The sequence below is a fragment of the Pimephales promelas genome, chromosome 7, assembly GCF_988280905.1.
Source record: "Pimephales promelas chromosome 7, fPimPro1.hap1.1, whole genome shotgun sequence".
Classification (NCBI taxonomy): domain Eukaryota; kingdom Metazoa; phylum Chordata; class Actinopteri; order Cypriniformes; family Leuciscidae; genus Pimephales; species Pimephales promelas.
In genome coordinates, this window is record NC_142775.1 from 27362249 (window position 1) to 27650606 (window position 288358).

General features: G+C 38.3%; 2 protein-coding genes and 1 long non-coding RNA gene across 4 annotated transcripts in view; 1 reads left to right on the top strand and 2 right to left on the bottom strand.

Moving 5' to 3' along the window:
* Positions 1-9473: 9473 nt before the first annotated feature.
* Positions 9474-14885, bottom strand: hnmt (histamine N-methyltransferase). Its single transcript, XM_039655295.2, has 7 exons — positions 14759-14885; positions 12390-12538; positions 12190-12242; positions 11977-12084; positions 11731-11861; positions 11523-11616; positions 9474-11128 (listed from the first exon to the last, which is right to left on the bottom strand). Exons 1-7 carry the CDS (start codon positions 14840-14842, stop codon positions 10773-10775), a joined length of 975 nt encoding a protein of 324 aa, XP_039511229.2. The 5' UTR covers positions 14843-14885; the 3' UTR covers positions 9474-10772.
* A 2869-nt stretch (positions 14886-17754) lies between these two features.
* Positions 17755-227476, bottom strand: thsd7ba (thrombospondin, type I, domain containing 7Ba). Of its 2 annotated transcripts, none has more exons than XM_089133301.1 (29): positions 227267-227476; positions 182277-182606; positions 174762-174938; positions 142430-143273; positions 131667-131915; positions 131052-131221; positions 128677-128832; positions 122044-122241; positions 99742-99933; positions 98147-98375; positions 89920-90035; positions 88451-88583; positions 84818-84921; positions 76180-76371; positions 67141-67407; positions 66722-66900; positions 47474-47607; positions 47194-47347; positions 44111-44252; positions 41775-41890; positions 41391-41508; positions 34365-34510; positions 31979-32153; positions 29321-29494; positions 28720-28815; positions 25448-25530; positions 24202-24394; positions 21491-21578; positions 17755-20263 (listed from the first exon to the last, which is right to left on the bottom strand). In XM_089133301.1, the coding sequence occupies exons 3-29, from the start codon at positions 174913-174915 to the stop codon at positions 20182-20184; spliced, it is 4884 nt and encodes a 1627-aa protein (XP_088989427.1). In that variant the 5' UTR covers positions 174916-174938; positions 182277-182606; positions 227267-227476; the 3' UTR covers positions 17755-20181. The 2 variants fall into 2 exon arrangements, with proteins under 2 accessions (XP_088989427.1, XP_039511414.2); XM_039655480.2 differs by having other exon boundaries at positions 17755-20266; positions 227267-227475.
* Positions 227477-275287: 47811 nt separating this feature from the next.
* Positions 275288-288358, top strand: part of LOC120466762 (uncharacterized) — a 17610-nt gene continuing 4539 nt past the window's right edge. The window contains exons 1-2 of the long non-coding RNA XR_005620029.2: positions 275288-275492; positions 278220-278333. This is a non-coding gene — a long non-coding RNA (uncharacterized LOC120466762). The remainder of the gene's footprint in view (positions 275493-278219; positions 278334-288358) is intronic.

Consider the following 288358-nt stretch of genomic DNA (forward strand, 5'->3'; position numbering starts at 1 on the left):
TCCCTAGTGAACATATTGGCTCATGCATCACCTTCTCTCCGCTGCTGACAAGCCTCACTGATAGTGGAGAGTGAGAACCAAGCGATTCCTCCAATAAATAAACAAGTTTACCAGCGTTACTATCACCTCCAAAAGCTTCAGGCACCACGGTGCATGGCAACATGCCATTAGCATTCAAATTTGATGTTGTTCAATCAACTTTACTGCCACCCCGCCAATTTCATGATTACCATTCAATAAAATACACTAGTATAATTAGACCTTCAAATTAAGATTTTCAAAATACCTTCTATCATAATTTTGGTACATTATAGCGAAATACCACCATTACAATTCTCAACATTTTGCAATCTTGCCTTGTACAAATGAGATATTAATGCATGTACTTCCAAAATAATATATACATCAATTATATACATACAAATATAAATCAATTCACTTCCTACCCATATTTATAAACCTAGATGTCATACACAAATAAATGTGGAGCTTAGTAGGATTAAAAAAAAAATAACAACAATAATTCTGTTATTCAGTATGGATGCATTAAATTGATAATACAAATCCCGAATAAAGAGTTGAAAATATGAGGTATGAGCACAACTGTTTTCGACATTAATAATGCAGCAAATCAAAATCTTAGAATGATTTCTGTAGGATTATGCGACACTGATAATAGATAAATAAATAACATGTAACACTTTACAGTAATACTGATCGAGCTGACAGTGCCATGGGAGGAGGGACTGGAAGCTGCCTACGAGAGAAAGAAGGCAAAGTATGCAGACCTGGTTGCGGAATGCAGGGAAAGTGGATGGAGTGTGAGGCTGTACCCGGTAGAGGTGGGAACCAGAGTTTTTGTGGGCAGATCAATATAACGTCTGCTCAAGGACCTGGGACTAATGGGGAGCCACTGAGCAGATCCACCAAAGAGCTCTCTGAGGAAGCTGAGAAAGCAGGCCACTGAATCTGGCTGAAACGACGAGACAAGGCTTGGGGAGTAAGTTAGGTTTTGCTGCAGGGTGTGTCAGGGAGACGTCCCTGTTCACTGTCCTGCCACCATGAGACGTTCTGGGTTAAGGGGCGAAATGTCAATGAGCTGTGGTCCCCAGCTGAAGACCCTGCAGCAGTAAAACCGTGTGGTACACAGTCTGGTTTAGGCCTGCCTCAGAGAAAAGGACGCCTCTACCATAGTCCACCAAAGGCACCGTTGGAGGTGCGACAGGCCTAAGGCCCAGCAGAAAGATCATCTCGCTGTAGTGAGTAATACAATAAGGTTTCATTAGTTAACTGCGTAGTTAACACAAACTAATAGTGAACTTTGTTAATGTTAATTTCAACATTTACTAATACATGATTAAAATCAAAAGTTGTATTTGTTAACATTAGTTAATGCACTGTGAACTAACACAAACAATGAACAGATGTATTTTATTAACTCACATTAACAAAGTTAATGTAACAAATGTATTGCTCATGGTTAGTTCACGTTATTTGATAATACATTAACTAATGTTATAAATGAAACTATTGTAGTGTTACGAATTATTTTAAAATATGTTAGATTGTAAATTGTAACAATATTTCACAACAAAACCATTTTTTTTCCGCTGTATTCATTCTTGTTTTGATGCATCTATGTTATTGCATTTTAAAGTTTGTGATATACTGTATTTCATGCGCCATTTATTTATACTAGGCTATGTATTGACCTAAATCAGAGTGATTTACTTAAATCAAGTAAATCTTAATTTTTGCATAAATAAATAAATAAATTGAGAAAGGTGTAAAGCCAATCTCATTTTAAACATGAACATTTGTACATAAGTTAGGTCACATAAGTTGTCACACAGAATCTACTATAAAGGCTGGCATTAAAATGAAGGAGAGATGCATTTGGTATGCTTAATGACGCTTCCAGTGTAAAAATTTGGTTAAAGAAGGATTTCATGTAAAATATCATTACAATACAGTCAAGTAGCCATCATTAACATTTAAATATTGCAGCACTGTTGACATTGCCATTTTGAAAATTAAACGTTTGCATCATTTTCTGTAGTGCAGGTTTAGATATAAAGACAGTCTTAATATTTCTATAATTCTACTAAGGCATGGGGATTACAGACATTACAGATGTCCAGTTCTGAGCTACGACTGCTGAAAAGAAAAAGAAATTGTGCTTTATTGAACTGGAGCTTGTCAGCATTTTCGGAGAGCTAGTAAAGTATAATTGTGTCATCCTTTACAAAGCAGTGTTGGGTTGACAACAGCCACAGAAGCCTCATTACTCTGTGTTTTATAGGGCTGTTTGAGGATGGCAAGATCGTTTGGTGATGAATAATGTCTTTCTCACTGGGAGCTACAGTAAAACATACAACAGCACCGGCTCTGCAAAAGATACATGGATCATCTGGAATGAGATCAAGTCCACCGAGGAAGTAAGTTACGTGCATTTTGGCTGACACCCCTCGACATGCATACGAGAGAGTGGATGAATGGAAAATATTTTGAGCCACGTGTGGATGACAGTTCATGAAAAAATGAAACTCAGCATAAAAAAAACAAACAAACAAAAAAAAAAAAACACCTGGACAGATACTAATAATTTACTTATGTACCTCTTAGGTGGAATAATTATAATAAAATTAAATACAAATGTTTGGTTACACTTTATTTTACAGTGTTACTAGTCAAAATCGTACAGTGATGCCAGGTCATTTTCTTATGATTACTGTTAATCAACTGCAAAATGATATGCTGACATCACAGTAACTTTGCTCTTCTTTGAATTCACATTATAAAGCTGTCTTTAACCATGCCATTGTACGAAATTATATTAGAACAGTAATTGTTTTGAAGTCACCATAATGCTGATTAGTTCATATTCATTTTCAAATTTTTGATCTAGCCTATAGTCAAAAGTGTGACAAATGAAAACACTTGCTAAATCAATGACAAGCTAGACTATAAAATCAGCTAATTTGCTGGTTTTAAGTTAGTCAAACTATGCTGCTGAGATTTATCTTTGAAAGGCGTGACATCATCATGCAACTCAAGATTTTTTTCTTCCCTAATGACCCAATCACCTAATGATGCACACACATCAATTCTTAACATAGAAAACAGAACAATAGTGACACTCTTTTATTACACTATAAAATAGTATACATGCACTGTAGAAATGCATTATGATATTGTAGATTTTACAAGAAATGTGAAGAGAAGTTCTACTGCGAAATTACTGTAATGCAATTATTAATCTGGAATATACTGTAATTTCACACAAAACAATTAACAGTGCACCTACTATAGTAATAACTGTAAATCATGCATAATTACAAGCAACTAACCCTAAACCAGTATTCATGTTGGTAATTATTGTACTCAGTACTTGAAATAAAGCATAACCTTAGCTAAAGGGGGAAACACACACACACACACCTGAAGAGTTTGTACTGTATTTAATTCAAGAAGAGTAACTGTAGTTAAGTCAAGATTAATAGTTAATTAGTCAAGATAAAAATATCGGTATAATTTCATTAATACACTGTCATGAATATAGTGTCATGAATTATTTGTGCACTGTCATTTTGGGATTATACCCTTTAACAATACTTTGTGTGAAATCTCATTGTTGTTGTATCATTTTGTTGTATCTCATTGTGTGAAAGTGACGTTGCTGTCTCAGACCTCAGTGGAGTTGTAAACAGGTCATATAGATCCAAACAGGCTCATTTGACATTTTAATGGAAGTTTTCATTAATTTCCTCCTGGAAGCACATAGTGGGCTGAATCAAAAAACGAAGAGAAGTGGAACTTTATTAGATGTTATTAAGGCGGGGAGCCACTCCTGAGACCCCCGACTTCAAATAATGTATTAAGTTTCAAACTTCATTTTGTATGCACAATTGAACGTGGGTCCCATGAGGAGGAATGGATTTAAGATCCACAGAATGGATAAATGATGGTAATGGTTTTTAATATAACCAAAGTTAAACTCGATAAGATTAAAAGAAAGAAGCAGATCTTCCATTTCTTTGCTGAAGCAATGGAGCCCTGGATATAAGATCCTTTTAAACTGATTTGACCCAAACTTCGCCTGAATAGACACTGGTTTTGATGGACAGATGATGCCAACGAATTGGAGTATAATGAAATCTGAGGGAAAATGAAAATGTCATTTCAAAAGAAAAACGATCCGATGAACAATGCTGCACAAGGCCTGTTATACAAGACTTTTTTTTAAGGGTATATTGACTAAACGAACATCTGACAGTGAGTCTAAATTAAGCCAACACACACCGGTCTGCCTTGAGAGCTGCCTCATGGCTTCTGTTAATTAACTCCAGCAATGCACTATCGCTCAGCCCTCAAACACACACAAAAAACCTGCTTAAGTTTGGCTGCAAATCACTCATTCACTTAAATAAAATGTAACATGATTCATGAAGTGATTTTCAATGATATTTATCATTAATAGAAATCTAAAGATGAATTAGGTTAATTAATAAAATGTGTGTAATGATTCCATTTAAACCATCCGATTAATAACGTTTTATAACATGATGTATTATTAACAAACCGTAAATCATTGCAGTCCCAGTTAATCTCCCCCATTCATTCAAGCCATCCCGAAATAAATTGTTTTCTTTTCTTTTGTGATCCCAAAGTCTTGTTCTGGATTAATGAGCTAACCAAGTCTAATCTTGATAATGGCACCATGAATTTACACAATTCCTGCCTCGGAATTGTGTGAGTTCAAAAAAAATCCAGGAAAACTTATTTCGACTGTTCAATCTCTTGTAGCATTTCCAAGTGCCTGGCTGGTTCATGAACCCAACTGCACTAGAGTGTGGAAGCACTAGCTTATCAGTGTGCGATTTCACTGGCGTCCTCCAATAGGTAATAGAGGCAGAAGGCAGAAATCATCAATCAAAAGGCAGGTCACCATTCATAGCCATCTCAGAACAGGCACTATATAACCGCAGCTGCTAAACAGCACTAATTTCCCAGAATGAAATACGTCGCGGCCACAGCGGCCATTTGCAAGATTTGTATCGGAGGCCATATTTCAAGGTCATGCTTCGGTTTCTGCCTATTAAAGCCTGTTTGAAACATTGAAAGGGCAGTTTATGTCTCGCTGGCTTCTCGCTGAGGTCTAAGTCGGCACAATGGCTGATGTAAAGAGTGCTGAGTGATGAAAGAGGAGGGAGAGGGGAGGAAAAGGAATGATCGAAGGAAAAAGGAGGAGGGAAGGAAGGAGTTCGAGTTAAACGTGGATTAATGGACAATGGCCTTTTTCACTGTCAATGAGATTCGAGCATGGCTGGGATGTAAGTGTTGATAACAGAACACAGATCAATTCAGTGTAATATTTAAAATTCAATGTAAGTTCGAAAGATTTTTGTAACCATTTGAAAAGTAATACATTTTCTTAATAATCTTATTAATAATCTTAATAATCTACAGCAGACATCTTAACATTTTGCAGGTCAGTAAAAAGAGACAGAGCAGGGACTCCCGTTACATATATAACTCCCGTTATATATATAAAAATAAAATATAGCATACTTATTGTATTATATACATGATGCATTTTTACTCTACTAAATACATTTTAATATCATAGTCTAATATATATATATATATATATATATATATATATATATATATATATATATATATATATATATATATATATATAGACTATATCGGTGCACAAAATGCTTTAGTACATTTAAAATACATTTAGACATTGAACATCATGTAGAAACTGAAACATTTAGCAGCATTCGCATCTTTAGTAAAGCAAGTGAAGTCGAAATAAGAAATTTCAATAAAATACATTTCAATAAAAATGAAATAAAAAAGAATTAAATGTTTCGGGTTATTAATATATTATTGAGTACAAAGTTTTGCAAAAAAAAAAAAAAAAAAAAATATATATATATATATATATATTTATATATATATATATATATATATATATATATATATATATATATATATATATATATATATATATATATATATATATATATATATATATATATATATATATCAGCCAATGAGATGAGATCCCAGCACTGTTTTATCAACATGCACCTGTCTGTTTCTCAAAACGTGTCAGTGAGGTCACTGAGGTAAATACAAATTAGGGTGACTATCTTTTAGGGGACAGGTGTGTGTTACAATGTTAGGGAACAATATATGCAATATAGCTTTTAAAATTCATTATGCTTGGTAGTCGACCACTGAGCACATATGCACTTATTCATCTGTGTCACAATTCAAACTTCTTAATTCAGTCGTTTTTTTTCTGTTAGGATATATTGTATTCATTAATTACTCTCATTCAATCTGTGCAGCACTGGGGAAACTCGGCTAAACTAGTGGCAGGTGCTGTTCTTATTGTCTAATTCTTCACATCATTTCTACTAATACATCTGTGATTTTGGGTGAAGGCATGATATCAGAATGAGCATCCTCCCATACCCTTGTATACCGACTACAAATGGGGCATGGACACCGTGCTCAGCATGAATGCTTGGCCTCACTTGGACAAATCATGTTCGTACAATGTTTGGAAAAACTACAGCGCCACCTGCTGGAAAACATCATAATCTCACTTCTGCCAGATCACAGCCATATGCAAACATATGGACAGGTTACACTCCATTCATTCCAGAACAACTGTGCTCATTCATCCATACCCCAGAGATGAAGTGTTTAGCCCCTGCTGGGAGAATGACCTCTGAAGACTCCCTGACCATCACTGTCAACATTCGGCAGAACTTTCTCAGACTAAAGAAGACAAAGGAACGGATAAATGCTTGTCACGGCACATTAAATGCACTAAAATGGGTCTGTTTTCTATTTACTCATACATTTGAATTATACAGTACAATATTGCATGGTTTCTGTAGCATTGGTATGGCCAGTTGGTGATTTACAACTGTACATTTGAACTTTATTCAGTTTTACAAAATTTTTACTTATATATTATTACACCAAACGTCTATTGCATGTTATACAATGACACATCTATTAGTCACATATAACAAATTGATGAAACTAAATGAAAATATTGATTCAGGCTGCATGTTGAATACATAAATGATGCAAAGATGTATCATCAAGCACAAATACTAAATTACAGATATACTATCAGCGCATGTGCACATTATATATATATATATATATATATATTGTAATAAGTGCCCCCATAATCTTTAATCAAAGCAACATCTCTTCTCTTCTTTGCACAAGGGCAGGACAACATGTCACTCACAAGAGATCGAAGCACTAGCAACAATCATCCAATCAATTCCCGAAGAACAAAACCAAGTCCCATCCAACATTATTTTTTGTTAGAGAAGCCATTTTACTCAGATATATGCCACGATATGGGAAGAAAAGATTATTTTAACTTTTGTTTCATGCTGACTTCAATGATTTTCATTTGTATGGATATAGGCTAAACATGTTTTACACTTGCTACTGAATTCACAAAAGTAGCCTAAATTTTTCACCTGACACTTTGGTAAGCTGAGATCATTTGGTTAAGGAGGCCTGGGTGGAGATTGTTGGTAATTTGCACTGCGGGGCTGCCCCTACTACTGACTGTAGTCTTTAGCCTCTGGCCAAAAAATCTGTCCATGTCGCTGCTCTGTCTGTGCTGTGTGCTGTGGAAGCTTGTTGTCACCAAGACAAAATCCTTACATGTGTAAGCATACTTGGCAATAAAGCTCTTTCTGATTTTTCATGGTGGTAGAGATTTGACAATCTTTTTTTATATATATATAAATAAATTAACCATCAAACAAATTATTGAATAAAGTAAGCAACGTTAGAATGTAACAATGTCAGACATTGATAATTCTCTGGACAAGTTGATAAAGGTGTGAGCAGCTGGTTAAATTCTGTCGTTTCTGCAGTCTTCAAAGACCTCTCTCTCTCCAGATTCAAAGCTGTAATGTCTGATCCTGACATTTTCAAGGCAGGCTTGTCTAAACGTATTTGTTTTACAGCATGGCTGAATTTCATCAGAGACACGTTTCTTTGGTACAGCATTTGGTTTAATTTGACCCTTTTAAAAAGTTATTCACATCGGTTTAATATGATGTTTTTTGGTCATGTGGGGCAAAAATATTAAAATATTGGCAGAAACAAGACAATATTCAAGTTACTTTACAATAATACTGCAAGCAAACACAAAGGGAAGGCACACCCATCACAGGTAGTAGCTAACCAAATAAAACGTCTCGGGTTCCATTGCTCTGGCCGGAGGTAAAATATTGCTCCTTAGAGGGACCTGCCACGGGAGGCCGTCTAGATATTTTCATGTCATTTGTTTTTTTAACAATCGAGTCCTGGTGTCCACTACAGAGGTCTTGGCATAACATAGGAATAAAATATCTTTTTTTTTTTTTTTCATTTGTTTCTTATGGTCTTAAAAAAAGGGAAGCGCAGGAAAAAATTTAAAACGATTCTCGACGTTCGCTGCTCTCCATAATTCATCAGAATTAAATTCGGCCATATCACCAACAATACTGTTTTAATATTATTCACATCTCTTTATCTACACGGTGCCTCGGCAACCGCGAGAATCGAGCCATAACGATATGGCTTTCATCCCTCGAGAATAAAGTCAACACGTGCGAGGCTGAAACATTCAAAAGCGCACAATTTATTCTGTAGGCCTACGCGTCGAGATATTTCTCAATAAACACCAGCATCCTCAGGAGATGACGTGAATGTCTCGCACAAAACAGTATTATTTCCTAGATTGTGTGTCCCTTATATTGTAGACCCGTAATCTACGCGCTTCCTCGGCAACGCGAGATTCGAGTCATTTACAATATGGCTTTCATCTCTCGAGAAGAAAGAGAACGGGCGCGAGGCTGAAACGCACGGCTTTGTGCGTCAAAATATTTCTCAATGAACACAGCCAGCACCCTCAAGCCCACACAGAATCTTATTGCATTGTAGACCCGTAATCTACACGCTGCCTAGATCAGAGTCACACAATCAATTGCAAAGACCTGTAATCTACACGCTGCCTCGGCAAACGCGAGATCCGAACCACTCTATATTGCAATTATTTTGGGACAAACAACACCAAATAGGACATACAGTTTGACACAGAGCGCTTGCTGAAGAGCAGAAAGCTGATGTGTGTGTGCTCTGGGCGTCCCTTTGTAGCTTCCGGTTATGCCGTCATCTACTATGCCATGACGCAGCACCAATCAGGATTGGACAGATTTCATTCATGCTTCAGACGCGCTACGCTGGGGGCGTTCTCCAATGTTTCACAACGATGACGCAGTGCGAGTTCACTTGAAGGGGAACATACTTGTAGTAGAAGTGCATTTATCTTTAACCTCGAACCTTTGTCCTGTCTGGTTAGATATTAAACATCTCTCCAAACCTATATGATCTATAAGGTCACAACAACACAACTAGCCACCAAACAATACAATCTCATTTATGTCATGATAAAGTTAATAAGTCAACATACAAAGGTCTTCTTGCTGCTCATGTAAGTTTCACAAAGCAGAGTTACTCATACTGGAGTTTGTGCTACAAGGTCTCTTTATGCATATGAACCGCCAGTCACCTACAGAGCCTTCATTTAAACAGCTTTGTTTGATGTTGATGCAGGCTAAACTATGCACTGTTCTCTATAGTTTTCCTTATCCTGTTTTTTCACCCATATCAATATCATTGATACAATATTACAACAGGCTTTAGAACAGCAGGTGCCTAGAATGAGGAGACAGTATTTTAATGAATGCATTAAAAATATATGCTTACTTTTCTCATTATCTGTGTTGAAAATCAGTATAAAAAACAGATTATTTTAATAAAATGTGAAAATACAGATATTTTGTACTTCCATTAAACCAGTGATTCTCAACCAGACTACGCCCCAAGTTAATTATTTTTAAAATTAGACATTGTTAAAAAAATAAATAATAATAATAATAATAATAATAATACATTTTATTTAAAGCGCCTTATCAGGACACCCAAGGACACTGTACAACGCAGATAAAAAAAAAAAAACATTAAAACAAAACAATAAAATTGGCAAGACAGCATTGGTGTGATATGGGTCAGACGGAATATGATTGTCTAAACAACAGAGTTTTGAGTTTGGATTTGAAAACATTAAATGAGTCAAGGGTACGAAGATCTGGAGGGAGGGAATTCCAAAGATGGGGAGCAGAGCGACTAAAAGCCCTGCCCCCCATTGTGACAAGACGAGCAGGGGGAACAGAAAGCTGGGAAAAGGGGGAAAAGACATTTCTTATTTTAATTCACCCACTCTGGACTTGCAAACCTAGATATGCTCATTTTTAAAAGTGTGATTTCTAGACCTGGAAAAATTATATAAATAACAAATTCTTACAACTTGTTGATAGACATTTTTAATAATTATTATTTTTTTTTAGTTTCCCACAGCCAAGCTCTAAAACATTTTAGGAGGTAGACATTTTAAAATTGAGGTAAAATCCTTATCCTCATCCAGTAAATCATAAATAACTGTAGTAACTAACTAAGTCATGTGCCCTTTCAATATTGTTGAGGACAATCAGGGGCCTTGGAGTAAAAAAGGCTCAGAACCACTGTATTAGACTGAATCTTAACTGCAAAGGCCTTGTGGAGGTGAGATATAAAGCTACTGCTTTATATATATATATATATATATATATATATATATATATATATATATATATATATATATATATGTAGCTACTGCTTTATATCTATGGCTCAACCACTAATACTCCCAGATTGTTGTTGAAAATGATCCTGCCGTCCACCTCTCTACTGCAGTCAGGATGTCTCAGTAAGTCCAGCACTCCTTTCTTCAGGTCTTCAGGAGCATTCTTACTGAACTCTATCACCTCAGTAAGGAAATCCAGCAGCAGTTCTCCTACCGGGTCTCCCTCAGTGAAACACTCTGTGATGTCCATCTGGGACAGAAGCTCATAGTTACGGTAGGGGATGCCCTCAGAATCGAAGAAGGTCTTTATATCTCCTGTAGTGACACACTGGCTGATCTCAGTTTTACAGAGCTGTTGTTTAAAGGTTGTCCATAATTTGCCCCATCCACTCTCGCCTATGAAGAGCAGAAGCAAAACTAAGGTCATTATTTTCCTTCAACAGAATATGAAAAAAAAAAAAAAATAGATATCAAAATTATTTATTCTGTCTTAATACAAAACATTCTATTGATGCTGAATACCATGAACAAAAATTAATAGCCTCAACTGAACAAAGTTCAGAAATGGAAGTTCAGAAATGACTTCAAATCTGAGGTAACCGAACCATCAGTTTTGTGTACTGTTTCACCCCTAGGGCACACTCTGGATGTGTGCCGAGTTCTCTTGCACTTGAATGGTTTAAAACCACATTAAAATCTGCACACAGGAATTGACAAGCATCTGATACCTCACTTTAAGTATCCCATTCCAGAATTAGAATCGATTTTACATTCCCAACCCTAACTGTACCTGACACCAGAATGATCAAGAGTTTCCCATCTTTTTCTAGAAGATTCCGAAAAAATGAAACGGTGGCCTCTGGATCTTTGACATAGTACAGCATCTGTTAAGCAGATTGATATTAATATTCTACAAACATAACAAAACATCTTTGATACACAGACCTTATCAATATAACTTTAATTAAAGTCGATAAAATGAATGAAAAAGTCAAAACCTGTATCATGTGAATGAAGTCCATCTTTTCCCCAGAGTTTTTCTCTTGCCAGTGTTTTTCAAACTCAGACGCTGTCATCTTATTCCACACAAAGTTAATGTGATCAAGACCTGGAGTGGTTGATACCCGAACTGAACAGAAAGAATTAAAGAAAGAAAAACAGCACAAATAGCCATTTACTGGTAGAGTTAATAAAAGAGTATAATATGATTTAACCTTAATGAGCAGCAATAACATGTTTGGTACCTTTATACTTGTGCAGCATGTCACTGCTTGGTTCCACCACTTCGTTGTTGAATTTGACATGTGGATGTTTAAGGTGTAGCTGAGTGAACATATCGAGATCAATCTCACCTGGAAATGAGATGAATCTGAATGACTGAGAACTCTGTTATTCACATTTGATATATGAATGATATAAACAGAATGTTAATAATTCAGTTATAATTAAATGTGTACCTGCTCCACTCCCTACTCCTATTACATTGAGAATAGGTCTTCCCCCTCCAATGCTGCAGAGAGAGCGAGAGAGAATATAATAAGGGCAAGATAATATTATTATATCATGTCATTGTTAAATCTGCTGGCACATTCTGTATTACAAAGCTAGGACAGGCTAAATGAATAAAATATGACATTTATCAAGAAGGGTGAAGCACCTTGCCAGTATGTCTGGTAGTGTATTATGAATGAAGTCCTGCATGCACTGGTGCTCCGATGAGCGCTCCAGAAAGAGCTCGAATGATTTGAGGTATCTCGGATAATCTTGCACAAGTGATCTGAACGGACCTGCCATGGTTTTCATTGGCTGAAACACACAACTGATGTTTTAGAATGATAAAATGGGTTCTGAATCACCCAATGTGTACCTTGAATGCAATGTAAGTCACTTGGATAAAAGTGTCTGCCAAATTCATAAATATGAAGTTTTTTTTTTTTATCCATACATTGAAGTCAATGGAAAGCACTTTAAAATATATTCATTAATGTTATACAGAATGTACAGGTTTAGAATGACATCAAAAGTTTTTTATATTTTATTTTAGGTGAGTAAATCACTCGCATATGCAACTTAATGAGAAGCGACTAAAATGGTCTTTAATTGTAATCAAGTTAGAGCCAAAAAATAAATTTCATTGCACTGTCTTCACTCGGACGCTCGCTTCAATCCGTTGCGGATATCGTTGTGGATATTTTAGTATTGTATTGCTAAATCTTCCGAGTCCCAACCACTATGTCGGTCTGAGACAGTGAGACCTAGACAAGACTGAGAGGTCTGAGACCAAAACAAGACCAAGACCAAAGACCGTCATGGTTGTGACAAGACCGAGACCAAGACCGATCTCGAGACATACATCACGAGTGTGTATCCTAGTAAATATAGTCGGTTATGTCTTAAGTGAACGTAAACAGTGGAGAAATAAAATTCATGACAGTATCAGTATATCGGATTCGTGCTTTCGTCTTAAAGTGACAGCAGCTTAATATGCCTGCTGCATAATGTTAATCAAACAGACTCTGCAAAAAAATAACTAAATGCTCTTGACTGAATACATTTAGTAACTTTAATAAGGATTCATCTATATTTCATTTATACAGTGAAGATTGATTATGCAGTGTTCATTTATATTTGATTAGGCTACTTAATTCAATTGCTGTACCTAATCTACCTAATCTGTATCTAACTGCTGTTAATATTATCTTGAATTTAACAGTATTTGAAACTTATTTTTATATTTATGTAGATTTTTTCACTTGGATTGTTCTTGCATTTTCTGAAAAAAAGTCTTGAGTAATATATATATATATATATATATATATATATATATATAGCCTATATATAGCCTATCAAACTGAGAGGGTTATGGTAGCCTATAGAACAATGGATTGAACTTTAGTAGTTGGGTTACAGAACAGAAGCAGGTGTAATTTCTCAGGACACATGATGTGTGATGGCCAAATGTTTACACAACTTTAACACAGTCTGAAATTATTAAACAAAATGGGACAAAACTAATAAGATATAATAGGGAATGTAAAGTAGTTCAGTCTCAATTGTTGTGCTTACCATGAATCACAATGAAATATGTAAAATCTCAAATCTATGGCACGAATAAAAAGTCACACAAAAATGTGTTGCGTTTATGAATGGAGACTATTAGTTAAGCGTCAGACAGTAATCTCAGACATAGCTATATCATTGTCCCGTAAATCACTTTCAGATTAGCATGATGAGATTTATTGCTCATCAACAGGTTCATTGACTCGCTCCCATCAATATTTCTAACTTTAGGTGACTGACACTGAATGTGCGCATCATAGCAATGTTTATAGCGTCGCAGTCGCTGTTTTCTTAGGTTAGTTTTGCTTGTTTTTACGTGGCTTGGTTGAATTTTAATGTAGAATGTGGTCTGTTATTTCTAACAGACTGCGGCGCTTCTAGTATAACACACCGTTGCCATGGACGCAGTTCAGAGACGGAACAGACTATTTTCTTTAGCAGAAGCAATACTCGTTTTAAATCAATAAACTCGTTTTTAAGTCAATATTTTGTGTCAAATTATTGATTTATTTATTTGGTTGATTTATATGTAATAAGCAGGATAATATATATATAGCGAGGCGGTTGTGAGGCGAATACAACAACCGCCTCGCATGATCCCATTCAAATGTCGCTATCAGCTGGCACATAAGCATTATTAGCCTTCAACTTGTGAAATATTGATCATTTTTTGGTAGATGGCGCGATCCGTTTTGTTTAACAAAACTTAAGTGCGAAAATTAATGGAAACACCTTAAAATGTCTCAAATCAATTCGATATACCAATTTGATCGCAAAACAGCATGTGACGTCATTACGCACAGGTTTTGATTTGCTTTAAAGCCGTTGGATGGAAACACACTTTCACCAGCTTTATCCGCATGAGTTTTTTAACCGAATTTCAGATAATTCGATTGACAAGTGGATGGAAACATGGCTAGTGGCCTAATAATAACACGGATAAAGCAGAAGTGTGCAGCAGCTTACCTTCACCTCTATCCGATATTTTTCACACTGCCAGTGGGACCAGTGGGAACAGTGGGACGTTGGCTGGGCCGTGGTGGCACACATCCAAACCAGAATCCAGACACAGACTCAGCTACGCCCATTAGAAGAGGCCCCGCCCACTCCCTTAAAGCCGCAGGGCTTAAAGACGCACGTCCTTTGATATGATTTATATTATTATTATATTTATATTATTATTATTATTATATTATTATTATATTTATATTATTATTATTATTATATTATATTATATGTTCCATTTCCCCTTATCTAGGGAGCAATTTAAATGAAAACTAATGTCTTTCTATAATAATTTTGTTTTAGTATTAGGCTGTTCACCACCGAGTATTCATTTTATAAATCTACACAAATAAATAAATCAATCAAGGTTATTTTTAAATTTAAAATTCTTACTTTTTTTGCACACATGTATAACATACACCAAGTCATCAACATGCCACCTGACATGAATAACTGAAAGTATAACGTGCCCGGCTCATTGCTGCCCTCCAGCGCTCATCGGTGTAATTTCACTAAGGAAAATTGCAGCACACAACATGATTTCCCCTACTCTATGGTAAAGCCACAAAACACTAAATTATTCAACTAGGCCACATAAAGACAAGCAGACCATTAATTAATTGAGAACAAGTAAGGCTGTGAGACAAATTAATAAAACAATAAAGACAAATATTGGCTACATGCCTTCTTCTGGGAGTTAGTTAATAGTACTAATAAGCAATAGTAAATAGGCAATAAGCAATAGTTAATAGTGAGAATTATGACTAAACTATGCATATGTTGCAAACTAAAATGTTAACCAAACATTTTTATTGGCTTGAATGCCACTAAGACATTCCTTAAAGCCAAAACATATTCTGTGTAAATAATAGAGGTTTTTATCAATCAGTTTAAATCAACACTGATGGAGGGTTATGCACTAATCTGGGCTGGGCCACATCATCACATCATCTAGATCCAAATACAAACGGAAAGAGAACAAGGCAAAAAATTCAGTGATCTATCTTTAATCTGCCTCTTACCATTTTCTTTATTAGGCTACAAGATACAGATAAAGCAATTCACTTCTCAGTCAGTTTGATCATGTCAAACTTGTTAACCGATTTGGCTACTGGTGAATGGAAATTTATGATTAAAATGAGAGAACCCACAAAGATTCATGGGAAATCTTCAGCAGAATTATTAGGGCTTAATGGAAAAATTAAGCCTGACAGAATCACACCACCCAGACGTGTCCCCTAGGTGGTACTGACAAGTCTGCTTAAATTCATCTCATCCTTAAACAGAAATGACAGGCTTTACTAATACAAACTGATAAAACAAAAGATTTAACCGATTCAACATCCTGGAGTGGAAGTAGCCTATCTGATGGTGAAGACATTCAGTTCTGTGTAAAGATGGATATTCAGCACAATTACATTTGGCAAGCATTTTGACCACGCTTCAATATCTGACGATTTAGGCGCCCTTTAACGTCAGTTAGATGACGCCCTAGGATCGCGTGTAACCCTACCCCCACCCCAGACCTAAACCTGTCCTAAATCTAACTGACGCTTTTCCTTTATAGCGTCAGTTAGATGACGCCGTAGGATCGCGTCATGTAACTGACGCTAAAGGGCGCCTAAAGCGTCAAATATTGAAGCATGGTCAAAGGTGACGCCTTGGGGTGAGAATGCGTTGTTTATTCTCTTATGTTATCTGTAAAATAACATGACTGTTTCTATTTTTTTCTTCTGTTTTTCTAACACAGTCTCATCCCAAGTCTTCATAAACAGTCTTTTGACCATACGTCAACATTCGCCTTTTTTTTAGGGTACCCTTAAACGTCGATTAGTTGACGATCCCGGGCCGTCATACAACTGACGCTTTACCTTTAACGTTAGTTAGGTGACGGGGTAGGTTTAGGGGTAGGATTTTATGTATGCCGATGATCTGGCTATTGTCTCTCCTAGTAGTGCTGGATTTCAACAGTTGCTGAATATTTGTTCTGATTATGGGCTCAAATTAGATGTGCAGTATAATGCAAAGAAAAGTATGGTCATGATATGCAGAACAAAAGGGGATAAAGACCTCAATTTTCCAGTGTTTTATTTATCAGGCAAAGCCCTGAGTAATTGTAAAAAAACAAAATATCTGGGGCCCTTTCTCACAGATCAATTGTCTGATGATGATGACATGTATAGGCAGTGTCGTATGCTTTATGCTCAAGCTAACATGTTAGCAAGAAAATTTCATATGTGTTCTGACTTTGTTAAGAGAAGGCTTTTTCAAGCCCACTGTACGCCACTCTACACAGCCCCACTGTGGGTTAAGTTTAAAAAGGCCACCGAACATAAGCTTCAGGTGGCCTATAATGATTGTATGCGGATTTTGCTGTGTAGTGGTGTAGTGCAAGTGACTAGTTCTGCAAGAGTCAACACTTTCCATGCTTTATTGAGAAATCTAATGTACAGTACACATTTATTGGTCGACTGGATAGCTCTCAGAATGGCATTATTAAGCTACTGACTAATCCTAGTATAAGTGTTGTGCGTTACCAGTCACCTCTGTGGAAGCACTGATATAACTGTCTTTTTAAATTCTGTTTTCTTTTTAAACGTCATCTAACCGACGTTTAAGGGTACCCCAAAAAGGTGGATGTTGACGTATGGTCAAAAGACGTCCCAAGACGTCAGTTAAATGACGTCTTGGGATGAGACTGCACTGTTTTTTCATATTTCATCTAAATTTCCATCTTGCGCCATCTGTTTGTTTATGATGGGTATTACAAAATAGCTCACCATCAGTAAAAGAGCATGACAATTGTTTTAGGACTGTCTTATTATATGTGCGCTTAGTTAATATATTAGGTATGATTTAAAAGACCAAAAGGTGTCTGGTGTCTGGTGTCTTATTTCTGTCAAAGCAGCTGAAACCACCATCAATCTTTGATGCAAAATTAACATATGAGCGACGACTTTTCCCACAGAGTATCACAATTTATTAGCATTTTCGGTCAACTCTTCAAGTACACACAATTAAAACAAAGTACTATGTAAACTAAAGGTCAGTGTTTTACAGGCAACTGTATATACAGTAGTGCTGAGAGCAAATTGAACATAAATAGCAAATTGAAGAATAATAATAAGAAGAAGCCATGTAAACAAGTCAATTCTAAGGGGCAACAAATAAAAACCAAGTAAATCAAACAAACAAAACACACTGTTGACTTTGTCACTAAAGGAGCACGTTTCCATAAAAATGCAAGGCCACTTTTGGAATAATCCAGTGTATGACAAAATCAATCCAGCATGCATATGCACAATTGGGATTCAAAATAAATATATATTGCCATTTTTTTTTTATTTCCAGAGTTTGTATAAATAAATAAACCTGTTATAAGCTATACACATTTTAGCTTCTCACATCAGTGGATTTAGAAATACGCCAAAAGCCTTTTGAGCAGCAGATCATCCGGATGGATCTCAAACATACAGGAACTGGAATGGTTCGGTTCTGTAGACTAACCAGCCAGCACTTACATATCACATGTACTGTACGGCAGCAGAAACACTCGAAAACGAAAAAAAGAAAAGAAAAAAAAGTTGCTGCCTTATTTTTTTTTTTAAGTACAATCAACTTGGATGTTTAAGTTATTTCAACTTAAATCAAATTAAACTGACTATAAAAGGAGTTGAATCTTGTATAACTGAAAATGGCTTAACTCATTTTGGGTTAAAGCAATGTAAAAACATGTGCTGTCATAGCTTAATGAATTGTTTTTACACTGTATGTAACACACACAGAATACATTCTTTCAGTGGAACAAGACCACGTTAAGCAGAGGTTCCACAAGTTATGTTATTGAGATTTAAGTTTTCCACGTGGCAGTACAAGGAACGAAGCGAACCTTGACACTGTAGGTCTTGAAACGGATAGTCAAGACAATTATGTCAGCAAGAAGTCAGTCAATAAAGCAAAAAGAACTAGCAGGGATATTTTTAAAATACAGAACCAGCACCTGTACTTTATTAAAAAAAATGATGAACATTCATAGCATTGAAGCACCTCTCCCGGTGTAATGATCATGCAGACTACATAAACGCATTGGTCCACTGTATCTGTACTAAATGAGTTCCCCTAAACACAGGATATTGCAGGAAGCCAGTTTCAAAAGCCTTTCTGCACGCCACAGGAACAGTTCATTACCCGCTGGTGTTGGAGCAGACCTCATCAATTTTACAACTGCTAGACGGAGGTTAAAGGACAAACTGGAGCATGCTGAAGAAGCACACGGGCAGATCATCACCCTAACCTCTCGGGGTGTCGAAATGAGCTGTTTTAGTTTACTGTGCGGATCATACACACGTTCAGAGACGCTCTACACGAACACAACGGTTTACAGCAAAGTCCTTGCATCACAATGAAAAAACACTAGAAAATCTGTTTGAACATAAATCAAGAGGAAACTAAAGAATGACTAAGCACTAATATAGTGCATAACACATCAGTCTTTTCTCGTTCTCTGATAAAAAGTCACATCGCCATAAAGGGATAGTTCAAGCAAAAATGAAAATTCTGTCATTATTTATAAACCCTCAAGTTGTTCCAGACCTGAATGACTTAATTTCATCTGTGGAACACAAAAGAAGAAATTTGAATAATGTAGGCCTACCAGTTGTTATTGCTAATGGAATTTCAAGCTTCAAAAAGGACGGACGTGATGTAAAAGCATAATGAAAGCATTATTATTATGGAATAATACAAGTACACTATGTTCCAAGACTTCTCAGTCATAATATAACATTGTGCTCAATTTAAGTCATTATTCACTGTGAGGCTTGACATTCACAATGACTTTCATGAACAAATAGTTATTTTAAGTAATCTCTTTTCAATGAATTGATTGATTCAGTTGAGTTTTTTTTTCAGAATCCTGAAAATGAATCGTTAATGAACCAGTCATACAGGTTTGGTACAACATGAGCTCGAGTAAATGATGACAATTTGCATTTTTGGGTGAACTAGGCTTTTAATGCGACTAATACAATAGATTCGGCACAACTTGAATTTGTGTTATTTTTTTTTTATTTTTTTTTTATGATGTAAGAAAAATCACGGCAAGAAAATGTCAAAGTCCTCCGATCCGTGGAATGTCAGCTGTGTCTCGTCCTCTCTTTAAATGTCACAATTTTCACAATGACGACTGATCCGAAACCTTTGTCCTTGCAGTCTCACATACAATGTTTTGTGGATTCTGCAAATGTTATGTATGTTACTCCTCGTCTCTCTCTCTTCCTTGTTTTTTTCTTTTTTGGGAAATCCAAAGGGTGCCTTGGAAAGATAAACATTTGAAAATGTTGTACGCAGCTTGTGCTTTGAATGTACAGTCACCGAGAGCTTGATCACATGTCCACATCCCCATCATAGGCCAGAGTCAAGGGCTTCGATGGCGGAGATGCACTTTTACTCTGTTTGGATGGTTTGCTGCTGTTAGAAAGAGGAGGAGACAAAGAAAGATCAATGAATTTCCATGTATATACAGTACTGCCCTCCATTGTATTTCTACACAGTGCCACTAGATGGAAGCAACAGCATAGACTAATAAAGTTAACAAATAGGCAGTGTTGTGCAAGTTACTTCCAAACTGTAATACATTAGGTATTACTAGTTACTGTTATTTAAAAGTAATTCATTACCTTACAATATTACTGTCCCAGAATTGTAATGCGTTACATTACTCATGTATTACTTTTGAGTTACTTTCACCAAAATAACTAAGTAGAACTTAACTTTATGGGGCTGTAACGATATGCAATATGAAACCGTAATCGCGATTCGCCACACGACTCAGATCCACGAACCTACAGAATCGCGACACACCTCTTCCAACTCCAGCGTTATTCTCCTTACCGTCCAGATCCAATGCTGCCTTATCTTTAAATTAGGCTATTAGTATTATTTGAAGTTATCATTATAAAATACGTGGACCTACACCACAAAACTAGTCGAGGATAAATTATTTAAAATTGGGGAAGTCCAGCATTATGGACATTACATTTGCAGTCAAAACTTGAAATAAAAATTCTCAGAAAATACATGTATTGAAACGTATATAGGCTACTTCCTTAAAGGACTCCAGACATTAGACAAATATCAGTCTATGTTTTATTTTTAATATTAGGGAAAAGACACATTCATGCGTGACAAAAAAATAGGAGGCAAAATATATTTTTTGTAATTCTGTTAATTACACTGCGCAAATCGGATGAGGAAGGGTTGGCTCTCCAGTCTTCATAGAACTTAAAATATTCATTTTATTTTAGTTTTCGTGTTCGCAATTATGAGGAAAAAACAATGTTACAGACGCGACCGCTCTGAACTGGCACTAAAAGACTGCTTTAAAACTTTCACATAGTCTGTTGCCTTTAAGAAGTAGAAGCAGACGATACACTGTAATACAACTGTAATACAAGCCTCACTGAACATGTAACGAGTAAAATATTACTGAAAATTGATTAGTAATGCCTTACACTACTGTGGTACAGCAAAAACGAATATGTTACTGTAATGTATTACTTTTGTAATGCGTTACTCCCAACACTGCAAATAGGTGACATGTGTAATGTCTGTCATAAAGAATCACAGACTGTTTTCAAACAGGTTCTGTATTTCCATTAAATGATGAGTTTGTTAAATTGATAGCATACATACCAAAACAGAAAGGCCAGAGCAATTATGAATAATATGAGAATGAATCCTCCAGCTGTTAACCCATAGACCCACAGCTTTATCCTTCCATCTGTGTGATCAGAAAACAGGATTGTGATCACCACTGAAATATATAGGAACATCATTTTTATTGCTTCCGCACATGGGTCTGTTGCAGCAGTAACAGATGGCACATTCATACTGGTGACAATGTACCTCAAGAAACCGTCTCACCATCTTGCATTCGCAGTTCAGAGGAAAGGATGGGGAGAATGCCTGTATAACTGATATGACAAGGTCTCAAAACCCCTCTTTCAGATGAAAAACAAAAGACATCAGTCTGATGAGCTGTACTGAGAGCTTCTCCTACAGCAACAGACCTGAATCCTTTGAGACTCACACAATGGATGATGCAAAAACTATACTCTTAGGAACAGATCATCTTGCTAAGTTTTGTAAAACTTTATAATAACTTTAGGCAAATAAACCCACTGGTGAATAGAGTGATGGAGCAAGGTCCTTTGGTTACAAATCGTATAAAACTGAGGGTTTCATTTTAAGTCTGGCCTATAAAATGAATAAAGGACCATGTTGGGAATGACTCTTACATTACAAAGCCATTACTGATGTTCACAGTACACTCCTGGGCAGGGCCTAGCACAAAATGGCTAAACACTAAGCTTTTAACTGTTTTAAACCACAAATTATTGGTCAGCATATTATAAAAATGTACGCAAATGCACTACTTAGGAAGCATTTGCTGTCAGTACAGGAAAATACTGCAGAATGGCATATTTCCCACAAATGAAAAGTTGTTAGAGGAACGATCAGATGTCAATGTCAAATGTTTGGGCCAGGAGAGAGTCTAGATTTGAACTCTATAGTGAATACTTGGTCTCACATTAAACTCAAATGAACTGGGATACATTGTCCAGCTACTCATGAACTGTTTGAAGCCATTCGCATTGAGTGGAACAACACTGACTCTTCTTCAGTGTTGACTCTACTTCCTGTAAAAAGTTGTCTGCAAGTTGGGAAAGGCTATTCTGTGCTAAGTTACTTTATCTACAGTATTTGTGCAATTCTTGCTAATTTTCTGACCAGTGATTTGTGATTAAAACAGTTAAAGGAATACCAATTCCATGAAAGGGTGTACATGTCTGCAACAATGCGGTGGTACGTGTCAAAGTAACATCCACATGGATGGCAGGACCTGGTTTCCCAGAAGAACATTGCCTTAAGCATCACACTGCCTCTGCCGGCTAGCCTTCTTCCCATATATATGCATCCGGGTGCCATGTGCGTTACTGATCAGAACCAGAATGTTACTGATAAGACTAGGCCACATTCTTCCATTGCTCTGTGGTCCAGTTCTGATGCTCACTGTTGGCACTTTCGGTGGTGGACAGGGGTCAGCATGGGCACCCTGACTGGTCTGAGGCTATGCAGCTCCATACACAACAAACTGTGATGCACTGTGTGTTTTCGGACACCTTTCTATCAGAAACAGCATTAACTTTTTGAGCAATTTGAGCTACAGTAGCTTGTCTGTTGGATCGGACCACATAGGCCAGCCTTTGCTCCCCAAGTGCATCAATGAGCCTTGGCCGCCCATGACCCTGTCGCCGGTTTACCACTGTTCATTAGTTGGACCACTTTTGATAGACTGCAGACTGGGAACACCCCACAAGAGCTGCAGTTTTGGAGATGCTCTGACCCAGTCGTCAAGCTATCACATTTTGGCCCTTTTCAGAATCGCTCAAATCCATACGCTTGCCAGTTTGTCCTTATAATGTTATGCCTGATCGGTGTACTTCTATTTCCATCTTTCTTTCTATTCATCAAAGAATCCTGAAAAAAAATTATCATGGTTTTGACAAAAATAGTCAGCAGTTTTAAGAACAGTTTTTATTACATTTTAAGATCTATTAAAATAAAACGCATTTATTTTAAATCGTAATAATGTTTCACATCATTACAGTTTTTACTGTAATTTTGATCAAATAAATGCTGCCTTGGTGAGTCGAGACTCCATTAAAACCTATTTTTGCACCAAATTAGTGGTAGATCAAACAATATTTGTCAGGTCCCTCATGGTACTGCTGAATTTGAATGCCCCTGGTTTAAGAAGTTATTAACAAACATTACAGCAAAGGTCTAAATAAGTAGTTGATGTAAACTCAACAATATAACGCAAAATATATTTAAGAAAATATTTTGTCAGAGCCGATATCTTCATGGGCAGTGCTCCGACATGCAATGTGGTTGCTAGTTCGAGTCCTGGTTTATTGATTTAGTCATCTAATACATTTCATATTTAATAACATAAGTTTGTTTTGCAGATAACAGTTCTGGTAATTCTCAGAATTTCAGTCCTCCATTTGACTGGAACACACACCTATTGCTAACCTGGCAGCACACAGTTGTTGTACCACAGACCGCTAAATTCACTTCTAATCAGAAATGGCCTCTAGCCAGCAATAAAGCAACTCTGTCTGTCAAGTTATGGGCAATACAAATCACGCTGTTATGAGACTCTGTCCAATGCAGCTTTTCTCATAGCACCAATAGGGCATAAACACTGAGGCATTAAACAGAGTTCTACATCAGCCTGTATCTGGAGTCTCATAAAAGGCGTCCAGATATTCTGCTATAACTCAAAGCCACACTCCACTGGCCCACATCAGCCTGTTGTTCATCTGCATTTCAAATACCTGGGCCGAGCGGCTGCAGGGACCATTCGCCGAAGAAGTCCTGCATCTGAGTGGTGCCTGGTTTTAATCTTCCCGAGCTGGTCTTCACATCTGCCTTCTTGTTGTCGGCACCGGGGGTCTTGGTGCAGTAATCCAGGAATCCATGTGTGGTCATCACTTCAGTGTAGCCCTTCTCGCAGCCACACACGCCGCTCTGAAACAGACATGTATCGCTGTGAGACACTGTACACACTGCATAAAGACAGCGCTGTGTTTGAAGGAATATCCCAGGTTCAATGCAACCTGAGATCAAACGACAGTGGCATAATGTTGATTGGCACAAAAAAATTCACATTTCAATTCCCTCATCCCCTCCTTTACATACAAAAGCAAATCTGGTTACAATGAGGCACTTACAGCAGTGATTGGGGCCAATCTGTAAACATTAAAGTACTCATTAAAGTGTTGCAATAGTACAAACACAGGACTTAAGAACATCTGTGTTGACTAAACAACGTAACAAATCACTTACCAATCTTTTCTGTGAATTAAATCCAATTTGACAAATTCAAACATGACAACACAATGTCTAAAATGACTGCAACAACTCTACAGGTAAAATAATACGCAAAAGTTTACAAGAAAAATATAAGCATTTTCACTTCCATTGTAAGTGCCTCACCATAACCTATAGATTAATTGATATATATATACTATATATATATATATATATATATATATATATATATATATATATATATATATATATACTATGCCACAATTGCTTTCGTTTGAACTTCTATTGAGCCTGAAGTATTCTTTTAAGGCAAAATCTATTGTATCAGTACTCATGCAGAAAGAAAAAAAAATGTGGCTACATGGAATGCAATGCATGTAGTTGCATTCAGTGCACTGCAAGTGGCAGTAAATGTACCGTTTTGTGAGTTTGATATTTTTGTCCTCTATTTGAAGCAATTACACGTGCATTAAAAGTCTTCCTTCATGAGTAAACTAATGACAATAACTTCAGGTCATCGGATGGATTTTTTTTTCTTGTTATTTACACGTTGGTTTAACATGCAAATGGATATAGTGTTCTGACAAATATCACTACCTATCAGATTGTGCTACCAAAACTATATTATTTTAAGGATAGGTTTAGGGTTCGGGTAGGTATGGACGATAATAATGCCTCAATCATGCTGGTGGCAAAATCAAAGCACATTGGCTTCAAATACAGGATTATATCTTTGCACACAGTGTTTACCTGCTTGCAGTGGGAGAAGGGTTTAGTGCAGGGAGGGTGACAGTGCCGCACAGTGGTTGGCCGGATCTGTGGAAAGCAGCCCCCTTCCAGCAGGAAACAACAGAGGTAATTATTGCCATTTCCCTATTGATGGCCAGATAAAAGTACTGTCACACCTGATTAATGGCTTAAAGGACCCATCACAGCTTCTGATCAATCAGTGAAGATTGTAATTTTGGAATAGAAAATTACATGTCAAACCATCAGAGACTAATACCATGGGCTCGGGCTTTTCTCAAGGAGAAGAGATTACCTCTCACAGCTTATATTTGCCCGAGACGATTCCGTACACAGATAAGATCACTTTTCCCTGTTATTTACAGCACTTCACGCAGCCCGAAAGCCTTCGTTCTTGCTCTAAACACTCAAGCGAAAGCTTTCCATCTGGAGCGTGTTCAATTCACCACAATCAAACGATGTTTTATAACATTTCCACTGTTCACTTCCAGACGAGCGTTAGTTTATTGATAACGTCTGTTGAAATGGAGGGAGAGAATAGGGAAAATGTTAGCATTTTAGTCTTTCTTTCTTCATATGAATGGGGGAGAGCGTCTTCACCTCCTGTATCACTGTGTGGTGGGGATGTTGCTGACAGGAGCGCACTAGTTTGCCAACTGTAAGCTATATTTACATCAGCAGATGCAGGAGGTGTGCTACTTTTATTATGAGGGACCTTGCTCACACAGAAAAGGGTCTGTTTGCCACTTTCCCTTCAGGAAGGAGGTTGCACAGCATTAGGCCCAGAACCACCAGGCAAAGAAATAGAAGCGGTGAGACTGATGAACTTTTCATTAATCTGTACTCCATTGTGTGATGACTAAACAAGAAATGTTATTCTCACATGGTTACAGTGATTAATTGATTTTACTCTTAATTTTAGCTGCTGTTGTATAATATAGTGTACACAAATTACCCGTTGCAGATCTGTACAGGTGGAGCTGGGGAAGGTGGAGGTTTTCTGAAAATGTGCTGAACAGCTAAGGCAAATGCTACCCAAGTATTTGAAGGTTAAGCAGCGAGCTCCTTGGCTACAGATATGGCAGGAACCAATCAGCTGCACCCTATATATAGAGTAACCATGTGATTATGAAAAGGTGAGTTCAAGGCCCTATTAGCCTGCACCATCTAGAGTTTCATGCCATAACTTTGTATTTATTTAGAATGGTTTTATATTGCTGATTATTATTATTATTATTATACTATTATTATTCTTACTAGTACTAATGTTGGTATCTATTGTCATTGCAGGGACGCGAGTATGAAATTTTGTTTCTTTCATGTACCACATTCTACTTCTACTATTTTACAACCACCACACATTTTCAGCCTATGGTTCTGTGTTTAGGGTTAAAAGGATAAATCAACCCCAAAAGAGAAAAATTCTGTCATTATTTACCAATGCATTCTCATCCTAGGGCGTCATCTAACTGACACTTTTGACCATGCGTCTAAATCTGATGCACATGGCAATCCTTTAGCGTCTGTTAGATGACACGGGTAGGCTTAGGTCTAGGGCAGGGTTAGGGTTTGACCACAAGGAGGCGTGTCTCATATTGACGCTAAAAGGTGCCGTGTGCATCGGATGTTGACGCATGGTCAAAGGCGTCAGTTAGATGATGCCTTGGGATGAGAACGGGCTGTATTTACTCACTGTAACACATGAAGAGAATGTGTCTTATCTTTTCCATTCAACAAGACTTCATAGTGGCTGTAAATCTCCAAAGAGGACTGTAAGAGCACAGTAAAAGTTGTCTGTTATTGTACGATTTGTGCACTTAATTCCAAGTCTTCGAAGCCATGTGATTACTTTGTTCTCTTATGCTCACTAAGGGTGCATTTATTTGATCAAAAATACAGCAAAAAGAGTAATATTGTGAAATATATTACAAAGTAAAATAACTGATTTCTATTTTGATCCCTGTGATGGCAAAGCTGAATTTTCAGCATAATTACTCCAGTCTTCAGTGTCACATGATCCTTTAGAAATCATTATAATGTGATGATTTGGTGCTCAAGAAACATTTATTATCATCAATTTTAATTAACAAACACCATTTCACACCTGCAGGTGATATGTGTGTAGAAAAAGAAGACCAAATAGGTAGGTTGACAAATCTGCAAATAAGGGACTCCTGAATACTATCAGTATTTGCAAGTAATATATATGAAGAGTTCAGATGCAAAAGCCTCTAAATGCCATTTGAAATTTTCTTCTTTAATGATGATTTTTATCAAACTTGTATATTTAAGTTCAGTAATTTCACTTAAATGGCAATGATAATTACCTATTAATTGTTATTTAAGTGAAATTACTGAACTTAAATATACAAGTTTGATAAAAATCTTCATTAAAGAAGAAAATTTCAAATGGCATTTAAAAGGCTTTTGCATCTGAACTCTTCATATATAAAATGTATTAGCAACATTTCGTTCTCACAACCTTCATCAGGCATATACAAATCTTCAAACTCATCCCATTTGAAATAAACACATGACCAATCAACAAAGCTCCATCTGTAGCCACACAAGCTCATTGAGAATACATATTTAACAAAACATCAAAATAAACATCTTACTTGTAAGTACTGATAGTGTGCGGAAGTTCCTAATCATCAATGTTGGAAGCAGTTGTGCTGATTAATATTTTTGTGTTTGTAGTTTTGTTTTTCAGGATTCTTTGATTTAGTTCAAAAGCATTTATTTAAAATATAAATCTTTTATAACATTTACTGTAACCTTTACTGTAACTTTTGACCAATTTAAGGCATCTTTGATGAATCCAAGTATAAATGTTTATATATATATATATATATATATATATATATATATATAAGAAAACTAATAAAAGTAGCTAATCTACAATCTGTGTCAATTCAAACTTGGGTCTGTTAATCACATTAAACACTCACAAGCCTTCAGAAGACACGGAATGCAGTGCACAAGTACCTTTATGGTTATTTTCGCCTCCTTTTTGGAGTTTGACAGTCTCTGGTCACTATGAACATTACAAGAATGAAGATCAAGATTCAAAAAGGCTCCTTTTTGTTCCACTGTAAAAAATAACAGCACATAGGTTTGGCACGACATGAGGCCAGGTAAATAATGACAGGATTTTCATTGCCTACAGATTTTCTGTCATGTGGAGTCGACAATTCTTTTGATTATCTTTCTGTAAGTGAAGTCAGTGCAGAATATTTGTCATTCTCTCAGTCTCAATGTAAGAGGTGGGATACCTGTCACATTGACCCCATCAGAACGCTGGCACCAGACTGATCTTTCATTGTCATTCCAGGCGCTGGTCCTCCACTCGTAACTATGACATTTCCCTCCTGCAGCCCCACAGAGTGAGAGAGATACTCAATAGGCTTGCACTGGGCAGTCAGGTGTGATAATAGCCGAATGCAGACATTTTATACTGATGCACACTCAAACACACACACACTGAGCAAGCATGACTGCACTAAAAGTGTTTTTAAAAATATTTAATAGTGGCAGTCCATCGAATTCAAAATAATCATAACTACTGATCAGAGAAATTTATAAAATGACGTTAATTATCATTTACACTACAATTTAAATGTCTTGGTTTTTTATAATGTTTTTGAAATAAATCTCTTATACTCACCAAGGATAAAATAAATAATTTAGTAAAAATTGTAATATTGAGAAATATATTTCAACTCAAAATCCTTCAGAAATCATTCTAATATGCCAATTTGATGCTCAAGAAACATTATTTATCATTATAAATGTAGAAAACAGTTGTGCTGATTAATATCTGTGTGAAAACAGTGATACATTTTTATATATATATATATATTTTACTGTTTGTACCTTTACATGGACGCGTCTCAAAGACCTGTTGAGGGCAGCTCTCCTGATTCTCCAGCACTTGTATGACCACGGCCTGTGAACGTGCCTGTCGGCCCACTGTCTCGAAACTACGTCCTTCCAGACATGTCAGCTGACAGGAACTCCACAGAGACCACTCTGTAAGGTGACAGTCTCCTGTAGAAAGCAAATCCTATATCAAAACTCTGGTTCTATTACTTAAATGAATCCCATGATAACTTGAAACTCATTAATGAACTTCACTGGTCAAGTTAGCAAGTGCAGAGAAGGAATTCTCCATACCATTTTGACAAAGTATGATTACAAGTGTGAAAAGTTTGAGTAGAACTGTCTTGGGATACAGTATGGTACCCAAATATAAAATTGATACTGCAAGCCAGTGCTATAAACTAAAACTAAAATAATACAAAATATTTTTTTGTTAATTGATATGTATCTGAAAAAAGTATATAAAATGAAATAAAAATAAAGCTTAACAGAAATATATGTATAAAAAAGCACAACAAAATTATTAAAACGTAAACTAATGACAAATAACGTAATAATATATACATAATACTAAAACAACAGTGCTGCTAGCATTACCAGCTAAACTATTACACTTAAAACTTTATGGTTTATGTATTTTAAATAAATAAACAAATACAAATTTTAACTTAAAAATTAAAAAGTTTCTACAATTTTTGATTTCTATGTCATGGAACCTAATTTGTGATACAATTTTTTAGATACATTTAGCACTTCCTTAACCGAAGATCAGACATCACTGAGCCTCCTAATCCCTCAGAGAAGAGGGCGATTCACAGCGACGGCCGCTGCACACGCTAACACTAGCTCTCCAGCCATGACTTCCTTTTGATTCTGCAGCCAGGATGGCTATTAGAGACAATCTGTGCACACAGGCATCTCATTATCCATCATCTTCATGAAGCCAGTCTATTTCCATCCCTCACTAGGGCTGCCGAAACATATAATAAAGCAATGCACACTGCACACCATATGCCACATTCTCTAACTCGCTCATTTCTGTCTCTACCTTTCTTATACTGGCCTAACATCTTTGGTTTACTCTCCTCCCAACATATGCTCTTTCCTGTGAGCAAGAAGCACATTTACGAAAATAAATATGCAGTTTGAAGAGAGACACAGAAGTAGGGCTAACACAGGTCAATAACAGCCTGAAGGTAAGTTGAAATGAAATGAAAGTTTGTCAGTTTGACAACTAGTAATCTCACTGAACATGACAGATATTATTTCCTGGGACAGTTCCACTGGGATAGCAAGTGAAATGTGAGTAGCATTACAAAATCTTTCTTGATCAACATCTTCCAGTGGTTAAGAATAGTGTTGGGGCAATGTGTTACAAGTAACGTGAGTTGAGTAATCCGATTACTTTTTTTTATTGAGTAGAGTGACACATTACTTTTATATTTTAAAAAAAAATATATCACTTCAGTTACTTTTTCAAATAAATAATGCAAGTTACTTTGTTTTCCAATTTACTGACTGCCATCTCTTTCAATGTTGAGAGTAAAACCAGGGACACACCAAGCTGACAATCGGCAGTCGGGCAGTTTTTATGACCGTCGGCTGACTTATTTTTTTCGGTGTGTTCCATAACTCTGACTCTAGTCGAATGACGTGTGTGAACAACTCTAGTTGAATAATAGAGCACTAATTTTGTTCGTTTGTGTTAAATAAAAGGCAAACTGTGCTGAAATGTGTTGCTTTTGAAATAATGCTTTGCTTGCTGTTGCTGCAGTCAGTTTCTTGACAAGCAGTTTCTCTAAATAAAGCTGGCTAGCATTGTTATAGTCTCTCCCGATAGAACCCCTTTCATTTCTCTTCCTTTTCCATTTCTTCCAAAGAAACTGTGGCATATCTAAATGTAATGTAAATGTTTACTAAATTGTAAACAAATACTAAGCTGTGCTGTCTCTCTTTCGCTATTTCTGGAATGTTTTTAGTCACGATAGCGTCTTCTACCATCATGGCCGACCGACTCAGACCTCGACCAAATCGGCATGTAAATCCTCCCTCTCAATACATTTGCTCACACTAAACATGTCAAAAACAAGAGCACATGGCTTGTGAACTCAATCACAATCCATGTGCTCAAACAAAATCTGACACAACCAGGCAGCCAATGAGAAGTCTCACCTACGAGTCCACACAGAACAAAAACTGGAGCACCAAACCGAAAACAAACTAGACCAAAGTGCCAGGATCCGAACACCACATTTCCGCACACAAAACGACTCGAAAACCTCAGACTTCAAAGAAATATTTTTGAGGCAAAATGGACCCCAATTTCAAGAATATTACACAAAAATGATTAATGAACCACAATTGAGAGGGTAGAACTGTACATATAATTAAATATGTACCTATAAATATGTAGTGTTGTCATGTTTTTGTGTTTCATTTGCCTGAGCAAACTTGAATCAGCACACACACACAGAGACAATACAGAGTGTCAGGGCTCTGTCGCCAAACAAGACCAAAGTGACAGAAACATGAAAATTACTTTCCATAAAAAGTAACACAACATTTTCTCAACACTGGATATGAAACAATAAATCATGATAAAGTTCTGAGTGAGTAAATGTAAAAAATAGGATAGTGTGAATAGTGTTGTACCTGGACAGGGAACGAAACACGGCTGCTGCAGTTCCTGCTCACTTTCCTTTCTCACGCGGTCTCCACACTTCTCGTCCTCCACCGCTTTAGAAGGGTATGGACTGTCCGGCCAGTCTGACCAGTGCACCATACACGTCAGGTTCCTCTCCCTCGTGCCCTCTCCACATTCAGCTCCCTGCACAAAAGCACACGGCTGACTCATTAATTTGAACGAGCGGTGAGCAGTGAGGCAGAGGAGCTTATTACAGTGACACCTCTCTGCGAATGACTGACATTGGGAGTGAAACATCATTTTGGCATTTCTGATGAACTGCGACGTAATCACACAATGTTTCAACGTCCACAGCAAAAACAACTTTTTTTTTTTTTTGCTAGTAAAAATACTTAAAGACCCTAAAAAAAGCAAACTTTTACTGGTTTTGAAAGGGTCATGAAACCATAAAACACATTTATTTGAGATTTTAAAAAGGTATGCACAGGTTGCACATCAGTGAAAACAACGAACAGCTATTTCATTCTGATTTAAAAAGCAAAGTCGAACCAACGACACAAAAAGTGAGGTATATGTGTTAATTCGGAGTGGTGGAGAGTATGCATCTCAGTCATCAGTTTCTGAGATTAACAAACACTTTTAATTCAATCACTGTTCTGTATCATGCAGAGATCGCTCTACGTTTCACGTAGAGCTGTTCGTTCACCTATGCCTGTTCAAGTCTGGACATGTGGTGTAAGTGTGTTTCTCAGTACAGTAGCACAAAAGTGTTGTTTGCATTTTCCCAACAACATGCAGATGCCCAACAACAGCACGCAGATGCAGTGAGAGCAGGAGATTGACATCCAACACATGGAACATATGACTAATAATATTTAATGCACGGAACGCCAAAATGAGTTTGGCAACGCTAGCAATAACAGTGCGGACCACACTTAATATTTGGACAGGAGCAAGCGTTTTTTTCAAGTTTTTATGGACATATTTCATACTCTCCTGCTCCAAACATGGACCAGTACAGTGCATGCGGACATAAATCTTTCTTTCTTCTTTAAATGAAATATTTAATACGTCTGATATATATACGTCTGATCATGAACGCTGAAAATTCAAAGCGGAATTTACAAAAAAAGTGCCTTTATTCTTTCTGTTAAACTGGTATTTCATTTGTTCAGAGCTATAATTACAATGTTATAATGTCGATTTATAATTATCGAAGAATAATCGATCAAAACATTTTCGATTTGTTCATGATAGTTGTTCGTAGTTTTTAATGAAGATTTTTGGGAGTTTGTTGTCAAAGGGTTATATTTTTAAAAAATACATCAAGGTGCCTTCAACTGTTATTTGTGTGTCATGACACTTTAAGAGACATTGTTTTTAGAGAATACCTTTTTTTTTAAATTAATTTAAAATATAATAATATTTTTATTGATTTTATTGAAGCTGCTTAGCTAGTTTTAAGTATATGCCAAACAAAAGTGTATGAGATTTATATTTAAAAACAGATTAAAAAACAATTCGGGCGAACACAATTTTGCTTAAGTTAATAGCAAAAATAAATAAAAAATACTGAGAAAAAAAATATTTTCATTTAAAACACTTTTCCTTCACTTTTCCATTAAGCTTTTTTTAGTGTTCAACCTCAAGATCAAATTTCTTCCTGTTATTGCATGTGCTTCAAACATTTTGTTTTTAATTTAAATACAATGTGCAATCGCAAATGTTAACTATGCTAATCACATTTGTTCAGATATGTGGCTTAGCTTGTCTCTAGAAATGTAAGTAATAATACAAACTACAAATAAAAATCAAAGACGAGTTATCACACATCTCACACATATCACAGATAGAAATTTATGAATAATCTGAAAGTGTCCATCACACCAAGCACCAAAGAAAGCACATAAATGCAAGTTAAAAGTGTGCAACGTTTCTTTTGTTCATATTGTGAGGAGGACAGCTTTTGATCTGGGCAAGCACGACTCTAGGGATGTGCGCAAAACCCCGAGACATACAATTAAAATCCTTCTCAGACACAAAAGAGAGAGGAGAGAAAAGCAGAAGAGAGGCGATGAAAATCTGAACTCTGCCACTGTTCTCCTCTAATGATAAGACTGTGGATCCCAGCATGATTTTAATCAGCAGTTACCTCACGTCTCAATGACATAAAGTTCTTCTCTCACACACAAACTCGCCATGTGCGCATGCAATTTCTACAAATTTCAATTAAAGAACTCCAGTGTTGTGCCAGTACCAGATAGACATGCAGAGCGGATGGTCTCAACACCACTTGATCGTATGAAACATGGATTGAATACCCTCAGGTAAGATGATATGCAATAGCCAGTAAATGCAGAATACATGCTCCATTTATTTTTGCCCAGGATCTACCTCCACTCTGCAGGGAGACCAATCGCTTACAAGCCAGGTGTAGCAGGGGCTGATGGGACAGGGTTTGGTCTGGGAGAGCTGGGAGGCACAGGGGCGCCCCTCCTCATGAGCCTGCTGTAACACACTGCGAGAGCGAGTCATAACACCTGCAACAGAGACGCAAATGAAGAGACATCTGTGAATGCACTGTATAAAAATATGGCAAACAGCAGAAGCGTTGCTAAAAATACATCAAGCCTGCATTGGTGCACACTTTAGCAGCTTGGGACAAAGCTGTGGATTTTAATGCATTATTCACACGTTGTATAGCTGAAATATTTATAAACTGTACAATTCAAGAATAGACAGAAACTGTCATTTTTTAAGAGATTCCCCAAAGACCATCTTACACCAGCATGAATTTCATGTTGGGCCAGGCCGATTTAACAATGTTTAAAACTATAATTTAATATCAGTAGTTGTAAAATTGTTTCCACCACAATGAACAGTTTTGTCTAAAAAATTATTATTATTATTATTATTTTTTTTTTTTCAGTTATAATTTTGTCAAATTATGTAAACATTGTGAAAATATTATTTGGAATATTTATTTTGGATACATAAAATGATAGCTATGCAATAAGCCAAAAGAGTTCACTATTTTATTCTAAAAATGTTGAACAAATAATATCAATATTGCCAATTTGTTTTAATTGAACATCAGTATATTTAATGATGCCTGGCAAACTGACAAATGTTTTTAATATCATTAGGATATATAAAATTTAACTTAATATTTTATGATCTAAAATCAATTTGGATGCAACAGATTTCCTTCCAATGAATATATTAAAATCAGGTGATACTGTAATGGCACTTTTCCACAACACAGTACCAGCTCGACACGTCTTGACTCGGCATGCATTTGTTTGGTTTTCCACTTTGTAAAAGTTGTACCTGTACCTGCTTTTGGGTACTTTTTTTTTTTGTATCACCTCCGGCGAGGTTCTGAGTGAGCTGAGGCGATACTAAAATGTGACGTGAAAACAATGCCGAGAATCGTCACTATTCACTACGTTATCACTGCACGCGCCAGATGGAGTATCCAGAATAACCCCGCCATTTTGAAATAGTTTGGCCAGAGATAGTTACTAAATTTAAAACTATTATTATGTCGACTCGGAAGAATAGGCCGTGGTTAAAGCTTTTCTTTTGTATGATTAGTATAATCACATTTAAGATTACACCACAGTAGTTTCGTGTGGCATCGCTATGACCATTGACAGTAAACGAAATGGACGCAGCGACCCCATTTATTTCAATGGAGAAAATTGAAGCCTGTTAAAAGCTGATAGCCAGGCGTATTGCGCTGGCTCAAACCATAGACAGTAAAAGAAATAGACAAAGCGACCCTGTTGATTTCAACAGAGAAAATTTAAGCCAGTTAAAAGCTGATCGCCAGGCATAATGCGCACGTGAGCAACTTGTCTTCTAGTAGCTGTGCCAAGTGAAATCTGATTAATTACCTTCCTCATCTCACAGAGATGGAGAGAGTGAGTATTAGCTGTCCATGAGCTTGCAGCAGGATCAACTTTATGACTCTCCATGGGCTTCTCCTTTGACTGGACTTTATGCCTCCACGTCCCCTAGACTGCCTGCTAGCTTCTCCTGTCTCTACGGTAATTTCTCTACTGTGCGACGGAGAGTCGATTTGTTATGATGAAATCGTCAGCCTATTTTTACAAAAACTGTTTCTACGCGGCCATAGCGCAAGATACAAGGTAATGGAGCCTTTTATACATTGTTGTGTTTCTTTAGAAATAAATAATGGACAAATGGAGTCTTTGGATGCCTCAGATGTAAAGTTATTCGCAGTCAAAATGACACCAAAATGAATGGGAGTCAATGGAATGCTAACAGCAGGTGATGGTTTGCTGCAATGGCGTCCCCCGGGAGGCTTCAGTTTCTGGCGGATGGATTACCCCCTTGGCTATGACGACCGGGTACTATTTGTGGAGGTACTGTCTGCAATGGAAAATGTACCGAAAAGCGAGCAGAGTAGAGGCAGGCCAAGGCAAGTTGAGTCAAGTCGAGCGATATTTAAAAGTCGAGTCGAGTCGTAACTGTTACGATTCGACTCGTTGAAGTCCATGGTGCCAGAAGTGTCCAAACATACAGAAATAACCAAGAGGTCCTCGCTGCAGTCTGTAGCACGATGACGTAGCTGGACGGTCCAATACGTGTTGGACCCTGTAACGCGCGCATGCGCACTAGTCAAGTCAAGTCATCTTGATTTATATATCGCTTTTAACAATTTAGATTGTTTCAAAGCAGCTTTAATTTAAAGTAACAGATTGTTTTTGCTTTATAGCGGTTCATGAATAATGTAATTTTACAGCTAGTTAGTTTTGATTCTGTCGAAATGATCATTTGTTATTAAATTAGGGGATGATACCGTTCTCTCTAAACAGACTTTAAACGCGATCCTGTGATAAACGCTGATGGCACATGCACATTAAGAATTCATAGGCCTAGTTAGAGAGTTGGTGAACAATCGTTGATCTTCCCAGAATACATTTAAATATGGTCACGAGCGAGCTCTTATATTCAGAGCTTTCAGAATAAAACTTTTTTTTTTTAAATAATAATTGCTACTTTTTCCTTACAATTGCGAGTATAGGCTACTTTTCGCAGACATTATTTCTCAGAATTGTGAGATATAAAGTCAGAATTGCGTGAAATAAAGCCTCAATCGCATGTTATAAAGACATAATTGCTTGAAATAAAGCCTCAATCGCATGTTATAAAGACAGAATTAGGTGAAATAAAGCCTCAATCGCATGTTATAAAGACATAATTGCGTGAAATAAACTAAAGCCTCAATCGCATGTTATAAAGACCGAATTAGGTGAAATAAAGCCTCAATCGCATGTTAGGCCTATAAAGACATAATTGCTTGAAATAAGCCTCAATCGCATGTTATAAAGACATAATTGCGTGAAATAAAGCCTCAATCGCATCTTATAAAGACAGAATTAGGTCAAATAAAGCCTTAATCGCATGTTATAGAGAAAGAATTAGGTGAAAGAAAGCCTCAATCGCATGTTATAAGGACAGAATAGGTGAAATAAAGCCTCAATCGCTTGTTATAAAGACAGAATTGCGTGAAATAAAGTCGCAATTGTGTGATAAAGTCAGAATTCTGACCATTTTTCTCGCAATTCTGAATGTATAACATAAATGCGAGTTACAAGATTTATTTTCCCCATGCTGTTATTATTTTAGCATTTTCCTTACTTATTCATCAATAATTACTTATAATTATTTAACAGTATTATACTACAGAGTTTGAACATCATCTCAGTACAATATTGAGCTTACATATTACTTAAAACCAATGCATTCGAATTATAATCAGAGATCGGCACTGCGCATGCGTAAATGACGTCACCAAAACACACATCCATCCACTACGTATTTGACCATCCAGCTACGTCATCGTGCTACAGGCTGCAGCGAGGGGTGTCTCGAAATAACTGCAAATGGAATTTGAGAGTAATGGAGGACAGAAAGCGAATGATGACTTTACTTTCTCTACTTTTCTGTTCCACACACACATCTTATCATATGATATATTTTGCACAGTGCACAATGATACTTATAAGAGCTTGATAGCACATAGTCATCATTCACTTACATTGTATATGAAGGTGGAGTTTGTAAATTCTGCAAAAAAATCTACTTTTGTGCTCCATATCTACTTTTGTACGGGTGAGTAAATGATGAAAAGCCGGGACAGATAGAAGGTCCCTATCCTCACTACACAGGGGAACTGACAGTCTTGAAGCTTAGAACAAGGTAGGGGCTTCCTTTTCCAACAGAACCTCTACCATCCACTGTCCGCACTTATTTTAATGGAATGACGAGGTTAAGATACAAAGCATTATGGGATTGTACTGTAAGATGATGACCATGTGATGCTAGCAGGGTACTCAAGTGGTAAATAAAAGGCTTTTCAGAAGAAAACAATTTCGGGCCCATCATTCCATTCACCCAAATTCTCAAGAAAAAGCAAAAATACAGACACTTCATCAATGTACATTTTAACTGAACTGCACTCTAGTGAGTTTGACTGTAAAAAGCCCTCCTTCCAGTTGAGCATTAAACATGAAACACACACACACACACTAAAATAGAAATACTGTACATTCACAGCACAACATAACTGCTCATCAAATGCTGCCTTCAAGAACTGCCTCTACAGCTGGCCGCTTCAAGGACATCATTCATTAAAACAGAGGCACTCCAGCCAGATGAGGAAGCCATTAAAATGACGTGATATGACAGTGGAAATATTTCTACTTGATTCTAGGGAGATGGAAGGGTTGGGGCAGGAATAGGGGGAAATTAGTGTTAGAAAGAAGAAAGAAAAGAAAAACCACACAATTGTTTGGGTCTCCTGAGCTCCACTGCCAAATGCATTACATTTCTATGTATATAGACAACACATAATGAATCCCAAACTCTTGGTCCCTAGCGAGGTGCACAAGAGATAACGCTGCTTTGACACAGACAGCAAATTCTCTTCTTCCAGCCCTCATAGCGTGCATTTATTTCTTTGCTCGTGTATGTAACCAAACACATGCTGAGAACTTCCTGTTTGCAATGCCTGGAGAAATCCCTTTGGATTTAAAAAGTATGCCTGGTCTGAGATAGGAAGCTGAAGGCTGAATGAAAATTAATTTAAATTGTGTTGAACGTGTCTTATTAAGAGAAAAGTCAGCTGAACTCCCACAGTGTTATTTGAGCAATAGAGACCCAGGCTGCTCTTAAGACTAGCAATTAGCCTATTTTTTTTATTGCATCAAGCAATGGTACCGTTCAATCAGCCAAACAGGGCAATAAACTCCGAATTAACAGGTGCAATTTTGAGAACACTAATGGATAAAATAAATGTTTCCCTTTGACTGATAAATCATTTGCTGTGTTCAGGAAAGCAAGGGTTTCCCAACCAAGAGGCATTAACCTGTAAGCCGATCTTTAAATATGATTCATGACATAACATCCATAATTAAAAAGGGATTCTGACATGGCATGGTAATGAATGCAAAGTAAATGCACACCACCTGATAGTGTGAGCCTAGAGCAAGCAGAGTGTTTATTATCTCCATGGAGCTCGGGAGTACAGGTTTGAAGGTTAGGTTGGATGCAAATGAAAATGTGTCAGCTGCACAAGAACATTATATTATTATAAACTGTAATTTGCGTGCATGTTTCTCCATGATCCTTCTTGATTTTAGAAATTATGAAATTAAGTCTGTATATGTTTGGAGTCAAATGCAAAATCAGTCATGGGAAGGCAACCTGAATTTTATTTATTGTACCTAGTGCTATAAAAATACACTGCCATTCAAAAGATTTTTAAGGTTTTTGAAAGAACGTTCTTAACTTCTTACTGTATGCTTACCATGGCTTAACCTAATCAAAAATACATTTAGATCAGTCAGTAATAATGTGGAAATATTATTGTTACAATTTAAAATAACTGTATTTTATTTTACATTTTTGTTAAAGTGCCCCATATTACACTATTTTAAACATTCCTAATTTTGTTTTGGAGTTCTCCTACAATAGGTTTACATGCATCCAAGGAACTAAATTCCAGCTCCAGAAATTCTCCAGAATTCACCTATTACACAGTGATACGAATAGTAAAAATGATACGGACAGTAACAGTAACAACGTCAGTTTTACAGTATCAATTTCAGGGCGAGTCCTCTGCCTCGTGAAGTGCATGCAAAGTGGAGAAAAGTGCAGAAAACAGCGTCTTCTTGACATGTCGACAGCACAACATGTTGCTTCTCAGCGACTGTACATCTACACTGTTTGAAGGCGGGTCATTGTACAGGTAGATGTTGTTTGCTGACAGCCAATGAAGACTATAGGCTGACATTGTGCAAATTTGTAATAAACCAAAGTAGATATGTTACGGATATGGGACCGGAATTGATGATGACTCGTCTCAGCTGTTCAGAATCGATTATTTCTTTTAGGAGACAATAACTTTATTTGTCGTGCTCTTTGATCTTTTACATTCACAATTTTACAGCTTACACACTACATGAAAGGTAATAAAAAAAAATAATAAAAAAAAACATAATAGGGGCATTTTAAAATTAGTTTTTTTTTTCTTTTGTTGGCAAAGCTGATTTTTTTTGCAGCTATTACTCAAATCTTTTTTTATTATTATCACTGTTAAAAAAAAAAAAAATTAAAATGGTAAAGAGTTATGGATTCCTCAATCATGTTTTACAGGATTCCTTGATGAACAGAAAGTTCAAAAGAACATAATTTGTTTGATATAGAACATTCTGAAACAGACATACATTTTTCATTAATTTAAAGCATCATTACTGAATAAAAGTGTCAATTTATGGAAAAGATTAAATCTAACTGACCTCAAACTTTTGAACTGTAGAGTAAATTTTAACTAAATCAGGTTTATTCACTTTTATTGCGTGTATTATTTAAAAGCCAACAACAGGCTGTCTTTATAATATCACTATTTTTCTCACACAGAAAACTTTTTTTAATGCATTATATAATAGGCTATCTAGCAGCTTTTATATTTTAAAAAGGGGATCATAATTCCGTCGTAAGGGGATCATTATATTTTGGGGCTCCTGACGTCAAAAACCCTGCTTTATGGCACAGTGTACTCACAGAGAAATGGCCTTCTTCTTATGTATGCTGCAACGCATTCTCATCCTTTAACGTCATATAGAGCGCTATATGACAAAACGGCGCTATACTACGCTAAAGGCACCCGTTATCGTTAATATAACACGTGCTGTGAGGGCTAAGTTTAGGTGTGGGGTAGGGTGTACGTGTCATATTCACGCTAAAGGATTTATAACGTCTTGGGTTCGCGTGTTATATTAACGATAACGGGTGCCATGTGCGTAGTATAGCGCCGTTTTGTCATATAGCACTCTATATGACGTTAAAGGATGAGAACGGGCTGTATAATTACATGCTGTGACTCACCTTTACTGCCACAGGTGTGTGAGCACTCCGTCCAGGGCGCCCAGTCAGACAGGATGCAGTTAAAGGGACAGTCCACCACACAATTCATCGCCAGTCTCCACGGCTGAGACAGGCCCAGCTAAAACAGTGGGACATGCATTAACCCCTTCACCACACACAATCTATGTCTGATGAACCAACTGTGAGCCAATGAGGGGCTATTACTGTAAAAGACTTCAATGATAGAATCATTTAATGGATATGGAGCAATACTGTAGGGAGTTAATGGACAGTCATGGCTGATTTGCAGTGCATGCAGTTGAAGGACATAATACAATCCCACAGTGCTTAATTCCCCCTCAGAGAACACTTGTTCTGAGAGGAGTAGCAGGAGATGAAGGTTACCTCCTCGCACACACTCAAATCCACCACTTTGCCATCACTGCGGACGCAATCTACGAGTCGTGTCCTCGTGCCCTGGCCGCAGATGGCATGTTCGCTCAGCTGACAGGTGCTCCAGCCTGCCCCGTAACCAAAGGGTACAAAAGTACACACACACACATACAGGAAATGTCAGACCAAAGCGTCAATCTAATTTCACATTTCTGTACACAGCATTTCAATTCATATGAATGTCTATTCATGACTAAATAACAATGTGCATACGCAACACATTCTCACCCCAAGGCGTCAGCCCATTCTCACCCCCAAAGCGTCACTTAACTGACGCCTTGGGAAGCATTTGGACATGCTTCAATATCTGACGCTTTAGGCGCCCTTTAGCATCAGTAAGATGACGCCCTAGGATCACGTGTACCCTACCCCCACCCCACACCTAAACCTAACCGCGTCCTCTAACTGACGCTTTCCTTTAGCGTCAGTTAGATGACGCCGTAGGATCGCGTCATGTAAGTGACGTTAAAGGGTGCCTAAAACGTCAAATATTGAAGCATGGTCAAAGGTGACGCCTTGGGGTGAGAATGCGTTGAATATCAGGAGGAGAAGCTTTTCATCAAAGTATATTCAAACACACACAAATGTTGATATTGTACACAACCCCTCGTGTTGTCTGAAGCTATATCAAAACACAATTCTATAAAATTGTAGGATTTTGTAGTACTGTCATAATGGCTCACTCCATATTTAATATGACATATTAGTACATATGTACACTACTATTCAGTAATTAAAAATACTTATTTAACATTAATATTGATAATGTTACAAAGTATTTCTATTTCAAGTATTTCTATTTCAAAGGAATCATGAAAAAAATATCACAGGTAACTTAAAAATATTTAGCTTTGATAACACTAAGAAATAATATTTGAGCATCATATCAAGATATTAGAATGATTTCTGAAGGATCATGTGACTGAAGACTGGATTAATAATGCTAAATTTGTAATGAATTACATTTAAAAAAAACTGTTATTGTAAACTGTAGTAGTTTAAAATAAAACTTTATTTTGGATCAAATAAATGCAGCCTTGGTGTGCATAAGAGAAGTTCCAATCTTACCAACCCCAATCTTACCAACTTTAGAACAACAGTGTAGTTTTCGTAGAAATATGCAAATTGTGATTAAGCTAATGTCTTTGAAACAGCAAAGTAGAGTAGTGAGACGCACTGTGATCTGAAGGCAGATGTTAAGCCGTCTTTATGATGGTAATCTGTCTAAATCAGTCGAATGGCTTCAAGGAGCAGTATCAGTATTGATATGATCAGCGATTTCATGGTCGCTGTGCAAGAAAGCGCTTATAATCTCCTTCATATCTCCATGCCCATTTCCTTCATTTGGGTCTATCTGGGGAATTAGTATCTATCTGCTTTATAGGATGATCCTTCACATGTGCAGATGCCCTGGTTAGATCAATATAGATGGCAAGGAGTGGCTGCAGGCGAACAGACAATCTAAAAGAGTGGATTCCCATCAGTTCAGAAGTTCAAATTCTAAGAGAGAGCAACATAAAGGTGAGAGGAAGAGTACGAGCCCTGATCTTACGTGACCTGGAAACTCACCCTTAGACATCATGTAGAATCTACTAATCTACTAATATCTACTAATTAGTAAGTGGAGAGTATCTCCCAGTACTCAACTGGAAGGCTTCCTTCTATGGCTGTAGTAGCCTGCTGCTTAAAGATCTGGACTGAAGCCCAAAAGATTGCGGGTCAGAACTTTGCAAGGGCAGATCCTTGAGCAATAATTGTGTTCTTGATAAAGGCACTTTATCAGATTGCCTTAGGGAAGCTGTCCTTGTAACTTTTCTTTCTCCTTTTTGCCACTTTTATCAAAATACATACAGCGTGATCTAAAAGTCCATGCTGAGAATCTTGGGTTCAATATCCAATGTGAGATACAACATTTAAGCAAGGTTCAATTTGTTAACATTAGTCAGGTAGCATGAACTAACAAATAACAAAAAAGCAATTATTAATTTAAGGTTCATGTTAATTTAGAAATGTACTATTATTCAACACACTCCCGTGGCAATTCGCAACTATATTATGTTTTTGGCACAGTAATGGCTTATATGTACGATTTCTAGTTTCTGTTAATAAAAAAAAAAATGTCTAAAAACCAGCGGCTTTGTCATAATTACGGCAAAAATAACGAACATTTCTTGTGTGAAAAGAATTGAGGACCACAGACTGCTTTAGAATGTGCTGTTGAAGTGAACAGTCATTACATGCCACTGATTATATTCAGTATTGTGTCAAGCAGAATGAGAGAAACCCACTGGAGACATCGTAGTGATAATTGAAGCAGGTGCTGTTGAGGATGCAGGGCTCTGTCTGGTTACTGTCTAGACACACTCTGTCAGCCACTGGGGGGCGCAGCATGTGTCTCGTCCTCGTCCGCGCTGTGCTTTCGTCACATGGCTACGAATAAAAACAGTTAAAATGTCAATGGGGCTTTGACACCAAGCACACTATTTTAAAAGTGCATACATGAACAAGTTACTGCCGTGCTGTGTCCCGCTGGCTGCATTATGAAAAAAAAAAAAAAAAAAAAAAAAAAAAAACACAGCACACATGGTCTTGCAAAGCTAAGTGCACTGTTAGAAGCTGTTAGGCTGCAGGCAGCAACTAATCTGCATCTCCATCACTGTCAGACGCTAATGAGACCCTTTAAACGACTAGCTGGCCACGTTCCTATTGGGGAGTGAGATCATCAGCACGAAATCTATTCAGCTCGTGCCATAACTGTGCACCCAGGTTTTTTGGGAACATTTCATAATTATGTAAAACTGAAACCAATTACACAAGCTCAATCACCGAACATTGGTGTTTGACATGTATGCCATGCTGGCTGAGTGCTTTGACAAAGCGAAGAGAACAAACAATGCTTGGAACTGAGACCGTACAAGGTAGAATTGCGATCTAATGTGATTAGCGTAGAGACCAAATTATGCTGAAATGGCTTGGCAGTCTTGTGTAGGTTGGGCCGAGCCAGGATAACACGTCCAGTTTATTTCTGATTTGTTGAGGGCGAATTGAAGAGCTGTTTGCACATCAATGAGTCAGTGGCCCGATGGCAAATTGTATCTAGGGTAACTTTTTATGCACAACATTAATTAGAATAACAAATGCTTCATTACTACTGGAGGTTCATCTGCATACTGATTTCACTTGTCTCCATATTCACCGTTTGATATTTCGCAGGAACTCTGGAGAACTGTATGAAGATTTGACTTGCGAGGCAGCATTAATTTGAAATATTTAAATGGATGCAAAACATCTTGACACTTTGTTGTCATGGCCCGGGCTGAGAAAGAATCTTGCAAAAATATACTGTAAAACGTTTCTGTTCTTAATTCACAGACAGAAATGATCTCTCAAGAGGCATATCTCATAAGAGCTCATAAACACCAGTGCATAATTTTCACCTACAAAATGTCAACACTGCAATCTTTCTAAAAAACAGCTTAGAGCAGTATGAATCTCTATGCTAGTTTATGCTGGTCAAATGTTAGTGGAACATGACCAAAGTTAATCAGTTTTAATCTGCTGGGATACATGTGTGAACTTAAGGATAACTGACTTCATGCATAAAATACACTTAAGTACCAGAGATGCATACATTATATTGGTACCAGTTTGGCATCCACTTGATGGTAGAGATACGTGGATGGGCTATTATTTCATCCACAACCAATTTTCAAAACCGATTAAACAGATATTTTTAATAGTTAAATCTAAATATTACACCTAAATGTAAATGTTAAATCTAAATGTTAAATCTAAATTTTTCTTGTGAAACTTGAATTTGCATGGCCTATTAGCTAAATATTTTTATCCTATTTTAAACTAGCCTACATACTAATACATTATTATTTCACTTTATTTTTTTAGCAAACAGATAGAATGCTCAAATTAAATAACAAGTAATTTACATTGTAGGCTAATTATCTGTCAGGGTGACGAGACGACTATAGACCTTATTCAGAGCAGGGCCATGACAGGTATGAAAGTGAGGCTGTGAGGGATAGACTTACCGTGTTTTCAATGGCATCCGCTGTAAAAAGCTGAATAAAGCAGAGCAGATTACTTACAATTTTCCACAGCTTACATTGTCGGGAGTTTTTTGTCAACTGACATTTCTTAGAAAGATATTTTTTCCTGTGTTTCATGAGCAGAACAATCCGAAAACACATTAAATAACAATAGAGCCCATTGAAGAGATGCAAGTCTATCCCTTACAGCCTCGCTTTCATTCTCATTAAAAATCAAAGATGGCGCTGCCGTGAATAAGGCGTATAGGACGAGCCTGTTATGAAGACTCCCGTTAACTTTGATTGAACGGTAAGAGTGCGGAGAGCGCGTCTTTTTCAGGCACAGTGCAATTCATTTGATACCATCAACAGGCCTAACGATCATATAATAAACTACAGAGCCTGAATATTAAAGAAACGCCGACTCTATCCATTCCGAAATTCGATGAAAGTCCACCGCACAACAGTAGACATGTTCAAATTTGTAATTATCGAATCGGAAATCGGAAACAACACCAATTCTGCGACACAGATTAACTTTTATTGATATCTCTATCAGACAATGCCTATTATCAATGCCAAAAGAAACAACAGTCAGTGAAAAATGATTAAAATAAATAAATACATTTCCCAATGTAGATATAGTCAGATAACAATATTTAACTATATATTTTTCATTTGATTGGTTCAACCGCCCGCCACCCGCCCGAATTTAATTAAAAAAAAAATTTCCGTCACGTCATCTGCCCGATCTGCAGTTTATCCGCGGAGTCCACGACTGTTACTGCCAACTGTGCATCTCTATTGTAAAGAATTCTTAAAAAAGAATTTCTTTAAGAATTTTAAACATTACGTGAGCTTAGAATTATAAGGTTCTATCTCCGTTTAGGGTAGTTATGAGATATTGAGCATCAAAGTTTTTACATCCCAGCTGGCAAAACTGTTATGCAGTATAATCTTCTGTTATAGCTTTATCTATTAATCTTTTTATTTATTTTTTTTTTACAAAAAATAACACCACACAGGCATTAATAAACACCTAATGGATCAGATTAAGACCAAAAAGTGGAGATACAGTAGAACCTTATAATTCTAAGCTCATGATTAATAAGACTTATCAACCCCAAACTTTCGAACAGTATAGTGTACACTATTTATCAGTTATCGGCCATAACATGAAAATAATGATCTGCTTATCGCTCTCTTAGCTTAAGAGTGGGCAAATACATTTTAGGGTCTCTTTATGCTAGTCTTTGCATCAGGGTCAGCTAACAATGTTAAAATTGTGACTTCAAGATATACAGCACAAGACAAAAAGGACGTCTTACTATTGAACAGGTGCTCCATTGACTCCACTGGGACATCACACAGTCATCAGGGCATGGAAGGACACAGGTCTGAGCTTGGGGAGGGATTTCTTCTTGGTCACACAGGGTCTCGTTCACACTGCTAACCGAATCCCCACTAACACGCCTCACACACCTGTCACGCAGAAAGAACAACAGAATGAGGATGTGGAGGACAAGGGTGGCAGACCGGAATGGGTCGTGACCCCTCCGAGAAGCATCTGTGATGGGGTGTACTCTGTAAGAATGTGTCCTTGCTCACCGGATCTTGCGGCTTTGGACACCCTCTCCACAGGCTGGCAGTTCGTCTACTGTGTTGATGGTGCAGACTGACCAGGGGTCTGTTACCCACTCGTACTGACCACACTCGCTTTGACAGGGTACAGCCTCATACACCTACAGACACACAAAGACAGCCATAATCAAACAATTTCAGCTAAATTCATTTCAATTTTGAAGCTTTCATGATTGTTCTCACACATACAGGTGGTTAAAGTGAACCAGAAATGCTGGAATACATTAAAAAAGAAATGTAAGGAATCTTGTAATCTGTTTTATATTTATGAGATTCCCTGTAGACATTAGTCAGAGTAGACGCTATCTTTAATCTGATGCAAACAAAAAACAAAGCTGTGAGGGATGGAAGTACAGTCTGTTCAACAGTCTTCTTGTAATAACTTTATCCACTTCTTACTCAGCCAACATCACTTAAACTGGGGAAGAAAAAAAAAAAGTTTGCCAATAAGCCCCACCAGGATTTCAATTGACTCTATTCCTAAATTATAAAAAAAAAAAAAAAAAAAAAAAAGACGGAATCAGCTTTTGACTGAAACAAATTACAATTTTTGTGTTAGTATTAAAAATCCACCAATAATCATGCATTCATTTGAAATATTAAACATGCATATCTAATAAAATAATGTACTTTAATCTACTTGTGAAATCAGGCATCATGAGGACAAGACTATGATGATTAATTCTCATTGTATACAGCATTATGTATACAAACAATGAAGCTCTAGCCCATAAAACCTTAATTTTGTCTGCTGCTCTTAACAAAAAGCCTCTGAAAATTCTCTAATGCGGTTTTAAAGTGAACTGGTTGAAAAAACACGAGACACGTGATTAATGCTTGGAGGAATCACTTAGGAATATTACATATTACAAATGGGCCTGCATGCCTCAAATCTATCTTTTTACAACACCATTATTTAAACTGTTTGGCACACATATAGTGCGCTATTTGGTTCAATTTCCTGGAGGAACTGTACAGCAGCTTGACCTTTAACCTTCATGCTCAAAAATTCAGGTTTGTTTAAGGAGGAGAAAAGTCCTCCCCAATCCACTATAAACTTGGATTCAGGTTTGGCCTCACAAAATACCCAAATTTTCATGATCCAGCCGATGTATTTCCAACTAAATCAAGCCTTGCAAATGTTACACTTAGCATACGTCAAATGAATGCCACATGATGTTGTCCTCAGTCTCTCACAGCATTGTTTTCATTTTTGTCAGATGTTTGTCTATTCTCATTATGCTTCCATTTCTTCAGTTTGTAATGATGGCTGATGACCGACAGGAGGCTTGCAGAAGGCTTTTTGATGTTTCCTGCTTATTAACTTCAGTAGACATGATTTTATTTCCAAATGAGTCCAGAAGCCAAACACTGCAGTTATAAAATACTTGACATTAAAACCAACAAACTCTGTAACAAAATGACTTATAGCCTTGTGGCTATAATCCGGCATGTTTACGTCTGTTTTGTTGTCTCAATTCAGAAGTTCATTAATGTGCATTGTCCCTATCAAGTAAATAAATAAATAAAAATGAAAGACACAGTGAACAACTGAGACTGTAGAATTATAGCTTCCTCCCAAAGGGGATATACACACACCTAAACGCACCCTCTCAAAATATCCCATCTGGCCCTGCAGCTGCTAAAAGCCCCATCAGGCCTCTCCTCTAGTCTCCTCTCCTCTCTTTTAATGAGTGTCATTGAATTTCCAATTACAATAATCAAATGATTGTTAAGACAATGCTCAAGACGTGAGAAGTGAGTGAAAAGATGATGAATGAAATTGGCAAAAAACCTACTGAATCATTGAAAAATGTGTTAACTAATTTCATTAACATATCAAGTTTTACACACATGACAATATCAAGAAATGAAATTGCCACATTATGAAACAACCATTAAAGGAGCAACACTCATCATCAGCAGCAAATGATTTTATCTAAATACAATGAACAGGGACAATCAGTTTTACAGCGTGCTTTACACTTGTCATATAAAGCAAAGGCGGTGCTCAGATAAAACACTCAAATAAACGCTGGAATCTGTTCTTTAAATAGCACAAATATAGGATTCTTTCCTCATTCATGGCGACTTTCACTGCCTAGCTTCAAGCGGATGTAATATTTTAAGAAAAATAAACCAGCAACGCTGCTCACAGGTCAGTTCCTGTAACCTCTTGGAGGATGTAGATACTCTGGGCTGGATAATGAAGTCTCCTGATCCTTCTCAAATGTCAGTCGAAGGGCTAGAGACGACATGAAAATGTACTTTATACTAATTCAAATCTCAGTCAGCCCATGATCAAAATACACTAGCGCTCCTCTTATTCGGAGGACGGCTGGGGTCACGGAGGCTAGCGGGGGCAGTGGGGTTAACAGATGCACAGGGAGAAACACAGAATGAGGCACTGACCTGAGCCTTTGAAGATGTCCATATTAGCAGTGCATGACAGGCAAAGGAGAAAGAAGAGAAATGATATATATATTAGTTTTGAGATTTAACTTCTCCTGTGCAGTAGTTTATATCTGTCTGGCTGACTAACCTTCAACAGATTATGAAGTACAGAAGAAATTTAATGCAGCTTGTCTGGATTTGTCTTTCGGTGTGTGTGTGTGTAATTATGTTTATATGAAGAATGAAGATGAAGACAGTAATGTCCATGTCCATACAACACTAAGTTAGATAAAATGTGCTTTTGCACATTTTATATTATGAAAAATGTTCAATGACTTCACTGTAACACCAGATTATTTCACACATCACTGCTCTCATGCTAGTTATGCAATACTTAGTTTGGCAAGCAATAGCACATAAAGAATAAGTAGGCCTATTCGTTACACAAATTATGTTAATAATAATAATAATTTGTTACATTTATATGGCGCTTTTTCTGGGGACCTCAAAACGCTTCACATTTGGAAGGGGGGAATCTCCTCAACCACCACAAATGTGCAGCATCCACCTGGATGATGAGACGGCAGCCATATTGCGCCAGAACGCCCACCACACACCAGTTTATTGGTGGAGAAGAGACAGAGTGATGAAGCCAATTAGTAGAGATGATTAGGAGGCCATGATGGACAGAGGCCAGGGGCAAATTTTGCCAGGATGCCGGGGTCACACCCCTACTCTTTTTCGAAGGACATCCTGGGATTTTTATTGACCACAGAGAGTCAGGGCCTCGGTTTAACGTCTCATCCGAAGGACGGGCCTTTGGATAAACACAGCTAACATACTAGTAACGACCTTACAGTGGCTTTTGCATTATAATTACTTCAATATTTTTTTCTAAACACGGTGTTAAATTTATTGGTTTTGTTTCAAAATAAATAATCATGAAAATTATACATTTTTATCAAACTAAATTTTGTAGTATAACCAACAGGAGAGCAATGATGTGTGAACTGAATTCGGTGACAGTACAGTTTATCACAGTGAAGTTATTGAACATTTTTCATAATATAAAATGTGCAAAAGGGTTTTGGGTTTTGCACTTTGCAGACGGTCCCTTATTCAGACTTGTCTCTCAGCCTCCTGCTTTGAGACCAATTTATATTATAAAGCTAGTTTTGAAGAACATTTGGTTGTAGCTCATTGTTCTACGTTACCATGATGGTAAATAGGTGTAATTTGTGTTTTGACAACATTTAGCTCACAAATATATTGATCCGGGGAGTTCAAATCTGTGAATATATTGCCAACGTTACTGAACTCCTAAAGTTTTCACTGACAGCATATCTTGATATTTGCCCACGTTCAGACGCTATGAAACACTCCTTTATTAACATGCGGAGCAGTTTGAAATGCTGCGAGCGGGAGATTAAAAAGGAAGTGTCGGTTCGAGTACACAACATTTTTTTTCCGTTGGAACACAAATATCCTTGCGAGGGAACGCAAAATTTCTCTGGGAATGCAAAAGTTAAAAAAACAAACAAACAAACAAAAAAAAGATGCTTTTCAAGGATGCTGAAATACCAAGCATAATCTTTTGTTCAAAATTTTCAAAGGTTTTAATATAATAAATACAGATTTTAATATTCAATAATGAACATTAAAATATAATATGTCATCATGCAAAGTCAAACGTCCTTCAGCGTCATATAGAGCGTTATATGACAAAACGGCGCTATACTACGCACATGGCACCCGTTATCGTTAATATAACACGCACTGTGATGGTTAGGTTTAGGTGTGGGGTAGGGTAGGGTAGTCTCATATTACGCTAAAGGATTTATGACGCCTTGGGTTCGCGTGAATATTAACGATAAAGGGTGCCATGTGCGTAGCATAGCGCCGTTTTGTCATATAGCGTTCTATGTGACGCTAAAGGATGAGAACGGGCTGTATCATACCATTCATACATACAGTATGTATTGGCTAATGACAATATACTGCATGGCAATAAAAGCATGGCATCCACAGTGCTGCACACGTACACACACACACACACACGCAGCACCCTAACATGGGAGCAGCGTTTACACTAGCAGCAGAGACAGAAGTTGTAAGCCTAGCAGGCATCTCTCAGCTCTATAAATCTCTTTAAGTGTCACAGCCTGACTCAAACTTCAAACAGATTGGGCCATTACTGTCTCCTGGCCCCTAGAATCAGACAAAACAATCAGGGTGCATTGAAACACAGGGAGATAAATGCTACCTCAGTGATGGCTTCAGATACACTTAAGATGATGTTCTGATATTAAAACGCTGATACTAAGCAAAATAAAAGGATGATGTATCTGTGGGCTAAAGGGCCAAAAAAAAAAAAAAAAGTGTTACAACGAACTAGTGAACTAGTGATACTAGACTAACCGAACTACTACTCAACTTTAAAACAATATTTTAAGACACAAATTTAACTCACAGCTGCCAATAAAACATCAGAGAAAAATTCAATGGGATGGGACAAGCTAAATTTAACATATACTCACCCTGATGTAGTATGACTTCTGTTACTTGTAGAAATGTGAGAGATTTGAGAGTGATAGTAGATGGCTAGATTTTTAGTCAAGAAAATTAATTTCCTTCTGTTCCTTGCACAAAGCTACAGCCTCTGAAGAGTTAAAAAATATAGCCTGAGTTTAATGGTGTTTGTTGGAGCTTTACAGTCTAATCATCACTGTATTTTTTATCATATATGAAAAGCAGTGTAAACATTATTTTAAAAAAATCCCACAGATGTCAAATTTAAAAAGTGTCAGTTAAGACATTTATAATGTTACAAAGGTTTTCTATGAAAAAAAAATATATATATATATATATATATATATATATATATTCAAAAACTTACAGAAAATTATAGCTTTAAAACCCCATAGCAAGCAGCCAGTGACAAGCCATGGCAAGGAAAAGAAAAAAAAACCTCCTTGAGATGTTTACATAGAATGAGGAAATGCCATTGCCCTCTAACAGGCGCATACTTAAATAAATCTACACATGATCCATAGACATGTAATCTTTTTGTAAATGAGGGTGAGTAAATGATAAACTATACCTTTAAACTCTATGGAAGGATCACATACAAAACATAAATATTGTCTTGACAGGAATCATTTTAGTATGGTGGATTATTCACAACCACCATCCTAATAAATTCTCTAAAACTTGGAAATGTTCATAAACATGCACTATTAATAATAATTTAGACTACACACACATTTTAAATCATGATTAATACCTTTCATACTTTTATATTAGCCTTTAATTCACTCTGTATTCCAACACTAAGCAGCAGCTATTCATTCTAATTTCATTGGATTAACACTCAGAGTAAGATTTCTGACCTTTTTTTCCAACAAGGGGATTCCGTGGCTATCAGATGACAAGTAAGCATTTATTATTTATATCTTCACACAGTTCTCGTTTCATTCTTCTAATTAGTTGATAAAGTGATGGCTAACCTTTGTAACACAGCTAAACACTGCAGGCCATCTGGACTGCAGGAGGACTTTCACAAAGCTGGAAAGACTCCAAAAGCAAATTGAGCACCACACCACCGGGGACCAAACAATATGCATAATCAGAATGACTGTGGGATGCAGAAGAACAAGAGTGTGAACACCGATCACATGAGTTTTACACATTTTTACTAAAGCACATCTTCAAAAATCTGCTCATCCTCTAAGCCTGGCGTTTCAATGTTTCCAGCTACAATCACGTCAACTGTTGACTGGTTTTTGGTGTCTGTATTCATGTATAACTAAATACATAAATACTTTCTCAAACAATATTTTCTCTATTTTTTTAATTCACTCCATGACACGTCTTAGTTACATATGTAACCCTCGTTCCCTGAGTAGGGAATTGAGATTTTACGTCAGATGATGACGAATGGGGCTTCGCTTAGAAAGCCTATCAACTTGGAGTATTACAAAATGAGCCAATGGCAAAGAAACACCATGGGTCTGCAGAATTTGAATGGCGCAACTCCGCCCCAACTCGTGTGTATAAAAGGAGGACACCGGCAGTATGCAAATATGTTTCTTCGCTGAGGAGCCAAGACTGAGCTCAGGCGATCCCCGTGGTACAGAGAAAGTGGCAGGTAGACGTAACGTCTCCATTCACTACTCAGGGAACGTGGGTTACATACGGAACCGAGATGTTCCCTTTCGTTTTCACTCCCAGTTACGTCGGATGGCGACGAATGGGGTTACCAGTCTAATCACGCCACATTCACAGCTGTCTTCCAGTGCCTTGCGTAAATCTGAGGTCCCTGTCGTGAGACTAGCACGGACGAAGGATTCCTATTTAGCACAGGAATACCAAGGTACACTGGGGAGCATTTCTCATATCTTAGAGAAATGTGCAATTAATGCCAGCCCGAAAGGGAGAACAGCGTACTGGTATGCCTGCCCCTTGAAAACAAACCCATAGGAACAGTCTGCGTCGAGGGAGAATGGCGACATGGAAGTAGGCGTCCTTCAGGTCGATCGCTGCAAACCGATCCTGAGGCCGCATATATTCGAAAATGCGTTTTCTGCGGCCAGGGGTCGGCACACCATGTTGTCCGAGAACTCTGTGCTCATGGATGAGGGTGTTACTTCTTTCTTTAACCCAAATAGGGTATGGAGTGGAGAACAAAAGATTCTCCCCCGGCCCTCCACCGGGGGAAGGAGGGTCCTGCTACCATCTTCTGCAAAGTAACAGTCATCCCTGAGCATCCTGTCTCAGGAGTGCCGCCTGGCAGCTGTTCCATCGAGGGGAGGAAAGGTGGATGAAATCAGTGAGCGGTCATGGGAGGACATGGGGGTCTTCCAGGACTTCGAGATCTCATCATGCACGTCCGGGAAGAAAGGTATTGGTATTGGGCCGCACCCAAAAACCAATCTTCCAGCCACGAGTGCTCGGGACAGGGTGGAGGGGTCCAATCTAACACGATGCTCGCGGCCGCCCGGGAAAGTATGGCAGTCATCTCGGGATCAGGCTCGGTCAACGACTGCACACTCGATGAATCCTGCCCACCTTGTGATGCAAAGAAAAGCGGCAAAGGAAATTGCAGGACATCCGAAGATGGACCTGAGGGAATCCCCTGAACACTAACAGGCACTGTCACTGGAGGGGGAGGTGCGGTGCAAGGACAAGTAGTCGGCGCCTTGTTCCACACCGTCACCCTCAGATCCCCCAGGCCACCAGGCGAAGTACTAGCTCTAGGTCTAAAGGAAGTAGATCAGTGTGTGGATGGGGGACTCTCACTCTAGTGAGATCATTGAGTCTCGACCGTAGTGACGCGATGGTCATGTTGCCACAGAGAGAATATGAGTCATCCACCAGAGTCAGACACAAGTCTACTGCAACCAGAAGTGCAAGGGCAAGGCATCTTTAAAAAAGACGTGCCGCGTACAAGCTCTTTTATGAGAGGAAACTCTGTGTTGAAGCTCCCAGGGAGAAACACACTCACTGGCAAACCACTGCACAGATAAGCAGGAAGTGTGCATTCGCTGAGAGATCGCCGTCACACCAACACCGGTGAATCTTGCTCGTTTGTAAAAGCTGACAGTTCAGAGATAGCTTGTGGAGTGAAGAATAAACTTAGCTCCGAAGCGAAAACATATCTGCATATTGCCGGCATACTCCGTTTATACTCATGAGGTGTTGCGGAGCTGCGCCACGCAAATTCAACAGATCCATGGCATTTCTTTGCCATTGGGTCCTTTTGTAATACCCAAATTTGAAATTTGTCTAAGCAAAAACCCCATTCGTCGTTACGAAAGGGAACCACAGTTCCACCCAGGCCACCTGACTTAAAGGCACACTATGCACTCTCTGTTTTTTTTGTAAAACAGTGACCTCTAGAGCCGCTGTGGTGTACTTGCACTGTCGTAAATAACCGTTATTCCCCTGTTACTGCATATCTACTGAACTACTGTCAAGTGCTAGACTGCTTTTTAATAATAAAGTTGCCTATCGCGTTTGCTGGCTTATAGCGTTTTTACATGATTTCTGCAAAATCAGAAGTAAATAGCCTATAGTGTATAGGCTACTGTATAATTTCATTCATGTTTTTTGATTGTAATGTTAAAATTACAAAATGTCAGATGACATCAATCAAGTTAAATGTACGTCGCATTATTTCATAACATTGGACGTTATGATTTAGACATGATTACAATTTATCATAATAGCAAATTGTGTTCAATTATTTACAACCTCTAGGCTTATATATGTCCTAATAATTATGTGAGATATTGACTATGTCCTCATGGTAATCGCAAGAATCAACATCAACAGCGTCAAGATTTGATTGATTCATAATCAACACAATTTGAAGTTACAGTCGGGAAGTGTACTGTTAGTCAGATAAACTTGATATAACAGTAACTTACACACGTCATAAGAAATCCGAACCAGACACAGGACTAAAGATACGTGATAAATACACATCACAACACCTGAGTTCAGCTGGCAAACTAGCTCTTGTGGCAAGCTCGGCAATAAAACATAACGGAAAAACAACAAGAAAGAGAAACGACTGTTTTTAGGAAGTCTGCTTAAAGCTCTGGTAATCGAAAGCTATAGACATGTGAGAATTATTGAACTGGTCTTATTATCAACAACGGATGAATGAACAGCACCGTAAAAATTACATACCACAAGCCAGTGCAGCAACATACAATATAGAAACAACTAGTATACAAATACAAACAAGTTTATAAATAAGAGATTTACTTACAAGTCCATCAACAAGATCGCCAGGTCAGCATCGCAGTTACAATCCAGTGCAGCTTTTAAGCTCGCGCCAACGAGTGAAAGCCCGACCGAGTGGACTCTTGTCCGGTTTCTAGCACGGTCCGATTCTCTTTCCCTGTTTCGAAAGTAGCTTCATACAGTATGATGTTGTTGATGCGTGTGACGTCGTTGCCGTAAACCATTTCGTGATTCTCACGCGCTGTGTCAGGGGCGCCACTCTCAAACTTGCATGGCTGGTTTTTCCGGCGGCGTCCCCCCCAAGCTTTCCTACCAGGATGATTCGCCCTACTATGACTTTGTTAACCACCAAAACGACTTTGAAGCTGTTATATTAAGGTACAGATCTTGCATAGAGTGCCTTTAACGTCATGAACTTGAGAGGTTTGAGTTATTGGTGTGCCAACATATTTGATATTGGGCTCTGCATACATATGTTGATATATTATTTGATTTGATTTAAGAGTAAATATCCATTTAAGTTTCGCTGTGCACATCATGCAAAGTGATCGAATTGCTTCAGAAGGCTACTGAAGTTGTTAGAGTACGTTCTGATTACAATGCGCGTTCTCGACGTGTCGTCCTTCACCTGTGGCTCCAGAGTCAGCCAATGCTACAGATGATGGGAATGCAAACTTGATGGATAGCTTTTAAAAGGTGTTATAAACCTCCTTGGTGAGATTGTGCGAAAACCACAGAAACAAATTCCACCTACCTTGGTTATGTGGAAAAAAATAAAGATTCGATGATGCTAATCTAATGCTTGCATTGTCACTCCGAGCAAGGAATCTTTCACCCTTTTACGCCTCCTCTTGTTGAAATGTGTGCTGATTACAAATGAGTCTAAGAGCAATTCAAGCTCACAGGATAAATAACAGCTCCTTTGGCATCAAACGCATTTGAGAGAATGTGTGAGAGAGATGTTGAGAAATGCTGTGGGCCACTCATTAATGAAGTGAAGCAGCTTCTGCCCATATCAAAACATCAATCTCCAAAGACCTCTCTGCTAAACAAACCTCCAAGTCAACAATCTGGCAGGGAGTGTCGAAGCCTAACATCTATTTCACCTAGTCATTCCACTCAGCACAAATACAGTACATTTTCCCACAGTTGGAAATGCCAGCTATACATGCAAAGCCTAAATGAAAAACATATTGATTTTGTTGTATTCGATAAAGGAAGCTCTGATTGTTTCAGCATGGGGGCAGAGCACTGCAGTTATGGCCATAACCGGCAAGCAGCAACACATTTTGCCCGAAATGCACTCGAAATCTGTGACACATATCATCATCTCTAAGTGGTTGAACTCTGCACCAATTATGGAGGCAGCAGTGTGGTGGAAAGCAGCTTTTGTCTGATTCTTTCTACTCTTATTTCCAGTTAACAAAAAGAAAATGTCACACACTTTTAACCGGTCAATCTCAAGAGGCTTTCTTTACATGAACCTCCAATCTGACATATTTATACAATCACACCAAGGGTGAACAGACTCCAGAAGACTCACTTTAACAGACATCAGACTGAAGAGTCACTGTAATATTACAACAGACAACTGTTTTGTCATAGAAGTGCTACACACAACCATTTTTATGAGACTATTTCTATCAGGGTTGGGCAAAATTCAGAATTTCAGAATGGGTTTCCTTTCCAACTGGATTCCTACTGGAATCCAGGAAGCATATGCAGTGACTGTCTTCTTCCACAACCAGGCACTGCACAATTTTTGTATTGCTCAGTAGCTCGATCCGGTTTGTCATCACGAGGTATGTTATTTAGCTATCCGTGTAATGCGCGAATCGATGGGCGGGGCTAAACCGGCCGTGTTGAGGTGTTTTATCCTCTTTGACGTCATAGTTCCCCACTTTGAAAAACGAGTCGTTTGCTGAGGCTGGTGTCAATAAAAGCATTTATTGGACAAACAAGGATGTTTTCAGTTCTGAAACTTACAGGATATTTGTATAATATGATGACCTCTTAGATGTCAAAAGCTCACGCCTTTAAAGGGTATGTTGGATGATGCTCTGATTGGTTTATTTCACGTTACGCCCAAAGCACACTTATGAATAATGAAGCTATTTCAGACCAACCCCTTTCAAACTTTTAAACTTATCAACAAATCTAATTATAGTTATAACTTGCTGTCATTTGATCAAAATCAGTGTGCATAGAAGTACAATGTCTTTGTAAGGGTTTCCATATGCTGCAATGCATATAATCTTGTAAAATAGAGAAGTCACAGCATACAAAAGCATGACAACATGGTTTCTAAAAGTCTACTTTTGAGCTAAAAGACGTGTTTAATTTAGGAGCTATGGGAGAGGCAAAAATGCTTAATAGGGAGATTGGTTTCTAAGCACAGATTTACAGAGGTTGTTAAATTATGCAAGGCTGGTGAACACAGCCTCATCTCATCAGTAAAACAGTCTGCCTCAGCGCACATGATGACTACCATATGGTACCCAGCTCTGGAGGTGGGCAAGAAGAATATTCTTTACACAGCGAATCTAGCACAAGTCCTCCACTGTGTGTAAAACAGACCTCAAACTGCAATGGAGATGGCACCAGCCCTGAGGACGGCTGCATCTGTTGAATCCGGTAGAAATATCACCATTTGCCATACTTAGTAATGAGGATCCTACACATAAATAGTCAGAGAGATGGTGATAGCCAGAACAATCAGACAGAAAATTACAAGTCACAAGCAATTCAGAAACATAGACTATTTCAAACAAATGAGTACAAGCGAGTTAAATGAGGTTCATACTGCCAATGCATTGTAATGAAGTACATATGTTACAGAAATGCTCACGAATCTTATTCACGCATAAAAAAAGAAAAAAAAAAGAAAAGGAAAAAAAAAGAAAAGAAAAAATTGGCTGTCTAAAACCAAAGACCGCTGCCAAACAGCTGCCTGACATAACCAAGCATTTGAATTTAAAGATTCCCTTTAAGGGGTTCAAACAGGCTTCCAAGGCCACGTCATGTCGGATATTCTATATCAAATTCAAGAGACAACCAAGTGAATATTAAACCACTATAATACTTGTATTTTGATAGAAACAGAATCATTGGTTGACATAAACCTGACATTTATGAAAGACTTACGCCTAATTCTTTGAGATATGTAGGGCTGGACCCATCAGACACACACTAATTATTCATTATATACAAAGGTTTATGAAACTCCACAACTAACATCCCAAATGAAATGAACACCAGGGCTGAAACACTGTCTTGTTACAGGGCTGATAAGGAGATTTTACCACAAGTGCAACAGAGAGACAATGGGAAGACTTTGCTGCATTAATCATAGACTAACTGATCTATAAATGAACATGCATAAAACTGAAAGAAACAGTGTAAATGGTTTACTGTCTTGTGTACTATTACGTATATATTATGGTATGTACTGTACCATACAACCAACTAACGGTCAATGTAACATCACCTGTATCATGCCTCCAACCTCATTATTCCTCATTTAATGACTCACACTTTGATGTACATCACCTTCTTCTAGTATGCAGTGTGGATGTTTTATATCAGTCTGAGAATTAATGAAGGTATAACCACGCTTGGGACAAAGACTCGTAAATGAATGGCAAAAGAGTAACACTGGATGATGTATAACAAAGGATGTAGTAGCGTACGCTTTAACGCCTCTCACGGTTCAAACAAACAGGTTTGGGCAACAAACTCAAGCTCCTCTGACATTTCTCTTTAAAAATTGTCGTTTTAGACTTCTAATTCGTGCCTGGTGTTTTGATTTGATCTATCCTCTGCGCTTCTGCATTCATCATTATGTTGTGCGTCATGTCAAGGGTTACTCTATCGCACTTTGCATCTATCCATGGCCGTCTGCTGGAAGCTAGTTATTTTAGTCGATAAAGTTTTAAATATGGATATTTTTCTTACAAAGAAAAGTGTCAAAAGTGCACACTTCCCACATTCAAAGTAGAACTTTCCAGTGAAATGAAGAAAAAATAATTTTCAAGACCAGAATTCCTTAGGGACCATCACAATTTATTCCCTGATACAAAAGCAGGTGAGCTCTGCATCAATAATATTGAAGCATTTAAGGTGTGCGTGTATCAATCAGTAGCTCCCCCTCCATTCAAGGTCCAAACAAAGTGTTTCGAGAACAGAGACTCGAGTAATTGTGGAGTTTCACTCGCCCACAAGCATCTTCCCATTGTTTTCTTCTCTTTGCATCAGAACTAGGAAAACAGTGGAAGTCAAATCGGTCAAATCGAATGGGCATCACAACCAACAGCCACACAATGTGGCATTTTATCTTTCTAGGTATGTCCAACAATGAACTGTAGAAGAGTGTGTCAAACTGCTTGCAAACTGCATTCTGTTCTGTGGAGCAATGAAACACAACTTTTAGACCCAATGGATCTGCAGTATGTCTGGAGAAAGAAGAATGAAGCATATGCTGAAAAGAACACTCTGTCTACAGTGAAGCATGGTGGGCTCGGTGATGCCCTGGGGGTGTTTTGAAATTTGAATCCTCTGGCACTGGAAACCTGCAGCGTGTGGAAGGGAAGATCGATTCATTGAAGTATCAGGAAATCCAAGGAGAAAATGTCATGCCGTCAGTGAGGATGCTGAAGCCTGGCCACCGATGGACCGTCCAACAGGACAATTATCCCAAGCATACCTCCAATTCAATCAAGGCTTGGTTGCAGAGGAAGTCCTGGAAGATTGGCCACCACAGCCACCTGAGCCATAGAAAATCTCTGGTGGGATTTGAGGGCGGCAGTTGCGGCATCCAAACCCAAGAATATTACTGAACTGGAGGCAATGGACTAAGATTCCCCACAAACGCTGCCAGAAGTTGGTATGTCTGGTAATGCATCTCGTTTGCAGGTCATAACAGCAAAATGGAGTTCTACTAAGTACTAAAGATGTTTGCCATGAAGCGGATGAATAATTTTGAGACTGCAGAAGTCTAAATTTGGAGAAACCACTTGAAACATTGGTTATGTTGAGCTATTTCAATTACTTTTGTTTCATTTGTTCATTGTAAACAGCTGAGAGTCTGTAAATTTTGGCAATTAACTTGATTTGCAATGGGGATTGAATAATTTCGAATATATTCTTATTATTATTATTGTGCTCCATGACATGAGAGTAAGTATATAAGTTGACATTCTTATAACACAATTATTTAAGGTGGTCATGCAGAATCAGAAGCATGAATCAGAAGCATGTGGCCACATAGTTAAATCTTAAGATCAGCAGTAAGACACAGCAAATGGATGACATCCCTCCACACAACCTCCTCCCATTCCCAATGCGGCTGATCATCTGTAAAGCAAGAGTAGGCGAGATAAGAATATCAATCTTATCTCTGTCGAATGGCTCACTGTGGGGAATGGTGTAAGAGGAAACATCTGGAGAAGGTCACGCATCATGCCGTCTACCATTGGCGCGGCTGACTGCAGACAATCACAGGGCAAAGATGCTCAGAATCGTCAACATTTATCGGCATAATGAGACAGAACGCTACATGTCCTTGTTTGACGTTGTGTAAGCTGTTCCATCACTGAAATAAGGTCTCCTCCCAGCAAGGTTAAAGGAAACAGGTACAACTAAGGCATTGGGTTCTCACTAGTCTCATTCTCAGACCCATGGTCCATTAGCTAAACATCTGATGCATAAGGCACAAAAAAATTGGAGTTCCAAAGTCGTCTTCTGATTTATTGAATTCTTCAGGATTTCACGGAGACGTGCGTGTGTGTGTGTGTGTCACATTCTTTAACGGTCCACCAGGAAACAAATGACAGGAAACTGTGACAACGAGCACTTATCAGTATCAATTAAATGCTGCACGTGAAGTATATGAAGTTCATGGCATACCTTCTTTAAAATACATCTATGATTTTTACACGCCAGTCTGTTACTGAAAGGACATCTACTTTATATGTTCATGCCCCTAAACATCATGCTGAACAGAACAAACTGTGATTGGTTGTTTTGCATGGGCCTCTAGGACAGTCCTTGGCCAATGGAAGCTGTTATGGCATCTGTGAGAGACAGACAGCGAGCACTACAGTCTTATACTGGTGTTATCTCCATATAGGGCGAGTGTCTTAGACAGCCAATCAATAGATAAGTGGTGGAAAGACAGTTCTGGTCTTGTTTTCTAGTCCGAGAGGGAGCTGGAACAATCTAGTGATTGTGACAGGCCTCTCAGAGCCTGTAATACCTGAAAGTCTAAATAATGAATGAATGCAGAGCGCTGCCCTGCTCTTTGACTCACGGGTAGAAAGCCACACTGGGGAAAGTGAGGATTGCTTGTTAAAGGTAGAGGCCAGACAGCCAGAGACAGATTATCAAAGACACATAACAAGCTAAAGCTCACAAGGAACGTGGCGTGTTAACAAAATTTCCTTACCTAGTCCTGCTCCAAACAGGTAACTTTAAAGAGAACGTAACATCAAAGCCCAGTCGTGGTCTGATCTGCAGCAAAATAATGCAATTGATGTCACAATAGTGAAATGTCAAGTAAAGAGTTGATAGCACACACACCAGATTTTTTAGGAAAATGTTAGCCAGTCTTGAATTGCACTTTGCATGATTTGAGAGAGCTGCTCCGATCCATAAACTCCACTAATAAGGTTTTCGATTATTCCAGGACCAGTAATTTCAACACAAAGACATTCACTCTGCTTTTTTTTACACACTTTGTATTACTCTCGCCATTAGGAAAGGACAAACCTCAGGAAAAAAAAACATATAAAATAAAACAAATAAAGTCCCTCGCAGGATGGGGGGCCAGGGGGTACTCACCGGGGCGTTCTCACAAGACTTCGCTCTACTCCCCTACGGTGGCGGCTGCGATCCTTGCGGGGTACGGAGAGACGAGGCGAGAGAAACGGAGATGGAAGCAAGAGGAGCGACAGATCCGAGAGAGGGGAGAGAAAAAAAAAATCTTGGTCCGGTTCCCACAACGCGCTGCCATCTTGTTCTCCACCAGCTGGGCGATCTTCTCCACGTTGCCTGGCGGTAGCACTGGATAGCCCTCGGTGGACAGCTCAACATTTCTCGGGCCGCCTGGTGGGCGGCGACGGCTCCTCTGGGTTCGGGCAGACGGCAGGAATCCCCTGTTCCCTGCTCCTCCCATTCATGGCGGATGGCAGCAGGTTCCAGCCCACGGCGAATGGTGTCGACTCCCTTGCGGATGTCTGCCGTCCCTCCAGGCGGCTAGCAGTGAGCTCAACCGACCCCCCGGCAACTCACTCCAGTGCACCGCCTCGAGTGTCCATGTCACGGACTCTGCCCACCATGCTCGATGGCACCGCGGATGTCCCACAGCGGCGAGGACTCTCTGACAGCACGGAATGCGGAATCCTTCTTCCTGGGTTTCGGCACCAATGTAACAGGGTTCAGTTGTTATGGGAAGGAGGCGGCGGGAAGTTTAATAATAAAATAAACAAATACAAAAATTCACCCCTCTCTAACGACTGCTGGCACACACAAAAAAAAAAAAAAAAACATATGTTCAGGCCTGTTCCTCTCTCGATCTGCACTGTTGTCACTCCCCCTTTATGCTTTCGCTCCTCCGTGAGAGATGCATGACCGCTCATTACCACTCATGCCACAGGACTCGCACTGTTTTCACGTCACTCGGCCTAGTCCTGCTCGCCACAATAATTAATAAAATGATAATATATGTTAATATATCTATATATGTTAATAAAAAAAAATTGTCTTTATAATATCATGCAAAAAATGTGATCATGACAGTGGCCCATGACATCAAAAAGTTTTTCAATTCATGTCCTATAGAGGGAGCAGATTTAGGGATGCTCAACGTTTTAGCCATCAAAAATTTCTAGCCAAAAATCTAAGAGATGGACAATGAGCTGCCTGAGAATTTGAAAATAAATTGCAACGATAAGAGCTAATAACAACATCATTTACAACTATAAAAATGAAATGAAAAATCGACACATGAAACAATCCCAGGTTAATTAGATTTAACATACATGCTGAGTGATGGATGATATTAGTGCAAAAAGGGTAATGCATGCAGCTGTGAGAACACGTGCACTTCTCTGAGTCTTGTGGATAAATCCAGATACGCAAGCACAACCACAAAAAACAAAAAAAACAAAAAAAAAACAAACCCTAGAGAAGCATAATGTGGACAAAATTCCACAATAATGGCTTAGCAGTTGTGCATTAAATAGTTTATTGCCACATTACTAGTGATTCATTTATAATAAAGATAATATTTTGTTGCACTCAAGTGCCACAAATAGTCACAGGATACTTCAAACTAAAATAATCTAATTGAATAAATGGAAATATTTCTCAACAGTTTATTTCAAAGGGCTCATTTATAATTGACAATTTTAGTCAACAATTTTCCTTTTGGTACATCACCATTCAGATAAATAGAGAATTGTGCTGCATCATCAAGGTCATGGGTTCTATTCCCAAGGAATACATGAACTGATCAAATGTTATCTTGAATGCAGTGTCAATTTGGAAAAAAAAAAAAAAACAATAAAAAAGTTTTTGTTAAATGCATAAAAAGAAAATACGTAGTATCATCTAACGTTTCAGAATCTGAATAGATCCAATAAATAAATGTGCTTAGATATACCAAGATACCAAAATCTGCAATCGAAATTCAGATATTATAATATGAACACCAAAATTTCCCTTCAAACCCTTCTGAGAACTCCATTAAGTCTTCTGAGATATGAAAGGGCAGCCTCAGTATGATACATTTTCCCTCAAACTCAAATACACTCACATGAATACACTGTGGCTTTGGTGGTGACTTTCTTACTACGCTTATAAAGAAATTTTCATCCCCACACCTTCACAGAGGGGCCCGCTTCAAATACGGCCAGCTGCAGAGGCTGTCTGCCAAGTACACAGAGTGGCCGTTTGCAAAATATCAACATTGAGAGTTCATCTCTCCAAAAGATTGGAGGGGGGCATTAGCCAAGGCAAACTCTGCTTTTAGCAGAGGGGTATTTTGAGTCCCCTTAAACAGTGGGTCCATAAAAGTTGTTAGTAGGCACTTAACCATCTGTACACACAGCCGCAAAAGAATGCATTTGAATATTTTTCACGCACACTGCCTCATCTGCATATTGACCTCTAGAAACCAGTGTGTCCTCTACAGCCTATTCCAGCACACACAGCACATTTATAATATCATGTCCCTTTAAAGTACGAACCATCTGGGAACAAGCTGTCGCAAAAGTACTCATAGATAAATGTACGTTCTCATGCTGTTCTTTCTTTTTTTGCAGATGTGGTAAAATCTAATTCAGAAGACTCAAACAATTGCCTTAATCATAAGCAAATGACTAATGACCAAATAAGCATTTCCTTCATCGAGATCAAGAATGAAAAATATGTGACCCATATGCGTGCTTTGGAAAGACAAAGACTGAAATGAGAAGCTGGCAGAGTTGCATATCTCAACAGCGTTTAGCAGAACACTTGTACAAACTGTCCTAACTAGCTGATGGTAAAGAGAGGAGAGGAGAGACACGGAAAGACAGCCTGCGCTAATGGGCATGTTTTTCTGCTAAGAGAACAAATCTACAGCAATCAGGAAAAGTATTTTACACGGACACTTGTTAGCACCGTTGTGCCGTCGCGCTGCGAGAGAGGAACTATTTAAAGGACGAGGAGGTAGTGTTTGTTCATTCTTTAGCTTCGAGGCTGAAATACGTTTGGTAAACTGCACTTAATGAAGAGGCATGCATTAACCGGTGAAATGGTAATGAGTTGAATGTTAACCGTGCTGAAAATGCAAAATGTATCTCTAGGCAGCTTAGATATATTCCATTGGGGATATTTCAGGCATTCAATAAAAATGGATGCGTTAAAGGCCCTAAATGAAACAGTTTACGTGAGCGATTATCTGAATCATGATTCCTGCGATCATAGACCCTTAATGGTTCTCATTATTCACTTCTCACTGACGATCAACCATATGGTGGTGGAAGCCCAGAGAGACTACAGTAGTTTCTCTATCGGGACTGCACATCTCACCTGATTCTTCAGGTCTAGTTTGGGGCATGGCCGTCCACCGTTGAACGGCTTCTCCCGAAGCCATTTGGACCTGATTTTCAGCCCGCTGCCGCAGGAGGCACTGCAGGCCGACCACGGTGACCAGTCACTCAGCTTACAGTCCAGAGGGCAGGGCATGTGGCAGACCTCTTCCACCAGACCTGTGAAAGAGCATGTTGAGCAATCAGAGCAGCCGAGCCCCTACCATTCACCATCCATCTAACAATGTTAGCGGAAACATCTGGTTGCCGATGCTGAGACCTTGTCTAATTTACACTGACAGTTCAGGGCACCCCACAGCTTCCTATTTGACTAATGAATGCTCGCCTTTTCAGCAGAGACAAATTACTAAGCTCTTTACTAAGAGAGAGAAAGAGAGGAAAAGAAACAAGTAGACAAACCTGATTCGCTGCAGAGTTCTGGGCTAACCAAGTGGGCTTCATGGTCCAGACAGGCCACGGCACGATAACGCAACCCCTGACCACAGTCACGTGCCTCTCGGCGACCCCTCCAACCCTGGAGGGATCCTTGCACCGGGGTCTCAGACAGGACACAAGATGACCAGTTACCATACGGCTGAGAAACAAACTCCTCGCACGGACAGGGCTCGGACTCTACCAGAGGGTACAAGTCTTCCTTCAGACACCGGTCCTGTTTCCGGCTCCGACCTGAAAAGAGTGACAAATAGGAGAGCCAGAAAGAAAGAAGAAAAAAATAAAGAGGAAGCAATAAATAACAGCCTAGTCATCAGAATTTTTGGTGCTATTCAGAGACTGCACTCTGGGAACTCATGTGTGTAATGTACTTATCTGTCTATGAAAATTATTAAAACATTAATGATGTCTGCCTGGATATCTGGACCATTACTCATTCTGCTGTCAAATGTGGACTGCGAAGTGCCACTGCAAACATCCCCAGGGAACGATTAGAGAACTATTCTGAGTAGACTGCAATGGAATCGCTCAGTGACAAGAGCAAGACAGAATAATTTCTTCAAGCAAACATGCCATTCTTTCAGCACACTTTATATGATGGATCAGGGGTGTCCAATACTGCTCTTGGAGAGCCACTATTGAGCAGAGTTCAGCTCCAACCTTAAATGACACCTGAAGAAATGAAACAAGGTCTTCAGGGTTAATAGAAACTTCCAGGCAGGTGTGTTGGAGCTGGGACGTTGCACTGTCTGCAGGATGTTGGCCCCTCCAAGATTGGTTACCCCTGTGATGGAGGATCAGTTCTGGAGTAACTGATGAATGGATTGTCAAGCTCAGAATTCCATTTGGCATGGATATGGTTCTCAATTACATTTTATCAGTGTTCAAATTGTGTGTCTTTATTTTAGGATTGCTTTTACTTGATTTGTTTCTCTATTGTTGTTTTTGGTTATCTGTATTTTGTTATATTTACAGTGTCTTATTGTTCTATTTGTCTTTGTGTAAATCTTTTATGTAAAGTGCTTTGAGAAAATAACTTTCAAAGGTGCTACATTAAGTAGATTTATGATTTTTATTATTATGACTTTGGAGGGTACCAACCCTGATCAGAATGTATTAAAAGATTCAAAAGTAGCACACTTCCAAACCCACAAGACTTTTGTTTGTGTTCAAAAAAATTAAGATATTTATAATGAAACTTATTAAATGATATTATTAAATGATATTTATGAGAGATTCCTGTCCCTCCATTCAAACACAACTTTGAAGCTTATCATTTTCAATTTATGTACTTATTCACATATAAACATTGATAAAGACACATACATAAAGACACATACATTATCAGGCCCCAATTTATATTTAGTGGCTTTAAGTACTATGTACTTGTATCTAAAAATAAGTATAATATATTATTGCGTTCATGTTGTATAGTAAAACACATTGCTGCTATTGAGGGTTTACACTTTATTTTATGGTGTCCATGATACAGAGTAAATACTTAATGAATTACTTAGTAGTAGACATTGTAATAATATGTTACAAAATGTAATTAACATGTAACTAAGTTATTGAACAACCTGTGCGTACAGATTGTCATTACACTCATGTAATAGGCAGCTACTGTTAGACATGTAACAGGCCGAGTCGGTTACATACACATTACCGACTTGGTACAATGTAATTATATAAGAAAGTACTCTGTACTACTCAATGTAACAAGTACTTAAATATGTATGAAAAAAGCCTGCAGTTACACGTGGTCATTTGTACCTTCTAAAATAGTGTATCAAGATTGTACTTAAGTGTACTTCATGGGTATAAGATATTTAGATACACATGAAGTACACTTAAGTACAGTCGTGATACACTTTATTTTACATAGCTTATCCCTGTGTAATATTATGTAATTGCAATGTAAATAGGAAGCTACCGCATGCATTTAAATTGTGAACGAGGGATTTAGGCTTAATTCAATCTAAAGTACATATGGATAAGGTTTGTAGATAAACATGAAGTACACTTAAAGGTGCTATATGTAATTTCAACGCATTCTCATCCTTTAACGTCATATAGAATGCTATATGCGAAAACGGCACTATACTACGCACATGGTACCCGTTATCGTTAATATAACACGCGCTGTGAGGGCTAAGTTTAGGTGTGGGGTAGGGTCTGCGTGTCATATTCACGCTAAAGGATTTATGACGTCTTGGGTTCGCGTGTTATATTAACGATAAAGGGTGCCATGTGTGTAGTATAGAGCCATTTTTGCATATAGCGTTATATATGACGTTAAAGGATGAGAACGGGCTGGTAATTTTTAGTGGCCTCTATCGGTGATGTTTCAGATTGCAACCAATTTTTACAAGCGCGCGTGTGCTCTTGTTCATGCTCGAACACAAGAGCGAGCACTCATGGTACGCGCCGGGCACACTTTCAACACACCTGAGAAAGCATCACACAACATGCTGGAAACTCATGTAAACTCCCACTGCAACGTTACAATGTTGCCTTGGCTTTTTACTTGCTAAGTTGGGGACGTTTAATATTCAACAATATTATTGATCTGTGTTGTATTATGACCATGTGTAACTGCATGATTTTTACCTTAGTATCATATTTAAGTAGTTGTTACATTGTACCAAGTCGGTGACGTATGTTGTCTATTATATGAATGTAATTACTCTCTGTAAATACAGGCTGTTCCATAACTTAGTTACATGTTAATTACTTTTTGTTAAATGTTATTACAATGTCTACTACTAAGTATTTACACTGTATCACGGACAACATAAAATAAGGTGTTACCGTAGTGGAAGCCACTTAATATAAAGTGGGACCGTTTATCAAATACAGCAAATGGAAGCTTAGCTGTACTTGCTTGACTCACAAGAACACATATTGGTTCTTGTGAATACTCAAAACGTGTTTGCATGACAATTTTCAATGGGGAAACATAAATCTGCCAGGCTTCATTAAAAAATATCTTCATTTGGTTTCAAACATGAAGGAAATTCTAATGGGTTTTGAATAACATGAAGGTGCATAAATGAGGGAGACAGGGGAACAAATAAGGAGAGTAACGAGAAGGAAAAAAAAAAACAGGTGGGACAAATTAACCAATAATCAGATAACTTGGAAGGAGGCGTCAAGACAGGGACAGGGACACAAAACACCACATGTGCTACATATGACAGGACAGACATATGACAATGGGCTCTGTGTGCGGCGGTATATCTGGTGAAGGTCTAAGTATGCTTGATTACTTCCGCCGATAGTAGAGTCCAATGCAATACTGCAAGGATTTATATTGGATTTTATACTCTATGGCTATACTAAAGAAACGTTAGTCACAAAAACACACTCGTTGTGTTTATGCTTCTTTTTTTTAATTTTATTAAATAAACATAACTATATATAAAATTACATCTAAACGTATTAAAGTTTTGTTTTAAAGACGGGAGGACAGTAAATTTTGAAGACTCTGCCATAATCCCGTTTTCTCGGTTTTCCTCCACTTTAAATCTCCACAACCGGAAACTGAAGAGCATCCTTGCGTCAAATGCGGAACTTATGCGTGCATATAGCCCATTACAAAACATAAGAACTGTTAGCTCATGAGGACCCTTATTTAGGACAGAAAAAAGTGTGTTTCGAACTTTCACTGATGAAAAGTACAAACAAGTCAATTAAAAATTAAACATCTAAACAAGTTAAACAACACCAGGAATCAATAATCCCACAATATGTTTAACAATTCATTGAAGAACATTTATTTATTTATGTTTGTTGTTGTTGTTGGGGTAGGGAGGTGGGTTCCCTTATGTATTGGGATGCCACAGCCAATATGAGAACTGCACCAACCAAAGGAAGCTCCCTTTCTCTCTCCCTGCATTCATTATTTTTATTTGTACAAACATAGACCCGAAGTACTCCCATGTTCAGTGGACCATATACATCTAATTTATCTAATGAGGAGAGAAATGGATAGATTTCACACCATAAAGGCTTCTGTTTAAGTGGCTATTAGTTCCTCTTTGCGCACTTCACTTCCTGGAACATTTCAAATTAGTCATGTCCATTAGACATGATGAATATTATTAGGTTATATAAATAAAAGGATCTGTCCACGAGGATGGATGCTCCTTTCAGACATTCTGCCTGTCACTGACACTACAGACCTGCATTCAACAGTGTTCTCAAACCTGTCAAGAAAGATAAACTCAGCCTGTCAAACCTGTGGGCCGCACTGGACAATTATGCATAGTCAGGCTAAAGACCTGTGAAAAAATAATGCTTTGATGTACTGGATTCAGAGGCTTTTGGCGTCTTGTTGTTTGAAGGATTCTGCTTTGTTGCATCAATGCGGTCAGTGTGGTTTTGCTGACAGCTAAAGCTTTAAAGATAATGCTGATGAAAGATCATCATCAATCATGATGCAATAACTCAGTGGATTCAGTCAATCTCTGGTTGAGTCAAATGCCAAATGACACTGTCGCATAGAAGGTCAACCAAGGTACCTGTTGCAGATATATATACATAAGAATACAGATTCAAGTATTTCAGATTTGCAAAATAATTCATAAATATCACATGCAGCGTTTACGATATTCTTTTTTTTTTTTTTTACAACAGTTCATTAATAAGAAGTTAATGGATTTATGAGTCATCAGGTGGACTTTTGAGCAGTTAAATTCGTTGACGAATACTTAATATTTTAGATTTAGTCCGAGAGTTTTCTGTCCCTCCATTGAAAATGTATGTACTGTCCTTGACGAGAAAGGAAATACTGACATCATCAAAGTAGTCCATGTGACATCAGTGGGTTAGTTAGAATGTTTTGAAGCATCAAAAATGCATTTTGGTCCAAAAATAACAAAAACGAAGACTTTATTAAACATTGTATTCTCTTCCAGTTCCGTGTTCACGAGTCCGCGGTGACGTAAGACGCTGCTGACGTGTTCTCTGGTTACACCACCAGTGTCCCTGCGGACAGAACCGGAAGACAATACAATGTTTTATAAAGTCATAGTTTTTTTTTTTTTTGGACCAAAATGTATTTTCGATGCTTCAAAACATTCTAACTAACCCACTGATGTCACATGGACTAGTTTGATGATGTCTGTATTTCCTTTCTGGACAAGGATAGTATACCGTATGTACATTTTTAATGGAGGATACAGAAAACAGAATACAGAAAACTCTTGGACTAAATCTAAAATATTTTAAACTTTATTCTGCTACAAAGTTTTATACCACTCTTTGTTATACCACTGTTCAGACACAGGAAAATATTACTGTTTTCATTTCAGTAATACAGTCGGAAAGAAAATCAGAGTCAGAGTCACGCTCATCTGGTTTTGAATGTATATAAATCTGTGTAAATTCGTCATAAAAATTATAATGGAGGCCATTAAGAGATAGCCAAGTGGTGAAAGATAAATATAAAACAAAACCGGCGCAAGACTGACCCCTGAGGAACACCAGTGAAAACAGAGCTAATCTCAGACCTATGGAAATGAACTGAAATGAACTGGGAATTGTCAGTAAAATAGGATCTAAAACACTTAAAAACTGTCCCCAACACACCAAACACTCGTTCAATATGTGTAAGTAATAGACTGTGATCAGCAGTATCAAAAGCAGCGCTTTGATCAAGAAGGATGAGAATGGATGTTGCACCAGAGTCAGAAGCCATCAACAAATCATTGGTGACTAGCCAAAGCCATCTTAGTACTGTGACATTTACGAAAACCCGACTGAAGGGGTTCAAAAAGATAATTAGTCATGAGATGGTTACATAAATGAGAGGGGCAACAATATGCTCAAGTATTTTTCTCAGAAAAACCGACGATTTGACATAATTATTAGATATAATTATTAGATATAAAATACATTTTTTTTGTTTGTTAATGAGGAAAAATCCTCCAGCTCCTGCACATTCTTTGCTTTTCCAGCATCTTCTGCATATTTGACTCCTTAATAGCAGTGAATATGATTGTGAGGTCCATATTTTTGCACTGGTGAAAAGTGAGGGACTCATACACAATTATTACAAACCCTGCATTTAGTGATGTTCAAGAAGGAAGCATCCGTTAAGGATAGAACTGGATGTAAATTGGTGCAAATTGTTCTTATTTTGTTTAAAAAAATGAATTAATTTATTTTTTCCTGCCCTTCAGAGGCTAAAAAAAGATATAGGCATGTAAAACAAAATAAGAAAAATTTACACATCACCATCATCTTGCTCAAAAGTGTACCCCTGGTTATTAAAAGAACACCGTTCACTTATTCACCGTATCCCCCAGAGTTATAAGTCCATACATACCTTTTTCATCTCTGTGTAACTCAGTCTGACGCATAGATCGCTAGCCTAGCTTAGCTTGGACTGGATGTAAATGGCTCCAGTTAGCATACTAATCCCAATAAGTGACAAAATAATGCAGACATTTTCCTATTCACATGCTGTGATTTGTATAGATCAATATAAATATTGGGAACAATATTCTCAGAAGCCGAAGCACTACTTGGGCAGAGTGATTAACTCAGCACCTGAGACGCACCATGGTGAGGAGAGGAGTTCGAGTTGGAGTATAAAATCAGCAATTACTACATAGTAATGTTCAAACCTTAATATAATTCATATATTATTTATTTATTTATTTATTATTATTATTATTATTATTATTATTATTATTTTCTTCAGGAGTGTATAACGAGTTTGGAAATTGTAGAGAAATGCTTAATTTATGCATTGTCAACTGTGGATACACTCTTTAATGATGAGCATAATTACATTTACATTTTAGAAAACAACATTGACAACAACAATACTTCCAAGTGAAACTAATCCAGAATTGTCTCAGAGCAACACAAAATTAATGAATACCTGCATAAATCAGTGTTTATAAATTAATTGGTTGAACAGGCACTTGTTTTGTTTTTCTGAATAAATTAGTGTGGTTTAAACAAATCTGTCGAGTGAATGATTAGTTGACTCTCTCATAAAGACTCCATCCATGTCTCACAGCAGGCCTCTATACAGTATACAGGGAGGGAGAAAGAGAAATGGACACAGTCATTGAGGTAGAAAGAAACTCACACTCTCACTGGTGTCCAGAAGCTTCCTGACGAGTGTTTGCCAACCTCCATCTGTTTTGGGTGTTCAGAGGCGGTCAGTGATAGAAAACAGCTCTAATAGTGTGAAATCTCTGTCAGTACACTGCAGCCTCACTGACAATCTGCTTTCTCCTTTTTTTATGTGTGTGTGTGCATATGTATATGAAACACACACTTTCTACAGCAACAATTCATTATTGATGGCACCCCCAGAAACCAACACCTGATAGTGCATTTAATTCAGCAAACAGCAAAATCATCCTTAGCTTGCAGTTTTCAGGCTTAATTTCTGTTTGTGTGTGTGTGTGATGCTTTTGGATTTCTAGGTTGAAATATGACATTTTAGCGTGTGATCTTTGGTGTGGAATTTCCTAAAACTATGTGTGAAGAAAGCCTTTGAAGGTTTATCTGACACAGTGAACATGTCACACTGTGAGATGTGCATGATCTTAATGAGAGCCAAACATTACTTTCATGGGAACAAACTAACTAAAGCAAAAAGCGCTGCAATAATTCCCTAACAACAATCTCTAAATTTGCCCGTAAAGCAGTTCACTCTGATCTCTGATGATAGACAACAAGTCTGTCAAAACACTTATGTATGTGCAGTAAAGCAAAAAAAAAAAAAAAAAAAAAAAAAAGAAGAAGAATAAGAAGAGGACAGTTAATGAAATAATGAATATGAATTCTTCTCAAAGTTACAGATGGAGCCCTGAACACTTCAAGTTCACTTTAAATGGCTTCTTTTTCCAAGGCCATTTTCCCTGCTCTAGCTGATAATGCTCAGCTCAAGAATATACTAAAGCTGACTTGTCTGTCAGCTTACTTCCTTTGTTAAAATGATATTCCTCAAGTGATACTATAATAATGACACTCTAGAAGCCATTGTACATCTTGGCACTAGTGCTCTAAGGATTTTACAAAAATCCCACTAATTTGTACCCACACCTGTCAAGACATAAACAAGCTTATCGACTCGCTACGGTATATGATTTATTCACTGTTGCAGTATTTGTACTGTGTTGTGACTTTTTCCATTCCAAACACCAAACAAACGACCTACTAACAGTAAAAAATGAACACAATAAACCTTGTTCTTATATCTCTTGAGGAAAGTAACAACTGCCTGATAGAACATGGCAGAGCATATCAACACATCATTGAATTTTCGCTCACCACTATTATAGGGCACTGAATCTGCCAATTTTAAAAGTTTTCAAATGTAATATACAAGAAAGAAGTTAATACATTTTTTTAATGTAATAAATATAAATCTTATATAAACTGGGGGTTATTTTAGGAATATTAATAGGAAATAGGAATATGAATAGTAATTTGTTGTTTTTTTTATTAACATTTTACATTTCACCAATTATAAAATTATGTACCACAGATTTTTTCTAGAAATACTTTGCTGCAGAAATATCAACTCACTTATAATTATTTTTGTTTAACTCATTAAAGATTGTTTATCAGTTCCACACAAAGAGGTTTAGATACTCTGTCTACAAGAATCAAGAACAAACAGCACTGGTCAGTAACATTAGTACATTGATAACTGTATTGGCCGTTACTCAGAATTTGGAATATCGTATCGGTTATGAAAAATCGGTGCATAACAAATTTTCATCACAACTAACATTTTTACATATTTTATTTGACTCAATTTGCTTAAAGTCAAAGTTACAGTCTTTTGGATCAACCAGGAGTTAAGTATCTTTCTAAAGGATAGAATGGTTTTGCACAAACCTGAAACCCTCATACCAGCCTCTTAGCATTTTCTCATTAGTGTAATTAATGCATAAGATTTGGGGTTCGCATAATATTTACTGGATATGCACAACTTTGTGAATCACCCTGAAACGTTGTCTGAATGTATCTCACCTGTTAGGGTGCGTTTGCTGGTACGTCGGCTCCCACATCCAGAGCATTCAGAGACTTTAGACCAAGAACTGAAGGTGCAGTCATCCCTGCAGGGCACCCAGCAGCTCCTGAAGCGTGACGGCATTGGTCCGGCCCAACGGAGACACTCTGACACGGCTGCCATCTCATCATACTCATCCACACAGCTCAATCCTGAGAGGACACACAATCAAACACTGCTTTAATACAACAGTCATTTATGCCACTTGTGATACAAATGTGATAAATATTGTACGACACGACAGTTCTTCAGGCATTAACGTGGTAGCGATTTCATGGAAATGTATTAGCATCCAGACTCCACATGGTAAAAGCCATTCACTTTGCCCCATAACTCTTTCTTTCTACAGCGCTGATTTGAGATCCTCTCACATGAAAATTGCCTTCCTCTGCATCACCAGCACTGAGGGACGATAAATGATATGCTTGGCAAATGTGAAGCTTTCTGTTACCTTTTCAGCACACTGCAACCATTCCACCCACAAGGTGAAGTATTCCTCACAGACAACAAAGATTTTGCCGAGGACTTTTCCCTCACAGACTTAAATTTGCCACTGTGCCTTACATGATGACATGTTTTTGACACAGTCCTCTGCTGCATGGCTCTGTACACTCAGCAGAGGCTTTTCAAGGGAGCACAGTTAACACACAGCTATAACAATGACATTTGAGGGGAACTTTTCAAACTGTATAGCAGAGCTTTTTAATGGTTCATATTGATTTTCAGCCCATTCTCACCCTCAATGCGTCACCTAACTGACGCCTTGGGAAGCATTTGACCATGCTTCAATATCTGACGCTTTAGGCGCCCTTTAGCGTCAGTTAGATGACGCCCTAGGATTGCGTGTATCCTACCCCCACCCCATACCTAAACCTAACCGCGTCCTCTTACTGACGCTTTCCTTTAGCGTCAGTTAGATGACGCCGTAGGATCGCCTAAAACGTCAAATATTTAAGCATGGTCAAAGGTGACGCCTTGGGGTGAGAATGCGCTGTGTTTTTACAGAATATTATTAAAGAACAACTAAAAAAACAATAATTGTTCAACTTCCAACCGATCAAGAGTAGACATCAGGGAATTTAATATTGAAAAAAGGTGGGTTTTACCATGGTAAATAAACACTTTGCAACATATGCCCTTTCATTGTTTATTGCTTTTATAGAACAGTGACAGTAATACACTAATAGTTAATTAGCTTAACTGAAGCCTTGCCAAAATTTCTGAAAGGAAGTCGAATGAGCACCAAGGGTGCATGTATTTGTCCATTTGTGTGGTACCATGGCATTAGCATGATAAATGTCTTATGGCATTCTTTAAAGTACCATGGAGTACCATATTTTACTGTCTGATACAATGACTGTGCCATTGTACCGCTATCATCTTTTTTGTAAGGATAAAAAAAATAAACAAAACAATGCAAATAATGCATATATACTTTTAATGTATTCTGTCATCTCAACTTCCCAACTACTTAAGAAAAATATTTAACCCAAACAAACAAACAAAAATTTCATTTAGTCTTTTTCAAAGATTTTCTTCACTGATACGTTACTGTGCACACAGATGAAATATGCTTCTTTAGCTACAGCTACACCAGAGTTTATTTGTTTTTACTATGTTTAGCAGGAGTTTGTTCCCTCCACATTGATAATACTTTATTGATTCAGATTTGTAGGACACAAATTCCAACCCTTGCAGATCTGTCAGAAAGGCTCTAAACCGAAGGGAGGGGACAACTGTGTTTTGAATATAGAACAAAGACCCTGTGTATGTTTAAGTGCCAAAATAACATCTGACTCTAGTCTGCATGGACACCACCTTCCCTAGGGCAATGTGATGCTGTTATCTCAGAAGTGACCCTCTAATGTCTTTGAACATGTACACATACGCCTTTAACACATTTTATTGATTCCTATTTGAATTTCAAATGTTGCTCTCTGACCAAAGCATTTGATCTCTTCACTTTAGAGTATAATGTGGGTGGAGTATCTAGATGTGGGATAGTGTTTTACAATATTTGTAGCATGTTATGTACTGCACCATAAAGGACATTGTTTACAGAATTGAATAGTCTTTCTGATCATTTTGTCCTTCAGACTCAAATGTGAAAGGTAAGTTTTGAAATGACATATATATATATTTTTTTACTCTTAAGAATTTCACATCCTCTCTGGGAATACGTCAGTTTCTCTACTCTTTCTCTCCTAGCTTCCTTTTCTTTCTCACACTCATTGCCGGTTCCCGCAGTGCCCCAGAGACAGAAAGGTTGACAGTAGACATTCAGAATGGAGCGCACAGGCTGCCCATTTTTAGCACAATTATTTACCCTCTCTCCTCCATCCCTATATCAGTCTCTCTCAATTTATCTCCTCTCCCTATTGTTAACATTTTATTCCTATCTCAGCTCATGACAGGGATCAACTTAATAATGCAGCCACTTACAAAGGTGACAATGTTTGCTGACTACTCAAAAGGACACATTGGAGAACTTTTTTGGCCCTTAAAAAAGACTTTGTCAGACTTGCCAGCTAAGCTTCCCAGTACTCATTAACGGCACACTTTCATGTGCTCCTAGAATTAAAGTTTCGATATGTGGGAATCTAAGCCCAATTAAATGATTACTAAAGCTATACACAATACCAACAAGCAATGTGGAAGAGGGACTACCACATCCACCCCATATAATAGGAACTTATTAACTGCATGAGACATGTAATCCATAATGTGAGACAAAGATTAGTAAGTGTGGTATAATAAATATATGTGAGTTCAAAAATTACAAAATAAGATTCCCAATTGGGAACAAGCGTTTTCATACCAAAAGTGAACAGACAAAGGGCCCTATCTTGCACCCGGCGAAAATGACTTTATACACAAACGCATGTCTCATTCCTATTTTGCACGCACGCAAAGCGGGATTTTCCCCTCCACAGACGCACGTCGGCGAACTAGGGAATGAACTTGCGCTCCCTGGGCGGATCGGAGCAAAAACCTGAAAAAACCTTATTACCCATTTTTTAAGGCTAATTGTAGTACTGAAGGATCAGACCTGTTTGCCCAATAGTGGCAAGAAACATCCGTATATAATGTTTAACCGACGCTGATGTGCGAGAGTTTCTCCCATCCCCATACAACGTCACCTTTTCACGTTACGCCCAAACCACACCTATGAATAATGAAGCTACTTTAGACCAACCCCTTTTAGATTTGAGCCAGGCGCAAGATGCATTTATCCCGCCGGGAAAATGGCAACAGCGCCGGGAAAAATTACTTGCGCCATGCGCTTTGACACTTGCGTTTCAGATCGTTAAAATAGGGCCCAAAGCGTTGAATACCAGCAGCAAAAGTTCACCTTAAAATAACTTACAAAGAATGTGACAAATTTTTGTCAGCAAAATGTACCACAGAAAAACCAAAAATACTCCTGTCATTCACATCCTCTAATGCAAAATACTACCAATCTGATATGGATTTATGCCATGTGCAGAAAGTTTCATGGACTATGACAGAAGCACTCATTGTACTGTTGGTTTCCAGTAAGGTTGTGCAAGGATAGCAAGTAATCAACTATACAGGGACTCTGTGACCTCCAAAGAGTTAAGTGCTGTCAGTGTGAATGTTTCTTAACAATCTGTCAACACTGGAATTCAGTTATTCATTTTCAATGAGAGGTAGTGATTTGAGGTGATATGAATGACAGCGACCATAAACAGTGGTACAAAGATGAGTAGAGGTTCATTTTATACAAACAAGCAGTATAGCGTCAGTTATGTCAGGTCAAGTTAGTCAAGCTCGCATCAGCTGACTCTCAGCTGATCCACATCTTATAGGAATATGACGCCTATCACCGTACATATATAAGCTCCTTCAGTATTTTCAACAGCTATCGTGTTTCTCAGGGGCTAATTAGCCTCCATCCCCAGCTCCTCTCGTCCAGTCAAGATTTGGCATTCTGATTCCCCTTGAATCAGAATAAATTCTCGAATTATGTTGTACATTCAAATATTGACATTCTGTTCTGTTTACCCTAAGGGGGTTATTGCTGCTCTCCCTGTTCTTATACATGCTAGGCTGCATGGATGCGCAGGGAATTCTTGCCCAGAACAGAACCATACCACCCATCCAAACTGTATGCTAATTTCAATCGCATTTGACGATAGTAATCGTGACAGAAATAATGCAACCACCAGCATGAGAAAAACATCCAGTATGCAGCAGTCCTGTGTGCAAAAATGCCTTGTTGATGCAAGAGTTCAGAGGAGAATGGGCCGACTGATTCAAGCTGATAGAAGAGCAACTTTCACTGAAATAACCACTCGTTTACACCCGAGGTATGCAGCAAAGCATTTGTGAAGCCACAGCATGCACAACCTTGAGGCGGATAGGCTACAAAAGCAGAAGACCCCACCGGGTACCACTCATCTACACTAGAAATAAGAAAAAGAGGCTACAATTTGCAAGAGCTCACCAAAACGTTAAATCAACGTTATATCAACGTTGTTTCACTGTTGAAACAACAACTGACATTATTATTGGACATTTGAAGACTGGAAAAATGTTGCCTTGTCTGATGAGTCTCGATTTCTGTTGAGACATTCAGATAGCAGAGTCAGAATTTGGTGTAAACAGAAGGAGAAAATGGATCCATCATGCCTTGTTACCATTATGCAGGCTGGTGGTGGTGGTGTAATGGCGTGGGGGATGTTTTCTTGGCACACTTTAGGCCTCTTAGTGCCAAATGGACATCCTTTGAATGCCACGGCCTACCTGAGCATTGTTTCTGACCATGTCCATCCCTTTATGGCCACCATGTACCCATCCTCACAATGCACCATGTCACAAAGCTCGAATCATTTCAAATTGGTTTCTTGAGCATAACAATTAATTCACTGTACTAAAATGGCCCCCAATGGTACCTATATTTGATATACCGTAAACTCTAGTGTGAAGGCCCAACTTGCCGTCACGTTTCTCACACACACAAAGAGAGAGAGTGAGAGACAGTCTTATATACCACGAAAGGAAGTAGTTCTGCACAAAAGAGGGTTTTTAAAGTAATTTAGTTGTTGTTTCTTATTTATTTACTTGCGTTTGCCATAGAACTGTTGTATAAACGTAATATAACACTCGTAGCTGTGCAATATGCCTGTATATCAGCACTCTGTGGTTACCTCTGTCTATGGCCACTCGTGTGATATTGCTAATTTAGAAATAGAATATCAAAATAGAATATCAGTCTGGCGAGTAACCAAACAAATGTATTAGGTGTGCGTAGAGGTTTGCAGTATGTAAATATACACTCACCGGCCACTTTATTAGGTACCCCATGCTAGTAATGGGTTGGACCCCCTTTTGCCTTCAGAACTGCCTCAATTCTTCGTGGCATAGATTCAACAAGGTGCTGGAAGCATTCCTCAGGGAGTTTGGTCCATATTGACATGATGGCATCACACAGTTGCCGCAGATTTGTCGGCTGCACATCCATGATGCGAATCTCCCGTTCCACCACATCCCAAAGATGCTCTATTGGATTGAGATCTGGTGACTGTGGAGGCCATTTGAGTACAGCGAACTCATTGTCATGTTCAAGAAACCAGTCTGAGATGATTCCAGCTTTATGACATGGCGCATTATCCTGCTGAAAGTAGCCATCAGAAGTTGGGTACATTGTGGTCATAAAGGGATGGACATGGTAAGCAACAATACTCAGGTAGGCTGTGGCGTTGCAACGATGCTCAATTGGTACCAAGGGGCCCAAAGAGTGCCAAGAAAATATTCCCCGCACCATGACACCACCACCACCAGCCTGAACTGTTGATACAAGGCAGGATGGATCCATGCTTTCATGTTGTAGACGCCAAATTCTGACCCTTCCATCCGAATGTCGCAGCAGAAATCGAGACTCATCAGACCAGGCAACGTTTTTCCAATCTTCTATTGTCCAATTTCGATGAGCTTGTGCAAATTGTAGCCTCAGTTTCCTGTTCTTAGCTGAAAGGAGTGGCACCCGGTGTGGTCTTCTGCTGCTGTAGCCCATCTGCCTCAAAGTTCGACGTACTGTGCGTTCAGAGATGCTCTTCTGCCCACCTTGGTTGTAACGGGTGGTTATTTGAGTCACTGTTGCCCTTCTATCAGCTCGAACCAGTCTGGCCATTCTCCTCTGACCTCTGGCATCAACAAGGCATTTCCGCCCACAGAACTGCCGCTCACTGGATGTTTTTTCTTTTTCGGACCATTCTCTGTAAACCCTAGAGATGGTTGTGCATGAAAATCCCAGTAGATTAGCAGTTTCTGAAATACTCAGACCAGCCCTTCTGGCACCAACAATCATGCCACATTCAAAGTCACTCAAATCACCTTTCTTCCCCATACTGATGCTCGGTTTGAACTGCAGGAGATTGTCTTGACCATGTCTACATGCCTAAATGCACTGAGTTGCCGCCATGTGATTGGCTGCTTAGAAATTAAGTGTTAACGAGCAGTTGGACAGGTGTACCTAATAAAGTGGCCGGTGAGTGTATATATATATATATATATATATATATATACAGTATATACTGTATGGTATAGATGCAGTCAGTACAACGACACTCAATGTACAATGCCCAAATGCACAAATAAGTACAAATAAATAACTCAACATGAGAAAGACCACTAATAAGATCAGACCAAACTACCAATGAGAGTGCAGACAGTGGCAGTCACATGATCGCATAGACGCATATAGACGCAGTCACTCATATCTCCTCACATCTTTAAGTCTAATACTGAAAATGAATGACTTCTGGTCGCTCTTTCGCAGCAAATCTGTCTGAGGAAGCAGAATATGTTTGAGGTTCACATTAGTTTGCAGAGGTGTCTGTCTTTCTGGTTCATTTAGTGTAATTTACTGCATTGCCTTCTAGCCCTGTTATTTATTGTGGAGGATGCTGATAGAGCAAGTGTTCTCAAACACAGCAGGAACTCTGCGACTGGCTCATTTGCATCTGTGTGGCAGAGAGCGTCAGTGCGCCTGTCTCAAGCCACCACTCCACCTGAGTAGGCTGAGAATAATCAAATTACATCAGCCGAGGATGCTTGCCTAAAATACAACAATAAATCATCCGTGTACATAAACAACCTGCATAATTTTTAATCACTAGACTAAGGTAAAATAACAAGAGATTATTGCTGTTGTGGTGGCAGTACTCACTGTTAGTTCTTGTGGAATAAAAAGCAGGAACGAATTGGAAAACATTCGTAAATTAGCCAAGATTTATTGTTTACGTTAATTCATGCCCTCATGCAGTGAGATCCAAGGGGAGGTCAACACTGTCAAGTGCTGGTTTAAATAAACCATGAAATTGAATCTGCACACAGGCAAGTGCTCTCTGCAGTCCATCTTCATGTAATCCGTATCCTAACCTTGCTGCGGGGGCACGCATACTATAGCGGCTACATACTAGTGCCTATTTGAATCTTCCATTGCAGGATAACATTTACACAGACTTGTGATTTTTAATGAATGGCCTCATTAATTTTAATGAATGCACTCAATATCTGGAATAATACTGACCTTTGACTCGGCACAAAAATGTCATCTTTCTTCCATTGTACCAATATGATATTCTGATCAACTGGGGAAGGTCAGTAAAATGTCACACTACATTGTGTCTAAAAGTAATAACTTCTGGATACAATCATTTATTTTAATTTGATCTCAACAAATTCAAGGTTTCCATGGAACATATGTTTGAAAGATATTTGAAAAATCCATTTATTAGTCAAATTATTTTGATAGGCTTCCCATTTTAGCCTTTTGTGATAACACTTTATAATAACTAGAAATACATCATTATCAAATATTGCTTAAAATGTAAATTAAAATAGTAAAACATATTTTCCAAAACTAAAATCAAAAAGTCATTACTTTAGTGAAAGGACATGGACCTAATGATGTGTAGCATTATATAGAACATACTTATTTTCATCATTGACTAATGAATAAATGCTTTGATATATATATATATATATATATATATATATATATATATATAGGATTACAGTAGAGTATTACTTGAATAGCTTTCAATATTTCTAAAAAAAAAAAAAAAATTCACACATTCGTCCTATAATACTTCCTCAGAAACTGTATACTCAGACTAATATGAATATCTGGAATAATTTGGACATTTGCAAAAAAAAAAAAATAATAATAATATCAATATGAATATGTCAGAATATGTTTATATTTCTACACAGAATATGTTTATATTACCAACATCACAAGCACAAAACAGCTCTGTAAATTAAAAAGTTTGGATATGTGTTTTTCTTTTTTTATGCATCTGTGCCCTAAAGGCAGACTGTTCCTCTGACATTGTGTGTGATGTTTGACAGCTTTCACTTCCATTCTGTCATAATCACACCGGGAGTTGCGGCATGCTGCATTAACACTTCACACACTGTACAGTGCAAATGAGCAAAGCAGAGCTCAAAGCAATGAACACATTCATATATGTGCACAGCATTCAATATAGCTCAAAGGCAGAGCAACAACAGGTGGATATAGTAGCATACCAAGAGAATTGACTCTTTTACATGAAACGAACTTCTTACCTCTCATCTCTAATCCTTTACCACACGATTCACTCGCTCCCTTCATTCCCTGCTGGACAGAATCTGGGACCAGAGTACATGGATGCCATCTGTGAGTCTTCCATCTGAAAAAGAGATGAAGATTTGTAGTGATGGTTTGATGTTGGGAAAAAGTCCCATGAGTTATTACCATGACATTCATTTTTAGTCTAAGACAGGCTATGCATATACTATAAATATACTAGGTATTATTCCGGAAATAACAGAATAGCATACATATCAGAAATAACCTGGAAATAACACACATTTTTTGTAATAACACAAGTAAGTACTCATTTAAGCAGACCTTCCAGTGTAAACAATGCATACCAATATAAGCCTTACACTTACAAAACTTAAATCAGTATTAACCAGTATGATACACCAGCACAGTCTTTTATGATACATGCAATAACCAGCACAGTATTTTATAATACATGCAATTAAATGCCTTTGTATTCAGGGGGCTTTTACAGAACAATACATTTTTTCGTCTAGCCTTGCAAATGAGAAAAAAATGGCAACCGTTAAATAAATCCTATAAACCAATTGTAATCATGTGATGTATTAAAGGGTTAGTTCACCCAAAAATGAAAATTAAGTCATTAATTACTCACCCCCATACTGTACCAACCCCGTAAGACCTTCGTTCGTCTTCGGAACACAAATGAAGATATTTTTGATTAAATTTGAGAGCTGTATAACTACCACATTGGCTCCTAAAGGACTGCCTCTTGACAGCCCAGAAAGTCAATGAAGAAAATGTTTAAATATCCCAAGTGACTACCGTGGCTCAACTATATGTTTATCAAGCGACGCGAATACTTTTTGTGCGAAAAAAACAAACAAAAATAACGAGTTTATTCGACTATTTCTTTTCTTCCTTGTAGGCCAGAACGAGACTTCCTTAGATTTCCACGACGCATGCGCGAGAATTGCGATCTGCTTACACCAGCTTACACTACTTCAGATCGCAATTCTCGCGCATGCATCGTGGAAATCTAAGGAAGTCTCGTTCTGGCCTACAAGGAAGAAAAGAAATAGTCGAATAAACTCGTTATTTTTGTTTGTTTTTTCGCACAAAAAGTATTTGCGTCGCTTGATAAACATATAGTTGAGCCACGGTAGTCACTTGGGATATTTAAACATTTTCTTCATTGACTTTCTGGGCTGTCAAGAGGCAGTCCCTTAGGAGCCAATGTGGTAGTTATACAGCTCTCAAATTTAATCAAAAATATCTTCATTTGTGTTCCGAAGACGAACGAAGGTCTTACGGGGTTGGTACAGCATGGGGGTGAGTAATTAATGACTTAATTTTCATTTTTGGGTGAACTAACCCTTTAAATGAATGACTCAGCATACTAAACAGTTTCTTGTCAATAATTTTAATTACAAGGGATTTCAATGGCAGATGCCAATGCTGACATCTACAGATCAGGGGTGCGTTTCCCGAAAGCATTGTTAGCCAACTATGGTCGCAAATTCCGTCGTTATCCGCATAGTTTAACGAGTCTGTGTTTCCCGAAACCATCTTTCCAACGGACATTCGCAAACAGCATCGCAAAGTTGGGTGGTTTGAACGACAGCTCTCGACCTGTGGTTAGAGGCATCGTTTCTATATTGCATGACATTTGGAGGTAATAAATCCTTATCTTGAGCAAAATAGCTGACATTCAGTACAACCGGTGCCTTTTATTTAGAATACATACAAATGTAATTTACGTCTTTTAGTTTTTCAAAAGATTTGAAGTAACGTGTTTGAAGAGTGTGCATGTGCGAACGTGCTGTACTATGTAAGAACGAGCCAAATATTTAGTCTGGTAATAAAGCAGAACAACTGAGAACAATTAGAAATAGTCCTCAGATGACATGTCTGTAATTTATATAAAACAAATCTAGCGTTAATTGGATCTCAAACAGTTTCATTAAAAGTACTTATTACTCCACTACGTGCGAAACCACCGTGGTTGAACAATACTTTGCGACAGTGGGTTTCGGGAAACAGTCGTCGCTAGCTAGTTGATTTTTCCAACGATGCATCGTACTATGGTAGTGAAACAGTGAACTACGTCCTACGGGAAACACACCCCTGAGTGGTCATTGGTTAATATGAAGTAATACATTCACAAGTACAAATATTGCATGCAAGTTCTCAACTATCAACTTTACTGAAACATTATAAGATATACTAGTGTTGTAGTCCCAAGACCATTTTTGAAAGACATAGTCTTGTCTCATTTTCAGACTTCGGGGACTCTAAGGGGAATTTATTTATTTATTTATTTATTTTTTAAACCGGTCAAGACCAAATCTGTGAGGATATCAAATAATTGCCAGTGCATTATCTGATTTATTTGTTAACACCATTAATGTGATTGGATGTAAAACTTGCTGCTTCAAATGCAATCAATTAAATCAATCAATCAACTTATTTCTGTTTTTTTATTTTATTTAAAAAAGAAAAGTTAAATATTTTTATTGTTACTTTTGTGCTGGGTCAGAAATGAACGATTTTCAAATATGTCACCAAAATTAATACAATTGGGCACACAATTTGATTTATAAAAAAAAAATAAATAAATAAAAAACTACTTGTATGAGAGCTTATAACATAAGACATAATTCACCAGTATATCAATTGATTTTATTTTTAAAACATCAATATCAACATTATTTATGTAGATTGTACCAATTCAGATGCAACTGTGCCAACTCAACAGTGGAAAGATGCATTTTGTTGTTACTGATTTAATTTGACTGGTAGTGTTTTATTATTATTCAAATTAGTTATTGATTAAATATCTAATATTTATCTAATATTTATCTAAATATCTAATATTTCTCAGGCAGTATATGTTGATTTTTTAGGCTAATTTTAGAAGTCTCTTGACTCAGTCTCACCCTGCCTTGGTTTTGTCTTGGTATCAACCCCTCAAAAGTTTTGCTTTTGTCTTGGTTTTGACTTGGTCTCTGTTTAGATGGTCTTGACTACAACACTACGCCTTTCATAAGATGATTTAATTTAAAGATGATTAAAATAATTCCACTGTCACAGGCGTTCAGTTGTTTTGCATCAAAATATCTCCATACTTTTCAGGCATTCAGAAGCATTGGCTGATGTTTATTTGCATGGTATAAAAGCATGAAACGGTCATACAGATTATCCCTTCTGAAATGTTTGTGTAAAACATGTTTACGGGTGAGTTTATAGTAACAAAATGCTGTCTGATATAGCTATTATTGCATCAACAAATTAACCTACTTCTATTTGTGAATAAACCTTGCAGAATAACAATTTTAGAAGTTATTACAACTGCTCAATCGCGTTCACATTTATTCATGAGCTGGAGAAACTTGCAAATAGCTTGGCATTTACTTGCGCAGTAAATTACAGCTACAATGTGTGACTTGTGTATTTTGTAGAAAGTATTGTGTTTACAAAACAGTGTGTAATATATTTATGTATTTCATGCATGTGATTCTGAACAGCTGTGTGGATTTGAAAAAAAAAAAAAAAACTTTTTTGACTCCACAAAAGTGAACTAAAACAGGCTGGCATTGTATGAGTCTAGCTGATCAATTGGTAAACCACTAGTGTGACTGCAGTTTATTCACCTGTAAGTAGGACAAACCAGAAGAGCCTCACATTCTCTCTCCTCATATAAAGTATCTGGACACTCTTGACCCCCATTGGCCGCCCGCTGGATGATGATCCTGTATCGTGACTGTGAGGGCATGGTGCTGTTCACTGCACAGTTCACACAGAAAGAAAACATTACTTTCACTCATCTTTCACTTTATTAGTATTCTGACAGTGATTACCGCAGCAGGAACAATTCAAATAGCTCTTTAGATAAGAGGTAATGATATGATTCTCTGGTGGAGTTCACTGTATGGATCCTAAGCTGATGTAATGACTTCATTTAACAGACGATGTAAGGCTCATTACGCATTGCTAATTACTAAAAGACAGATAATAGCACAATTAAGAGGGTGATCTCATTAACAGAAGACCCAACAGGGTAAAGCACACTATTTACACAAGGGATATCAGTTATTTAAAACATTTCTTCAAATGTTACCATTTGATTCAATCATCATAAACGCATGTTTACTGGTTTCTTTAGTGGAAGTAATTGTAATTGAATAGTCTCATTTAAATGTAATAAAACTTTTCTGCGTGTAAGAAAAGCCCCTCTGAGAATGACAGGGTATGTGGTCCGGCTTTCACTGCTTTTACAGCAGTGTATGACATCGAGTCCCAGTAGGTTGGTGTGAAATCTTGTTTTCATTATCAACATACTGTCCTCATGGAGGTAATGAATTTTAGATTCTAATAACCAACTCTGTAAACATAATAACTTTTCTCGTAGAAAAAGAAAGAAATAATTAGATAAGAGAGATTGGGGAAATGGTGAGATCTGATTGAGATGTTAAATAACATTTATAATCATAAATTAAATATGACATGAACGGTCCCATAAATGTTGTTTCTTATGCTCAAATAACATTACAAATTATTTATTTCAGGTTAGTCCAGCCAATGCACATTATTGTAATCCCAATTGAGCCTCCCAGGACACTTCTGTGGCTGCAATAACAAGATGACTTGATCAACTGGCGTCTGGTGTAATTGGTCCTATTCGACCCGCTCCGAGAGGGATTCGAACCGGCGTCTCCACCATGGTAAGTGAGCAAGCTAACAAGGACGCTAGACGCTCATGTAACACTGAAGACTGGAGTAATGATACTGAAAATTCAGCTTTGCTAAGGGATAACAAAAAAAAAAAAAAACTTATAGTGATCATGTACACTGTAAGATTTATTTTTACAATTTAATTTAACTGTTTTTTAATTTATTTATTTTTTGAATATATTATATTCAAACAACAACAAAAAAAGTTATATTAAATTGTAAAAATTAATCTGACAGTGTACATGAAAACAGTCTTTATGTGTTCCACGGGGAAAAAAAACAAACAGTTTTGGAAATACATATTTTATGTTCAGGTGAACTATCCCTGTATGTGAGGTCCCACTGAAATGTCACAGCTAAAGGTTGTGGGAGGAGATTGTATTAATACCTGGCAGGCATGTGGTAGGGCAGGCTGTCCATTCACTGAAAGGGGTCACAATGCAATCTTTCCTACAGGGCAGTGAACAGGGTTGAATGGTGTCCGGTCGGGCAGATTCTGGACACCTATGACACAAACATATGGAGAACAGAAAAAAAAGGAACATTTTATTTGTCTTAATTCACACTGCAGTTGATCTGTCCTTGACCTTGCTGGTCCTGTGTGCAGGTTGATTTACTGTACCCCACAAACCAAGACATTATCATGTACATAATACAACACAGTTCCAATGACACTATCTGTGTAACAGAAGATCACAACCAGACTGTAGGGGAAGTTGATGTAATATTTATTGCATCTTACCAGCAGAGGCTGCAACTGATTGTATCTGAGTGAGTATACGGTAAAGGTGAGTTATTCCGGTATGAGTGATGGCAAGCGAGACGCTACCTGAGCCTGTATGTTTCTTAAGAGAGAGATAAAGAGATATCCCCCATACAGCTCGCTATACTGTACTGTGTAATCTAATGGAAAGAGAGTTCATTATTCTGTGCTCTAAAATACTTTACAGAAGTCAAATCACAGAGCTCCATGGTCACTAAATTGTGTGATATTGATTATACATAATAAATGTATATTTGGCAAACAATTTCCAACATAAAAAAATTAAATAAATAAGTACACACTATGATTTTTCCCTAACACCAACATGTATGGATGTACACTACCATTCAAAACTGTGGGGTTTTTGTTTTGTTGTCTCTTAAGGCTACATTTATTTGATAAAAATTACAGTAAAACAGTAATGCTATAAAATATTATTCACATTTTTTTTTTTAAACAAGCAATTTATTCTTGTGATGGAAAGCCATTACTCCAGTCTTCAGGGTCACATGATCCTTTAGAAATCATTATAATATGCTGATATTGTGCTTAAGTAACACTTATCAGTAATATGAGTGTTGAAAAACGTTGTGCAATCATGATACACTTTTCAGAATTTTTAAATGAATACAAAGATCATATATATCTTCAGTAACATTATAAATGTATTTACTATCATTTTTGACCATTTTAATGCATCCTTGCTAAATTTAAAATCTTACTGAAACCAAATGTATGAACAGTAGTGTATTAATTTAGTTAGTATGCTTTAGTATTGATGTGTAACATAATTTAACAAATAAAAATAAAAATTTAGAATTTTTTATTCAACAAAAAAAATATTAAATAACTTCAACTGGCTTCGGTGGAATAAGTAAGTATATAACGCCATTTACTTTCCATCTGGTGTACTACTGTTTTCCCATAACAATGTACCCATTGCATGGCTCTCTTAGTACTCTCTGGTATCCTGTTACTTATAAAACATTGAAAGAAATTCAACTTAAATCAATATGATCTATTTGGTAAAATGCCGTGTGATAGGACGGAAAATTACATTCACCCTGGTGAATATGTATAAGGGATAATGTACAGTCAGATGATCGTTTTCACAAAATAAATCCCCTCAGGTCGAAAAAAGACCCATTACAGTATGTTGACTGCACATGATCCCTTACTTATATACTAGGGTGTACGTCCTGCTGGACATGTGTGTCCTTGTGAGTGCAAGTATGTGCATGCTTTTGTTTAAGAGCATGTTGCTCCATGGAGAATGTCCATCCCTGTAAGCTGCATTCTGGATTTCATTTCCGAGCATGCAGCAGCTCTAAAGAGAGGCGGTGGGACTCAGCAGGCCTCTACCAAATAAAGGCTTTGGAGACCAGCAAACAGGACACATCAAAGTAGGGGACAAGAAAGAATGGAGCCATGAATCATCTGTTTCTCTCTCACTTTTGTGCTCTGTGAAGCAGAATGTCATTACAATGGGCAATCACCCAAAGGCATTGATGATACAGAGCTTTAGGAGAGGAACAAAAGAGTGGGTAGCGGATAAGTACAAGAAATCAGTAGAAAGAGGAGACAACATGTTGACAAAAAACACATTTTCTGTTTATGTTTTGCTTAACTCAAAGGGTTAGTTCACCTAAAAATGAAAATTCTGTCATCATTTACTCATGTAGTTCCAAACCCATGAGTCTTTCGTTCATCTTCGAAAACACAAATTAAGAACTTTTGGATGAAATCTGAGAACTTTCTGTTCCTCCATTGACAGCTACAAAATTGACACTTTGAAGATTCAAAAAGTTTGTAAAGAAATCGAAAAAATATTACATATGATTTGAGAGGTTTAGTCTGAAGAAAAACAACTGATTTATATGATGAACATTTATCCACATATAAACATTCATCAATGCACACATGAGATATGGTAAACAGAAGCTCAAGCATGTTTTCTTGATGTGCAAAAACCAATGAGGTTCATTCTCATGTGTTGCGCAGCACCGTTGAGCTTCAGCAAGAACCAATGAGGTTTGTTCTTGCACGTCAAATATGCTATGTCTATGTCTATGCTTATACTGTGGAGGGGCTGGTCACTTTCGTCAAAACTGCCAACATCGGTCTGCCAACAGAGAGAATGCTGTGGTGAGTCTACTTGACTGATTAAATCTAAAATCATGTGTAGAAGTTCCCATTGAATTGACTGTCAATGGAAAATCTGTGTCCACATCGGCTCTGTTGGATTCTGGTGCTGCTGGGAACTTCATGTTGCAAGAGTTTGCTAAACTTCATAGGATTACTCTACTCCCATGCATTTCTCCCCTTCTGTCGAGGCTGTGATGGTAGACCACTATGGGCACCGGTCACTCACCTGTCTCAGGAGTTGCGCATGTACACCGGACTGCTATACCGCAAATTGATTCAGTCAAGCTCCACCCTCTCCTGTGATTCTGGGGTTGCCCTGGCTCCATAAGCATGACCCATTTCTGCAATAGACCTCCAGGCAGCTCAATAGCTGGGGAAAAATCTGCTTTAACAAACGGCCTGTCCTCGGTCCAACCTCTTCCTATGAGGAGCATCCATGAGTTACCTGATAATCCCGTGTTGAATCGCCTGCCCGCTGTATACCACAACCTAGCGGAGGCCTTAAGCAAGTTTAATGCTACTAAGCTTCTGCCTCATTGCCCCTTATGACTGTGCCATTGACTTCTTGCCTGATGCCACACCACCTAAGGCGCATACTGTATGTTCCCTCTGTCCCAGCCAGAGACTGAAACCATAAAGAAATATATTGAGGAGGAGCTCACCAAGGGCTTCATTCGACCATCCACTTCTCCCGCATCAGCTGTTTTTTTTTTCGTTCAGAAGAAGGATGGAGGACTCTGATGTATTGATTACAGAGCGCTCAATGATTGTACCGTCTATTTTTGCTATCCACTGCCCCAGGTTCCAGCTGCCCTGGAGCTGTTCCGCAAAGCAAGATACTGTACCAAGCTGGATCTGCGAAGTGCATACAACCTGGTCCGTATCCACGAAGGGGATGAGTGGAAGACAGCCTTTTCTACATGAATAGGCCACTTTGAATACTTGGTTTTGCCGTTCGGGATTTCCAAAAGTCTAGCTGTATTCCAATCCTTCATTAATGACGTGTTCCGAGACATGCTCCAACACCATGCCATATTTTATATCGACGGCATTCTGGTATATTCAGACTCTCAGGAAAAAAAGGTACAAAAGCTGTCACTGGGACATTACCCTTCAAAAGATATAATTTATCTACTGATATGTACACTTTTGGTATCAATATTTACCTTTGAGGGACTAATATGCACTCTTTGGGTACAAAGGTGTACCACACACACAAAGGTACCACCACAGTGATAGCTTTTGTACCTTTTTTTTCCTGAGAGTGTAGAAGCACATGTCCGACACATCCGTGCTGTGCTTCAGAGGCTCGTCCAGTTTCAACTCTACGAGAAAATTGAGAAGTGTGACTTTGACCAAACATCTACCTCATTCTTGTGCTACATCATCAGTCTGGAAGGTGTGGCTATGGAGAAGGGCAAAGTAAAGGCAGTGGTGCAATGGCCCCAACCCATTCGCAGGGGTACTTCTTGTCTACCTTGGAGTGAAGAGGCCACTCGGGCTTTTACCTCAGCTCCCTTCCTACATCATCCTGATCCAGAGTCACCTTTTGCAGTTGAAGTGGATGCCTCAAGTACCGGCCTGGGTGCGGTGCTGTCTCAGTGTCAAGGATCGCCTCCCAAATTATACCCCTGTGCCTTATTCCAGAAAGCTCAGTCCATTGGAGAGAAATTACGATGTGAGTGATCGTGAGTTGCTGGCCATGAAGGCAGCCTTTGAAGAGTGGAGGCACTTTCTGGAGGGCTCCACATATCCAAGAATTTGGAGTACTTGCGCATGGCTAAAGGGCTGAATCTCTGTTTTGGCGTCCAGTCTCCCTGAGTCCACCATCTCTCAACCACGGGTGCCCTCTCCTGAGTTCTAGCATGTTGCATACTCTCTTATATAAGTATGAATCATTTGCGCTGTGACTACCATCACCTGTTCTGTATTATTAATCATTGCTCAGCCTTTATCTGCCTCGTTAACTAAGCGTTCTGTGCAAAGTATTGCCTCTATACGTGTGCATGTCTGAGCCGTTTCTGTGTATCAAGATTTACCGTATTTCTGATCCTCGCTAAACTAACCTTATCTGATTGTCTGCAGCCTGCCTCGGAATCCACAGCCTGACCTGGAAACTGGTTCTATCCGCCTTCCCAGAACTTTACGCCTGTTCCTGGTAACCGAACTCACGCTGTCTGCCTATACTTCTTCAAGCCTGGTTTCTGCCCACAGTCAGCGGATCCTTATTCAAGAATTCCTGTGTTTCTCACTGACTGTCTTTGAGTTATTAAAAGTTTTTGCATATGGATCTGCCTAAGCCTTCTGATTTGTTACACAGGACCTCAGTTTAACGTCTCATCCGAAGGACAAACTTTTTATGTTCATCATATAAAGTGATCGTGTCCCATCAGAAAAAAATTACTAAACCGCTCAAATAATATAAGTTAGTTTTACAATATCTTTATTAATTTTGTGTTAAAGTGGAACAGAAACTGCCAATGGAGGATGGAAATCTCTTTTTTTTTGCCATATCTCAAACTCAAAAACATATTTTTGTGTTGCGAAGATGAGCAAAAGCGTAAAAGGTTTGGAACGACATGAGGGTGAGTAAATAATGACTGGATGGATGGGCAATTGGATGGGCATGCTTAAAGCTGTCACAAACAAACAAACAAACATTAATTCACAGGACAAAAGCAATATGAAACAACACACTTGTTGAATTCATAATTGAAATAGATTTCCCTGAAAAGAGTAAACACTTTGTCTGAATAGTGTTTTATAAGATGTTACTCTGTGTCATACACAGAAATGAACCAATTATTTATTTATTTTGGTGAGACTAATGGTGCAGAAATTACACTGCAATTTACTAAAAAACTAAATGCAAATTTGGCATTTTGAATAATTGTTTATTACGATTATTATTAATAATAAATACAACTATTTTTTCAACACGGTTATATCATATTGCTGTTGTCGCAGTTTTAGAAAAGCAGTCAGTTTGTGCAGAAATGCAGAAATTACTAATTTCTACCGTAAATTCTGATTCAAATAGTTTATTATGCTATCTCTAGGCAAATTACTTAATGACATATTTGTTCATTGCAATTATCTAATAATTAATACACTTTTTTTTTTTAGAAACACCATTTAATCATATTGCTAGTTTTATAAAATGAATAATTCACCCATGGTGGTGGATTAAATTTAATCCATTTATTTGAATGAGTGTGGAGAGAGAGAGAGAGAGGAAGCAGGAAATGATGTGGCAGTGGAAAGAGTGTGGAGAGCAGCAGTGGAGAGAGAAGACAGGAAATGATTTGGAATGAAGGGGAAATAGTGAAATCAAGCTTGAACTTGCATCACCCACAAACAGACATAATATATCATCCTGCTCCACAAAACTGTACTTTTAAAATTTCTGAGATCAGATCGCATTTAATGTTGACAGACAAGTTCTATTGTACCTATATGGAACATGGTTTATTTTCCTCTTTATGCAAGCATATGAACATTAATAAAGAACAGGTATAGCAGCAGAAATATAAACAAACATCTCCCTGTTGGGTCATTTCATATATCAAGATGTTTAAATAGCTCAGCCCTGCTGTTTTAAATAAAGTGGAGTTATCTGAACACACACCACAAAATATCAAGCGCTTTCATCTGATGACATGTTCTATATTACTGATGTTCTGTTCTGTCTCCAGCACATGCGGCAAGGCACAAGGCATATGATGTGTGTGTGACACAAACACATACATTTATCTACACCATCAAACACATCCATGCCATATATAGTACACCCATGTGTGATTTATGCTTCAGTATATCTTTAAAGTGAGTGCGTGTGTGTGTGTGCGTGTGTGTGTGTGTGTGTGTGTGTGTGTGTGTGTGTGAGAGTGTGTGTGTGTGTGTGTGTGTAACAGACCACTATAAACCAGACTATGATTTGTTCTCTCCCAACTGTAAAGAAGCTTAGATTAATCATTGGTAAGCACAATTGTATAGGCTATGACACAGTTTTCTCCTTAACACACTTTAGACCTTTCAAGGTCTCACAAACGGTGATGTTAAGTGAACTCAGAGCAGGGTTAAAATACTAATATATATATATATATATATATATATTGATATATTGAAATTTTCTTAATTTAATTTTCTTATTAATAGGTAATCTTCATTGCCATTTAAGTGAAATTACTGATCTTAAATATAAAAGCTTGATAAAAATTATGTAAATGCATGTAAATGCATCTTGTTTTAAATATTGATTAGATATTTTCACTAAAAAGAGAAAATCTATCATGTGTTTCCAGACAGCCCCCTCCCAAAAACCGAGGTAAAGCCAAAACCTATAACCAGGCCAGTGAAATACGTCAGCCCATAAACTCACTTTACGTTGGTGTCATTAATATAACAGAAAGAAATGGATAAATGACTGCATTATTTATGAGCTCCTTTTCCCGATGCACAACACAATATCTTCTCCATGCAATGCAACAGAACATTTTATCTTACCCAAAGCGCCATTACACCACTCCCACAGGAAACATTTATCAAAGAAAGACCTGGGGCAACATGAACCTCTCATAGAGAAAACAGAGAAGAAAAAGTCCAGCCTTCACTCGGAGCCACGCACAGCACACGGATGAGAATATTGACAGACTCAATGTATAAGATACGGCTTCAGCAAATGTAAACCAAGCGAGCTTCCCTTGTGCAAAGGTCAGGGAAATGTGAACATATCAAGAGATAACAGCTTACAGTACTATATGTCTCATTCATGCAGTGTAAATGTGATGTTTGAATGGAAAACTATTAAATCTGGATTTCAGGACTGGGTGATTGTGTAGCAGACTGCCTCAACACATTCCAGAGCAGAAGTGTCTAATAACATCTGCTTTAATTTACGCTCTGATCAAACTAAATGTACATATATTTACAAAAGCTAGCAGGGGAAATATTTCTCTCTGGGAAGTTCATTATTCACCAAATACGGATGTCTTGATATTATTGTAACATTATAAAACTGAAACCCTCCAAAAACATTCTTAATTGAATGTCGGCACATATTTGATGAGGTACTTGAATCTCAACTTGATCTGTTGCTCACACAGCACATAAATTCTAGTAAAGATTGGATATTTGTTCAGATAGTGCAGTTAATATATGGTATATCTATATTGATTGCCATAGTAAAAACAATGCCATAAGCCTTGAGCACTACTACATTTTACCCATTCATACATATGCCGTGTTCAAAACAGTTCCCTTGTTTGATTACTCAAACATGAATAGCATGTGAGAGTAAATGAGACACTTTGTGTATTATTATCAAAGCCATTCCGTGTCTCGAATGATGAGTGCTAAGTGAAATTTGATCTGACTCTACCAAATTAAATGCATTTCCAAAATCTTACTTTAAAACGATTTCAAATCACAAAAGGATAGCATTTTACTGCATGTCTGAACAGTGCGTAATTGCCTGCATCTGACAGGTAAAGTAAGTGCTCTATGGATTTAATATTAAAAAGCAGTGATCACCAAAGATTAGTAAAATATACCATTTAAAACTCATGCTATGAGCGGTGGTGGAAAATCTATGTGCTTTAATAATCTAACCTCCACAAAAGGCCACTGCAAACACTTTCAGTGTGGTGTGGTGTGTGGAAATGCACAAATCCACACATTATAAATTTCATACATAAAAATAAGGCACCTTTTGGGAATAACCGGCCCGACGCCCATTTTCATGCAGACCACTTTACGAATCTGCACCCCGACAGCACAGGTGGCCGTTCCGTTCCAGTAGCTGGTGCCATTTAGATTCATGGAAGAGTCTTCAATGCATGGTCCCCATGGCGACGCTTCCCAATAGAACGAGATGCATGGATGAGCGTTACAAGTTCTCCACTCCTCCAGAGCAGTAGCAGCTGGACATGCCTTAGCTGAAATGTAAAAGATCATTAACTGCATTACAGATGGAAAACCCTCTCTTAAGTTTGCTTTAATGCTCCATAAAATGTTAACGAGCTACATGAGCACAAGAGGCATGAAGTCGAATTCTACTGGGACATGTGAAGTGATGTAGATATATGAATAGAAGAAAAAGAATAATAAAAAAAAAAATGTTCATGGTGTAATTTCTAAACCACCAGCATCAAATTATTTTTTTTTTAAATGTCTCATTGATTAAACGAGACAAACAAAATTGCCTCAAACTCACACCATTGGTTGAGTCGATGGTGCTGTTGGGCTGCTGAAAGAGCTAATGTCACAGTGTTTATCAGTGCTATCATTAAATAAAACTATTAACATCATTTTATGTTAATTGAAATATAGTTGAAATACAATTTTGTAATATAAGAAGAAATTAGAATAGACTCTTCCATACAAACCAAAATAAATATCAGCTAAGCCGTATCAGACAATTATTTGATATTAATGCATCCAAAAACTTCTTCCATCATTTTACTGTACCTGTAAACATACTAAACCTGACGCAAAGTGCTGAATGTGAATCCATGTGTGGAACACATTTTGATAAATTTTGTTTGATCAAAAATGACTTCTATTCTATTAAAAGTAATACCTACTCCATCTGCCCTTGAAGCTAATGACATTGTATTGACATTCAGCTTTTCTCCATAACACAGGGACTCATTATGAGTGTAACGTAGACCAGCTGAATATTAATAAGGGCTTGTCTGATTAATGACACTCTGTGGATGGTGTATAGAGGTTGGGGCTTTATTTCCATTTCCAGATGCATAGAGATACGTGTATGTAAGAGCATGCATAATGCTGTTACTCAAGATGTACGTAGGCACGTATGCGTGTGTGCATGCGTGACTGCAGAGGGGGTGGGAGTAGTCTCTAGACTAAGCTATATTTAAGTCTTAATTACACAGCTCTTTTTGTCATTCCAGAAGGACTTTGTTTGATTGGAAAAGCCCACAGCTGTAAGTAGGCAGACAGAAAAATGAGACCCTGTGAACACATTTTTATCACAGCTCCCCTGAAACAAATATACCAAATGCAAAATTGCTCCTCCACTCACAAAAACAAACCGATTAATGGTGTCATGTCACCCTCAGAGTGATATTAGGAGTAAATTACTTCACTTGTCAAAACAATATGACAGCATTAAATTATCTGTTTGTTTGTTTAAATGTTATCAATATATTCCATGTTACATGCACCATATTAATTTGAATGCCTTACATTTTATTTTCTTGAATTGAAAATACATTTTTCAGACATTTGTAATAACCATTATCATCTAATTTCTGTAAAAGGTGAAAGTCAACTGACCTTCTCCTGGTAAGCCCAATACGGTCCGTGTGCGGCTTTGTCTGCCTTCTAAGTTTTTACTGGAGCAGCTGTGGGAGCAGGAGGACCAATCAGACCATGAGCTGAGCACACAGTCACCTGAACACGCCATCACACAGGACACCTCTTTAGGGGGCGACTCATCTTCACAGAGCTCCTCAGGAACAAGCTGCCCTGTTTAGGGGAACATAAGACGAGTTGTAATGTCACCATCGTTACTTGGTGTTGTTGACAGATATCAAGGGAGTTTATTGTTGTTTCAAAACGGGCACATTTGCCCATTTCTTTATTATACTGGCCATTGTGAACATTCAATATTCCATAATATATAGTAAGTTGTAGACAGACAAACAGATACAAAGATAGATACACAGTATTTCATTTTTTTTTTTTTTTTACTCTTTTGATTAAATACATGCAGCCTTGGTGAGCATAAGAGACTTCTTTCAAAAAACTTAAAATAATCTTAACTCCAATTTATTACGGTACTGAATTTATAAATATTATTAATAAAAATAGATCAAATGAATACAGACATTGCATAAAAATGTTACACTTATAAAAGACTCTATATTAGTCAACCACAAACCCAAGTTACCTCTACAACACAGAAATGCAATGTGTTTTTGTGCATAGAGGTGGAATAAGCCATTCGATGAAATAGTCCCATAACTCAGCGTTACAAGAGTGAATCCTGATTATTGTGATAGGTCCCTACTAGGTCCCTATTATAAATGTGCTCATATTCTCTGCTTTCGTGTTTTAATGCAACTTTGATGAAGACTAAGTGGTTTTTATCTCCAAATAAGCGATCAACAATTGTGATTCATCATCAGCCTTTTTGTGCTCAATCACAGAAATGGGAAACATGAAAACAGAGAAGGCAATGCAGATTTCATTATGATGAACACAACCAAGTTCTGAACACTAATACTTTCGTGACGGTCCAAACCCTCCCAATCAAGCCTGTCAAAGCAACGGCTGCACATCACATTGTAGCGATAACGCCATCATTTTCTCTATACAAATGATCTGCTCTTCGATCTTCAAACAAATTTACCACAGGAAATATTTGCTTTGTGTGTTGCCACTGATTTTACTAATGACTGCTTGATCAGACGGGCAGAATTTGTTTCCTTTCCGAAGGAAAAGATTTGAACAGGAAACAGTATTTGACACAATGAACCAAAGGCCATTTCATTTATTGGATGCCAGTGAGCTATCAAAAAAACAGAAGTGAAAGAGAGCTGGGCTGTCTGCTGAGGTTAGTGAGAGGAAAACTCTCATTTCATGCATGAAAGAGAGACATTAATCCTACCATTCACTTCCCTAGGATTACAAAACTTTCCTTTAACAATTAAACCCTAAAAAAAACATCCACAACAAACAGGCGTATTACATCCTTCTTATGTGCCACCATAAAGGATCAATTTCCTAAACCACTGAACGTGTGAAGAATCAAGCGGTCAATACGAGGCATCATTATTCCTCTTGAACTCTGTCTTTCACTTTCAAACATGCAGTTAAGCAATAACAACCCAGGGGCAGATTTGTTATCTATGTATTTCCCCCTCCTGTTGTGAATGTATCCATGTCAAGAGCCAAAGAATGTGATATGGGTGATGTTCTTGATCCAATGAGGCATAGATGGAAGATATTCCCTAAAGCGTGTCTCCAGCCCTCCGCCTCCAACCTTTAGCATCAGGCTTCTTGAGTCATCAAAGCAAAGAGGCTGGTGAGGAGGGACTCTAGGCATGTTCTTGGCAATCAAATAGCTATTGCAAAACACGTTAGGCGACCATGTGACCCAGACTTCAATAAGTTTGAAGATAACTGTTGCGTGCACGAGGTGGAGGACCCCTGAGTGCAATTTAAACTGAAGACAGAACCGGAAACTTCCATTCATCTACACTAAAGTCTCTACTACACCATGAAATGCGGTTTTGAAAAAGAGGTATTTGGTCTATCCTTGACACTGACATCAGGGATCCAAAATATTGAAGAGATTTATTGACCCCTTGAAATGAGTGCATTAGCATTTCAACAGGCTCCTGCAATGCAGAGAAATATCAAGAAACACCTACCTACATGCACATTAAAATGTCTGTTTTGCTCACCAAGGCTGCATTTATTTGATCACAAATGTTGTGGCAGGGAAAGTATTATATATATATATATATATATATATATATATATATATATATATATATATATATATATATATATATATATATATATATTTGGTCTTTTACATGAACTTCCTGTTTTTAATAGTTGAAATGTAAATTAATAATTGATCTGATTGTTATATGAGTTTCTCTGACTTTTTAAATACCAATATTTTATGTGTTTTACTAAAAAATAAATAATTTATTTGAATGTTTATAATTTCAAAGCTAATTGACTTCCATTGAACTTGTGTTTGCATAATTGAAGAATTGAAGAACCCCTTAATTGAAGAATCGCCCAAATGTCCAGAAGCTGGTTGACAAAGGCAGTCATGGTGTTTCAAATCAAATAAAATTGGTATATTACCATGACTAGCTATGTCAGCCTTTTCAGCAGGAATGCCATGTTCCCATAAAGTTAGAGATAATACGGCAAAACTTTGTACATCAAAGCATTCAGTATAAATGGTGATGAGTGACAGTAAGTTCACAAAAAGCTCCAGAGAAAGAAAATAGCAGGAATTATACTGCGAAAATGACAATTCAAGAGTCAGAAATAAAAACCAAGCAGTATTCATTTTAACTAACTGTGCAGGGCTATTATTTTCGTCTTCTGAATAATGCACAAACTGTAATTCCATAACAGATGCTTGGCAATTTGAACACCCAATTGTAATAAATTAAATTGCAGAAAGAATAATGCCAGAGCTCCAAATAACATCACCGACTTACAGGTCATATTGCAGGCATCAAATGATTCCAGCTTCCCACCTCCCTAAATCAATCCACTTTCCCTCTGTGTTATATTATATCAGAAATAATTGTGAAAGTTTGAAAGGAACACTTTGCCCCAGGAGGGCCAGATGAAAATGTGCATGCAGATTGCAGAAATTAACCTTAACAGCCCACACGGAGAGCAAAAGCACTGGAAGGGCCACATCTTTCTGGCTGATATCTCTTTGGCTCACTTGCATTTAAGAGGAAAGGAGAATAAATAAATAAAATAGTGCTGCTTGTGAGCCCCCCTTAATCTGTGTACCATTTCACGCTGTTCAAAACGTACAAAACCATCCACACAAAAATGAAAGTGTAGGAGGGAAAGAGATCAAGAGAACAACCCCTTGATTTGCCTGCAAGCACAGACACAAAACTATTTTTGTGTACTATGATAAAGAAAACAAACGTGGCATCTAAAAAAAAAAAAAAAAAAAAATCTTTGATTTAATCCCACATTAAATTTTGAACAGAGTTGAAACAAAGTCATAATTGGAAGCAATAACGAGAGTAACATGAGACCAGTTCTTAGATCAGTTCTCAGTGAACACCTGATGGATGAAAGCAGATTCATCATTCATTTTTCAGACATAGTCAAGGACAAACCCATTAATTTAATAGCTTACAAGGGATTAGTCTTTTTACAGTCTAAGAGAGCTGAAATTAATTACCAAAAATATGATACAAGCTCTTTAAATCATTCAAACTCGGAATCAATTTTTTTGCACCATTATCAGCACCAACAGGGGCGTGGCTAAAAAGGAGTCCACACAGAAGATGAGTACAATTAATTTTAGCTTAGATTAGAAATTCTATTGGAAGCGAGCTTCAGTGTAACACATGCTCATGCTTTTAACACATGCTTTTGGAAAACGCTCTCCAAAGCGGATAAATTTGAAAACGCTGCTTTCGTGTTGTAGTGTGGACTGTGAAGCCGGAGGTATTTGAAAACGATGACGTAAATTTAGTCACGTGATCCATGTTGTACCAATAGATATTCATATACCGGTATTGGGCCTGTTATGTGCTATTCACTTTCACGCTGTTGCTAAAATATGTTGCTTTTGAAACTTTTTTGAAAATGCTAAAAGTCTTATTCCTGCAGCAATCTGATTTTCCAAATTACCCATCTTTGGACAAACAGGTAGTCTGGCCCCAAATTCACACCATTGGAGTTTTTTTTTTTTTTTTTCTTTACCGCTGTCTCCGCATATTAAGTACAGTAGGACGTACTTTAAAATCAAATAAATTACCTTACCTTTAAAGATTATACAGTTTAGAATTAAGTGACAAGATCTGACTACACTGTTAAAATGAACAATTTTCTATTCTGTTCCAGCTCAGTCACTCACTCACACCACTTAGTATTCATTGACACATCAAGAAAACATAAATATTAATGCTGAAAGGTCCATGTAAACACTGAATCCTCATTATCAGCAGAGGTGTGTACAAACAGTGGCTGCTTATGCAGTGCAGTATACCAGAGAGAATCAAGGATCTAGAGTGGGAATGAGAAACGGATAACCCAACTGTCAGAACTCCGTATGGGGCAGACCTTACTCTGCATCCTAACTGTCACATTATATTAATATATCAGCATCAACTAATAACACACTCATAAAGGAATGCTGTACATGACTGAGAAATTCTTAACTCTATTGGACTAAGACAACATGTGTCAGGACCTACTCATTGTCGTAATCATACTCTAGATCTAATATTGTCACAAGCAATCAATCAATGATGATGCTATTGAAATTCTGCAGCAGAGCAATGACATCTCAGATCATTATCTAGTTTTGTGTAAACTTCATTTAGCCAAGGCTGCAAATCCGACTCCGTGTTACAAATACAGTTGGACCTATCACTTCTGCCACTAAAGATTGCTTTATTAATAATCTTCCTGATCAGTTTCATAATCTAAGCATCCTAGATAGCTTAGAAGAACTCGATATTGTGACAGAAACTTTTAATTCTCTCTTTTCCAGCACTTTAGACACAGTAGCTCCGTTGTGCTTAAAGAAAGAAAATAGTCCAACGCCATGGTACAACGAGCACACACCCTTTAGAGAGCAGACAGAAAAATGGAGCGAAACTGGAAGAAAACTAAACTAGAGGTATTTCGGATTTCATGGAAGGAGAGCTCAATTGCATACAGAGAGGCCTTAAAAGCTGCTACATCGGCTTATTTTTCAACCCTATTAGAAGAAAATAAACAAAATCCTAGGTCTTTATTTGAAACAGTTGCTAAACTAATGAAAAATAAAGCTTCAAGCCCAGAAGTTTCCAAGCAGTACAACAGTAATGACTTTATGACCTTCTTCACTTACAGGACTGACAATATCAGGAAGAAAATTATAACGGTGCAACCGTCTAGTATAGCATCGCATCAGGGAGTGCATTTTAGTCTCCCCATGTAAAAATTCGATTCATTCATTGCTACTGTATAGAAAAGGAAGATTTTTTTTTAATTTGTTAAATCATCTAAATCGACAACATGTATGTTGGACCCAATACCGACTAAGCTATTAAGAGAGATGCTCCCAGAGGTCATAGATTCTCTTCTCAATATAATTAATTCATCTTTGTCATTAGGATATGTACCAAAAACTTTTAAGCTGGCTATGATTAAACGACTTGTTAAAAAAAGGGCAACTTGATCGTACAGAATTACGATCAATTACAGACTGATCTCGATCATCAGTACTTGATGTAACGCATTATAGTCCTTCATGTCTATTGCAATCTCAAAATTCCAGCCAGTTGAAATTAAGATTAACAATGCTGTAGAAGTGCAGTTTATTAATTGTAGCTTAGTTAACTGATCTAATTGTCACTGATTTTTTATACACCGATTCAGCAACTGTGTATCACACGAAATACGTTCTGAGGAAACTATTTTGCAAATCGTAATTACGTTACATGCCAACATATAAGCAGTGCTATTACGTTTGTCCTTAACGTATTTTGCAAATCGTAATTACGTTACATGCCAACATATAAGCAGTGCTATTACGTTTGTCCTTAACGTAATACTATTGCAGTGCTATTACGTTTTTCCTGAACATAATACATCCAAGCAGGTTTCTTTACTATTTATGCATAATCGTGGCATTAAAACTTTGACTCTTTTGCATTCAACTGTCATATCAATTAAGTTTTCCTTCGCATTTATTAATATAATAGACCAACGTTACTCATAAATATATAAAAAGCATTTTCTCCAAAAAAACACAACATACTGATACATTCACAAAAGACATACATTTTATTAGCTTGATGTAAACCAAATCCTAGAATCCATACGTTGTTTGCAAGAAACAGATCCAAATCCAGCCTTTTATCCAGTGATCTTCATCTTCATTTCTCAGCAGCGACCGCAAACGTCAAATCCGCGCTGGTGATTAATTCAAATTCAAATAATGCGCCTTCAAGAAGCGTTACGACATGTTTTACGGCAGTGATATCAAACGCTCATTGTCCCTCGCCTGCTTCGTCACAGATTGTGACATGCCGTGTTTCAGTCGGTGTAGTACATTTACATTTGAAATGGAGAAGAGCGCGCGCCTTCAGACAGAGAGCGAACCGAAATCAGATTAACATTTTGGATTAACGTTAATAACTTTAATTCTGATCTGTACCTCATACACAACTACTATAATACTGCCAGAGGACTGCGACTGCAACGCATCATCATGTGAACGACTTTTGGTAATGTTAATAATAAATAAATAAATTATTGTGAAATGTATCTGTCTGTTATGTTTTTTTTTCCTTAATTGTGTTACCTACGTAGTTTTAAGGAATGGTTATGGTTAGGTTTAGGGATAGGAGTGAGATTAGTGGCTCAAAATATATTTTAATGCTAAAACTCATTTAACTACACATCTCTGTCCATTACGTTTTATCCTTTTTATATTCTGTATAAAATAAATATGTTTTTTTTTTAGTAGGATTAAGGGGTCTTGTTACATTTATCTTTAAAAGTGAAAGTATACAGATATCGTTATGATATGAAACATATGTAAATAGTTAACGTTTTGTAGCTGTAAAAACGTAATAAGGTTACGTTTAAATGTTGCAAATACGTCCATATTATACGTTTTAGCATCTATCCAAACGTACAAAAACGTACGTAACATAGCTTTGAAAATAACGTATTAAATCTACGTATTAACAATGAGACATATTACGTTAAGGACCAACGTAATAGCACTGCTTATATGTTGGCATGTAACGTAATTGCGATTTGCAAAATAGTTTCCTCAGAACGTATTTCGTGTGATACAGGGTTGGATTCAGAGGTCTTGTGAGTTCAGTGTTGGACAGGTCAGTTGTTTTAACTATTCATTAAAGTGAAAGGTTAAAATGAGTTGTTTGAGTATCGGACGTGTCAGTGGAGGTTTAGCCACGGCACGCTTGTGTGATTATCTCGGCAGTTTAGGACATCCCGCAAGATTTTTTTCAATACAGAAAACATTTAATCACTGGATAGGTTTTTGGCTGAATGGGCGGAACGCTTTTTAGAGAAGATATGCAACGTGTTTTTTTTTGTTTTTTTTTAGCACAAATCACACACCGCAGCAATTCAGGTGAAAAAAGTCTCCAAATGCATCACGTGAAACTGCAGTCTTCCGACTTTTTCAAGTGATTTTGATTAATATGCGTGAGGGAGAGAGAGCAAGACATTCGCTGGGCTCTCTAGTCAGTGGAAAAACAAACAGGTTCAGGAGAAGGGTCACGAGTTGAACCAACTTTAAACCAACTTTGAACCAGCACCAGTTCAAGAACGGGTTCGGAAATGGAACCCGTCGAAAAGGGTTGGTGGAAAAGGGGTATCTGTCAGTTTAAAGACTAAAAACATCTCTTTGACCTTGCATACACATAAAACACTGTATCTACAATTCAATGTTAGGCTGCATAGATTAGGTCAGCTGGAACCGGGAACACTTCCCATAAATCCTGATGTACTCGTTACATCATAAGACGACTGTGATGACAACGCGGTCCTGAAGTGTCAACTAGTGTCTCTGTACATCTAATCGTTGTTGGGATAATTCCGGTTCACGTGGCTACGCCCGCTATAAAATTCTGTATTATACATTTTAAGGCCAACCAAGTAGTTTGTTGGTTTAGAGGGTTGTTTTTTTAGGGAAGGGCTACAAGTCTGCGCACATAAACGCACATAGAATGAACTCTTAATAACGCATGTGCACGCCATCAACGGTTCTCATAGGTTCGTGATTTTAGCGTAGAGAGAACTTAACTTTAGAACTTTAGTTTTCTGTTAAAATGGTGTCTTGTTAGCGGCACCTAAGTTGATCTAATCTAACTAATGATCGTTGCGATGGAAGTGAATCAATTAAAAATAGCTTTAGCTGGAAAATAACTTAATTCTAAAGCTGTCAAAAAGCCAAAACAATCTCTGTTATTTTTAATTTTCTATCATCACTGTAAAGCAGTTTGTAGTGTAAATGAATAATGTAAACAAATGCAAAAAGAGAAAATAATGTCGGGACATCATACAGGAGAGAAATGTCAAATGTGATCATCATCCATAACAGACTGAAGATTGAATGTTACACAGAGATATCACAAACTATGACCTTTAGAGAAAGGGAATAAAAAATAACCCTGGAAGACATCCGATTGGTGGAACGTGTCATCTCACCATTTTTTTTCTGAGTAAACACACAACACAAATGTCAGGGAGACAGAGGACAGCTGTCATTTTAATACAAACAACAACCTATGCTTGAAAAATGAAAAGTGACACATTTTCCTCAATTCTCAATGTGATGGGATGCCACAGATGAAAATTTATATATATAAATATACAGTCATGTGAATAAGAAAGAACACCCTATTGAATTCTATGTTTTTACGCATCAAGAGGGACATAATAAAAAATCCTCTGGCCTTTGGCAGGTCTTTGGTAAATACAACCTCAGATGGAAAACAACACATGACATATTACACTGTGTCACTATTTATTTAACAAAAACTAGGCTAAAATGGAGAAGCCATGTGTGACAAACTAAGAACACCCTTATTGCTTCCATAGGAATTAAGAGGGTAAGTAGCAGTCAGGCGCTGCTAATTAAATGTCTTTGCTTTTATAGAGGTGATCACGCCTGCTGATGATCAATTCATTAGACGTTTTGTCAGTTTGCTGATCTGGAGCATTCAGGTTTGAGTTAACACAATTCCAAGGAAGAAAGACATCAGCAATGATCTTTTCGGGTACGTTTACACGACAACGATATTCTTAAAACGGGAACGTTTTTTCTCACACGGATCTGCGAAAATGACAACACATTCTCACCCCAAGGCATCACCTTTGACCATGCTTCAATATTTGACGTTTTAGCGTCAGTTAGATGACGCGATCCTACGGCGGTTTAGGTCTGGGGTGGGGGTAGGGTTACACGCGATCCTAGGGCGTCATCTAACTGACGCTAAAGGGCGCCTAAAGCGTCAGATATTGAAGCATGGTCAAAATGCTTCCCAAGGCGTCAGTTAGGTGACGCCTTGGGGGTGAGAATGGGCTGAAAATGACTAAAACACTGTATTCTGCTCCAGGCCATTAGATGGCAATGAAACACAATCAATACAGAGATACACAGAAACACATGTTTGCTGTTTATATGGAGGCCATTTTCAAAAACATGCTTTTTGAAACCCGTTTTAAAAACGCCATTGTCTTGTAAATGAACGGACAAAACACATATCAAGTTTGATGTGTTTAGCAGAAAACAGTGTCATGTAAGCAGTCCCTTAGAGAAGCAATTGTTGCTGCCAACAATCTGAAAAGCCATATCCAAACAGCCATTTCCAAACAATTTGAAGTCAATCTTTCAAAAGTAGGAAGATTATTCACAAAGTGGAAAGATTCAAGACAGTTGCCAAACCCAAGAGCTACTGTACACCTCAGAGTCTACAGGCCTCAGTTAACAAGTTAAATGTATTCAGTACAATATGTAGTACAATTAGAAAAACACTGAGTGTGGTTTGTATGGTTTGTTTGAAAAGGTTGCCAGGAGAAAACCTCTTCTCTCTAAAATAACATGGCAGCAAGACTTGGGTTTGCAAAGTTGCATCTGAACAAATGTCAAGATTTTTGTTTAGACCAAAGTGGAGATGTTTGGCCATAAAGCACAGTGCCACAATGGCAAAAAACACAAACAAAAACAAACACAGCATATCAGCACAAAGACCTCATACTAGCGGTCAAGCACGGTGGTGTAGGGGTAATGATTTGGGCTTGTTTTGCCGCCAAAAGACCTGGGCACCTTGCAGTCTTTGAGTCGACTATAAACTCCTCTCCCAAAGTATTCTAAAGTCAAACATGAGGCCATCTGACCGACTGCTAAAGCTTGGCTGAATGTAATACTTGAAGTATTCAAGTCTCTCTTGTCAAAAGATCAATATTTGATTCCTCAATATATAATAATAAAATAATATTTGTAGTATAGGCACTAAGTACTGTCTAAAAATATTGTGAGTATACAGCAAATGGTACTTCCTTTGCTTCTTGTAAAATCTCCCAATCTGTCATTTATTTAACCATTAATCGCTTAAGGGTTCAAAGCCAGAACCAAGACTCCACTTGTCAGTAAGAGATGATTTTGAGAATTGATCAGAATTAGTTCACCTCTCAGTCCAGATATTGGCAGTACTGACACACAGGCAGAAGGTCATTTACCAGCTTAGCGTCACCTGCATTGATTAGACACACCGATAACTGGCATTTTGACTGATCACAGAGTCAGAAAGAAAACAGATAGCCTATGATTTCCCACCCTCTCATCTGATCTAATTAAAACAGCATCACAGGTCCATCTGGAGTTATCCAGCCTTGATTTCTCAAATGGACTTAGGGCCTGTTTACACGAGAACGCTCGCGGGTGAAAACGTAAAAATATTTTATCGGATGGCGTTTTTGAGGCTTAAAAACGCAAAAAAAAGTGAAACCACCCTCCAGAGTGGAAATCTTAAAAACACTCCACCGCCGCGTTCCCGTGTAAACGGTAAAAACGCAAAAAGTTTGCTTGACAGTGAAGATTGAACGCAGGCGCGTGGACTTGGTGTTGTTGTAGTATGCACTCCAAGCCGCCTAAAGTGCATACTACATTGAATTTCACACACTTTTGCGTCACCATTTGCACGAGGACTTCCCACACAAAACGCTCGTCTAAATGCAGAATAAAAAGTGATGACGCAACGCCAGTTTTTGCGTTTTCTCTTCAGAATCGTTTCCGTGTAAACATGGCCTTAAAGACACTTATAATCTCTACAATCATAATTCTGTCTTCAAGGTAAGGTTAAGTCATTCAATGATTTTAAGTATAAAACGCAGAAGTAAAGCTTCATAAGGCTTCCTCAAACGCTTGGAGACAGCTTTATGAATTTTCTGAAAGAAATGTTAGACTTGACAATACCCTACAATAGTGCAGGAGCAGCTCTTGTACTGCCAAGAGGAATTCTGAGGTCCACGACGTGAAACAACACTGGAACAGCTGGGCAGCTGTCGGCCTCATTCTAACAAAGACACTGATGACAACTCAGTCTATGTAGTCAGAGGTCATGACCACCACAACAGATAAGTCGACCAACGTTACTTCTCTGATAGACTCGCCGACTCGCCTCACGCACACGCCCGCCTGCTCCCGAAGCTGAATTGTCTATAACTTTATGTACACAACGCCCAGAACAAATAATTGGAGACTGATCTTCGGCTCGCTGTTTGTGAGCTTCCAGATTCCAGAAAAGTGATTCCAGAAATATATGTATATATATATATATATATACATATATATGGTCAAGGCAATCTCCTGAACTCCAAACTGAATGTCAGAATGAGAAAGAAAGGTGATTTCTGGAATTTTCTTCAGATATTTTTTACTTGAATACATGATGGCCTAATGAAATGTTGCCTATTTCAATTATAAATGTTCGTATTTCAATTAACCACAAATCAGCTTTTGTAGATTTACACAATCATTTCTTCATACATATGCACTAAACTATAAGTGGCCATCAACTATAGAGTAGAAACTCTAAACCTCATTATCATCTAACATCGTCATAAAACAGGTCCTTTTCTGTATAGATGGATTCACTGCCAAACAACCCAAACACAGCTGCCAGTCATTCTCATATCATAGAAAGTTAAATGGAAAAATGAGGGGTGTGTGTCAACCCTGCGTTAGAAAAGGCTGAGTGAGGAATGCCTGAAAAGCAGAAAGCACATGCCATGTGTGGGGAAAGTGTAAATGGATCTCAGCTCCAGGTCCTTTCTGAATTATTAATATATGGGTGTTTATCGCTGGAAACTCACTCTCAAATATTTAATACCACAATGGCATGCAATTCCAAGTACCGTTGTGTTTCTCCTCTAACTTGCTCCTTCAGACTGACCGGTGTTATCATTGCCATTTCAGAGTTAAAATTTTAAGTTGAAAGCTTGAACATTCAATTTTGGGATGGAATTAAGCTCCGAGTGCAGAAACAGCGTGATGCAGTGTTTTGTGGCCACCCACAGTGAAATTGCATCCATGCACTCAATCATGTCAGCTAACTTGCAAGACTCATAATTTAGCGCTGTGCCTGACACATCACTAGTGACAGCCAAAAAGCTGTACAAAGTTAAATCTGTGTGCGCCGTCTCCCCCACTCAAAGAGCAATCAGTGCCAGCTTGCCCACGGGCACATGCCGACATCTGTGATGCAGATGATTCTTACTGACGCTGCAAGGGTCAGTGCTCCAGTAAATCAAACAGAGCTGTTAGTGTAACTAATGTGTTTCCTGCTGAAACCAAGTGCACTGTGGCTGCTCACTTTTGGATGATGGTGTCCACAATCAAGTGTCTTAACTCGTGACTGTCTTAAGTGTCCTTAAACCCTATTTGAATGGGATTTGTTTGAGTTCTTTTGCATCAATTTAATCTTTGCTGAATAAAAGTATTCATTTCTTACAGCAAAAAAGAAAGAAAAAGAAAAAAATGTATCCGTGATTGTTTGGAGGTCTCGAATTTCCTTCAAATTTCAACAGATTGTATATTCATTTTACTGTTCTGGAAAATGTGTTGTGAAAAGCAAGGCTGGTAGTATGACCCAAACCATACACTGTTAAAAAAATTCAGACACACACGCACATTCACCTCAGTTCTTGACATTTTTCAAAATGTCTGAATGCTTTTTTTTTCTCTCTTAAATGGTAATACGTGTCCTACGTCCTAAAGAACAATATTAAATGAATTTCACTTTTAGCTTCTTACAAGTTTCAAGGTTGTATAATCTATCATCTATTCAATGAAAAAAAGCTCAGGACAATTGGGTCCATTCAGAACAGCAAGCATTATCTCTGAATAAGCTGTGAACGTGTCTTTTCATTGACCACTGTCTAATTGATACTCTTACATGCTGGACATGACTGCTGAGAGCAGATGCATAGGCTTTATTAGCATGTCCATTCAACTGCTATTACTTTTGGTTAATTGGTAGACCATTTTTTGAAGGTAATAGAAGCTGTAATCTTTACCAGCACTGAATATGATGAAGTGCCACATGTTTTCTGTCAACTCTGGGAGGAGGAGGGCAAGATGGTGTGAGATCCATCAAACGCATCCCTAATTACAATACGCTCAGAGGAGATAAATGGCCTTATTGGGACAGACCACGCAGCGGCAAACCTCTAATCTGCTTCATAGATTACAGTTCTTATTGACCAGCACATCATCCTGTCACCTCACCCGACTACCTGGCAGATGTTATTAGCATTTTAACGGCAGAAATGACTAAAGCATGTTTGATGGGACTGATAGAGAAGGAGAATATCAAGTAATTTCAGGAGTTCCAAATCCTATAAAACTCTACAGTATGATGGTGCATCTGTGCTAGTGTGTGGGTGCTGATAATTGAAAATGTACTTATTATAAATCAATATATAAATATTAGGTTTGGGGTAAATAAAAAAAATAAATAAAAAATATTCCACAAGGATGCATTAAAGATGAGGATGCATGTGGCCTAATGGTTAGAGAGTCGGGTTGCGGGTTCTATTCTCAGTACTGGCAGAAAATGACTGAGGTGCACTTGAGCAAGGCAACTAACCCCCAATGATTTCTGACTGGAGAAATCATGCTAAAAAATGTCATCAAAGGAATAAATTTCATATTTAAAACTTATTAAAAAAGAAAAGTCATTTTAAAATGTAATTATTTTTCACTATATTACTGTTTTCACAGAATTTTGATCAAATAAATGTAGCCTTGTTGAGCATAAGAGACTCTTACTGACCTCAAACCTAAAACAAATAATAATAAAGCAATTTAATTGAAGATTAATCTGAATTTGTTGAGTTTGCACATTCAGTTCCTACATAATTAAAATTGTTAAATTGTGTGGGAAACTGATACCAGAATATAAGTCCACAGCATATCTTTTTTTTTTTTTTTTTTTTTTTTTGTCTCACTTCATAACAAACGTATTGGTCTTTATAATAAAATAATTTTCCCACACTTTATGTACATACATGTAGGCTATGTAAAATTTTTGTCACTGAGCCACTGATTTACTTAAAATTTCACCAGCATCCAACTTTTGTTGAACATCACGCCTGGGCTGTACAAAATACAATATACGTATATATATATATATATATATATATATATATATATATATATATATATATATATATATATATATAAAAATATATATTCAGTTATAATGTAAATGTTATATAATGTAAAACTGAGTAAAATGTGTTGACATAAAAATGGCATCACTGTAAAACACTTGGATGTTTAAGTCATTTCAACTTAAATTACATTAAACCGACTTAAAAATTAGTTGAATATTAACTTATTTTGATGAGTTAAAACAATATAAAAGCATATGTTGTCAACTAATTGTTCGTATATATTTTTTTTACAGTGATTAAACATTTAATAAATTGCATCCATTATGTTAACAGCACTAGTAATAACTTGGCATTGCTCTGCACAAATAGGTTAAAACATTTCATTAATACTAAGACTAAGAAAACAACATAAAAAGTGTGAGATAAAAGCAGCTCAAACATTTGACAAGAATTTTGTAATTGGTTTTCTCACATTTATCTACAGTCGCTGATTTAGCCTTATACACTCTAAAAAATGCTAGGTTGTTTTAACCCAACTTTGGGTCAAATATGGACTAACCCAGCCGTTGGGTTAAATTTTTACATTACATTTTTAACCCAACATTTTGGGTTTGTCCATATTTGACCCAAAATTGGGTTAAAACAACCCAGCATTTTTTAGAGTGTATGTATCGATTCCAGTGGTGCTGGGACGTTGGCTATAATTACACTGAGATTCCCCTGTTGATTAGCCAGAGGTCACAACGATTCTGGTCTGCTGTAAATTTAAGCGGGGGAAAGAAAAGAAAAAAAAAAGGTGACCTTGGTCCTTATATTATATTGACACTGGATTTCTGGCAGTGCAAGAGAGCTACAACGCTGAGGTCATAAACCAGCATAAAATTACAACCGCGACAACAGCATTCAATGAATCTGAGTAACGTGCTGCTGACACAAAGTTAAATGACTGACTTCTTCAATGTGCTGCTTTAGAGATAGCCCTCAGCTGAACCGTGTTGACTGACACATGAGCTCTAATGCTGCAGGACTTCAGATGTGACATCACAGCCCACTGCCATCAGCACTGCAAAGCTGGAGGTATGAAATCTTAAGTAAAGTGAAAAATAAATAAAACCATTTATAATAGAACGCAGTAAAACATTCACAGCTGCCAGAGGAATTGCTTTATTTATGACTTTTTTTTTTTTTTTTCACTTCACACCCTGGTGTAATAGAGCTTCTGTCATCAGACTAAATGAACACGGGGGCAGCACACTGAACCTGAAGTGCTGTGAAAATAATGAACAAATTCTGTTTCTCAGAGGACTTCACTAGTCTATTTGAATTCCTTTAAGGAAATGTGGAATTGCTACAGAGTCCAGAGATGGAAACTGCCACTCCTCGTTTGCCCGACGGAGTTGAACACTTAAGAGAAACTGGCAAGCAGAAACACCTGGAGCTGATATTCAGAGATTCTCACTGACAAGAACCCTTATTAGACTGCCCACAGCATGGTTTAGCTGCTGGAGAACTAAGGGTCTGGACATATAGAGAAGTTCACACGGGGAGGTTATTGCACCACCAGGAGCTGATACATTATTTAATTCCACTGAAACGGGACATTCTTTGACAGAATGCTTTGCCGTAGCCATTAAAAAAAGTACCGTCTTTTTTATTCGGTTCCCTGGAGTCATTCCATACTGCTGTGCTGTGCATCTACGAGATCGACGTCCTGGACAGTACACGTTGTTCAGTAGACCATTGATGTATAAACTGAATTTGGTGAATTTAATGACTATTTTACGCTATGACTATAACGTTTTTTCGTAGATGGCCACTTCGGATTTGTGGATTTGGATTTATAGTTCATTTAGAGGAAAATTGGGTTGTTGTAGTTTGTTGTCTATGATACTGAAAATAGGTGTCATTTGTGTTTTGACAACATTTAGCTCTCAAGTTATTGTTCTGGGAAGTTCGAATCTAAAATATATTGCCAACTTTATTGAACTCTTCCAAGTTCGAAATCTATGAACCGTTCCATTATTAATGTGCTGAGCTGTTTGAAACACTGCCAGCTGGACATTAAACAGGAAGTGTTTGTCCGAGCTCACAACAGGTTTTGTGAAAAAACGCAAATATCTTTGCGGAGAAAGCAAATGTTTTGCAAGAGAACAGTATTTTTTTCTCCCATGCAAAATTTCTTCCACCACCATGTCACTTTAGGGGCTCCGTATCATCCAAAATAGCCTGCAGTATGGACCAGACTTAATGCAGATAGTCAAAAGTCCAGTGGTGTGAGTTTCTATTCTCTAGAGATGTGAAATGCACTCAAGCCTGTAGCTGGATTTCAATCAGGCTGTGAACTGTAAGCAGGGTTTTCTGCAGGTATCTTCAAATTAAATTTAATGCATTTTTAATGCCATTTAAAGCCGTTTTTCGTGGCGGGTTTCGTGACATCATCTCGTACAATAGAACACCCCTGCTCCCTCCCCGTTTTCACTCTCGCCACTACTGAGTTACAAGTGTACAAGTTAGTTCTGCATCTCATGTATCGCGAAAAGAGTAGCAAAATCAAGGCGCGAGATTTGAACTTGCAGTGACAAATTTGAAAAGTTGCAAGTGGCAATTTGAGGTACTGCGAATTTGAATGTTATAAGAAGTGCAAATTTGTATTGCAAGTATGTGTCTGTCGTTGTATCTTTTTGAATGGCATCTTACACATTTGTGACTGCTTGTCTGCAGCTTCAAATTCAGAATACGGGTTTGTGACTATTGTCTGCTAGTGCAAATCTCAGCGTTCAAGTTCAGATTTTTATTTTACAGGTTTTCAAATTGGAGCAGTGAGTGTAAATGTTCGCGTATGTACCGAATACTTATTGTACAAGTTCTCAAATTCACATCTACATGCTCTCGAGTTTTGCTATTAATTTACCTTCATACAATGGTAGCAATTAGGTGCCCTACTAGTGAGTTACCGGCCAAAGACAGGGGTTAAAACACTTTCCATGTGTTGGAATGCATGAGTCGCCCTGACGCTGTCCAGATTTGCTTCACTCTTAAGAGTGCTGCCAGGCTGTAAAAAGAGTTCAGTCCTGCCCTTGAATAGCGAATAGAGGGATATAGATCGCTACGCAACGAGCTTTAACTGGCCAGTAAAATGGAGCACTCTCAACATCACGGTAGAGAAAAAAATTCCCTGTCTCATGGTCAGAGTAGAACAGGCTTTGATATTCATGCATCAATATGTTTATTCTTGGGAAATAAAGCAGGAACAGAGGAATTGCCTTGTCCTCCAGAGCCCAATTAACTCTGTTAAAAGGAAGAAAAAAAAAGAAAAAAAAAAGCTGAATTGAAAAACAACACATGCCCAAAAGCTTCATTGCTCTGTCAGTCTATTTCTTGGGTCTGGGAAGAAAGGTTAAACAATAGAGCACCTGAGCCACTTCACGGTTAATTTTACCAGACTTCTCGTCAACATAATTATCAAAATCAAGAGAGCTATTTTGATACTGTTAACAATGATTACTTGCTTCTTTGCTACACAAATTTGTTTTACCTATGTAAATACGGGCTAATTAAATTTTGCTTAGCAACATTGCATTCAAATGAGAGAGCTGCTCTTCTGAAAATGAGGTCAAACTAAATTTGTATAATAACACAGAAGATCTTTATAGTCATCAAGTGTGAAATAATAAATTAACAAATTAAAAAATAATAAGATGCTCTTCCTGACTGTGTCAAATTACTTCAATTAGCTCATCAGTTAAGTTGTGGGGAAAGAGTATTTGACTCTGAAGTTAAGTTAAAATCACGCATCTAATGAGTTTTTTTTGTTTTTTTTTAAACGGGAATCAAGAATTATGAGAAAAAAAAACTCTGGTTCTAAATACGTTGCATTTTAAAAATCCCACACCTCTCAGACCTGAGAGCCAGGAACACTCCCCTCAGGAACATGCCATGATAATAAAACGTGCAAAAAAGCCCCAATTAATTTAGCAGGTTTTAAAGATGGGCTATTAAGGTCTTACTTAGGCTACATCAAGTTCACAAAGCCCGATTTCTCATTTTTATGCCATTTCTCATAAATTACACAGTCAGGTTAAAATGGGTCACACTATCTCCAAAGCATGCTGCTGAGAGAAACGGGTCCAGGCAGCTCTTAAGCCAAATATCAGCTAGTGCAATGCATTGATGAAAGAGTGTGACATTGACATGACATGGGTCGATGTGTCCGCCTGCTCTTAAAAGCCTTTTCTTTATTTGAAATCATCCAGAATTCTGTCCAGACACTAGATACTTTTTAGCTTACAACTTTGCATTACTATCTTTTGTAAAAGAACTGTGATCTTTTTCTGGGGATGATAGAATCCTTCTGACTGGCTGTCACTTTTGAGAAAAAATCAAATTCGAATGGTTATCAAATATCAAGCAATGTATTCGAATATATTTGAATTTCTACAAACCCCACCAAAAAAAAGAGATTCAATCACAAATTTATTAACAGTCTGACAGTCATAAACAGGACTCAGGCCTGTCTGAAAAAAAAAAATATATATCTTTGACTTAATCTTTTAAACAGCAGGTTATCAACTTAATTTATATGCAGCCAATGACAATATTAGGCTACATGGAGAAAAAAAAGAAAAAAAAAAGCTGAATCGGAACAGCACGGCACGGCACAAACAATAACTTGACAGCTTAAACAGCAGCAGAAGTAAGGCCTATAGCCTAGCCTAATTCATTTCTTAATATTGTTTGCTGGAAACACCAATTTATCAACTTGATCTGGATCAAGTGTGGCTATCTGTTTATTGGTAATGTTCCCCGCGGTGGAGAACACGCTTGGAGCGTGCGCGCACACACAGGTATTTGTGCGTCTATGTTGAGAGAAGTGGTATCTACAGTGTAGAACCCAAAATATTTCCAGACACTACTTTTTAGATGAGTTGGGGTCGTAATTGCATACGTCATGTTCGATATCGAATAAAAAGTGACAGCCCTAGTTGCTTATGTTTTATTTAACACCCTGAACCAATGTATCACCTTGTGGTGTGCAACCTAGCATGCATCCATCCATGCACTAAAGACATGATCGATATCTCAAATCAAGCTGCTTGTTTATAAGAGGTGTGCCATTCATTTTCTAAGCAATCAGACTGGTGGGTGATAAGAAGGCCATGAAAAAAAAAACTGTTTACAATATTAAGCAGCATAATAAGTTGTTTTGAATAGCTAAAAATAACTGGAAGCGAATGGCTCCAGAAGCCAGACAAATTCAATTTACAAATGCCACCACCTGCTATTACATTAAAAAATACCTTTGTAATACTTTTATTCAGCTGGAATCAATTCAATTGATACTAAATTGATCTTGCCAAGGTTAAAGGATAAGTTCACTTTTAAGTTCAAAATTGTCTTTCTTTCTTCAGTCTAAAAAGAAATGAAGGTTTTAGATGAAAACATTCCAGGATTTTTCTCCATGTAATGGACTTCAATGGGTCCCAAATGGTTCAAGGTCCTCACTTGAACCATATGCTCGCTTTTCTCTGTTCTGTGATGATTCTGCTCTGTAAGACCTTTTCAACTTAATTGCGTACTATGTGACGTCTTGAACGCGAGACCTTTTCAACCTAATTGTGTATTACGTGACGTCATGAACGCGCATCGCTAGATAAGACCCTTATTCATCTTCTGGTATCGTTGAAAGCCTTTTGAAGCTGCACTGAAACAGTCATTTGGACCTTGAACCATTTGGGGCCCATTGAAGTCCATTATATGGAGAAAAAAATCCTGGAATGTTTTCATCAAAAAAAAAAAAATATTTTAGACTGAAGAGCGAAAACATGGATATCTTGGATGACATGGGGGTGAGTAAATTATCAGCAAAAGTTATTTTTAAAAGTGAACTAATCCTTTAAGTTTAAAGGTGCGTTCACGCCATGTCATAATTACTGCAATTATGTGATTTCAATTTGGAAAAAGCGTTCACATCCTTGTTAAGCTCATAGTTACAGTTTGTAAGATGGGAATTGTACCACTTGACTGATGTGCCACCTGCCCACAGCAGATTAGTTTAGGCCTTGATAGTGGTGCCATAGAAATGCATTACATTTAGGAAAGACACTCGTTAATGCTCGTTAATTAATGCCTTCTGTGCGTGCATCACTCAAAAATGTGTTTTTTGTTTTGTTTTGTTTTTTGTTTTTGTTTTGTTTTTTTGTTTTTTTTGCCTGTTGTTCAGTTTAATTAAAATGAGCTAAAGTAACAATATTGTTTTTTTTACTGTACATTTTGTCATAAATTAATTAAACTGTTCAATCAAGCTAATATATTAAAAACTGAAGTTTACTTAACAAATTTGTGTTAAAACTAATTGAATCATTTTTGTTGACATAACTAACTGGACAGTGTATCTGTATTTCCTAGCATGCTTTGCAAGGGACTCCACCAGGAGAGTAAATTTATGAATCAAAATGTTATTTCAGTTTTTCATTAAAGGGAAAAATGTTTGTGATGTTAGTGTTTAACTCTAAGTTATGTTTCGAGGAGTTTCTGTAATGTTTTTGAATTTTGTGGTTATCATTATGCAGAAGAGTGGTGCCTGTGTATAGTCTCTGGGAACTCGGGTATCTATGCTACTGACAAAAGTGACACCAGCCTTTTCTTAGTTGTTCATTATATACATTGTGTATAATGATAAATGAATATTTTGCATGATTTAAGTTTGTGAAGTATAAAAAATAATATTATAAATGTATCAATTTTATTTAAACTGTATTTGATCAAATTGAGTTTGATCACTTCATTGCATTTGTCTGTTATGAGTTAGGGCTACACTAATTTTTTATTATCTTTATTATCTTTGTATATTTAAGCCCTTGGTTTCCTCTGTTCTCCTTGGATTTGTTATTAAATATTATTATCATTATTAAATTACAGACATATAGTATCACAAAATAAAATTCAGTTGTATAATAGATAGATAGACACATTTAAGGGTTAGTTCACCCAAAAATGAAAATTCTGTCAGTAATCACTCACCCTCATGTTGTTCCAACCCCGTAAGACTTTCGTTCAACTTCGAAACACAAATTAAGATATTTTTGAGAGCTATCTCCATAGGCTTCTATGTAATTGAAACTTGCCGGCCCAGAAAGTTAGTTAAGACAATGTTACAATAGTCCAAGAGACTACACCACCCATAAGTTTAAAAAACAAACAAAAATAATGACTTTATTCAACTATTCATTTTCTTTTGGGTGGGCCTCTGAGTGGTACATTCGTGTAACAGCGCAATGCTTCTGGGTTGTACGTCAGAACGTAGGCTCTAGACTATTGGCCGACGCTTGTCATGTGTGTGATGCGTGCCAATAGTTTTGCCCAGTAATTTGTGTTCCGAAGATGAACGAAAGTCTTATGGGGTTGGAACAACATGAAGGTAATTACTGACAGAATTTAATTTTTTTGGTGAACTGTCCCTTTAATATAATTTTAACTTTAACTGTAATATAATAATAATAATAATAATAACAATAATGTCATTGCCATCACTGAAATAAAATGAATTGTATAAACATTTCTTAAAATCAAAGAGTTATTTTAAATTGTAGTAATATTTTACAATGTTAGTATATTTTTTTCTTGTTGGGTATAAGAGACTTCATTCGAAAATTCAATAATAACATGATACAATTTAACCAAATTTTGACTGTTTACCTTGTGTGTTGACGCAAGCCACAGTTTGAGTCCTGGTTCCATTTCCACAGTTCCCTTTGCTGGGCACACAAACGCTCTCAAACAGCACCTGCCACAAAAAGCACACCGGATCCTCACAGGGCATTGACTCCAGGAGATGGGCACAGTTTTCTGTTCCAGATCCTTCCTCCAGCACCTCTCTCCTCCTCTGCTTGTAGCCTATGAACAGAGCGAGAGACAGGTGTATTATGGGTATTCTGAAAACGAGTGCCAGTTTCTGGCCAGTGAGCTCTGAACTGAAATTCTAGCGGTGGCTAAATATGCCTGCAATAGAAACTCATTTCAAAAAGCTTTCTGTCACAGCTTTTGTTAGCAGAATAAATTCCTCCTCCTGCTTTGTAATTTACCTGAATACACAATTTTCATTCACTAATTTGTAAAGCTATAAGCAATGACTGCAAATTGAGACACCAGTCATGACTGAAATAACGCTGGAAAATGAAGATTTAACACCAAAAATACTGGTTAAACGTGTGAAAACTCTGTTCTCAAAAAAAGGTCTGCTAGAAAGATCATCGTCGTCATCTTTTAATTTAAGCCTTTGAGGGGGGTGGGGGGGTGGGGGGGGGGATACTAGGCTAGTTTTAATTAATGTTTAATAAAATGGCATACGTTCTCAAAGCCAGCTCTGGACGACATCAATATGCATTACAGTACAGTGCTTAAGCAAGAAAAAAGATGAATCGGGCATTACTCCAAGCATAATTCATCAAACAAGATGATGTGATGGCTACCACATGGGTGGAATGCTAGGTGTCTGATACCATCTCATCTTGTTTATGGTCTGTGAAGAGTAGATACTAACTCCTCATATCTTTGCTCCTTGACTATGTGCAAGTCATGGCATGCCAGTATTGAGATTTGGTTTATCTCACACACCTGCAGGGGGGCTTGACTCTCTAGTCCAGGGAAATTCATAATGTCAGCCAAGCCTTTGAAATAATCGAAACACCCTACAGCTCTCAACATTGCTTTAACACAAAATTGACTCTATAAGACATGAGTGCATTGTGTGATGAGAGCTCTGTAAATAGCACATATGAAGAGTTCAGATGCAAAAGCCTCTAAATGCCATTTAAAATTTTCTTCTAAAATGATCATTTTTATCAAGCTTGTATATTTAAATTCAGTAATTTCACTTAAATGGCAATGAAGCTTACCTATTAATTGTCATTTAAGTGAAATTACTGAACTTAAATATACAAGCTTGATAAAAATCATCATTAAAGAAGAAAATTTCAAATGGCATTTAGAGGCTTTTGCATCTGAACTCTTCATATATAATTTAGACCTTGAGGAAAACCAGTTTGCTTCACTTAACACAAAATAATTAAGCGACATCAAAAACACTCTATATAAGAACAGATGTAGGGGAGAGCGAAGCACAACCTAACGCATTTTGGTTTTGGCTCAATTAATTAAAAAATAATTAGGTTAGATTAATACTTTTTTTTACACAAGCAACATACACATCTCTGCTACAAATGATCACTTAAAGTTTTTCTTCTAGGACCTACCATTTCCGTACAGTTGCGCTGAAAGTGACAGAAGTGCAAATGTTACAACTTACCCCATATGTGGGGTTAATTGTTACAGATAGAGGGGTTAGTTGTAACACTTGTGTGTAACACATATGTGACCCCGCCTGTGGAACCCCGGCTAAAGTCGCAGAATCTAATTATGAATAAAAGAGCGTCAAAGTAGTCATAGCCATAAAAATGACAAAAATAGGTAATGTGTGTTTATTGCTGTAAATGATAGATTATTACAAGGGTTTTGAGATTCAATACTCAAATTTTAATTTATAACATGATAAATACTAAAATTAATGATTTTATTGACACTACGTTATACTTTTGCGCAGCAAAAAAAAACCGGACGCGGGCTTTAACATTGATTTCAATCGTATCCGGGTTTATTTTTCAGCGCAACAACACTTGCTGATTCCTATCATTTAGTTCAGGAACTTCTTTTTGACTTATTTTCTATTAGAAAGAGTAAACAGACCTTAAAATCAATCCGCACGAGTGGCAATCAGGTCAACACAATGGAAAAAAAGCGACTTCACTTCAGCCGGCCGGTTCAGATCTCTGAGGTGTTTCCGTGTCATCGCCAAACATTTAACTTAAGAACAGCTTATGTGTATTGTAGCTCTGTATTCTGCCAATAATATTATTATATTATATTATATTTGTTTCTTATAAGTGACAATAATATAATTCGTTTGCTGGATTAACTGTTAACTGCGTCGTTTTGACATCTGATATGGCAGCACCGAAGCATGTGCAAGAACGTAAAATGTCTGATTGCTTAGATATTAATCTCGGTGGAATTGCCCAAATTATGATTTAAGCGGTTTTATAGCGGATTATTTTCTGGAGGATAATGGTGATGATGAACAGGACACATTCTTTGACGAAACTGAAGAGGAATTTGACGGTAAGTTTTTGTCATTATAATTTTTTTAATGCTGAATATGTAATATACTGTCAGTGCCAATGTAATGCTAACACAGAATTCAAACTATGATGCAAACATAGTGGATTTAAATGTTTATTACATTTGTTGGTTGGAATTGAGTCAGTTTAAATTAATTACTTTTATGACATGATGTTTATTTGTTTGATTACACTCTGAATTGAAGCCAGGGCCATGTAGCCATAGGCCTACCTGTTTCTTGTCCCTATGCCCTCCCCGCAATTAATCAGATCCAGTCTAATATTTTCATATAAAATGCTTCATTATTCATTTTAAATGTGGATTTAAAATGGATAAATCCCCCCGCCCCCATGTTTAGTTCTCCATTTAGGTCTTGCTTTGAATTGAAAAAAATATCCTTGTTTTTTCAGGCAGTGACCAACATGATGATGAGGACGAGCCAGTTTTGGTGATTGAACCTCAACCTATTATAGACTGGCGAATCTGAAGAGGGAACACCAACAAGAAGAATTTGCTTCTAATGCTGGAATTCCAGATGTGAAGCTGAAAATAAGTTTCTCTTGCAACTGCAAGTATTTCAATGCTGAAAAGTGTTCTTCATTTTTCAAGGAGGGAGAGTTGCTGTCACTCATGATGAGTCATTTGGAGATGGACAATACTGTACTAGACATGGTAGTTTTAGTACAAATACAAAGTCACTTGCACTCTGGGGAAGAAACCACTAAATCAAAAAAAGGATCACAGACTTTTGTGAATAGAATCTATGAGATTATTAAATATTTTGCATCTAGACAATTTTAGAATGTGTACGAAATTTGAGACTGACCTGTTAAAGGGATAGTTCATCCAAAAATTTGAATTCTGTCATAATTTACTCACCCTCATGTTGTTCTAAACCTTTATGAGTTTCTTTCTTCTGCTGAACACAAATGAGATATTTTAAAGAATGCTGGTAACCAGACAGTTGACGGCACACAATTATTTACATAGTGTTTTTTCGCCTCCTACTAAGTCAATGTGTGCCGCCAACTGTCTGGTTACCAGCATCCTTTAAAATATCTTATTTTGTGTTAAACAGAAGAAAGAAGCTCAAACTGGTTTGGAACAACATGAGGCTGAGTAAATAATGGCAGAATTAAAAATTTTGGGTGAACTATCCCTTGACTTATTTTTTTAAAACATTTTACTCCAGATTTACTCAATGTTACACCGTGGCCCAGTAAGAGAGTGAGATTTTCTGCCGAAATGTTACATGTTAATTATTTGATATTGATATATTATTGATATTATATTTGCACTGATATTTCATTTTACTAATAAAGTTATACAAATCATTCCACTGAATTGACATGATAATTGTTGCTACAATCAAGCTCTTGTGATGGCCCCATTCGTTTTAATGTTTTTAGCTTTTTGGACATGCACATCATAATAAATAGGCCTGTTTTATAAAACTTTAAGAATTTTCCCCAAAATGTGTCATATATCACTAAAAAAGGGAGAATCTCAGCTTTAATGTGGTATATGGCACATATGGAGGATAATTATGGATCAAATGTGTTGCAGTTTTAAAAATAAGCTTTTTTTAAAAATGGAATTTCTCCAAAACATGATTTTCTGAGCCCGGAATTTAGCAAATCTTTGACACAGCCTTACTCAGTCAATATTAAAGATATCAAGGTTATATTTTCACAGAATGTTCTTTACATTATGTAGGATGATTGTATGTAGAAAACAGTGAATCACAAAAAAATGACTTTAGCTGGGTTTTCACAGGCAGGGTCACATATAATTCAGTACTATTTCATTTGTATAGTTTGATATTGTTTGTGCAGCTGTATAGACAGATATCCATACATACATCCCTCATCCAATCATCCTTCTATTATGGATCAATATCATGGATAGAGACATAGAAAAGGGTTGCATTGCAATAAATAATAATAAATAAAATTATAAATATTGTAATTGCAATTAAATTAGATTTGTGTGTGGCAGCTGCATGTACAGTTATTGTTATTAATAATAATAACAACAGTAATAATAATACAAATGAGCTTAAAATACAAATTTAAAGGATTTATTGCATTAATAACATGCCATATTTTTAATAAATAAACAACTTAGCATTCATAGTACACTAAATTTTAAACATTTTAAATTCCAACATTGTTTGTGAAAGTCTAACAAAGTTAAATTTACACTCAAACCTGAAAAGTTGTGTGGCTCCGTTTTCATTTGATTATCATTGTACACTTGGCGGCTTGTTTGTAACACTGTGTTACAACTAACCCCGCTGTGTATTACATATTTTAAGCCTAGCTAACAGTCTCTAGGAATTGCTGAAATGTTTCAAAACGGTGCTATGTTTGAGCCAACAAGACAGTGATTAAGGCAATATAAAGTTAGATTTGGAAACGTATACACCCAACTCAGAAACCTATGATGAAAAAAATTACTTTCATGGTGTCAAAACACTCTTTTTCCAGAATCTTCATGAAATATAATCAAAACTTTCCGCAAATTCGCGGGAGACCGTCTTCTGGCAGCAAGAGAAAAATAGCGGAAAGACAACCTGCTTGATCCTGACGAACTACTGTATGTAAACGGTCCGTGTTACATTTAACCCCGTGTTAGGTTGTGCCCCGCGCTCCCCTATACCATATCATTCAGTAGGCTTAAAACTAGTCTATATTCTATATATGTATTCAAAACAAGGATATTTTGTGTAAAACAAAAAAAAAAAAAACATGCCATTGTCTCTCTGTAGACAGCAGTGTTGGGAAAGTTACTAGACTTGTAGTCAACACCACCTAAACCGAGACCAAGACACTACCAAGACCAGAGGGTATCGAGACCAAGACCAAGAAAGACCAAGTTGAGACCGAAGGGGAAAAAAAAGAGTGTTGTTGAAGCTAAACTACATTAAGCATTGAGTTGTAGAGGAATGAAAACATGCATGCAGACACGGTTCACACACAAACAGCCCTGTTTCTGGACCAAAAGGAATGCCTGGACGGCTGATGGTCTCTTCCAAACTGTGAAAAACAATTTGGTGGAGACACATCCCTGCGATTGAGAAATTCACAGGAGCTATCGGCATTATTGATAGGAAAGACCAGATGGTTGGAAGCAGCGTTTCACTTCCAATACTTCAGAACAGTCCCACTTGCTCGCTACTCACATTAATGCTGGATAGAATTTGCTATTTACAATCATTACTAAGCCGGTGTTCAATTCATTCCCCCACACGGCAAGATAACACAAAGAGGATAAAAATATGACTGCGGGCAAAACTGCAGATTTGTAATGCACTAGACACGTTAATAAAACAAAACAAAACAAAACAAAAAAATCTACAAGGCTCCTCTGATGAAATCTATTTTTTTGTATATGTAGGGCAGAAGTTCATTTTTTCTATTTTTGAAAGCTCTAGGCTCTGCATTTCTGCATTGTTCATCCAATATCAAAGATCAAACGTCACTCTCTGAAACTGCAGTAAGGTGATGAAGTGCTTGACAACAGTAAATATAATCTTTTCTAATGAGGTCTAGTCTAAACAATGTATAGAGAGACACCCTATCAGACAATCCCATTGGGAAGATACAACACACAACTCCTAGACAGCAATCCGTTTAAATGCAAAGCAAATCTTAGATGGGTCTCTTGAGAGGAAAATAATTGTGACCTCAGATACGTCTTCTTCAAAAGTTCTCTTGATAACTATTTTCGATAACTAGTTTCATCAAAATGTCAACATTCTTTTTCTTTACAATTTCTTAAATTTGGAAATCTTTCAATATACATGCATATGATGGATTGAATTTGAACCTTCATTTTGTCTAAGCAGGTGAATGATAAGAGTGCAGCATAATGTCAACGTAGGGATTATTCTTACAATTGCCCAGAATGAGTCATTTCTACTTGAAAGCCCCACATATGACTGATTCATGTGACATCAGTCTGCCCTCTGCTAAATTTTCTCATTATAGGCCAGTACTCTGCCAGCTCGCTTCAGTGACAGATGTTATCACCTCTCACCAGAAGTGGTGTCAGTTTTAGATACTGTTACCTCTGGGTTTAGCTCAGTGGAAAGGTGGTACAGTCGTCAATTTTATTCAATATTTATTAATAAGAGGGCATTTTTTGTACTACCTTTTCGTCCATGTGTCTCCATGCAGTTGTCGTGGAGACAGGCCCCCCAGGAGGACCAGGGTGAGAGCGGGCACAGCTGTGGGCACGGTATGGAGCAGGGCTGCACCGCAGACGGCAAATCTCCAGCACACAGAAGCCCGCTTACAGGCCTGGAGACTACAAAATGACAGAAAGACAAAGACGTACAGTATAGTGAGAAATAATCCATACTGTATGTCAGGCAGGATTTTTTCTTGACAAAATATAATTCAGTATAAAGTATCATTTCTGATCTCTCATGCTGAGCAACAATTCCCGACCCCAAACAAAGAGTAACATCCATTCAGAGTCGGACAGTAACTGAGTACATTTACTTGAGTACAGTACTTAAGTACAATTGTGAGGGATCTGTGCTTTACTCGAGTATAATTTTGGGGGAGTTCTCATGACTTTACTCAAGTACATTTAAGAGGCAAATATTGTACTCTTTACTCTTCTACACTTCTATCCATACAAATCTATCATGGTTGTGAGTACCGTTACTACGTACTTCTAAAAAAAAAAAAAAAGAAAAAAAAAAAGAAAAATCTCGGAAACCCTCAATTTGTTGTTTCCCTCTCAAACGTGATAGGATTGTGCAGGCGATCACCTTCAGCTTTTCGCCAAAGTCAACTCCAAGGTCAGATTTAGATAAGAGACCAAACCATGGAAAAAAACAATGGATAAAGATGCAGCAGGTCCATCCTGGGAATGTGCCAACCCGTGGCCCCACCTCGCCAGACTATTTCAATTTTCTGAATTTTCTGAAATTTTCTTAAAAGTTAAATGGTAAAAAGATGAAAATGACTTGATTTTACTTTCAATTCATTTTACATTCTCCAAGGTATTAACATTAAAATTTTTCATAACTCCATGTAGGACCTTTCTGTACATAAATGTAAGCACTGTGGCAGTAGTAATGCAATATTTAGAAATCTCAAAATGTAAGGAAGTAGCAAAATAATAACCAGTTCTTCCATGTTGTGACGTATATCCGAGTGTTATGGGTTATGGAAAAAGAACAGAATGTACTTGGTTTTGTCCATCAGTTGTTGACTGAATGAAGGGAGGCTGATCTGAATGCAACCTTGCAGTTGATTGTAAGAAAGGAGCGAGGCTTTAAGGGATAGTTCACCCAAAAATTAAAATTCTGTCATCATTCACCCACCTGGGTTTCCAAACCTGAGACGTTTATTTCATCTATTGAACACAAAAGAAGATATTTGAAAGAATATGGGTAACCAAACAGTTGATGGTCCCCATTGAATTCCATTGTATTTTGAATTCATACAATAGAAGTAAATAGGGCCAAGAAATTGTTTGGTTACCCATATTCTTCATTTTTGGGTGAACTATCCCTTTAACCATGGATCTGGCATTCTTTACCAGAGAGAGGCCTGTCGTTTCCCCGTAAGAACATTGACAATTTGATAAAACATTACAATGTCAAAAAAAAAAAAAAAAAAAAGTAAAAAAATTTCATGTCTAGTTCATGCTGACAATTTGTAACACATTTAAATGTAATGTATTTTCAATATGAAAACATGATATGAAAACATGTTTATTCAATATGAAAACATGCTGATAACTTTTGTGGTCAGATATGATTGCATCCATCGATAATTGATTAGAATCGTGAAATTAGAGTGTTATGTACTAGAATGGACACACAGTGAATGTGAATTTGTAGAAACGATGCTATTGCTTAAATAACTATTTAGCTATGGATTAATCCAACAGCCTGCATGGTCTAAAAGTGAATGCAATTTGTTTTTGTTCTAGAATAACCTGCACTGAACACATTGTTCCAATAAGACCAGGACATTGTATTGACTTTGTATTGCATTGATTCTCAATGTGACTTTTGTCAAACAAGTGTTCAAAAGTTTGGGCAAATCTCTGGAAAGTCTGAAACTTTGACTGTGTTCTGTTAACATTAGTGTGAGTTTTCTGGGTCAGGTGGAAAGCAAACACCACTGTTGATTTTCATTGATTTATATCCCCAAACAACATTGATTGAAAGGAGTCATCTTCATCTGTATGCCTTTCTCAGCTCAGCATGTCTCAAATCCATCCAAACACTGCTTTCAACTGGCTAGTGAAGCTCCTCAAAATTAATTTCAGAACAAGGTGTTTTCTCTGCCCATTTCACGACAGACTTAACTGTCAGATCGCCTGTACAATCAAACTTCGGCGAAACTTCAAAACTAAATAGGCCTGTTACAACTCTAAAATTAAACATAGCAAATAACAAATATTATTTATGTTAGTTAATCCCAAATGTTTCATAAAAAGCTATACATACTGTAAGCAGTTTGATAAAACATACATTAAATAATATTAGACAAAAACCTTACCTTCTTTTCTGTGATGAGGGGTGGAGTTGTCTGGGACCTGGACGCAGTACAGCTGCCTGGTCTGAATCCCTCCACCACAGAGAACACTAACATTGTTAAGCCTTCTGTCCTGCTGGCTGAGGAGAGGGGCCACTTGACAGTCCCCCCAATCTGTGGTCTTCCACACATACCTGGAGAACAAAAGCGCTGTGGTGAAATACACTTCTTTTGTTTTGGACCTATAGTCTCATTATATTGTGCTGGGCTCCTCTCAAAAGTTGCATAATGGTAAATGAACACAGAGAGCTGCCTGCCACTGAAAGATACTAATAGGCTTAGCGTCCAGTTTTTCCGGTAGGAAACCATCTACTAATGGAAATGCATTAACTAGGCAAAGTGTTATGATGCATAAAGCAGCAGTTTTTTTGTTTTTTTTAATGAAATAACAGTCTGCTGCTATTGATCAAAAACCTAATCTCATTAATTATCTTCTTCTAATCTTTGCAATGCTCATATGCAACAGGGGTTCAGTAAATAAATACTTGAACACAACACTTGAAAAATCATTTAGTAATTTTTTTTTACACTTTCACAAACAGTAGAAATGAATTATTATTGGGAGGCTAAAATACAAACCTAGGGCAGTTTGGAAGTAAATCTCCGATAATGTTGCAGGCTTCCTTTTCTTCAAGAGCAGTGCATTCTTTGCCAAGTCCAATAGGAGTTTGCGTTATGCTTCGAGTCCTGACTCGAAAACCAGGTGACATGTCTGATGCCCTGCATGTCTTTGAACATGGGCTCCAAATGGACCAATCAGAGGTCTCGCAGTCTCTGGGCATAATGCACGACTGGAACGTTCCAGGCCCGTTGTCAAGGGTACAAAGACTATGAGCAAGAAAACAAATAAATTAAGAATGACATTGTCAAGGGTACAAAGACTGAGCAAGAAAACAAATAAATTAAGAATGAGAAGCACAGAAAATATATTCAAACATTTGAATGCTGCCAAAAAGAACAAAAGATAGTTTTTGTTATTTAGAGTTAAAAGACCATAGTGCGAATATGGTTAATAAAACTAGATAACAGCCATCAATTGTTCCTCTGTGCTAATTGATAGTGCATAATGAAATACCTTTGTGCATTCTGTATTTATGAATTTGTGATTCAGTTTAAACAAACTCACAAAACAACAGATTATGAACCTATAGCAAAAAATGTTCGGCCAAATTTTCAGTGCATAATTTGCATAATTAATAATACAATATGTGCCAAGTGAAGTCTAAATAAATTTTTTCTCAGAAAAGTTTCATTAATCATCAGTCTTAGCATACTTGAGTGATTATAAAGCAAACAAGTGCATTTTTTGGCATATAAGGACACCAGTGTAATGAATTTAAAGTGAAGGAGTTATTCACCTTTGTGTCCTACAAAGCAACGTCTGCAATATGAAATATGAATAAATTCACAACAGATTGGATATTTAATTAGCGTATAACTCACCCGATTCAATTCCTTGTGTATATCATAATCCATTTGTGTAGCATTTATTTTCACTTTATTTTAAATGATAATTGGACTATAATTGGAAAAACTGCAGAAATTTAACTCAGGTGGGAAATATTCAAATCACTGCATTTCATTAAGCATGCACATAGGATTTACAAATGATTATGTTAATTAGAGTGAATGCTCTCTCTCACTGTAAAATAACACCGCGGCCTCTCTCTTGTTATTCTACACCTGTAGTAAACCTGTCAGACCCCATTCTGCTCTACAAACCCCAACACACTCTCTCCCATTTTGAACTGAATGAAGATGCTCAAAAAACTGTGTTAAACAAATGTGGGAAACTCAGAAAGAACGGATGAAAAATGCAGCAGGAACACCTACCTTTCCATAGACAAAGTACATTTCAATCGCGAAACCTAAAATTCACATATAAAAAATGCATACTGACAGATTATAGTTAGGTCTTGCTGTCAGATGCAGATTTGATCTGTTATAGAAAATTTCAATGTTTTTAATATTCTTTTCTTTGTACTTTTATTTTCCTTTTCGTTCCACATTATGAGGTTTGTTCCTTTTTCAATTAAAACGTGTTTCTCCCCTTTTACTCTGTATTTACATAGCAGGAACTCTCTCACACACACAGCCAAAGATATGCTAAAGGCTTTTGTTTATAGACAAGGGAACCACCGCATTATAAAGCCTTTTGATCTCATCAACTTTTGATCTCACAGGAGTAAGGGCAGTAAAAACACCATGGGGCGAGGGGCAGGTCATTGACTTTTGCTCTCACAGGAGTAAGGGCAGTAAAACACCATGGGGCGGGGGGAAAGGTGTATAAAAGCTGTCTGTACTATATGTCATTTAGGTCTGTGTTCCTATCGCGAGGTAGCTGTCGCGGTATTTTTGTGAACAAGCCTCCTTCAAAAGAATAAACATCTTTTGAAGTACAATTTGAATCTAATGTCTCTTACTATGATGCTGTTTGTTTGTTAAACTGTTTTTGCCACAACAGTTTTGGTGTCAGAAGTGAGGATCTCACGGCAGTTCTTTCTGGTCCTGAGACGGATTTGACGGAGTGAATCGCCCCAGTACCAGGCTACTGGTCTCATACCTCGGCGGTTTGAGAGAGAACTCAACAGATTACGAGAGAGAGAGCCAAATCCCGATTTTTCAGGGCCAGGAGGGACTCGCCTGAGATCTGAAAGAATCCGGTGGCAGTAAAGCATCTTGGTAAGAGACCTAAAATTTATTTTATTTTTATTTCGCATGGTGTAATTTGATATAACTATTAGGTGAACCATAGTGGCTGAACTATCTCTTTGGTACGGGCAGGGAAAGTTTTCGAGGGGTGAATTGAGGTGGTGACGGGCATTCCGACTCTTTTCCTTGAGCTGGCTCATTTGAATCGACTCACTGAAAAGAGCAGGGTTTTTTTTAGAACACGTAACAAAAATTTTAATTGGCACCTGAGGAAGTCGGACCAATTTTTATGCCGAAAACTGATATTGACACCTGAGGAAGTCGGATCAATTTCATGCAATCGGAAAAATTTGTTACTAATTTTTTTTATAACCGGTAATTGTAACACGTGAATCAGCACGAACAACCCGTCACTACAAGCCAATTTTATGCCGAAAACTAGCTCGTGGGGGCGGATAAAGGATCCGCTCAGGCTGATTATTGGTTAAAAATTGGCACCTGAGGAAGTCGGACCAATTTTATAAAATTGTAAAAATTGACACATTACAAATCTTTAATTGGCACCTGAGGAAGTCGGACCAATTTTATGAAATTGTAAAAAATTGGCACATAACAAATCTTTAATTGGCACCTGAGGAAGTCGGACCAATTTTATGAAACTGTAAAAATTGGCACATAACAAATCTTTAATTGGCACCTGAGGAAGTCGGACCAATTTTATGAAATTGTAAAAATTGGCACATAACAAATCTTTAATTGGCACCTGAGGAAGTCGGACCAATTTTATGAATTTTGAAAACTGCTATCATTATTGAATTGAACCTTGAGTAGAACCATAATTACAGAGCATATTTGCTAAACCTTGCCGGATCGAGGTGACAGAACCGGGTCTGTTGAAGACGTTTGACAGATTAAGACGCGTCGAAAGTAAAAATCCAAGAGAGAAGATTCAGCTAACATGGGATCATCTTATAGTAGGCCTAGACAAGATAATTTTTTACAGTTTTCTTTGTGTGTGTATGTTTTGAGCTATGTTGTGAATGATGAAATTTGAGCAGTGTTTTCCGATGAATGTTTGAAGAAACTTGGTTTGAAATGTTGTGAATGAGGGGACATTGAGCGCTACGAGATTAAAAGTAGTGGGGGAGTCAGTTGAACAGGGCAGTGAGAAACAAAAAAGGGTTGTTATGGCTTAGTTCAACGAATAGGAAGATAAAAGTCGAACTGTCAGGAGAAATAAAGTTTTTACTTCTTCATCCAGTAAATGGATGCATGACATTAGATTTCTAGAGAATTTAGATTTACATGATAAGGATTGAAGTAGCAAGCACCAAGGCTGCTTGTGTGAAATAGATGGAACTGCATGTGAGAAATGTGTTTGGGGATTGTATGCAAACAATCGTGTACTGGTTAAATAATGAAGGAACTGGCATGTAGAGAAAGAAAGGAGAGGATAGAGAAGGAACTGGCATGTAGAGAAAGATTAAGAAAAAATATAGTAGAAAAAACTATATGTATTTTCCTAATAACTGAGGAGGGACTAAGTAATACAGCAAATTCTTGCTTATTTAGCCTGGTTTCCAGATTCTAGATGATGGGTTTTTATTGAAATAAGTGTTGTTGATGATAATGACAAATTAAAGACAGTCTGTGTTATGAAGGAATTTTGGATCAGGGAATCATTTCCCTGGATAAGTATGTCTAAAGTTAAACGAAAACTTTGAAAAAACAACTAAACGTATTTTGAGCATTTATGTGCCATTTACCATTTAATCAGCTCTGTGTTACATTCCTGATGGGGACAGACTGCTTCGGGGGTGCACAGTAAATTGAAGTTTTGCAAGATAACAGTGACGAAAACAATGGTCAGATTCTTGTGATGACACACTTATAAGCAGGGCTATTTAACAAGTAGCTGTGGATGCAAGATGAGAAGGAATTTTTGTGATAAAATGACAGAAATTTCCGGTGTTTGTGTGTGTTTGAATATAGATCACTGTTTAAGTGACAATATTAACATTTTCGTCTGGGAAAGAACAGGAGATAAAAATAAGGTCATGAGATTGAAGACTTAATGAATTTATTTTGAAGGAAAGAACTATACAAAGAGTACTGGTCGTTGTAAAATTAGAGATAAGAAAATGAATTGCAAAATACTTTTAAAAAAGTATTGCTAATTGCAGATTGGTAAACTTCTAGAAAAGAAAACATGGAAGTCAGATATTAAACTTTGGCTATTAAGAACCTCATAACTAAAATTTAGATGATATTTGAAGCATTACTATTTTTATAAAAGATAAAATAGGCTAAGCAAGCCATGTTACAGGTTTAACAGTTGATAAATGTAAAATGTGTAAAAAGCTTGGTAGTGTTGAACAAGAAAGAAAGAGAAGCTGATGTTTTGATTTTAGAAGATAAAACTTGTGATTTGGCTGAAACAATTTGCTTATCTGAATATGATGTGTGTTGGGGCGCACGAGAGTGACCAGCACGAGAAACTCAAGTAGAAATTTGTAATGTCTAAATTCTCTTATAAAATTGGGCTTTATTAAAAATACAAGTAATTAATGGAAAAGATGCCTTAAGCTGGGCTACAGATAAAAGTCTGAGTTTGAGAGAAGCAGGAAGTACCAGTTCTGAATAACTCAAGAGTCTATCTGTCTCTCTTTTAATGTCAGCTAGAAGCTGTTATGGGCATGTTATAATTGATAATAAGCTATTTATGGTAAAATACAGTGTTTTCAGTTGAAAATCATAGACCCTGGAATGTCAGAATAATTCATTGCCAAAAAGAGGGCAATTTTTATTTGTAAATGTCTTAGAAGTAAAATTGAATGACTTTAAAGAAGTCTTTAAAATAATAATACAGATCCTAAACGAAAGAAGTTTAAGTGAAAATCTTAACTAGGTTATTCTTGAACCAGTTATATTTTTGTCTAGATCTTAATACGCACCATGAAGCAGAACCGATGACCCAGACTACAGATGAAGTACACTGAATGTACACAGTTGTGATCAAAATTCACTGTGTTTAATCTAAGCAGCTAGGTTGCTGCTTTTAAGATGGTTAATGGATTTAAGTGATTTAATACTGTTGTTATTGTTTTGGGATACTTCTACTGTGATGATTCTTGAATATCTTCTCACCAACACCCAAGTGAAAAGTCATAACTGTCAAATTTGAGAAAAGTCTCTTTGATAATTCTGCCTAATTGGATGGAGCTGTAACCAGTATGCATGAGGTGTCATCCCAACGACGGGTACGATCTTCGATAGCCCTAGAAGACAACCTAAGGCAGGGTTTCACCGCTACTGGGCACCTGCCCACCAGGAAAGGGAGGTGTAATCTGTGCGAAGGGAGTGGATGTGATGCCACTTTGGGCAAAGGGCATCAGAGAGGGGACTCAGAGGACTGTGATACAGTTTAGTCTGGTTCAACCAAGAGTCCACTCCCAAATATACTTTAGAATGAACTCATCCTCCAAAATGGCTTAATTATCATTGAGATAAAAGTGAAGTTATTTTGTTTCAACACATTTGGAATTCAACACAATCTAAACAAATGGTAGTCGATTGTAGAAATGGGGCCGGTGTAAGACAAAGGGAACCTTATCAGACAGTGGGGTGTCTCAAACATCATTAACATACAGACCACAGGTGGATGCATCTGATGTGGAGACATTGACAAACATTTTTATGATGTTAATTGCAAGAAAAATGCAGAGATTTTAGGGTCTTGGGACAAAGGCATGGTGGTGGCTTAAGATGAAGACAACTAAAAGTCTGAATGACAAAGGTCAAAGGTTAGTGTAAGGAATTTACCCCGTCTAAATTACAGTCTTAGGAGGCTGTTGAAAAGATTATTCGTTTGTTCGAGAGAGAGAGACTGCTTGAAGGAGAAAGGGTTGGTACTTTGTTTTCATTCAGACAAAGAAGCTGAAGCAATTTAATGATAATGAATCAAAACCAACACAGCTGACTTTTCTAGAATCAAATGAATAATGAACAAACATGTTTTGAAACTATAGTTAAGAGGCCATAGAAAATAATTAGATAAAAGCTATATGATTATGCAGGGTTTAAAATATCATTTAAACTGTAAAATCTTTTTAGAGAAAAGATAACAATAAGAAATATGAGCATTCATATTTAGATGTATTTGATGGTGATTGCACTTTATGTCTTGATAAGAGTGAGTTTAAAGGAGTTGCTCTGTCTGAATAGTGTGTGTCAGTAACCTCTGGAAAAGAGTGTTTTATCACTACTGATGAGTTAAGGCGAATGACAAATTCAAGAGAGGATGATAATTTTGAGTCAAACTGACAATCAAGCTTGTCTGCTGGTCATGGATTTTGGTCATTTATGATGAACAATTATATATGAATTACTGTCCGAATCAGTTTGAGTACTGGTGGAAGTTGGAATTGTAAAGTTAAATGAACATCAGTCATGGGTTGGGATAAACAAAAGGATTAGATTTTATGGCAAGAACAAAGTGACATATTGGCTAAGATATCGAATTATCAAGAGAGTCCTTAACATTTATGATTATTGTAAACAAAGGAAAAATGATGACTGACATCGACAAGTCTGTACAGCATGACCTGACTTGACAGAAAATAGAATGTAAGACTGAAGGCTATTAGCCTTCAAATGCTCTGATGAGAGGACACCATTGTGTTAATTTGATGCAAGAATGGATTCCTGCATAAAAAAGGGGGATGTAATGGTAACAGTGGCCAAAAATGATATGGTTTACTAGAGGACAAAAATGCCCTAATAAAATTGTTGTATAACAAATTGCAGGACTGATTCGACGGGAAGCGCCAGGGCAAAAAGAAACTATACTTAAACTCAAAATTAGTTTTTCTCTATAGAGCAAAGCAGATTTTGATACAGGAATGTGCCCAATGGAATAATGCCTGGTGGATGTGGTTGTTTCCTTGGTGGAAAACTCTGCTATTTTCAATATAGCTAGAGTAAGACCAGATAGAGGAACATAGAATGCGCATGTGATTGCAATGCGCTTCACGATTGCATTAACAATGAAAATGCTTTGCTCACAACAGGATTCAGTAACTGTAAAACTTTGCACTGTTATCATGCTTCTTAACAAAAACATTGGTGTGGGAAGATTTTGAGCCAGATCACATCTCATACTCACATTCTCATGCTGGCTCCCTGTTACAACAACAGGACCAAATTTTACATCACAATTGTAAAACTCCCCCATCTTTGTTTTGAGGCATGATTGATTTACACATAGCCACAGCTAAATGCAGCCACACAGATAACACCATTTGATAACTGTTTGTTTTGTTTTACTTTGAGTTTACTTTATTATTTGTTTTGTTTACATTGAAGAATGCTGTACGCTTTTGTTGTTTGTTGTACTATATGCTCTTTTAAATCACAGAATCCCTGTTTCCTAAAAGTTCATATCCAGTGCATGTCTTGGAAAAGGGACAGCTCCCAGATTGGAGTCCAACTGTCTGACTTGTTTGGTCCAAGATCCAGTGTATAGGTGTGAAGTGTGCGACAGTGCGATGGAAGCCTAATAAAGCAGGACTGAAAGGAAAACAAAGACTGACCAACTGGTATTACAACAAGCATGGGCGAAAAGTCTGAAGATGACATCTACACAACAGAAAGCATGTCTTTATGGACTGTGCCACCTTAGGACTCCATGGGTGTGGCCACAAAGAAAATTTAAATAAGGGATTTTTATTTTATTTTATTTTCATTGTTTTTTTTTTGTTTATTCCTACTATGCTTCAACCTATGTCTGAGATGACTGAGGGTCTGATTTTATGTCAGAAATGCGGTAACAGTGTTTACCCATTTAGCCCGGTTTTAGACAAAGTGTTTAACTATTTGCTTAACTTTTTTTTTATTTGTTTATTTATTTTTACATTTAAAACTCTTTATTATCAGAGAATGATAAAGAGGAGGAATTGTTATAGAAAATTTCAATGTTTTTAATATTCTTTTCTTTGTACTTTTATTTTCCTTTTCGTTCCACATTATGAGGTTTGTTCCTTTTTCAATTAAAACGTGTTTCTCCCCTTTTACTCTGTATTTACATAGCAGGAACTCTCTCACACACACAGCCAAAGATATGCTAAAGGCTTTTGTTTATAGACAAGGGAACCACCGCATTATAAAGCCTTTTGATCTCATCAACTTTTGATCTCACAGGAGTAAGGGCAGTAAAAACACCATGGGGCGAGGGGCAGGTCATTGACTTTTGCTCTCACAGGAGTAAGGGCAGTAAAACACCATGGGGCGGGGGGAAAGGTGTATAAAAGCTGTCTGTACTATATGTCATTTAGGTCTGTGTTCCTATCGCGAGGTAGCTGTCGCGGTATTTTTGTGAACAAGCCTCCTTCAAAAGAATAAACATCTTTTGAAGTACAATTTGAATCTAATGTCTCTTACTATGATGCTGTTTGTTTGTTAAACTGTTTTTGCCACAACAGATCTCAGTGAAAATAACACAACACCCAAGAACTGCAAAGTTTCATAAGCTTTTGTCTTCATAACCCAATGGCAGGTGACAACGCCAAAAGCGTGAAGAATGAAGATATCTGTATGTGTAGCAGCCTCTTTTCACCTGACATGAAGATTAACAAGGGATGATCCCCATTTTACAGTCTGTTTAAAGTCACATCAAGAATCATGCTCTTACAGTTACACAGCTGTTTGCACTTCATATAAAGCAATAAATCACACATTATAGATATAAAACACACACAAATATTCCTTAAAGGGGTCATGAATTGATAAATCAAATTCTCCTTGGCATTGGCAGTCATTGTACTATAACAAATATCCTGAAAGTTTCCTACCCCGTCACCTAACCGACGTTAAAGGTAAAGCATCAGTTGTATGACGGCCCGGGATCGTCATGTAAACGACGTTTAAGGATGTTGACATATGGTCAAAAGACGTCCCAAGACGTCAGTTATATGACTTCTTTGGATGAGACTGTGTTAAAGTTTCAGAACCTAAACTTACTAGTTAGTATAAAATTAGCTTTTATTGAAACCAATCATTTCAGATTTTGACCCATCAAACGTCATAGTGCGACGAAAGACGCCTACTTCTACATCATTGCCTCTCCAGCCCTGCGCACCAAATTTGCATGTTATGTAGTGGTAAAAAAATGTATGAGAGAGATGCAAACACAGGATTACTCAAGCAACAATATGATATAGATGCCTCTGAGGGTTACAAGATGTTTTGAAGTGTTAAGTTGTGGAAAAACACAATCTTTGCACTACCTTCCTTGTGATCCTACCATTCAGAAAATGTGGATGAACTTTATTTTCAACAAAGTTCCAATTAGAACGCTTCACTTTACTGTGGATTCGTTTTTTAAACAAGAAACAGTTCAACGCAGGCTTTTCAGATAGACTGAAAATAAAAGATGATGCAAAAACTATTTTGGATCTGACAGTAATGTCGCAAAACACAATTATGACTAACAGTGTTCAGTTGTGTGTGTCACTAATTGCTTTATCTGTTACAGATCGAAGAAGCTGCAGTGAGGGCCATCCTCTGTTTTGTCATCAAAAGACATAATGACACGTTTCATTAAATTTAAAACACGACTTTATCAAAAGGATAAACTATGAATAGCCGAATGAGTGTAACAAACGATGGTAGGCTATATTTACATAATTCTATTTAGTCGAAACACAGTAAGTCAGCCTTTGTCAATTATAACTGTGGTAACTCCAAGTACTTACTTGTTTTAAAATGCATAACTATTACAAAACCAGCAGTGGGCATTTAATTCCAAGTCTTCAATTCGGCTCGTATATCAAAACTCTGTGTTTGAGAGAGAGGGTCAAAACTTATTAGTTCTAAATTAGGATGTTTTTGATGTAAAAATCTTGATAACATTATACATAGATGTCTTTTTTTTAATTTTAGACTGGGTTCCTTGAAATATTAAAAATATTCAAACCCAAAGAAAGCTCCAGCAGACAACACCATAAGACAGGTAAAATAGAGCAATGACATGAAAGTCTAGATTTGAGACTTAAAACCTTTCTCATGAGTGCCTGCCTGAATCAATATTTTGCAAAGGAGGCATCTTTAAAGTCATGTTCAAAGCCTGCCTTAGTTCCAGCATTCATTATCCTCAGTTTGCAGGAAATCTATACTCTTTGTGAGAGAAGGATGAGCTACATCTCAACGACTTCTAATTCTACAGAGAGCGAGACTGAAACGAGAATAAAGCACAAACTACAGCGTAACAGGCAGTGATTGACCGTCATTCCAAACTCATACTATGGATGCAGAGATTGGAGCAGGAGAGTGAATTCAATCCTTCCCATCATGCAAGAGTCAGTTCTGATCAGAGATCCAGCTCTTCCATACTGCCGTCGCTGCTGTCAGGGGCATGTCTCTCTGCACACCTTCTATGGTACGGCAGCGGGAGGGAGATTAAAGGAGGACTAACCGATTTAGCTAGCCCCACTTCAAAAATCCATCTGAACAGCAATTCCTTTCACACAAGCAGCAGCAGTACCTTGCTTTCAAGAGCATAATCTGGGATTTAGACCTTAAAAGGGTTTATGTTCTCAGAGGGTTTGTCTTTCAGGCATGCATTGCTTGTACACAGATTATTGTAAATTGAATAGACACGCCTGGTGTGTCTGCGTACGTTCAGGGCTTCTTACCTCAGCATGGCATTCTTGCCGTCGCTGCGCACGCAACGAACTTGGCGCGTCTGGTAGCCGATTTCCACGTCCAGGCCCTTGAGGCTGTGGTGGTGGTGGTGGAGGTGGTGATGGTGGTGCTGGGAGCTCTGGATATGCCGTTTCACGGTATTCCTGTCGGTATCTCCCGTGCTGAAGTCCAGCATGGTCCTTCCGCTCATCCAAAGCCCCTTGTGTTGCGGCTGCCTGCACTCGCTCCAGGCGCCGACTTTAAGGCTGTAGTGATGCTCGCTTTCCCCAACTGGACAGGGCAAAAGGTTTGCGCAATTTCTCATTTGGGTGAGGTTAGGGCAGTTAGCGCCTCCGTACATCGGAGCAGCTAGCACATGCCGGGTCCGATGCTGGAGACCCATGCCGCAAGTTCGACTGCAGCCGGACCAGGAGGAGAAATCGGACACAACGCAGTCGTGAGGGCAGGGGATTAAGCAGGCCTGTTCGAGCGCCGGTCGTGGAGAGAAGAACTCGCATATCCTCTCGGTAACAGCCGTGCGGTTCGAGGTGCGCACGCAATGGACTTTCCGTCTCTGGATCCCGTGCTGGGCTGTGACGCACTCCGCAGTCCGAGGTTTGAGCTCGTTGGCCTGGAACGGGGCTAGAACGCACGGCCCCCATTCTGACACCTCCCATTCGAAGAGATCCTGGTGCCACTCACACACTTTAAAACATGACCTCTGGCTCTCGGGTTTGTCTGCGTGCCGGCAGTTGGAGTGGTGCGTGGTCCAGCCTTCTGTGTGGATGCACCACACCGTTCTGGACTGGACCCCGCCAGTTCCACATTCTTCCCCCATGCACCTGCCCCACTGACCTGGAAAAGTGGAGACGAAAGAAAGAACTTAATTTTTCACATAAATACCTCAGCACTCATAACTGTGAGCTCAACCCAGTGCGCACATAAATCATCAGGATATCTGTGATAGAGCACATCACCTGAACTGCATTATGCTCTACTTTAAAGGATTAGTTCACCCAAAAATAGAATTCTGTCATCATGTACTCACCTTCATGTCTTTACAAACTCATCTGAATTTCTTTAAATAACAGGAAGGATATTCAGACAATAACCCCATAAATATTGGTTAATTTATGACAAAGTTATCATATTTCTTTAGGCTTTTTTTGCGTGTCGTTTTTGAAGCCTGACAGACCCAGATGAACATTCACAATGCAAAGAAAATCTACATTATACAATTTAAGAAATTTGGAAAACTTAATGAAATGTGCGTGTTGCAACAGTGAACAAAAACATTGAACAGACACTTTGGCAATTATTGCACTGTACGGAATGTGTGTTATTAGGGACTTCATAATAAAAATGCTATTATTTTAGTGGTTTGTTTCATTTAAATTGATAGCCACATTAAAAGCTCATCTGTGCAAACTGAAAATAGAAGTAAATTATGTTTGCTGGAAAGCAGCACTCTCAGCAACAACATCCTAAATTGCTGAATAGTACTGTAGCTCAATGGAGCACATCATTAGTTATTTCTTCATGGGACACCGCCACAGGTTTACCACAACACCATGTTAAGGCATTTAAAGGAATTAAACATCTCTCACACTTTAAGCTAAGAGTGTAAAATAGCAAATACAATGTAAACACCATCCATTCACGTTCATACCCCTAAAGAAGCCAAGTGTTTAAAGGCATCTCACTGCTTCCCACAGACTCCCTCCAGAGTATAGATTGACTGCACATGCACAAATGGATCAAGATTGATTTGTCGTTCTGTTATTGTACCTGCAGATATAAACCTGAATATATACATTTAGTTAGTGAATGCATCTGTTGTGTTCTATAAATTCACATGCACTTGAAGCTGAAGAGTGTAATTTATGTGTCAATCGCACATTCATTTACACATTGAATGAAATTACAAAAATAATAACTGTTTACAAACTGATAGTTTCACCAAACATGCTAATGGTTAAGTCAACTTTGCTGTATTGAACTGGTCGGATGTTTAAAAAGCAGGGGAATCAAATATTATATTGCGCAGACCAAAGATGAATAACCCTCTCAGTCTGCAGACACTCAACCTCAGAATCATATTCATTCATAGACATAAGAGTGTGAACTATAGCTTGTGGCGCTATACAGAAACGAGCAGGCACAGACTTAACATGGTTATTTGTAACGCTGAACACAGATTTCAGAGAGAAGAATCAAGAGTGGAGCAAATATCTACAATATAAACACGACAACAACCCACTGCATGTAGTGAGAGAGAGACCTGCAAATGTGTAAAAGGTAACATGGTTATAAACTATATAGTTGTTGGAGGGTATTTTTGTGATTTGTGAGGTACTATGGATATATATACTATATATATATGAAGAGTTCAGATGCAAAAGCCTCTAAATGTCATTTGAAATTTTCTTCTTTAATGATGATTTTTATCAAACTTGTATATTTAAGTTTAGCAATTTCACTTAAATGGCAATGATAATTACCTATTAATTGTTATTTAAGTGAAATTAATGAAATAAAATATACACGTTTGATAAAAATCATCATTAAAGAAGAAAATTTCAAATGGCATTTAGAGGCTTTTGCATCTGAACTCTTCATATATATATATATATATATATGAAGAGTTCAGATGCAAAAGCCTCTAAGTGCCATTTGAAATTTTGTCCTAGAATGACCATTTTTATCAAGCTTGTATATTTAAGTTCAGTAATTTCACTTAAATGACAATTAATAGGTAATCTTCATTGCCATTTAAGTGAAATTACTGAACTTAAAATACAAACTTGATAAAAATGATCATTTTAGAAGAAAATTTCAAATGGCACTTAGAGGCTTTTGCATCTGAACTCTTCATATATATATATATATATTAATGGGATAATTTGAATTATTGCAACACAGAAATAATGATACTGTGGGGTTAAAAAGTCCGTTTCTTGCTTGCTTTGGATTCAGGCTCTTGTTTTGTGCTGGTTTTGTCTCAGCGCTGCATTTGATACGATTGACCACAACATTCTTCTTCAACGGCTAGAGTGTATGGTAAGTGGTAAAGGCACTGTATTAAAATGGTTTGCTTCCCGCCCTTCCTACCAAAGACTGAGAAGTCCCAGTATAAAATGTAAATGCATATGTGTTTATCATTTCTTAGCCAGTACTAGGATCAATATGGTCCTGACACTGTATGGATCAAAAGTCTGACAGTGCAAAACTAGTGCACCTTCCTCCCAGTGGTGCTTTGGGCTAAAGCGTTCAGTGTGCAGAACTGACATGAAATATCCTCAACATGTGTACACACCTGCACACACACACAGCTGCTGATTGTTGATGATCCAGGCAGCTCATAAAATCAGTGAATCGCTGATCCCTAACAAGCCACTAGCTCCTCTCAATCCACTGCACCTGGTCAGCATAACGTGTTTCCGCACCCCAGCCTCGTCCCAGCCTGTGCGGCTGTTCCAGCACCAGCTGTGCTGTGCAAGTGATCTATAGCAGCTTGATTCAGAGTGATTACACTGACAGAGCAGCAGCAAACACAACAAACCGTTCAATTCCAGAGATCTACACCTCCAGGGCTGAATAATCACACAGTCCATCAATGACCAGACCCTTCTCATCCCACTGCCCCTCTTTTGGTCTCACCTACAGCCAGTGGCATCGCCCCATTCATTACAGCTTTTGTAACTACATCAAAGGATCAGCACTGCGCTTGACACACCAGGAGGCCTATTCTTTTCACCCACAACCTGATTGCAGACAAGTGTGAGGATTGTTTTTATTATGAACAGTAATAACTATTACACCTACATGCTAAAAGCATAGTTTACCCAAAAATGATTCATTAATTTAGATATATCATGTTGTATCAAACCCATATGGTATTTTTTTTTTTTTTTTTTTTTAGGGACATTTTGTTAAAAGAATTGATCCACAGACTGTTTAAAATAACATGTGGAGGTAATTAATAATAAAAAATAAAAAAAATGTGACTGAAAAAAAAAAAAAAAACCTAATACAATACAATGACAAACTCATACAGATAACCACAAACAGACGAATACATATCTACATTTAACAAAATCAATGTCTGTTCAACACTGCTCCAAATCTTTTGGTTGTTGTCTTTGTCAGCTTAGCCCAGATGTTTGTTAAATTAACATTTATGCATTTGGCATACACTTGCATCTAAAGTGACTTACAGTGCATTCAGGAAAGTTACAATTTAGGCTTGGTTTTATTGCATGTTTATAAATAAACTTGCTCACTATGCCTTGTATTTTATTACTAAAATAAACAGAGAAGTTTGAAAAATTTCCATCAACATGCAAATTATTGTGAGACTTGAAATTAACTGTTAAGCGAGGAACTAAATTATTCATGACTATATCTCCATGCTGAATCCTGTCGTGTTTAATTTATTCAGTCTAGCGAGTGCTTAATTATTGCATTCGTATATATGGCACCTCGTGTGGTTATAAACTTCTAGTCCATTCATCTTTTACCACTCTTAATTTCATCCAGGTGTCTGTTTGGATTGATGAGAAATATACTGCCCTACAAAGCAAAAAGGCAGTAACTACGCAGAGTGCAGAGCTGAGAAAAATGACTTTTACTAGGGCTTTTTGCAGTTACTGTACAAACGACTACCATTTTTCTCTAAAATGACACGCATTTAACATAAGATGTTTTGTCACATAACAAAGGATGCCTTGAATGTCATGAAAATTGTAATAATTAATGCTTTACCAAAACTGCAGTTACTGCCTTTTTGCTTTGTAGGGCAGTATTGATGACTGATGTTTAATTACTTAATAATTGAGTGGAGTTCAGTCAGCTGTGGAGCAACACTCAGAGACGTTGAACACAAACATCTCAGGCTCATCCAGACAGATGGAGCTACAGTTAACACTCCAGATGATGCATGTGAGGTATACATGCAAGGACTGTGAACGGAAACATCTTTTTAACTGCACTCCCCCCCCTGCCAGGTCTATCAGCAAGTTCAAATATAAAGTACGGAAATATAGCTCTGTTGTAAACATACGTTCACATTGTCAGCAGTCTCCTAACTGAGTGACAGCTTGTGGTTATAATGAAACCTTGCAGCGCTAAAATCAAATCCAGAGAAAGCTCACATCCAGAATCATGAAATTATTTAAGCTATTGCAATTACTCTCTGTGGGTGTGTTTAAAAGAGTTTAAATCACACAGTGTTGTGCCTGAACTGGTTCATATTTTGGGCGAACGTGAACTGAACGTGCTGTATTACTAGCCTTTTCTCATCCTTTAACGTCATATAGAACGCTATATGCAAAAACGGCGCTATACTACGCACATGGCACCCTTTATCGTTAATATAACACGCGAACCCAAGACGTCATAAATCCTTTAGCGTGAATATGACACGCAGACCCTACCCCACACCTAAACTTAGCCCTCAAAGCGCGCGTTATATTAACGATAACGGGTGCCATGTGCGTAGTATAGCGCCGTTTTTGCATATAGCGTTCTATATGACGTTAAGGATGAGAATGCGTTGGTATTACTGCCTGATGAACGTTACTGTGAACACGTTAATTCTGGTGTCTGTGAACGCAAGCTCTCTCATTTTAAAGGATTAGTTCACTTTTCAAAAAACAGTTGCTGATAATTTACCCACCCCCATATTATCCAAGATGTCCATGTCTTTCTTTCTTCAGTCGAAAAGAAATTAATGTTTTTGATGAAAACATTACAGGATGTTTCTCCATATAATTGACTTCAATGGACCCAAATTTCAAGGTCTAAATGACCGTTTCATTGCAACTTCAAAGGGTTGACACCAGACGATGAACAAAGGTCTTATCTAGAGAAATGATCGGTCATTTCAAAAATAAATTAAGTGTAAGTTTTATAAGCACAAATGCTCGCCTTGCTCTGTTCTGTGATGCTTTTCATGACTCTCCAGTTCGAACTCATTCATTAAAATGAACAAATCTTTTTTCGAGTCATTTTTTCGAGTCACAGTGAACCAAATGACTCGAAAAAAAGATTCGTTATTATCATTCGTTAATTTCTGTGCCGAAAATCTTACTAGTGGAACTCCTTATATGAGCATTTCTCTCGGAAAAGTGTGCCCGCGCACACGTCGACCAGAGGAGAGCGAGACCATCCACATCAACAAGCTTTAACAGAAAATCATCGACAGAGCTGTGTTTGTTTGGCCACCGTAGGTGTCTGTTTGTTTATTGTAAAACCAAATCATGTCCTCAAAAACCACAAGTAATCACACACAAATGTTGTAAGTTATAACGCATGACGTTCTAAAAAGTTCAAATCATTTCTACTTTTAAAAAACTTCTGCCCCATTCGGCATCAAACTACACTTTCTACATGTACACTTTTAAAGAAAAAATAAATAAATACGACGACATAAAGTGGAAATTAGTCATTTACAAAAACCAATACAAACCAATACAAATGAAACATCTCCAGTTGACTAACAGAATATTCATTTTGTTCTTTTGTTTAGAGGCGATCTGACACTGGAATGTGTTGTTTTTGAAATCATTCTAAGTGTTAATTGTTGGTTATCAGTTTCGTGCACAATCTTCACACATACAAGCACTTCAATCCATCGCTTAACGGCGTTGCAGACACTCTCTATTTGTTCCAATGATATCTCAAAACAAAATCCATAAAAAAACATGTCACTGCTCTTGATATACAATCACGGATGAACATCTTTTGGGTTTTAATGAGAGAGGGAAAAAAAAACAAAAACAAAAAAAAAACATGAGGGCGGATAAGAAGCCGTTATCTCTGATATACTAGTTCTACCACCAGACAGTAAGGGCACATTTAAAGATGAAAATATCCCATCAAACATGACATGTCAATAAATTAAACTACATGTACTATTGAAATTAAACATGAATTATTGTACACATAATTCAAAAATCTGATCTGATATAGCATTGTATTAGCAAACACACAATTCTGCCCTCTGATTTTTAAAAAAAAAACAAAGTTACGCCACTGGCTCAAATACAGAGAGCAGAGAGATATGGCTTGCCGCTGGAGTGACTGACAGGCTCAGTCAAACTCATATTATTCCTGAGGTGTAATTGCATGTCTTCTGTAATGTAAATGACTCTTTACATAAGAGAGCATGCAAGCTGAGAGCTAATTGAGTGAGGATACACTCTCACCTCTCCAAAGCTATCAGGAACACTGGTATCACATGCCAACTGAAGGAAAAAAAGGCGATGAGAAGACAGCAACAGAGAAGAGCAAGGACATACATCTAGAGGGAAAATTGAAATGGCCCAAATTGTACAAATGAGATAACATGTTTTTGCTCATTTTCACTGTCACTGAGCCTCTTCAGTTCTAAAGACGATGTATCCAGAGAGGGCGAGCATCTGGAAAAACTGCAAACACATTTTGAACAAGGGAAAGGACCTTATCAGACCGAAAAACGGGCAGATTTCCATGACAGCAGTGAGATTAAGATGAAGATTGTCTGTCGGGCTGATGTGTTCCTCTAAATACTCACAATCTAAATCTCTGTCAGGCAGCAAGAAGTAACTCTGGCAACACTGAGAATTCAAGAGATCCTACAATGACCTTGTTTAAATTGAGTGTTTTAAAGATGAAATAACACTGGAAGGACCGCACTTTTACTGCAGTTCAAAACAGGCATCTGTGGTTTTCTCAACATTAAGGGGGAATTCACCGGGACATTATTTATGTAGATGAGCTGTCTGCATTGTTTTAGCACCATTCACTAAAGGAACTGTGCAAATAAGGTAACAGCACACACACCAGAAAATTGTGGACACAACATTTGAGTGTGGCTGGGAATGGGGGCGATTTTGCATGCATTTAAAGTTCAGTTAGCTTTAATAATGACATTAATGGCATTGGCAAATTGTGCTTGCTTTTGTGAATATGACGTGATCAATATTAAGATTAATTAACATCAAAAATGGCGGGTTCATGCTTAAAAATAGCAAAATAAACTTCTAAAATGGATTATAAATTAAAATAAATATAAAAATGTAAGACTGGATTGCGTACATTACAGTTTTGTTTATTTCTTTAATTTGTTTCAAGCAAATAGTGTAATAACAGAAAGGTTTCATCATAATAATAATGTATAGTGTATACACTTAAACTTGAAATGGAGTGGGGAGAAGTAAAACTTACTGAACCCCAGCCCGATCTGTCAAAGAATTTATACAAACAACAACAAAATAATTGTAACCATTTCCTCCTTCAAACAAACAACAACAAGAACAACAACAAAATCTCAAAGAGGATAATAACAAAACAGAAACATAATAATTAATAAAATAATCGTAATAATACCTCATTTGGAAACAATATTATAGTTGCACAGGTGCAAAAACCACACATACACGATACATATTCATAATATGAAGATATTAGGTAACAATGATTATGAAATACCAACAATGGTAGACAGAATACCACAGGGGTATATAGTGATGAACAGCTACCAGCAATGGTAATAGGAATACCACAAGGGTACATAACAATGACAAACAGCTACCAACAATGGTAGAAGGAATACCACAAGGGTACATTACTGATCCAACACACCACATGAATACAATCAAACCTCAATGGGACCAGACCTTTTGTTTGTAAAGACGTTTGAAATTGTGAATGCCTTGACATTGCTTTAATTCAAGCCCCAGATTATTCCACAACCTAACCCCACATACAGACATAGACAAACTCCTCCTGGTGGAACTCGCCATTGGTACCTCAAAGTTTCCAAATCCTCTCAAATTATACGACTGCTCTTTATGAGAAAACATATTTTGAATATTCACTGGTAATAAATAGTGATACGCTGATCACTAAACAGTTACTACGCTGATCAAGTATGCAACTGTTTAGAGAATTCACTCTTAAGTCTAGCATCTTTTTCCACACTGAATGCAGAACTGAATGGATTTCAGGTGAACATACTGTACACACTGATCAATATGATGATTGTGCCGTCAACAGTGCTTCCTACAACAACAGCATGTGATAATCCCTGCCTTTGACTTCCTCTTTCTCGTGGAAAAAAACAGAAGTGTCAGCCACTGCTGGAGCAAGGTGTTATCTCCAGAGCCTTTAGACAGGGACGGACGCTGCACTGGCATTCTTCGGTGGTTGGGGAAGAAGATAAATGGAGTTCTTCACAGCTCCCATGCATAAGATGGGACGTGCACCTTCATCTTGCTCTAAATAAGATGTGTGGCACCACAACAGTAAAAAAAAGTGCACCAGGAGACAGTGTCCAAAGGGGGTGGGGGTGGGGGGGGGGGTTGACTGTACACATCAGGGAAAGGAAGAAATGATGCTGTACAGTGTGACATACAGACACTGAGTGAAGAAAACAATGTAGGCCCTATGCTAGCTATCAGATAGCTATCTCATCTGAGAAAACGCATGAAGTGGCCAGGTGTAAAGAGCCCCTGTATTTGTTTTGTTTAATTCCTTTGAAATTGTACAGAAAATGGGTACACTATTTTTATAAAGAGTATGATGGACACCAAATATTTCTTCTGAGGTGGTCAAATTGCTCAGATCTCACAAGTGTCTTGGAGGACATTTACACTTGGTCTATAAAAACTGATTGTACAATCCAATCAGAACAGATGCAAAATTCTAACTCTACTATTTGATACATCAGGCCCAATTTAACTCTTGGATACACCAATGAGAGTAATTTTTAGGTATCAGATTAGGTAGAAGTCGTTGTGTATGTATGCTGTATATTTTTGCAGTGTACCATACAACCAAAGCATAACTCTGAGAAACAATGGTGTTTATGAGCTGTGTGTTCTATAGCAGCGTATACTATACATGAATGTGAAAGATGTGCGTTAAACAGAAGCCTGCTGTAAGAAGAAAGAACATATACTCTATAAAAGTCAGCTCCTGATACATGACAAAAGCTAAAAACAAGACATTCAAAAAGATACTCTGTAATTTGGGACAGATGGCGCTTTGGCAGCACCAGCTGCATGCTGAAAGAAATATGCAGCATTTTGCATAGTGTTAGTATGGCAAGCCTGTAAGAGACGCACAGACAAACATGTTTATTTACAGCAAACTCTTGTCAGCGTAGGATCAACTGACAACTTGTGACAAGATCCAGAGCCTGAAAGCCTGAGATCTTCATCACTCATTCCTCATGTACCCGGATCGGAGGCAAATAAAATCATGCATTGAAACGGGGTCAACTCTTGATGTAAATCATTCATGACACCACATTGATAGATTCTTTGTGTTCTCAGAAACAAACTAAACAGGGAAGAAGCAAAAATAGTCAGTAGAAATGACATATTTTTACTTGAGAGAAAAAAAAAAAGTCACAGTTGAGCTTGCAGTACCTGCACTCTGACATCTGGATATACAGTAACATTCTGTACTTGCAGAGTTGGGCAGAGCAAAAATGGGACTGTTTTCTCAGGCTTTTGAAATGGTTTGAAATGCATTTAAAATGGAAACCGAGAGAGATAACATGATCTTTAACAATGAGAAGATTGACAATGTAATTCACACTTGTCACTAGTAATGGAACCACATACTGTATGATGGCACTTTAAGGTCATGATGAAAATAAGGAGCTGCTATCTTTCTTCATGCCATCTAGGGGAATAGAGTGCAAAAAGGAGGAATAAATTACCCTGCAATTTATGTAGCAGACATCTTTATCTGCAAGATCTGTCCCCTTTCATTCCAATCACTGAGAATCTTATCAAATAATCTATTAAAGACACAAATTTAAATATTCTTATTAATAATAAAAATTGTAATTCAAGAGAAATGTATTTTATTTCAGTCAATTGCAAGGTGTTTAATGTGTTCTTGAGATTTTAGCTTATCAACTCAGATTTCAAATTAGCAGCATTTTAACATCATTAAAAATAAATACTGAGTGGCTAGTGCTTTTGTCATAGATACACTTTGTTCACAGTTCACAGTCACACATCTTGTAATGTGTGAGTACCTCTAGTTTGTGAAGATTCACTGCATGTATTCATTCATAAGTAATGTAACAGTTTTGTTTATGAAGGATATTATTGCAGCATTATTCACAGACAGTTCTATTAGATTAGGAAAGGTATACAAGTATAAAATAAGTAAAGTCAGTCAGAACATGGTAAAGTCTGGGACTTTTCAAGACTTCAAGCATATACAAGTGGGGACCTTGCAAAGTCATAATAAAGAAAGTTTTAAAAGCCATCATGTCCTCTACATGGATTAAACCGGACAGTCTACTCCTGCCTTTCGGAATGGATTAGATTTAATACTCACTTTGGAATGACATGACATTTAAAACAGATAAAGTTGAGAATGTTGCTGAGCGAAAAATGACATCACCCAATTCAAACAAATTGCAAATTGAGCAGCACAAGAAATATCTTCAGATAGCTTCACATTAAGGTGTTTCTCTGCAGCTACCATCTGCTTGTGATCACATGCAAAGTACATATAAAAACGTGTAGACCATGTAAACAAATTCCATGTGTACAGCTGCTAATTGGGTTCTAATTGGGCTGTTTTACTGGACAAATCTCATTGGACTAACATCTGAGCAAGAGAGAGAGAGAGAGAGAGAGAGAGAGAGAGAGAGAGAGAGAGAGAGAGAGAGAGAGAGAGAGAGAGAGAGAGAGAGAGAGAGAGAGAGAAATGGCAAAACTAGTTTTTGCGTGTATATGGTACGCGTTTTTTGCGTGCATATGATACGCACGTTTTGCCGTATAATTAGAACTCCCCACCCCCCTTCCCCCTAAACCTACCCAGGGGGTTTTCATTACGTATATGCACGCAAAAAAAAAAAAAAAAAAAAAAAAAACATTTTTGCCACTGAGCCCCTATTAGAACTAAGCTATATTCAATTCTATACTTTTATGAATTCTATTAAGAAACCATTAGAAAAAGGTGAATAAAGACTGAGAGTCCATGTTCAGAAATATTGGGTCAATTAAATTCTCAGAAGCATTTAACTCAGAAACAATGCAATCCACATTTTATACAGCGTATGTCTCTACAGGCAAAATCACAACACATTTACAGTAATATCAACAACTTGCTAGAAAGAAAAGAAATCTCTTTCAACACCACTCCCTCAGCATGAGGCATTTCCTACCGTGTACATGACCCTTTCATTTCTGAAAACAAACCAACTCACTTTGAAGGAGACATGACACCATAGAGTATGAAAGCAAAAGCCCAGCAGCAGCTTTGGCTCAGTTTATCATTACAGCCATGTTCTCTCACACAGCTCATTGAGATGCAACCTTAGGAGTGTCTCATTTATGCTACACGTGCCTCCTTCCAGCACACACAGCTGAAAGAAACCTGCAAACGTATGGATCCATGACTGGTTGAGGTGAAAGGCGGAAACGTGTTTACCAGTGTTTACCAGTACCAGCAAGTGACAAATGGGGCGATATAAAATGTGGCCATTTCAGAAGGGTGAAAAAAAAAAAAAAAAAAAATATATATATATATATATATATATATATATGAAGAGTTCAGATGCAAAAGCCTCTAAATGCCATTTGAAATTTTCTTCTAAAATGACCATTTTTATCAAGCTTGTATATTTAAGTTCAATAATTTCACTTAAATGACAATTAAGTGAAATTACTGAAAATAAATATACAAGCTTGATAAAAATGATCATTTTAGAAGAAAATTTCAAATGGCATTTAGAGGCTTTTGCATCTGAACTCTTCATATATATATGAAAATAGTTAGATTGTAACCTCTTATGAGTGTAAATATCAATGACATTTAGATTTTCCATTTCATGAATCTCCATGAATCTCTGTGACCTCTAATATGTAGTAACTTACATTTTAAAAATAATATTAACAGTTATTGTAGGGGCTGTTGACACAGAACATGTTTTTATACAAACATTAGTTGTCTTCAAGACTTAACTTCGTTAATTAAGGTGCTCAAGTTAAAATAAGTTCAACTTTAAAAAAAAAAAAAAAAAAAAAACATGTCTTGAGACACTGAAAAATCCTTCCAAACCCGTAGGGCTTTCGTTCATCTTTGGAACACAAATCAAATTATCCTCTTCTGTCCCTCCAATGACAGCTACACAACAACCACTTTGACATTTCAAAAAGTTCATAAAGAGGTCATAAAACTAATCTGTATGAACTGAGCGGTTTAGTCCAAATCTTCAGAGGAGACTCGATCGCTTTATGTGATAAACATATTTAATCTAGGCTCTTATTTACATATAAACATTGATCAGTGACCATAAACTGAAGCTCAACCAAACCTGCTTGTTTTCGCATAAAAAGCAAACATGCTTGAGCTTCCGTTTATCATAACTGATGTGTCTGTCCATTGTATGAATAAACTTTTGAAAAATCGCCTTTTTTGAGTAAATGATGACTGAATTGATATTTTCTTGTCTTTCCCTCTAAGCAAATACACGTAATTACCAGTATGATGACTCAAACTTTCTAATACACAGTCAGTGTTATGACCCAGACCACCACGCCCATGGGCGCAAATGCATTTGCAGGACGTGAAAATGATAACTGCGTCAGGCTGAAAAAAAACAAAAAAACTTGCCGCACCAGGCGCTGCATTGTGCCGGGTGTATAGGGCCCAATGACTCAAGTCACTTGATTTGCTGCCGAATAAATCGAGGTGTTTGAACCAATCGGTTTAATTTCAATAGTCAATTATCACCACTGGAGAAACTAAATAAGATGTATGATGAATCACAATGCACTTTTATTCAGTTTGCTTTTCCTTACATGATCTAGCACACTGCTCTACACGTTTAGTGGTCTAATGATGCCTGAAATTCTGTTCCTTGAAAAGCGCAACTGCACATCATGCAGGTATCAGTCTCATTAAGAGGCCAGAAACACTGCAATCTGTCTTTGATGTAACAGTCAGAAGTTATGTAATAACAGCCCATTCTCACCCCCAAGGCGTCACTTAACTGACGCCTTGGGAAGAATTTGGACATGCTTCAATATCTGACGCTTTAGGCGCCCTTTAGCGTCAGTTAGATGACGCCCTAGGATCGCGTGTACCCTACCCCCACCCCACACCTAAACCTAACCGCGTCCTTTAACTGACGCTTTCCTTTAGCGTCAGTCTGATGACGCCGTAGGATCGCGTCATGTAAGTGACGCTAAAGGGCGCCTAAAACGTCAAATATTGAAGCATGGTCAAAGGTGACGCCTTGGGGTGAGAATGCGTTGGTAATAAAGACTCAAATATATAGCCATCAAATCACACATTTGAAATTTGTAAGTGAAGACATTTTATTGCAGTCCAAAAAAATAAGTGGAGTATCTGTGCTGACTGTTAAAAATAGAACAAGGATGTCCGTCAGCTGAAGGTGCATCAGGGCTGCTTCAAGTGTAGACAGCTCTGTTGACTGTAATGGGAGAGAGATCTAGTTTTGCTGCACAACACATCTGGTGTAGACCTGCACAACTCTACCTTCTAGATGGATGCATGGTGATTAGTTTGCTTTCACCAAGGCTATAGCTTTTTACCACAAATTTACAGTTGTGTTTTAGACCTTTATATATAGATAGATAGAATGGCCCCCTTAAAAGTATTTAGTGTCTCATTAAACATGTCTAAATGTCACATATTAAATGATCAATCCAATTGGATGTTTTTTTTTTTTTTTTTTTTAAATACCTCAAACACACATTTCACAAAAATGCATTTAAAAACAAAATGCAGGGTAAAAAGGGTACACATTTATATGTGGGGCAGATTTAAGGATAATTTGAGGGGTATGAATCTCTAGTAGTTTGACAGCCTTGGATTACTCCAATAAAAGCCATTTTTTCGAGCCAAGATCATATCAGGCGAAAGTAATTATTTAAGGGACAAGTTCATCCAAAAATAAAAACTCATGAACTTGTTTACTACTCATACTTTATTATAGCAAACAAAAGATGATGTTATGATTTTTTTTATTTGTTTTTGGCCATACAATGAAAATCCAATGCTGTGTTACACCCTATTGACTTTTCATTGTATATGAACACTGAAAATCCTTTCATTTGTGTTCAAAAGAAGAATAAATATCATTCAGGTCTAGATCGACATGAGGGAGTAAACGACATAGTTTGTGGATGAACTTTCCCTTTAATTAAACAACTTCACATTCTCTATTTTTAGTGTACTTCACAGAATATTTCTTTATCTGTGTTAATGCAACGACTTTATATACTCTCTTGAACACTTCACATAATATTTTTCTCTTTTCTCAAAATAAAATATCTGTCCCTCAACACAAATGACTCTGTACTACTAGTATATCTCAAACATCCGCAGAGTCAGTACCAAGTAATTAATACAAATGACATTAACAGGTGACTTAAATTCCCTAGTGACAAGGATAAGATTCCATATCTAGGGCAGTGATTCCATTTCAGTCTTTCTGACCGAAATCCATATGAATACATTGTTGAGAGAATGTGGAGTAAAATACAGAACAGCGAGAATGCCATAGTCTCAAGCCTTGGACAGCAGTGTGACAAGAGGACAATGACATCCACTGCACCTCTCGCAAGGGCCCCTGGAGTGGCCCCGAGGCCATGTAATACCATGTTAATTACCACGCACACACTATAGACTTTCAAACAGGAGTGTGTGGAAGAGAGGAGAAAATCGAATCGCAGGGGAACCAATTTTACCGAATCTGTTGCTGCACTGGCTGGGTGGGTAATTTGTGATGACACAGAGAAAGCATTACTGCCACAACAGTTGCTTAGCTATAAATTCCTACTTGATGGAAAGTGATGGCTTTTTGACAATGTTTTCGTGTCAGTCCCCTAACTTAGGCAGTTTTCTTTTTCTGGCAGTGCTGTCACAGTTACATTGACTGTCGTATTATTTTCCATAAAATGTTGTCAAGTTCCTTAAATATTCTGTTTGTCATCACTGTTTATTATCACATTCAGTTTATCAAGGCCAAAGAGCCACTTTCAGTACATAAAGGGCTTTGAAAAAGAGAAAACAGTCCAGTAACATTCTACAGTATATTTGAAGAGTTCAGATGCAAAAGCCTCTAAGTGCCATTTGAAATTTTCTTCTAGAATGATAATTTTTTATCAAGCTTGTATATTTAAGTTCAGTGATTTCACTTAAATGGCAATGATAATTACCTATTAATTGTTATTTAAGTGAAATTACTGAACTTAAATATACAAGTTTGACAAAAATCATCATTAAAGAAGAAAATTTCAAATGGCATTTAGAGGCTTTTGCATCTGAACTCTTCATTTGATACTGTAGATACACACATTTGATACACATTTATCTGTCACTAGGTAATAGAAGCCACAAAACCAGCAGGACCAACAGTTTGTGATAGCCAGAATTTGTTTTGTGTGGTTTGCATTGGCTGTCTAAAATAATATTATTTGAATATTAACACATTTCCATGAATTCATTTAAAGTCATGAGTTGCAAATTTATCATGTCAATATACATGTATATATATATAATTTAAAAATGGATAACAATAAAAAAAAATGTTTAAACAATATTTCAAAGCAATACACTATTGTTTACATTTTTAAATAAAAAAAACATGACATTTAACATTTACTCTAACATTACAAGAAGTTACTGAAATCTTTAAAAGAATAATTTTAGTAATGTGTGTACATTCAATCTGAGTCAAATGCAAAACCAGATGAAAACGATTGTTGTATATGACACACTGCTTCCATTAAGAGCATATGGACACATCCTCCTGTCCCTTCCTGTCAAATAACACACGACTCTTGGCCTTTTACCAAAAACTAGATAGGTTGGTAGTCATGCCAGCACCTACAGAGTGTGTCTGTCACACTGCTTTTGGCAATCTTCCCCGGCAGTTCATACCTTTACTTACGCTGAAGAGCTGGAACTGATGCAACACATATTTGTGTGTTTAGAAAAGCTAATTGCACAGTGTGCAAAGTTTATGACAAATGGGGATTTATGTTTTCCTAAACATTTTGGTTTACGGCAAATTTGTCACAAATGATGGTGATTTATCATTTGTGAGATAAGGTAATGTGTTCCACAAGGCCACACTTGCTCACTGGAGACTTAGACAATTAATACTAAAGCTTCATGGTTGTGAAGCTCATATTTGCTCCAATATATATATATATATATATATATATATAGTTTTTAAACAAACAGAATAGAGAGAATAAAGATATGTAGTAAAGAATGTGTTGATTTTTTCTACAATGATATGCAAAAACAAACCCAACCAAAAGCTTGCGAGTGTGTCTACCAATATATCAAAATCATTAAAAGCAGTTGTTTTTGAATTGAGCTGCAAGGCTTAAATGAGCAATTCGTACACACACACACACTGCTTAAGGGGACTCTAGGTGTAATGATTTTTATAATAAACAAACTGTAGAACCCTACCCCTAAACTTATACTAATCACAGAAAATGTTTTTTGAATAATAAAAAAAAACACTGTTTTTTTTAAGCCATTTGGTTTACAAACCATACTGGACACACACACACACACACGCACACAAAAAATTAATTGTATATATATAAAAAATATATATATTTATTTAATTTCCCAAGAAAAAAAATGGTAGTAACTTTGCATGTGGTTGATAAGATAACCTTCATAGCATCAAGGAACATAAGAGGCAGAGGGCTTTCTGAAATCTGTATCTTGGCAAGGAACGTTCAGTTGGGAATGAAAACGGCTTGGAAAATTCCTCTCTGGTGGGTCTGGGGAGGCTAAATGTAAAGCTTTTAAGACAACCTCAATCAGGTCCCCCTGCTCATGAAGATAGCACACACCGGCTTCAACTCCCAATCGCGTTATCGCATAATGTTAGGAAAGCATTGAACACTGCACCTACACTGTGTTCCAAGGTAAATTTAATAGACAGCACATTTGACAGTTCCAGCACCAGTGAATGCCGTGAACCAGTTGTTTTGGTAACAAAGTATATTTCAAGAACATTCAGGTTTATCATCTCATCGTCAAAATTATGTCCTCATGGCAAAAGGATGGGCAGACACCTTCGTAAGGACTTTTCCTCCTAATTTTTCTTACCTTTGATCCTCAAAAACCATTAGCAAACCTCCTGCAAGGTACACTAAAAGAAAACACAACCCAGACTGCATTAAACATGGGTTCACTAAGAGTGAGGATAAATGTGTGAACACTATATGCAGTCAATAATTGGCTGCCCTGAGCTTGAAACCATTTAAATTTAAGAAAATAGTCGAAAATATAGTCCCAGAGCAAAAACATGGGATGTAAAGGAAATGTAATCTGTCTTTATTCTTTTAAAGTATAAACATTCAGTTTGGCTTTGGCAGTGAAAGCCAAGTTCAGTTCATATCCTCAAGATGCTCATTAACAGCAAGTTAGGTAAGGTTACCATGAGTCAAGTGCACACTTCACCTCTCTCTTTTCATCTTCATTTTCTTAACTTTGTGATGGACAGCAACCACCGAATCCTGAATGATACATGACGAAAGGGCTGAGATGAACCTTCCTTCCTTAATGAAACCCTTATTGATTTCTCATCGCAGAGAATCATTGCCCCAGCTCTAATGTGTTCAACCTCAAGTTCTCACATTTAAACCGGATCCACATGTTCTGGAAACGCAACCATTAAGACCTCCAGAGCATCTACATGAGATTAATCAATGTAATGCAGGTGAACACAAACCCTTTCACTTCTGCAAATGTAACACAGTCTCATCCCAAATCGTCATATAACTGACGTTTTGGGACGTATTTTGACCATACGTCAATATCCGCCTTTTTAGGGCCCCCTTAAACGTCGGTAGATGGCGATCCCGGGCCGTCATACAACTGACGCTTTACCTTTAACGTCAGTTAGGTGACGGGTTAGGTTTAGGGTTAAGTTTAGGTATGGGGTAGAGTTAGGATCCCATAACCTCATCTACCGACGTTTAAGGGGCCCCTAAAAAGGCGAATATTGACGTATGGTCAAAAGACGTCCCAAAACGTCAGTTATATGACGATTTGGGATGAGACCGGGTTGGCAAATGGCTCAAATTTAATCAAACTATAATAAACAAGCAGGCTTAAATGTAGGGAAGTTCAAAGAATGCCCATGCCTTGTTAGAATATAAAATATAGTATAATAATTCATTACATAATGTAATTAAATGTACTACAGTTTAAAAGTTAATACACCCGCTACATTGCTAATTCTATACGATTTTTCGTATACAAATCTAAATAAAAAATAAATAAATTATATATATATATATATATATATATATATATATATATATATATATATAGATATAGATATAGATATAGATATAGATATAAAGATATAAAGAATATTAAAATCTTGATTTTCACCACAGGGGGATTTTAAACAAATTAATACTTTTATTCATCAGACTAATTCATTTGATCAAAAGTGACAGTAAAGACATTTATAATATATTTCAAATAAATGTCATACTTTCAAACTTTCAATTTATAAAAGAATCCTGAAAAAAAATAGTATAGTTTCCAAAAATAAAACATACATTTAAAACAGCAACTTGATCAGCACATAATCAGCATGTTAGAAAGATATCTGAAGCATAATGTGATACTGAAAACTGTATTGATGAAAAAAAAAATCAGTGTTGCCAAATAATAGTTATTTTAAATTGAAATAATAATTTACAATATAACATCCTTTACTGTATTTTTGATCAAATAAAAACAGCCTTGATGAGCATAAGACACGTTTTTCATAAACATCTTCATACACTCTAAACAATGCTGGGTTGTTTGAACCCAAATATGGGTAAAATATGGACAAACCCAAATGTTGGGTTTCAAATTTTAACCCAAATTTAACTTTCATTTTTCTACTGTAAATTTTTAATTGCATTTTTTAACCCAACATTTTGTTTTGTCCATATTTATATTATGGACATATTATTGTACAAATCTTACCAACCACAAACATTTAACTCATAATTACTCATATTATAATCATTTATATTTTATTATTTATTGTATCCACATACATATATCTTGTATAGATGTGTTCAGGGGTAAGGGGTAGATAATTACCTAATTAGCTTTGTCTAGATTTGGGAATAATTTGGATTAATGTGCTACAAAATCTCTGTGAAAGAAAGGAAGTGGTAATTGGTGTGAGTATGACACTTGCAGTCATTTACGCCAGAGCTGATTGTAGCTGTTTTTCTGAGAGGTGGGAGAGAATAAACCTGCTGGCCACAGAGAAAGAGACTTGCAGCATTATTCTGCCAGTTCAAATGCCAGTCCATTTCTCAAAGCAAAATAACACAATGTCATTCTATGCTGTACTTGGTATTTGTCTGAGGAAAATATATTTAAAATGTCAATCTTCCATGCCTGTCTAAAGCTTTTTCAACATGCTCCTTTCACCTCTGACTCTGAGATAACTCTGCATCAAAATTAATCAACAACATTTTTCAAACTTGCAATGAGATTTGATCTTGTGTTCAAGAAAATGGAATGTGTTTGCAACCATTTTTATTAAATCGTAATAGACTTAAAAGAGCTTTCCAAAATAGCTATAAATACCTTCTTTCCGAAAATAAAATGTTTTGATGCACAGCTCTAATTGGCACCCGCCAAGTTATGACTAAAAGCTATACATTTTCTTTTGAAAAAAAATAAATAAATAAATAAATTAATTAAAATCCATAACAAATTTGAGCCCCCGTCTTTGAGATAAACATGTGGGAATGAGATGAGACATTTCCTAATAATGCAAATCCAGACCTCAAGAAAATCTGTTAACATCCATGAGGAGGATATAACTGATATGCTAATAGACAGTGCAGTGCCACAAGTGTTTAATTGCTTATTCTTATTGATGGAGAAATGCAGACCAACTGGATGCTCTGTTTTCGGAGATAAGCCTTATCACAAGAGCAAATAAACAGGGCCTTGAAGAACAGGAGATACAGTGATATTTGCAAATAGGATTGGATTTTAAAGGTCTCCCACACTGAGGGCCATGATCCTTACTGCTAACCAGTTACCTAAAAAGCAGCTTTAAATGTTATCGTGTTTCCTTGATACTAACCGACCCTTGAATATCATTAAAGGGGTCCCTATTATGCCCTTTTATGAAGTCTAGATGTAGTGTTTGTGGTGTACTAGAATATGCTTTCATGCTTGATTGTTCACATTTTTCAAATATTTTACATAATTACAGCTCCTCTCACCCCAGTCTGGCCCGAATGTGCCGTTAAGTTCAGGTATTTTTTATTATTATTATATTTTTTTGTGTGTAATTTTCTTGTACATTTAGATACAATATAATACGGCATTTAATCATCATATTTGTTGTAAACTGGTAATACAAAATGTAATTGATCATAAAACCAAAGTACATTTTCCTAAGGGGCGGAAAATCTAGAATAAACTCTATATCAATACTAATGTTAGCTAACAGGCTAGCGGAGACAAACAGATTTGCCCCTTTTTTACATCATAGCAACAAGATAAAAACGTATAACGGGAACTGTTATTAGAAAACACAACTACAAATAATAAGACATACAGTACTTACAAGTTTTGATGTAGTCCATTGTAGTTTTTGGAAAGCTCTGTTAAATAAAATATCTCCCTAAGGAATGGCCTTTAAGCTTTGTTACCGTGCAGATGTTTTTTTTTTTTTCTGTTCAAACAGCAACATTACACAAAAACTAAAGTCGAAAAAGAAAAATAGGACCACTGTATATCATGAACCTCGCAAACAGTAGTAGTAGACTGAGACAATAACTTTTATATTAACATGAAAATGTATATTCCCTTTCTACATCCCTTTAAAGCCAATTACATATCCCATCTACATTAGAAACGAACAACTATAATGGTGTTACAAATCAAACCAGGCCTCATCGGATGTAAGACCACACGTGACTCCAGCCATGAAACCTTTCAGTTGGAGAAGAAACTCATCTGGGAGTGAAATCAATCAGACCCCACTAGGGCCAGTGTAATGGTGCACCTGCTGACATATTTATCTTGCACCATATATAACAATTGATATGCTAGGAAGGCTAAACAAGAGGCAGAGCAAAAGATCAATACAGAGGCATTTTGCTCATTATAGAGTTTTCTTTTAAAGGGGTTATGCCAAGAGAAATCAAATTTGGCTTGATCTTCTGTGACATCACATAATACATTTGCAAATGACTGCCTCCAAAGCAAGACATCAACGAATAGCTCTACATTATTGCAATATAGGCCAGTCACTTCATGAAGTTATGTAACAAAGTTCAGGAGGAACACTATCAGATAATCAACCAATCAGCACAAGAGGAAGCTGGTATAAATATAGCTTTCCCTGACCTCTGTCCCATGACAGTTTCACAGCATCCCTCCACCACCACATCGCCTTACTGGCTGGTTTTCTTTCCCAGTCAAGGAGGGGGAAAACTCTGGGTTCGGGCCAAATTTCAGAGCTCATAACACAACATCATGCCAAATAAGCATAATTTACTAACTGAAATAGCTGTTATTTGCTTACACTGTATGTGAGCATTGCACACATGCCTGAGTCTGGTCAACAACAGGACAGTGCTTTGACGAGTACAGTTTAAACAGCTCATTTGTGTCTCTGTAAAGACTTCAGAAGGGGCCAACAAGTGGATGGTTTATTTTAATGGTGGCGCAGATTATATGTTTGTTTGGAGCACTTTTTTTTTTTTTTTTTTTTTTTTTTTAACGAGGCACATGAAGAGTTCGCAAAGGAACTTTTGTTGACAGAAGAAGTAGTCAGCTTGGATCTGACAGCAACAATCTATAAGTAAATTATTTCATAATGCTTTGTCTATAATACAATGTCTGTATGTCTGTTTAGGGTGTTGTACTCATGCAAGAAGTTTGTCCTTTATAGAGAGTTTGATTCACCTTTGAAAAAAGCATCTGCCAAATGCATAAATGTAAATGTATTTAATTTGAAACATTGGTAAGGGGTATGACTCTACTGTCTTGAAGATATGTAAATGTGAAATTACCACACAAAGTGCGCATTCATTAAAATAGAACATCTGGACTTTCAACGAGAGAGAGAGAAAAAAATATTTAAACAATTAATGAAGCATTAGCAGTGTGAAATGTGAGCTGAAAACATATAAAGTAATTTTAATATTGAAAAAAAAAATAACACATGCTACATTTCCATTTAAAGTATGCTACATTTTCATTTATCCATTATTTTTTGATACGATCTTCATGTCTCCTGAAGCATTGGGAGGAAAACAGTCATTGTTGAAAAGTTAAATGTTAACTTGTTAAATAAATTATTTGCAGCTTGTTAAAAGCCCATTCAGATGGCTCAATGTGAAATAATGCTCACGTTTTCACCAGATTTCTTGATTTTAAATGACATGCAGAAACCCTGCATAGAGTCAAATCACTGAACAATCTCATGCCCCCTCTCTTCAGGCAGTCTCTGGTGAAAAATGGAGCTGGAGGGATTGTTCCTCACAGGCCATAATGAGAGTGCTTTGTTTAAGGAGCTAAATGATCGTCCCATTACCCACAGCCTTGGGAACCCCCCCGTTTCTCAGACAGTGATGAAGGTCAAGCCCAAAGCACACTTCAGCTCTCCATAACGTGAAGAGTCACGCAGCTCTGTTAACTCTGTGTAAAAGGTTTCACCTATAACAGTTGAACTCAGCTCTGCCTGTGGTTAAATGCCTAGAAGAATCATAGGCCACCTATTACATCAAGCGTAAAACCATATGAATCAATAAAAAGGCTATGTTTTTCAGACTAGCTGAAGAATGGTGCTAAAAAACAGTCACCAACCAAATAATAAAAGCCAGTACCCCACAGAGTAACCATCACTACAACCTAATAATTCAAACTCTGCAAAGTGGAACTGAGTTGACTTTATAATCAAGTCATTAATAATTCATCTCTCATGCTCTGTAAGGCACCGCTAATTGGCTCAATCATGATAATCCTTTCCATAAAAGTTTTATGTTGATCTTAATGCCCATAGACATATCAGATGCACATACAATGCCTGTTGTTGGTGCAACTCGCACCAGAAAGCGGTAGATTTTTTTTTTTTTTTTTTCCAAACGATATATATCAGCCATCACTGCTCAGCAGAGATTTCACAGCCTCGCCCGCAATGATCTGATTAGACTCTTTCTGCATTCGGGCCTTTTCAAGTTTAGTTCATCAATCTCTTTATCTTTTTCCATCGCCACACTGAGGAGAAGCACATGAAAGCGCTGATCACAAAAGCAAACGAGGCCTTTGTGTACAAAAAAGGTTTAAACCGCACTCACAGGGACAGAGAAAACATCTGAGGCAGTGAGTTTAAATTCATTACTTCATTTTCCTTGCTGCTGATCTGAGAGCAACGCTCTGCGTTTGTTACTCCGAAGGCTTTTTTTTTGCTTCATTCTGCAGGTCTGCTTCTTGGAGGCAAAGCTAGGATAACAATCAGGCTCAAATTGAATCACCTAGGGTGTTTTAAATCATTTATGGAATGCAAATGTCTTTGCGTTTCATTTATCAAATTTTTCGAAGTCAACAGCTGCAAGAAGTCATGTGCGCCAAGGGTAAAAGTCCTATCTGGAATCAATCACTGCAGCGAGGGAAAAATCAGACCTGTTCTGACAGAACCAGAGAGATTAAGGGTCGGAATCAGATTTTCTTGTTTGTGAAACTGAGCAAAACATGTAAAAAATCCTGCTTTACTTCAGAATGCCTTGGCAAACACCATAAATCTTGAGCTAGACATAATGGTAGGTAGCTTTGAGGACTAGGAATAGATTACTATATACATCATTATATGTGATTATGTTCTCTGCAGTAGGGCTTTGCCATTGTTCAGCGAGAGATGGAAAATCTTTCTCAGAGAATATATTATGTGAACAGACCCACTTCCACACAGGACCCCTTGATCAAACTCGGCAGAGTTTTTCATTCTAGCGTAAGGTGTCGTTGTGATGTTGGGAGCTGTGTGAATGAGGGATTCTCAACAGGGGGGGAAAGGACAGGAGGAAAGAAACTTGAAAACAGAGCGGCAATTCAATTCAATGCAATTAAAGGGATATTTCATCCAAAAATAAAAATGCTGTCATCATTTATTAACCCTCATGTCGTCTCAAACCCGTCTAACTTATTTTGTCAGTGCAAAACAAAAGGAAAATAAATAGCAGAATGACCACGCTGCTTGTCAAACATGGGATGAAATTGTTCACAGGATGAATGTGAATCTGGCAGTGTTATGTTGTTAGTTCCCTTTCGAAGGGAACTCAACAATACGTCGAATGACGCTATGGGGAACGCCTCAGGCGTGACAGGTGTCTGAAATCAAATATCAACTCACAGTAATCAGGTTGACCGGCGACAGCCCGTGCATCATCAGCTTGAATGATGAGCGCGTCAATCTGGATGTATAAGAAGGGCGCCTTGAAACCGTGACAACATCTTTTCGTCTTCAGGGACTGTTTGTCTGTTTTCGATATCAACGATTCAAGATGAAGCGTGCAGAGAAGCGGCAAAAGAATACTTTCCGCAAGTGTGCTGATCCGTGTCTTAGATATTTGACACCGGAAGATCCACACGATCTGTGCGTGTTCTGTCTGGGTGAAGAGCACGCGCGGGAGGCTCTCGAGGGAGCTTCTTGCGCGAACTGCGAGGGTTTTTCCATCAAAACTCTCCGCTCTCGTCTGTCCCTCTTCTCGAGGGAAGTGGGTACGGCATCTGAACCCCGCGGTGCTGGTCCCGCTCGGGCTGAGGCTCGGCGGCGATTGAGCTCGTGGGGCTCTCAGATGGAGCTGGCGGATCAGCTGGAAAGGGGCGTTAACCTTTCGGATGATTCGCCAGCTGACGAGGACGTATTACAGATCAATGATGAGGATGTGCTCTCTCTCTCTGATGGATCTGTAAATGATTCTCTTCGGGCCGGGCAAGAGTTGGCTTTGGATGATGTCAGTTTGGTTGAGACCGAACCATCTCAGCCCTCTTGTCCAGTGTACGCTGAGCTGGTGGATGTTATGGGGCGCGCCACGAATAGATTACAGCTAGAATGGAGGCGCATCCGGGAGGAGCCCGTTCGTGGTATTTTGGACGACCGGTTCCTCCCCACCCGTAAACCACCAGCTCGGTTGAGCCTTCCATTCCTTCCTGCTCTCCACTCTGAGATCGAGAAGGCATGGAAGAACCCGTTCTCTGCGCGTCTCCATCTGCATCAGCGGGCTAGTTTCGCTGATGTGGAGGGAGCCGCAGAGCATGGGTATGTGTCGATGCCGCCAGTAGACGAGACGTTGGCTAACTATCTCGCCTCTGGTCGGCCATCATCACTAGAAGCTCCAACCCTGCCATCCAAGGCGCTCAAAACAACTTCACGCTTGAATGGCAGAGCGTACAAGGCGGCAGGTCAGGCGGGTGCGGTTCTGCACACCCTCGCGGTCCTTCAGGCCTACCAAGCTGACCTGCTGCGGGACCTCGATCAGGGGGCTGGTTTGTCCCCTGACGCGGTCGCGGAGCTGCGCCGCACCACGGATTTGACTCTCCGGGCCACCAAGCAGTCTGCGGGTTCCATCGGTCGTGCGATGGCTGCTATGGTGGCCACGGAGAGGCATCTGTGGCTCAACCAGGCTGACATCGGGGAGAAGGATAAGACTTTTCTCCTCGATTCGCCGGTTTCGTCTTCTGAACTTTTCGGACCTTCCGTCGAGACGGTGGTTGAGAAGTTCAGGGAGGCGAAGGCGCGTTCCGCGGCATTTAAGAGCTGCATACCGCGGAGGTCCTCGGCCCAGCCCAGGCAGGCGGGAGAGCCCGGTCCGTCGTGGTCTGAGGATCACAGGCGGGCCCAGAGGGCTAGTGTCGCCTCCCGTGCGCCCCCTCCTTCCAATAGGGGGAGCAGGGCGCGCAGGAGACGAAACTCCCGCGGGAGGCGGGATCTTAGAGAGGTGATGCAGGATAAACGTTCTTAGACATCGCCTCTTGGGATCCTGTCTCCTAACACCATCGCTCCCAGGCTCTTCCTACATCAGGCCTGGGGTGGGGCCCATGATGAATTAAGAATTTCTGATGGCCCGCCTCAGCTTGGTGTTAGGAGCGCCTTTGTTTCCCTGGTTTATTAGTAAAAAATAGTGGAAATGGTTTTTGAAAAAGCAATGACTCTGTTTCTCTTCTTTTTCAGAAATCGTCTCCTGTACAGAGCCGGGGATCATGGTGAGCGAGGTGATGTGTAAAAAAAAAAAAAAAGAAAAAGAGGGAAACAATGTGACTGCCAGGTTACAGGCCTCACTAGGCCTTCCTGGTTATGAGCTCCCACTTGTTGTGGTCGCCGGGTTATAGGCCTCACCAGGCCTTCCTGGTTATGAGCTCCCACTTGTTGTGGTCGCTGGGTTACAGGCCTCACCAGGCCTTCCTGGTTATGAGCTCCCACATACTGTGGTCGCCAGGTTACAGGCCTCACCAGGCCTTCCTGGTTATGAGCTCCCACTTGCTGTGGTCGCTGGGTTACAGGCTTCACCAGGCCTTCCTGGTTATGAGCTCCCACATACTGTGGTCACCAGGATACGAGCTCTCACATACTGTGGTCGCCAGGTTATAGGCCTCACCAGGCCTTCCTGGTTATGAGCTCCCACACATTGTGGTCGCCAGGTTACAGGCCTCACCAGGCCTTCCTGGTTATGAGCTCCCACATACTGTGGTTGCCAGGTTATAGGCCTCACCAGGCCTCCCTGGTGATGAGCTCCCACACATTGTGGTTGCTAGGTCACAGGCCTCAAAGGGGCCTTCCTGGTTATGAGTTCCCACATACTGTGGTAGTCAGTTTACAGGCCTCACCCAGCCTTCCTGAATGTGGGCTCCCACATGATGCGGTAGCCAGACTACAGCCTCACTACCTTCCCTGAGCACTTTGCTCCCACTCTGTGGTCACAAGGCTTCAGGCTTCATTGGCCTTCCTGGTTGTGAGTTGTCACATGTCAGGTTGCAGGCTTCACCAGGCCTTCCTGAATGTGAAACCCCCACTTTTCGTGGTCGCTAAGTTGTAGTGGTGAGTCTTCACATGCATTGGGACTATCGGGTGTTAGGCCTTGTCAGGCCTTCCTGATTATGGGGTCCCACTTGTTGTGGCTGCCAGGTTACAGGCCTCAAGTTCGGCCTTTCTGAATTCAGAGTGAAGTACACTAACTCCTACTTCACCTATTATTGTGGTAAATCACATGACGGGATGTCTTGTGTACTTTCTAAAATCCATTTTGTATGGTAAGGGTCACGCGTGGTATGCTTCGGTCCCTTCTTATGTGGCTCAGACCCCGGTCTTCCCTTGGGTCCCACTTTAAGTGGCGTCCTGTCACTGGCTACAGGGACGCCCTTCTCTGGCTAACTTCTGGAAGAAGTAGCTTCCACTTAGTGGAGTAAGCTCCCACAGGTTGTGGTCACCAGGCTGGGTCTCACTGACCGTCCTGAGTACGAGCTCCCACCCAATGTGGTCGCCAGGTTTCAGGCCTTACCAGGCCTTCCTGGTCATGAGCTCCCACACACTGTGGTCGCCAGGTTACAGGCCTCAACAGGCCTTCCTGGTTATGAGCTCCCACATATTGTGGTTGCTGGGTTACAGGCCTCACCAGGCCTTCCTGAATTCAGAGTGAAGTACACAAACCCATACTTCACCTATTATTGTGGTAAGTCACCCGACAAGATGTCTTGTGCACTTTTCAAAATCCATTTCTTATGGTGAGGGTCACGCGCAGTATGCTTCGGTCCCTTCTTATGTGGTTCAGACTCCGGTTCTTCACTTTGGGTCCCACTCTAGATGTGTCTTTGTCGCAATACATTACGACAGGCACTTCCCTTGTTCGAGCTATCTCCCACAACTGGTGGTTTTAGGTCTCATTAGACCTTTTTCGAAGGTAGCCCCACATTGTGGGTCTGTCAGGTTCTAGCCTCTGGCTTCCCTGAAGGATGAGCTTCCACATGCTGTGGTCGTTGGGTTTTAGGCCGCACAACGTACGGCCTTCCTGACATGAGCCCTCATGTATCGGAGCTCCCCACACATGGGGTCATCAGGTCTTAGGTCTCTTTGACCTTCCTGATTTTGATCCCTCTCTTACTTCCTCAGTGCTCAAAAGCGAGCACTGGGTGGATTGAGTGTACGATTCCCATTGGTTCGAGGTTGAGTCACACTCTCCGGAGGATCCCGTCTCTGTGATCCGAAACTCGATGGTTTCCGCCAGCTCCGCGGGCCTTCAGTTTTTTGATGCCTTTTCTAGGCAATTTCCAGAGGCTCTGTCTTGGACGGACAGGCTATGGCCAGACTGTGTGTCTTAGTACAGATCACCAGGCCAGCCTGGGGGCATTTCAGGAGGAGTGTTCTCCTGAATAGTGACTGGCTGGGGGTCTCTTGGCCCCCTAGCCACACTCCCTAGAAGGGACCCCTTCTATTTTGAAAGTTGTGGTCCTAAAGCCTTTGAGCTGGCCCTGATTTACTCACGTTATTACGTTCTGGTTTTTCTTGGTTCATTAGCTTGGGCTATGACCGGTAGGGAGTGCTGTCACTGACAGCCCGATGTAACATAGGGTGAGTGGTTTCAGTGTTCCTGGAATTACTGGTTCTGACAGTTGTCACTGCCTTTCGGCATGCACTCCCCTCAGCATGGCGGAGTGGGTATTTCGTTCCCCATAGCGTCATTCGACGTATTGTTGAGTTCCCTTCGAAAGGGAACGTCTCAGGTTACGACTGTAACCTATGTTCCCTGAGAACAGGGAACGAGACAATACGTCTCGTTGCCATGCCTCGGGGCCTGCCTGCAACAGTCCCTTCAGACGATAGGATGTTGTCACGGTTTCAAGGCGCCCTTCTTATACATCCAGATTGACGCGCTCATCATTCAAGCTGATGATGCACGGGCTGTCGCCGGTCAACCTGATTACTGTGAGTTGATATTTGATTTCAGACACCTGTCACGCCTGAGGCGTTCCCCATAGCGTCATTCGACGTATTGTCTCGTTCCCTGTTCTCAGGGAACATAGGTTACAGTCGTAACCTGAGACGTTGTTGGAAATGAAAAGTCTGGTCTTAACATTCAACAATATTATGTTTCTGCCTGCAATGACACCATTGTCTGAGAACTGAACTGAGCTGGACGATGACATCATTGTTTTCTCCAGGGCAGCTGTATAGATACATTAACTAAATTAATAACAAGGCTTAATGATTTTTACAACGGAAGTGAATCAACACTGAACCTACAGTACTTAAGCTGTACATTTTTTCTGCTAGATCTGAGCTACAGTCGAAACAAACTTTCCTACATTATTTTTTCTGTCATCACTGTAAAGCTGTTTGAAACAATCTGCATTGTAACAAGCTCTATAAATAAAGATTACTTGACTTGGTGTGTGGCACTAAAAGGTGAATAGTCAATTGCATTTGAAAATAACACACTGACTACACTAAAACTTATCCTAAACCTAACCAAAGTGTGAACAAAAGCAAACGTGAGAACATTTTCAAGGGACTCGTACTCGAGCACTTCACATTACGAATGCAATGCTGTACTAGGTGAGCTACTGAGCAAGTTTACAATATCAGAAAAGGCATAGGTATGTAGCTGGTTATGTGCCGTTAACATCAAAATGTATTAGTTCACAAATCACAAAATGGTAAAAGTGTTCTGAGGTCACAACATAGCATTGTTCAAGGAACCATATTAAGTCTTTATATAGTTGCAATCAAAATGATTCAAACCACTTGACCTTGACCTGACATTTTGCTGCCAAGAACTAAAATACATGAAAACAGTTCAACAAAGGCATCAGTTAACTATTATAGAAAGTGTATTAATACACATTTGAGTGGTTCTGTGAATGTAAAGTTGATGAGAATTGAAAAAAAAAAAAAAGAAAATCATGTTCAAAGTTATTCAACCCCCAAAGGTCAAATTTTTTTATACTTTATAACCTCTAATAAACGCTGCCTGAGAAGTCTCTACTGCATTCGTGGTCCACTCCTCACTTGAAAAAGCTTCCAGATCACTAATAATCTTTGGTTTTCACGTTACCACTGCTTTCTTCAAATTCCACCAAACATGTGTAATGAAATTCATTCTGAAGACTGTACAGGCCACTCAAGAACATTATAAAACTGATCCCTGAACCAAGCTACAGTAGATTTGGATGAATACTTTGGGATGGCTGTTCTGCAGGAAAGTCCATCAAGCTTTAGTCTCTGCACTGAAGGCATCACAGTCTTTGCCAAAATGGCTTGATACTTTCATATACTTTCATAAAGAATTCATGATGTCCTTCATACAGTCAAGATTTCCACTTCCTGCAGTAGCAAAGCACCCCATAGAAAGACTGAACCATCACCATGTTTGACCATGTAGATGGTCTTCTTCTGCTACTAAGACTTTTTTGCACAAAAATACCGCTGATCCATATGTCCAAAAAATTGGTCACATTACTCCATAAAACATTCTTCCAAAACTCCACAGGCCTATTTAAATTTATTTTAGCGTATTTAAATCAGCATTTTATGTTCTTATTGGTCAAGAGCGGCTTTTGCTTGTCTAGTGATCTTCTTATACTCTGCATTGAAATGTTTTTTTTTTCCTCCTTTCATCAGGTATTTGGCAGTAAATTGAGGGTTTTTCTTAGTTGCTTTGATCAAACATTTTATTCCCTTTTTTTGACATTGTGCTTTTTATTCAAAACCCTCAAAGGTTCTCTGGTGCATTTTTTTCTTTTTCAAAACTTATGATGAGGTTGCCAGCTGTGTCTCAAGGAACATTTAGTGTTTTGGGAATTTTCTTGTAGTCATAGACATTCTAATGTAATAAATACACTTGTTTCCAAAATAGTTTCCAAAGTGTTTTAACACAATTTTGTGCCATTCCATACAAATAAGTGACTTAAAAACAGCAGCGTTGAATATGGGTTGAATAATTATGGCATATTTGTATTACAAAAAAAAATACATTATTGACAATGTATAAGTAAGGGTTGAGAAAAGAGCAGCTTGAACATTTTGCAAAACCGCATCTCAGACAGCAAGGTACTAATTTAACATTAGATGTAGGAAAGCAGCATGACGAAATGTTTGAAAGGGCACAGAGGAATTTCTTATGCTAGTTCCTGACAAAAACCATCGGAGCTCGAGTGAGATAACATCCTGAATGGATGGATGGATGCTGTGTAATGCTAACAGGAGGAAGAAACATCAAAGTATAGCCATTAAAAAGAGATCTAACATAGAAATCTCCATATCACAGGAATAGACATCATAGACACGCTTACCCGTTTTCCAAGTATAGTGCCTGTCCTTTGGAAACTCCAGGTCCGACCTCACTTGCATTCCAATGAGAGACATAGAGAGCAGCAGGTATTTCCCAACACGCCATGTCCAGCCCGTTACACCAGAGTCATCTTTTAGAATCATAGTCCAGCCCATTGACGTCCTGTCCAATTTTAGTCCTGCAAAAAAACAACAACAAAAACAAAGCAAACAAGGGTTATTATGCTCTCTTACTTGTTAGGGAGCAAATACACCAGCCAAGCATATTAAACAACTCTTGGGAATCATTACATTAATCACCGGCATATGTTTGACTAGTCATTTAATCCTGGAGGACGTCAAAACGAGCAAATGTGCCAGGATCAGGATCATTTGGTCTTAAAGCTGCATGCACTGATGCGGTAAATACCACGGTAAACACAGGCAGAGCATTGGGTCTTGCAGCCCTGAAGTAATTGAGGATATTAACACCTTTTTATTGCAACTCATTTAATTCTGTCCCCCGCCGCTGTAAGTCATATCCTTTGGCTGAAAGATTAGTTCTGGAATCACTGACTGTATAGGTGAGAGGGAATTTTAATGCATATCTGATTTACAATTAACTTTTTTTTTGCAAACATTCAGAGATGGCAGTTTTACACTATTTTGTTTGTACTATCCACATTTTAAAGCAGCTGGTCTTGAACAATAAATGTCTTTTACCGACTGCACACACACAGTCTGTTTTGTCACGTTGCTGATTGATGGAAATCTGCACACCATTTAAATGGCAAATATCCAATGGACCAGATCCATGTTATGCCTCTCACATGTAATAAACTTCTCCATTGACAACCGAAATGGGAAAGTAACTCATTTAAACAGCTCGGCAGCACAAACCAAGGTTATTCATTCGCGCCAGTCCCGCGGCAAGAAATGGGGGATCTCTATATTTTAAAGCATCATTGTTTCATATATGGGACACAGCTCTGCACAGACCAGTGTATTACAGTATTATCTGAATTAAAATTTTGATTGATTTTCCTCTTATGGAGACAGCATACAATGCATTACCTGTGGACGATCTGTTCGAGGCGGCTAGACAGAATCGGTGTATTGATGGATGAATTGCTATCAGACTTAAATATGTGTTTGGAATGTGGAATTATTCTGATGTGATTTCTCAGGGAAAGCCTGCAGCTCCCAATTGGTTTTTGGTTGATTTCATTTGGGGAAATTAGATTTTTATTTCATTGCTTCAACAGTGTTGCGGGAAAATCTGATTTGAGAAGAATATGGTGAGAGGACTTGACGGAGTGAAAAAAAATCTCTTATCCTTTAACTGCTGCCACAAGTAAATGTCTTGATAGAATTAGATATTTTCAAAAGGGTTCACAGATATCCTCTTGAAGAGGCTAAAGCTGGTTTCTTGGGACTTTGGAGATCGCCTGTACTGTATAAGTGAATATTAAGTGAATTCATTAAGTGGATAAATGAGTGGCCTGTACTGTATGTCAGCTTTCCTTCAGAATCGAGACAAAACATCTCTCAAAACCTGCAAAAAGAAAATCCCTCTGAGCATGCTGCACTTGTTTCAAAATAATTTCTAAAATAATTTTAATAAAACCAGTACTTTAGCAAACACTGCAGTTTTAAATAAGGGATGTTGAAGACATAAATACGTTCTCAATATATAGTCAAGTGAACAATTATTAAAATGGATATACAATCTTCAAAAAATAAGTTTGGTCACTCCTTTTGTGTGTGTGTGTGTGTGTGTGTGTGATTTTTTTTTTGTTTCTTCTTTAAATGAAATTACCTTTTTGTATCATATTTACACCCATTTTAAATGTTGGGGTTGGTAAGATTTTTTTTTTTTTTTTAAGAAGAAGTCTCATGCTCACCAAGGCAGCATTTATTTGATAATACAGCAAAAACTCTAATATTTTTACATATGCCTATTTTAATGTTTCAAATAAAAATGTTCTATTTTGATATATTTTAAAATTGTATTTATTTCGGTGATTTCTGACAGTTGTAAATGTCACATGGTCCATCAGAAATCATTCTATTAAAAAAAAATATTAGAAAGTTCAAAAGAAAAGCATTTATTTGAAATAGAAGTCTTCTGTAACATTAAAAAGTCACTTTTTGTCCTAAAAAAGTCACAATATCCTTGAATAATACTACTATTTTTTTTCAAATAAAGTAGCTAGTGTATGTTTTGCAAAAGTATTTTGATTCAGATTTTACTCAGACGTTAAATAACACATGCAAATACAACTTCCCTAAGCTATTACTGTATCCTCTATACTACTCTATAGACACACAGACACAGTTTTGCGAGCACACAAACAAGCACATAAATGATATAGGAATGTACACCATAATCGTGCATGCTGGAAGAAACAAACACAAATAACATAAAACGTCAATATGCAAAGTGAAGATTTACAAAACAGCCTAGCAAACATTCACAGACTGAGAGTAAAAAACCTCAGTGTGATGGACTTGGCCTTTTCCCTGTGACCTGTCAGCCGTAGGGAGGATGTGAATACTGACACGCGTTCCTGCATGTGCCCATCACCCGCCATAACAGACACAGCCATCCTGGATATCAAATGCGTCAAAGTCCTCGCTGCTTTTTAGAATAACTAGGTCAAACAAAGCTTGTGGGCTCAGACTGGAACACAGTGTGCAGTCTTGAGAACCTGAGAAAGCTTCTGCGCTTCAGGATTCATAACACTTCAGTCAAGATTTTCTCAAGGAGCACATACCTTAACTCTTTCAGGTAGAGGCATGGACTCTCATTCAGATTTCCATTCATACTGCCATTAATGGGTAACAAACCATCCAATTTAAATATGCACTGGTTCAAATTCCAAAGGCTTGGAGGTCATGCAGGTGTCTCCTTGTTACCACTATGCAGTGGCTTTGTCAGCAGGCTGAAAGTCTTTCTAGTTTGTGTGGGTTATATATCAGATTTGTCTGAAAAGTCATGTGCTGAAATATATCTTCAAAGAAGCACATGGGAATTAATTTATTAGTATTAGCTGAGGCAGTGAATTTCACATCAAACAGAAGGCTTTTCACCATTCTTGCCATGTGATCTGGTGTTACATCTGCATGTGCTATAGTTTTTGTGTTTGACCATGACGTTATCCCTACCCCAGACCTAAAACTACCCCGTCACCTAACTTTAAAGGTCAAGCGTCAGTTGGATGACGCCCCAGGATCGTCATCTAACCGACATTTAAGGGTACCCTAAAACGGCGGATGTTGCCGTATGGTCAAAAGCGTCAGTTGTATGACGTCTTGGGATGAGACTATGTTAGTTTGACACACATTTCCTTTTTTTTTTCTTTTTTTTTTCATATTTAACATTTTTAGAAAAAAATAATAATAATAATGAGGATTTTAAAGTTATCCTCATTTTTTTTTTAAATTTCTTATATCATTATTATTATATTCTATACACATCGGTTTCACTTTATGTTGATGGTCCCTTTAACACATTCTAGCAACTTTCCACCGATGTAACTCTCATTAGAGTGCTATCAGTGTACCTGTACCTGTACTTGCAAAGTTACTTACAGTGAGTAGAATGTCTGCTGGGGAAACATCAGAATAAAGTGTTAGCAGATATAGCAGTCTACTAATAATCTAATGAGAGCTAGTTGACATGTAGTTACAAAGTTACTTACAGTCAACAAAGTGTTCTAAAGAGACCATCAAAATAACTCATGTATCATTATTGTAGTATCAGGACAGTTGTTTTACAATCAAATTTTTGGCTTTATGCTTTTAGGACCAGATCTACTAACAACTTCCATCAGTGCAAACCTTATTTTTTCTTTAAAAAAAAAAAACTACTATCAGGATTTACTAAAGACATGCAGTGAAAAATTAGCGCTGAAGATATGGACAGGGTTATTTTTGCATAACGTTCTGATATTGTTGCATATGCATTTGTGAGTTTCCCTTTCAGACACTAAATTTATGGGAGGAGAGTATTTGAATGATTCATATAAGGTGATTTACTAATTTTTCCACTAGTCAATTCACTGCTATGTTTGCCATTATTTAAAGCCTCAAAAAAGCATAAAGATGCTAATCTGCTCTTGGTAGATTGCGTTGGTCATTATGGAAATGATCCGGCTGCGTTCTTTAATTTGCACATTGTCAGTAGATCACACGCAGAACTTCCCACTCCCAACTGCACTTTTTTGGTATTGTGTAAGCTAATTTGCCATGTTAAGCAAATCTGGCCCTTAATTTAGAAAAGAAATCCTTGAAAATGTGTATTTAAATCCCACGTCCTGATTTTGTAGGATTAAACACATTTAGTTGATCGTGACAAAAACGTAATCCTAACCCAATCCATACCCCTAAACTTAACCCCACCCATGTTAACCCTGAAATCAGAAGAAAATGTTAGCTGAATAACACTGATTTAGAAACTTCTAATCCTGGTTGTAAGCATTAACTGTAAACTTGTACCTCAAATCTGATTGGTTGATTGAAATGATCCATGAACATGTTGCACTTGGTGAAATCAGGTTCTGCATTAAAATCACTTAAAGTATTAATTGCATTTTTAATGTAGTTTTGAATAAATGAATAGATGTGGACAAAAAAATAAGTGTCATTGACCCACACAGGAATATGTGCATGCTTTAAAAAGTATGAGAAACCATGTCCACCCAACTTGAGTGGTATTTTTCTCCCCTTTCCAAAAGTACATTAAAAATACTCAAAAGGAAAGATTCCTACGTCCAACTCAAAAGCAAAATTAGACGTTTGAACCAATGTGCCTAAAAAAACAGCATTATCTTTTTGAAATGTGGAATACTGATCCTCCCAAAATCTTCACGTGGGACAGGGTATCTGAGCTGATCCGTCTGTAAACAGGTGGGCCCGGTAATTAACGTTTGATTACAACTCCCACGGTAGACACCGTCTGTAACAGGTCTATTGCAGTCTCAGCCAGGCTCGTTCCATTAGATCTTTCTCTGCAGGACACAACTGGCTCTGACAGCAAAGGAAACAAAAGCTCCTAATCCTGTTTACTGTATCACAGACGCCTTCCCCTTGCTTCAATTTCCATACAGTAATGCGTCCAATTGGCTTGTGTTCGACAAGCCGAGCAAACCTTTGAACGCCACCTGTCATTTCTTCTTCCTTATTTGTCCATAAAACCATGAAAGCACTCAACTTGATAATAAGCCACTACCTGCAATTTATTAGCAAGCTGGCATCATAAAAAAGAGAGAAATAAAAAGTTGCCTTGACACTAATATTTTAAAGTTGAATTCAGTTTCTTTTCCCTCATTAAAAAGTTTTACTTCTCAAAAGAAAGGAACAGTACTTTAGCTATATTGCTCAGTTTTCTCCCATATCGCGAGTTACTATGGCAATTCTCGATGCAGCACGAATGACCTTCAATGGCAACATTTTTCGCAATCACATCAGAAAAACAAAACACTGCCTTAAATTCACAAGCAGAAAGGTAGCGGGATCCTCCTAATATGGCACCTATATAAGACAGTTGTGGCATGATGTCAGCTTCACATTCTCTATAATTAACAGCAAAAGTAAAAAACAGTAAACAGCATCTTTCACACTTTCACAATCCTGCAAACATGAGATATTAAACAAAGTAGTGATTTTACTGTGCCTATTGTCTGGTTTCTGAATAATTTATTTATTGTATTGTACTGTCCTGTACTATTCACTGTAGTCTCATGTGTTTTTGTGATTGTCCTATGTTGTTTTTATGAAGTACCATGCTCCTGTCTCATTTCGTATTATACCTCACTAACTGTATATGATTGAACGACAATAAAAAAAAAAAAACACTTGAACTTGAACTAGTTCTTGACAGGTTTTTGCATTGCACTGAGTTATTTCTTCATTGTTTTCTATGTAAACATGTTCTATACACGTCTCACGTTTTTTTTTTTTTTTTTTTTTTTTTTTTGCAGCTTCTTGCGCATGAAACAGCATTCTAAAAACACGGCACTCGAGTTAAACTCACAGCTAATTAACCTTGCCTTTTTCCCATTCCACCGCCCACATCTTGTTTATTTATTTATTTATTTTTTTGTTTGTTGTTTTGTTTTTCCAGTGCAATATCATTATTCATTCAAGCCGCAACTACAGATGTGTTCCAAAGCCACTGGAAGCATTGCAAGCCTGCAAGCTTTAGCCAAAAAAGCGTAAACGGACTCAGACGTAGCTAATGGGACTCATTTATGGGACCTTTGAACACATGGCATTTGAAGTCCGCGTACTTTGAAGGATGCAACCTCTGGATAGGGTTGTAAAGTTTGCTAACTTTTTTTTATTCAAAACCGTGATTTCTCGCTTTAAAAATAATACAATTATGGCAAAAATCACGAAGCCCTATCAGAAGCCCAATAAAAGTTGCTGTATTTTACATGGAGTGGGTCACCTAATGGGGAAAGCCATGTTGGGATCACATGACCAATTGAAAGCAACACATTTTATCTCATTAACCGACATTATTGGATACTTATAATAACTTAATCATGACTGACTATATATATATATTTGAGTGATGCCACATTTTTGGCAACAGTATTACAGTTTGTTCGCACATCACAGCACTGAACAAACTGTAATACTGCCACCCCCCACTTTAGTTGCTTTGTAGTTTTTTTTTTTTATTTTATTTATTTTTTTTTTTTTATCTCGGTCTCCTTTCAAGCTGTGCGTTGTATGTGTATTTTCATATGTGTTACATATTATGTGATATTTCTGTGCTATGAAAAAAAAGATGTGTGAAAATGATTATCTCCATGGGACAATAAAGACTCTTATAATAACATAACATAACCTAGGCACTTATACTTAAAATACAACTTAAATGTACTAGCAGGCACTTATACTTAAAATACAACTTATAAGTGTACCTACATATAAATGAATATATGATAGAATTCCCAAGTGAAACCTTATTAAAAGCATCTATCAATGACATTTCTGAATTAAATCACCGTCTTAAAAGCAGTCCAGTATAATATGACCCAATACTAAAATGACACCATGATTCTGATTGGCTAATTGCATCACAAAAACCACATGCAGTCGCCACGCTAACCTGCCAAACCCCTGGAGTGCACTACTGTACAAGGGTGAAGTTATATTATTTTGGTAAAATACTCAGTTGTAAAATGCTTTAAACCACTGATAGTTTACACAATGAGAATAGTTTACACACTGATAGTTTACACAATGAGAAACCTTAGCTGAGCCACATTGTCAGACCAGTCTTATAATTGAATAAATAGATATCTCCTATCTAAGTGACATGCAGTGAGCAGGGACCCAAAAATGGCAGCTATTTCTCTTCATTAATTCTAGTTTCACAAGGAAAGGAGAAAAAAAAAACCCAGCTTGGCAGAGACCTCTCACACAACACTGTACTTCCACCCATTACAGACTCGAAGACAGTTGAGCCCAGACTGGGGAATTCGGCTACCGGGCAATTAGACCGAGGACACGGCGGTTTCTACCTGAAAGGAAAGAGTGGGACTCATCACTTTAGCTGTGGCAGTGAGGTGAACAGCTGGATGGCTGAGGCCCACTAATGCCGCTGGCAGCTGAATGCTCCTCAGATGCTCTCTGTGACACAGGGACAGCAGATAAACTCGGCCTTTCCTCCTCCCCCTGATGCATCATCTGCCAGCTAATCCTCAGTGGCTCCCCCTCGGGAAGATCAGAGCGTGAAAGATGTGTCTGTCACACCATCACCGACCGTGAGAACAGATAACCCTTTGGCGATAGCTGGATGAAGTATCCACTGCCGGAAATTCCTCCCAGGAAGTGTCCCGAAGCCAGCAGGGCTGAAAAAGGGGCGAGAGAATAGGAGAGTTTTAGGTTGGACTGACAAAGCAGAAATATTTGAAAACATGCCCTCAGATAATAACACATAATTTGAAGTGGAGACCTGGTGTGGTCAGAGGAATTTAGCTTAGTTTTGTTTTATAAAGTAGACAACTGCCTCAAAGTTTCATCCCAATCCCAATAAATGATCAATCTGGAATCTACAGTTGAAACGACTTACAGACGGCACAGAAATGGTGCTCGGCACTGGAGACCTGACACACAATTTCTAAAAGAGTTTAGTGTTACCAATGCAGTGTTTGGTCAAACAAGTGCAACCTTGGTGAGCAAAAGAGACTTCTCTCAAAAATAAATTAGAAAAAATGACCCCAAACTTTTAAATGGCAGTGAATATTCTCTGAAAACAAGTCTTATATACACATTTTTTACTTCCAAGTTCGTTTATCTTATTTTAAGGATGTTTAGATAAGTTTACCAGAAAACAGTGATTTTATATTGCCCTGGATACGGACATCTGTGGCGAGTTGAATAAACTTAGCTACTATGTTAATTATGTGTCTTAATAACTAGTTTGACCAACAAAGCAGTAAGACAAGAATGGGTTTTAGCTGAAAGTATCCCAAAGCTTTATCTCATTTCACAAGTTTCAGTCATCACTCTGGGATTACTGTGGCACTTTATCAGCTGTAATCCACCATCAGAGACACTAAAAACAGTAAAGAGAGAGTTCTGCTGCTTCTGTTCCCTCCACATGGTTGACATTCAATGATTACCTGTCAACACTGCATGCTGGACTGGCTAGCTTACCCTGCTGATTCTTTCATTCTATTAACACCCCATGCCCTCCTTCCATCTTCTCTTCTTTCCAACCCACTGTCATATATTGACTTCCAATGCTATGCTTTACCCCCCTCCGCCAACTCTGAACTCCGTCTTATTTCCCAGGGCTTTTAAGTGCCCACCATTGTGTCCAAAATGGCTTTCCCAAACTTCAATTGTACCTCAAGGAAAAACTTGATCGATTCATTCTTGCGATTTCAGTCACACTTTAGTGGTCAGGAGATAGCATATAGGGATCGGTCTTGGAACATTGCTTCCCATAAAACTCTCAATGGAGAGTGACAGGTTCAAATTTCTGTTGACTCCATTTTGGATTATTCATGCCTTGAAGATTTTATTTTCAACAAGCTCTCCAATGGCAAGTTTCTTTTGGGGGTTTGGTTGAAAGGAATGTTCTGCTAGATTGGACTTTTTAAAAAAAAAAAATAATAATAATAATAATAATTAAAAGGGACAACTTGGTTGTCTTCTCTTGGTTGCTCCATTCCAGTCTTGTGCTGGTCCCATCATGTCTCATTTACTCTATGCCATTTTTTTTAATGCAAACACATGATGCATTACATAATGGAATGACTGATATGAGGATGAAAGTGGATATTGTTAATGATTAACTCCTCTATTGGAGCAGATAGTAGGCAAAGTTAAGGGCTTGTACCTGGAAGAATATTGGTTAAATCTCTGCAATCAGCAAAAAATAAGCCATTGTTGCTCTAATGCAGAAGTATTCAATCATGCTCATGGAGGGCCACTGTCCAACAGCGTTTAGTTCCAACCACACATGCCTTTGTATGATCCCAAAGAGCTGATAAGCTGATTCAGGTGTGTTTGATTAGGGTTGGAACTAAACTCTGCAGGACAGTGGCCCTCCAGGAGCAGGATTGAAGCCCTCTCCTCAAATGGGTTATTCTCTAAGGGGATTGTTACTGCATTAAGTGTAAAGTCACTATGGACAGAACTTTCAATTTTAAAAAAAAAGAAAAAAAAGAACAGCCCAGAGGAAAGAAAAATAAAAAAATAGAACTCTTTAGCATCTCAAATGTTTGCCCTAGACAAAAAAGGGGTTACTTTTACTCGTTAGCTAGAGACTCTGGAGCTCTCATATTTGTCTCCTCTAAAGTTTAGAAGAGATCTCAACAAATTTACAAATCAAATATTTCACTATGAACTCAAATATTTCTACAATATAATAATAATAATAATAATCATCAAATTAGTCAAGGATTGAGTCGTAAACCATTTAATGTGCCTTTAAAACCATTAAGAAAGCTCCAGGGTAACTGTTCATGTAGTAAGACTTCTATAAGTCAGATTTGATAGGGTACATGCTATTTCTGCCCTTACGAAAAAGAAGTACATTTCAAGTTCATTTTATGTAGTATATTTAAGTAATATTCAAGTATATTTTTAAGTATAAACTATGTAGTAAGTATACTAATGTCACTATGTACTAGTAGTAAACTTGTAAGTGTACTATTTTAATACCGCTTGGGACTAAATTGGCCCACTTTTAGTACATAAAAGTATATGTTTAAGTGTACTATAAGTGTAACAGTAAGTGCACAACTAGTTCATAATTATGTATCTCATGTGTACTGCAAGTGAATTTATGGGTATACTAGTAGTTTACTTTTTTACTGTAATACTTATACAAGTATACTCTGAATACTTAATTATATTTTTAAGTATTTCTGGATCAAAAGATTGAGTACAAGAACAGGACAAATATACTTGCTTTTCTCTAAGTAAAGTACACTAAAGTGTAATTTGATGTATATTTCTGAGAAGTACATATAGTACTTCTGAGAAGTACAGGAAAAATAAACTGAAAGTGTACTTTCTTATTTTTAGTTTAAAAGAAGTATACTAATGGCACACTTGAATAAACTTCTTTTTCGTAAGGGTAAGAATAAATGATGTGCCCAGTACAGCACTATTGTCTTATTGTGGGTCAGCAATTAAGAGTAGACCATATTTCTGCACATCTTTCCTCTAAATATAGGCTTCAACTCTGAATTTAAGGATTGTCTTTGACTTTAGTGTATTTTACAGAAGGTACTTGACTTGGTGCACACTTTATAAAGTTGTTGAGGTCTCTTCTAAATTTCTCAAAAGAGACATATGTAAAAGTTCCAGATTTTCAAGCTAAGCCTAGTATGATGCTGAGAAATACAAGACCACAGAGTTTTTAGTTTAGGAGAAAGATCTAAGCACAGTGTGTGCTTTTGTTGAGGTCTCTTCTAAAACTCTTCTGAAGGATACTATTGTGAGAGTGTTAGCATTTTCTTTTCTTTTTTTTGACTCAGGAAACAAGTGTGAGAAGCAGGAGAGTCTCAAGCAAAAGTATCCATTTGATGTTAAAGTAACCTCATCTATGTCTAGCAGAAACATTTGAGATTTGAAAGCATTTGTTCCCCCCTTCTGGGTAGCTTCAATCTCATTCACCCACACCATTTCAATCAAACAATACATACATTGTCATATTTGAAGTCGTTTAGAGTAGACAGTGTTTTCTTGCACAATGATTTAATTGAGGAAATCATGACCTATATTTACATGCATGCAAAATGTAAGAATAAAAGACAGAATAAAAGGTTACGCAACAACAATGAAGCACTAAGTGTTACATTTGATAAAAAGAAAGTATTTGTCTCTTCCTAAACATCTTACACTTATCTGATCCCTTTCTACTGTGTTTGGCAACATATAAAATGCTGGGCACTGAAGATAATTTAAAAACCTGTAATATTCAGAAATCTATAACAGTATCTAAAATATTTTTTTTTTCTCCTAAAATAAAATTGGAAATGTCTGAAGACAAAGCTGATATTAGACATAAGAGAATCAAACCTTAGTATCATGAGCGTAGAGAAACCTTTGTCAGAACCATTGCCAGCACATTGACATCGATGCAAAACTGCAACTGCAAACAATATGGTTTCTAAAATCGGCTCAATATATAAAACATGTTTGATATCCTCAGGCTAGATGTAAACTACACGATTTTCTGTGAAATTTGTCAACTCAAATCTGAAGATTGGCTCTGACTTTCGATAACTAGTCTTGACTAGTCAAATAATCAACTTGTCCAGACTTAAAGTCAGGGGAAAAGTTGTGTATTCCAGTTTTAAAATGTTCAGAATTCAGCATATTAGGCTTATTTCTGAAGGATCATGATTCTGAAAACTGGAGTAATGGCTTCTAAAAAAAAAAAGAAAAAATCCCTGTTAAATATATTTCACAATTTAATTGTTTGTGCAGTATTTTCAAACAAGCAAATGCAGCCTTGGTGAGTTTTCAAATGTGTATGTGTGTAAACATATTTACCACTTACTATTCACCAGTTCCATAATACTATTCAAAAGATTTTATTAAATGCAAATGAAAGCCACAGCCCTTCAATACAACAAACAAATCCCTCACAGACAGACTGTCCATTCAGTCCTGTTATCCTGGTAAATCTCTCAGATAATTCAGATCTCCTGTGCCTGTGTGCAAAAAAAATCAATTAAACGGCCAGCGGTCATGGGAGAAGGCCATTACACTTTATCATGAGTTTGCAGTGAAGTCAGCACAGGAGAAGAGAGGAAGAGAGAAGAGTAGTGGAGAGGTCAGGGTTGTGAACTCAATCAACTCACTGGTTATTGTGAGACCCTCAAACCCAGGGGGCCACTGTCATCCTGTCTCCACTGACTGGCCCTGCTGCAGGTGCTTAGACATGGATGGTTAAACAAGTGTAGGGACGGGTCAGGTCACGTTGCACATTGATGGCCTAGGGGACGAGGAAGGAATTCATATGAGGACCGTTTTACAGTCCAGCACCTTTAGCTCAAACAGGAAATAATGGTAAACTAATATACTTTCATCATCACACTCAGCATGGCATAACTGACATCTTAGTAAGCTTTCATTCTCCCTCCATTGTTTTAAAACAAGGTGCAAAACAAGTAAAGAAAGTTATATTAATGATGTCATTTGATAGGAGTGCATTTAATGCATTTGAGAATATTTAAAATTAAATTTTACTACATAATTTGGAGCTTCTTGGAGATAGAAACAACATAAAATAATGGATCACATACATCCGAACATAGCTGTTGACTACACTAGAGGGGCTTTCGTTCTGGGTAGTTCCAGGAATGTAGTTATACACTCTACAAAATCTTGGGTTATTTTTTCTACCAAAATCCTGGGTTGAGCTGTTTGGGTCAATTTTAAAGAACTAACAATTCCCTTTTGAACGAACATATTTACCAGGGGCACGTTCAAGTTCAAAAAGGTGCGCAATGTTTTGCTTCGTTACAGGTTAAACGTCATGTTTCCTCTAAACGGTGTGCACTAAAATTGTTACTAGTTCCTGCGGTGCGAATGCCCCGTAGTATTTACCTGTTCACCAGTTATTTTAACTGCAAAGAAACCTATGGAATATTAATACTGTCCAGGGGTTTGTGTGTGTGTGTGTGTGTGTGTGTGTGTGTGTGGTGGAAAGGAGATCAAAATGAAGAAGACTCATTTATTTAATTATTCCTTTCTGATCAGGTATTTTCTGAAAAATACTTCATTATCAATTATGACATGAATAAATGCAAATAATACTAAGAAAAGATCCTCTATAATTAATCCACACCTGCGGATTTGTGGCTTATTAAGGGAGTTTAACATGTGCTGCTCTCTTGGTAATCTGTGATATCCTAATGCTAAAGTTTCCTGAAATGTAAATCTGACACAAGCTGCGAAAATTGATGGATACAATTAGCTTGTCTACTAGCATATGCTGTGCTCCGAGAATTCAAATTGGTGTGATTAATTGTGAAGCAAATGCGTGCAGACAGGCAAGCTTTAAAGAGACAAAGTAGCAGTAAAGAGTTTCAACATGGACAAACTTGAAGCTTTACTGCATGAAATCAATTTCACCCAAATATGATAAGGAAATTAATTTTGAGACAGTTTAATCAAATAGTCTGCCATTTCAATTAATTTGATGAAAACTCATTGTGAACTGGCTACCAGTAACAATTACATGCAAGGGTATAAACAAGTAGCCCTTGGACTGCAATTATGTTAAACAGACTGGCGAGGATGGAAAACTTAATCATTTATTTTAACTACTCGATTCAGAGTCAAAGATTATTTTTAAGTGCCAGAGTCTGTCTAAAATTGGCCTGTGCTCTGAATTCAATGGAAATACACAATTATATGAACTTTAATGCAATTTCTTCAATTGCGGAGGTCATTTTTAAATGTGCCTATAGGTTAGGCTTTAGCTATGCTCATATTAAACTACCTCAAATCCCTACTAAAGAAAATGGTATAACATGGAGTCATTCTCTTTAAAAATAATTGAAGGATTATTACTCGTTCCTCTCTCTCTCTCTCTCTCTCTCTCTCTCGGTATTTTTTCGCCTATGACTAAACCTCTTTCTTTTTGCGAGAGATTGTTCAGTTTGGTCTAAGAATACAAAAGGACAATAGCTTTAATGATTTCAGACAGCATGTTCCCAGCGCGGCAGAAAGCAGCTGGGTTTCAGCATTGAACTGATGGAGCCACAATAAACCACTTTGCCTTACAATGAAATGCTGGGATAAAAATAAGTTATGGTCAGTGGGTAGAGATCTGTAGGTCGATCTTTATCTTCAGCATTTTAAAGAAGCATTCCTGAATCCATGTGCTTATCTTAGAATTCTGTTAGGGCTACAGCAAGCCTGCTAATCCTAATAAATGCATTCACTCATTTGAATGGAATAGCTGGTGCACACCATTGATTACACATTGTTCGTTTTCCATGCTGTCTGCATGTGACTGCGCAATATCCTAGAGGACTGAAAAAAAAAAAAAAACACACACACACAAATGAGATCTCTTTAATCCAATTGCTCCAAGATTAAATTGGGGCAAATGGAGACTTTTGCTCAAATCTCGTTTCCCAAAGTTTCCTTCAATCAAAAAACAAAATTCTGTTACTCATCCACATTTGTTCATGATTTGAGACAAGCCAGTTCTTGAGTTCAACTTACTGACTCAATGAGCCGGTAGCAGTCATTAAAAGCTCATCAAATATCTTCAATTCTAATCTGTTACTCAGACAAATTAAGTAATGCCCTGATGGCGCCACACAGTCACAGTTTATACAATTTGGGGAATAGAATACCTGAATGAAGGTATATCTAATATCTTACACTGTACACCTAAATTATGCTAGTATTATCATGTAATATTTATATTTTAACACAAAAAATAATTTGATAACAACAAGTTTGATCCTGTCATTACTTGTCATTTCAAAACTGTATGACTTTCTTTTGTGGCACACGAAGATTGAAATGGGGAAGATACAACGAAAATCAATGGACAAAAGATGGAAATTCCTGTCTGAAGAGTAAATGAGCAACATTTAGAAGCAGCTTAAGGCAACAATAGTCTCACTTGTGTCTGTTTTTATAACCCATAATAATAAGAAAAGTTCTATGAGAAATAAGATAAAGTTAATGCTTAAATAAATCATAATTGAGAACTCCATTAAGTCCTGTGAACTATGAAAGAGAAATCTCAGGGCATTAAAACATTCCTCCGGGATGACAATACCACCCTTCCACCTCATTTGACATTCTCCTTAGGCTATTAATGCTTCTGGATTCTTAGTGTGATGACAAAAAGTAGCCAAGTGTAACTATTAATGGTGAGGGTGTCGAATATGTCAAGAAGTAAGCCAACGTGATGTGTGGTCTTCATTAGGTGCCATTAAAAGCTTTAAGCAGTGAAAGTCAAAAACAGACTGAAATAATGAGTGTCTGAGAACAGGTGCCAAAATAGGGAAGTGTCTTGATGAACTAGTTAAAAAATAAAAAAGAGAGGTATATGACATGTGAGAACAAACACCTGGAGCCCCCTCAGGTGAAGGGACAGTGATCCTGTCAGCACAGGAAAAAAGACTTGTCAGAGCCGATTTTAATTGGCCGCTTTTAAGGTGGCTGGTTGTATCTAAGAAGAAAGCGTCTCTCTTCCAGAGGCAGTGGAGGTTGTGCGTATGCGAGGGAGAGCCGAGAACATCTAGACGGGAAGCAGAAACTAAAAATAAATGATCCGTTCACTCAGAATGCTGATATACGGCGAGAGCAAGGTAGAGAGGAAAAGAGTGAGCCGGGGTGTGACAAGAGAGATAGAGTGTGTAAAAAATTCAAATCAGTGTTTGTGAGAAACCATACACCCACCAACCCCCTCCCCACAAAAAAAAAACAAACAAAAAAAAAAAACAAAAAGAGTTTGAGTTTACAGGGGAGAGGAAGAAGCAAAATTGTAATTAAATGCTTCGCACCACTGTTCCACCTGACTGCCTCGTCTCGTTAAGCAATTTATAATTAACACAGCGCAGGCGAAAACATCCTCCCCGCCCTCTATGTGATTTGATAACTCAAGGTGAGCAACAGGAAGGCTGTCCATCGCATGTCCAGGGGGAAGCGGGATTATTCTTAAAGGACAACTCCGGCGCAAAATGAACCTTTGGTCTAATTGCACATTGTTACCTATTCAACCGTTATCTGAGATTTTTTTTCATGATTGCCGAATCTAAATAGTTTTATCTATTAAAACAGTTTAGCCTATAATGCTAGTATAACGCTAGTCTATAGGGCATAGAGTAATGACAAATAAAAATCGCTTTTTATTACCACTAACAAGGCTCAAAATAGCCCCACAGTAACACGGTAGCACAATAAGGATCCATACATGCAAAACGAAGCATTGAGAACTTTGTCAGTGTCCATACAGTTTAATAAGAAGATATTTTATACACACAGTGAACTTCACGAATACAGGAAGAAGCCATCTTTAAAATATAGTCTCTACCAGTCGATCTACGAACGCTGATCCAAGTGCGCTGAACTGTGCAGAATCTTATATGGTCCATTGTTTCCGGAAGAAACACAAACACGAACCATTGTCTTCTCTTTAATATGTACATGTTGCCTACTGTTCGCGCTCACATTATCACTTTATTCACATCTCACCAGCGCGCTTGGATCGGCGTTCGTAGATCGACTGGTAGAGACTATTTTTCAAAGATGGCTTCTTCCTGTATTCGCAAAGTTGACTGTGTGTATAAAATATCTTCTTATTAAACGGTATGGACACTGACAAAGTTCTCAATGCTTCGGTTTGAATGTATGGATCCTTATTGTGCTACCGTGTTACTGTGGGGCTATTTTGAGCTTTGTTAGTGGTAATAAAAAGCGATTTTTATTTGTCATTACTCTATGCCCTATAGACTAGCGTTATTACTAGCATTATAGGCTAAACTGTTTTTATAGATAAAACTATTTACATTCGGCAATCATGAAAAAAAATCTCAGATAACGGTTGACTAGGTAACAATGTGTAATTAGACCAAAGGTTCATTTTGCGCCGGAGTTGTCCTTTAAGCGGGTCTGTTCTGTATGGCTGCCTGATAACACTGGGCCCCCCCTGGTTGAACAGACACCTGGTTGCCCAAATCCCAGCAGCCCTCTCCTCCAGAGCAGACCACTAATCAGGCGCTATAGTCAGAGAGAGAGAGAGAGAGAGAGAGAGAGAGAGAGAGAGAGAGAGAGAGAGAGAGAGAGCCAGAAAGACTTGAGTCCCAACTTCAAGACAGGCCACAGCTGAGCTCAAACCTGTTAAAGTCAATAACGCAGGGGACGAGTTCCAGGAGACGGGAGCAATGGGTGAAATTAAAAGCTGGCTCTTGAGGTGGCAGACGGTGTGAAAGAATAATCTTATAAACACCTGAAAAGACATCAAAATAATATTGCTGGCAAATTAAGCACTAAGCAGTTGCACCACATTGGCATGTGGCATTTTATACAGAAAACCAGTGTTGTCCCGCTTACACCTGAAAGTTGGCATGAAATAAATTCACCCTATTTTCGAAAGGTATGTTATTGAGCTTATTGTCATGATAATAATGCTGAATCTGTGCATGTTTTTTATTATTATTATTTATTTATTTAACCTTGTATTCACATTCAGATCTGCCTCTATGCAATCAACAACTGACAGATAGAACCAAGACCCCACACTAGATTTTTTTTTTTTCTTTTTTCCAAATTCGATTTCACTCGAATGTACATCACAATGAGAAAAAGAAAGATCTGTCACCGTTTCATTGTGACTAAGATGAGTTTCATATCTGGATATATTTTTTTAGCTAGACTGGATTTACACCTGCATTCTAAGTGTGAACAGAGATCTGAAAGAGTTCATTGTCACTTCGGTCAAAGCCACTAGAAGGCAAGCCAGCAAACTTTAGCCAAAAAAAGCGTAATGACTAATGCTAACACTGGTACAGAGGCAGGTTTTTTTAATGGATGTCAATGAAGAAGAGGCTTCACTACAGTGAATAAACGGCTTTTGTGAGGAAATAGCTTATTTAATGAATCAATAGTCTGTCCACAAATCTTTAACATGTTTTATGCTCAACAATACTTTTGTTTGGAACTAGTCTTTGTACTACAATAAAAAAGGTTATTTTATAAGAGAGGGGAATGTCGCAACAGGTAAAGTAGGACTCATTTATGACATTACCAAAGTATTTAATAGTAATATTGAGTGATGTAGTCTAAATAAAAGTATGTTTTCTTTCTTTGGCTTTCAAGATTTACCAGTTATGAATTATAATGACTATCAACTCCATGTATGCATATGACACTGATATTTTGAATTCTAATGAATAAAAAGAAAAAAATAATAATTTAATTCTAAATATTGTGTTATATTCTATGTTGTTCAAAGAAATAAAAAAAATATGAATGGTTCTTTCTTATCTCTGCCAGGGGTGCGTTTCCCGAAAGCATCGTTAGCCAACTATGGTCACAAGTACGTCGCAATTGAGTATGTCCATTGAACTCTATTGGTAATGATGGAACTTGCGACCATAGTTGGCTAACGATGCTTGCGACGAACTTGCGACCATAGTTGGCTAACGATGCTTTTGGGAAACGCACCCCAGTTTATACTTGTATTGTAATGATTTATGACTGCTGTGCCCAATGATGATGATATAACATTTTGTAATTAATGATGGTAATAAATACATATAATTTTTACTGAATTAAATATGTACTAAACTACAATTAAGTTGTTTGTTTTTTTGCACCCTGCAGTGACTAGTACTAACTGACTAGTATTTGCAGCTAATAGATATATTCATACTTTTTCAGCAGTAAAGCACATTTAACAAACAATGCAGTCCTAATGTATGTTTAGTGATATAACACCAAATATAGAACATTTATTAACAAGACCAACAGGCCAATCCACATGAAACAGGTTAAAAGAAACTGTAATAGACTGTCATAAAACTTTGAACGGCAGGCACTGAAGTAACTGCCATTACATGATAGGATTATGCTTTTTCCAATGGTAAGACAATTTCTGCTTCGGTCTTACATTAACTGGATAATATTTTTTTGAATCATTCCTCTAAATGCTTTTGTAGTGATATGATCACAATGCGTCTCGGGTGCATTTACACCTGATTTTTTAATGTGGTCAAGTGTAATACAATTGTGATCCAATTACAGAAAACATGTTAATGTCAGGTGTAAATAGCGCCAATAAATATTGTAATTATAGGGGCATGGCATTCTTTTAAGAACAAACATGTGTTCTTTAAATGTAAATTAGGCACCTTATAAAATGTGGCAGCAGTCTATAGTCTATTAAACTGTTCAGACATTAAGAGAAGTCCTTAACAAACAGGGCTTGTACTATGTTGATATGTAGGAACTCTCCATGTTGATTATTTTACCTGTATTTGATACTATGCATTGTGCTGTGTTGTGCTTTGGTGTTAAAGAAAATGTCAGTAAACTTAATAGATATTGTCCTGGTAGAGAATTGCCAGCACCATGTCTGTCTTTTTATGGATTTTCAGTGTATATGGTTAGAGTTTGATAAAAAAGAAAAAAAAAAAATAGGTTGGCCATCTAAAGGTTTCATATCAAATAAATAAATCAAATTCTGCCTGACACGGCACTGGTTATGCAAACACAATTATGAATGTGTACTTAAATGACCTGGATCTGAAATATGATGGGTTGACTGAAAGCTAAGGAAAAGAGCCAATAAGAAGGAATGCAGTTTTTGTATAGGCTATTAGTCTTTATCTGAAACCACTTAGATATTGTCAGAACAATTAGATATTGTCAAACCTGTTGTCAAATCATGTGTACAAACATGCAGGTCTGTGGCCTTCCACCCTTGTTTATATGCCTCGTTACAAATTGCCCAGTGCAAATCACGATCAGATTACACAAACATGGTCAACTTTGTGTGTTTGCACCATTACAAATTTGCATATTTCTTCTAGGCCTTAAAACAACACAGACACTGCTGGTGAATAAATTATGCTATCAGCAGCCGCAACTCATTCTCGGTGAAATCTCCCTAAATGCTCCTAGAATGACGATAGAGTGGAATATTTGCTTTCTGAGCACATTTTAATGTGATATGAAATGAAACTGTCAAAATGATGTCCTTATTCATTTTTTATAGGCAAAGTATGTCCAGTAAAGCTTAAACAAACTACACTCAGATTCAGCTACTTCAATTGGTTGCTAGTTAACAGCCTAATGAGTTCAAACTGTCCTAAGACTCAAAAGCAAATGTCTAAAATATTGAGATAATTTTGAGGTATGGTAATGTGGTCTAAGCTTTTTTTTCTGAAAAGTAGTCACTACAGACTGTATTTTTTAGTTAGATAGGTGTGCAAAACAATATAATATGGGATAGTGCTTTAACAAACGGCAGTTTTATTTAAAATATATTCATAATTTCCATAAAATTAGTAACACAGTAAAAAGGTTGCCTGAATTAAAAAAAATAAAAAAAAATAGCAGTAGTGGGAATAACATAATTGGTTTCTAATGTAACCTCGCTTCTCTCTAGAAGAGGTTCTCTCGTACTGCGTAAAATCATAGGCCAGGGGAAAACCTCTTGTCCACGAGATATTGAAGGCAAATAAATATCCTTAATATTAAATTCATGTAAAACACGTTGCGGCAGCATGTAGACATAGCAGCAAGAAACACTGTCTTGAATGTCAGATGTTTCATGTCCGACAAATGCATTGGCATGAATGGGGCACCTATCATGGCTTCCAAAACCGTGGAAAGGTCCCATATGGGGAATGAGGGGTGTCTGGGATAATTCAGCCTCTTAGCTCTTTTAAGGAAGCCAAATCGTTCTTCCCCAGTGACTGGCTAGTCACTGGTTTTGTACACGCTGCTATAGCTGCCACATAAACTTTGAGCATGAATGGGGTTCTGCCCTTATCCAGTAGCTCTTGTAGGAAGGAGAGCACTTCAGTAACCCCGCAGTCTAGGGGTGAAAAGCCTCTGGATTTGCACCAGCCAGAAAACACAGACCATTTTGAGGAATAGAGTTGTCTAGTAGACTGCGCTCTATCCTGCGTGATCTTGTTTAACACTCCCTCCGGGAGGTTTGTGGGTACCCGTTGATGGCCCATGCGTGCAGGGACCACAGCTCCAGGTGAGAATGCCAAACTGAGCCCTTGGCCCAAGAGAGGAGGTCTTTCCTCGCCGGTATTGGCCATAGGGTACTGCTTGTCAGCTGTCCCCAGAACTGGGAACCAAGCCTGGTTTTTCCAAAGCGGCGCCAAAAGTAGCACTAAACATCTGTTTTCCCTGATTCGTTCCAATACATGAGGCAGGAGCGAGACGGGGGGGGGGGGGGGGGGGGGGGCAGAACAAAGGCCAGCACATCCCTGCTCTTGGAGAAAAACTTTGGAAAGTTAGCGTTTTCTTGTTACGCAAACAGGTCTACCTGTGCTCTGCCGAATGTCTCCCACAGCAGTAGGACCATCTGTGGGTACAGAGACCATTCTCCTGCTGGAAAATTGTTTTTGGACAGTCTGTCTGGTCCCAAATTCAGGTGACCACTCAGGTGACCACAATTCTGACCACTGGCCAAGAACAGTCTGCCCTCGAGCAGCACTCCCCATCCCGAGGGCGAGGCATCCATGGACATCACTTTCACACTCAAGGAAGTCCCCAGGTTTACACCTGACTGGTACCAATCGATTGCTCTCCAAGGTTTCAGAGCTGTGACACATTTCTGATCGACCTTGAGGAGAAACAAACTGGAGGCCCATGCCCGAGGTGGTACTCACGCTTTTACCCACAACTGCAGTGGGCGCATGCGAAGCAGACCCAACTGGAGTACTGATGATGAGGCCATGAGATCCAGTATTTTCTGAAACCTTTTGAGCGAGACTATAAGTGCCACAGCGTAAGGATTTCGTGATGTGCTGAATGTTCAGACTGCGTTCTGGCAACAGTCGTGCTGTCATAGACAGCGAGTCCAGTTCTGTGCCTTGAAAAGATATTCTATGACTGGGAGACGGCAAACTTTTCACCCAATTGACCTATATTCTCGAGATGTTCGAGTAATATGGTTCTGTGTTCTATGAGCTCTGACTGTGATCGAGCTAGAATCAGCCAATCATCCAACTAGTTCAAAACTCGCATGCCCCAAAGTTTCAGGGGTGTGAGACCCGCGTCCATCCACATTGTAAATGTACGGAGTACTAGGGACAGTCCGAACGGTAGTACTGTGTATTGATATGCCTGGCCCTCGAAGGCGAATTTTAAGAATCGCTGTAAAGTGACGCTTTTTGTAAATATGAACCTTCAGATCTATTGACATAAACCAGTCCCCTTGGCAAACCTGCATGAGGATTTTCCTGGTTGTGAGCATTCTGAACTGGCGTTTCACAAGCACTTTTTCAACTGTCTTAGAACTAGAATGGGTCTGAGACACCCGTCTTTTGTCGGTACCAGAGAATATATGCTGTACAGGCCCCCTTCAATCTGAGCTTGAGAGAAAGGCTATATTGCCCCTTTGCTCAATATTCTCGCTATTTTGGCTCGAAGTAGATGGGCTACTTCATTTTTTACCATTGTTTCGACCCACCGCTATGCAAGAAAACTGCAGCGAATAGCCTCTTTTCATAATGGTCAGCACCCATTCTGATACCCCGGGAAGTTTTGCCCACACATTTGCATGAATAGCTGGGGTAGATTGAGATCTGGGCTCTGGCCACAACATAGTGGTGACAGAAGAGCTTTGGTCTTCTGTAACATAAACAATGTGCTTGCAGCGTTTGAGGTGGGGGGCGCGCCGATTGCGGCAGGCAGTCTGGCCGCGCTCGATTCCGATTCGAGAGAGAGAGAGAGCGAGCACATTTACTGCACTGAAAACACTGTCGACCTGAGCTGACTGTATTTGTGTTGGTTTCGTTTGGCAAAACTTTGACGGATGATCCGAAGAGGCCAGCTGGGGAGATCCGTGCATCAAGGAGCACGGAGCGCTCTGCATCCGATATCTCAGATGACGTCAGCCATAGGTGTCTCTCAGCAACCGCGAGAGAAGCCATGTTCCGCCAAATGGCCTGTGCAGAGGATTTTGTGGCGCGAAGAGCCAGGTCCATAGTACTCCTCAAATTCGGCACGCTGATAGCTTCCGGTCCTTCCTAATCCAGTTTCGGAGAAGGTCAGCTTGGAAGATCTGCAGTACGGCCATCGAATGTAATGCCGATACAGCCTGCCCAACGGCAGTATAAGCGCAGCTTCATGATCCACAGAAATGAGGCATCTTTAAAAAGACGCTGCTCTTTTAGATAGACAAGAGAGAGTGTGAGTCGCGAACAGCGAACACACACTCGGCAGAGTAAAAGGATATAAACGCCAGCGGCTTCAGCTTTTCTCAGACGGCGCGACTTCTTCACTCCGGATACAGCATTGTGTGTGCTTCGCTGAAGAAATGAAAAATCAGATTATATCAGCCCATCAAGCTATATTTATAAGCCCAGGCCACACCCGATTTGGCAGGAGGTGACATAGTGGGCACAAAGCTGGCCTATCCAAACTCCCAGCTTTCGTCCTTGTACGAATTAAACAAAAATAAACTTAAATCTAAACAGAGCCTCTTATTAATAATTTGAGTTTAATTTGAAAAGCATAAGCATATTTAGCGTGTAACTTAGGAAAAAGAAGAAAAAAATGTTTCTCACTGTAATGCTGAATGTACGTTTCATTTTGCATTTATATTTAAAAATAAATCTTCATTTTAATTCTCTCTATAATCTGAATGTCAATAGGAGCATGTGTGACCTTTAAACCGTGGCATGATGGGACTGAGCTGATTACACAGTATGAGAATATCATTATCATTTCCCGAGTAAATTTTCCCTCTGCTCTGAAATAAAGTTTTGATATGCATGTTTTATAGTTTTGGTTAACCTTTATAAGATGCGAGAATGCTATTCTGGACCAAATTAGACAAAATTAGAGCTTGCAATCAAGCATCAGAACAAGAAAAGGAACAAAGAATATAATTGTTTTCAAACTACAGAGCAATAATCCACAATAAAAGTTAAGACAATAATGGATAAAAAAGTATCTCAATCGGGGCAAATACATAATTAGGCACAGTTTACGCTTCCCCTCCCATCTCTTTTTGTGACACTCCCACTTTCCCCTTGACCATCCAATGTATGATGACACAAAAAACACATTTTGCCATTTACAGTTCCCACGATAGGCAGTCAGTGCTTTCATTTCAGTGCGTCCCATTCGCCCATACCTTGCTTTGGTTTAATGTGCACTTTGCGAAACAAATAAATATGCCTTAAGTCGGCGCAAAGCGTTAGTACATCTGGCCCTCTGTCTTTTTTTATGCCCTCTGTTATTTTAGGCAAATTCTCATCTTAAATGCAAACTGCCCAATTAGCTCCTGAGAATGTAGCAATAAGAGTGGTCTGTAGGGGCAGCAGGTGAGACCCCAAATCCTTGAGAGTGTTCACGACTGATGGTAGAGCCAGATAGACTGTTTTCTTCATGGCTGACTTCCCCCATTGATCTGACTTCTGCATTAGTGAATTGAGGATTAAAATCTAACCCTTAATGCTTATTTCCTGATCCATTTTGTAGAGTTTTGTATGACAGGATAAATTCAGGATGGAGAACACGTCAAAATATAATATTTTGTCCTACAATAAGGATGGTTCATAGACCTTCCCAACAACTGCAAACTCAAACAACAAAATCTTAGTATTGATCTATACAAACTTGAGTGACAATCTCATGAACAGGATTGGAGTTTACAGCAGAAAACTCTTACTTCAGTTTTCTAGTGGACTAGCATTGATTGCTTCAGGACAGGTCAAAAATTCATGCTGTTTTAGTTATTAAGAGCTTTGGAAATGAAATGGCATGAAATGTGTTTGCCCTCCTTTGTGACCAAAGGAAAATATGTCAATATAAAACTTCACATACATGCATATTACATTACAGATATTGTAAAGCATTATGAACCGATTTATGAGTGACAGTGACAAGAAGTCTGAACAGAAATATTGATCTGCACTTCAGAAGCAGAGAAGGGAATAGGTTAAAAAAATACACTAAAATGCAGGACTTAGGTGTTTGAGACAGATGTAAAGACAAATGGAAGGGGGAAGAGAAAATCTCCGAGGAAACCCATTCACTAGGAAGGAGACGATGCACAGCAATCAGAACAATCAATACAAGCCAAGTGTTGCAATGCTTCCTGAAAGCAAAGTGTCAGTTTTGATTACTAGTGACCCCTGGGTGGGTTGTGGAACCTACAGTTACTGACTATCCTTTGTGTTGTCTCTGATGGTCTGCACATCATTTTACTGGGCTGTTCTCTGACAAGTGACCCTGCTGAGGAAGAAGTCAGAGGCCATGTACTCCTGCGACTATGCTCATAATTATCCAGTCTCAGAGGTGTGAAATCGAATATTGCAATTTTCAGAGTTCCCTTGACAGGTGCATCATGCTTTTAAATGTCATCATGTTATACTCTGGACCTGAGGAAACTCTCTTCAAAACGTTCTGCTGATTGTATCATCACAATCTTGTTTAAACTGACTTCATATTTTTATTTGATCAACACAACATTTTTTTTCTTTGTTTTCCAATAAAAAACCTTAAAACACTGATGCTTTTGACATTGCGTCTACATCCGACGCACATGGCACCCTTTAGTGTTAATATGAGACGTAGATATGTATGGGCTAGAAGGCGCCGCCTAGTGCTCTAACCCTAACCCTACCCCATACCTAAACCTACCTATAACCGAAGTGTCTTATATTGACGCTAACGCCGCCTTCACACTGACAGTTTAATTCAGCTCCGTAATACGCAATACGTTCCCAACGGACGTCGTACTACACAGTGAAAAGCGTCGGTCGCGGGTAGAACAAAAATGGCAGAGAGATTAAAGGTTGATTCTGTCAGTTCTGTATTAACTCTCTGATGAGGGTTATGCTGCGTGAGGAAAGTTGCTGAAGACGTTGACATGTCAGGTCGGCTAAACAATGTGATATAGTGTTCAATAGTTCAATATCTACCTTCAATTTAATTGTATTAACTGCCCTTATAAACGTTAGAAAGTCGTGAAAATAAAAAATGACATGACAACTTAACGTTATAAAATCATTATTTATTTTATTAAAAGTTAATAATTCAGGTTTGTTTATCAGTACCATAGCAACGGTCAACTTCCGCTGTAATTGTCGGATAGGAACCGTCCGTAGCTTTTCGCACGAGTTCAAATTTTTGAACGCATCCGGATGACCAACGGTCACGATTTTCTTCGCACCGCACTCGGTCGGACCCGTTTCGGACCCATTCGCAAGCGGTCTGCGAATCTCCATAGGAAATGAATGACTTCCGGTCGTTTCGCAGCCGCATCGGAGCTGATTTCAACTGCCAGTGTGAAGGCGGCGTAAAGGGTGCCAAGTGCGTCGCATTTAGATGGATTGTCAAAGCGTCACTATATAACGCCCTAGGATGAGAATGCATTGTAAAACAAGATACATTTATTTTAATAGTTGTTATTATTATTTTTGTTATAACAATATTTATTACTATAATTTGCCATTGCATATGTGTGCTCGGCAAGACCGTTTTGTGTTTGAGCACCCCCAAGTTGTGTTTTACTGTAACTTCAGAAGCTCCAAACACATGAGCAAAAGCGGCAATCTCATTGGTTGGATAGTTTTGACGCAGCACATCAAACTAAAAAACCAAACCAAGGCGTTTAAAAAAAAAATGACGGTTTTACGTGTGATGTTTTACGTGTCGGTGTGCACACTCACATTGGTGCCCTTTGTTTAGTCACGAGCCGTTAAACGTTGGCGAACGCTTCGTTGGCTAACGCGCATGAAATTCGTCCCATGTGAGCAGGTCTTCACACAGACACACGGGAGCATTTGAAAACAGGCATCTATCAGCGGACCAATCTGCTGATAGACACCTGCTTGTGCTTTCAAACGCTCCCTTATTTCAAAACACTATCAAACACTTCCGTGTGTGCTCTCAAACGATCCCGTGCACTGATCACTGTAGCCAGTAACAGACATATCCGATGAGCGAATGAACACAATAGGTAAATCAAGAGGCAAAGAGGACACTGACACCGACAAACAAAACAGAGAAGGTTACTATTGATATGAGATATTCTCAGCTCTCAGATTCGGTCAATAAAACTACTAAATGCAAACAACACCGTTTTGGAGCTTGTAAATGTGACGTGACAGATCACTGACAGATCTCAGTTCAAGCAGCATGTGAAACGATCATCTGTTACTCTTTACTAGTTAATAGCAAATAAACAGTGAAAGATACAGTCCTTCCCAAACTTACCGAAATGTAATAAAATCGATCGATCATTGGTTTTCAATCGTGGAGAGAGGTCCATAAAACAGCTGGAGAACAATGTCACGTAACGTTACATTTACTCCAGGAAGCAATTTAATGACCATAACACCAAAAATTGCTATAGGGAGGAGTATTTTGCTAAATATTCAGATTATGCTATCTTCCAAATCATGCTTCAAGGCAATCACTCAAACAAAAATGATTTTATTTATCAATTGTCTAAGTGACATACTAATCTGGTCATTGTTCACAATTGTCAGCATCTGTTTGTGCAGAGTGAATTGCCCTAAAGAAGGACCTCTGTTAAAAAAACGACTTATTAATAATATGAGACAGTGTTGAGACTGATGAACCACACAGTGGCTGTCAATCATCTCTCCCAGTGTGTGCTGATTTCAGGAGGCTGCTGTTTGCTTTCACACCGCCGTAGAATATGAGGATCTCAACATTGCTTCAGTCCCTTATCAAAGGTGACGGGCATGGCTGCCGGACACCCCTCCGACCTTCCCTGCTGCTGGGCGTATTACGCAGCAATTAGCAGCTGTGGCCCGCTGTGGCCGGGAGGACAGCTGCTGCATCCACATGGCAATAATTCAATAAGAGCTCCCCCCAGGGCGCGAGGGAACATGAGAGCACCTCTCTCTCACACCTACTAGAGATATACACACTGTGTGGGCTCCTTCAATGGGAAGCATTGACCCTGTGCCATGAAGATCTCTCAAATGTGTGGAGGCAGCAGGAAATATTGCTGAGCTTTGCCATATGGCTGATTGGATTTAGTTTTGGGCAAATTGGATTAAATGCTCGTCAGAAATGATTCAAACTCTTTAGGATGATGATGGTCGACAAGCAGGAGAGAGGAATTATGTCATAATTGCATTATTCACAAATTCATTATTATGACCAAGGCTGTAGCACACAAATTTATGGCTAAACAATGAAACTCTGATGTTTTGTTGAGTAAGATAGATGCTCGAACGGTTTTGAGAGAGAGAGAGTTTATTGCCAATAACATAACAGGTGACAATACAACTAAATGTGCTCTAAAATGAATCCTCTTCAAAAGATTGTAGTTATTCCACTGGGAACTTCTACCATAATCCAGGGTAATTATTGACATTAATGACTACTAAAGCACTTCTGTGAAGAAAAAAAGCGAAACAAAAGGAAACCGAAACACAAAAGCAACCTCTGCAATAGTGCATCTGGGTAAACACACAAGAAATTGCTCAATAAATCACCACCCTCCTTCGGAGCTGGAGGCAAAGCTTATGATGTGTCATTTCAGCAGTCTTTTCATCAGTAAATATGATGGCTCCTTCAGCGAGGAGTATCTCCATTAAACGCAGAACTCCTCACAACACTCCAACAACTTCCATCAGATTGCTCACATTCATTGTAAACGTAAAGAGAAAAATGCAGGAGATGAGCAGAGAGGCTTCTTTGTCTTCAGCATGATAAATGAAAAGATGACAAGCAAGCCTTGAGCTTTGGGTTTACCTATGCAGGAGTTATTATGTGTGTGTGTGTGCGTGTGTCAAGAATTGAGTATGAGGTGTGAATATGAAAGAAAGGGGGGGAAAACAGTAAAGGAACAACTGCATAGCATGCATAATGAAAACAAATGGTAACTCATATAAAATTATACTCAGGAATAGTTATCTCTGTTTGATTGATGTCGGATCAGGGATGGGGGTAATGTATGATAATATATTACTTCATTAAATGCAAAAAATATATATCTTTGACCTCTTAAAACAGAGTATATAGTGAGTATTTCAACTTTTGCATGACACAATGAATGTAAAATAATCTTTTTTTGTGTCATGGGACTGACTGATGTCCTAAAATCATAATGCTAATAGATACACATCACTAAAAGTATGTGGACAATCATTAATGGGATTACTTATTTAAGATACTACTAAAAGCTGCATTAAATCAAACATACACTGAAACAACCCTTATGTTCCAGCATGGAAATGTGTTTTGTGGAAGAACCCATACCAACTGGCCTGCACAAACCCAGACCTGAAGCCCACTAAAAACCTGTGATAATTAGGAATGGCGAATTTGGGCAAGACCCCTTTGACCGACATAACTGCTTGACCTCACTGATGATCTGGTCTGAATGGGATCAAATTCCTGCATCCATGTTTCAACATCTTGTGGAAAACCTTGAAAGAAGATATTTTGATTGCATAACCTTCCTAGAAGAGACTAATGACCTCCTGTGGCTCTCAACCGGTGGGGCGCGAGTAGGCTGCAGGCTGAAAGTGAGGATTACATTATGTAATGCATTACATTCACATTACATTTATTAATTTAGCTGACGCTTTTATCCAAAGCGACTTACATTTGCTACATATTTATACACTGCGCCATCACCACTACTAATGCAAGTGGAGTGGTTGGACTATGACACACAAATCATCCTTCTGCTGACTTTTTTGATCAAAAGCGACTAGCGACAAATCTAGAGACTTTTACTAGTGTTATTTGGACACTTTAGCGGTGTTTGGAGACTCGAAAGCATGTAGGCCCATTACTGTGCTCAACGAGCAGCGGCTGCTGCCGTGAGCCTCTCCCCCGTCCAAAAGCACTCGCATACGGTCAGTCTCTCGCGTAGTAGCCTCGCGCAGCAGTCACACCAGAGGAGAGACACGCCATGGACTCCGTGTCCAGGCTGCAAATGAATTGCGAATGGCCACCGCCGTTCCCGCCCCCACATTCACAGCGGGGTGCATGGGCCTCACTTGGCCTTTTTTTAGGAGCGCTTCAAAGCAAACTTCTGCCTGGCGTGTTGTAATCAGATTCAGTGCGATCTTCATCTTCAATCCGCAGCGAAGCAGAGTTGAGCCCACGTCAGAAACAGAGGACAGGGTGTGTGTGTTCATCTGAGCCTCATTGGTCTGTCATTGCTCATCAATGTCAGAATATTTGAGATAACCAATCAAATCAAAGTAGGCGTACATGTCACAGACGCTGCTGAGTGCAAACTTTAGCAGTGCGCCTCGATGCATCAGTTTACGGGCAAGATAAGAGACAGTATTTAAGCATATGTTAAACGAATTACAAAAAATAATCAGGAAAACTAATAAACTTTTGTCTAATTTCATCATTCATGCAATTTGACTCATGTAATGTAATAATTAAGTTTAGCCTACTGTCATTGTGGGGGCCGGGGACAAGACAAATTAACAAAGCCGTTTTCATCATGCTAGGCACAATATTAATAATGAATGTTTACATATTGAGAATTAATAGGCCTAATACAATTTTTTGCCTTCAGTAAATAAAAAAAAAAAAAAACTCAGCTTTATGAGGGGAAGAGACAGGGCAAGGTCAGTAGACTGAGAGAAAAAGAAAGAGTGGTGGATAAGAAGTGAGAGCATGTATTGATAAATACTATACTGCCTGCTAAGATGGTTTTAAAGATATTTCTTATCCTTTTTTTTTTTGGCCTTGAAACGTCAACGATTTAGGATCTCAGTGATTATAAAGCCCTGTATTAGGCATGTGATCAATAATGAATGTGTAGCCTATATTGTGAATTAATTTATTAAAGTTAGTTACCTAGCTTTCATAGTCGTTTTCAGTAAATGAACGTGTCTAAGAAAATGATTCATAAATCAGCCTTTCAGTTGACCTGACAGGCAAAAATGAAAAGTCTATTAGTCAAATCTCAGCTTTAGGAGGGGAAGAAAAAGAACAAAATAAAAAGCAAAAAGAAAATGAGTGTGATGCTTATGAGGAGAGAAAAAGCACAAGGCAGCTTGCAAAAGGTTGAGAAACCCTGACCAAAATGCCCATAAAATGTTCAAAAAGCACATTCGGTTGGTATTTATGTGTCCACATATGCACAACACAAGAGTCATAAAAAAATTGGGGAATTTACAATGAATCTTGAGTGATATTGTAATACTTAATTTCTGGTGGGAAAAAGTCCAGTTATTTGTTACATGATATATTGTAACCCCAATATGTTAAAGGGACAGTTCACCAAAGAAAGTAAAATCTGCCATCATTTACTCCCCCAACTCCATGTCGTTCTAAACCTGAATGAGTTTCTTCTGTGGAATTTTTATTTTATTATTATTATTTTTTTTTTTTAAGAATTATGGTAACCAAACAATTTGGTTGAATATTGAGCTCTGTTGAAAATAACCTATAGACATTTCTCAAAATATTTTCTTTCATGCTTCACAGAAGTTCTGGAGTGATATAAGGGTGAATAAATGATAACAGAATTTGAAAATTGTGGGTGAACAATCCATTTAAGGAATATTTGTATTTGTGACATCATTGATATAAATCTCAATGCTATACACTATAATTATTACTTACATGGTATTACTTATTCAGATATAAACCTAGAGTCCAAAGTTGAATTGACTCATTCCATATAAAAAGGAAATAGAGACTAAGATTAACATTTCTAAAAACCTACAGGATGCATCAGCTTTAGTGTGCTCAACATTTATCTTGAAAAATCCCACAAAATATAATTACATTTAGCCAGCAGGCATGACTTAGTAAAACTCGTTGGGCTAAAAGTACACGGGAGTTTGGATTACATCTAACCTTGACTTCACCTAAAGAACTCTGAGAAATTCAGACAGCAAGCATCTCCATGGGAGCAATGCATTACTTAATCAACTGATAACAAAGCCAGATAGGGTCTCAATTCCATTAGGGACTAAAATAACTCTCCAAGTTCTTGTTTGTGCCTTTGAGTTAGTGGAGATATTTGTGAGGTCCAGAAGGGAGGGACTGAGCTCTTAATGAGGTCTTCTGTTAGATGTGTCAGCAGAACCAGACAGCGAGAGTGAGAGCGCTAGTATCATTACAGGCATTTTATGATGTTGATAGTCTCAAGATCAGCTCTAGATGCAACACAAGTCAAATAAACACAGGTGATCGCTGTCCGCACAGAGACTCATCTGGAAGACCATTTTAATGAGTGTGAGTGCTAAATTAATGACAAAAACAACAGTAATGCTGTCTGCTTTACCAGAACCATCTAACCATTACGTCCAAATATACTCTCTAAATTATCATTTTGCATTCGTTACGGCACAACTCCACGCAAGTGTTGAAAAGCACAGCAGCAAGGCAGTAATATGTAAATAGCTGCTTTTCTCACTGTTAGATATCATCTCGGCTGCCGTTATCTCTCAACAATTGAGGATAAAGTCGGAAATGGAGTAACATGGATCAACAGCAATGCACTGATGGCTGTTGTTAATAAATAATGCAATCAGTGCTTAATGCACTGAGGGAATACACAGCCCGCTGTGATCGGAATAGTAATTGAAAAGCCAACAAGTAATTCCATAATGAAAAGCAAGAGACACAGAAGGGCTAGTTTAATCTGCTCTTTAGCTCTTTTACTGTATTTTGAATGCAAGCTACTCTGGATTAAATGGCTCACTCTTAATGCTAACACTTGAATAAAAGGGCAATTTAGACCGCTTAAACGGTAACTTTTTCACATAACACAAAATCCTTGCTGTTCTTCAGCCATTGACCTTTAAAGACCTAAGAGACAAATGCAAGAAGGTCAGAATATTTAATTTATACAGAGCTAATTTATTCAGACCTGAAGCAAACCCTGCTCACTTCCATGTTCTAACACTCTTCAACCAGACTAAATGTGATGTATAATAGAACTTATTGAATGTTAAATATAAGACTACTACAGCTATGTGGAGCAAGACTATGAAGTAATGATGGAGATTTCAGAGTCAGAAACAGCAAATGGGAACTAGCAGCTATTTAAATACCATCTTTGTCGCAGTTGACAAGAAAGTTATTTAAGAAAGCATCACTTAATTGTTTTTTGGGCCTGTTTAAAACTAGTTTAGAATTGCACAGTAAATTCCCCTAATAGCTGATTAATTAATAATAAAATGATAAAATCAACAAAACATACAGTATATTAATACAATTTAACAGTTTATGTTTATTTTACTTTTTAAAAAATACTTTCATATAGTTAGGATGCATTCATTTGATCAACAGTGGCACTAATGACATTTATAAATGTTTATATTTGTATTTATATTATAATTATATTTCAAATAAATCTTGTTTTTCAACTTTCTGCTCAAATAATTCTGGAAAAAATGTACCATGGTTTCCACAAAAAGCAGCACAACTGTTTCAACACTGATTAAAATAAATCAGCATATTAGAATTATTTCTGAAGGATCATGTGACACTGACTGGAGTAAAGGTGCTGAAAATTTTACCTTCACACAAATAAACCACAGTTTAAAAAAGTATTCATACAATTCAAATTTAAAATATACATTTAAAAACATTCCTGTTTTTACTGTATTTTTTTTTTCAATAAATCCCCAGTAACCTGATATTAAAATGTTGAGAGAAGGTCTCAGTAAGAGGAATTAAAAAATAAAACTCTGTTGACAAATACCTTGAAGCAATACTCTAAATCATTGATATTTTCATTATCTTATCAAATATTATTTACAAAAAAACAGAGAAATGATTAAATCTAGTGTGCAGGAAAACTGCAACAGAAGAACTGAAGAACCTACAACTTTTTAATGTTCATGTGCTGTCAATTTCAGTTTATCCTCCACAAATGTTCTGATTAGGCTCTTATTACACTCACAACGCAAACTCTTATCAACACCCATCTCAACTATATCCGAAACACCAAATGACTCATTTTTGTACAGAATAGGAGCCCATTTTAAAAATAACAGGCTGAAAGTCAATGTGACATCTGCAATCACAAACATGTCACATGTAGATGACTCAGAGCGACTGCATTTATGACAGACACCAGACACGACATGGTGTCATCTGTCTACCGCGAGTGACTCTTTTATGTGATCGCTGTGGACAGCCACCTAGACGAGACAGGAGGAGACATTTTCAAGCGTCCTTCGATTCGTTGGGTCGCCTGCCGCCAACGACACTATAGCGATGCAGTGAAGTAACTGTGGGGTAAATTCAATTGGAGGAGGGTTAGGTGACAGGTTCAATCAGTCACCACCTGATTGTGCCTTTTCTTAGATTGAGGTCTCGAGGTGAGATGAAAAATAACACAGTAATTTGTTTCAAAAGGCAATGCTATTTGGTCTCTAAAACTCAGAGTGCCAATGGCTTGAAAGCCCAATGGCAAATAGAAAGCAAGATGTTCACTCAATGATTGAATTTTATGAATCAACATTTCTTTCCGGCTTTGAGATAAATTCCAACCATCCTCATTGCTGCAAACAACTCCACTTTAAAGAGGTTTTGAGGGAGGTGGTTTTTACCAAATCCATAAGATGTCGGGTACAATGTGGAAATCTTTACATCCCATTCTGCTACAGTATATAGATTCACTCGTTTTTATGTCTAAGGTAAATCCACTGATTTCACACAGCGACTGGATGTTTACAGGGTATTTTAGAAAGGAATATTAACACTAAAGGATGGCCATCAACAGCTTTGATGAGTGAAACCCCAAGGCAATTGACAGGATTAAACAAAACCTGCTTCATTCTGTGCACTGCATGTCAAGACGGAGGAAATAGGACAGATAGAGAGTGTGTGTTTCCTGTTCAGAGAAGCATACTGAGATTGAACCATGTATAGTATAAAACACTGCTATCAGGAACACTGCAGTTGTCAGAACTGTAAGGGAAAACAACACACTGGCATTACAAGAATGTTTAGACAGAATTAGCCTTGCATTATACAGAATTTGCTTATTTGATGCCAGTCAAACAGTTCACAACGAATTTGCATCAATAAATCAAAATGACACATGCATAATATATTATTTCACAAATCATTTTAAGGCGAGTCTAATGAGAATCACTTAACAGAGTACAACAGTCAGGTTTTGGAAGAATCCCATTGATCTTCTCCAGAGAAATCAAGTTAATGAGTCTGCATCTTTCAATAGCTATATGAACTCTATGATCGCTAAGCAACAATATACAGTAACTTCTACAAACCATTTGTAATATATATATATATATATATATATATATATATATATATATATATATATATATTAACACAGTCTCATCCCAAAAAGTCATATAACTGACGTCTTGGGACGTCTTTTGACCATACGTCAATATCCGCCTTTTTAGGGCCCCCTTAAACGTCGGTAGATGGCGATCCCGGGCCGTCATACAACTGACGCTTTAACTTTAACGTCAGTTAGGTGACGGGTTAGGTTTAGGTTTAGGTCTGGGGTAGAGTTAGGATCCCATAACCTCATCTACTGATGTTTAAGGGGGCCCTAAAAAGGCGAATATTGACGTATGGTCAAAAGACGTCCCAAAATGTCAGCTATATGACGTCTTGGGATGAGACCGGGTTGTATATATATATATATATTTGAAAAAAAAAAATACTGGTAAGTAGCCAAATTCATGTCGAACAGAACGCCATAATCCTGAATAAATATAGACCAATCACTTACCATTCCCAATTTACAAGTTTTAATATTTATACCACTTCAATTATTGACTCTTTAACAAATGTAGTTAACAAATGAAACCTTATTCTTTCCCATTTTTATATATTTTCAAATTATGTCACTCAATACTTTTTGGGAGACATAGTTAAATACCTCATTCAGTAAGTTAATTTAATTACAGTTTTTTGTCTTTAACTTTTTTTTTCTTCAAATCAATGTATGACTGTACTGACTGTAATGTCTGTAAGCTGGTGAAAATAACACAGGTCCAGTTATCTTTGCTTATGTGGAGTCAGTATGTGGACTCACAACGGAAACCAAGCCCAGCGCACATCTAGGTGAGTGCAGGAAGTAGAAGCAAGTAGTGTATAAAGCATAACCATTTTCACGTGACCTCGGATTATTTGCCTTGTGTGATTTGCCTGCTCTGACAGCTTATGATACTATGGAACACTTTTTCCCCAGGTTTCACAGAAAAGACTTAAGTCTAGTCCTAGAATAAAATGCATGTTTGGGCTGTTTCAACTAAAAGTAACTTACACTGACATATCTTTAAATATGTCAGTACCATTGTCTTGTCTCAAGATGCACACTTTTTTTTTTTTTTTTTTTTTTTTTAAATAGTGAGGCACATTTATAAAATCTACTTAAATGTCCTTAATTGAACTAAGGCCTACCAGGCCTTCATACTGTATACCATTATCTGTTACTTTTAAAAAAGCATATGCCTGTGTAATTTAAGTAAGTATTCCTATAAAACAAAATGGCAAGAAAATGAACAGGATGGAAATAAAGACCTAGAGGTTCTCATACATTTTTTTTTCTGTAATTTTATTAAAAAGGATTAAAAAAGGCCTTAAAGGATTAGTTCACCTCAAAATGAAAATGTCCTGATAATTTACTCACCCCAATGCCATCCAAGATGTTCTTCAGTGGAAAAGAAGTTCGTTTTTTTGAGGAAAACATTCAGGATTTTTCACCACACAATGGACTTCAACATGTTGGTTGCAATTGAAGTCCATTGAAGACATGAACATCTTGGGTGGCATTTGTGTGAGTAAATTATCAGGAAATTTTCATTTTGAGGGGAGCTAATCCTTTAACTATAAATACAAAATTACACATCAAATTGCAGTCTCAGCAATGAAGCCAAGGTTAGATGGCCATTATTCTCTATTCCCACCTAATCGTATAGAGAGGCACCCGTGAACAGCTGGTGACAGCAGAGCCATTTCATACAGAAATAGTTTGTAATGCATATCCCCGCGCTTGCAGACAAAACGCATCCCGCCGCTCCAAAGAGAAAACAATCAATATAACATAGCAAGCTATTGACCTGTGCATTGTTCACCAAAACTGCAAAAGATGCAATTTTCTCAGAAATGGAGGTGGCTTGTCAACACGTTTGCGTCTTGTCCAGCAGCTTCTAAAGCTCCCTCATAAACAACAAATCAGGCAGATGCAGAGGGAACCGTGGAAACATTTTAGCAGTGGAAACATTTTCTAGCAATGGATCTTGCTTTCACAATATTGTGAAGAAGCTGCCTTTGATCTCTAGAACTAATGCCGAGGGCTTTACACTCGCGGAAGCCGACTTTGCTCTCTTCTGTAGCTACCGATATTTTGCTACCCCAGTCTGTTGCTATTTATATAGCGCAAGACTGCCAGCTAAAATAGTTTTCCCAGATGGCCCTATGATAGCCTTTTGCATTCTGCACTATCCCTATAAGTATAAATTAGGGATGTATAGTTCAATTTGTAGTTGCTAATGGCCATACCGCCACACTTTTTTCCCCTACACCCCAAAGACTTTGGAAATGACACAAGCTCCCTGATTTCTTGGCACAAGCAAATGAGTGCGAAAGCAGCGATAGACATTATTTCATTGTTTGTTGGCAGGCTATGTGTTAATTAGATGCAAGGCACTGCAAATGTTAAGGAGGATGTTAAGAGCCATCACCGGGCACAAGCATCCAGAGGTAATGATCCACCAGGGGAGAATTTCCAAGGCAATGTGGGAAAAACTGTATTTTAAACAGGCCCACAGCGAGTGTGTGAGTGCGAGTGCCAACTTTAGAGAGCGCTCAAGAGGGGATCGGTCTAAAAATACTCAGGTTTTGGAAGGCAGGCGGCCTAATGCCTTCACCATAAACAAATGCTGCTCACAGCGGTTGGGCCGTGGCATGTATCTCTAGAGAAGTAGCTGCAACATCTGCCAGACTCCAAAAATTGCAAGTCATTTTCTCATTGCGCAGATATAACTCGAGGTCCCTCAGTGGACGGGTCACTATCTGATTTTACAAGAGCTGCAAAGCTGTCCACCAAACTGAGAGAACTATCCTTAACGTACTGTGGTTTGAATCAAATGCGAACAGACCCTCTATGTTTGTTTAGGTGAAGATATGAATGGTGGAGGGATGAGATTCAGTGAGAATAAAGATAGTTGTCATGCAAGATGTGTCTGAGATTTTTGATCAGCACAGCACCCAAAGGATTCAGTCTGCTCTATGAAAAGTCACATTGGGCACAAAAGACCCCTCTTATCCCCATAGGTCTTATCTCTTTAAGTTCTTAAACTGAATGGTTGTCTGTCATTCCTGCACTGAGGGTAGAGAGGTGAAGATGCAAAGGCGGACGCAAACCCCTCCAAACCTGACAGGGATTAAGAAATTCAGAGGAATTGGGCTAATAGAGGGATGAGGATGGAGACAAAGAATAGAGTAGTAATTGTGTGTCTGTGTGTGTATGTCAAGTTTTGACTGCTTCACCATAAACAGTAGCCTGGTTCAACCAGACTCTAGTTCATTTCATTTCCACATAGAGTCTGGAACCGCTCCATTGAAAAACGTTTCCTTCCTTGTAGGCGGGTTCACTATTAAAGTTCAAATCTATTGGATCTGCCCAAAGTCACTCACGATCTGCCATAGCCAATCGCTAACGGGGTGTCGTGAGTGACGTATGTCACGCGCCGAAATGATCAGAGGATTATGTTTACAATAGGATTTCAGTCAACGAGCGCCGCAGGTTTTGTTAATCTAGGAACAATTATTAATTCGAAATGTATATTTGACACGAAGGACAGTGATATATTCATTCAACGGTGGAAGCTGTGTCTAATCATTACAAATACGCTGCTGTGGTCATTTCTGATCTGCCGCAAATGCTGTAGCAGCTGTGAATGATCAGTCTGTCTCTATCTGCAGATGTGTAATAAACAAAAATTTTTCATATTACGTCTTATTGTTTCTTAATTACCTTAATTATGGTCTTCAAAGTATGTGTTTGTACATTTTTATGTGGCATTTATTTTTTTTAGTAAAACAAATCAACCATTGCCATCTAAAACTGAAAATCAAATATCTTCAAAGTATGGTTTTTCACATTTTTATTTATGACAATTATTTTTTTTTTAAATCACAACCAATTTGTATGATTTACAACATGTAAAACTGACACACCAACCTCCTGCACGAGTGCACAAGGGCTCAAAATGTTCTATTCATCACAAGAATCAGTACATTTACAGTTGGGAATATGAGCGACTGACATGACTCCTGAGCGGATCTTCAACAATAGTTTAACAGCCAGGACTCGGGGCTTCCGAACACCGCGAACACCAGGCTAAACCGTCCGTCCAAAATGTCACGGTCATCGTGCACGAACTGCCCAGCACAAACAAAAAAAAAAAAAAAAAAAAAAAAAGTTTATTTTCCAACAACGGACCGAATAGCTTTTCTCACGTCTTTCTCCGCTGCCATTACTGAATTGAAACTGACGCGCTTACATAAACGTCATCTTTCTCAGCCACTCCCTCTATTCGCTGATTGGTCCTACAAAAAATTGGTTTCTGGAAACCTAAGGATATGGAGCGATCCCAGACGTAGTACAGAAGTAAAATGAAATTGAGCGGAAGTGCGTAGGAGGGCGCAGCCAGGCTACATAAACAGTACAGTACAACCGGAATTCAGCTCCAAAAATGACCATATTAAATAATGTCTTTGTAAAAATGCAAAAAAAGGTTTCTGACATGTTGAAGAAAAGGAGTCAGTAATCTTGCCAGGACACTAATCATTTAGCTAACAGGCTTGTCCAACCAAACTACATTTTGCATGTTTTTCAGATGCAACAGGAAATTACACACACGCAGAGAATCGAATATACACCTACTGCACATTGTTACACTAATTCCATTAGCTGCTGTGAGAAAGCCAGAAAGAGAAAGAGATATGAAATTGTCCAGCATGTCTATTCTAGTCAGACCAAAATCATTGAACGTACAGTGTGATTGCATGATGGGAAAATGAAAGCTGCTTCTGGATAATGGTGATGCATGCATCTCTATCTGAGTGTTTTTTTCTTCTTACTCATAATTATGGAATGCCAAAACTGGCAGTTCATAATAAGGGTAATTAGCAGGTGCTATAAGATATATAGCAGGCAGACAGACATTAAAAAGACTAACTGCTTTAGCTATTGCCTGAATACAAAGATTTTCCTTCTCGCACCCTAACAGAGTTTCCTAGCTGTATGCACAAGAGTCCAAGATGCATTTTTACACACCATTCTATAGGCCTGTGTGTATGCTTGGGCTGTTAGAAAATTAAATCTAAACAGAAATGAATTATAAATACTTTAATATATTTATCGAATTAAAAACACAAACAAAACTTTTTATACAATAAACTATAACCGTTAACAATCAGTCTGCTTAAGTATTAAATGCAGTTAAACGTCCAATTACAATAATATCATACAGTACATGAGTTGGGCTGGGGTAAATTAAGATGTGATGTGCTGTGACATCACAATAATGGTGCATTGTGGTCTATGGATCTGCTTGAAGTGTATGTTGAGTAGACTTGCTCCCTCTTTTAAAATCGAGGGATCAAAGGTCTGTCCAAAATAAACTTCCCTTTTCAATTTGACAGAGTTGAACGCACTTCAAAATGGAAGTTTACGAGTACATGTCTAAAAATTAGTTAAAGATCAGCCAGACACATCAAAAGCCTGCTTTAATGACACCAAACTTGAGCACCAAATCAGCATTTTAGAATAATTTCTGAAGGACTATGTGACACACACTACCCTTATGAAAAAGTTCATTTTATGAAGTATACTTAAGTAATGTTCAAGTATATTTTTAAGTATACATTATGTAGTCAGTACACTAATGTAATATGTAATTATTATATTACTTAATGTAATTAGTCAATATGTATTAGTAAATGCTTTCACAGGAACAAATTATATAATAATTATATATGATTATTTTACAATATATTATAATCAAACGAATCTTCAATAATCCAAAAATGATTCCAATAGGACCTTAACATAACAATTCCAATTAATGTAACTTGTCAAATTGGCCAAAACCCTCAATCTATTTGACTTGCTACAATAATATGTAGTAGCATGTCACCTTAAAATAAAGTTTTACCCTGATTTGTGTTCTGAACATTATACAACATTATATGAACATTATACAAGATATACACTGTGCCTCAGAATGAATTTGTTTCCAAAAAAAAGTGCATATTTAGCCTCCAGAAATATCATGCAACAACACTTGCAATACTGACAAGCTTTAAGATGTTTTCATCCTGCTTCCAAAGCAGTTTGACAATAACATTATGTGCGGCACCCAATAAGATCAAGAGCTCAGGGATGAAAAGCAATTAGACAATAAATGAGAATGTGGTAGAATGCAACCGCTCAAAATGATCATTCTCTGAGCATCAGGGAGCTCCGCTGAGTATATGATCCTAAACTAATAGAGGTTATGGACACACAGGGCTTTAGGCAGTTTCCAGTGCATAAAGGTGACTTTTCCCTAGTGGCTTGACTGCTGAATGCAGTGTCAGTGGATGGATTGTAGGGCCTTTGGCTTAGGCCAGGACATCCCTGAACCAATAAGAATCAATAAGAAACTTACTTCACAAGGCCCCGCAAGATCACGTCTCCACCCGCCTTGCCATTAGTATGCCGACGTCTGAACGTAGATGGGGAGTGATGCAATTGAAATGTATGGAGCAGACTACAGATCTAGTCATGCAGCTCTGCTCTCCGGGGTAATTGCTATACCAAGACACATAGAAAAGAGATCCACACACAAATACAAGCACACTCTACATAGACAGCTACCTACCTACAGTTCTAAGGCAGCATTTTAACGATCATGGAACTAATAGCAACTCTTAATTGATATCATGAAGACTGCTAACCTAACACGGCTAACTATATTTTAATACAGGAGCTTGGGCATCAGCAGAAAGATTAGGAAAGTAGAAAAATGTCTAAATGTTTTTTTTTGTTTGTTTGGTTTTTTTTTTTACGGTCCGAATCATAGCCGTGTGGGCAAATGCTCCAACATGTGATGCAGTTGCACTTTGGCCAGCCTAAGTTCGAGTCACAGCTAGAGGTTCGATCCTGGTCCAATTCCCCTCTCTCTTCTCGTTAATAAAGCCGAAATATATATATATATATATATATATACACATGAAAAAATGGCTTTACAAATAAACTTGAATTAAAAACAAACTCTGATATTACTCTGATGGTGGGGAGAAAAAAAAAGATACTTTGATACTTTGGCTTTCACACAAAGTATAAATTGGGTCTTTATATTTTGTATGAAAAAAAAACAACAAACAAAAAACAAAAAAACTGCTACAAACAGTGTAAAAAATGTTCAATTTCAATGTTCAATGTTCAATGCTCAATCTCCATACTATCAATCTTTTTTTATTTTTTTTATAGATTTTTTTTGTGTGAAATCAAATATCCCCATTTATAATATCACCAACTTTCTCACCTTGCCCATTTTTTTTTTTTATAGCTCAGCAAAATGCCTTCAGTGGCTCCTTTTATTACTTAATGCTGCCATACAGTTTGGCCAAAACGAGATACCTTAGACACTCTAAATGCCCTTCAAAAAGCTAGGCAAGACTTTTGATTCCTTAAAATGATGCATCTATAGGCTGCTTACTAGGTTTTTGAACTGAAACATCATGCATAAGGAGAGGCAAGTTTATTTATATAGTTGATTTCAAAAACCATGGTAATTCAAAATGCTTTACACAGAAAGGAATTCAAATAATCACAAAATAAAAGTAAGGGAAATTAAAACGGTTATAAAAGTCATTAAAAGATATATAAAAATGATACAGTTAAGGAATTAAAAAGATGATAAACACAACGGCTGTACTCTACACACACACAATGCCTTAGACTGTGTGTCACAAATCCATCAATTAAAAGAGCTTGACCTTCATTTTATGTCTCTGGGACTCCCCTGATCTGTTGGTCAGAGGGCATGATGGGAACTGGGGAACTCTGGCCACCATGACTGCAATCTTAATGTTGCTGTAGGCAGCACATCTCAGCCAAGATTGACACACACCTACAGTACAGCTAGAGCGAAACCACCCCACGCCTCCAGATCCCTCTGCTATTAATTATCCAGGGCTGGCGACAGCGTGCCACTGGCCGGCCGACAGCGCGCTGGACAAACATGATCTATATATCGGGAAAAAGTGACACCACCAAAATAATTCAGATGCAACCTCGTGTGTTAGCTGTAAAGAGCCAGAGATTACGCTGTCCTGCTTAATTCGAGCAGGAAATTGTGTCTGAGAAACTAATAGTGTAGGGAATTGTTGATGCATTAAAAAGGACCAATATTCAATAGTAGTATTCAATATAACAGTTAGCTCCGGTCCTTGAATTTGATTGGTAGAGCAGCATTCCAAAAGTGCTGATACACACAGTCCACCAGCACTGGGACTTTTCACTGTTCTTGACAGACTGTATAACTAATAAATGCTGATATTAAAAGTATACAAGTTTACTAATAGTTCATATTAAATAAAATAAAATAAGTGAAATAATGAATAGATTGTTTTACATGCTTAAAGTGAATTCAGGCATAACAACATACCATATTAAAAACTGTACAGTATTAATTATACATAAAATTTGAAATGCTTCAAGTGAATTTAGGCACCACAACATGCACAGTATGAAAAATGTTCATTTTGAGATTCGCTAAAGTTTGCTTTTAACTGTGTTGTTAAATTATTAGTGTTTTTAAAGATCAACTTAATGTGTATTATGACGGCAAAGGCCACCATATTGCCCAATACAAATCATTAAAAATTCATTCATTCATTCATTTATTCATTCATATAGAAAATCAGCCAATTGAAATGCTACAAGTGAATTTAAGTACCACACTATGCATAATAATGTATAGTATTAATAATGCGGTTATATGCAACAGTGTTATTAAATTAAAGAATAAACATGATTTTAAAATTTTACTTTATGTACATAATCTAAATGTAAGAATAGAGGACATGAAAACAAACAATTAAATATCCAATATTGCCCGAGACATACAGACGGACGGACGGATGGACATGCATCCCAAGTATCAAAAACACTCAGGTATTATGGCCATGAGTTCTGCGCAAGCAAATACCATTCAGATATTCTTCATAAAAACCTTCAGGCTTCAGAGAAATTATCCCATCTCACAGATTTATGAGACAGCAGGGGGTAATACATCTTCACATCAGTAGGTTTCATTTAAAATGATAAAGCAATCTGTACCTTCTACACACTACAGAGGCAGCAGCACGTGTTTGGAGGCCATTAAAATGCACAGGAATCAGGCTGGTCAGTTCAGCTGTCATTGACAAATAGCTCTCCACATGCCTATTCCTTTCTTTTGAGTCGGCTAAAGCATCCATGCACAGATCCATTACAGAGAGATCTGAATATGTACGTACGAAGCCTTAGTCTTCCTTTCATCATCGTAGGGTAACAAGCAAAGCTATGATTCACAGACACACACGCGCACACACAAACGCAGGAGATTAAAAAAAGACCTTATGAGCAGCCTTTTTATTTTTGGATAGAAAAAAGCAAGTCATTCAGTTAAAAGAGACATTCAAATGTCCTCTACATCCTTCAGAAAAACAATTAATCACCATATGCATTTCGGTTGCTCTGTTTCAGTTCCTAATGCTACTTAAGGCTTCTTAAAAACAGTTTTTGAGATTCAAACGCCATAAACAAGCTCCCAGATGACACACAGTACACTCAAACTTCATCAAGAAACATTGGGGGAAAAGGGAAAACATGTTATTTCCTAGTTTCTGATGAGATCACACTTACTTCCACTTCAACATGCTCTGATTGTAAAGGTCATAAGAAGTTTGGGAGAAGAAATACTCAAGCTAAGAGTGGCAACGTAATCACCATATTCATAATATTGCACGTTTTTTTTCCAAGGCCGGTTTCAGGGGGAACCTCGGAAAGACGCTGACGAACTTGAAAGATGTTCAGTCCTGCTAAAGAATATATTCACAGATAATGGCTGTTTTCTGTTTCTCACTTGTCTTGTCCTCAGCTGGGTGCTGTGATTTTCAGATGAATAACTGTGACGTTTAGGAGAAGCAAATAAGGAAGGAGAGCACGATCAGATGACTGATAGAGTGAACAGTTCAATCGATAAACACTGGAGAAGGTGCGCAACACTGTTTGCACAGAAGCCAGATGGAGAAAGCTGTTGAAACCTCATACGGGCTGAAATCATGTTCCGGGCCACCAGGGACACATTGTTTTTATCTGCGAGGGCGGGGGAGGGGGTGTCACAGTCTTCGTCTGCACCATCCTGTCTGCGTCTCCAGCACTACACTTCCCAGGATCCTCTTGTCTCCACACCTGAACTCACTCCCTCATCAGCCTCCCGTTCAGCGTCCTGTATTCATCTGTTTCACCTGTTTTCACCTCGTTTAGTTTGATTCCTGTGTGTATTTAGTTCCTTCCCATTCAGTCTGTCCTTGTCGGTCGATGTTTATGTTACCTCGTGTTGAGAGTGTATCCCTGCCTGTTTCCTGTACCCGTCTGCTTTTGAGAGTTCAAGTAAAGCATTTGTATTGGAGCTTTGCCTCTTCAGTCTGTCTTCCTCAGCCTGCACTCCACCACACCCCGTGACAGATCGACCGACCGCCAAATAATGGATTTTGCAGCAGTGCAACTTCTCCTCCTGGAGCAGGAGGATCAATCCCTCGAGGCCCACACACAGAGGTATTTGGACTTGATACCTCACGTTCACTATGATGATACCAGCCTCTGTGTGTTCTTCCGGGCAGGCCTAAACGCTGAAACCCAGGCACGCCTGCCCGGAGAGGGGCCTCGAGGGAACTTCGCGGCCTATGTGGAGTGGGTGCTGGTGTCATGTGGATCTTCTTTCACCGTGGACGACGGCACCAGCCCCACTCCAACGCCAGGGACCGTCCAGCCCGAGACCGTCCAGCCAGAGCCCGAGACCGTCCAGCCAGAGCCAGAGCCCGAGACCGTCCAGCCAGAGCCAGAGCCCGAGACCGTCCAGCCAGAGCCCGAGACCGTCCAGCCAGAGCCAGAGCCCGAGACCGTCCAGCCAGAGCCCGAGACCGTCCAGCCAGAGCCAGAGCCCGAGACCGTCCAGCCAGAGCCAGAGCCCGAGACCGTCCAGCCAGAGCCCGAGACCGTCCAGCCAGAGCCAGAGCCCGAGACCGTCCAGCCAGAGCCAGAGCCCGAGACCGTCCAGCCAGAGCCAGAGCCCGAGACCGTCCAGCCAGAGCCAGAGCCCGAGACCGTCCAGCCAGAGCCAGAGCCCGAGACCGTCCAGCCAGAGCCAGAGCCCGAGACCGTCCAGCCAGAGCCCGAGACCGTCCAGCCAGAGCCAGAGCCCGAGACCGTCCAGCCAGAGCCAGAGCCCGAGACCGTCCAGCCAGAGCCAGAGCCCGAGACCGTCCAGCCAGAGCCAGAGCCCGAGACCGTCCAGCCAGAGCCAGAGCCCGAGACCGTCCAGCCAGAGCCCGAGACCGTCCAGCCAGAGCCAGAGCCCGAGACCGTCCAGCCAGAGCCAGAGCCCGAGACCGTCCAACCAGAGCCAGAGCCCGAGACCAGGATCCCACCCAGCCTCCCTCTCCCACCTCCTCCCGTCACGCATCCGTCAGCCCCTCCGTCTGCCAACTCCCCTGACCCAGCTGGGTCGTTGGATCCCCGGCCTTCGCTTCACACCTCCTCTATCTGGACACTTCCTCGGCCCCCGGTCCCATCGGATCCCCCGTGGCTGCTACCTCCCTCAGCTCCTCCATGGTCCCACAGTCCACCAGCTCGGCCAGGCTCCCTCGTCCCTCCGAACTCCCTGCACTCCCTCGTCATCCTCCCTTCACCTTTGGACTTCCTTCCCTTGGCTCCGCCCCGTCATGTCACCCCCCCGGTTCAGTTGGACTCCTCACTCCCTCCAGTCACCCGTCAGCCCTCACGCACTCTGACCTCACCGTGTCCCTCTGTGCCCCTGTCAGCACTTCGGTCACCAGAGCCTGCGGTGTCCCCTTGCTCCCTCGGTCCCTCCTCAGCACCCATCATCGTCGGTCCCTCAGCTACACCCTGGTCTCCTCTCCCATCCGCTCCGCCCCTGTCAGTCGGCCCCCTGGTGTTGCCAGTCCCACTACCATCGGCTCCACCAGGGGTCCTCCCTCCAGCTGCTCCGCCCTGGTCTCGCCCTCATCATGCTCCGCCCTGGTATCGCCCTCAGCCTGCTCCGCCCTGGTCTCACCCTCAGCCTGCTCCGCCCTGGTCTCACCCTCAGCCTGCTCCGCCCTGGTCTCGCCCTCAGCCTGCTCCACCCTGGCCACGCCCTCAGCCTGCTTTGCCCTGGGGACGCCCTCAGCCTGCTCCGCCCTGGGGACGCCCTCAGCCTGCTCCGCCCTGGCCACGCCCTCAGCCTGCTCCGCCCTGGTCTCGCCCTCAGCCTGCTCCACCCTGGCCACGCCCTCAGCCTGCTCCGCCCTGGCCACGCCCTCAGCCTGCTCCGCCCTGGCCACGCCCCGCCCAGCCCCCAGTTCGTCCCCCCTCCTTCCTCTGTTATGCGGCGTGAGGTCACGCCTCCCGGGAGGGGGGAGTTCTGTCACAGTCTTCGTCTGCACCATCCTGTCTGCGTCTCCAGCACTACACTTCCCAGGATCCTCTTGTCTCCACACCTGAACTCACTCCCTCATCAGCCTCCCGTTCAGCGTCCTGTATTCATCTGTTTCACCTGTTTTCACCTCGTTTAGTTTGATTCCTGTGTGTATTTAGTTCCTTCCCATTCAGTCTGTCCTTGTCGGTCGATGTTTATGTTACCTCGTGTTGAGAGTGTATCCCTGCCTGTTTCCTGTACCCGTCTGCTTTTGAGAGTTCAAGTAAAGCATTTGTATTGGAGCTTTGCCTCTTCAGTCTGTCTTCCTCAGCCTGCACTCCACCACACCCCGTGACAGGGGGGTGGGGGATGCGGACTCTGGTTTTCCTGGCATTCCTCGCCCATTACCGACTCACAGAGGAACTCGTCTGCCAAGACCTTAAATGCTCCAATACATCTCAGCGATATGCGTGCAGATATGTGTTCAGCATTTAATTCGAGTATTAATCAATTGCTTTCATCAACAGACGAATGAGACTTTGGGTGTCATGAACAAACAATGGTGAACAAAAACAACAACAAATGGTTTCCATGTGAGGTGTATTTCAGTGAAATTACAGCATGGTTTTGTACTAAGACAGAGCACTTAATCAAACACTGTCTTATTTCATTGTTTCATGCTTTGTTGTAACTTCTGTAACAACTGTATGTGCTTCATCAAAAGGTGGAAACCAACTTGAACTTGAAGTTTTACCTTTACCAGAAGGATTGATAATTATCAAATGGTTCAAAAAAGTGAAACTGAAACACAATGTAATAGAACACATGAATGAAAACCCTTTCAATTGATTCAGTAAAATCCTTATTTTTAATTGATAGTAACAGTTAAAATATTTTTTTTCTCAAAATATTTTATGAAATACAGTGACAAAGTGAACTTAAAAAAAAAGCATCATTTTTTTTTCTGTTTGACCACGTTTCCTGTGATTGCAAAGCTGACTTTTCAGCAAACTTTCAGTGTCACATGATCCTTCAGAAATCATTCTAATCTGCTGATTTACTGTTCAAGAAACATTTCATTATCGATGTAGAAACGTGAGTGAAAACAGAAAACATGTTTTATGTAAACTGTAAAACGTTTTTTTTTTTCAGGTTTATTTGAATAGAATACTGAATTGAATATATTGTGACATTATAAATGTCTTTGTCACTTTTGATCAGATTAGTGCATCCTTGTTGAAGTATTAATTATTTAACAAAAATACTCTCATTTTAAAAAGAAACATTATTTATTGAACATTATTTCGTTCTAACTGGTTATTATTTTAAAAAGAAGGTTGGGGAACACTTGCAGAAATTGGTTACAAAAACAAATACAAAAAAGATTCTTTAAAGGTTCTTTACACATAGTAAGAGTTCTATTTACTGCATCGTCCCGAAGAACCCTTTACATGCTGAAATGGTTCTTTGTGTTGGAGTTTAGGGTTATTTATTCCCTGCCTTTTTGATTTTCAAATCTGTAGTCAACGCCTTCACATTACTTATTTTCCGGAGCTCAGCTCTACAACAGTTACAGAGACTGTCAACATACTCTCAACAGGTAAATGATTTCTTTCTAAAAAATGTCTATAGATTACAACTTTGAAAAATTGTAACAATCATTTCCTCTCTTTTTAGTTTAACAGAAGATATAAGTGTGAACAGCTCTGTTTAGTTGAGTCATCTTTTCTTCTCCACAAAGTAAGTAACAGATATAAGGAATTTATTATCGATATTGTTTGATTTTTTTTTTATTATTATTACTTTATGCCTAAACATACACAGTCACAAAAAAAAAAAACATTAAAGCTATACTGTGACTTTATATTACTTTTTCCTTTTAACAAAGGCTCATTTTAAAGGGCTCATTCTGTCCATTTTTGGTAATTTTGGTCTTCGTGAGCATACAGTAATTGTTTTTACATAGTCAAATGAAAGAGACACAACGTAACTCTAAATGATGTATTTCAGATGCTGTCACGTATCATAAGATAGAGAGAAACTCCCACTCAGAATACACACATAATGAAGGACGTAAAGACATCATAGAGGATTGTGAAAATATTTTACTGAAACGTGGTCTTTATTACAGCTACATCGTGTCCAATGTCAATTGTTATTTATTCATGTATTCTGGTAACCTCCGTTGTTAGAGCACTGTAATTATTGCTGCCATCTGCCATGTCAATAAAAAATAAAAGTACTTTAAAAGTACACAACATGCTGTTTTTTTTTTGTTTGTTTTCTTTTTTTTTTATGTAAAACCCAAATAGAGGCAACAAGATATAGTACCAGGCAGATCAGATAGACGGCTAAAAAAAAAAAAAAAAACAATATTCATACATAGTTTATAAAAATAATACTAATAATAGTAATATTAACAATAGGAAGATATATACCAATATTAATGAAAATTCCCATCGTGCCTAACAATGCCCTTCAGCCGTTACTTATTCACGAGACAGCACAGCATCTCGTAGCTTATTGCTTACATGAAGCACTTTCACTTTGTTTATAACCACCTCAGATTAAACCAATGTTTCTAAACCCTGGTTTGCATTGAAATATCTGTCTTGTGGCAGACTTTTGATGAAATTGAACAAAGCAGTAACAAGTCAAAATCTGAACCTCTAGAAGAGAAAACCATGAGATTACAGGGTCTAGAGAAACTTCAGCAAAAGTCTTGATCTTGATTATTCTTTATTCCTACAGACTCTGATCTATACTCTACACTGCAAACAAGTTAAATGACCCAATGTGACTAAACTAGACCATTTCCAGTATAATCACTGAAGCGATCTATGCCGCAAATCACACTCTTCCACTATAGACAGCTTTGTTGACTATAAGGGAAGCACTCTAGTTTTATACTGATGCTGACTCTCTGCGTTAACGGGATGTTATAGTGATTCACAGCCAGTCTCTGTGCTTCAGCACAGTTAGGCCCAGAGCTCTCCATCTATAATATGAATGATTAAAGCCTACACATATGCATCAGACCACACCTGCCATTTCTCTGCCTGATTCTCACACCTGAGACACCTCCAGAAACGACTGCAAAAACGAGTAAGCAGCAATGAATACAAGCAGTGAGATACACCGTTTCTCATTTTCAGCTTTAATTCACAGGTCTGATCAGATGGAAAACAAACGGCACGAATGGATGTATATCCACTAACTCTGAGAGACGTGAGAGCTCAGCTGTGCTTGGTTAATCACAGTTAGAGATGGCTGCAGGAGGAGAGGTATGTCTAAGTCTTATGGGTGGCTGAAAGTCTTGCTGATAGAGATGATCAAACGTCTGATGGTTGATGCTGATTAAGGCGAAATGCTGCCTTAGAACGGACCTCTTTCTCCACATGCCATCACGTGTATAAATTAAATAGAAGACCCACGGACATTACTTATGGATGTTGGGTGCTATTTTCAGTGGCGAGTTGAATTTATTTATTCATCAGAGAAAGAGACCGTGTGAAAAAGATGACTAAAGGATCGACTTCAGCACCTGTTTGTTGTCAGAGTTGCACATTTGCATCAAACTTGCAGTTATTCTGCCACAAAACTAATTTGCATGTAAAAAAAAAAAAAACTTCCAAACGTTTGCAGCATCTTCAATATTATAAAGAGCATACCTCCCATTATATCTCAACACATGTGGGCTGTACACAACGGCTGCCATTTCCATGTGTCGACTTGACTAAATAACACAAAACAAATTACCGTCTGATAGTTTGATATAGAACTTTCAAGTATTGTGGAGAAAATGGGGCAAAAGCAATGCAGGTAACGGATTGCAAGGCTTTCATCTGAATTCCAACATGAAGTATGAATAATACTTTGACATCCTCTTCTCAAAGTAGGGCAGATAAGTGAGTCATGGAAGTTCAAAGACATACTTCAACATCTAACTCTGGGGACAAAAATATAGCTAAAAAACAAACAACAACAATATATCTGTTGATCAGTGAATTTTTGTAAATATTCAGCATTAATGGTCCATGCATTGACAGCAACAACTAATTACAACCACAGTCAGCTTTGAAAATCACCCTGCAGTAGACACACACCTTCCCACACTGTTGTCTCCTTCACACATAAAGGAATTGATCAGTCTAAGCACACCCCCTTGAACAAAAAGATGTGGGGCTGGGACCCTGGATAGAGCGAGACCCGGCAGGCACAAAACAGCATTTATTGTAGTCAGGAGAAAGATAAAACATGCCGATTACAGCGAAAGTCAGCGCAAATCCCACGGCTGTCATTTTTACTTCAAGATCGCAGCATCTGAACAGTGATTTACCTGGCCGTGGACAGGTCCACCGGCATGTTTCTGAGACCATACAAAGTGACTCCATTCATTTGGAGCACTCCTTTAGTTAAAATTTAAACACTCGAGAAGAGCAGATCTCTAAGCTGCCCGTCTGACTCTCTCCTCTCGTCTCATATCAAAGTTTCCATAAAATAAGCTCCAAGCTGCTGCACTTACATAAGAACCTCCTCAGTTTCTCAGAATGTACCTCTATCAGGAGAAACTCACATCTAACTCCCACAAAATGGAAAATCAGACACACTTTAATGAGCATTCAGGCATCATCTGCTAATCTACAGACAGCGTTGTAACGTGCAAGTCTTACCTATGCTGATGCTTCCAGCTGACAGCCTGCGAAAGCAAGCAGAAGCGCGTTCGGGAGAGAGGGAGAGGAGAAAGCAACTATCGATGTGACAGCGCACAGCTCATTGCACTCTTTTCAACTGAGGGTGCTTGAGCTTGCGGAGGTGGTCCCTCTCACTCCTGTGACATCTGCTTCTCTCTTTAAACTCATTGGCTAAGAGGGATGATTCCTATTTAGCCAGCCCTGCTCCCCTCAAGTAACCCCCTCCCCTTCTAAACAATCTCTCTCTCTCTCTCTCTCTCTCTCTCTCTCTCTCTCTCTCTCTCTCTCTCTCTCTCTCTCTCTCTCTCTCTCAGTGCATGCTGGGAAGTGGTAGTGTGTGGGAGGGTGATCACGGTGAGAGGGAAATTTGAAAACTTTTTTTCTTAACTATTCTTCTGGGAGCTAATTGGAAGGATTTCTATTTTCTTTTGCAAAATTAGTTTGGTTTTAGTCTGTTATATTGTCCGATTTTTGGTTCGTGTAATAGTCTAGTAGGCTATTGCGTGTCGGGGATGGAGATGGCGTCACACGGGTGTCACGGGTGTGGGTGCAGGAGTGCAGGCTGACGAACAGGCAGAGATCAAGAGTTCCAATACTGAGGTTTAATCTCACGAAACAGGATACAGGTACAGGCAGGCAGACGGGTAGAAACACTCATGTAACACTGACATTCACATCGACCGACAAGGACTGAATAAAACAGAGGAAACTAAATACACAGATGAATCAAACATAACGAGGTGCAAACAGGTGAGACAGATGAAGCAGGACGCTGAACGGGAGGCTGATGAGGGAGTGAGTTCAGGTGTGCAGACGAGAGGATCATGGGAAGTGTAGTGCAGGAGACGCAGACAGGATGGTGCAGACGAAGGACTGTGACAGAACTCCCCCCTCCCGGGAGGCGTGACCTCACGCCGCAGAACAGAGGAAGGAGGGGGGACGAACTGGGGGCTGAGCGGGGCGAGGCCAGGGTGGAGCAGGCTGAAGGCGTGGCCAGGGCGGAGCAGGCTGAGGGCGTGGCCAGGGCGGAGCAGGCTGAGGGCGTGGCCAGGGCGGAGCAGGCTGAGGGCGTGGCCAGGGCGGAGCGGACCCTTCGGGCGGCCACGGCGGTGAAGACCCTTCAGGCGGCCACGGCGGTGAAGACCCTTCAGGCGGCCATGGCGGTGAAGACCCTTCCGGCGGCCACGGCGGTGAAGACCCTTCAGGCGGCCACGGCGGTGAAGACCCTTCAGGCGGCCATGGCGGTGAAGACCCTTCCGGCGGCCACGGCGGTGAAGACCCTTCCGGCGGCCACGGCGGAGATGACGGAGGGAGGAGCCATGGAGGGGGCAGGACTGACGACTCCAGGGAGCCGACTGATGGAGGCGGAGCAGGTGATCGTGGAGACCCGGGTGAGGCCATCGAGCCAGCGAGACCGGGCGATGTAGACCGGCTGGCGGGACATGGCGACACCAACGGCTCCGGCGACTGAGGCCGAGACGAGGACCCTGAAGACCGCGGCGCAGCCAGAGTGACCGAGGACCAAGGTGGACCCGGAGGGAGAGAAGAGCCCAACCGAACCAGAAGGACGCAGTCCCAGGGTGAGGGCGGGTCGATGAAGGACCAAGGGGAAGCCGGGGGGACGAGGAAGCCTGGAGGAGCTGGTGGGCTGAAGGGCCACGGCGGAGGTGAGGGAGGTAAGAGCCATGGTGGAGGTAATGGACCAGAGGGCTGCGGCAGAGACCAGGTCGAGGAGGTTCGAGGAGGAGACCGGGGATCCCCTGACCCAGATGGAGTTGGTGGCCGGCAGACCCACGACGATTCTACCTCCTCGAAGCACTCCGGGGAAGCAGTGGGGCTGCCAAGCAGTGGTGGAGAGACGGTGAAAACATCATGGATAGGAGGAGGTGGGAGAGGGAGGCTGGGTGGGATCACGGTCTCTGGCTCTGGCTGGACGGTCTCGGGCTCTGGCTGGACGGTCTCGGGCTCTGGCTGGACGGTCTCGGGCTCTGGCTGGACGGTCTCGGGCTCTGGCTGGACGGTCTCTGGAGCGGGCTGGACGGGGCTGGACGGAACCAGCGAAGAGGAGGGCTCAGGCTGGACGGGGCTGGGCGGAACCAGCGATGAAGAGAGATCGGGCGTTGGAGTGGGGCTGGTGCCATCATCGATGGTGAAAGGTGATCCGCAGGACACCAGCACCCACTCAACATACGCCGCAAGGCTCCCCTGGGGACCGTTCCCGGACAACTGCTCTCTGGTGGCGGTGTTTAGGCCAGCATACAGGAAGCTGCAGAGGCTGTCGTCCGGGAAGGTTGTGGCTGGAACGAGGGAGAGGAAGTCCATGAGGTGATCCTCCAGAGACCGGTCCGTTTGCTCTAAACAGAGCAATTGAACCCCTACGAAAGGGTCCATATTTTTTCCCTTTTTTGGTGGTCGGTCGATCTGTCACGGGTGTGGGTGCAGGAGTGCAGGCTGACGAACAGGCAGAGATCAAGAGTTCCAATACTGAGGTTTAATCTCACGAAACAGGATACAGGTACAGGCAGGCAGACGGGTAGAAACACTCATGTAACACTGACATTCACATCGACCGACAAGGACTGAATAAAACAGAGGAAACTAAATACACAGATGAATCAAACATAACGAGGTGCAAACAGGTGAGACAGATGAAGCAGGACGCTGAACGGGAGGCTGATGAGGGAGTGAGTTCAGGTGTGCAGACGAGAGGATCATGGGAAGTGTAGTGCAGGAGACGCAGACAGGATGGTGCAGACGAAGGACTGTGACAACGGGAGAGTGTAGGGGTCGTCTCTGTCGATTTGTCACGGCATCAGGCGTGTCACGAACGCTGCAGAGTCTGTGGAAGACGCGTTGTTGGATGTAGCTGAACGCATTAGTCATGATAACATTTTTCTGCATCTCAGATGAACAAAGCGGTGGTGTTTTTTCTCAAGGATGAACAGCTCGTGAATCGTTTGATCGAAAGCGGGAATTCGATAAGTGGTGCTTTTATTTATGTTCAACCATAAAATATTTAAAATAAATCCTATTGATTTTGGTATGAAAAGTGTGTCACATCCAAAATCTTATTGGCATTTTAATGTCAAACTGGTACAGGTCAAACTGGTATTTTGTGAAAAATTTTTATGTTTTTGGGAGAGTTGGACGTTTTGAAAATGTAATTCAATGGTGGGAGGTAGAAAAACTCCAAATCAAGATTTTTTTGTCAGCAATTTTTGTTTCTTGTAATAATACTGTGATTGTAAAGAGAAATACAGAATTTTTGAAAAGATATTAATGAAATGGAAAATGGATTTGATTTAAATGTTTCGGGTATGACCGAGGATTTAAATAAAAAGAGATTGGAGTTAAAAACACTGTTAGAGGAAAACAGATGTGCCTTAATCCAAGCCAAGACATCTTCCATTAAAGGAGAACTCCGGCGAACAATGAACCTTTGGTCTAATAAAACATCGGTACCTAGTCAATCGTTCTCTGAGATTTGTTTTCATGATAATCGAATGTAAAGAGTTTAGCGTATAATGCTAGTAATGGGGGCATTGACTAAGTAAAAAGAAACCACTGGTTTATACCACTAACAAGGCTCACAAATAGCCCCACACTAACGCAGTAACATAATGAGGCTCCATACATGCAAAACGAAGCATTGAGAACTTTGTAAGTGTACAGACCGTTTAATAAGAAGATACTTTATGAAGACAGTTCACTTCGCGTATACAGACAGGAGCCATCTTATAAAATAGTCTCGATAAGTCGATCCCCGAACGCCGTGCTGAGTGATCTGAACTGTATGAAGTTCAGCGAACTTCTGAACTGTATGAGCGGCGTTCGGGGATCGACTTGTCGAGACTATTTTTTAAGATGGCTCCTGTCTGTATACGCGAAGTGAACTGTCTTCATAAAGTATCTTCTTATTAAACGGTCTGTACACTTACAAAGTTCTCAATGCTTCGTTTTGCATGTATAGAGCCTCATTATGTTACTGCGTTAGTGTGGGGCTATTTGTGAGCCTTGTTAGTGGTATAAACCAGTGGTTTCTTTTTACTTAGTCAATGCCCCCATTACTAGCATTATACGCTAAACTCTTTACATTCGATTATCATGAAAACAAATCTCAGAGAACGATTGACTAGGTACCGATGTTTTATTAGACCAAAGGTTCATTGTTCGCCGGAGTTCTCCTTTAAGGAAGCGGATGTTCCAACAAAGTTATTTTTTAACTTGGAGCGTGAAGTAGTCAAACAAAAACAAAAAAAAATGCTTTACCTTCGGAAGGAAAATGGCACATTAACTTCAAATCAAGAAAAATTACAGTGGACATTTATGCTGAACTTTTTGGGCCCAAAGATTGTGATCTTGAGAGCATGGATTGGTTATTACATTTGGAGGTAATAAATCCTTATCTTGGGGAAAATAAGCAAGCTGATATTCAGTGCAACCGGTGCCTTTTATTTAGAATAAATGTAATTTACGTCTTTTAGTTTGTCAAAAGATTTAAGGTAACATGTTTGAAGAGTGTGCATGTGCGTACGTGCTCTACTATGTAAGAACGAACCAAATATTGAGTCTGGTAATGAAGCAAAATAACTGAGAACAATTAGAAATAGTCCTCAGATTACATGTTTGTAATTTATATGAAAAAATCTAGCGTTAATTGGATCTCAAACAGTTTCAGTAAAAGCAGTTATTATTCCACCATATGCGAAATCAATGTGGTTGAACGATACTTTGCGACAGTGGATTTCGGGAAACAGTCGTGACTAGCTAGTTGATTTATCCAACGATGCATCGTACTATGGTAGTGAAGCAGCGAACTATGTTGTTATACGGGAAACGCACCCCAGAGCCAGAGTCTAGCCCTGGCAGCATTGCAGGGAAACATATTCAACCCACTTGGACTTTTGCACCATGAAACACTTGCGTCCCATGATTGCCTCTCTCATGTCTGTCATTGGAAAGATTCACGTGGTGTCATGAATAATTAAGAGAAGTGTCTTCTAGGATATAAAAACTCAGTCTCAATAATAATTATGAGACACCGATGAGTCATCAAGCACTCACAGTGCACGGCTACGTCACAGCCTGTAACATGGACACGGTGAAGTTTTTGAAACCCAGAAGAGGAAAAATTCGGGGAAAAAAATCAAATTTAACCAACCCTACTATTAAATTTAACAGATGCTAACATTGTCTTCAATGGTGTTCAACATACATACATCTGTTAAAATCTCAGAAAATTTGGTTTGGGGTTTCATGACCCTTTAAAAGGACTGCCTAGTCAGTCCCTCCAGAAAAACGCGATTATGCGATCGCTGAATTCAATGCAAAATCAGCCAAAGTCCGCATATTTATGCAGGGGCCGCATTTTTTCAAATACGTCGCACTTTCGCTGCATAAATTGCCTATTTCCGTGCAAAATATGCGGGGTTTGCATAATTTCATAATCCTCGCATTTTCGTTGCAAAAAAAGTCACATGTATCTTAGCAGAAAGTTGGAAAATGTTGCGTTTGCTTCACACAAGAGCAGCCATTTCCCCCTGTTTCCATGGGAACGTTATGAAGTAACGCAATTAGGCGATGCCAGACAGACTCATGGAGGCGATTGACATCACAAATCCAACTCGTATAACTGTCTGTCACACGTTCTACCGTCACATCGTTACTTAATAAACAACATAAGATAAAAGAAGTAGCATCAAACAGAAATTACCCGCACACATGGGGTGTTCGAGGCGCACATATAACACTGCAGAGAGTTCAACAGGTAGCGCGCAGCTCTTAAAGGGGCCACACCTTATTTACACTCGTTACAGTCTAAAATAAAACAAGATGAGAAATTAAATATTCCCAGCACTTTCTATGATGTAGTATGCGTGCTTATCAAAGGAAGTAATAAGAAATGACTCTTACATTAGAGAACAGGATGTTGGGGGAATCACTTTTTTTCTCTTTTTCATCAAACCACAATTTTTGCAAGTTCCCTCAATTTTTGCAAATTCCTGCAATTTGATCGCATATTCCATCACATTTTTAAAGAAAACGGGCAGCGTAATAAATCAATTTTTGCCCGCAACAATCACAAAAAAACTCAGCGTTTTTCTGGAAGGACTGAATACTATTATGGTAAATGTTATATATAAATCGCACATTTTTTCACAAATTTTTGGAAATTACCACCACAAAATCAGTCATTTTGATCGCAAAAATCACACAAAAAAAAATCGTGAAATCCTGGAGGGACTGCCTAATTCAAAGCTTGATGACAGAAAAACATTGGACAAATTGATTACATATGAGGAACTTTCAGAGGTTGTAAAGTTTTATAAATCATTTTGGAATATTTTAGGAGAAGACTTTTGCATTGTAATTGGTGAATGTTTTAAAAAAAGGTATTTTACCTAGCAGTTGTCAAAGAGCAGTACTTTCACTTCTGCCTAAGGGCTGTTGAAGAATTGGCACCCTGTATCTTTAATGTGTCAAGACTACAAAATAGTGTCTAAAAGTTTAGCGAATAGATTACAGTAAAAAAAAAAAAAAAAAAAAAAAAAATTAGAGTATTATTGTAAGGGATGAGCAAACACATTGTGTTCCAGAATGTACACTAATTGATAATCTATTTCTAATAAGAGATTAATGGAACTTTTTATGAGTGATGATTTTATTATTGGTGTCACGGTGTGGGTTTGTCTTGTCATGTTTAGTGGTTCCCTGTCTGTCTATTAGTCTTCACAGGTGTTTCCCATTAACCACACCCCCTTGTTATCCCATCTAGATCGTTTGTCCTTGTATTAAGCCCTGTGCCTCACCGTCAGCCCTGCCGAGCCTGCGCTCACCGTCAGCCCTGCCGAGCCAGAGACGCTTCACGTCAGCCCTGCCGAGCCAGAGACGCTTCACGTCAGCCCTGCCGAGCCAGAGACGCTTCACGTCAGCCCTGCCGAGCCAGAGATGCTTCACGTCAGCCCTGCCGAGCCAGAGACGCTTCACGTCAGCCCTGCCGAGCCAGAGATGCTTCACGTCACTTCTGCCGAGCCAGAGACGCTTCACGTCACTTCTGCCGAGCCAGAGACGCTTCACGTCACTTCTGCCAAGCCAGTGTCTAAGGACAAGATGGCCACCTCTAACCCAGTGTCTGAAGACAAGATGGCCGCCTCCGAGCCAGTGTCTACTGACAAGATGGCCGCCTCCGAGCCAGTGTCTAAAGACAAGATGTCCACCTCCGAGCCAGTGTCTAAAGACAAGATGGCCACCTTCGAGCCAGTGTCTACGGACAAGATGGCTGATTCAGAGACTGTTCACGTTACTTCTGCCAATCCAAAGACTGTTCACGTCACCGCCTCCGAGCCAGTGTCTAAAGACGAGATGTCCGCCTCCAAGCCAGTGTCTAAGGACAAGATGGCCGCCTTCAAGCCAGTGTCTATGGACAAGATGGCCGATTCAGAGATTGTTCAAATCACTTCTGCTGATCCAGATTCTGTTCACGTCACCGCCTTTAAGCCAGTGTCTACGGACAAGATGGCCGCCTTCGAGCCAGTGTCTATTGACAAGATGGCCGATTCAGAGACTCTTCATGTTACTTCTGCCATTTCAGAGATTGTTCACATCACCACCTCCAAGCCAGTGTCTAAGGACAAGATGGCCTCTCTCTCTCTCTCTCTCTCTCTCTCTCTCTCTCTCTCTCTCTCTCTCTCTCTCTCTCTCTCTCTCTCTCTCTGCTTTCCCCTTCATGTACTTTCCTCATTTTCATCTAAACTCTGGTTCATTGCTGCTGTCAGAAGTCATGGCAAACGCTCGGTAGCCCCTCAGTGAAGTACAACACTATTGTTTTGGTCCCTTTTCACTGCCTGTCTGCATCCATAAGTGTCTTTTTGCTGTCACACTCTCTTTATGTTTCTAAACGGTTCCTCCACAATGCCTTGAGATCCTTTCAACACTGACTTCTGAATAGAGGTTTGTTTTCAAAGTGGAAATGGCATAAAACGAATGTGATTTAATTGTTCTAAAATGTTTTTGTGCACTGCAAACATTTTGTAAGAGTCTTTTTTGAAGCATTGTAATTTATTTGTGCCTGCTGAAATTGTAAATTACCACAAACTACACTTACCGGAATATATAAAGGCACAGATGCACAAGTGGTGATATTTTAATGTGAGCAGTATTTATTTTTAATGGAGCTGACAGCACACTAGATCTTTCAATGAGCATTGCTGTCCATTAGCTCGACAGGACATGCATTAAATTCACTGTACATTGGATGCACATTAACCTCAATGAACATTATACACCATTGAGAAGCATTTTCAGTTTCAATGTTCCAATATTGTTCAATTTGTGGTTAATTATGATTCAATGCATGGAACAATTGTGAATAAGTGCATTATTGAGGCATTACCAAGAAGTTCGATCCTCATTAAGATACTGACATCAAATGTATTGTAAAAGCAATTGTGCAACTTTTAAGTGTGGGGGAAATGAACTGGCGATTAATGAACGGTTAATAAATGATAGTTTCGGCCTGGCATTCAATACTTTAATGTTGAATGGCTTTAATGACTCATTGTAATAAAATGTAAAAAAAAAAAAATGTGACAGAGACAGGACCAAAACTTGACAGCAATGTACTGTATGTACAATTATAGTTACAGAAGTCTGTGCAATTCATTTGTCATATTTTTAATCAATTGACAGTCCTACAAATATGCATTACATATCAAGAAGAAACAAAATAACACTGATTTTGAGCATATATATATATATATATATATATATATAAAACGCTATTGCTCAAAATATCCTCACAGTCACATCCCTACTGACCATCCAGGGGTGCGTTTCCCGAAAGCATCGTTAGCCAACTATGGTCGCAAGTTCCGTCGTTGCCAATTGAGTTCAATGGAAATTGCGATCAACTTGTGACCATAGTTGGCTAACGATGCTTTCGGGAAACGCACCCCAGTTTTGTTGTACACACAAATGTATGTTCTTTTCAGTTCACAAAAAAAAAGTCTAAAATGACACAAGGATGAGAAAATGGGGTCTAGTTTTGGGGTCATCAATCATTGTTTGAGCCATCTCATCGGAAAGGATTCAAGAGATACTGGATGCCTAACAGAACAGGAATACACACCATTAGCATCACAACCAATTGAGGGCTCCATAATATAATTAGGGAATTTCCCCCACAAGCTTTAAATTTGTCCATGAGTTGGTTCAATACATTTTAAAAGTTGAATTTCCTGGTAGACCACTTTTGAGTATAAAGGCTGAGTGGGACAAAAGCTGTCTGTGCTGGTAAAGAAAACTAAAGGCTTCTAAATATAGCAAAGCACCAGCAGAAAATAATGCACAATGCTGAAGAGTCCAGAATTTCTACCAAGGGAACAAACACTATATCCACAAATGACCTTTATAGGAAATCACCATATTTAGACCAATGTAGAGTAAGCAATTGAAAGAGGAAAGGGGTTAGAAAAAGAAAGCATTTGATGTCTCTTTGTGGTAAGATTTTTTCAATAAACCCATATGCATCTAGTCTGGGGAAAAATAATGTAGTACAGTAAAGCAGCATTGGTTTCCAGTTCAGAGTTTCACAAACAACAACTGCTATAAGTCATAAGAGGCTCTTTGATCTGCTCATTGTTTCTCATTTCGTGAGTAACACAGTAATTGGCATGGTTGGCGATAACCCCCTTGAACTCCTGTCACTGTTGTTTGATACCCATCTGCTCTTTCAGCCTTTTTTGCTAAAGAAAAATATCCTGTGCTATAATTGGAACCTTCTCCAATGCCTTAGGAGGCTTCAACTTGCCATTTGCAAGTAGGGCATGTCCCGGCGCCTGTTTGACAAAAGCCAAGAGATAAAATGCAGAGGCGGTTGGACGTGCTGGGTACTGCCCAGCCGTGATTATACTCCGACTCAGCAAATTAACAAGAAGCTAAAAGAGACTGCATGACACATGCTCTATCATCTATTACCAGAGTGTGTTGCTTTATGTGCAATAAGAATCTAGGTCTTAGTACAGAAACATCTCAGATACTATTATAACCTCTGTTCCCTGATGGAGGGAAGAAGACGCAGTGTACCTCTGATACTTTGAGAAAAGGCCATTGAGAATTGTCACTTGCCAATTTGCATACCACTCTCCCAGACATATAAAAGGGCATCACTCATTCAGGTTTGTGCTGAAGAGCCCGAGACAACGCCCCAGACATTTTACTGGGCAGTTAAGCATTGTGGGAAGAGGGACACCAAGTATCGTTCACTCCATCAGGGAACAGAGGTTACAATAGTAACAAGACATTCCCTATTTGTCAGTCACTTCAACGTGGTGTCTTTGACTGACACTGGGTCCCCCAGGAGAAAAAATGTTATGAGGATTTTGCGGAGTAGATGTCAGGTAACAGGCACACTTTCAACATTGTAACCTACCCAATTCAAACGTAAGTTGTACAGTCCTTCGTACCACATGGGGACAGAGACAACAGTACTAACTATGTCGCTTCAGTCTTTGACCTTTTCTCTTCTTTCTTTTAAATAAAAGCCCACAGCTGTGCAGATCAGAATTAGCGCTGGGGAAGTGCTCTTTCTCCTAAATATTAGAAAGAACTCTACAGTGACCACATACTGCCCTTGAGCCCAGGAGGATGCAACAGTCTCATGGACTGTGCACGCACTTCTAAGGGGCACAGCACGCCATGGGTCTGGTATGCCAAGGCAATTGAATACACACTCCAATGGGATATCCTCTATTTGGAGACACCCTTCCACATTTGCTGTCCCCCAAAACAGACAGAGCTACTCAGAGCTTCTGAAGCTCTGCATCCAGTCCAAGTAAACATACAGGACGCCGCAATGACAATGGAATTCAATAGCTTGCAAGCTCACTACTTGGTCCCTAAAAGGGGTAGTGGGAACTTTGTGCATGTAGCCTGAGCAGGGTCTCGAGAACACGTGAGATTATTCTGAACCGAACTCAAGGCACATTTCGCTGGCATAGAATACCTGCAGGTCCCCAAACCTCCTGATGGAAATGAGCAAGATCAGGAGCACCGACTTTAAAGAGAGGGCACTTAGCTCTACTAGCACCAAGAGACTCTACTACAGAGAGATTCCATGAGGAAATCATTCATGGCCTAGGAGGTTTTAATCTCTTGATGTCTCTGAGAAAACTAATTATCAGCTTGTACTTCCCTAAAGAATAACCATCCACTCGTGAAGTGCAGCTATTGCAGCTACATACACTTTCAAGGTGGAAGGGGACAGCCGGCCTTCAAACCTCTCCTGCAAAAAGGAAAGCCCTGACTCGACTATGCATCTATGTGGGTTGTCCCCTTGGGAAGCACAAAAGTTAGCAAACAGACTCCACTTCAATTCATAGGCCCATTTCAAAGCAGGGGCTCTAGCCTGAGTGATGGTGTTTATCACCACTGGTGATAGCTTACTCAAGTCTTACTCAAGTCTATCGCGTCCAGGGGCCAGAGATGGAGGTTTTAAAGGTCTGTGTCTATCTGTAGGCCAGTACAGTGCAACTATCAATACTTGTTCTTCATCCTCACTGACTTTGCACGAAGTCTGTGCAATCAGGCTCATTGGGGGTAAATGCATACAAGTATTGCAATGGCCCCTGGGGCCATGCCGTCATCCGTGCAGAGGGGGGCTTCGGGTAGGGAGTACCACAGTGGGTAATGGGAGAATTCTTGGGAAGCAAACAGGTCTACCTGCGCTTAGCCAAATTGACTCCAAATAAGCTGAACTGCATTGGGATGGAGTCTCCACTCACCATGGAGTGCAACTTGTCACAAGAGAGCATCAGCTGCGAAATTGAGTTGATCTGAGTGGCCCACAGTGACTTTAGTAACGGCTGACTCAGATGACAGGCTGTAATGGTTGTAGGAACTTCATCTCTGCTGTTGGGACAGGCTCACTATACGGGTGCCTAGTGCTGAATTGTGTAGCTGAGTCTGAATAGACCTGATGGCAAGTGCTAACCAAGTCTCCAATCTTCAAACTGACCACCTCAAAAAGAGCACTTCCTGTCACCTCGGGGTTGCCCATCTCTTCGGGCTGCGGGCTGCGTCGCCTTCCTGTAGGTTGTGGCTGGGCTGAGCTTGAAAATACTGTGGAAACAAAGACACCTACATCTTGGATGCCCTTGAGGTAAGCTAAATTAATTTCAAAGTGAACTATCCCTTTAAATTATACAATGTACTGTTCAAATTATAAAAAAATGGAAAAGTGTTTATCACTTAAAAGAAACCCTTAAGTAACAGACAAGGTTTTTTTTTTTCTTTTTTTTTTCTGCAACACCCTTAGGTTTAAGGGAAACATAAGGGCGAACTTAAGGGAAATTACACTTAAGGTGCTTGCAACCGGGCAAGTGAGACCCCTTGTGTCAGTCATCAACACTACTGTATGTCGAAGTGACTGACAGATGGGTAACTACAGTGACACCTCTTAACCTCATAGCACATTTTGTGGCACATTCGGATTATTTAAGGGTTATAAAAGTGCTCTTAAAATGGAATGTGCGAGTGTTGGACTGTGCATGTTCTCATGGTGCCATCAGCGAATCAGCACTGCGAGCACCCCATGAGGTAATTTTTCTATAGCTGTAGAGTGTCACTTGGTATTTCAGGTCAGGTGGATGCTCAGCTCTCGCACAAAAAGTTCTGCATGCCCATGCCCAAAGATGGCAAGTCCTTTGAAACTCCAACTGAGTTGAATGACAATTCTAATGCATAGAACATGCTATTATTTATTTCTTTGGTAAAAGAAAATTGCACCCAGGATACATGAAATTTGGGTTTATGTGTAAATCACACTTCTGCTGTTGTTTATGCATTCATACATTTTTAAATTTTCTTCTACTATATAAATAATTTAGCATTTTTCTTTAGCTTATTCTGTGGTATTATGAAGTTCCAATGATTGATTTAATGGTCATTTTATTTTAAGCAAAAAGCAACTTTAGTACAGCGATGGGACACCACTTCATGTCCAATATTAAATAATTCACTCAAAATAAACATTCTGCCTAGCCTGGCTAATGCCAGACCTCATATCATTGAGAATGAGCCATGGTCTGGAAACCACATGTTTATTTTCTTGTATTTGAGGCATGGTTTACGAATGCCCAGAGCCGTATTATTGGGTGCTACGAATGTCTATCAAATGCGCCAGTACGTAGCTCATAGCAAATCAGTTCAATGATACCAGATGACGTATGTAGAACGACAGAAAATTACATGATGAAGACGACGATGGGTCAAAGATTTAGGAGATTTATGTATACACAAAACGTGTTTCTCAATGTCAAGGGTACTTCCTTGGCAGGACGGGTCCTTCCAAGTCATTTCCTTCAGAGGCTAGACGAGGCTCCTTTCTAGCATTCGGAGAACACGTAAATGGAACAGGCTAGTCCTCAATGTCCTCAACAGGCTAGTCCTTTATTTATTTTATTATTTAAAATCAATATTTTTATTCATAAATATGTCCCCAATGGATCTACTTCCAGGATGGTTGATATGCTACTTTCATGTATCTTCACTAATTCCTGTTGCTATAAAAGACATTGTCAGTGTGAAAGAAATATTCAGTCACCTCAGAGTGTGTTCACAGCTACCACAGATGCAGCCAAATGATCAACGCTGTAACTGCATCTTTAAAGTGTTTAAAGAATGTCACTCAATATATAGATCAAGAGGTATCTAGTGGATCACTGTCTCAATGATCATTAGGACAGGAGCAGAGGGGAAGATTTCACAAGATTTACGTTTAAATACAGATAGATTAACATACAAAACCTGATTAAACTTTGAGCAATCAATGAGGAGAATTAATCACACTCAATGAATTCGGTTAATGTGCAACATCAACCACAGTAATGTTCACCTGTGTAGCTTTATAGTCAACTTCTTGCATTCTGAGGGTAAAAGCAGGAAATTCTTCACATTATGTGAATTAAAGATGCCTCTTCCCTGCAAACACTTAATAGCAACTGTTTTTCAGTTGATGTCTGAGCGTCTGAGCGTTTTAAGCAGATGCTGCAATCCACTGACCTCCAGCAGTGCCTCATATCACTTCTTCCATCATTTGTGAGTCATAACAACTCCCTGTTTCTGCGTTTGACACACCTACACTGAGATTAAGACATTTAAACAGAGGACGAGCTGAAGTCAGCAAAGGCAAGGAGTTTTTGTAAAATGTAAAAACATCTGTTAGGTTCAAGTAGCCTACTTCTTCACTGACCCTAAATCTGAAATGTGTTCATAATTCACTCATCACAATCATTTAGCAGTATCATTAATGTTATTAAACCGGCCATTATTACAACGATTTATGAAAACAACTGATCCTGGGTGATAAACTGACTTTGCAAGTCTCCTTTAATAAAACACCTGAGCTTGTTTGTCTATGTTTTGAAAGAAACACTGTCTGAGAAAGAATTATCAGTGAAGTACTGAAGCTCAAAAAGTATCAAAATAAATGTAAAAATATATACAGAATCATTCAAGTGCGATTAAATCATCATCTGTACAAATTTTAATTAGAATTTACAAGACTTACGGGTTTACCAAAGCAAATCAAAATCTTTCCAAGTACCCCTTGGGAACATCTTAAATACTGTACATGTGGTTGAGAATCACTGCTCTTGAATATCCTGAATAATCAAATTAAATGGCGTCTAGAGTTCTTTGTCTTAAAAGCTAGAGAAAAAAATAATAATTTTCTCAATCAAAGCCTAAGTGTACAAGCAAATCTTTCTAATTAAGGAATGCTCTGCTGTGAGCGTGATAAACAGCTTATCATTCATTGGGATATTAAACAAATCACAAAGCTGTTGACTTTCACACAGCCATTGAATACTATCAGGGAGAACTGAATTTATCTTTGATCAGCATAGAGCAGCTTTGGCAGTCAGTGCTCAGAAATATTTCTTTCCTAAATTACAATACAGTGTAATTATGTATCAGACTTATAATGAAAAACAAACTTCAGAGTTTTGTTTTTTGTTTTTTTAATAGAAATGACTCTTTAAATGTGTGATTTATGTTTTGTCTGTGATAAACATCACTATATAGTATAGAGACTATATACTATATAGTCTGTATATATGTCTTTACTGTCAATTTTGATCAATATAATGCAACTTTGCTAAATAAACATTTTAATAATTTACACTACCATTTGTATTTACTGTATATTGTAATATAAATAATGTATTTACCTGTTTGCTGTAGTATGTATAAAATTTAGAAATAGGCCTATAAATACACTTCAGTTGCAGCCTGTGGCATGTTGCTTGCCATCATTTAAAATTTACAATTCTCAATTTCTCAGGTTTTAATTAACAGTGTTTATGCCTTTATGGCTTAATTTCCATACAATCTAATGTTAAGTGGCTCCTTCTGGCACTATTAACACATTTTTCCCCATGATATTTTATAGAGGAAACCAAAAGAGTGAAAGGTTCAAGGATATATAATAGCCATAAATTTATTTTATCATGGGTGTGGGTGTATTTTACAGAATAAAAAGAAAGCCTATAGGACCGTGCCCAGAAAGGCAGTTACTACTAATAAAATTTTAAATGCAAGTTACAGGATACTATTTAATTTGTCTCATACATTTGATTGAGCATCCCTTCTCATTTTATGTGACATCTTGTAATGAGACTATAAATCATAAAAGCTTCACCTGTGAAAGGAAATAAAGCACATGATGCTCAAAAATTATTTAAATAAATAAATAAATTATTCTATAAGTAAGACCAAACCAATTCAAGTCTTTATAAGCTAAAAAAAAAGTGTAAAAATGTAATGCAATGGAAAACATGTTTATGGATGTCGTTGTTGGTGAGCAACTTTTAATTCCCATAGTTCCTGTAAAGTGTGACAACTTGATTAATTCATCAGTGGCTTCCTCACATAGTGGTGGCAAAACATTGTTTTACCCAACACGTTCTCATTAAATCATAACCCTTGGTCTTTTGCTAACCTTGAATTATTAGATGTAGCTCTCAAAGTACCATTAATTAGCCTCAGAGAAAACAACGAGTGGGATTTTTGTGGGATTTTAGCACCTGCACGCAAACCAAACATTTAATGGCACTCTCTCAGAGCGGAGGAAGGGAAGGGAAATGGAGTGAGGTAAAGGGTAGGAAATAAGACATCATTGGTGTTTGCTGAATGTAAACCTGACTCCACAGTGATTTGTATTCAAACACATATCACTGCTGTTTAGATGTTCCATGCGCTCAAAGTTCTCTCTTGGCCTACTTTTACTTTTTGCCTGTCATCGCTGTCTCAGTAACAAAAGCGGTTCATGATGGAATGACAAAAAAAGCACAGAAAAAAAAAAGGAGACCATCATTGTATCTCGGAATGTTTAAAGGGTTAATTCACCCAAAGATTATGAGTGAGTTTTTGATAAACGTTTATATGTGAATAAAAATTTGTAATCCCTAAATACTATATCACTGACAGCATATAAGGATATAAATAGTGATATCTGTATTTAACTATTTTTATATATAAATGAAGCCATAAATCATAAAATCAAGAATGCTTAAAGAAGAATTTGTTAAAGTATTTTTCATAAACACCTTTTGTTATTATGTGAAACGTACTCGGTTACTAACGAAACCTCGGTTCCCTTTCAGTCGATAACGTCTGACGTGGTCGACTGAATAGACCTTTTTCACAAAAACCGGAAATACGTAATCGTTGTGGAAACGGAGTTCCCGTCAACTGTCGATACATCAGAAAAACCTACTCTGTGAGGAGAAAATTGATCAGAGAGTCTTCAAAACTTCAAAAAATGTAAACTTGTCATGGTCCAGTTGTTGATGACTTTGTAAAATGCTGTGGTGATGCTTGTCTGCAGCTGATGTATCTAAGACCAAAGATATGATATTGATTTCAGAACTGAAGCTCATTCTTCCCAATACGTTCATTAAAGGTAAGAAGGTGGAGTGTGTGGAAAGTTATTAATATTCACCAGAAAGAAGTCTGTCAGTTTTATTCAACAGTTAGGGGTAATGAATTTTTTGCACTGCTCTTGCTATAGAATGATCAAAGATGAAGAACAATTTATACAAATATTAATTTATCCCTTGTACACTCAGATTGTTAAATACTCAGAATGGTATATATTAATATTTTAAATTTATATGTAGCCCACTGTTGTGTGTTCTTATTTATCTTGTTTTATATTGTGGTGTATATTTTTATGTGCTTATTCCGCTGGATACAAATATCTTAATAAAGTTGAGCATGAACTAACGTTACTTCAAAATACACAAATCATAAAACATAAAAAATAAACATAAACAATGACGGCTTAGTGAATGGTGACATGAGAGAAGTACAGAAGATCACAGGATCAATAACATCCCGCCAGATTGCCTAAATCTATTTCCGTCGAACTTCATCGACAGGGAACTGACGAGGGAAGGAATGAAAACGACAGTTATGGCTGCTTTTGGGAATAACAAAAAAGATCTGTACGCAACAACTCGTACTAGTTGCCTGCGTCGCTATCTGTTATGAATGGAGCGGAAGAAGATTACCACGACAATTGCGTATTTCCGGTCCCAAATACGGAAGTTGTGAGAAAGGTCTATTGGGATCACGTCAGAGAGCCTATGTTCTTCGAGTACAATTGAATTCAATGTAATTGGCATGTGTGATTCGCATCACACACTCCGCCCCCACGTGCGGGTATAAATACGCGCCAGCTGGCTTTTGCTTCAGAGCCGTTAGTATTGACGTCTCTGAAGAGTGCTGTTGTAATCAACGAGCGAGTGTGTCGGTGTTCTCCCTAGGTGCTGGTGGTTTCTACAGTGCAGTGCAGCGGTGGTCGCTAGCTCTGAGCTGTCAACTGCTGTTTTAACAGCGAAGCAAATTTTTGTGTTTGTTTGTCGAACGGTGAAAAAACAGATGAAAAAACAGATTATATCAGCCCATCGAGCTATATTCATAGGCCCAGGCCACGCCCGCTTTGACGGAAGGTGATGTTGTGGGTGTGAAGCGTCACCAAGGGCCTCTCTCGATAGGCTGCTGCTGTTGCCGCAGGACAGCCAATAGGCACGCGAGCTGCCTTGCCTATGTCTGAATGATGCCGCAACGCATTTTACATGAATTCAAAATTAGGGATAATTTTTGGCTTCAATATCTTGTGGAAAAGAGGTTTTACCCTAGCATAAGATATTACGCAGTATGAGAGAACCTCTCGTAAGAGAACTCTCTTCACATCCTGATAACATCAATAATAGAAGTGGTCTAAATATTTTTTTTTATTTTTTTTTTTAAATTACAAATATCATATATGGAAGTCTCAGGAACAAAAAAAATTCATTCTATCATTGAATTCAGTCCTACCTGCCAGCATATCTATTTCAGTACCTCAGTGCACCTAGCTACGTCTTCAGACTCAGATTTATGCATTTCTATGTTAACACTATCAACGGCAAGATTAATCTGCAAATGTCAGGTGTTGGAGGTAAGAGCTCTGTTGTTATTATTATCTGTTGTGTTATTTAATGTTATGTGCTTTGAGACATGAGGTGATTAAACACCATCTGATGCTTTGTTGAATCTGCTCTGGCTGTGCGCGACCTGTATGTTCATGTGTTTTGAAGGAGGCATGGCTTTGGAGAGTGCTCTAAAGGGTGGGTGTGATCTAATGCTTTCAAAGCTAGCTTGCTATCGCTAGCTGCTCTGAAATTACCTACCCCACCTTAAGGCCATTTAAGACCAGTATGAACTGAATGCTAGCACAGACTGTTTAGTGATTAAGTTTTATCAAGTCTGGCAAGCAAAGAGTGTTTTTCAACTGAAAGATCATGTTGTTTTTGCAGGTAAATTTAATAGATATGCAAGTGCATCAACTAGAGCAGCACTAGCCAACATAAACCAGACTGGTTAAATGTCCATTCTGGCCCAAGATGGTCTTTATAGCAGGGAGTATAAGTTAATTACTGTACAATTTTATGACAATAACACATACAAATACATCTAAAAGGTCTCCAGCAGATTTCAATAATGTACAGCTACATGCATATAAGAATGGAGAAAAAATCTGTGCAATCATTCTGAATCAGATAAATATATACATGGATTACTTTTTTTTAATTTAATAAAATAATTTGAGAATATAAAAATGTAAATTTGATATATAGCAGGGATTGTTTGTGCATGCACAGAGGAGAGATATAGGAATGTCACATCAAATTTCATCTCATCCTGTCAAATTCTAAAACAAGGTCCTAAACTTCAATCATGATTTGTCATAGGGGCAGTCAATGTGTGAGCACAGAACTAGGTGTTGAAGAAGTTTGCAAAAATTCACAAGGTGGCTCTGTCGCGCACAACAAAGATAGATATCCAAAGACTATTCATGCTGACACTGACAGCTCATAAGGGGAGTAATGAAAACACCAAAGAGGAGAGACAAGAGAGTAATTACTGACCGGGTGCAGTTATCTATTACAGATGTGCTTCAGGGAAACCTTTTCCAAGACGCTTCACTTATTTACATATAGACAATCCTCTGTGTCCTGCATGGCATTCCCAGATGAACAAGGTTAAAATCACCTCGTCACCCAAGAGATGTTTTTTTGGGGGGGTAAAACTGGTCGTTTGGGTTTGAAAGACAATGACTAACATAGGCTACCATCACCTGTAGAAAGAGGTCAATTGGTGCTTGTTTTAGTACAAATACGAGGCTTGTTGAACACAAACAGTAATTTGATGGCAGTCATCAATCAGAAGACACATTAAGTAAAGGCTTAAAATAGATATTGTTTTTTTCTATTAGGTCTATCTAAAAAAATAGATTTTTGGAAGGTTATTGTTGTTGTTGTTTTCTACAGATATAGTGGAAAGATACAAGAAAATGATTGGAATTGATTCAAACTTTAATCACCTAAATGAGCACCACAACTTGAGTGTTAACCACTGCGCCACAAGTAAATCAAGCAATCAAGCATAGCGAAAAACAAGCAAAAAAAAAAAAAAAGCCTATCACTGTATACATACAGTAACCTCCTTTAGAATATCAAAAGCTATCGTGTTTCTCAGGAACTATATTACCCTCCTCCATCCCCAGCTCCTCCTCTTGTCCAGTCAGGATTTGGAATTCTGATTCCCCTTGAATCAAAATAAAATCTCGAATTATGTTGTACATTCAAATATTTACATTCTGTTACCCTGAGGGAGTTATTGCTGCTACATGAATACATCCAAATATTGCTATAGTCTACTGATATATGTTCTAATATGAATCCGGTGTCTGGTGTCTTCCCAATATACGTTCATTAAAGGTAAGAAGGTGGAGTGTGTGGAAAGTTATTAATATTTAGGGAGTATTATTTACAATAAACTGCATTTTGATGTGAATACCAGAAAGAAGTCTGTCAGTTTTATTCAACAGTTATTCTAGGGGTAATGAATTTTTTGCACTGCTCTTGCTATTAGAACGATCAAAGATGAAGAACAATTTATACAAATATTAATTTATCCCTTGTACACTCAGATTGTTAAATACTCAGAATGGTATTAATATTTTAAATTTATATGTAGCCCACTGTTGTGTGTTCTTATTTATCTTGTTTTATATTGTGGTGTATATTTTTATGTGCTTATTCCGCTGGATACAAATATCTTAATAAAGTTGAGCATGAACTAACGTTACTTCAAAATACACAAATCATAAAACATAAAAAATAAACATAAACAATGACGGCTTAGTGAATGGTGACATGAGAGAAGTACAGAAGATCACATCAATAACATCCCGCCAGATTGCCTGAATCCATTTCCGTCGAACTTCATCGACAGGGAACTGACGAGGGAAGGAATGAAAACGACAGGTATGGCTGCTTTTGGGAATAACAAAAAAGATCTGTACGCAACAACTCTCACTAGTTGCCTGCGGCGCTATCTGTTATGAATGGAGCGGAAGAAGATTACCACGACAATTGCGTATTTCCGGTCCCAAATACGGAAGTTGTGAGAAAGGTCTATTTGACCAGGATTTGTTTCCGGGTATGACTAAAAATGTGTTTTTTACTTTCATTTATATGTTGATTAAAAGAGGAGTGTAACATGTATGCGTCTCGTTCCCCTCAGGAAACAAGGGTTACATAAGTAACCAGAGACATTTTATAGTTTTGTCAGGAAACTTCACAATTCCATTCACACAAATGACTTTGTACACCGACGCATGTATCATTCCTATTTTGCAACCGAGCAAAGCAGGCTTTTCCCTCCACAGATTCACGTTGGTAAACTAGGAAATTAACTTTTGGTAAACAAGGAAATAGCGCAAAAAGGAGGCATGTTTAAGTGCAAATTCCCTGGTGATATTTTGCAGTTCCAGAAAACAATTCCGCCACTGACCAGAAAAAAACCTAGTTTAAAGTCAGTGGCGCATTGCGTGTTGTTCATAATACTATTTTAAGCGCACATGCTTGGCCATAATGTAGAGGGAGAGCATACACTTTGATTATCTCATCAACACAGATGCAGTTGTTTTTATTTTTGCAAATCATACATTATAACAAGGAAAATATGAGAGAAATCATTGAGGTGTCCATGAAGATTTAAAAAACATGTAGGCCTTAATCTAGCTTACACATTTACCCAAATGTTTCAGGCTAATTGTAATGACGGATCAGACCAGTTTTCCCAATAGTGGCAAGACACACGTATATAAGGACATCTGACAAATTCGTTTTTGACTTGTCTTTCAAGTCTCTGTCTTTTACGGCCCTGACAAGAACGTTGGTCTCCTCGGCTGTGAACCACTCCGGCCATAAATTCGCCATAATAACAACAATCCGCAATGCAACATGCACACCTGCTCTTAAAGGGTATGTTGGATGACGCTCTGATTGGATTATTTCACGTTACACTCAAACCACACCTATGAATAATGAAGCTATTTCAGACCAACCTCTTTTAAACTTGCGCCGGGCGCAAGAGTCATTTATCCCGCCGGTTAAATAGCAACAGTGCCCAAGACCCGCCCACAAAGTGTTTCAGATCGTTAAAATAGGGCCCTTTATGTATTTTTGCGAGTGTTTGTCGGATGATATCACAGCACCATGGGCTTTCATTTCCCACTGCAGGGCGTGCAGAGCACAGCAGAGCAGGAGTGAAACACAAGACAGATGGGCTCCACTGCTCGATTGTTTTGAAGTGTCATTGAAAAGACTGCTTGATATCTGAATCGTCTTAGAAAACTTGATGACAAACCTCTCTCTGCTCTCATCAGAACTCCATCTCTCCACTTGTTTTTTTTTTTTTTTTTTGTTTTTTGTTTTTGTTTTTTACTTGCTCTCTCTGAATGAAAATACTCTTGAGGAGAAAGCTCAATTTCATAAAGCTTGCGACACACACTTAGTTTGATCACTAAAATGGATAAATGATCTTCCCTGATTAGTAAATCAAGGGAGCGGTTTGTAATAATGGGCTGACAATATACCGTATCATTAATTTAGTGTATTTAATAATAATAAAAACAATTAAATAAAATGTGCCCAATTCATTTATATAAAAAACATTATTGACTTCAAAAGCCATTTATCATAAGTAATGCTTTCTTTTGCCTTCATAATTTAATACATTTGAATTATCTTCACGTTGGGGCTTTTTACAGTAAAATATAATACATTTGATTAGCCTCAAAGTCCCTGTAATTTCAAAATGAATTGTGTGTTCTGAGTTTGTCACACCACAGAAAAATGTGTCATTAGCCACCTTGCCAAATTTGAATGATAAAAAAAGCTGGCAAGTACATATCTTGAAATCATGAAAAAATGAGCAGTATTCTCTGCTCTCAAACACTGGGGGGCGTGTCTGCTGGCTGCGCTGAAACCACACCCACTCACAGGAAAGTTACTGACGTTGATATTAGGCGATTCTGCTTTCAGGACGGGGAGATAAGGGCTGAGCCGGGAAATAGTCGGTTCACCAGTAACAGCAAATTATCAGTGAATCCCAGTTGTATACGGCGAAAGTTTATAAAACTATCCCGTGTAAAATGATCACTACAGAGGCGGGTGTTGGCAGTGATCCTCCATCAAGGCTGACTCTTCACAAAATTAACCACCTCTTCTTGATGTGATCATTTTTAGGAAATTTAAATAAAGGCATAGCTAGCAAGCAAACTGTAGGCTGTAGTAATAGTACTGACAGTAACTCACTATTGTTAGGGGAGGGGCCACCCTCAGTGGCCTCTTCTTGGTTTCACACTGCTTAACTCGGCCCTGGTCTGCCCTCACGGATTGAGGTAATGAGGACAGGGCGGTTGGTGGAGTGGCTCTGTGTCAACACCTTATCCATGAGGACAAACCAGGGCCAAGTTTCAGCTGTGGGTTTCCCACTCATATTCTCACTTGTCCTGGGACACTTACAGTCCTAAGGCAGAGCAAATAAAGCATGCCTGTTAACAACAGCAACAACAACAACAACACCCAGACAATACAATACATAGCTTGCTTGCATGCATGACAACACTACAAAAACACATAAAAGTGAAACCCCATTGACATTTATATATTTTTATAAAAGGCTACACAAGTGAGACCGACTAGTATTACAAATAGGTTGTTGTCTTACGCTGGTCATTTTTAGACTGCAATTGAACAAATTGAGCTGTCTGCTCCTTGTGCCCTATTAACAATTATTAAACTATTATTATTAGCACCAGTTTTGCCTCAAACCACATGACAAATGAAGCCACGCAATGGTGACGAATGAGTTAAGATGAATAAGAAAGAAAAACTTAGCTATTTGAGTAAATAAAAACTTTTGAGTAAATAAAAAAAAATATTAAATGCTGTCATCATAAAAATGCGGTCGTCACCAGCACAATGAGTTAGGGTGTAGGATAGGCCACTTATCAATTTTCAATTTATGGATCAATTTATGTATCCTCTCATTCACGGGAAAACGAAGGGTGCATTTGGCGTCGCTTTTGAAGTATGGAAGCCTTCATCGCGCCACAATGACGCAACCGGCCCTCGATTCGGCCTTCAGGTGATGCAGAATTGAACCTGATTGGGACAGCCTTCATTGTGCCGCGGTGATGCAATCGGCCTTCAAATGCGACCTTTTGGAGGGTGCAGCTTTTGAATTGGGATAACCTTCACCGCTTCGCTGTGACGCAATCAGCCTTCAAATACGGCCTTCAGAGGATGCAGCCTTCACATTGGTACACAGCTTATTTGTCATAGATTCGGCTGATGGTATTACTGGAGTGATTTTTAAGGATTTATCTCCAGTGGCTTTCACAGCATTGGCATTTCCATAGCTTTGCTTTGAAACGGATCTCTTAGATTCAGCAGAAGATGAAACCTGCCCTGAAAGAGAGAAGACAGGATTTCAAGACAGTCTCATTCAGTTCAATATTTTAAAGACTTTAGTTCTTTAGACTTTAGTAGTAGACGTTAGTTCACCCAAAAATGAAAATTCTGTCAGTATTTACTCACCCTCATGTTGTTCCAACCCCGTAAGACCTTCGTTCATCTTCGGAACACAAATTAAGATATTTAAGATATTAAGATCGCTCCTGCATTCAGTCCATAGGCTTCTTGAGGGACTGGCTCTTGCTGTCCCGGAAAAGTCATTAAAGACATCGTTAAAATAGTCCAAGAGACTACAGTGGCTCAATCTTAAGTTTATCAAACGACGAGAACACTTTTGTGCGCAAAAAAACAACAAAAATAACGACTTTATTTCAACTATTCGTTTATTTCTCCCTCTGCGCGAGTCAGGTTACTAGTTTAATAGCGTAAGCTTCTGTTATTGTACGTCACACGCATCACACACACATGACCAGCGTCGGCCAATAGTGAGCCTACGTGTGACGTAGCTCTACGCAATCACACTACGTTAACTGACTACTGGCGCATGGAGAAGGAAGTGAATAGTTGAAATAAAGTCGTTATTTTTGTTGTTTTTTTTGCGCACAAAAGTGTTCTTGTCGTTTGATAAACTTAAGATTGAGCCCCTGTAGTCACTTGGACTATTTTAACGATGTCTTTAATGACTTTTCGGGGACAGCAAGAGCCAGTCCCTCAAGAAGCCTATGGACTCTATGCAGGAGCGATCTTAATATCTTAAATATCTTAATTTGTGTTGCGAAGATAAACGAAGGTCTTATGGGGTTGGAACAACATGAGGGTGAGTAAATACTGACAGAATTTTCATTTTTGGGTGAACTAACCCTTTAAGCTGCCATTAGTGAGTTTTTCCTTTTAAAAAGAGAAGAAAGGTTTGGGGTAACACAGCGCTGTTTTATCATATATACATTTGAGTGTGTTGAAAGTTGTTATAATGCTACTCTGTGTGTTGTTCCCTCTGAGGTTCATTATATATATATATATATATATATGTATATATATATATATATATATATATATACGTATATATATATATATATATATATATATATATATATACGTATATATATATATATATATATATATATTAATATTATACACATATGACCATTGCCAGTCATAAGTGGGATCTGTTTCAGTGTGACGTCACATTAAAGCACATTCCTGAATAGCTCTTTTTGAAACACTGGCTGCATCCGAAATCGCACACTTCCCTTCTATATAGTATGTGACATATCCCATAAGTATGTAACAATATGAGACAAAAGGTAAAAAGGCCAAATGTACTCATATGACCTACTTCTTCAAGCAAGATTCTGAAGTGTGCGTACGATGGACACTTTACTATCTCATAAGGCCATGGGAGAGGATTTATGTATGGCAGTGAAACGTTGTTAACTAATGGTGGTATGGTCATGTGATAATGACAACATTAACAAAAGTAGTATGTCCAGATTACATTCATACAAACACATACTTTTTTAGCAGTCATGAAATAATTACATATTCAAGAGTTGGCTATGTGATTTCGGACACAGCCATAGTTTCAGGAGTGGATGGATTTTTACCAATATAGAGTGGTTGTGTACACACATTGCAGACACATAAATATTTTCAAAACCAATATGAAAGTGAATTTTGCACAATAGGTCCCCTTTAAAGGAAACACTCCAAAAGATATGGTCTGTTCAATAGTCCTTTGATTTAAATATATTCGGTTTCACCAAGTGCTTTGCACAGATATGCTAGCTAGCTACCGTACAGACAGGTTTGCCTCAGGAATGGATACTTCAAGATGGCATCAAACACAGAGCAGGATCTTGTTTTGACATTTAAATGTCTTTGGTGTAAGTCAACTTCAGGACATCAGTCCCCTGAAATCAAGTTGTAAACTGACTTTTCACTCAGAGGTCCAGATGGATTATCAAGATGGCTGCAAACAGCACTGGCAATGAGGCCCATAGTTAAACACCTTAAGTGGGTCAGCAGGAGTGTAATATGGGGCAGGCTTTTAAAGATCTGTGTGTGGGTGGTACGATAGAGCCCTACAAATCCCTGTGAGTACACTTAAAACAAAGCAAAGGATACAAATAATCATACATTGAACACATTAGGATTAAAGCACACACATACAGCATTTATTTCGACCTGCATAAAAACCCTGCTTATACTAGTCTAAGATGGTTTGCTGGTCTTAATGAGACATTTTCAAATTAAGATTTAAAAACTCTCAACCTGGCCAGCTGGCATCCCAGCCCGGTCAAGCTGGTGTTTATCTGGTGTGCCAACTGAATTGTCCTAAAATCATATAAAACTATCCAACGAACTAGCCTGACCAGAAATGATTATAATTTGCCTACTCTATAACCATGTGTGCCTAACTCAGCTCCTGGATGGCCATTGTTTAATTAAAGCTGAACTCTGCAGGACAGTGTCCCTCAGGAGTTTTACAACAACCCTGCTTTATACAATGAAAAACTAATGATCTAATAATAAAATCTAATGAGGCATTTAATGTAATTTTACAACAAAATACCAAAATTGCTTGAAGTGAAAACAGGTAAACAGTCCCATAAACAGTGCAAATTAAAATATGTACTAAAATGAATGTGAGTGCAAATACAAAGTGATGACATAATATAACACTACTGTTAATCATTGGAAAAAGACTGTTACTGGAAAAGCTACATGTTAGTGCCTGCAGGCCAGGGCTCAGCAAACTAATTTACCCCTATACAAAACTTTTTGTTTCTTTTGAAAAACCTTTTAAACATTTGTGGCCAATGTGGGTCTTGGAGTAAAAAACACTGTTTTAGAGAGATTTTAGGGACTTGTCAGCCCATTTAAAAGGGACGTGCTTCACTGCTGGGAAGATGAGCTTTCAATAAAACTTGGCTGCCTATACAGTTGAAAAGTGGGGTGCTATCCGAGAGAAAACAGACACAAATAGGTAAACTTAGGAATGGTGCCGCCCAAGGCCACTCCCACCAGTCTGCTATGGATATGCTTGACCAGAGTCAAATACCATGCTTTAGTAGGAAATACCTCTTAGCAAACTTTTAGCCATAATGGTTCAAAGAGTAAACTTTTATCGGGAGTGAGTTGCTTTTGGTTTTGAGAGAAGGATCCAGCGTGGCTAAAGGCTGCTAAGAATCATAAATATGGAGAGAACGGCACGACCCAAAACCTGAAAAATATCTATTGGTGTACATAAATATTCCAATTATGAGTCATACCTGATATTATGTCATCAAATATAAATATAAAAATATATAAATATTTTTCAACATCAAGATCTGAATCAGTGGTTCATAGACTGAGGTTCATTGATTTCCATTTCTCTCTACAATTCATAACCGCATGAAAACCGACGCTCGATATAGGCTGTGCAGAGGTGAGCCTATCCAGTTCCACTGCTCAATGCGTTTCACAACCAAATAAAACAGCACTTGATAAAAAAAAAATAGTGAAATATATCCAAGCACCGAATATTTAATAATGTGGACTTATTAAATCTCGACATCCTATGCGGAGAAAGAGATGAGAGGGATATCCAGCATTGTGTCATTCACAGCAATTTTCCAGGAATGTGAGGGTATCTGAGACAACGCTGTATTTTTTTTCTCTCTTGGAGGACAGAAAGGAATCCTCACTTGATTGCTAGCATGCATTTTTTTGTGCCCACAAAAGAAAAATCAGAATGTACAATGAGCAATTTACTCACCAGCTTCTGTGCAGTCAAATTTGCATTAGTCTCTCACAGACTAATTAAGGAAATTACACATGACAAACACATGAACTTGAAATCGATCTAATTGTATGTCATTTTAATTCTAGGGTTTCCACAAGCATTCTTGATGCTACAGAGAATGAGGGAGAGACATGAGCTTGGCCTTGTAAATTAAAATAACACATCATTTTATACCCCAAGTGAGGCACGGGGGCGTTCGCCTCACACTGAAGGAGCAAATATATTTCATTCCCTTCACATTGAGCGGGGAGAAATATTGTTTAATCAATGGCACCAAGAACTTCGGCCACCTCAGCAGAATTTCCCCACCCACTTTTGACTGAGCATGGCTGCCGTTTACCCCCTAACTCCATCTTTGATGTCTCAGTGGTCAAGAATCAGGCCACTGTCACTGTTGTCCAAACCAATCTGAGGTTAGAGCCCAGCAATGGCCTTTAAAGGGAACATATTATCAACATTATCAAACAAAAAAAGGAGGACAAATTAACAAAGAGCAAATGTTTTCAATTATGTATGTTGCTTTATTCGTAATTGTTTTGTTGTTTAGACAGATAAGTTAATCTTTCTCTCAAAATCATTCAATACTGTTTATGCATCAGTAAGTCAAGCCAGTGACTAAAATATCAACTTCACATCGTTTCTTTTAGTAGAATGAAAAATATATTATTTAAATTCTAAACATATTATACAGAAAGCGATCAAAGAACAATCTTTCCACACACCACGAGTTTATCTGGACAATTCGCAATGAAATCAATGACGCACACTGCACAACGAAGCTCTTACTATATGTACATCATCGTGTCTGCATTGGTGAAAGCATTAGAGAGAGCAGAAACTGCGTTGCAATGATAAGATCTTCATTCTCGCGATCAACAGATTCTGTCCTCTGCTTGCTCAATGCTCATCACAGCAACATTTTATGTGATGGGAATAGATCTAAATACTTAAAAAAAACATGTAATACATAGCTATTTCATATGCAAGCATGTCAGCCAATCACACCAGTGGCTGGCTACACTGAATCCCTCAGCAGACACGCCCTTTCAAACAGAGCGTTCAAATCAAAGGCTAAAATCAGGCTAGGAAAATTGCCTTTTATTTCTAAATTATGACTATTTTTGATCTAAAAAAAAACATACTAACAGTATAAGAGCAACCCAGGAAACATTATAAAATAATAAAATAACCCCATGTCAGGGGACCTTTAAAGTAAACAAATAAAATACTGTACTAGAAAATGATAGAATATGGCTCTTTTGAATAAAACCAAAGAGTGAGGTTAAAATCAGACTAACAGCCTGAGCTGGAAGGTTTATCTCTGAGATGAAGACTGGCAAAAGATCTGAAGAATGAGAGCATCCATGCAAGGAAGGAATAGTGCATGATGAAGAACACCACTCAAAACAGATATGTAATCAGTGCTCAGAGGGATTTAAGACTGGATGTTCAAAAAACGCATGGAAAGAGTCACTAAGCGCTGAAACAAATTAGGTTCTAATCCATTTCTTTGAAGGGAGTCTAATTAGTCTTCCAATTTCCTCTCACATAAGAACAAACAGTGCTTCATGATGTAACATGATCTTGTTTAATGTAACATGCTCTGGCAAGATTGTTTTCTTCATGGTGACGGATGGCCTGCATGTATAAAAAAGGGCTTCTCATTTGCTTTTCACATTAAAAACCAATTATTCTTCCCAAATCCACATATGACGAGCGAACAATTTAAGCCTTTGTCCACACAATAAAATATTATGTGAAGTGTCACAGTTCACAGACAGAAACAAAGACAACATCATGTACATAGAGAAAGTATATTTTAAGCTGACATATCTTGATTGAAATCTAGAGTTTGGATTTTCTAAATGCCCTTTCCCTTTGCGGAGGCAATTTCCTTTGGAAATTGTCGGCAGTAAATATGGTTAATGTGCTGTGCCTGCACTTCGCTCACACAGAGAGTTAAGGAAGGCTGACATGAGTTATCTGTATGATTCTTGCGAAAACTGAGATATGAATCCCTCCATCGTAAACTAGATTGTAGAGTGATGTACAATTGCCCTGGAGGGAAAAACTCTCTAATTTTAAGTAGGTTCAAAAAAGAAATTTAGTGATTAAGGCAACTTAAGGAAATATATATTTTTTTATTTATTAAATATTCGTTTTAACAATGTCTTTTTTTCAACTATAAATTAATTTTTAAAAATGACAAAAACGTATTATAATTATTGACATTTATTTCAAGATAAATAAGAACACTGACACAAAAATAAGTTAACATCAGTGGAAGCCGTTTTTGTTTCAACAGTGAAAAAAAAATAAAAATAAAGTAAAACAGTGTGATCTTATTTTACCATGTGACTATTTTTTTTAGGGATGCACCATCATGGTATTGGCCGATATATGTTCATTTGTAATGTTATCGTTATTGGCCCGGTAAGAAAATGTGTTCCTTCAGCTGAAACACATACAACAAGTTTAGAGGATTTAAGTTAATCCGTAAACATTAATTTGTGTTTGAAGTAAAATTATTTTAAAAAAGCTAAAAAAAAAAAATTAATCAACCCAGAATGAGGGGTTGAATCAACAGATTATGCTGGGTTAAATAAACACAATTTGCTGGTAAAATTAACCCAACAAAATTAACCCTGTTATATTTACCAAGAATCAGATGAATCAAAGATTTTTTATTCATCTGATTCCTAAAGCAAATAAATAAATAATAAACTGCATAGACAATGACAAAGATGTCTAAGACAAAGCGGTTTTAATTAGTGCAAGAAGTCTAGACTTTCATCAAGCCAGCAAGCATAATGGAACTGACAAGCCTCAGCGATTGAGAATAAGAGTAGCTGACCAGCTCATCATTTATTGTTTGGTAGATGGTGGCAAATGCAGGTCGACGATGATGTGGAATCAATGAACTGTACCACTAGAGCACCAAGCTCGATTGCCGATTATGCTTCACTCAGTCATAAATAACATGATTCTAACCATGGCTGCAAACAATCATAACATCCAACAAATAATGTAATAAAGGAGAAGAATGAGACAATATTGCACTAAATTACAGCCTTCAGTGTAAATAAGCCAGAGTAGATACCGAGTAATACTGAGTAAATAAGCCTTCAGTAGAGTCAAACTGTCATATTGATTCAAGCATCTGTTATCACTCCAGATTGATATTCCAGTTTCAGGTTGCCTTCTCACAAACTAAAGTAGCATATGGTTACCAATACCAAGGGTGCAGTCCAGAGGAGATGGGGAAAACAACAACGTTCTTAAATTCAATACTAAGCAACCACAGGGCTTAGTAAAGAAGTTAAAGCCATTATTGTACAGTCTTGACAGGAAAGCGACATTGGGGCAATTCGGCTGTGGTTCACATTCCACTTAAAAGGCATGTATCAACATTATTCAGTGAATAGATTCCTTACCTGTACCTTGATTTTATTTAACTAGAGAAAGAAAGAAAATAGCATGTCCCTGAGTGAGTTTCAAATTACTTGCCATACTAGGAAACAAAACTACACTGTAAAAAATAAAGCATAATTTTATGGTAAAAAAAAAAAAAAAAAAAAAAAAAAAAAAAACTGCAGCAGTCGTTGCCAGAACTTTACCGGCAAAAATACGGTAGAAACGTTATTGGTTTTACAAACTTAACTTAAACTTTGTATTTCATCATCTAATATAATGTTAATTTACCAACATATTGAAGTATTAATATATGTTGTGTACCATTGTAATACACTGATAATCAACAATCAACACAACAGTGATGAGAGTCACATGATAAATCAAAACAGATCACAAGCAGCTCTTCCACAAGAAAGTTAATATTCACACAAACATTAAACACCATCATGGTAACACACATGAAATTTTAAATAAATGCAATAAACATTAATTTAACAACATTAAATGTAACATAAAACCCTAATGGACATAACTGATTGGACAAGAACTAAAAAAAAACAAAAAACTAAGAAGAAATATAGTTATTTCAACAAAAATAAATCGAAACGTGAAGTGTCACATAGGGAATTGTGGGAATATAAATTGTTTTTTTTTTTCACTGTAAATGATACAATTTGTTGTTCTTTTTTTACTTTCAAAAACTGTAACTTTAACGGTATTTTGCATTAATTTCACATTAAATTTTACATTAATTAATTACATTAAATTACATTTAATTATTTTACATTAAATACGTACTGTTCGATCTATCACAGTTATTTACCGTATATTAAGGAAACTTTACATTTACATTGACAAATTTCTACCAGTTAATCGTGTCTAACGGTATATTGGCCACCTAGACGGTTCTTGTTTTAGTTTATTTTTTTCAGAGAACCGACACCCCTAATAGGTATATTTTTGAATTTTGAAAAAAAGTAGACAGGGGCATGTGAGTCTAGACTTTTCCTGTGAGTCTAGATTGGATTTAGTCTACCTGACAAGTAGGACTGTATATTTCCACCACCAGCATCAGAAAAACAAAAACCCAAGAGCTCAATCCAAGGAGCGGATCTACGCTAAACCAGCCTTGTGCTGCGAATCCATGGCTCTCTGCTCCATCAGCGTGCAGCTTCACCTGCATTAATACTTTATAGAGCAAAGAACAGCTACAAGTGCCTGCTAATGGCCTGGAAATAATATGCTTTTCTCCAGCCCCTTACGAAAAGAGATAGCAGAAAAAACGTGTACGGCCCATTACTGCTTGCTCTGCACTTTCCTTGCCATTTCTTGTTCTCACAGCAAAGGGCAAACCAACATTCTTGCACATCAACAAAAGGAACTAAAAAATAGCTGTCGGCCATAATTACTATTGTAATAGCTGACTGAGAGACAAGGACTGAGGCAAATGAGAGAATATTAGCGAGAAGTGATGGGTACAAAAGGGCAATGGGGAGGCTGAAAAGCCCAGAGAAAAACACCCTCTTGGCTTGCATTCAGTCTGCAGTACAGCGACACATTCTCTCCATCTCTTCATCTATCCATTTTCCTTAACCTCTGATGCTCTGTTATACATTTTTGTGAGACTCTTGGGCATTTAAAGGTGCATTGCGCAACTTTTCATGTTAAAAATAGCCGTTTTCTAACCCATACATGCTTAAACAATCGCCTGATGGGCTGAATGAGCCCTTCTTTGATCACTGCGATCGCCTCTATAACCCTGTACAGTGAAATATATAAGAGGGATTCGGGCTCGAATCTGAGACTGGGCGTGACGTCATGCGCGTTCACGCTCGCCTGGCTATGTCTGGCAGGTTCGTGTAGCTATTCGCCGCCGTTCTCCGTATCAGAGAAGACAACTCGAGCGACACAACTCTAGTCAGCTTTCCACAAAAGTAGACGATGGATTCAAAGGGGCTGTTTACACCTGGTCACTTCATGTGTCTTCTGTGATCGGATAGCTATTCGATCGTGAAAAGACCAGGGTGTAAATGCCCTCCGAAACGCATTCGAGACGGATTTGAATTCGATCGCTCAAACCACTTGAGGACGTGGTCTGTGCCGTATTCCAGACGAAACTGGACAAGTGTAAATGCATCTGGTTGTTGAAACCAAGCTATATGTCATGATATTTTAGTCATATATGACGACGCGCATCACCTGAGCAGCTGAGCTGAGCCCCTTCATCAAGCGCCGCAATCTATCGCAAATCAAAGTGAATTAGTGAAAGTAAGTCGCAGACGCTTAACACTACCATCTTCATTAAAAGTAAAGAAATGAAATGATCTTACCAGTTCTGTTGCCGATCTCTCTTATTGCTGTCTTTGCTGATTTTGAAATTAGCCGATGATTAATAAAATCCAGCTCATATCTGTTGCTTTCGGTGACGTGCACTTCATTAAATCTGTATATGGCGCGGAAAGAGACCGGCTTGTAGCTCATTACAAACCCCAACGCAAACTCCACGTGAGACAGAAAATAAAACTTCTGTCTGTCCAGTGCCATGCGTCGGAATAAGACGAGAGTCAACATCGGGAAGCTTTCAACAAACGGAGAGATCTCCGGTCGTCTCTAGGGCTCAAACGGGTCATAGCCTATACAAAGTGATAACTGAACGTGTTTCCATAATAATTCAATCATAAGTGGATACAGTAAGCACAGGGAGATAGATGGAAACAAAAACCGAAGTTTTCTACTACCCCCGTTTCCCCCTCTCACACAAGTGTGTAATTTACTCGAATGCCTTTCCTTTCATATATTTTAAATGACTTGCAGATTTATTACTGTATTACTACCTCATTATGACTGTAACAAAAGATGTGTGCCGCACAGTGTGCGGCTGATGCTCCGTTTATGAACAGCTCGTGCAAACGTGCGTATGTGTGTGTGTGTTCCTCCATGAACGCGCACAGCTCTGGTTGCAGTTTCGCTTGTCGCCAGAGGGGGCGTAGTTCTGCAAAAACTCAGAGACTTGCGTTTAGCTCCTTTAAGGACTGTTCCAAAAGGTAGGCTATAGAGGTGTTGCTCCTGTGATATGAAAAGAAAAAAAAATACAATAATTTGGTAAATAATCCAAAAACCAGTAACTATTTTGGTCTACCCAGTTCCACAGTGTGGTTATTTAAAAAGGTTGGGGTGTTAGATGCCCCAGTCTGCATGATGTGCCAATTAACAGCAAGTTCTTTCAGTGCTTCCCATTAATTACCTACTGGCAACCCGCCATAGACAAATATGTGCCGCCAGTTTCATAATAAACCGAAAATATTTTAAAAGTCCTATAATAACATAAACGGTTTCTAACATTGTTTTGCATTGTTGCTTTGGCAAAGAATCTATAAAATTTACTATAATCAAAAGGGCGATTTGGCTTTTTGTCCTTACGAAATCACAAAAGACTGAGAAACATTTCAAAGCGAAGTAGCTTGTGATCCAGTGTTTTCCCTGTCTCAAATTGAAAAATAGAAAACAACAACAACAAAAAAAACCCTAAATATTTAACTCATAGCTTTATTATTTTTTCGAGTTAACATGAAACAAAAAATTGGGTAACACTTTAAAATAATGGTCCGTAGTTAACAAGTAGCTATGCAGGAAGTAATAGGTAGTACTGCATTAACACTGAACTTAATACTATTAACTAATATGGAAGCAATATTAACTAAGCAGTAAGTAATAGGTAATTTAGTACAAAGGTAGTTCCTTGGTAGGTATTTGACTGTTACTAAAGAAATATATCCTCATTGAGAACTACTTGTGAACTAAAAATTAATAACCAATTAATTACTCAATCACAAAAGTAACATGTCTAAAAAGTGAACAATTGTGGGGGTTTTATACTCTTAACATGATCATAACAGTTCAGAAGCATGTGCCTACAAGGTAACTACAAGCGTTACCTTGTCATCACGCAATGTTTACACAAGGTAACGCTTGTAGTTAGTTAGGAGTTAACATGTTTTTCACTTTATAATAATGGGCCACATCACTAGTAGTTCCTGCGGGATGACAAGGTAACGCTTAAGTAGTTATTGAGGAGTTAACATGTTTTTCACAAATGATACAAGTTATTTAATTTTATATTTGCCACATACTGTACAGGTTCTGTGAGGCACTAATATTCTAACAAACTGTAATCTGGAAGATGGTTTTGCGCTTATCGTAACATAAATGCAGCCAATTTCATCATTAAAGATGCACATTTTTTTTGACAAGTGAACATCAATGTTTATATTCATGTCCTAAAGAGAAGTCCTCCTCAGGCAGCTACTGTAACAGAGTTATAGGTCGTTGGAGTCTGAGATATACTGTATGTGACTGACATTCAATAGAGCTCATAATAGTGAACTAATCCAATCATGAGAGTGTCAGCATCACTTCCTAATTATTTAAGGTTTATTTTTAAATTTTTTATATTAGGATTATTTTATGTTTAAGTTTTAAATAAACAGAGAACATGCGTCCACCCTGGCAGCAGTGGTCACAATCTCAACCTAGCTGTATTTGGGGGGATATATAAACTTCATAAACTTGTTTCCACAAAGAACCCATTTGAGGCACATGCTTCTGAAATGTTATGATCATGTTAAGAGTATAAAACCCCCACAATTGTTCACTTTTTAGACATGTTACTTTTGTGATTTAGCAATTAATTGGTTATTAATTCTTAGTTCACAAGTAGTTCTCAATGAGGATATATTTCTTTAGTAACAATCAAATACCTACCAAGGAACTACCTTTGTACTAAATTACCTATTACTCACTGCTTAGTTAATATTGCTTCCATATTAGTTAATAGTATTAAGTTCGGTGTTAATGCAGTACTACCTATTACTTCCTGCATAGCTACTTGTTAACTACGGACCATTATTTTAAAGTGTTACCAAAAATTGTAATAGTCTTTTTTTTCCCTATTGTGATGTACATCGGAGTGGAGCTTTTCAAACAATAAAAAAGTAAGGTGGGACTTGATTTTGTCCATCAGGAATTGATTGGATGGTTGTGGTTTGCTACTGCTGTAGTCTCTTGTGAGTGAAAGGTTGGCTCGCTCTGCACCAGTAAACACATCATCAGAGAAGAGCAGAGATGTCCTTGCAAGAGGGAGGGGATGTTATTTAGATTAAAGATTACAAAGTGTATGGTGATTGGTGACTTTAATGTATCATGATAATATTGTTATTGTGAATTATTTTGGTCACAATAATTCGTCCCCTTGGAATTATAAGGTTCTATCTGCGTTCTGAACAGTTTTGAAATATTGAGCTTCAAAGTTTTTGCATTCCATATAGGAAAATGTGTATGGGGAACAAGTTTCTTTCAAACATAAAAATAACAGGGACCCTAAATGTACAAAACACATCACATAATGTAAATAAATTGTCACAGAATAAGAATATGTGAAAATCGGATATTGTTATATAGCTTTAGAAGGAAACAATATTATCGTGCCATTAGCTTAGCAACATGCCAAACTCAAAATCTATTTTATTCAATTTCGAAAGTATCAATAAAAACAGCTCAGAGTAATTAAAATGGATCAATATTTGTGTGTTGTGTATTTTGAATGCTTATAGTACTGTGCTATTAGCTTAACAAATTGCTAATATCAAAATCAATTTTGAATGTAGTTATCCTGCATAATAAGGTATTTAGTTTTAGCCAATCTCTTAAGTTTTAGAACACAAGTTTAAATTCTGGTCCCCAAACTATATCTGCCTCATGAACTCAGCGCCCTGTGCAAAGTATGGTCTCACCTTGTGTTTCATGTCCGAGCGCGCTCTAGTTTCCCTGATTGTATGTGTTACGGAACATAGCCTGTTACTAACCTCTCTGACTGTCTGCAGCGTGCCTAGTGACCGTTGCCTGATCCTGGACTCGTATTCTCGCCGCCAGCCCTGAACCTAACATGTCTCCAGTTTTTCCTGTTGTCTGCTGCCCATCCCGAACCAACCTCTGACCCTGAGTTTTGGCCACTGTCCTGGACTCCTGTCCAGACCTTACAAGAATATCTGCCTTCCAACTGAAATGCTTTATGTTTGCTAGATACTGCTTATTAAATTGTTGCAAATGGATCTGCCTCACATGTCTGGTTCGTCACATAGCTGATGAAAAGCAATCCGATGGTATTCAGGCAAAAATAATGTTCATGGATTAGCTAATGTATTTAAGTTTTATTTACATTGCTGTGGTATGAAGCAGGGTGCAGCATTACTGTTACTACAAAAATCTGTGGTTATCTATATAGCAATGATACATTTTCTGTTGATAAAATGTATCCAAACAGGTGCTCACTTGTCTAATAAAACACAATATCTTTTTGTTTCCATGGTTTCTAAGGAAGTAAAAAAAAAAATGTCTAAATCGAGGCCAACATGAATATGACGTCTTCGATTGGTGACTCAACTTGTGTACTTAAACTTAAGATAAATCTGCATTTAAAAATTGTTGGAAACATTTGCGATAATGTACACAAGTCAACAAAATACAACAGTTTTAGTTTGGATAATAACTATCCAAAATTTAGGATATTAATATTTTGCCTTTAATATGCATGTGCTGAATATTCTTTTTGTGCTTATTAAAGTACATGCTATTATTGTTAGCAACTTGCTAACATCAAAACCAACTCAAATCAGTTGTAGTTTTCATGCAGAGTGATATTTAGGTCCATGTAATTTCATATTTAAGTAGAGCATTTCAAATCGACCCCTAAAAGACAGCTACCTATGCAGGCAGTAGGCAGTGAAACAGCTTTGAAACACGCAACTTTGTATCTCTTTTTCTCTCTGGTGCCAAGTTCTTCATTCTCTTTTCCTTTCGATCTCTGAGAGATAAATTCCAGGTTCCCCAGTGATCGCTAAAGAAAGACAGTTTAGAAGAGAAATCTGATGCACAGGAATAGTGTCGTCCCTGGGGGACGGCAACCTTTTAAACACAAACAGCTGAGCAGCCGAGACTAAAACTGGCAGACCGTGTAGGAAAGCCTAAAAGAGTAGGGTGAAAAATGCTAGGAGAACAGGACATCTTACTGGGGTAAACACTAAATCCCAAACAGTAAACTATTAACAATTATAATCCATTATGAATCAGTGCATAGAGAATATGGGCTTATGCCTCACTGCAGCGGTGGTTATTGATTGAGTGTCGGTCTTTGCTGAGAGGGGGTAGCGGCATTATCATGCAGCCTACGTAATGCCATTTCATTCAGGCGAGACCGGCGAGCTTTTGATTAAGAACAGATGCTGCTCACACCTCCCATTCTCTTATGCGCTGCTTATGAAAATGGCAGATTTAGGAGCTTTATCATGGTTTAATATCTCTAATATTTTATATCCTCAACCACTCCCAAAGCCCTCTTTCTGTTCCAAAAACTAAAGGCACATTCCCCCCTGTAATTGGGTGCTGTTAACGGAACTATCTCTGGCCTTTTGAGGGTTGTTTAACACAAATATATCAATGTTATGCCCTTATTGTTCATCCCAAACTTTAGAAAGAGACACGTTTAGACTGTCCCTTTCAAATCACACCTCAAACTTGTTAACAAGACCACCGTCTAGCAGCTTAGACACCCATGGTGCAGTGCTTATATATATGAGAATACAAACTAAAAGCTCATGCATAGCGCAGCCCCATTTACAGTCTATTTTCGCATAGTTTCAGTACACTTATTTTATATACTAAAGCGCTATAATTATGAATTAACTTCTTGTATACAAAAAAACATCCTATACGGTTGAAACAATAAGCACACACCAAAGTCTATTGAGGATTGTATGAATGTCTCTTGTCATCACACTTTGACTGACATCTCGCATTGTGGCACTGCCGCCCTCATAAGTGACAGCCACTCCATTATCACATTATCAGAGTCGCCACATAAAACTTTACACCGGTGACACCCAGCACTCACCTCCAAGAGGGCACATGGTGAGACTCTATCAGATTGACAAGTAGCCTGGGGTCTGACTGAAGCCTGACAATACTCCCCCAGAGCTCTATTTATGAGTTATCGCACACCAGCCTCGACATCAGGACTTCACAACGCACAAAATCGACCTTTGCTTTTTGCATGGTTCAGTGCCCCTTTAGAAGCCATCCTGTTTGATAATTGCCTCCTTGCCATGTTCAGATCGGCCATAAATACCCCCCTCTCTGTGTTTCATGGTGAATAGCAATTAGGCAAGTAACGACAAAGATTAAAATTTATGCAGTTGATTCAAAAGAACGATGTATATTGTGCACCTGTGACAATTCGGCAATAAAATCAGGGAGAGGCAAAAAGTTTGATTACAATTTCCTGAGAGGGTGGGAAGTGGTGGAGGTGGGGTGGGGAGGATTAGGCCTCAACGTACGCCCCCTGTCTGTGATTGTGTCTGCCACATTACATTACCTAAGGCGATCCGAGAGGAGATATAATGAGATTATCACAAAGAAGCATGAATCGAATCCCAGATGAGACACCAGCCGGCAGTGAATGGGAGTCGGTGTTACTCACACCTGCATGAGTGGAGCTCCTCAAGCATGGAATGAGCAAAGCCCTCAAGCGTAACTGCATTGAAACATGAACAGAAGTGATCCATTCCTCTCCCGCAAAATATCATCAAAAAAAAAATTTAATAATCTTATAGCCGAAGATCTACATGAGACAATAGCTAATGGCTCCATGCTAAGAGACTTTGTAAGGTCTTAAGTGAATCTGTAATGTGCTGAAGTTTCACTGCCTTGGATGCATATCTGAATAACATTGTAGGCATTTCTGTGATAGTTCATTCCCTGGAAAATTTAAATTGTGTCATCATTTACTCACCTTCATGTCGCTTCAAACCTTAATATTTTTTTTTTTGTTTAGCACAACACAAAAGATAATTAAAAAGAGATTTAATTAAAAAGAGAATTAACATAATTTATTAACATTGAAAAGAACCAACAGGAAAATAAATGTGTTCCTGAACTAGCAGCAAACTTGTAGTAAATTAATAATATAACAACGACCGGTACAGCTGAGTATTTTTCCTCCTCTGGCTGGAAACGTGTCATATGGGTTCTCATATTGTCGTGTTTACGAAATATTTAGTTTTTTTTTTTTATGTCTATAAAGCTTACATTTAGTGTGGCTCTTGTCCAGCTCCTTTCCCCCTGCAACTTCAGAAGCCATAATATTTCCACATGTCAGCTTTTAACGAGGAGGATGTTTGGATTTGACGCTCAGCCATCGCATCTCTATTACGTGCACGCCACAGACGGTCCGGGCACTGCACTTCATGCTTCAGAGTTCTGTCTTTCGCGTTCCGTCAATATTATATTATTATAAATATATATATAAAAATATGTTGTTGTTTTTTTTTTGTTTTTTTTAAATCGATTTTTAACATTTGTGAATTGATTCAGAATCGTCCGCATCGCGATGCATCTAAGAATCGATTTTTTCCCTCACCCCAAGTAGTTTGGTGCAAATTTAAGTTTTACATATTATGAAATTAAATTGTGGTTTTGTGAAGAGTCATCTGAATGCTGTACACTCACATGACACTACTCATGATAGCTTTTTATAAAAAGTGTTATTTATGGTGCGGGTCGCCACCTAAACAATTTAATTCTCCATGTTGAAATGACCCAATCTGGGGTGCTTCACCAAATATAAAAGAGAATCATCACATTCATTGGCTGCTGCCTCTGTAGATACGCTATAGTGTAATGTTGGATGGTGATGCTAAGACTGAAACTTAGACAATGAAACACTTATTAGTATTGCTTAATGATAATGAGAGAATCAGTACCTGTGGTCGAATCAAAAGAAAAATGAAGAAACGAGAAAAAGACAGAAAGACCAACAAAAAAGAGAACAAACTTTAGTATGCACAAGCTGGAAAGATTCGATGGTGGACAAAATCCTAAGTAGTTATGCCCAAGTTGCTTATTTTTTTGTTGGATGGTTAATGGAGTTAATTTTTGTGTTGACCACTCTTTAAAACTAAGAGACGATCATGTTCATTCACGTCGATAGGTGGCAGTGCAGCATCTAACACCATTGTTATATCAGAACTTGAAAAGTACACAAAGAAAACGGATGCTAATGCTATTATTCACCATAGACCGTAAAAGAAATGGACACAGCAACCCCATAGATTTCAACGGAGAAAGTTGAAGCCCATTAGAAACACTCACTTCCTGATAACCAAGTGTACTGCGCAGCCTCAAACTGAGCTTGATGACGTGAGCAACCATTCTGACCTTCTAGTAGCTGCACCAAGACAAATCTGAATTGAAATCTGAAACAAATCTGTTGTTGAAATATTTTGTCCCATTGTTTTTATGAACTCTCTATCTATGGGCTTCTCCCTTGACTTTATGCCTCCATGTCCACCCGATTGACTCATAGACAGTAAAAGATTACCTATGAGCTTCTCCTTCTATCTCCTGCCTATGAACTTCTCCTTCTCTTTCTCTTTATTACACTTCATGTAATTTCTCTACTGTGCGAGAGAGAGTCCCATGGTTATGACGCAATTGCTAGGCTATTTTTTACAAAAACAGCTTCTACAGGGCCATAACGTAAGATACAAAGCAATGGAGCCTTTTTATCCATTGTCCTGCTTCTTAAGAAATAAATTATGTAAAAATTGATGCCCCGGATGTAAAGTTATTCGCTGTAAAAGTGACGCCAAAATGAATGGGAGTCAATGGAATGCTAACAGCAGGTAAAAGTCTGCTACAATGGCAGCCCCCAAGCAAAGCTTCAGTTTCCGGCTGGTGGAGTATCCCCTTGTAACTCACAAGCCATTAATTACTACTGAATGCCACTTTAATCTATACAACTCAACTGGTGTGCTAAACAAATCTAAGCCATTATACACTCATACACAAATATCAGATCAAACCTAGATCTGAAATGAACCTCAAACATCATGACATTTGGTCACACAATGTACAAAAGCCAATGACGTTTGGTATTAGTTTCCATCCTGACTAAATGTAAATAGGAACTGAGCCGTCTTTTCATGCTTGTGTGTCACACGGGCAAGTGAACAACCATTAATGTCGAGCCCTATACAGCATTTGGCATCAAGCACGCACACGCACAGATGGCATCCTTCCATGCTCACACATACACTAACCAACTCATTTATCCCAATGAGCTAAAGGTGAAATTCAGAGGGAAAAGCCAAATGTATCCGTTACGTGACCAAAGAGAAGCTGTCAATTATACTACAATATACAAACACAATAACCTCCAAAGGGTCTTTTAGTTGTAGCAGCACAAATACCGTTTCATCAAAGTGAAAGGTCAAACACATCAGTCTCTGTAGTTGTGAAGATAAATAAACAAATGTATCAACCGTGAAAGGTCGAAAATCAGCACAGACTAAAAAACTACAAGGAGAATAAAACATGACCTTAGACATGCTGTAAGTTCCTGCGGTAAACCCTTCACCTCTTGCCTCTCAATAATGAAAATTAAATTCAAAACAGAGCTATTATAATAATTAACAAGTGTCAGCCAGGAGCAAAAACATTATTATTTAAAATGGGCTGAATTAGCTGAAAATTAGTGAGCTGTGTATGAAGAGCCGTCATGTTGTCACATCACATTTAATGTGGGATCAATCTTCGTATAGTACAAAGTGTGCTGTTTACACTGCTTAAAACATCGATAACTCATTGTCTTCACAAAGTGGAGCGGCATTAGTTGGCTGGAATAAATATTTCACATGAGTCTTAACTGAACATTTCAGTGTGGAGGTGACACCCCTGACTTTGGGAGCAGAGGAGAAATGAACTCTACATGAGGCTGACATCGGTCATTCTGGAGTCTTGGAGATGAAAGCTCAGCCGAGGGATCTTGTCCCCTGCACACAAAATGAATTATTCATTGAGGATTTGGAGACATCAGTTAGAGGATCTGTCGATACCAACCCCCATCTCCCCCAAACACACAAAGACCGGCCAGTAACGGTACGCTCTGCCCTTTAATGCAACCTTTAAAATGTAGTGTCTCCTGATAGGTGGGTCATTGTGTTTTGAAATCTTGGACGGAAAGGATGCAACCAAACAAACGCTTAGACTATATGGCCTTGTGCTTTTTTGGATATTTTGAGTGCAGTTTTAAAATATCACTTTTAAGAATCACTTTACTGAAGCATAGAGACACATAGAGTTTAATCTAAAGGTCAGGAATTGTACAACACATTGACAGCTGGCTCTTGAAAGCTAGAGGTTTTTTTTTTTTTTTTGACACTGAGAACAACAAGGAAAAGTCGTTATATTTTCCATGGGAACATGTATTTGTATACACATGTATACACAAGTATCAATATGTTCATCATTAACTGTGCAAGCCCTCACCTCCTCTATGACAGGGGTGCTGATATCCTGCGAGCTGTGGTTTGCTTTATGTCGCTGGATTTCATTCAACTGCCTTGACTGACTTTGTAAGAAGTACCGGTCAATGTGAGGCCCATGTGCCGTCTCCCTCAAGCATTTCATTTTCCCTTGATGAACCTTCAAACCCCTGACCGGTGCCGCCTTGCTCCAGCCACAGCAGCCCGATCTCATGAAAGTTCGTATCTATGGCACGAATGTCATTTCTCGTGGCATTTATACGCCAAAAACAGTTTTTGCGTGTATTTGGCACGCGATTTTCGCGTACATATGATACGCACTCTTTTGCGTATAATACGCACGAACTCCCCCCCATTTGATGTTTAATGCTATACAAATCAGTCACAAAACATTAATTTTGTGTGAATTATATATAATATATATTGTCACTATCCACAATACATCTTGTGGCATTTTTGTTTTACAATATATTGTTACACGACTTGTGATTGCTTGTCTATCAATTAAAAATGTCAATGCACGTCCAAGCTGACTGTGAAATTTTGGTAAAAAAACAAAAACAAAATTTAACAAATGATACACAGAAGCCTTTCTTTTTACATATTTAACCACAAATAAACATTTGCATAGAGAACTTTCCATTAAAAGCCTTAAAACAAGACTCTACAACAATAAATAATGGTCTCAATCTATCGCAATACATAAAAGCATGAAAAATGGTTTCTCTCTGCATGCAAAAAGGGCAGTCAGAACTAATCTTTGAGTTTATTACAGAAATAAAAGCATTCAGAGCTATAACTCCATGTAAGATTCTCCACTGCACGGTGGCTTATATAGTGCTCTTCATTGTGGTCTAAAATCTCTACGAAGCCCAATGACATTACGCCATGGTGTATCACTCCTATTATGTGAAACTTATCTGTTAAAAACTCACACAATTTTTAAACACATCTTTCACATTAAATGAATCAGCACTGAAACCTATATCTTTCTTTTCCAAAAAAAAGGACCTTCATACTCAATCATTTTAGGTGACATATGGAAAGGGTCTTCTTTCCTTTGGTTTTATGACACCTCTGCAAAAGTCTTTGATGGTTTTCAACTCCTCCTCTTCAAGAACTCCACTTTATTAAAAGCTGATGAACCAACCTTAAAGATTTCAATCCCAACTTTTCTGCTGTCTTCTCAATATTGTCGAAGTCTGGTCCTGCAATATTTACTAAATCTCCCAGTGTCGTTATTCCTGATTTAATTAATAGTCCAGTATTTGCAGGAAAATAAGAACTGTTTACCACATTTTCAAAACGGGTTCCATAAATCAGTGGTTCTTGAAGTAACCAAACTTGAATTTTGTCTGATATATTAACATCAAACAAATTCTAGCTCTAGTCGCATTCTTGCCTCAAAACGCTCTACAGTCATTTGAAAGTGATTGCAGTACCAGTTTTGGCCACAATCTTGCATACGGCTAGAAACAGTTGCATAGTTGCATAACAGTAGAAACATCTCCCAGAACTGCACCTAGATATTTAAAACCTCCCATAGACTGGCTTAATTCGTTTGGGAGCTTTGGTGCACCCTGTAACCACTGTTCAACCAAAATCTCTTCAATTTTGGCCCAATTTACCTTAACTGAAGATAGTTTTGTATTTTTTCGTATATTTTGTATATTTTTTTTCTCAAACTCAACTTAACTGGGGGCCGCTGGAGCTAGAGTCTGTGTCAGGCTGGGCCGCTTCAAGTATACCACAAATAAAAAAGGTATTCAAGTATTCCAAAAAAGGAGCACAACTGATCCAGTCTTCTCAATCTTTAACGTTTCTTATCTGAACTGTTCCTCTGAATTTAAACATGAGCTGTCATTGAGATACATCAGGAACCATTTCAGATGATTTTATATCACACCGCATTTCACCTTCCACCAATACAGCCATTTCTTCCATTGGTTCTTCAGACCCAGACGGTCTAGACTCTATACAGTAGTCTGAGACACACTCTTATCCATAGCCACATCCACATATGCCTCATTTTCTACAAACTTTGAAACATTCAAACTGGAACCCTCAAAAGCTTCTGCAGATGTCTGTCATCTAACCTCTTCATCTTTTACAACGTCATCTGGGCATGTACGCCCCAAATGTCCTACTTGTCACAGTATGGGTTTGTGTTTCCCTGGTTCACCACTAGAGATCCTCTTGCCCCACAGTGTCAGTCACATTAGAAACTGCATTTCCCACAATTCTTGTCTGTTCTCATCAGCTGTCACCCGTCATGATTGTCTTGTTCTGTGTATAAATACCCTGCCTGTATCGTGTTTGTTACGGTGTCCTTGTTTTTCATCACACTACTTCTGAGTCCTGTGTTCTTGCCAGTGTTCTTTGTTTTTCATGTATGGATTGATTATTTGGATTTCGACCCTTGCCTGTACTGTTGTGAGTATGGGTAATCCTTGAATAAAGATACTGCTTTTATCCTGCTTCCTGTGTGTGGAATCGTGACACTACTCTACCACATCCAAAACATCAAATTTTATCAGTAGTTGCATAAATCAAGTAATCAAAATCATCCATTCGGAAATTAAATGACACTTCCATTTCACCATTATTCTTTAGTACTACAAATGCATAACGTGCTTCAAGAGTGGATTAACATTTTCAAGTGACATCTTTTTAATTGGTGAAACCAATTTTCCATAGTGAGATAGCATGTTTACTAAGAACTCATCCTTTACGAAAGGTGACGCATTTGACAAAGTCACTCTTTTAGACGCCATTGAAAGTGGAAGCACGGCCGTAAAAGTATAATTTATCCCTAAACCACACTCCACTAATTCATTAGCTATTTTCACAGAGCTCATAAACAATACTTTGGCATTATTCATTCTAGACGAAGTCAACAACACAGAATAATAACCTACCACTTCTCCTTCTGCTAAACAAACCTCGTCTATATTCACTGCCGAAATAGAAAAGTTTAAAAACACACCTCACCTGCACACTCGCTCTCACAGCCACACTCAACTCGTTCAGCCACACTCGCACATACGCACAGAGAGAGAGAGAGAGAGAGATGCTGTATCACTGAACCACTCACTCTTTTTTGAAATTACTGATTTTATCCATTCATCTGTGAGGTTACTTTACTCGTTCAACCTACATGTTAGAGGATAATGTTTGCGGAATTTCTTGTATTATGAAGGCACAACTTGCAGCAATGATTGGAAAAAAAATGTTCTTAGGCCGTGTGTCCACCAAAGCGTTTTTCCACGTGCATTTTCAATTGTTTTCAATGGGAGCGCCGCATTTTTTAAACGGCATGAGCGTAACGAGGCGCTGAGCGTTATTTTCACCCGAGAGTTCAAAAATGTTCAACTTTGGATAAAACGCAGCGCTCATCACTGTCACTTTTTACTCAGCCGTCCAATCACAGTGGAGGAGGGGCGGGACTAAACCACACTGACCAACTGCCACAACATTCAAACTGTGCTGCGGATATTTTGTATCATAGCAACGAAACGTCTCAACGGAAAACGCTCTCAAGCACCCAAAGCACGGCGTCTTCAGCAGAGCGTCTAGCGTTTTCAGCTAGCTAAAAAGGCTTAGGTGGACACACGGCCTTAAGCCATAATTCTAGTTCTGTATATTTTTGCCCTTGCCTTAGGAGTCCATAAACAAAAAGTCGCCCAAAGTTAAACGTGTTTTGTTAGGAACGCCACCTGCTGAGAAAAATACCCCATGGTCCTGTCTCATCATTTTGCCATATTTATATGACACTAAAGAGGCGTTCAGGACAACATCAGACATTTGTGGTGAAAATTGTAGCATTTCACACTGTTTCCGTCAGGAGTCATTTACCCAATTCCTTTCTGTTTTGCTTGTGATAAATTCTCAGGCAAGGCCATCCATCATTCTTCTCAGCAGCATGTTGATGGGACCTGTCGTGGATGGGCTGTTTTGCGAACTGTCTATATTTAACCAGCATGAGGTAAATATTTAGCGAGTTGTGTGACAGTATGCCCTGGAAAGCAGTGCACTCGCTATGAGCAAAAGTCAAGACATGGGAGCTGTCGGGGAACAAATGGCCAAACAGACTTGTGGTAGAACACGAACTATGAGACATTAGGCTTTACACGGCACTTCCCGAGGGTCAGGCTATGAAGACAAACACCCCAGCTGGAGGAAATCCTACCTTGTCACCCACCACAGCATGGCTCAGGATTGTTATGCTAGAGTCATTTAAAACTCACAAAGAAAAGGTATTGAGCTCTGCCACAGCACTGATGTTCAAGGGAAGCTTTTCAAATGGCAAACTTTTTATAATATGAAACTAAGGATGTTTTGGGTACAGACCTAAATCTGTATGATTCCAGAGTTTGGTTCATTTGGCTAGTGTGATTAGAAATGTGCAAAATATTTTGAAATCATATTGTGTAGTTGTGCTTGGAGTTTGGATTTATTTGTGATAGCCCAATAAAAACATGTCATACTGTGCAGACACATGCAAAAGCATGTGAGAAAACCACTTAAAAAATTATTTTAGCGTGCTGTAGTCAGTGTGCTTTTTCCTGTGAGCTTTTTGTTTTTCTTATCCATTTTCTTTGTGCATAGTAAAACCAATAATCTAGCTGCAGTTTTTTTAGCCAAATAATTTTGTCATATAAAATCCTTTACCAAGTTTTGGGTTTTGTTCTTCCCACATATTTGAAATATCATAGTATAATCAAACTCTGTAGCAGGGTCATTAAAAACAAATATCCGCTCTGGACAACACTGTTGCCCACTACTATATTTCATCAGGCAAATGTAGCCTATGCATGTGTGCAAATGATCAAATTCACTGACTGAGCTGTAAAGCGATGTGAACTTGTCCTGTAGCATTGTTTCCATGACAACCAAGTTACTGATCTCACTGCAACACAGGCAACGGTCAGAGGTCACAATGAACTCAAAGCAGCAAAATCTCTGCATGTATTTTTTTGTTACCTCAAACCATGTACATTATCATGTGGTAGCTAAATTATGTTTTACATTTAATTCATTTGTTACACATCTTAAATTAATCTGTTTTAATCTTTTGGTCATTACTTTAGAAAGCCATGCCACCTGAGATTGCTGAATCTTAGGTTATATGTAAATACATTACTCCCGGTCTCACTAGTCCATGTTTACACGGAAACGAATCTGAAGAGAAAACGCAAAAGTGGCTTTGTGTTATCACTTTTTATTCTGTGTTTAGATGAGCGTTTTGGGTGGGAAATCCGCATGTAAACGGTGACGCAAACGTGCGCGAAATTCAATGTAGTATGCACTTCAGGCAGCTAGGTGGCAATGTGGAGCACTACCACACAACAACACCAAGTTCGCGCGCCTGCATAGATAGGGCAGACTTTTTGCGTTTTTACCCTTTACACGGGAACGCGGCGGTGGAGCATTTTTAAGATTTCCACTCTGGAGGGTGGTTTCACTTTTTTGCATTGTTAAGCCCCCAAAACACTGTCGCAGTGTAAACGAAAGGCACATAAAATATTTTTACGTTTTCACTCGCGAGCGTTCTCGAGTAAACAGGGCCCTAGACTAAAATGCATGATTAAGCAAGGCAACTTGCACTGAGACATTTTAAAATATTATGTCTCAAGATGCAAATCAGTGACTTTTTCACGTTTATAAAAGCTAATTAAATGAGCTAAGGACTAATCATGGCTTAATCTAAGCCCTGTCAGTGAAACTGGGCCATAATCTTTTGTTTTTTGCAAACATCACACTTTAGCAAAGTCACATAACATGAATCAAAAACATTAAGTCATTTTCATATGAATATATATTTTTTTCACACATCTGCATCTGTCTAGATAATCAGGATATAATGCATGTTATCACAAGATTGCAGACGCCCTTTTAATTATAGTAATTTACTTAACACCTGCAAATTAAGTTGACTATAGAAATGACGAGAAATAAATAAGAGTAAAGGCACAAGCTATGTGCTTACACCTCTCAGGAGGAGGCAGTTCTGTGTCATATTAACACGGTTCAGGTTAATCTTATCTACCTTGGTAAAAAATCTAAGAATACTGCAGTTGAACTTACAGCTGGAAAGGCTTGTCTCATCAAATCACATAAGCAGTGTCGTCTTGTTTTGATTATCTTTCTTTGATGAGCATTTTTTTTTCTTACTAATGCTTAAACTGTAATTATCAGAATGTGTAGTATGATAATTGAGAATAATCCACTAAAATGGCAGTTTACAAACTGTGGGCCACACAATAGAAACAAGTGTTTAGCACAGAAAACAGTGCTAAAAAATAAACATAAATTTGTCTCTCCCAGATTCTCAAATTCAATTAACAAGGTCAAATGGGTAAAACCTGCACTTGCTGTTTATCTCAAACAATGCAGCACAAGGGTGTCACAGATCACACCAGTGTTTTCTGCAACGCTTTCCAGTGGTGGCCTTACACGCTTAGACAAACAGCACAGATTCAAACAAATTACTCTCGGTTCTTTAAAACAATCGTTCAAAAAGAATCAAACTCAGTCTGAAGAATCTTTCACTGAATGAACTCGAAATGAACTCAACCCATCAGAGCGGCCCACCAGATGAAACAATTTGCCAAAACTATGAAAGTAAAATATGCCAAGTTCAGTAAAAGACAACACATTTATTTTTTTGTGTTTTTCCCACAAGAAAAGAAAGAAAAAAGAAAGAAAAACAAGAAATTGGTGGGTCTCAAGATTGGTTATTCCTCAGGTGGATCGTAGAGTGAAAAAAAAAGGTTTTAAAGTCCTGTTCTGTCCTGTCAATGTCATGACTCTGAACATGATCTTAGTTTGCCAATGGACAGAAAATCTAGTCTTATACAGAACATTCTGACCTCTAAACTTTCTTTCTAGCACTTTTTACACACATTTCTCATTGTCAAACATTTGTTTTGTGTTCATCCTGTCAATTATATTCTCTTCCATTGCTTCCCTTGTCTCCTTAGAGAAAATACCCCTGCTGTATATAGCACAGAAGAGAGCTGTCCCAATTCATCTCCATCAACGGTTACAGTGATAATGGACTCTCGGAGAACAAGATAGCTTCATTCCATGAGCAGGTATTGGAAATCACTCAAATAGACAAACTAGCAAAGAGGGGTTGCATCTGTATAACCAAGGAGGATTAAATTCTTTAACCACAATATTACAGTGCTCTACATATACATAAAAACCATAGGATGGATAGAGGATTAGAGCCATTTAGGACTTGATCACTGGCACAAAACTTAGTCGTACATAAGAGAAAGATACTTTACAATCTGCAAAAGTTATTTCCCTTCCAAATACTGCTATGTCTAGCGGTACGATAAAGGGAGATGCTTCAGCAGTCTTTTAAATGACCCACAGGCATGGCAAAGTGGAGGCAAAAATGTATTATGGGCCTTGACAACAATCCAGTAGGCCTAATGGAGCATACACTGCTTTCCGCCAACAAATATATTCTATGTTAAGTGTATTTCTGCTTGCCCTAACATATATAGGAAAACAAAAGAGAAAGAGGACAGGTTTAAAACAAAACAAAAACAACAAAAAAGTTCTTATTCAGTCAGACACAATGGCAACATTGAACTTTGTAACCTCATTCATCTTGTGAATTGTTTGAGGTTCAGCACTGCATAAAGACTAAGAGGGGGTGATTCACTGGTTTAACAATTGGAAGGTGGTGACACTAAAGCTACAATAATCGGACTCTCTCTACACACACACAGCTAAATAGGGACATTCCATAGACATTTATTGTTATTTCATATGATATAACTATAAATTAACCCACACTCTTACACTAAAAGTTAACTTTCTGCATTTTTACATTTAACATTTTTTAAAGGTGTCATGACATGAGAAATGAGATATTCCTTGTTCTTTTGGCATATAAGAGGTTTCGTAGCATTTTATAACATCTTGTAAGTCTCATGCTTTTAACATCCCCCTCATTTACAAAAGGGGCATCAATGTAACCAAGCTACAAAAACGGTGTAGTTGGATATTGTGGGATTTGTGACGTCACACAGGCAAATACATTTGCATTTGACTGCCTCTAGAACAGGACATTGACAAATCGTTTTACACCATCATAACATAGGCTCCACCCACTGTTGTTTAGTCCCTTAAAAGGATAGTTCACCCAAAAAATGAAATTTCTTTAATTATTCACCCCCATCCTGTTCCAAACCCGCAAGACTTTAGTTCATCTTCGGAAACCAAATGAAGATATTTTTGATGAAAACTGACAGCTTTCTACTCTAAAGGATTATTAGGAACACCATTCTAATACTATGTTTGACCCCCTTTCAGCTTCAGAACTGCCTTAATTCTACATGGCATTGATTCAACAAAGAGCTGAAAGCATTCTTTAGAAATGTTGGCCCATATTGATAGGATAGCATCTTGCAGTTGATGGAGATTTGTGGGATGCACCTTGCTCTGTTCTGTGATGCATGTTCGTGACTCTCCTGTTTGAACTTGTTCATCAAAATGAACGAATGTTTTCTTCGAGTCATTTGGTTCATTCAACGAACGAAATGAACGAATTGACTCGGAATAGTGCTGAATTATGCAGGCTTGCAAAACCTCTCATTAACAAACAAAGTGTAGACACAATGCAAGTAAGAGATTAATTGGGTATTGTTGGCAGTTTCATGTATTTTAACAGAACTTTGTGAGATTGCGATGAACTGACAAAGCCACAGTGTTTTAGTGATTGTAAAGGGAGCGCTCTTGTCTGTGCTTTGAGGCTAGAGACTATATAATCCATTGAATAAAACTAGCAAACATTATCCATAAAACCTGATCCATAAACCGTTAGGTGAAACATATGCTTAGATACATGACAATATTTTCATGTACTAAAGCTTAATTTTATCTGTGTTCACTGAGAAATGATGTGTGTATGACTGTAAGGTGATGTTCTATTATGCCCAAATTACAAACAACCGAGGAGAGATAACTGTGCTCGCAAAAGAGGACACCTGCTGCTCTACTTCCCAGAATCCTCAGAGCAGGATTACTTAGGTAGCTCATCTACATACATCAATAATCCTGTTTTTTGCTCCAACACGCACACCACACAGGAACAGGCTCATATGCAACTAAACTGAAAAAAACATGCATTCAAGAACACATAATCCAGTCTGATATGTTTTAACTTGGTGCTGAATGTAGCCAACAAAATAGAAATAAAAATTAAGATTTATTAACACCTATAAATGTATTTATATATACGTGAAAGATTTCAGAAACCAGCCATAAAGAAAAAAATCCGCCACTGTTCACAGCTCAGAAAATACAGCAGAACATGAGATAATGTCACCAGCCACAGGGAGACTGCAGCAAACACAAATGTTGCTACACTGGCATCCTATATTTCATCTCCCAGGGTTGAAACAGTCACAGAAGTAGTAAAAAATGTGGAAAAGGGGAGAAAAAGAATACAACACCCTGGAGCTAGTTAGAAAAACACCAATAACTAACATCACAAGTTGAATAATGAAAACCGCATAATTTCTTTGGCCGTTTTTTTAATTTTATTTATTTATTATTATTATTATTTTTATAGGGGGCGGAGGGGGGGGGGGGGGTGTTCACTGGACCCATCCATCGCACTCCTGTCTATGTTTGAGCACTCTAGTGTGCACTTTTATAAAAACCTCAAGTTTTTTCAGACAGAGTGAGAGGCTGTCAGTATTGCCATAGCCAAAGGATGCACTCTGGAGCGTGACAGGCTGACTAGGTGCTCTGAATTGTTGACAAGGAAAACGCTGTTTGCTTCCGGTGTTGGACAACATCAAATAAATGGAGGTATTTTGCGGCAGAGTAGCATTCCGAGGCTGTCCGAGCCGGGTGGGTGAATGTGGTCTGACAGAGGGGCACTGAACGCACTACCCTTGGGTGCTGCGTAATGTTCTCTTGTAACATTTTAACTGATACATGCACTAAAGCATCAGGACATCCAGGGGACAGCATTTTGTTTCCTCACAGCTACTTGTGATGGCAAGAAACTTGATGGTTACTTAAAGGCATATTCCAGGTTCAGTTCTGATTTAAAAATGTGTCCCATTCATTTATTTATTTATTAGTTTGTTTCAACTGATTTTGACTTATATAACTGAGGATGATGTTAATAATGTGGAGCTTTAATTGCATAAAAAAGCAGAAATGAAATAAATTAAACAGAAGCGTTTGTGATCTGTGAACATCTACATGCACCCAAATTCGACACACTTCCTTTAATGCAAGTTGATATTCTGCCATCTAGTGGCACAAGCATTATTTGTCATCTAAAATTCCTTCAATTCTCTCCCTTAGTCATAAATAAATAAATATCACCGTAGGCGGTCTGGCTTTGAATGTATTGATATTTTAATCCGATTCAATCCCTTAAAACCAAATATTTCCCTCTGTATACAAAAAAAGCAACCTACACTACCATAATGAGAGGATAGTGAGAAAAGTGCTGCTTCATTAGACCCAAACCGTTTGATTGTTGGGGAATAAATAACTAACTAAGGGGACCAACCTTGACTCCCACCCAATCCACACATTTCCCATCACATTGCTAAAAATACCATTCTACTCAGTGTAGAGTCCCAAATCACTCTGCTGGTCCAGAGTAGAGAAATGTTAATTCCAAATCTAATGCATGATGGCACTCTCTCCTCTCCATCGAGGTGCGATTTACCCCGTGTGAAAGCATCCTGACAGCCCCCTCCATCATCACACCTCTGTGACCAAATCTATAGGATGCTCAAATCTCCTGGTCCCTGGCTCATTCGCTCTTTCCATTCCTCCATCCGCAGGTAAGGCTGTATCAGACTGTATCACTCAGTCCTCTGAGAATAACAGCCCAGAGAAACAAAGGTAGTCAAGCCCACTGGGACGCGAGTGCGTGGAATACGGGCTCTTGGGTTGTTGGATGCTGGTGTTCATTAATTAGCACGGACTTCAATCATGTAAAATAGTACCTAAGGCTGCTTTTATTTTAGACGAGATCTGCTGCGCAAACACATTCAGGGCAAGCCGCACGCAGTTATTGCAGCTACACTAAAACATTTATTCATTTAGTTTGCAGCCGCTTATATCCAGAGCTATTCATTGAGCAGACGATATGAATGAAAAAGCTAAATAAAGCCCAAAAGTGCTTGGATGCTACTCATAGACTGTAAAGTTCATTTGGAAGCCTATCGAGATGCCTTTTTAAGCCATTAAATCAACGTGGTTCAATACTGCGGAGCTCTAGACTGCATGAAATCCACCAATTCACGCTTTTGCCTCTCTAGTAATCCTTGGTATAACACTTCATGGAGAGCACAGACTTAAGTGTCTGAAAGTTTGCCAATTCGAAATGCCATTTGAAAACTTTTTTTTTGAAACCTTTGGGAGATTTAGATGAGGAAGGGCAAGGCTGCTGATTTCTTTTCAACACGACACATTTTTTTTTTTTTTTCATTTTAATTGCATTTTAATTGCACGTGTCATGCAACTGCTGGTATGGCTAGGGGGCAGCCTTATTTCCCCCCTCTCTTTAAACTAGTGTTTCTGTGTTTGTGGAGTGCAAGAGAGGACTGGGGCCACACACAGTAATGGATTCCCAGCTCGTCCTGTACCATGAAGCCAAAAGTGATTTGTCAGATTGTTTCAAGGGGCAAGAGTTTCTCTGCTCATTTAATCAGTTTCTTGTTGTTTGGTTTGGTAGCTGTAAAAAAAAGTTTTTTTTTTTAACAAAAAAAAAAAAGAAAGAAAATAAAAGTTAGCCACATACTGTTCATGATTTATCACTTTAGATGAAAAAGTCAATCACTGTTTAAATCACTACAAATTAAAACTACAATTACGAAGATAATGAAATTTAGCTTTTTGCTTGTAAATTATACTGTATGTTTTTTGTTATTTAAACAGTATTTTATGGTAATGTACTGTGATACAGTAATATACTGTAAAATGTTTTATTTTTATCACTTATTCAAAAGTTATTGTCTTTCTTTTTTTTTAATGAGGGCACATGCCACATTTTTTGCTGCCTTCATTAAAATATTTAGCCAAATTAATACCTTAAATTAAGATTACTCTGGTTTTATTCTTAGGGGCTTAGATAACTTTATTAACAAAGGAGAACATCTGATCAAGGTAATTACCCAATGTTAATTATGGTTCTTAATCACCCTGCTAATTACGGGTACCCTTGCTGGTTCAATCTAAAATCAAATTGTGCTGCCTTGAAGGTGTGGCAATTCGTTTGGCGAATCTCCATCTAAAGCAGTTTTCCAGCACACTCAGCAGTTCACCTGCTGAGGAAGAGGGGGATGAGGGGAAATCAAGTACAGAAGGCCTATTTTCATTATCTTACTACTCTTGGTTCTGCATGTCTAATGTGCATCATTTTACCTTCTGAGGAATCCTGGAGTGTGTTGCCAAGCAACATGCACATGGTATGGGGCGCATAGAGGTTCACTAGTTTGCCTTGTATAATAATCCAAACAAGCTGAGCAGTCAACAGTATGACACTGACTAAATGCAAAAAAGCAAAAGCTCCTTTGGTACTTGTAAACCGCTTCGCTGCTAAACACGGACATGTCTGCTAGAAGATATTTTGGGAGTGCATAAAGGAATAGTTCAGCCAAAAAATGAAAATCCTGTCATTTATTCTCCCTGCGTCGCCCCAAACCCGAACGGTTTTTTCTTCTGTGGAACACAAAAAGACTTTTTTCAAACATTTTCCTATACAATTATTCCCCATGAGGACTGAGGGTTTCAAACAAGAGGCACCCTAAAGTGGGCCATATGACTAGTTGTACTGTGTGAAGAACAGAATGTAAGTTTAAATCATTATTCACTAATAAAAACTTTACCATCCAATAAGCTGTTAACTGTTGTGACTAGGTGACAGATTGAAGAAGGAATCATTCAGGATGCATTTGTGAACAGAATCAAACAAATCAAAATAATGATTCATTCACAATAGCACTGTGATTGCATGGAAAATAATTACTCTTAATTGATTTAAAATACACACTACTATTCAAAAGTTTGGGGTCATTAAGACTTTTCTGAAAAAAAAAATATTTATAATAGGCCTCTTAATAATAAACTGTTTTCAACATTAATAATAATGTTTCTTGGGCAGCAAAACAGTACAGAATGATTCTGAAGGATCATATGACACTGAAAACTAGAGTAATGATCCTGAAGCACTCACAAGAATAAATAACATTTTAACATTTTACATTAAATTTTAATTCGTAATATGTTGCAGTATTATTGTTTACTGTATTCTTGATCAAATAAATGCAGCCTTGGTGAGCATAAATGGTTTCTATCAAAAACAATCTTCCCAACCCCACACTTATGAACGGTAGTGTAATTTTTCAAAAAAATTCTTATTGTGTTCCTTGAAAGAAAATCGTGAGAAAGAACATGAGCAGAAGATTTTCGTTTGTGCATTAACTATTGCTTTAACACGAACCTAAGAGCCGTTCTATGAACATTAACACGTTCAATCCACATGCTGAAAATTTAATAAACAATGTGCAAAGTCAAAATGACAAAAACACATTCACCCAAATTCTTTAATTATGAATCATATCTGAACTGTGCAAGAATCACAATACATTAAAAAATAGAGAGCACAGATTACTTACTTCAAGAATGACATTCAACTCAACCCTAAAATATCTAACTCAGTTAATAGTTCAAGCAGCAAAAAGACTGAGGCTAGAGGATGAACATAATTTACAGCTTTTACCCACATTCCACAAGGACTATGTCAAGGAGAGCTCCATTGCATGCCATTTGCATACATTTCTAAATGAACAGAGTTTTGTAAAAATTTGGCCGAGTGTCAAAGCGAAGCATGGGGGTTAGCGAACACTCATCTCTCAGAGCTCCCGGTTCGTGACAATCTGGCCACGTCTCATCCGTCAGTTTCCTGGGTAAGAAATGAACCAGCCTGGGACACTAGCAGATTGCTGGAAGCTGTCCAAATTAATTATAAGGCCTCTCAGAATACAGAGAGCCTACTAGCCTGTGTGCGTCTCTCCCTGTGGCAGGGACAATCGCTCTCGAAGTTGGCAGACACGTTTAATCGAATGATCTCAAGCAACAGAAGTGCTGCATTGCATGATTTATAGAAGATAATTTCAGACCTTACCTGCTGAATTTGTAAACATCATCAGTCAATCCTTTCCAGGCTAACAAATAGCTGCCATTTAAAAATATGACTATTAGCATAGAGGCACGGGTTAATACTGTGGATCATAGCCTGCAGAGAAGTGAGTGGAATCTGACTGTAATTGATGAAGGGAACTTGTTGAGGGGGTTTAGGTCTGTAACTGACAATGTATCTGCGGACACAGACCTTAGTTGGGGTAGACAGCATATTAAATTTGATGTGAAATACAACAAGGCCATGAGGGATTGATTTACAGTCTGTTCAATGGGATGGATGATGTACAGTGGTGTATAAAGTAAACAATCAAAATAAAGTTCCAATTGACAAAAGCATTAGTTGTGACTAAGTTCAATGGATAACAAAAATGAATTAAAAGAAAAATAGCATATGACAAAGGACCTTAAATGTTAATAATGTTTTTACTTTTCTAATTTTAGTTAATGTGTAATGTTGCTGTTTGAGCATAAACAACATCTGCAAAGTTGCAACGTTCAAAGTTCACAGCAAAGGGAGATATTTGCTTTTAAAGAAATCGTTTAAGGACTACAACAAACGGCTGGTATTCACTACACAACATTGCTCTTAGTTCACACTACATGATTTTAAGCCCGATTTAATAGATAAATAGAGCCAACAACGCATCAAAGACGCTCGTAGACGCATCGTCGAGCCCATAAAAATATCCAGCATGCGAGAAATCCAGAGCTGTCGCACGACTCAACCTTAAGTGATGAGCTACAGCCAATCAGAGCAAGGCATGGGGTTTTTTCTCTAGTTTTTTTTTTTTCTCAGAGCAAATCATTGCGCAAACAGTTTCAGCAGTTTCTATCTGACGTTCATATTCACGAGTTGTGTTCTTCGTCTTCTCCGCTGATTATTGGTGCGCGTGCTGTTTCGCGTCATCATCGGTTCGTTTTATCACGTGATTTTCCAAGACAAAACGTGGTTTGTAGACAAGATAGAATCGTTGGGTGACAGAGTTGGAGTCAACTCGTGTAAGTGTGTTACCTCCTGTTACGGATCAACACAGAGAGCAAGTCATGTAGTGTGTGAACCGCACAGTTCAGCCCAACGTTTTAAAATCGTTTAGTCTGAACTAGGCTTTAGTGACATCACCAGTGACATCAAATAAAACATTTTATTTAAACATTTTGAAATGTTATTTAACAACTGAAACTTTGTTTGTCAGTCACCATGCAGATTTGGATACTGTCATTCAGAATCACAGATTATTCATTTTGTAAGTATGACCAACGCATTCTCATCCTTTAACGTCATATAGAACGCTATATGCAAAAACGCCGCTATACTACGCACATGGTACCCGTTATCGTTAATATAACACGCTCTGTGAGGGCTAAGTTTAGGTGTGGGGTAGGGTCTGCGTGTCATATTCACGCTAAAGGATTGATGACGTCTTAGCATGTTATATTAACGATAAAGGGTGCCATGTGCGTAGTAGAGCGCCGTTTTTGCATATAGCGTTCTATATGACGTTAAAGGATGAGAACGGGCTGGTATGACCAACATAAGATTTTTCACTGGAAAATGTCATCTACTAGTAAGAAACATCGACTTTTGTTCTGGTTCAATGTTAACAACGTCAGCATTGCGTGACTACATGTAGTGTCCTTCCAATATGTATCCTTGTTTTCGCATGGACCGATTGCAGTCTCTTTTTTTTCTGTAGTCTACTCCCAAGTCCGAACGAAGTCTTTTGCATTTTACAACGGGTGAATGTTTTCACTGGTGATAGTCATTTGAACCTTTCTGGATCCGCCATCAAATTGATAAGTTTAATTGTATCAAGTGCTGTGAGAAAATGTAATAAATCTCCACCTCCAACATCCTCACTCACAATATAGCCTATAGCCAAGACTCCTTCTTTATGTGTACAGATGTGACGTAATGACGCAAAGACATGCTCGAATCTCCTGCGGAAATCCACCAGTACCACTGAAATTAAAAACATTATTACAAGCTTTCCGCTTTGAATCGAGCTAAGGCAAGCAGATCGTTTTGAACATTGGCTGGTTATGTATTTTTTCAAATATGTATTTTGGATCATTTTTAAACCCCCCAAAAAAAGCTACAAACTGCAGCTTTAATGCTTTAATTTTAAAGTAGTCCTAAGTCCCAAAGTTTAAAGTAGCCCCAATTTTAAATGTTGCTTTTTTTCATATACTAGTAAATATGCCTAACCAATGCTTGTATGCCTAACCAATGATATGTATGTGTTGTAATAAATGTTCAAGAAGAAAAAAAGAATCCCATCAAATTTACATCAGTGCAATAAGAGTGACCCTTATGTTGACAAGTCAAGACAATGAATGGATTAGCATGGACTAATGCAGGGCAGTTTTTATCTGTACACTATATGCTGCTCTGAGTGTTGTGTTTCTCTGTGAAGTGATACAAAACCACGTGAGCTGAGGAACCGCAGCTGAACACAGCTTCAGCAATTCAGGGCTGACAAATGATAAGTAATTGACTCAGGAGCTAGAAATCAGACCCAGTGGAAGAGGAGTTGTCATTCTGAATACTGATCAGCTTATGTGATTGACATCTAACAACACAGAAAAAGCCCAAAGCACAGAGGGTTTTCTTCTTTGACCAAAGAGCCTTTTTTTTTTTCATTTTTGGTTAATGCATTTCACTTTACGAAGCCATATACCCAAAACAGCTTGTTTTCCACAATAGCATGCCAACACAAAGAAAAAAAAGACTTTGCATGCAAGAACTCTACGCTGTCCCTCAGCTCACCATGCAATGACAGAATTGGCCAATTTCATCACCTGCCCTCCGCGGTGTTTACACCTCACTCACCTGACAGGGGAAAGAGGCTAAAAGTGTTGCTTGGCCTTTAGGCCCTGTTTACACTGGTATTAAGATGTGTTTTGGTCAATTAAATCACAAGCA

Excerpts from the sequence above, each read along its gene's own strand:
- hnmt (XM_039655295.2), bottom strand. The coding sequence starts at position 14,842 with ATGTGTGCCACCACGGCCCAGCCAACGTCCCACTGTTCCCACTGGTCC. Across the intron at positions 12,243-12,389 it reads CTACCAGACATACTGGCAAG|CATTGGAGGGGGAAGACCTA; the intron begins GTGCTTCACCCT and ends CTCTCTCTGCAG. Across the intron at positions 11,129-11,522 it reads CTTGATCATTCTGGTGTCAG|GCGAGAGTGGATGGGGCAAA; the intron begins GTACAGTTAGGG and ends TGCTCTTCATAG.
- thsd7ba (XM_039655480.2), bottom strand. The coding sequence starts at position 174,915 with ATGGGCTGGACTATGATTCTAAAAGATGACTCTGGTGTAACGGGCTGG. Across the intron at positions 99,934-122,043 it reads GGCTTGCGTCAACACACAAG|GGCAGCTTGTTCCTGAGGAG; the intron begins GTAAACAGTCAA and ends TCCCCTAAACAG. Across the intron at positions 67,408-76,179 it reads CAGCAAACGCACCCTAACAG|GTCGGAGCCGGAAACAGGAC; the intron begins GTGAGATACATT and ends CACTCTTTTCAG.